Genomic DNA, 288,358 nt, shown 5'->3' on the forward strand with positions numbered 1-288,358 from the left:
AGAATGCTTCTGTGTAGTTTTTATTTGAAGATATTCCTTTTTCCCCTATAGGGCCATTGGCTCTCCGAATGTCTTCTTGCAGTTTCTATAGAAAGAGTGTTTCAGAAGTGCTCAATCAAAAGGAAGGTTCAACTCTGCTAGTTGAACGCACAGATCAGAAAGAAGTTTCACAGAATGCTTCTGTGTAGTTTTTATTTGAAGATATTCCTTTTTCCACTATTGGCCCCTTAGCGCTCCGAGTGTCCGCTTGCAGTTTCTACAGAAAGAGTGTTTCAGAACTGCTCAATCAAATGTAAGGTTCAACTCTTCTAGTTGAATGCACAGATCAGAAAGTTGTTTCGTAGAATTCTTCTGTGTAGTGTTTATTTGAAGATATTCCTATTTCCACTGTAGGCCCCTTAGCGCTACGAATGTCCGCTTGCAGTTTCTACAGAAAGAGAGTTTCGGAACTTCTCAATCAAAAGTAATGTTTACCTCTGTTAGTTGAATGCAAAGATCAGAAAGAAGTTTCGCAGAATGCTTCTGCATAGTTTTTATTTGAAGGTATTACTTTTTCCACTTTAGGCCCCTTAATGCTCCGAATGTCTGCTTGCAGTTTCTCCAGAAAGAGTGTTTCAGAACTGCTCAATCAAAAGTAGGGTTCAACACTGCTAGTTGAATGCACAGATCAGAAAGATGTTTCGCAGAATGCTTCTGTGTGGTTTATATTTGAAGATTTTCCTTTTTCTTCTATAGGCCCCCTAGGGTTCCAAATGTCCACTTGCAGTTACTATGGAAAGAGTGTTTCAGAACTCCCCAATCAAAACTAATGTTCAATTCTGCTAGTTGAATGCACAGATCAGAAAGAACTTTCGCAGAATGCTTCTGTGTGGTTTCTATTTGAAGATATTCCTTTTCCACTATAGGCCCCTTAGCGCTCTGAATGTCCACTTTCAGTTTCTACATAAAGAGTGTTTCAAAACTCCTCAATCAAAAATAAGGTTCAAATCTGCCAGTTGAATGCACTGATTAGAAAGAAGATTCGCAGAATGCTTCTGTGAAGATTTTATTGAAGATAATCCTTTTTAAACTATAGGTCACTTAGTGCTCCGAATGTCCGCTTGCAGTTTCTACAGAAAGAGTGTTTCAGAACTCCCCAATCAAAAGTAAGGTTCAATTCTGCTAGTTGAATGCACAGATCAGAAAGAACTTTCGCAGAATGCTTCTGTGTGGTTTCTATTTGAAGCTATTCCTTTTTCCTCTATAGTCCCCTTAGCGCTCCTAATGTCCACCTACAGTTGCTACATAAAGAGTGTTTCACAACTGCTCAATCAAAAGTAATGTTCAACTCTGCTAGTTGAATGCAGTAATCAGAAACTACTTTCGCAGAATGCTTCTGTGTAGTTTTTATTTGAAGATATTCCTTTTTCCACTATAGGCCTCTTAGTGCTCCTAATGTGCACTTTCAGTTTCTACAGCAAGAGTGTTTCAGAAATTCTCAATCAAATCTAAGGTTTAACTCTGCTAGTTGAATGCACAGATCAGAAAGAAGTTTCGAAGAATGGTTCTGTGTAGTTTTTATTTGAAGATATTCCTTTTTCCACTATAGGCACCTAAGCGTGACTAATGTCCGCTTCCACTATCTACAGAAAGAGTGTTTCAAAACTCCTAAATCCAAAGTAAAGTTCAACTCTGCTGGTTGAATTCACAGATCTGAAAGAAGTTTCGCAGAATGCTTCTGTGTAGTTTTTATTCGAAGATATAACTTTTTCCACTATAGGCCTCTTAGTGCTCCGAATAGAAGCCTGCAGTTTCTACAGAAAGAGAGTTTCAGAACTTCTCTATCAAAACTAAGGTTCAACTCTGGTAGTTGAATGCAGTGATCAGTAAGAAGTTTCGAAGAATGGTTCTGTTTTGTTTTTATTTGAAGATATTCCTTTTTCCACTATAGATGCCTTAGCGATCTGAATGTCCACTTGCAGTTTCTACAGAAAGAGTTTTTCAAAACTCCTCAATCAAAAGTAAGTTTCAAGTCTGTTATTTGAATGCACAGATCAGAAAGATGTTTCACACAATACTTCCATGTAGTTTTTATTTGAAGATATTCGTTTCTCCACTATAGGCCGCGTAGCGCTCCAAAAGTCCAATTGCAGTTTCTATAGAAAGAGTGTTTCAAAACTCCTGTATCAAAAGTAAGTTTCAACTCTGTTAGTTTACCACACAGACCAGAAAGGAGTTTCACAGAATGCTTCTGTGTAGTTTTCATTTGAAGATATTCCCTTTTACATGATAGGCCGTGTAGCGCACCAAATTTCCACTTGCACTTTCTACACAAAGAGTGTTTCAAAACTCCTCAGTCAAAAGTAAGGTTCAACACTGTTAGTTGAATGCACAGATCAGGCAGTAGTTTCACAGAATGCTTCTGTGTAGTTTTTATTTGAAGATATTGCTTTTTCCACAACATTCCGCATAGCGCTCTAAATGTCCACTTGCAATTTCTACAGAAAGTGTGTTTCAAAACTTATCAATCAAAAGTAAGGTTCAACTCTGTTAGTCGAATGCACAGATCAGAAAGAATTTTCACAGAATGCTTCTGTGTAGTTTTCCTTTGAAGATATTCCTTTTTCCACGAAAGGCCGCCTGTCGCACGAAAAGTCCACTTGCAGTTACTACAGAAAGAGTGATTCAATACTCCTCAATCAAAAGTAAGGTTCAAATCTCTTAGTCGATTGCACAGATCAGAAAGAAGTTTCACAGAATGCTTCCGTGTAGTTTGTATTTGAAGACATTACTTTTTCCACGAGAAGCCATGTAGCGTTCCAAATGTCCACTTGCCGTTTCTACAGAAAGATTGTTTCAAAACCCCTCAATCAAAAGTGAGGTTCAACTCTAATATTTGAATGGACAGATCAGAAACAATTTTCACACAATGCTTCTGTGTAGTTTTTTTTGAAGATATTCCTTTTTCCACCTTAGGCCTCTTAGCGCTCCAAATGTCCAATTGCAGTTTCTATAGAAATAGTGTTTCAAAACTCCTCTATCAAAAGTTAGGTTCATCCCTGTTAGTTGACACACAGATCAGAAATATTTTCACAGAATGCTTCTGTGTAGTTTTTATTTGAAGATATTCCTTTTTCCAGGATAGGCCACGTAGCTCTCCAAATTTCCGATTGCACTTCCTACAGGAAGAGTGTTTCAAAACTCCTCAATCAAAAGTAAGGTTCAACTCTGTTAGTCGATTGCACAGATCAGAACGAAGTTTCACCGAATGATTCTGTGTAGTTTGTATTTGAATATACTCCTTTTTCCACGATAGGCCTCGTAGCGCTCCAAATGTCCACTTGCAGTTTCTACAGAAAGAGTGTTTCAAAACTCCTAAATCAAAAGGAAGGTTCATCTACGTTAGTCGAATCCGCAGATCAGAATCTAGCTTCCCAAAATGCTACTGTGTAGTTTTCATTTGAACATATTCCTTTTCCACTACAGGCTGCATAGCGCTCCAAATGCCCACTTGCAGTTTGTACAGAAAGAGTGTTTCAAAACTCCTCAATCAAAAGTAAGGTTCAATTCTGTTGAATGCACAGATCAGAAATAAGTTTCACAGAATGCTTCTGTGCAGTTTTTATTTGAAGATATTCCTTTTTCCACGATAGGCCGCGTAGTGCTCCAAATGTCCACTTGCAGTTTCTACCAAAAGAGAGTGTCAAAACTCCTCAATCAAAAGTAACGTTCAACTCTGTTAGTTGAATGCACAGATCAGAACGATGTTTCACAGAATGCTTCTCTGTAGTTTTTATTTGAAGATTTTCCTTTTTCCACGACAGGCTGCGCAGCGCTTCAAATGTCCAATTGCAGTTTCTACTGAAAGAGTGTTTCAAAACTCCTCAACCAAAAATAAGATTCATCTCTGTTAGTTGAATGCACAGATCAGAATGTAGTTTCACAGAATGCTTCTGTGTAGTTTTTATTTGATGATATTCCTTTTTCCACGATAGGCTTATTAGCGCTCGAAATGTCCAGTTGCAGTTTCTACCGAAACTGTTTTTCAAAACTCTTCAATCAAAAGTAAAGTTCAACTCTGTGAGTTGAATGCACAGATCAGAAAGAAGTTTCACAGAATGCTTCTGTGTAATTTTTATTTGAAGCTATTCCCTTTTCCCCTATAGGCCGCGTAGCGCTCCAAATGTCCACTTGTAGTGTCTACAGAAAGAGTGTTTGAAACTCATCAATCAAAAGTAAGTTCAACTCTGTTAGTTGAAAGCACAGATCAGAAGGAAGCTTCAGAGCATGCTTCTGTGTAGTTTTTATTTGAAGATATTCCCTTTTCCACGATAAGACGCGTAATGCTCCAGATGTCCACTTGCAGTTTCCACAGAAGGAGTGTTTCAAAACTCCTCATTCAAAAGTAAGGTTTAACTCTGTTAGTTGAATGCAGAGATCAGAAAGAAATTTCACAGAATGCTTCTGTGTAGTTTTCATTTGAAGATACTCCTTTTTCCACTGTAGGCCGCGTAGCACTCCAAAAGTCCACTTACAGATTCTACAGAAAGAGTGTTTCAAAACTCCTCAATAAAAATAAGTTTAAACTCCGTTAGTTGAATGCAGAGACCAGAGTGAATTTTTGCAGAATTTTTCCGTGTAGTTTCACGCATTGCTTCTGTGTAGATTTCATTTGACGATATTCCTTTTTCCACAATAGGACCCATAGTGCTCCAAATGTCCAGTTGCAGATTCTACAGAAAGAGTGTTTTAAATTCCTCAATCAAAAGAAAGTTGCAGCTCTGTTAGTTGAATGCACACATCAGAAAGAAGCTTCACAGAATGCTTCTGTGTAGTTTTTATTTGAAGATATTCCTTTTTCGAAGATAGGCCGCTTAGCACTACAAGTGTCCAATTGCAGTTTCTACAGAAAGATTGTTTCAAAACTTCTCAATCAAAAGTAAGTTTCAAATGTGTTATTTGAATGCACAGATCAAAAAGAAGTTTCACAAAATGCATCTGTGTAGTTTTTATTTGAAGATATTCCTTTTTCCACGACAGGCCGTGTAGCGCTCCAAATGTCCACTTGCAGTTTCTACAGAAAGAGTGTTTCAAAACACCTCAATTAAAAGTAAAGTTCAACTCTGTTAGTTGAATGCACAGATCAGAAAGCAGTTTCACCTAATGCTTCTGTGTAGTTTTTATTTGAAGATATTCCATTTTCCACGACAGGCCGTATATCGCTTCAATTGTGCACTTGCAGTTTCTACAGAAAGAGTGTGTCAAAACTCCTCAATCAAAAGTAAGGTTAAAATGGGTTAGTTGACTGCACAGATCAGAAAGAAGTCGCACAGAGTGCTTCTGTGTAGTTTTTATTTGAATATACTCCCTTTTCCAAGATAGGCTGCGTTGCGTTCCTAACGTCCACTTGCAGTTTCTACAGAGTGTTTCAAAACTCCTCAATCTTAAGTAAGGTTCAACTCTGTTAGGTGAATGCACAGATCAGAAAAAAAATTCACAGAATGCTTCTGTGTAGTTTTTATTTGAAGATAATCCTTTTTCGATGATAGGCCACATAGCACTCCAAATTTCCACTTTCAGTTTCTTCAGAAAGAGTGTTTCAAAACTCTTCAATGAAAAGTAAGTTTCAACTCTGTTAGTTGCATGGACAGATCAGAAAGAAGTTTCACACAATGCTTCTGTGTAGTTTATGATTGAGGATATTTCTTTTCCCATGACAGGCCGTGTAGTGCTCCAAAGGTCCACTTGCAGTTTCTACAGAAAGAGTGTTTCAAAACTCCTCAATCAAAAGTAAATTTCAACTCTGTTAGTTGAATGCACAGATCAGAAAGAAGTTGTACAGAATGCTTCTGTGTAGTTTTTATTTGAAGATATTCCTTTTTCCACGACAGGCCACGTAGCCCTCCATATGTCCACTTGCAGTTTCTACAGAAAGAGGGTTTCAAAACTCCTCAATCAAAAGTAAGGTTCAACTCTGTTAGTTGAAAGCACAGATCAGAAAGATGTTTCACAGAATGCTTCTGTGTAGTTTTAATTTGAAGATATTGCTTTTTCCGCGATATACCGCGTAGTGCTCAAAATTTCCTCTTGCAGTTTCTACAGAAATAGTGTTTCAGAACTGCTCAATCAAAAGTGAGGTTCAACTCTGTTAGTTGAATGCAAAGATCAGAAAGAAGTTTCATAGAATGCATCTCTGTAGTTTTTATTTGAAGAAATTCCTTTTTCCATGGCAGGCCCCGTAGCTCTCCAAATGTCCACATGCAGTTTCTACAGAAAGAGTGTTTCAAAACGCCTCAATCAAAATTAAGGTTCAACTCTTTTAGTTGAATGCACAGATCAGAAAGCAGTTTCACAGAATGCTTCAGTGTAGTTTTTATTTGAAGATATTCCTTTATCCACGATAGGCCATGTAGCGGTACAAATGTCTATGTGCAGTTTCTATAGAAAGAGTATTTCAAACTCCTCAATCAAAAGTAAGTTTCAATTCTGTTTGTTGAATGCACAGATCAGAAAGAAGTTTCACAGAATGCTTCTGTGTAGTTTTTATTTGAAGATATTACTTTTTCCACAATAGGCCACGTAGCGCTCCAAATGTCAACTTGCAGTTTCTACAGAAAGAGTGTTTCACAACCCATCAGTCATAAGTAATTTTCAACTCTCTTAGATGAATACACAGATCAGAAAGCAGTTTCACAGAATGTATCTGTGTAGTTTTTATTAGAAGATATTCCTTTTTCCATTACACAACATGCAGCGCTCCAAATGTCCATTTGCAGTTTCTACACAAAGAGTGTTTCAAAACTCCTGAATCAAAAGTAAGGTTCAACTCTCTTAGTTGAAAGCACAGATCAAAAAGCAGTTTCACAGAATGCTTCTGTGTAGTTTTTATTTGAAGTTGTTCCTTTTTCCATGATAGGCCTCATAGCCCTCAAAATGTCCACTTGCAGTTTCGACAGAAAGAGTGTTTCAAAACTCCTCAATCAAAAGTAACTTTCAACTCTCTTAGTTGAATGCACAGATCAGAAAGAAGTTTCACTGAATGCATCTGCGCAGTTTTTATTTGAAGATATTCCTTTTTCCACAACAGGGCGCATAGGGATCCAAATGTCCAGTTGCAGTTTCTACAGACAGAGTGTTTCAAAACTCCTCAATCAAAAGTAAGGTAGAACTCTGTTAGTTGAATGCACAGATCAGAAAGAAGTTTCACACAATGCTTCCATGTAGTTTTTATTTGAAGATATTCCTTTTTCCACGATAGGCCTCTTAGCGCTCCAAGTATCCACTTTCCGTTTCTACAGAAAGAGGGTTTCAAAACTCCTCAATCGAAAGTAAGTTTCAACTCTGCTAGTTGAATGCACAGATCAGAAAGAAGTTTCACAGAATGCTTCTGTGTAGTTTTTATTTGAAGATATTCCTTTTTCCACGATAGGCCGCGTAGCGCTCCAAATGTCCACTTACAGTATCTACAGAAAGTGTGGTTCAAAAATCCTCAATCAAAAGTAAGGTTCAACTCTGTTAGTTGAATGCAAAGATCAGAAAGAAGTTTCAGAGAATGCTTCTCTGTAGTTTTTATTTGACGATATTACTTTTTCCTCGATAGGCTGCGTAGTGCTCAAAATATCCACTTGCAGTTTCTACAGAAAGATTGTTTCAAAACTCCTCAATCAAAAGTAAGTTTCAACTCTCTTAGTTGAATACACAGATCAGAAAATAGTTTCACAGAATGCTTCTGTTTAGTTTTTATTTGAAGATATTCCTTTTTCCACGATAGGCCTCTTAGTGCTCCAAATGTCCACTTGCAGTTTCTACAGAAAGATTGTTTCAAAACTCTTCAATCAAAAGTAAGTTTCAACCCTGTTAGTTGAACGCACAGATCAGAAAGAAGTTTCACAGAATGCTTCCGTATAGTTTTTAATAGAAGATATTCCTTTCTCCTCGATATGCCACGTAGCGCTCCAAATGTCCAATTGCTGTTTCTACAGAAAGAGTGTTTCAAACTCCTCAATCAAAAGTAATGTTCAACGCTGTTAGTTGAATGCACATATCAGAAAAAAGTTTTGCAGAATTCTTCTGCTTAGTTTTTATTTGAAGATATTCCTTTTTCCACTATAGGCCCCTTAGCGCTCTGAATGTCTGCTTGCAGTTTCTACAGAAAGAGAATTTCAGAACATCTCCATCAAAAGTACGGTTCAACTCTGTTAGTTGAATGCACAGATCAGAACGAATTTTCGCAGAATGCTTCTGTGTACTTTTTATTTGAAGATATTCCTTTTTCGACTGTAGGCCCCTTAGGGCTCCGAATGTCTGCTTGCAGTTTCTACAGAAAGGGCCTTTCAGAATTGCTCAATCAAAAGTAAGGTTCAACTATGCTAGTTGAATGCACAGATCGAAAGAAGTCTCACAGAATTCTTCTGTGGAGTTTTTATTTGAGGATATTACTTTTTCCCCTATAGGCCCCTTAGCGCTCCGAATATCCGCTTGCAGTTTCTACAGAAAGAGAGTTTCAGAACTTTTCAATCAAAAGTAAGGTTCAACTCTGTTAGTTGAATGCACAGTGCAGAAGGAAGCTTCACAGAATACTTCTGTGTAGTTTTTATTTGAAGATATTCCTTTTTCCACTATAGGCCCATTAGCACTGCGAATGTCCGCTTGCAGTTTACATAGAAAGAGAGTTTCAGAACTTCTCAATCAAAAGTAAGATTCAACTCTGTTAGTTGAAAGCACAGATCAGAAAGAAGTTTCACAGAATGCTTCTGTGTAGTTTTTATTTGAACATATTGCTTTTTCCACTCTAAGCCCCTTAGCGCTCTGAATGTCTGCTTGCAGTTTTTACAGAAAGAGTGTTTCAGAACTGCTCAATCAAAATTAAGTTTCAATTCTGCTAGTTGAATGCATGGATCAGAAAGAAGTTTCACAGAATGCTTCTGTATAGTTTTTATTTGAAGATAATCCTTTTCCCACTGTAGGCCCCTTAGCGCTCCGAAAGTCCGCTTGCAGTTTCTACAGAAAGTGTTTTTCAAAACTCCTCAATCAAAAGTGAGGTTCAACTCTGCTAGTTGAATGCACAGATCAGAAAGAAGTCTCGCAGAATGCTTCTCTGTAGCTTTTATTTGAAGATATTTATTTTTCCATTATAGTTCCCTTAGCCCTCCGAATGTCCGCTCGCAGTTTCTACAGAAAGAGAGTTTCAGAACTTCTCAATCAAAGGTAAGCTTCAACTCTGTAAGTTGAATGCACAGATCAGGAAGAAGTTTCACATAATGCTTCTGTGTAGTTTTCATTTGAACATATTCCTTTTTCCACTGTAGGCCCCTTAGCTCTCCGAATGTCCTCTTGTAGTTTCTACAGGAAGAGAGTTCCAGAAATTCTCAATAAAAAGTAAGGTTTAACTCTGTGAGTTGACAGCACAGGTCAGAAAGAAGTTTTGCACAATGCTCCTCTGTAGTTTTTATTTGAAGATATTCGTTTTTCCACTATAGGCCCTTTGCGCTCCAAATTTCCACTTGCAGTTTCTACAGAGAGTTTCAGAAAAGCTCAATTAAAAGTAAGTTTCAGCTCTGCTAGTTGAATGCACAGATCAGAAAGAAGTTTCGTTAAATGCTTCTGTGTAGTTTTTATATGAAGATATTCCTTTTTCCACTATAGGCCACTTAGACCTCCGAATGTGCACATGCAGTTTCTACAGAAAGAATGTTTCAAAACTCCTCAATCAAAACTAAGGTTCAACTCTGCTAGTTGAATGCACAAATCTGAAAGAAGTTTCACAGAATACTTCTGTGTACTTTTTATTTGAAGATATTCTTTTTCCACTATAGGCCCCTTAGCGCTTCGCCTGTCCGCTTGCAGTTTCTACATAGAGTTTCATAACTTCTCAATCAAAAGTAGGTTCAACTCTGTTACTTGAATGCACAGATCAGAAAGAAGTTTCACAGAATGCTTCTGTGTAGTTTTTATTTGAAGATATTCCTTTTTCCACAATAGGCCCCTTAGTTCTCGTAATGTCTGCTTGCAGTTTCTACAGAAAGAGAGTTTCAGAACTTCTCAATCAAAAGTAATATTCAACTCTGTTAATTGAATGCACAGATAAGTGAGATGTTTTACAGAATGCTTCTCCGTAGTTTTTATTTGAAGACATTCCTTTTTCCACTATAGGCCACTTGGCGCTCCTACTGTCCGCTTGCAGATTCTACAGAAAGAGAGTTTCAGAACTTCTCAATCATAAGTAAAGTTCAACTCTGTTAGTTAAATGCACAGATCAGAAAGACGTTTCCCAGAATGCTTCTGTGTAGTTTTTATTTGAAGATATTCCTTTTTCCTCTATATGCCCCTTCACGATCTGAATCTCGGCTTGCAGTTTCTACAGAAAGAGTCTTTCAGAAGTTCTCAAACAAAAGTAAAGTTCAACTCTGCTAGTTGAATGCACAGACCAGAAAGTTGTTTTGCACAATGCTTCTGTGTACTTTTTATTCAAAGATATTCCTTTTTCCACTATAGGCTCCATATGGCTGTGAATGTCCACTTGCAGTCTCTACAGAAATAGTGTTTCAGAACTCCTCAATCAAACGTAGGGTTCAACTCTGCTAGTTGAATGCACAGATCAGAAATAAGTCTCGCAGAATGCTTCTGTGTAGTTTTTATTTGAAGATAATCCTTTATCCACAGTGGGTCCTTTAGCCCTGCGAGTGTCCGCTTGCAGTTTCTACAGAAAGAGATTTTGAGAAATTCTCAATCAAAAGTAATGTTTACCTCTGTTAGTTGAATGCACAGATCAGAAAGAAGTTTCACAGAATGCTTCTGCATAGTTTTTATTTGAAGATATTACTTTTTCCACTTTAGGCCCCTTAGCGTTCCTAATGTCCGCTTACAGTTTCTACAAAAAGAGTGTATCAGAACTGCTGAATCAAAAGTAAGGTTCAACTCTGCTAGTTGAATGCACAGATCAGAAAGAAGTTTCGCAGATTGCTTCTGTGTAGTTTCTATTTGAAGATAATACTTTTCCCACTATAGGCCCCTTAGAGCTCCGAATGTCCGCTTGCAGTTTCAACAGAAAGAGTGTTTCAGAACTGCTCAATCAAAAGTATGGTTCAACTCTGCTAGTTGAATGCACAGATCAGAAAGAAGTTTCACAGAATGCTTCTGTGTAGTTTTAATTTGAAGGTATTCGTTTATCCGCTATAGGCCCCTTAGCACATCGAAAGTCGGCTTGCAGTTTCTACAGAAAGAGAGTCTCAAAACTCCTCAATAAAAAGTAAGGTTCAACTCTGCTAGTTGAATGCACAGGTCAGAAAGAAGTCCTCAGAATGCTTCTGTGTAGTTTTTATATGAAGATATTCCTTTTTCAACTATAGGCCTCTTAGCGCTCCTAATGTCCGCTTGTAGTTTCTACAGAAAGAGAGTTTCAGAAGATCTCAATCAAAAGTAAGGTTCAACTCTGTTAGTTCAATGCACAGATCAGTTAGATGTTTCACAGAATGCATCTCCGTAGTTTTTATTTCAAGATATTCCTTTTTCCACTATAGGCCCTTTGGCACTCCGAATATCCCTTTGCAGTTTCTACAGAAAGAGTGTCTCAGAACTGCTCAATCAAAATTAAAGTTGAACTCAGCTAGTTGAATACACAGATCAGAAAGTAGTTTCGCAGAATGTTCTGTGTAGTTTTTATTTGAAGATATTCCATTTTCCACAATAGGCCTCTTTGCGCTCCGAATATCCGCTAGCAGTTTCCACAGAAAGAGTGTTTCAGAACTGCTCAATCAAAAGTAATTTTGAACTCTGCTTGTTGACCGCACATATCAGAAAGAAGTTTTGTAGATGCTTTTGTGTAGTTATTATTTGAAGTTATTCCTTTCCAATATAGGCCCCTTAGCGGACTGAATGTCCACTTGCAGTTTCTACAGAAAGAGTGTTTCAATACTCCTCGATCAAATGTAAGGTTGAACTCTGGTAGTTGAATGCAGAGATCAAAAAGATATCTCGCAGAATGCTTCTGTGTAGTTTTTATTTCAAGCTATTCCTTTTTCCACTATAGGCCCCCTAGTGCTCCGAATGTCCACTTGCAGTATCTACAGAAAGAGATTTTCAGAAATTCTCAATCAAATGTAAGTTTCAACTCTCTTGGTTGAATGCACAGATCATAAAGTAGTTTCACAGAATGCTTCTGTGTACTTTTTATTGGAAGATATTCTTTTTTTCCAGTATAGGCCCCTTAGCGCACCGAGTGTCCACTTGCAGTTGCCACAGAAAGAGTGTTTCAGAACTCCTCAATCAAAAGTAAGTTTCAACTCTGCTAGTTGAATGCACAGATCATAAGGAAGTTTCACAGAATGCTTCTGTGTAATTTTTATTTGAAGATATTCCGTTTTCCACTATAGGCTCCTCAGCGCTCCGAATGTTCACTTGCAGTTTCTGCAGAAAGAGTGTTTCAGAACTGCTCAATGAAAAGTAAGGTTGAACTCTGCTGGTTGAATGCACAGATCACAAAGAAGTTTCGCAGAATGCCTCTGTGTAGTTTTTATTTGAATATATTCCTTTTTCCACTATAGGCCCCTTAGTGCTCCGAATGTCCACTTGCAGTTTCTACAGAAAGAGATTTTCAGAAATTCTCAGTCACATGTAAGTTTCAACTCTGGTAGTTCAATGCACAGATCAGAAAGTAGTTTCGCAGATTGCTTCTGTGTAGTTTCAATTTGAAGATATTCCTTTTCCCACTATAGGCCCTTTGGAGCTCCGAATGTCCGTATGCAGTTTCTACAGAACGAGTGTTTCAAAACTGCTCAATCAAAAGTAAGGTTCAACCCTGCTAGTTGAATTCACACATCAGAAAGTAGTTTCACAGAATGCTTCTGTGTAGTTTTTATTTGAAGATATTCTTTTATCCACTATAGGCCCCTTAGCACTCCAAACGTCTGCTTGCAGTTTCTCCAGAGAGAGTGTCTCAAAACTCCTCAATCAAAAGTAAGGTTCAACTCTGCTAGTTGAATGCACAGATCAGAAAGAAGTCTCGCTGAATGGTTCTGTGTAATTTTTATTTGAAGATAATCTTTTTTCCACAATAGGCCCCTTAGCCTTGTGAATGTCGACTTCCAGATTCTACAGAAAGAGAGTTTCAGAACTTCTCAATCAAAAGTATGGTTCAACTCTGTTAGTTGAATGCACAGATAAGAAAGAAGTTTCGCAGAAGGCTTTTGTGTAGTTTTTATCTGAAGATATTCCTTTTTCCACTATCGGACACTTACTGCTCCGAAAGTCCGATTGCAGATTCAACAGAAAGAGTGTTTCAAAACTCCTTATTCAACAGTAAGGTTCAACTGTGCTAGTTGAAAGCACAGATCAGAAAGAAGTTTTGCAGAATGGTTCTGTGTAGTTTTTAATTGAAGATATTCCTTTTTCCACTATTAGCCCCTTAGCGCTCTGAATGTCCACATTCAGTTTGTACAGATAGAGTGTTTCAAAACTCTGCAATCAAAAGTAAGATTCAACTCTGCTAGTTGAATGCACAGATCAGAAAGTAATTTCGCAGAATGCTTCTGTTTAGTTTTTATTTGAAGATATTCCTTTTTCCACTATAGGCCCCTATGCGCTCCGAATGTCCACTTGAAGTTTCTACAGAAAGATTGTTTCGGAACTGCTCAATCAAAAGTAAGGTTCAAATCTGCTAGTTGAATGCGCAGAAAAGAAACAATTCTCGCAGAATGGTTCTGTGTAGTTTTTATTTGAAGATATTCCTTTTTCCACTATGTGTCCCTTAGCGCTCTGAATGTCCTCTTGCAGTTTCTACAGAAAGATTGTTTCAGAACTGCTCAATCAACAGTAATGTTTACTTCTGTTAGTTGAATGCACAGATCAGAAAGAAGTTTCGCAGAATGCTTCTGTGTAGTTTCTATGTGAAGACATTCCTTTTTCTACTATAGGACCTTAACGCTCTGAATGTCCCTTTGCAGTTCCTACAGAAAGATTGCTTCAGAACTGCTCAATCAAAAGTAAGGTTGAACTCTGCTAGTTGAAAGAACAGATCAGAAAGAAGTTTCGCAGAATGTTCTGTGTAGTTTTTGTTTGAAGATTATCCTTTTTCCACAATAGGCGCCTTAGCGCTTCGAATATCCGTTTGCAGTTTCTACAGAAAGAGTGATTCAGAACTGCTGAATCAAAAGTAATGTTCAACTCTGCTAGTTGAATGCACAGATGAGAAAGAAGTTTCGCAGAATGCTTCTGAGTAGTTTTTATTTGAAGATATTCCTTTTTCCACTGTAGGCCCATTAGCGCTCCGACTGTCCACTTGCAGTTTCTACAGAAACAGTGATTCAGAACCACTCAATCAAAAGTAAGGTTTAACTCTGCTTGTTGAACGTGCAGATCAGAAAGAAGTTTTGCCGAAGGCTTTCGTTTAGTTTTTATTTGAAGATATTCCTTTTCCCACGATAGGCGCCTTAGCGCTCCAAATGTCCACTTGCAGTTTCCACAGAAAGAGTGTCTCAAAACTACTCTATCCAATGTAAGGTTCAACTCTGGTAATTGAATGCACAGATCAGAAAGATGTCTCGCAGAATGCTTCTGTGTAGTTTTTATTTGAAGATATTCCTTTTTCCACTATAGGCCCCTTAGCGCTCCGAATGTCTGCTTGCAGTTTGTACAGAAAGACAGTTTCAGAACTTCTCAATCAAAAGTAATGTTCAAACCTGTTAGTTGAATGCACAGATCATAAAGCAGTTTCGCAGAATGTTTCTGTGTAGTTTTTATTTGAAGATATTTCTTTTTCCAATATAGGCCCCTTAGTGCACCGAATGTCCACTTGCAGTTTCCACAGAAAGAATGTTTCAGAATGGCTCAATCAAATGTAAGTTTCAACTCTGCTAGTTGAATGCACAGATCAGAAAGAAGTTTCGCAGAATGCTTCTGTGTAGTTTTTATTTGAAGATATTCCTATTTGCACTATAGGCCCGTTAGCGCTCCGAATGTCCGTTTGCAGTATCTGCAAGAAGTGGGTTTCAGAACTGCTCAATCAAAAGTAAGGTTCATCTCGGCTAGTTGAATACACAGATCAGAAAGAAGTTTCGCAGAATGCTACTGTGTAGTTTTTATTTGAAGATATTCCTTTTTCCACTATAGGCCCCCTAGCACTCTGAATGTCCGCTTGAAGGTTCTACAGAAAGATTGTTTCAGAACTGCTCAATCAAAATTAAGGTTCAAATCTAGTTGAATGCACAGTTCAGGAATAAGTTTTGCAGAATGGTTCTGTGTAGTTTTTATTTGAAGATTTTCCTTTTTCCTCTATAGGCCCCTTAGGGTTCCGAATGTGCACTTGCAGTTACTACAGAAAGAGGGTTTCAGAACTCCTCAATCAAAACTAAGGTTCAATTCTGCTAGTTGAATGCACAGTTCAGATAGAAGTTTTGCAGAATGCTTCTGTGTAGATTCTATTTGAAGATATTACTTTTTCCACTATAGGCCCCATTGCGCTCCAAATGTCCAGTTTCAGTTTCTACAGAAAGAGGGTTTCAAAACTCCTCAATCAAAAGTAAGGTACAACTCTGCTAGTTGAATGCACAGATTAGAAAATAGTTTCGCAGAATGCTTCTGTGTAGTTTTTATTGAAGATAAACCTTTTTAAACTATAGGCCGCTTAGCGCTCTGAAAGTCCGCTTGCAGTTTCTACAGACAGAGTGTTTCAGAACTGCTCAATCAAAGTAAGGTTCAACACTGCTAGTTGAATGCTCAGATCAGAAAGAAGTTTCACAGAATGCTTCTGTGTAGTTTTAATTTGAAGATATTCCTTTTTCCACTATAGGCCCCTTAGCACTCGGAATGTCCGGTAGCAGTTTCTACAGAAAGAGAGTTTCAGAAATTCTCAATCAAAAGTAAGGTTCTACTCTGCTAGTTGAATGCGGAGATCAGAAAGCAGTCTCGCAGAATTCTTCTGTGTAGTTTTTATTTGAAGATATTCCTTTTTCCACTACATGCCCCTTAGCGCTCCGAATGTCCACTTGCAGTTTCCACAGAAAGAGTGTCTCAAAACTCCTCAATCAAAAGTAGGATTCAACCATGCTAGTGGAATGCACAGATCAGAACGATGTCTCGCAGAATGCTTCTGAGTAGTTTTTATTTGAAGATATTTCTTTTTCCACCATAGGACCCTAAGAGATCTGAATGTCCGCATGCAGTTTCTAAGGAAAGAGAGTTTCAGAACTTCACAATCAAAAGTAAGGTTCAACTCTGCTAGTTGAATGCACAGATCAGAAAGAACTTTCACGGAATGCTTCTGTGTAGATTTCTTCAAAGATATTCCTTTTTCCACTATAGGCCCCATAGCGCTCCGAATGTCGGCTTGCAGTTTTTACAGAAAGAGTGTTTCCGAACTGCTCTATCAAAAGTACGGTAAAACTCTGTTAGTTGAATGCACAGAACACAAGGAAGTGTCGCTGAATGCTTCTGTGTAGTTTTTATTTGAAGATACTCCTTTTTCCACTGAATTCCCCTTAGTGCTCCGAATATCTGCTTGCAGTTTCTACAGAAAGAGTGTTTCAAAACTCCTTATTCAAAAGTGAGGTTCAACTCCGCGAGTTGAATGCACAGATCAGAAAGAAGTCTCGCAGAATGCTTCTGAGTAGTTTTTATTTGAATATATACCTTTTTCCTCTATAGGACCCTAAGCGCTCTGAATGTTTGCATGCAGTTTCTACAGAAAGAGTGTTTCAGAACTGCTAAATCAAAAGTAAGGTTCAACTCTGTTTGTTGAATGCACAGATCAGAAAGTAGTTTCGCAGAATGCTTCTGTGTAGGTTTTATTTGAAGAAATTCCTATTTCCACTATAGGACCCTTAGCCCTCCGAATGTCTGCTTTCAGTTTGTACAGAAAGAGTGTTTCAAAACTCCTCAGTCAAAGGTAAAGTTCAACTCTGCTAGTTGAATGCACAGATCAGGAAGAAGTTTCACACAATGCTTCTGTGTAGTTTTTATTTGAAGTTATACTTTTTTCCACTGTAGGCTTCTTAGCGCTCCAAATTTCCACATGCAGTTTCTACAGAAAGAGTGTTTCAGAACTCCTCAATCAAAACTAAGGTTCAACTCTGTTAGTTGAATGCACAGATCAGAGAGAAGTTTCACAAAATGCTCCTGTGTAGTTTTTATTTGAAGATATAACTTTTTCCATCATAGTCCCATTAGTGCGTTGGATGTCTGCTTACAGTTTCTACAGAAAGAGAGTTTCTGAACTTCTCAAGCAAAAGTAAGGTTTAACTCTGTTAGTTGAATGCACAGATGAGAAAGAAGTTTCGCAGAATGCTTCTGTGTACTTTTTTTTGTGAAGATATTACTTTTTCCACTATAGGACCCTTACCGCTTTGAATGTCGGCTTGCAGTTTCTATAGAAAGAGTATTTCAGAATTGCTAAATCAAAAGTAAGGTTGGACTCTGCTAGTTGAATACACAGATCAGAAAGAAGTTTCACAGAATGCATCTGTGTAATTTTTATTTGAAGATATTCCTTTTTCTTTTATAGGCCCCTTAGAGCTCAAAATGTCCACTTGCAGTTTCTACAGAAAGAATGTTTCAAAACTACTCAATCAAAAGTAAGGTTCAATTCTGCTAGTTGAATGCACTGATCAGAAAGAAGTCTTGTAGAATGGTTCTGTTTAGTTTTTATTTGAAGATATTCCATTTTCCAAAACAGGCCCTGTAACTCTCCGAATGTCCACTTCTAGTATCTACAGAAAGAGAGTTTCACAACTGTTCAAACAAAAGTAAGGTTCAACTCTGCTAGTTGAATGCACAGATCAGAAAGAAGTTTCACAGAATGCTTCTGTGTAGTTTTTATTACAAGATATTCCTTTTTCCAGTACAGGCCCATTAGCGCTACGACTGTCCACTTGCAGTTTCTACAGAAAGAGTGTTTCAGAACTCCTCTATCAAAAGTAGGGTTGAACTCTGCTAGATGAATGCAGAGATTGGAAAGAAGTTACGCAGAATGCCTCTGTGTAGTTTTTATTTGAAGTTATTCTTTTTCCTCAATAGGCCCCTAAGCGCTCCGAATGTCCGCTTGCAGTTTCTACAGAAAGATTGTTTCAAAACTACTCAATCAAAGTAAGGTTAAACTCTGCTAGGTGAATGCATAGTTCAGAAAGAATTCTCGCACAATTCTTCTGTGTAGTTTTTATTTGAAGATATTCGTTTTTCCACTATACGCCCCTTAGCACTCCGAATGTCCGCTTGAAGTTTCTACGGAAAGAGTGTTTCAGAACGGCTCAATCAAAAGTAAGTTTCAACTCTGCTGGTTGAATGCACAGATCAGAAAGAAGTTTGGCAGAATGCTTCTGTGTAGTTTTTATTTGAAGATATTCCTTTTTCTATTATGGGCCCCTTATCGCTCCGAACGTCCCCATGCAGTTTATACATAAAGAGAGTTTCAGAACTGCTCAATCAAAAGTAATATTCAAATCTGCTAGTTGCATGCAGTGATCAGAAAGTAGTTTCGCAGAATGCTTCTGTGTAGATTTTATTTGAAGATATTCCTTTTTCCAATATAGGCCCCTTAGTGCTCCGAATGTCCGCTTGCAATTTCTACAGAAAGAGAGTTTCAGAACTCCTCAATCAGAAGTAAGGTTCAACTTTTCTAGTTGAATGCACAGATCAGAAAGAAGGTTCACAGAATGCTTCTATGTAGTTTTTATTTGAAGATATTCCTTTTTCCACAATTGGCCCATTAGCGCTAGGAATGTCCGCTTGCAGTTTCTACATAAAGAGTGTTTCAGAACTGCCAAATCATAAGTAACGTTCAAATCTGCTAGTTGAATGCACAGATCAGAAAGAAGTTTTGCACAATGCTTCTGTGTAGTTTTTATTTGAAGGTATTCGTCTTTCCACTACAGGCCCCTTAGAGCTCTGAATGTTCGCTTCCAGTTTCTACAGAAAGAGTGTTTCATAACTGCTCCATCTAAAGTAAGGTTCAACTCTGCTAATTGAAAGCACAAATCAGAAAGGAATTTCGCAGAATGCTTCTGTGTAGTTTTTATTTTAAGATATTCCTTTTTACACTATAGGCCCCTTAGCGCTCCGAATGTCCGCTTGCAGTTTCTACGGAAAGAGTGTTTCCAAATTGATCAATCAAAAGTAAGGTTCAACGCTGCTAGTTCAATGCACAGGTCAGAAAGAAGTTTCACAGAATGTTTCTGTTTAGTTTTTATTTGAAGATATTCCTTTTTCCACTATAGGCCCCTTAGCGCTCCGAATGTCTGGTGACAGTTTCTACAGAAAGAGAGTTTCACAACTTCTCAGTCAAAAGTAACATTAAACTCTTTGAGTTGAATGCAGACATCAGAAAGCATTTTCACAGAATGCTTCTGTGTGGTTTTTATGTGAACATATTCCGTTTTCCACTATAGGACCTTAGAACTCCGAATGCCTGCTTGCAGTTTCTACAGAAAGAGTTTTTCAAAACTGCTTAATAAAAAATAAGGTTCAACTCTGTTACTTGAATGTGCAGATCAGAAAGTAGTTTCGCAGAATGCTTCTGTGTAGTTCTTATTTGAAGATATTCCAATTTCCACTGTAGGCCCCTCAGCGTTCCGAAAGTCTGCTTTCAGTTTCTACAGAAAGAGTGTTTCAGAACTGCTGAATCAAAAGTAAGGTTCAACTCTGCTACTTGAATGCACAGATCTGAAAGAACTTTCACAAAATGCTTCTGTGTAGTTTTTATTTGAAGATATTCCTTTTTGCACAATAGGCCACTTAGCGCTCCGAACGTCCACTTGCAGTTCCTAATGAAAGAGAGTTTCAGACCTCCTCAATCAAAAGTAAGGTTCAACTTTGCTAGCTGAGGGCACAGATCAGAAAACAGTTTCACAGAATGCTTCTGTGTAGTTTTTATTTGAAGATATTCCTTTTTACACTATAGGCCCCTCAGTGTTCCTAATGTAAACTTGCATTTTCTACAGAAAGACAGTTTCAGAACTGCTCAATCAAAAGTAAGATTCAACTCTGCTAGTTGAATGGAGAGATCAAAAAGAAGTTTCACAGAATGCTTCTGTGTTGTTTTTATTTGAAGATACTCCTTTTTCCACTATAGTCCCTTTAGCACTCGGAATGTATGCTTGCAGTTTCCACAGAAACAGAGTTTCAGAACTTCTCAATCAAAAGTAAGGTTCAACTCTGTTAGTTGAATGCACAGATCAGAAAGAAGTTTCGCAGAATGCTTCTGTGTTGTTTTTATTTGAAGACATTCCTTTTTCCAGTATATGCCCCTTAGCGCTCCGAATGTCCGCTTGCAGTTTGTACAGAAAGAGTGTCTCAGAACTGCTCAATGAAAAGTAAGGTTCAACTCTGTTTGTTGAATGCACAGATCAGAAAGAAGTTTCGCAGAATGCTTCTGTGTAGTTTTTATTTGAAGATATTCCTTTATCCACTATAGGCCCCTTAACGCTCTGTATGGCCGCGTGCAGTTCCTACGGAAGGAGTGTTTCAGAACTGCTCAATCAAAAGTAAGGTTCATCTCCACCAGTTGAGTGCACAGATCACAAAAAAGTTTCGCAGAATGCTTCTGTGTAGTTTCTATTTGAAGGTATTACTTTTTCCACTATAGGCCCCGAAGCGCTCCTTATATCCACTTGCAGTTTCTACAGAAATAATGTTTCAAAACTCCTCAATCCAAAGTAAAGTTCAACTCTGCTAGTTGAATGCACAGATCAGAAAGGAGTTTCACAGAATGCTTCTGTGTATTTTTTATTTGAAGATATTCCTTTTTTCACTACTGGCCCCTTAGCGCTCCGAATGTCCCCATGCAGTTTCTACAGAAAGAGTGTCTCAGAACTGCTTAAAGAAAACTAAGTTTCACCTCTGTTAGTTGAATGCGCAGATCAGAAGGAAGTTTGGCAGAATGCTTCTGTGTAGTTCTTACTTGAAGATATTCCTATTTCGACTGCTGGCCCCTCAGCGCTCCGAATGTCTGCTTGCAGTTTCTACAGAAAGAGTGTTTCAGAATTCCTCAATGAAAAGAAACTTTCATGTCTGCTATTTGAATGCACAGATCTGAAAGAATTCTCACAGAATGCGTCTGTGTAGTTTTTATTTGAAGATATTACTTTTTGCCGTAAAGGCCACTTTGCGCTCCGAATGTCCGCTTGCAGTTTCTACAGAAAGAGAGTTTCATAACTTACCAATCAAAAGTAAGATTCAACTCTGTTAGTTGAATGCACAGATCAGAAAGAAGTTTCGCTGACTGCTTCTGGGTAGTTTTTATTTGAAGTTATTCCTTTTTCCACTATAGGCCACATTGCGCTCCGTATGTCCGCTTACAGTTTCTACAGAAAGAGTGTTTCAGAACTGTTTAATCAAAAGTAAGGTTCAACTCTGTTAGTTGAATGCACAGATCAGACAGAAGTTTCGCAGAATGCTTCTGTGTAGTTTTTATTTAAAGATATTCGTTTTTCCACTATTGGCCCATAGTGCTCCGAATGTCTGCTTTGCAGTTCCTACAGAAAGAGTGTGTCAGAACTGCTCAATCAAAAGTAAGGTTCAACTCTGCTAGTTGAATTCACAGATGAGAAAGGAGTTTCGCAGAATGCTTCTGTGTAGTTTTTATTTGAAGATATTCTTTTTTACACTATTGGCTCCTTAGCGCTCCGAATGTCCGCTTGCAGTTTCTACAGAAAGAGTGTTTCAGAACTGCTGAATCAAAAGTAAGGTTCAACTCTGCTACTTGAATGCACAGATCTGAAAGAAGTTTCACAGAATGCTTCTGTGTAGTTTTTATTTGAAGATATTCCTTTTTGCACTATAGGCCACTTAGCGCTCCGAACATCCAATTGCAGTTCCTACTGAAAGAGAGTTTCAGACCTCCTCAATCAAAAGTAAGGTTCAACTATGCTAGTTGAATGCAGAGATCAGAAAGAAGTTTCACGGAATGCTTCTGTGTAATTTTTATTTGAACATATTCCTTTTTCCACTATAGGCCCCTTAGCGCTCCGAACGTCTGTTTGCAGTTTCTACAGAAAGAGAGTTTCAGAATTTCTCAATCAAAAGTAAGGTTCAAATCTGTTAGTTGAATGCACAGATGAGAAGGAAGTTTCGCAGAATGCTTCTGTGTAGTTTTTATTTGAAGATATTGCTTTTTCCACTATAGGCCCCTTAGCGCTCTGAATGTAAGCTTGCAGTTTCTACAGAATGAGAGATTCAGAAATTCTCAATAAAAAGAAAGGTTGAACTCAGCTGGTTGAATGCACAGATCAGAAAGAAGTTTCGCAGAATGCTTCTGTGTAGTTTTTATTTGAAGATATTCCGTTATCCACTATAGGCCCCTTAACGCTCTAAATGTCCGCTTGCAGTTCCTACAGAACAGTTTTTCAGAACTGCTCAATCAAAAGTAAGGTTTAACTTTGCTAGCTGAGGGCACAGATCAGAAAACAGTTTCACAGAATGCTTCTGTGTAGTTTTTATTTGAAGATATTCCTTTTTACACTATAGGCCCCTCAGCGTTCCTAATGTAAACTTGCAGTTTCTACAGAAAGAGAGTTTCAGAATTGCTCAATCAAAAGTAAGATTCAACACTGCTAGTTGAATGCAGAGATCAAAAAGAAGTTTCACAGAATGCTTCTGTGTTGTTTTTATTTGAAGATACTCCTTTTTCCACTGTAGTCCCTTTAGCGCTCGGAATATACGCTTGCTGTTTCCACAGAAACAGAGTTTCAGAACTTCTCAATCAAAAGTAAGGTTCAACTCTGTTAGTTGAATGCACAGATCAGAAAGAAGTTTCGCAGAATGCTTCTGTGTTGTTTTTATTTGAAGATATTCCTTTTTCCAGTATATGCCCCTTAGCGCTCCGAATGTCCGCTTGCAGTTTGTACAGAAAGAGTGTCTCAGAACTGCTCAATGAAAAGTAAGGTTCAACTCTGTTCGTTGAATGCACGGATCAGAAAGAAGTTTCACATAATGCTTCTGTGTAGTTTTTATTTGAAGATATTCCTTTACCCAATATAGGCCCCTTAACGCTCTGTATGGCCGCATGCAGTTCCTATGGACGGAGTGTTTCAGAACTGCTCAATCAAAAGTAAAGTTCAACTCCAGCAGTTGAGTGCACAGATCAGAAAAAAGTTTCGCAGAATGCTTCTGTGTAGTTTTTATTTGAAGATATTCCTTTTTCCACTATAGGCCCCGAAGCGCTCTGAATGTCCGCCTGCTGTTTCTACAGAAAGAATGTTTCAAAATTCCTCAATCTAAAGTAAGGTTGAACTATGCTAGTTAATGCACAGATCAGAAAGAACTTTTGCAGAATGCTTCTGTGTACTTTTTATTTGAAGATATTCCTTTTTCCACTATACTGCTTTTTACACTCCAAATGTCGGCTTGCAGTTTCTACAGAAAGAGCGTATCAGAACTGCTGAATCAAAAGTAAGGTTCAACTCTGTTAGTCGAATTCACAGATCAGAAAGAAGTTTCGCTGTAAGCTTCAGTGTAGTTTTTATTTGAAGATATTCCTTTTTCCACTATAGGCCCCTTGGCACTCAGAATGTACGCTTGCAGTTACTACAGAAACAGAATTTCAGAACTTCTCAATCAAAAGTAAGGTTCAACTCTGTTAGTTGAATGCACAGATCAGAAAGAAGTTTCGCAGAATGCTTCTGTGTAGTTTTTATTTGAAGATATTCCTTTTTCCGCTATAGGACACGTAGCGCTCCGAATATCCACTTGCAGTTTCTGCAGAAAGAGATTTTCAGAACTTCTCAATCAAAAGTAAGGTTCAACTCGGTTAGTTGAATGCACAGATCAGAAAGAACTTTCCCAGAATTCTTCTGAGTCGTTTTTATTTGAAGATATTCCTTTTTCCGCTATAGGCCCCATAGCGCTCCGAATGTCCGCTTGCAGTTTCTACAGAAAGAGTGTTTCAGAGCTGCTCAATCAAAAGAAAATTTCAACTCTGCTAGTTGAATGCACAGATCAGAAAGAAGTTTTGCAGAATGCTTCTGAGTAGTTTTTATTTGATGATATTACTTTTAGCACTGTAGGCCCCTTAGCGCTCCAAATGTCCACTTGCAGTTCCTACAGAAAGAGTCTTTCAGAACTGCTCAATGAAAATAAAGGTTCAACTCTGCTTGTTGAATGCACATATCAGAAAGAAGTTTCGCAGAATGGTTCTGTGTTGTTTTTATTTGTAGATATTCCTTATTCCACTATAGGCCCCATAGAGCTCCGAATGTCCGCTTGCTGTTTCTGCAGAAATAGGGTTTCAGAACTGCTCAATCAAAAGTAAGTTTCAACTCTGCTAGCTGAATGCACAGATCAGGAAGAAGTTTTGCAGAATGTTTCAGTGTAGTTTTTATTTGAAGATATTCCTTTATCCACTATAGGCCCCTTGGCGCTCAGAATGTGTGTTTGCAGTTACTACAGAAAGAGTTTTTCAGAACTTCCCAATCAAAAGTAAGGTTCAACTCTGTTAGTTGAACGCACAGATCGGAAAGAAGTTTCGCAGAATGCTTCTGTGTAGTTTTTTTTTAAGATATTCCTTTTTCCACTATAGGACACCTAGCGCTCCGAATAACCACTTGCAGGTTCTATAGAAAGAGACTTTCAGAACTTCTCAATCAAAAGTAAGGTTCAACTCGGTTAGTTAAATGCACAGATAAGAAAGAACTTTCCCAGAATTCTTCTGAGTCGTTTTTATTTGAAGATATTCCTTTTTCCACTATAGGCCCCATAGCGCTCCGAATGTCCACTTGCAGTTTCTACAGAAAGAGTGTTTCAGAGCTGCTCAATCAAAAGAAAATTTCAACTCTGCTAGTTGAATGCACAGATCAGAAAGAAGTTTTGCAGAATGCTTCTGAGTAGTTTTTATTTGATGATATTCCTTTTAGCACTGTAGGCCCCTTAGCGCTCTGAATGTCAGCTTGCAGTTTCTACAGAAAGAGTCTTTCAGAACTGCTCAATGAAAATAAAGGTTCAAATCTGCTTGTTGAATGCACATATCAGAAAAAAGTTTCGCAGAATGCTTCTGTGTAGTTTTTATTTCTAGATATTCCTTTTTCCACTATAGGCCCCATAGAGCTCAGAATCTGTGCTTGCTGTTTCTACAGAAATAGTGTTTCAGAACTGCTCAATCAAAAGTAAGGTTCAACTCTGCTAGCTGAATGCACAGATCAGAAAGAAGTTTCACAGAATGCTTCTGTGTAGTTTTTATTTGCGGATATTCCTTTTTCCACTATAGGCCACTTAGTGCTCTGCATGTCTGATTGCAGTTTCTTCAGAAAGAGAATTTCAGAACTTCTCAATCAAATTAATATTCATTTCTGTTATTTGAATGCACAGATCAGAAAGAAGTTTCGCAGAATTCTTCCGTGTAGTTTTTATTTGAAGATATTCCTTTTTCCACCATAGGCCCCTTAGCGCTCCGAATGTCCGCTTGCAGTCTCTACAGAAAGAGTGTTTCAAAACTCCTCAATCAAAAGTAAGTTTCAACCTTTCTAGTTGAATGCAAAGATCAGAAAGAAGTTTCGGAGAATGCTTCCGTGTAGTTTTTATTTGAAGATATTCCTTTTTCCACTAGAGGCACCTTAGCGCTAAGAATGTCTGTTTGCAGTTACTTCAGAAAGAGAATTTCAGAACTTCTCAATCAAAAGTAATGTTCAACTCTTTTATTTGAATGCACAGATCAGAAAGAAGTTTCGCAGAATGCTTCTGTGTAGTTTTTATTTGAAAATATTCCTTTTTCCTCTATAAGCCCCATAGCGCTTAGAATTTCCACTTGCCATTTCTACGGAAAGAGTGTTTCAGAACTGCTCAATAAAAAGTAAGGTTGAACTCTGTTAGTTGAATGCACAGATCAGAAAGAAGTTTCGTAGAATGCTTCTGTGTAGTTTTTATTTGTAGATACTCCTTTTTCCACTATAGGCCCCTTAACACTCTGAATGTCCGCTTGCAGTTTCTACGGAAATAGTTTTTCAGAACTGTTCAATCAAAAGTAAGGTTCAACTCTGCTAGTAGAATGCACAGATCAGAAAGAAGTTTCACAGAATGCTTCTGTGTAGTTTTTATTTGAAGATATCCCTTCCTCCACTATAGGCCCCTTAGCGCTTGGAATGTCCTCTTGCAGTTTATACAGAAAGAGTGTTTCAGAACTCCTGAATCAAAAGAAATTTTCAATTCTGCTAGTTGAATGCCGAGATCAGAAATAAGTTTCGCAGAATGCTTCAGAGTAGTTTTTATTTCAAGATATTCGTTTTTCCACTGTAGGCCCCTTAGCGCTCTCAATGTCCGCTTGAAGTTTCTACAGAAAGAGTGTTTCAAAACTCCTCAATCAAATGTAAGGTTCAACTCTGCTAGTTGAATTCACAGATCAGAAAGTATTTTCGCAGAATTCTTCTGTGTAGTTTTTATTTGAAGTTATTCCTTTTTCTACTATACTCCTCTTAGCGCTCTGAATGTCCGCTTGCAGTTTCTACAGAAAGAGTGTTTCAGAACTGCTCAATCAAAAGTAATGTTCAACTATGTTAGTTGAATTGACAGATCAGGGAGAAGTTTCACAGAATACTTCTGTGTAGTTTTAATTTGAAGATATTCCTTTTTACATTATAGGCCCCATAGCGCCCCAAATGTGCGCTTGCGGTTTCTACAGAAAGAGAGTTTCAGAACTTCACAATCAAAAGTAATGTTCAATTCTGTTAGTTGAATGCAGAGATCAGAAAGAAGTTTCACAGAATGCTTCTGTGTAGTTTTTATTTGAACATATTCCTTTTTCCACTACAGGCCCCTAGTCACTTCGAATGTCCACTTGCAGTTTCTGCAGAAAGAGAGTTTCAGAACTCCTCAATCAAAACTAACGTTCAATTCTTCTAGTTGAATGCAGAGATCAGGAAGAAGTTTCACAGAATGCTTCTGTGTAGTTTTTATTTGAAGATATTCCTTTTTCCACTATAGGCCGCTTAGCGCTACGAATGTGCACTTGCAGTTTCTACAAAAAGAGAGTTACAGACTCTGTCAATCAAAAGTAAACTTCAACTCTGCTAGTTGAATGCGCAGATCAGAAAGAAGTTTCAAAGAATGCTTCAGTGTAGTTTTTATTTGAAGATATTCCTTTTCCCACTATAGGCCCCTAAGTGCTCAGAATGTCCCCTTGCAGATTCTACGGAAACTGTGTTTGAGAACTTCTCAATCAAAAGTAAGGTTCAACTATGATAGTTGAATGGACAGATCAGAAAAAAGTTTCACACCATGCTTCAGTTTAGTTTTTATTTGAAGATATTCGTATTCCCACTATAGGCCCCTTAGCGATTAGAATGTCTGCTTGCAGTTCCTACAGAAAGTGTATTTCAGAAATTCTCAATCAAAAGTAAGTTTCAACTCTGCTAGTTGAATGCGAAGATCAGGATGAAGTTTCGCACAATTCTTCTGTGTAGTTTTTATTTGAAGATATTCCTTTTTCAACTACAGGCCCCTTAGTGCTCCGAATCTCAGCTTGCAGTTTCTACAAAAAGAGTGTTTCAAAACTCCTCAATCAATAGTAAGGTTCAACCCTGCTAGGTAAATCTACAGATTAGAATGAAGTTTCGCTGAATGCCTCTGTGTAGTTTTTATTTGAAGATATTCCTTTTTCCACTATAGTCCCCTAAGCACTCCAAATGTACGCTAGCTGTTTCTACAGAGAGAGAGTTTCAGATCTTCTGATCCAAAACTAAGGTTCAACTATGTTAGCTGAATGCACAGATCAGAAAGAAGTTTCAGAGAATGCTTCAGCATAGTTTTTATTTGAAGATATTCCTTTTTCCACTATAGGCCTCTTAGCGCTCCGAATGTCCGCTTGCATTTTCTCCAGAAAGAGAGGTCCAGAACTTCTCAATCAAAAGTAAGTTTCAACTCTGTTAGTTGAATGCGCAGATCTGAAAGATGTTTCACAGAATGCTTCTGTGTAGTTTTTATTTGAAGATATTCCTTTTTCCATGATAGGCCCCTTAGCGTTCCGAATATGCGCTTGCAGTTTCTACAAAGAGAGAGTTTCAGAACTTCTCAATCAAAAGTAAGGTTCAACTCTGTTAATTGAATGCACTGATCAGAAAGAAGTTTCGCAGAATGCTTCTGTGTAGTTTTTATTTGAAGATATTCCTTTCTCCACTATTGGCCCCTTAGCGCTCCGAATGTCTGATTGCAGTTTCTACAGACAGAGTTTTTCAGAACTGGTCAATCCAACGTAAGGTTCAACTCTGTTAGTTGAATGCACAGATCAGAAAGAATTTTCACAGAACGCTTCTGTGTAGTTTTTATTTGCAGTTATTCCTTTTACCAATATTGGCCCCTTAGAGCTCCGAATGTCCGCTTCCTGTTTCTACAAAAAGAGTGTTTCAATACTCCTCAATCAAAAGTAAGGTTCAAATCTGCTAGGTAAATGCACAGATCAGAAAATAGTTCCGCAGAATGCTTCTTTGTAGTTTTTATTTGAAGATATTCCTTTTTGCACTATAGCCCGTTAATGCTCCAAATGTCCGCTTGCAGTTTCTACAGAAATAGTGTTTCAGAACTGCTCAGTCAAAAGAAATGTTCAACTCTCCTTGTTGAATGCACAGATCAGAGAGAAGTTTCACAGAATGCTTCTGTGTAGTTTTTATTTGAGGATATTTCTTTTTCCACTCTAGGCCCCTTAGCGCTCTGAATGTCCGCTTGCAGTTTCTACAGAAATAGTGAATCCGAATTGCTCAACGAAATGTAAGTTTCAACTCTGTTAGTTGAATGTACAGATCAGAAAGAAGTTTTGCAGAATGCTTCTGTGTAGTTTTTATTTGAAGATATTCCTTTTTCCACTATTGGCCCCTTAGCGCTCCGAATGTTCGCTTGCAGTTTCTACAGATAGAGTGTTTCAGAACTGCTCAATCAAAAGTATGTTTCAACTCTGCTGGTTGAATGCACAGATCAGAAAGATGTTTCATAGAATGCTTCAGTGTAGTTTTTATTTGAGGATATTCCTTTTTCCATTACGGACCCTATAGCGCTCCGTATGTCCGCTTGCAATTTCTACAGAAACAGTGTTTCAGAAATGTTCCATCAAAAGTAAGTTTCTACTCTGCTAGGTGAATGCACGGATCCATAAGACGTTTCACAGAATGCTTCTGTGTAGTTTTCATTTGAAGACATTCCTTTTACCACTACAGGCCCCTAAGTGCACAGAATGTCTGCTTGCAGTTTCTACAGAAAGAATGTTTCAGAACTGCTCAATCAAAAGTAAGGTTCAACTCTTATAGTTGAATTTACAGATCAGAAAGAAGTTTCGCACAATGCTTCTGTGTAGTTTTTATTTGAAGGTATTCCGTTTTACACTATAGGCCCCTTAGCGCACTGAATGTCCACTTGCTGTTTCTACAAAAAGACTGTTTCAAAACTCCTCAATCAAAAGTAAGGTTCAAATCTGCTAGGTAACTGCACAGATCAGAAAGAAGTTTCGCAGAATGCTTCTGTGTAGTTTCTAGTTGAAGATATTCCTTATTCCATTATAGGCCCCTTAGCGCTCCAAATGTCCGCTTGCAGTTTCTATAGAGAGAGAGTTTCAGAACTTCTCATTCAAAATTAAGTTTCAACTCTGTTAGCTGAGTGCACAGATTAGAAAGGAGTTTCACATAATGCTTCTCTGTAGTTTTTATTTGAAGATATTCGTATTTCCACTATAGGCCTCTTAGCGCTCCGAATTTACGCTTGCAATTTCTACAGAAAGAGAGTTCCAGAACTTCTCAATCAAAAGTAAGGTTCAACTTTCTTAGTTGAATGCACAGATCTGAAAGAAGTTTCACAGAATGCTTCTGTGTAGTTTCTATTTGAAGATATTCCTTTTCCACTATAGGCCCCTTAGCGCTCTTAATGTCCACTTTCAGTTTCTACAGAAAGAGTGTTTCAAAACTCCTCAATCAAAAGTAAAGTTCAACTCTGCCAGTTGAATGCACAGATCAGAAAGAAGTTTCGCAGAATGTTTCTGTCGAGTTTTTATTGAAGATTATACTTTTTAAACTATAGGCCACTTAGCGCTCCGAATGTCCACTTGCAGTTTCTACAGAAAGAGTGTGTCAGAACTGCTCAATCAAAAGTAAGGTTCAACTCTGCTAGTTGAATCCTCAAATCAGAAAGTAGTTTCGTAGAATGCATCTGTGTAGTTTTTATTTGAAGGTATTACTTTTTCCACTTTAGGCCCCTTAGCACTCCGAATGTCTACTCGCAGTTTCTACAGAAAGAGTGTTTCAGAACTGCTCAATCAAAAGTATGGTTCATCTCTGCTAGTTGAATGCACAGATCAGAAAGGAGTTTCACAGAATGCTTCTGTGTAGTTTTTATTTGAAGATTTTCCTTTTTCCTCTATAGGCCCCTTAGGGTTCCCAATGTCCACTTGCAGTTACTAAGGAAAGAGTGTTTCAGAACTCCTCAATCAAAACTAACGTTCAATTCTGCTAGTTGAATGCACAGATCAGAAGAAGTTTCGCAGAATGCTTCTGTGTAGTTTCTATTTGAAGATATTCCTTTTCCACTATAGGCCCCTTAGCGCTCTGAATATCCACTTTCAGTTTCTACAGAAAGAGTGTTTCAAAACTCCTCAATCAAAAGTAAAGTTCAACTCTGCCAGTTGAATGCACAGATTAGACAGTAGTTTCGCAGAATGCTTCTGTGTAGTTTTTATTGAAGATAATAATTTTTAAGTATAGGCCCCTTAGCGCTCCGAATGACCGCTTGCAGTTTCTACAGAAAGAGTGTTTCAGAACTGCTCAATGAAAATTAAGGTTCAACACTGCTAGTTGAATTCACAGATCAGAAGAAAGTTTCGCAGAATGCTTCTGTGTAGTTTTTATTTGTAGATATTACTTCTTCCACTATAGGCCCCTCAGCGCTTCGAATGTCCGCTAGCAGTTTCTACACAAAGAGAGTTTCAGAAATTCTCAATCAAAAGTAAGGTTCAACTCCGCTAGTTGCATGCAGAGATCAGAAAGCCGTCTCGCAGAATGCTTCTGTGTAGTTTTTATTTCAAGATATTCTTTTTTCCACTATAGGCCCCTTATCGCTCCGAATGTTCGCTTGCAGTTTCTACAGAAAGTCTGTTTCAGAAATGCCCAATGAAAAGTAAGGTTCATCTCTGCTAGTCAAATGCACAGATCAGGAAAAAGTCTCACTGAATGCTTCTGTGTAGTTTTTATTTCTAGATATTCCTTTTTCCACTACAGGCCCCATATCACTCCGAATGTCTACTTGCAGTTTCTACAGAAAGAGAGTTTCAGAACTCCTCAATCAAAAGTAAGGTTCAACTCTGCTAGTTGAATGCACAGATAAGAAAGAAGTCTCACAGAATGCTTCTGTGTAGTTTTTATTTGAATATATTCCTTTTTCCTCTATAGGCCCCTTAGTGCTGCGATTGTCCGCTTGCAGTTTCTACAGAAAGAGTGTTTCAAAACTCCTCAATCTAAAATAAGTTTCAACTCTACTACTTGAATGCACAGATGAGAAAGAAGTCTCGCAGAATGCTTCTGTGTAGTTTTTATTTGAAGATATTCCTTTTTACATTATAGTCCTCTTAGCGCTCCCATTGTCCGATTACAGTTTCTACAGAAAGAGAGTATCAGAACTTCTCAATCAAATGTAAGGTTCCACTCTGTTAGTTGAATGCACAGATCAGAAAGAAGTTTTGCAGAATGCTTCTGTGTAGTTTTTATTTGAAGTTATTCCTTTCTCTCCCTTCGTACTCTGAGCGGTCTGAATGTCCGCTTGCAGTTTCTACAGAAAGAGAGTATCAAATCTCCTCAATCAAAAGTAAAGTTAAACTCAGTTAGTTGAATGGACAGATCAGAAAGAGTTTTTGCAGAATGCTTCTGTGTAGTTTTTATTTGAAGTTATTACTTTTTCCACTATAGTCCTCTCAGAGGTCCGAATGGACGCTTGCAGTTTCTACAGAAGGAGAGTTTCAGAACTTCTCAATCAAAAGTAAGGTTCAACTCTGTTAGGTGAATGCAGAGATCAGAGAGTAGTTTCACAGTATGTTTCTGTGTAGTTTTTATTTGGAGATATTCCTTTATCCACTTTAGGCCACTTAGCGCTCCGAATGTCCTCTTGCAGTTTCTACAGAAACAGTATTTCAGAACTTATTCGAAGCTACTCCATTTTCCACTATAGGCCCCACAGCGCTCAGAATGTCCGCTTACATTTTCTACAGAAGGAGTGTCTCAGAACTGCTGAAGCAAAAGTGAGGTTCAACTCTGCTAGTTGAAGGCACAGATCAGAAAGAAGTTTCGCAGAATGCTTCTGTATAGTTTTTATTAGAAGACATTCCTTTTTCCACTATAGGCATCTTTGCGCTCCGAATGTCCAGTTGCAGTTTCTACAGAAAGAGTGTTTCAGAAATGCTCAATCAAAAGTAAACTTCAACTCTGTTAGTTGAATGCACAGAAGTGATAGAAGCTTTAGAGAATGCTTCTGAGTAGTTTTTATTTGAGGATATTCGTTTTTCCACTATAGGCCCCTTAGCGCTCCGAATGTCCACTTGCAGTTTCTTCAGAAAGAGTGTTTCAGAACTGCTAATTCAAAAGTAAGGTGCAACTCTGTTAGTGGAACGCACAGAACAGAAAGAAATTTCACAGAATGCTTCTGTGAAGTTTTTATTTGAAGATATTACTTTTTCCACTATAGGCCTCTTAGCACTCCGATTGTCCACTTGCATTTTCTTCAGAAAGAGTGTTTCAGAACTGCTCAATCGAAAGTAAGCTTCAACTCTGTTAGTTGAATGCACAGAAGAGAAACACGTTTCACAAAATGCTTCTGTGTAGTTTTTATTTGAAGATATTCCTTTTTCCACTATAGGCCCCATAGCGCTCCAAATGTCCCCTTGCAGTTTCTAAAGAAACAGTGTTTCAGAACTGCTCAATCAAAAGTAAGCTTCAACTCTGTCAGTTGAATGCAGAGAATGGAAAGAAGTTTCACAGAATGCTTCTGTGTAGTTTTTATTTGAAGATATTCCTTTCTCGACTGTAGGCCCCTTAGCGCTCCGAATGTCCACTTGCAGTTTCTACAGAAAGAGTGTTTCAGAACTCCTCAATCAAAAGTAAGGTTCAACTCTGCTAGTTGAATGCACAGATGAGAAAGAAATTTCGCAGAATGATTCTGTGTAGTTTTTATATGAAGATATTCCTTTTTCCACTATAGGCCCTTTAGCGCTCCGAATGTCTGCTTACAGTTTCTACAGAAAGAGTGTTTAAAAACTCCTCAATGAAAAGTAAGGTTCAACACTGCTAGTTGAATTCATGGATCTGAGAGAAGTTTCACAGAATGCTTCTGTTTAGTTTTTATTCGAAGACATACCTTCTTCCTCTATAGGCCTCTTACCGCTCCGAATATCCGCCTGCAGTTCCTACAGAGAGAAAGTTTTAGAACTTCTCAATCAAAAGTAAGTTTCTACTCTGTTAGTAGAATGCACTGATCAGTAAGATGTTTCGCAGAATGCTTGTGTGTAGTTTTTATTTGAAGATATACCTTTTCCTACTATAGGCCCCATAGCGCTCCGAATGTACGCTTGCAGTTTCTATAGAAGAGTGTTTCAAAAGTCCTCAATCTAAAGTAAGGTTCAACTCTGCTAGTTGAATGCACAGATCAGAAAGAAGTTTCGCAGAATTCTTCTGTGTAGTTTTTATTTGAAGATATTTCTTTTTCCACTATAGGACTCTTAGCGCTCCGATTGCCACTTGCAGTTTCTACAGAAAGATTGTTTCAGAACTACTTAATCAAAAGTAAGTTTCAACTCTGCTAGTTGAAAGCACAGATGAGAAAGAAATTTCACCGAATGCTTCTGTGTAGTTTTTATTTGAAGATATTCCTTTTTCCACTATAGGACTTTAGGGCTCCAAATATCCGCTTACAGTTTCTACAGAAAAAGTGTTTAAAAACTCCTCAATCAAAAGTAAGGTTCAACACTGCTAGTTGAATGCACAGATCAGAAGGACATCTCACAGAATGCTTCTGTATAGTTTTTATTTGAAGATATTCCTATTTCAACTATAGTCCCCTTAGTGCTCCGAATGTCCACTTGCACTTTCTACAGAAAGAGACTTTCAGAACTTCTCAATCAAAAGTAAGGTTCAACTCTCTTAGTTGAAAGCACAGATCAGAAATAAGTTTCGCAGAGTGATTCCGTGTAGCTTTATTTGAAGATATTCCCTTTTCCACTATAGGCCTCTTTGTGCTCAGAATTTTCTCTTACATTTTGTACAGAAGGAGTGTTTCAGAACTGCTCAATCAAAAGTAAGGTTCAACATTGCTAGTTGAAGGCACAGATCAGAAAGAAGTTTCGCAGAATGCTTCTGTATAGTTTTTATTAGAAGACATTCGTTTTTCCACTATAGGAACCTTAGCGCTCGAATGTCCACTTGCAGTTTCTAAAGAAAGAGTGTTTCAGAACTGCTCAATCAAAAGTAAGCTTCAACTCTGTTAGTTGAATGCACAGAACTGGAAGAAGTTTCACAGAATATTTCTGTGTAGTTTTTATTTCAAGATATTCCTTTTTCCACTGTAGGCTTCTTAGCGCTCCGAATGCCCGCTTGCAGTTTCTACAGAAAGAGAGTTTCAGAACTACTCAATCAGAAGTAATGTTCAACTCTGCAAGTTCAATGCACAGATCAGAAAGAAGTTTCGCAGAATGCTTCTGTGTAGTTTTTATTTGAGATATTCCTTTTTCCACTATAGGCTCCTTAGCGACAGGAATGTGCACTTGCAGTTTCTACAGAAAGAGAGTTTCAGAACTGTTATATCAAAAGTAAGTTTCAACACTGTTAGTTCAATGAACAGATCAGAAAGAAGTTTCGCAGAATGCTTCTGTGTAGTTTTTATTTGAAGTTATTCATTTTTCCACTAAAGGCTCTTTAGCGCTCTGAATGTCCGCTTCCAGTTTCTACAGAAAGTGTGCTTCAAAACTCCTCTATCAAAATAAGGGTCAGCTCTGCTAGTTGAATGCACAGATCAGAAATAATTTTCGCAGAATTCTTCTGTGTAATTTTTATTTGAAGATATTCCTTTTTCCACTATAGACCTCTTAGCGCTCCGAATGTCCGCTTGCAGTTTCTACAGAAAGAGAGTTTCAGAACTTCTCAATCAAAAGTAAGTTTCAACTCTGTTAGTTGAATTCACAGATCAGAAAGAAGTTTCGCAGAATGCTTCTGTGTAGTTTTTATTCGTAGATATTCCTTTTTCCACTGTAGGCCCTTTGGCGCTCCGAAAGTCCGCTTGCAGTTTCTACAGAAAGAGAGTTTCATAACTTCTTAATCAAGAGTAAGGTTCAACTCTGTTACTTGAATGCACCGATGAGAAAGAAGTTTCGTAGAATGCTTCTGTGTAGGTTTTAGTTGAAGATATTCCTTTTTTCCAATATATGCCGTGTAGCGCTCCAAATGCCCACTTGCAGTTTCTACAGAAAGACTGTTTCAAAACTCCTCAATCAAAAGTAAGGTTAAACTCTGCTAGTTGAATGCAGAGATCAGAAAGTGTTGCAGAATGTCTCTGTGTAGTTTTTATTTGAAGATATTCCTTTTTCCACTATAGGCCCCTTTGCGCTCCAAATGTCCGCTTACAGTTTCTACAGAAAGTGTGTTTCAAAACTCCTCAATCAAAAGAAAGGTTCAACTCTGCGAGTTGCATGCACAGATCAGGAAGAATTTTCGCAGAAGGCTTCTGTGTAGTTTTTATTTGAAGATATTCCTTTTTCCACTATAGGCCTCTTAGCGCTCCGAATGTACGCTTGCACTTTCTACAGAAAGACAGCTTCAGAACTTCTCAATCAAAATTAAGTTTCAAATATGTTAGTAGAATGCACAGATCAGAAAGTAGTTTCACAGAATGCTTCTGTGTACTTTTTATTTGCACATATTCCTTTTTCCACTATAGGCCATTTAGTGCTTCGAATGTCCACTTGCACTTACTGCAGAAAGAGAGTTTCAAAACTGCACTATCAAAATTAAGGTTCAACTCTGCTGTTTGAATGCACAGATGACAAAGAAGTTTCGCAGAATGCTTCTGTGTAGTTTTAATTTGAAGATATTACTTTTTCCACTATAGGCCCATTAGCCCTCCGAACATACACCCGCAGTTTCTACAGAAGGAGTGTTTCAAAACTCCTCAATCAAAAGTAAGTTTCAACTCTGCTAGTTGAATGCACAGATCAGAAAGAAGTTTCACAGAATGCCTCTGTGTACTTTTAAACTGAAAATATTCCTTTTTCCACTACAGACGCCTTAGCGCTCTGAATGTCCACCTACAGTTTCTACACAAAGAGTGTCTCAGAACTCCTCAATCAAAAGTAAGGTTCAACTCTGCTATTTGAATGCACAGATGAGAAAGAAGTTTCACTGAATGCATCTGTGTAGTTTTTATTTGAAGATATACCATTTTCAAATGTATGCCTCTTAGCGCCCAGAATGTCCACTTGCAGTTTCTACAGAAAGAGTGTTTCAGAACTGCTAAATCAAAAGTAAGGTTCACCTCTGCTAGTTGATTGCACAGATGAGAGAGAAGTTTCGCTGAATGATTCTGTGTAGTTTTTTTTGGAGATATTACTTTTTCCACTATAGGCCCCATAGCGCTTCGAATATTCACCTGCAGTTTCTACAGAAAGAGTGCTTCAGAACTCCTCAATGAAAAGTAAGTTTCAACTCTGCTAGTTGAATGCACAGATCAGAAAGAAGTTTCACTGAATGCGTCTATGTATATTTTATTTGATGATATTCCTTTTTCCACAATAGGCCTCTTAGTGCTCCGAAAGTATGATTTCAGTTTCTACAGAAAGAGAGTTTCAGAACTTCTCAATCAAAAGTAAGGTTCAACTCTGTTAGTTGAATGCACAGATCAGAAACTAGTTTCGCAGAATCCTTCTGTGTAGTTTTTATTTGAAGATATTCCTTTTTCCACTATAGGCCCCTTAGCGCTCCGAATGTTCGCTTGCATTTCCTACAGAAAGAGTGTTTCAGAACTGCTCAATCAAAAGAAAGGTTCAACTCGTCTAGTTGAATGCTCAGATACAAAAGAAGTTTCGCAGAATGCTTCTGTGTACTTTTTATTTGATGATATTCCTTTTTCCACTATAGGCCCCTTAGTGCTCTGAATATCCGCTTGCAGTTTCTACAGAAAGCGTGTTTCAGAACTGCTCAATCAAAAGATAGGTTCAACTCGGCTAGTTGAATGCTCAGATCCAAAAGAAGTTTCGCAGAATGATTCTGTGTATTTTTTATTTGAAGATACTCCTTGTTCCACTCTAGGCCCCTTAGGGCTCCGAATGTTCGCTTGCAGTTTCTACAGAAAGAGTGTTTCCAAACTGCTCAATGAACAGTAAGGTTAAACTCTGCTAGTTGAATACACAAAGCAGAAAGAATTTTCGCAGAATGCTTCTGTGTAGTTTTTATTTGAAGATATTCCTTTTTCCACTATAGGCCACTTAGCACTCCAAATGTCCGCTCGCAGTTTCTACAGAAAGGGTGTTTCAGAACCTGTCAATCAAAAGTAAGGTTCTACTCCACTAGTTAAATGAACAGATCAGAAAGTAGTTTCACAGAATGCTTCTGTGTAGTTTTTATTTGAAGATATTCCTTTTCCCACTATAGGTCCCTAAGTGCTTAGAATAGCCGCTTGCAGTTTCTACAGAAAGTGTGTTTCAGAACTGCTCAATCAAAAGTAAGGTTCAACTCTGATAGCTGAATGGACAGATCAGAAAGAAGTTTCACACAATGCTTCTCTGTAGTTTTTATTTGAAGATATTCCTTTTCCCACTATAGGCCTCTTAGCGATCAAATTGTCCGCTTGCAGTTTCTACAGAAAGGGTATTTCAGAAATGCTGAATCAAAAGAAAGTTTCAACTCTGCTAGTTGAATGCACAGATCAGGAGAAGTTTCGCACAATGCTTCTGTGTAGTTTTTATTTGAAGATATTCCTTTTTCCACTATAGGCCCCTTAGCGCTCCGAATGTCCGCTTGCAGTTACTACAAAAAGAGTGTTTCAAAACACCTCAATCAAAAGTAAGGTTCAACCCTGCTAGGTAAATGCACAGATCAGAAAGAAGTTTCACAGCATGCTTCTGTATAGTTTTTATTTGAAGATATTCCTTTTTCCACTATAGGCATCTTAGCGCTCCGAATGTCCGCTTGCAGTTTCTACAGAAGGAGAGGTCCAGAACTTCTCAATCAAAAGTAAGGTTCAACTCAGTTAGTTGAATGCACACATCAGAAAGAAGTTTCGCAGAATGCTTCTGTGTAGTTTTTATTTGAAGGTATTCCTTTCTCCACGATAGGCCCCTTAGCGCTCCGAAAATCCGCTTGCAGTTTCTACAGAGAGAGAGTTTCAGAACTTCTCACTCAAAAGTAAGGTTCAACACCATTAGTTGAATGCTTAGATCAGAAAGAAGTTTCGCAGAATGCGTCTGTGTAGTTTTTATTTGAAGATATTCGCTTTTCCACTATAGGCCTCTGAGCACTCTGAATGTCCACTTGCAGTTACTACAGAAAGAGAATTTCAAAACTTCTCAATGAAAAGTTATGTTCAAGTCTTTTAGTTGAATGCACAGATTTGAAAGAAGTTTCGCAGAAACCTTCTGTGTAGTTTTTATTTGAAGCTATTCCTTTTTCCAATATAGGCCCCTTAGTGCCCCAAATGTCCCCTTGCAGTTTCTATAGAAAGAGACTTTCAGAACTTCTCAATCAAAAGTAAGGTTCAAGTCTGTTACTTGAATGCACAGATCAGATGGAACTTTCGCAGAATGCGTCTGTGTAGTTTTTATTTGAAGATATTCCTTTTTCCACTATAGGCCCTTTAGTGCTCCGAGTGTCAACTTGCAGTTTCTACAGAAAGAGTGTTTCAAACTCCTCAATCAAAAGTAAGTTTCAACCCTGCTAGTTCAATGCACAGATCAGAAAGGAGTTTCACAGAATGCTTCTGTGTAGTTTTTATTTGAGGATATTCCCTTTTCCACTATAGGACTCTTTGTGCTCCGAATGCCCACTTGCAGTTTCTACAGAAAGAGAATTTCAGAACTTCTCAATCAAAAGTAAGGTACAAGACTTTTAGTTGAATACACAGATTAGAAAGAAGTTTTGCAGAATCCTTCTTTGCAGTTTTCATTTGAAGATATTCCTTTTTCCACTATAGGCCCCTTAGCGCTAAAAATATCCGCTTGCAGGTCCTACAGAAAGAGACTTTCAGAACTGCTCAATCAAAAGTAAGGTTCAACTATGCTAGTTGAATGCACGGATCTGAAAGAAGTTTCGCAGAATGATTCTGTGTAGTTTTTATTTGAAGATATTCCTTTTTCTACTATAGGCCCATTAGCGCTCCTAATGTCCGCTTGCAGTTTCTACAGAAAGAGTGTTTCAGAACTGGTCAATCAAAAGTAAGGTTCAACTTTGACACTTGAATTCACGGATCAGAAAGAAGTTTCGCAGAATGCTGCTGTGTAGTTTTTATTTGAAGATATTCCTTTTTCCACTTTAGGCCTCTTTGCACTCCGAATATCCGCTTGCTGTTTTTACAGAAAGAGAGTTGCAGTACTTCTCAATCAAAAGTAAGGATCAAATCTGTTGGTTGAATGCACAAATGAGAAAGAAGTTTCGCAGTTTGTTTCTGTGTAGTTTTTATTTGAAGATATTCCTTTCTCCACTATAGTCCCCTTAGCGCTCCGAATGTCCGCTAGCAGTTTCTACAGAAAGAGGGTTTCAGAACTTCTAAATCAAAAGTGAGGTTCAACTCTGTTAGTTGAATGCACAGATCAGAAAGAAGTTTCACAGAATGCTTCTGTGTAGTTTTTATTTGAAGATGTTCCTTTTTCCACTATAGGCCTCTTAGCGCTCCGAATGCCCACTTGCAGTTTGTACAGAAAGAGAATTTCAGAAATTCTCAATCAAAAGTAACATTCAACTCTTTTTGTTGAATGCACAGATTAGAAAGAAGTTTCGCAGAATGCTTCTATATAGTTTTTATTTGAAGATATTCCTTTTTCCACTGTAGGCCCCTTAGCGCCCCAAATCTCTGCTTGCAGTTTCAATAGACAGAGTGTTTCAGAACTGCTCAATCAAAAGTACGGTTCAACTATGCTAGTTGATTGCAGAGATCAGAAACAAGTTTCCAAGAAAGCTTCTGTGTAGTTTTTATTTGAGGTTATTATTTTTTCCACAACAGTACCCTTAGCGCTCAGAATGTCCACGGCAGTTCCTACAGAAAGAGTGTTTCAGAACTCCTCAAGCAAAAGTAAGTTTCAACTCTGCAAGTTGAATGCACAGATCAGAAAGAAGTTTCGCGGAATGCTTTTGTGTAGTTTTTTATTGAAGATATTCCTTTTTCCCCTATAGGACCCTTAGCGCCACAAATGACTGCTTGCAGTTTCTACAGAAAGAGAGTTTCAGAACTTCTCAATCAAAAGTAAGGTTGAACTCTGTTAGTTGAATGCACAAATCAGAAAGAAGTTTTGCAGAATGTTTCTGTGTAGTTTTTATTTGAAGATATTCCTTTTTCCACTATAGCCCCTTAGCGTTCCGAATGTCCACTTGAAGTTCCTACAGAAATAGTGTTTCAGAACTGTTCAATCAAAAGTAAGGTTCCACTCTGTTTGTTGAATGCACAGATCAGAAAGTAGTTTCCCAGAATGCTTTTGTGTAGTTTTTATTTGAAGATATTCCTTTTTCCACGATAGGCCCATTAGCGCTCTGAATGTCTGCTTGCATTTCCTATAGTAAGAGTGTTTCAGATCTGCTCAATCAAAAGTAAGGTTCAACTCTGATAGTTGAATGCACAGATCGGAAAGAAGTTTCGCACAATGCTTCTGTGTAATTTTCATTTGAAGGTATTCCGTTTTCCACTGTAGGCCCCTTAGGGCAACAAAATTCCGCTTGCAGTTTCTACAAAAAAACTGTTTCAAAACTCCTCAATCCCAATTAAAGTTCAAATCTGCTACGTAAATGCACAGATCAGAAAGAAGTTTTGAATAATGCCTCTGTGTAGTTTTTATTTGAAGATATTCCTTTTCCCACTATAGGCCCCTTAGCGCTCCGAATGTCCGCTTGCAGTTAATACAGAGAGAGAGTTTCAGAACTTGTTATTCAAGAGTAACGTTCAAGTCTGTTAGTTGAATGCACAGATCAGGAAGAAGTTTCACAGAATGCTTCAGTGTAGTTTTTATTTGAAAATATTCCTTTTTCCACTATAGGCCTCTTAGCGCTCCGAATGTCTGATTGCAGTTTCTACAGAAAGAGAGGTGTAGAACTTCTCAATCAAAAGTAAGGTTGAACGCTGTTAGTTGAATGCACAGATCAGAAAGAAGTTTCACAGAATGCGTCAGTGTAGTTTGTATTTGAAGATATTCCTTTTTCCACTCTTGGCCCATTAGTGCTGTGAATGTCCGCTTGCAATTTGTACAGAAAGAGTGTTTCAGAACTGTTCAATCAAAAGGAAGGTTCAACTCTGCTAGTTGAATACACAGATCAGAAAGAAGTTTCACAGAATGCTTCAGTGTAGTTTTTATTTGATGATATTCCTTATTCCAATACAGGCCCATTAGCGCTCTGAATGTCCACTTGCAGTTTGTACAGAAAGAGTGGTTCAGAACTGCCCAATCAAAAGGAAGGTTCAACACTGCTAGTTGAATGCAGAGATCAGAAAGTAGTTTCACAGAATGCTTCTGTGTAGTTTTTATTTGAAGATATTCCTTGTACCACTATAGGCCACTTAGAGCTTCGAATGACCACTTGTGGTTTCTACAGAAATAGCGTTTCAGAACTGATCAATTTAAAGTAAGGTTCAACTCTGCTAGTTGAATGCAGAGATCAGAAAGAAGTTTCGCAGAATGCTTCCATGTAGTTTTTGTTTGAAGATACTCCTTTTTCCACCATAGGCCCCTTAGCGCTCAGAATGTCCTCTTGCAGTTTCAAAAGAAAGGGAGTTGCAGAACTTCTCAATCAAAAGAAAGGTTCAACTTTCTTAGTTGAATACAGAGATCAGAAAGAAGTTTTGCACAATGCTTCTGTGTAGTTTTTAGTTGAAGATATTCCTTTTTCCACGATAGGCCCTTTAGCGCTCCGAATATTCACTTGCAGTTTCTACAGAGAGAGATTTTCAGAACTTCTCATTCAAAAGTAAGTTTCAACTCTGTTAGTTGAATGCACAGATCAGAAAGGAGTTTCACAGAATGCTTCTGTGTAGTTTTTATTTGAAGATATTCCTTTTTCCACTATAGGCCCCGTAGTGGTCCGAATGTCCGCTTGCAGTTTCTACAGAAAGAGTGTTTCAGAACTGCTCCATCAAAAGTAACGTTCAACTCTGTTAGTTGAATGCACAGATGAGAAAGTAGTTTCGCAGAATGCTTCTGTGTAGTTTTTGTTTGAAGATACTCCTTTTCCCACTATAGGCCCCTAAGAGCACAGAATGTCCACTTGCAGTTTCTACAAAAAGACTGTTTCAAAACTCCTCAATCAAAAGTAAAGTTCAAATCTGCTAGGTAAATGCACAGATCAGAAAGAAGTTTCTCAGAATGCCTCTGTGTAGTTTTTATTAGAAGATATTCCTTTTTCCACTATAGGCCCCTTAGTGCTCTGAATGTCTGCTTGCAGTTTCTACAGAGAGAGAGTTTCAGAACTTGTCATTCAAAAGTAAGGTTCAACTCTGTTAGTTGAATGCACAGATCAGAAAGACATTTCACAGAATGCTTCAGTGTAGTTTTTATTTGAAGATATTCCTTTTCCACTATAGGCCTCTTAGCACTCCGAATGTCCGCTTGCAGTTTCTACAGAAAGAGAGGTGTAGAACTTCTCAATCAAAAGTAAGGTTGAACTGTGTTAGTTGAATGCACAGATCATAAAGAAGTTTCGCAGAAAGCTTCTGTGTAGTATTTATTTGAAGATATTCCTTTTTCCACTGTAGGCCACTTAGCACTCCGAATGTCCGCTTGCAGTTTCTATAGAAAGAGTGTTTCAGAACTGCTCAATCAAAAGGAAGGTTCAACTCTGATAGTTGAATGCACGGATCAGAAATAAGTTTCACAGAATCCTTCTGTGTAGTTTTTATTTGAAGATTTTCCTTTTTCCACTCTTGGCCCATTAGTGCTGTGAATGTCCGCTTGCAGTTTCTACAGAAAGAGTGTTTCAGAACTGCTCAATCAAAAGGAAGGTTCAGCTCTGCTGGTTGAATACACAGACCAGAAAGAAGTTTCACAGAATGCTTCAGTGTAGTTTTTATTTGATGATATTTCTTTTTCCAATATATCCCCATTAGCGCTCTGAATGTCCGCTTGCAGTTTCTACAGAAAGAGTGTTTCAGAACTGCTCAATCAGAAGTAAGGTTCTACTCTGCTAGTTGAACACAGAGATCAGAAAGTAGTTTCACAGAATGCTTCTGTGTAGTTTTTATTTGAAGATATTCCTATTACCACTGTGGGCCACTTAGAACTTCGAATGTCTGCTTGCGGTTTCTATAGAAAGAGTGTTTCAGAACTGATCAATTAAAAGTAAGGTTCAACTCTGCTAGTTTAATGCACAGATCAGAAAAATGTTTCGCCGAATGCTTCTGTGTAGTTTTTATTTGAAGATATTCCTTTTTCCACCATAGGCCCCTTAGCGCTCAGAATGTCCGCTTGCGGTTTCTACAGACAGTGTTTTTCAGAACTGATCAATTAAAAGTAAGGTTCAACTCTGATAGTTGAATGGACATATCAGAAGGAAGTTTCGCACAATGTTTCTGTGTGTTTTTATTTGAAGATATTCTGTTTTCCCCTATAGGCCCCTTAGCGCTCCGAATGTCCGCTTGCAGTTTCAAGAAAAAGACTGTTTCAAAACTCCTCAATCAAAAGTAAGGTTCAAATCTTCTAGGTAAATGCACAGATCAGAAAGAAGTTTTGCAGAATGGTTCTGTGTAGTTTTTATTTGAAGATATTCCTTTTTCCAATATAGGCCTTTAGCGCTCCATATGTCCGATTGTAGTTTCTAAAGAGAGAGAGTTTCAAAACCTCTCATTCACAAGTAATTTCAACTGTGTTAGTTGAATGCACAGATCAGAAAGTAGTTTCAGAGAATGCTTTCGTGTAGTTTTTATTTGAAGATATTCCTTCTTCCACTATAGGCCTCTTAGTGCTCTGAATGTCCGCTTGCAATTTCAAAAGAAAGAGATTTCCTGAACTTCTTAATCAAAAGTAAGGTTCAAATCTGCTAGGAAAATGCACAGATCAGAAAGAAGTTTCACAGAATGCTTCTGTGTATTTTTTATTTGAAGATATTCCTTTTTCCACTATAGGCCCCTTAGCACTCCAAATGTCCGCTTGCAGTTTCTACAGAGAGAGAGTTTCACAACTTCTCATTCATAAGTAAGTTTCAACTCTGTTAGTTGAATGCACAGATCAGAAAGGAGTTTCACAGAATGCTTCTGTGTAGTTTTTTTTGAAGATATTCCTTTTTCCACTATAGGCCTATTAGCGTTCCGAATATCCGCTTGCAGTTTCTACAGAAAGAGAGTTCCAGAACTTCTCAATCAAAAGTAATGTTCAACTTTGTTAGTTGAATGCACAGATCAGAAAGAAGTTTCACAAAATGCTTCTGTGTAGTTCTTATTTGAAGATATTCCCTTTTTACAATAGGCCCTTTAGCGCTCCGACTATCCAATTGCAGTTTCTACAGAGAGAGAGTTTCAGAACTTCTCATTCAAAAGTAAGGTTGAACTCTGTTAGTTGAATGCACAGATTAGAAAGAAGTTTCGCAGAATGATTCTGTGTAGTTTTTATTTGAAGATATTCCTTTTTCCACTAAAGGCCCCTTAGTGCTCCGAATGTCCGCTTGCCGTTTCTACAGAAAGAGTGTTTCAGAACTGCTCAATCAAAATTAATGTTCAACTCTTATAGTTGAATGGACAAATCAGAAAGTAGTTTCGCACAATGCTTCTGTGTAGTTTTTATTTGAAGATATTCCGTTTTCCACTATAGACCACATAGTGCACCGAATTTCCGCTTGCAGTTTCTACAAAAAGACTGTTTCAAAACTCCTCAATCAAAAGTAAGGTTCAAATCTGCTAGGTAAATGCACAGATCAGGAAGAAGTTTCGCAGAATGCTTCTGTGTAGTTTTTATTTTTAGATATTCCTTTTTCCACTATAGGCCTCTTAGCGCTCTGAATGTCCGCTTGCACTTTCTGCAGAGAGAGAGTTTCAGAACTTGTCATTCAAAAGTAACGTTAAACTCTGTTTGTTGAAGTCACAGATCAGAAAGAAGTTTCACAAAATGTTTCTGTGTAGTTTTTATTGGAACATATTCCTTTTTCCACTATAGGCCTCTTTGCACTCCGATTATCCGCTTGCAGTTTCTACAGAAAGAGAGTTTTAGAACTTCTCAATCAAAAGTAAGGTTCAAGTGTTTTAGTTGAATGCACAGATCAGAAAGAAGTTTCGCAGAATGCTTCTGTGTAGTTTTTATTTGAAGATATTCTTTTTTCCATGATAGGCCCCTTAGCGTTCCGAATATCCGCTTGCAGTTTCTACAGTGAGAGAGTTTCATAACTTCTCAGTCAAAAGTAAGGTTCAACTCTGTTAGTTGAATGCACAGATCAGAAAGAAGTTTTGCAGAATGCTTCTGTGTAGTTTTTATTTGACGTTATTCTTTTTCCACTATAGGCCCCTTAGACCTCCGAATGTTCACTTGCAGTTTCTACAGAAAGAGTGTTTCAGAACTGCTCAATCAAAAGTAAGGTTCAGCTCTGCTAGTTGAATGCACAGATTAGAAACAAGTTTCGCAGAATGCTTCTGTGTAGTTTTCATTTGAAGATATTCCTTTTTCCACCATAGGCCCGTTAGCGCTCCAAATGTCCGCTTGCAGTTTCTACAGAAAGAGTGTTTCAGAACTGCTCATTCACAAGTAAGGTTCAACACTGCGAATTGAATGCGCAGATCACAAAGTAGTTTCGCATAACGCTTCTGTGTAATTTTAATTTGAAGATATACCTTTTACCACTATAGGCCCCTTAGAGGTCCGAATATCTGCTTGCAGTTTCTACAGAAAGAGTGTTTCAGAACTGCTCAATCAAAAGTAAAGTTCAGCTCTGCTAGTTGAATGCACAGATCAGAAAGAAGTTTCACAGAATGCTTCTGTGTAGTTTTTATTTGCAGATATTCCTTTTTCCACCGTAGCACCCTTAGCGCTCCGAATGTCCGCTTGCAGTTTCTACAGAAAGAGTGTTTCAGAACTGCTCAATCAAAAGTAAGGTTCAACTCTGCTAGTTGAACGCACAGATCAGAAAGAAGTTTCGCAGAATGCTTCTGTGTAGTTTTTATTTGGAGATATTCCGTTTTCCACTATAGGCACCATAGAGCTCCGAATATTTGCTTGCAGTTTCTACAAAAAGATGGTTTCAAAACTCCTCAATCAAAAGTGAGGTTCAAATCTGCTAGGTAAATGCACAGATCAGAAAGAAGTTTCACAGAATGCTTCTGAGTAGTTTTTATTTGAAGATATTCCTTTTTCCACTATAGGCCCCTTAGCGGTCTAAATGTCCGCTTGCAGTTTCTACAGAGAGAGAGTTTAAAAACTTCTCATTCAAAAGTAATTTCAACTCTGTTAGTTGAATGCAAGGATCAGAAAGGGGTTCTACAGAATGCTTACGGGTAGTTTTTATTTGAAGATATTCCTTGTTCCACTACATGCCTCTTAGCGCTCCGAATGACCGCTTGCAGTTTCTACCGAAAGAGAGTTACAGAACTTCTCAATGAAATGTAAATTTCAACTCTGCTAGATGAATGGACACATCAGAAGGAAGTTTCGCAGAATGCTTCTGTGTAGTTTTTACTTGAAGAAATTCCGTTTTCCTCTATAGGCCCCTTAGCACTCTGAATGTACGCTCGCAGTTTCTACAAAAATTGTGTTTCAAAACTCCTCAATCAAAAGTAAGGTTCAACTCTGCTAGGTAAATGCACAGATCAGAAAGAAGTTTCGCACAATGCTTCTGTGTATTTCTTAATTGAAGACATTCCTTTTACCACTATAGGCCGCTTAGCGCTCCGAATGTCCGCTTGCAGTTCCTACAGAGAGAGAGTTTCAGAACTTCGCAAACAAAAGTAAGGTTCAACTCTGTTAGTTGAATGCACAGATGGGAAAGTAGTTTCACACAATGCTCTGTGTAGTTTTTATTTTAAGTTATTCCTTTTTCCACTATAGGCCTCTTAGCCCTCTTAATGTCCGCTTGCAGTTTCTACAGAAAGAGAATTTCAGAACTTCTCAATCAAAGGTAAACTTCAACTCTGTGAATTAAATGCACAGATCCGAGTGAAGATTCGCAGAATGCTTCTGTGTAGTTTTTATTTGAAGATATTACTTTTTCCACGATAGGCCCATTAGCGCTCCGAATATCTGCTTGCGGTTTCTACAGAGAGAGAGTTTCAGAACTTCTCAAACAAAAGTAAGGTTCAACTCTGTTAGCTGAATGCACAGATCAGAAAGAAGTTTCACACAATGGTTCTGTGTAGTTTTTATTTGAAGATAATCGTTTTTTCACGGTAGGCCCCTTAGAGCTCCGATTATCCGCTTGCAGTTTCTACAGAGAGAGAGTTTCAGAACTTCTCAGTCAAAAGTAAGTTTCAACTCTGTTAGTTGAATCCACAGAGAAGAAAGAAGTTTCGCAGAAAGCTTTTCTGTAGTTTTTATTTGAAGATATTCTTTTTCCACTATAGGCACCTTAGCGCTCCAAGTGTCCGCTTGCAGTTTCTACAGAAAGTGTGTTTCAGAAATGCTCAATCAAAAGTATGGTTCAACTCTGCTAGTTGAATGCACAGATTAGAAATTAGTTTCACAGAATACTTCTGTGTAGTTTTTATTTGTAGATATTCCTTTTTCCACTATAGGCCCTTTAGAGTTCTGAGTGTCCGCTTGCAGTTTCTACAGAAAGAGTGTTTCAGAACTGCTCAATCAAAAGGAAGGTTCTACTCTGCTAGATGAATGCACAGATCAGAAAGAAGTTTCGCAGAATGCTTCTATGTAGTTTTTATTTGAAGATATTCTTTTTTCCACGATAGGCCCATTAGCGCTCTGAATATCTGCTTGCGGTTTCTACAGAGAGAGAGTTTCAGAACTTCTCAGTCAAAAGTAAGGTTCAACCATGTAGTTGAATCCACAGATCAGAGAGAAGTTTCGCAGAAAGTTTCTGTGTAGTTTCTATTTGAAGATATTCCTTTTTCCATTATAGGCCCCTTAGCGCTCCGAATAACCACTTGCAGTTTCTACAGAAAGAGTGTTTCAGAACTGCTCAATCAAAAGGAAGGTTCTACTCTGCTAGATGAATGCACAGATCAGAAAGAAGTTTCGCAGAATGCTTCTGTGTAGTTTTTATTTGAAGATATTCCTTTTTCCACGATAGGCCCATTAGCGCTCCGAATATCTGCTTGCGGTTTCTACAGAGAGAGAGTTTCAGAACTTCTCAGTCAAAAGTAAGGTTCAACCCTGTAGTTGAATCCACATATCAGAGAGAAGTTTCGCAGAAAGCTTCTGTGTAGTTTTTATTTGAAGATATTCTTTTTCCACTATAGGCCCCTTAGCGCTCCGAATGTCTGCTTGCAGTTTCTACAGAGAGAGAGTTTCAGAAATTCTCAGTCAAAAGTAAGTTTCAACTCTGTTAGTTGAATCCACAGAGCAGAAAGAATTTTCGCAGAAAGCTTTTCTGAAGTTTTTATTTGAAGATATTCTTTTTCCACTATAGGCACCTTAGCGCTCCGAATGTCCGCTTGCAGTTTCTACAGAAAGTGTGTTTCAGAAATGCTCAATCAAAAGTAAGGTTCAACTCTGCTAGTTGAATGCACAGATTAGAAAGTAGTTTCGCAGAATGCTTCTGTGTAGTTTTTATTTGAAGATATTCCTTTTTCCACTATAGGCCCTTTAGAGTTCTGAGTGTCCGCTTGCAGTTTCTACAGAAAGAGTGTTTCAGAACTGCTCAATCAAAAGTATGGTTCGACTCTGCTAGTTGAATGCACAGATCAGAAAGAGGTTTCGCAGAATGCTTCTGTGTAGTTTTTATTTGAAGATATTCCTTTTTCCATTATAGGCCCCTTAGCGCTCCGAATAACCGCTTGCAGTTTCTACAGAAAGAGAGTTTCAGAACTGCTCAATCAAAAGGAAGGTTCTACTCTGCTAGATGAATGCACAGATCAGAAAGAAGTTTCGCAGAATGCTTCTGTGTAGTTTTTATTTGAAGATATTCCTTTTTCCACGATAGGCCCATTAGCGCTCTGAATGTCCGCTTGCATTTCCTATAGTAAGAGTGTTTCAGATCTGCTCAATCAAAAGTAAGGTTCAACTCTGTTAGTTGAATGCACAGATCAGAAAGATGTTTTGCAGAATGCTTCTGTGTAGGTTTTATTTGAAGATATTCCTTTTTCGACTATTGGCTCCATAGCGCTACGAATCTCTGCTTGCAGTTTCTACAGAAACAGTGTTTCAGAACTGCTCAATCAAAAGTAAGTTTCAACTCTGCTAGTTGAATGCACGGATCAGAAAGAGTTTCACAGGATGCTTCTGTGTGGTTTTTATTTGAAGATATTCCTTTTCCCACTATAGGCCCCTAAGCGCTCGGAATGTCCGCTTGCAGTTTCTACAGAAAGTTTGTTTCAGAACTGCTCAATCAAAAGTAACGTTCAACTCTGATAGTTGAATGGAGAGATCAGAAAGAAGTTTCGCACAGTACTTCTGTGTAGTTTTTATATGAAGGCATTCCATTTTACACTATAGGCCCCTTAGCGCACTGAATGTCCGCTTGCAGTTTCTACAAAAGACTGTTTCAAAACTCCTCAATCAAAAGTAAGGTTCAAATCTGCTAGGAAAATGCACAGATCAGAAAGAAGTTTCGTAGAATGCTTTTTTGTAGTTTTTATTTGAAGATATTCCTTTTTCCACTATAGGCCCCTTAGCACTCCAAATGTCCGCTTGCAGTTTCTACAGAGAGAGAGTTTCACAACTTCTCATTCATAAGTAAGTTTCAACTCTGTTAGTTGAATGCACAGATCAGAAAGGAGTTTCACAGAATGCTTCTGTGTAGTTTTTTTTGAAGATATTCCTTTTTCCACTATAGGCCTATTAGCGTTCCGAATATCCGCTTGCAGTTTCTACAGAAAGAGAGTTCCAGAACTTCTCAATCAAAAGTAAGGTTCAACTTTGTTAGTTGAATGCACAGATCAGAAAGAAGTTTCACAAAATGCTTCTGTGTAGTTCTTATTTGAAGATATTCCCTTTTTACAATAGGCCCTTTAGCGCTCCGACTATCCAATTGCAGTTTCTACAGAGAGAGAGTTTCAGAACTTCTCATTCAAAAGTAAGGTTGAACTCTGTTAGTTGAATGCACAGATTAGAAAGAAGTTTCGCAGAATGATTCTGTGTAGTTTTTATTTGAAGATATTCCTTTTTCCACTAAAGGCCCCTTAGTGCTCCGAATGTCCGCTTGCCGTTTCTACAGAAAGAGTGTTTCAGAACTGCTCAATCAAAATTAATGTTCAACTCTTATAGTTGAATGGACAAATCAGAAAGTAGTTTCGCACAATGCTTCTGTGTAGTTTTTATTTGAAGATATTCCGTTTTCCACTATAGACCACATAGTGCACCGAATTTCCGCTTGCAGTTTCTACAAAAAGACTGTTTCAAAACTCCTCAATCAAAAGTAAGGTTCAAATCTGCTAGGTAAATGCACAGATCAGGAAGAAGTTTCGCAGAATGCTTCTGTGTAGTTTTTATTTGTAGATATTCCTTTTTCCACTATAGGCCTCTTAGCGCTCTGAATGTCCGCTTGCACTTTCTGCAGAGAGAGAGTTTCAGAACTTGTCATTCAAAAGTAACGTTAAACTCTGTTTGTTGAAGTCACAGATCAGAAAGAAGTTTCACAAAATGTTTCTGTGTAGTTTTTATTGGAACATATTCCTTTTTCCACTATAGGCCTCTTTGCACTCCGAGTATCCGCTTGCAGTTTCTACAGAAAGAGAGGTGTAGAACGTCTCAATCAAAACTAAGGTTCAAGTGTTTTAGTTGAATGCACAGATCAGAAAGAAGTTTCGCAGAATGCTTCTGTGTAGTTTTTATTTGAAGATATTCCTTTTTCCATGATAGGCCCCTTAGCGTTCCGAATATCCGCTTGCAGTTTCTACAGTGAGAGATTTTCATAACTTCTCAGTCAAAAGTAAGGTTCAACTCTGTTAGTTGAATGCACAGATCAGAAAGAAGTTTAGCAGAATGCTTCTGTGTAGTTTTTATTTGAAGATATTCTTTTTCCACTATAGGCCCCTTAGACCTCCGAATGTTCACTTGCAGTTTCTACAGAAAGAGTGTTTCAGAACTGCTCAATCAAAAGTAAGGTTCAGCTCTGCTAGTTGAATGCACAGATTAGAAACAAGTTTCGCAGAATGCTTCTGTGTAGTTTTCATTTGAAGATATTCCTTTTTCCACCATAGGCCCGTTAGCGCTCCAAATGTCCGCTTGCAGTTTCTACAGAAAGAGTGTTTCAGAACTGCTCATTCACAAGTAAGGTTCAACACTGCGAATTGAATGCGCAGATCACAAAGTAGTTTCGCATAACGCTTCTGTGTAATTTTAATTTGAAGATATACCTTTTACCACTATAGGCCCCTTAGAGGTCCGAATATCTGCTTGCAGTTTCTACAGAAAGAGTGTTTCAGAACTGCTCAATCAAAAGTAAGGTTCAACTCTGCTAGTTGAATGCACAGATCAGAAAGAAGTTTCACAGAATGCTTCTGTGTAGTTTTTATTTGAAGATATTCCTTTTTGCACTATAGGCCCCTTACCGCTCCTAATGTCCCCTTGCAGTTTCTACAAAAAGAGTTTTTCAAAACTCCTAAATGAAAAGTAAGGTGCAACCCTGCTGGGTAAATGCACAGATCAGAAAGAAGTTTCGCAGAATGCTTCTGTGTAGTTTTTATTTGAAGATATTCCATTTTAACTATAGGCCCCTTAGCACTCCTAATGTCCGCTTGCAGTTTCTACAGAAAGAGAGTTACAAAATTTCTCAATCAAATGTAAGGTTCAACTCTGCTAGTTGAATGCACAGATCAGAAGGAAGTTTCGCAGAATGCTTCTGTGTAATTTCTTTTGAATATATTCCCTTTTCCACGATAGGCCCCTTAGCGCTCCGAATATCCGCTTGCAGTTTCTACAGAGAGAGTTTCAGAACTTCTGAATCAAAAGTAAGGTTCAACTCTGTTAGTTGAATGCACAGATCTGTAAGAAATTTCACAGAATGCTTCTGCGTAGTTTTTATTTGAAGATATTCCTTTTCCCAATATATGCCCCTATGGGCACAGAATGATCGCTTGCAGTTTCTACAGAAAGAGTGTTTCAGAAATGCTCAATGAAAAGTAAGGTTCAACACTTATAGTTGAATGGACAGATCAGAAAGAAGATTCGCAAAATGCTTCTGTGTTCTTTTTATTTGAAGATATTCTATTTTCCACTATAGGCCCCTTCGCACCGAATGTCCGCTTGCAGTTTCTACATAAAGATGATTTCAAAACTCCTCAATCAAAAGTAAGGTTCAAATCTGCTAGGAAAATGCAGAGATCAGAAAGAAGTTTCACAAAATGCTTCTCTGTAGTTTTTAGGTGAAGATATTCCTTTTTCCTCTATAGCCCCCTTAGCACTCCAAATGTCCGCTTGCAGTTTCTACAGAGAGAAGGTTTCAGAAGTTTTCATTCAAAAGTAAGGTTCAAATCTGCTAGTTGAATGCACAGACAGAAAGAAGTCTCGCAGAATGCTTCTGTGTAGTTTTTATTTGAAGATATTCCTTTTTCCAATACAGGCCCATTAGCTATCTGAATGCCCGCTTGCAGTTTCTACAGAAAGTGTGTTTCAGAAATGCTCAATCAAAAGTAAGTTTCAAGTCTGCTAGCTGAATATACTCATCTGAAAGGAGTTTTGCACAATGCTTCTGTGTAGTTTTTATTTGAACATATTCCGTTTTCCTCTATAGGCCCCTTAGCGCTCTGAATGTCCGCTTGCAGTTTCTACAAAAAGTGTGTTTCAAAACTCCTCAATCAAAAGTAAGGTTCAACGCTGTTAGGTAAATGCACAGATCAGAAAAAAGTTTCGCAGAATGCCTCTGTGTAGTTTTTATTTCAAGATACTCCTTTTACCACTATAGTCCCCTTAGCGCTCCGAATGTCCGCTTGCAGTTTCTACAGAGAGAGAGTTTGAGAACTTCTCAATCCAATGTAAGGTTCAAATCTGTTAGTTGAATGCACAGATCAGAAGGAAGTTTCACAGAATTCTTCTGTGTAGTTTTTATTTGAAGTTATTCCTTTTTCCACTATAGGCCTCTTAGCGCTCCGAATGTCCTCTTGCAGTTTCTATAGAAAGAGAATTTCAGTACTTCTCAATCAAAGGTATGTTTCAACTATGTTAGTTGAATGCACAGATCAGAAAGAAGTTTCGCAGAATGCTTCTGGGTAGTTTTTATTTGAAGATATGCCTTTTTCCACTAGAGGCCCCTTAGCGCTCTGAATGTCTGATGGCAGTTTATACAGAAAGAGTGCTTCAAAACTGCTCAATCAAAAGTAAGGTTCAACTCTGCTAGATAAATGCACAGATCAGAAAGGAGTTTCGCAAAATGCTTCCATGTAATTTTTATTTGAAGATACACCTTTTACCACTGTAGGCCTCTTCGCGCTCTGAATGTCCGCTTGCAGTTTCATCAGAAAGAGTGTTTCAGAACTTCCCAATCAAAAGAAAGGTTCAACTCTCTTAGTTGAATGCACAGATCAGAAAGAAGTTTCCCAGAATGCTTCTTTGTAGTTTTTATTTGAAGATATTCTTTGTTCCACTATAGGACCCATAGCACTCCGAATATCCGCTTGCAGTTTCTACAGAGAGAGAGTTTCAGAACTTCTCTATCAAAGTAATGTTCAACTCTGTTAGTTGAATGCACAAATCAGAAAGAAGTTTCGCCGAATGCTTCTGTGTAGTTTTTGTCTGAAGATATTCCTTTTTCCACTATAGGCACCTTAGTGCTCTGAATGTCTGCTTTCAGATTCTACAGATAGAGTATTTCAGAACTGCTCAATCAAAAGTAACGTTCAAATCTGCTAGGTGAATGGACACATCAGAAAGAAGTTTCGCACAATGCTTCTGTATACTTTTTATTTGAAGATATTCCGTTTTCCACTATAGGCCCCTTAGCACTCCGAATGTCCGCTTGCAGTTTCAACAAAAAGAGTGTTTCCAAACTCCTCAATCAAAAGTAAGGTTCAACTCTGCTAGATAAATGCACAGATCAGAAAGATTTTTCGCAGAATGCCTCTGTGTAGTCTTTATTTGAAGATATTCCTTTTACCACTGTAGGCCCCTAAGCACTCTGAATGTCCGCTTGCAGTTTCATCAGAAAGAGAGTTTCAGAACTTCTCAATCAAAAGTAAGGTTCAACTCTGTTAGTTGAATGCACAGATCAGAAGGAAGTTTAACAGAATGCTTCTTTGTAGTTTGTATTTGAAGTTATTCTTTTTTACACTATTGGCCCCTTAACCCTCCGAATGTCCGCTTGCGGTTTCTAGAGAAAGAGAGTTCCAGAACTTCTCAGTCAAAAGTAAGGTTCAACTCTCTTAGTTGAATGCACAGATCACAAAGAAGTTTCCCAGAATGTTTCTGTGTAGTTTTTATTTGAAGATATTCCTTTTTCCACCATAGGCCCCTTAGCGATCCGAATATCCGCTTGCAGCTTCCAAAGAGAGAGAATTTAAGAACTTCTCAATCAAAAGTAATGTTCAACTCTGTTAATTGAATGCACAGATCAGAAAGAAGTTTCGCAGAATGCTTCTGTGTAGTTTTTATTTGAAGATATTCCTTTTTCCTCTATAGGCCCCTTAGCGCTCCGAACGTCCACTTGCAGTTTCTACAGAAAGAGAGTTTCAGAACTTCTCAATCAAATGTAAGGTTCAACTCTGTTAGTTGATTGCACAGAACTGAAAGAAGTTTCACAGAATGCTTCTGTGTAGTTTTTATTTGAAGGTGTACCTTTTTCCTCCATAGGCCCCTTAGCGTTCTGCTTGTGTGCTTGCAGTTTCTTCAGAAAAAGTGTTTCTGTACTGCTCAATCAAAAGTAAGTTTCAACTGTGCTAGTTTAATGCACAGATGAGAAAGACGTTTCGCAGAATGCTTCTACGTAGTTTTTATTTGAAGATATATCTTTTTAAACTATAGGCTCCTTAGCACTCTGAATGTCCACTTGCAGTTTCTACAGAAAGAGTGTTTCAGAACTCCGTAATCAAAATTTAGGTTCAACTCTCCTAGTTGAATGCACAGATCAGAAAGTAGTTTTGCAGAATGCTTCTTTGTAGTTTTTATTGGAAGATATTCTTTTTCCGCTATAGGCCCATTAGCGCTCCAAATGTCCACTTGCAGTTTCTACAGAAAGAATTTTTCAGAACGCCTCAATCAAAAGTAGGTTTCAACTCTGCTAGTTGAATGCTCAGATCAGAAAGAAGTTTCACAGAATGCTTCTGTGTAGTTTTTATTTGACTATATTCCTTATTCCACAAGAGGCCCCTTAGCGCTCCAAATGTCCGATCGCAGTTTCTACAGAAAGAGTGCTGCAAAACTTCTCAATCAAAAGTAAGGTACAACTCTGTTAGTTAAATGCACAAATAAGAAATAGGTTTTGCTGAATGCTTCTGGGCAGTTTTTATTTGAAGATATTCCTTTTTCCAATAGAGGCCCCTTAGCGCTCCTAATTTCCGCTTGCATTTTCTACAGAAAGAGTGTTTCAGAACTGCTCAATCAAAAGTAAGGTTCAACTCTGCCTCCTGAATGCATAGATCAGAAAGAAGTTTCGCAGAATGATTCTGTGTAGTTTTTATTTGAAGGTATTCCTTTTTCCACTCTAGGCCCCATAGAGCTCCAAATGTCCACTTGCAGTTTCTTCAGAAAGAGTGTTTCAGGACTGCTCAATCAAAAGTAAGGTTCAACTCTGCTAGTTGAATGCACAGATCATAAAGAAGTTTCACAGAAAGCTTCTGTGTAGTTTTTATTTGAAGATATTAATTTTTCCACATTAGGCCCCTTAGCACTCCGAATGTACACTTGCAGTTTCTACAGAAAGAGAATTTCACAACTTCTCAATCAAAAGTAAGGTTCAATTCTTTTAGTTGAATGCACATATTAGAAAGAAGTTTCACAGAATGATTCTGTGTAGTTTTTATTTGTAGGTATTCCTTTTTCCATTATAGGCCCCTTAGCGCTCCGAATGTCAGCTTGCAGTTTCTTCAGAAAGACTGTTTCAGAACTGGTCAATCAAAAGTAAGGTTCAACTCTGATAGCTGAATGCACAAATCACAAAGAGGTTTCACAGAATGCTTCCGTGTAGTTTTTATTTGAAGATATTTCTTTTTCCACTATAGGCCCCTTAGCGCTCCAAATGTCCACTTGCAGTTTCTACAGTAAGAGAGTTACAGACCTTCTCAATCAAAAGAAAGGTTCACCTCTGCTAGTTGAATGCACAGATCTGAAAGTAGTTTCACAGAATTCTTCTGTGTAGTTTTTATTTGAACATATTCCTTTTTCCACTATAGGCCCCTTAGCGCTCCTAATGTCCGGTTGCAGATTCTCCAGAAATGGTGTTTCAAAACTGCTCAATCAAAAGTAAGATTCAACTCTGATAGTTGAATGCACAGATCAGAAAGAAGTTACACAGAATGATTCTACATAGTTTTTATTTGACGATATTATTTTTTCCCCTATAGGCCCCTTAGCGCTCTGAATGTCCGCTTGCAGTTTATACAGAAAGAGTGTTTCAGAACTGCTGAATCAAAAGCAAGGTTCAACTCTGCTACTAGAATGCAAGGATCTGAAAGAAGTTTCGCAGAATACTTCTGTGTGGTTTTTATTTGAAGATATTCCTTTTTCCACTATTGGCCCTTTAGCACTCCGAATGTCCAGTTGCAGTTTCTACAGAAAGAGTGTTTCAGAAGTGCTCAATCAAAAGTAAGCTTCAACTCTGTTAGTTGAATGCACAGATCAGAAAGAAGTTTCACAGAATGTTTCTGTGAAGTTTTTATTCGAAGATATTCCTTTTTCCAAAATAGGCCCCTTATCAGTCTGAATGTAGGCTTGCAGTCACTATAGAAAGAGCGTTTCAGAACTGCTCAACCAAAAGTAAGCTTAAACTCTGCCAGTTGAATGCACGGATCAGGAAAAAGTTTCAAAAAATTCTTCTGTGTAGTTTTTATTTGAAAATATTACTTTTTCAACTGTACGCCCCTTATTGTCCTGAATCTCCGCTTGCAGTTTCAACAGAACCAGTGTTTCAGAACTGCTCAATCAAAAGTAAGGTTCAACCCAGCTAGTTGAATGCACTGATCAGAAAGAAGTTTCGCAGAATGCTTCTTTGTCGTTTTTGTTTGAAGATTTTCCTTTTTCCGCAAAAGGACCCTTAGGAATACGAATGTCCACTGTCAGTTTCTACAGAAAGAGTGTTTCAGAACTCCTCAAGGAAAAGTAATTTTCAACTCTGCTAGTGGAATGCACAGATTAGAAAGTAGTTTCGCAGAATGATTCTGTGTGGTTTTTATTTGAAGACATTCCTTTTTCCACTATAGGCCCTACAGCGCTCTGAATGTCCGCTTGCAGTTTCTACAGAAAGAGTGTTTCAGTACTGCTCAATCAAAAGTAAGCTTCAAATCTGCTAGTTGAATGCACAGATCTGAAAGAAGCTTCGCAGAATGCTTCTGTGTAGTTTTTATTCGAAGATATTCCTTTTTCCACTACAGGCCCCTTAGCAGTCCGAACGTCCGCTTGCAGTTTCAACACAAAGAGTGTTTCAGAACTGCTCAATCAAAAGTAAGTTTCAACTCTGTTAGTTGAATGCACAGATCAGAGAGAACTTTCGCAGAAAGCTTCTTTGTAGTTTTTATTTGAAGATATTCCTTTTTCCACAATAGGCCCCTTAGCGTTCCGAATGTCCACTTGCAGTTTCTACAGAAAGAGTGTTTCAGAACTTCTCAATCAAAAGTAAGGTTCAACTCTGCTAGTTGAATGCACAGATCAGAAAGTAGTCTCTCAGAATGCTTCTGTGTAGTTTTTATTTGAAGATATTCCTTTTCCCACTACAGGCCCCTTAGCGTTCCGAGTGTCAGCTTGCAGTTTCTACAGAAAGAGTGTTCCAATACTACTCAATCAAAAGTAAGTTTCAATTCTGCTAGTTGAATGCACAGATCAGAAAGAAGTTTCACAGAATGCTTCTGTGTAGTTTTTATTTGTAGGTATTCCCTTTTCTACTATAGGCCTCTTAGCGCTCCGAATGTCAACTAGCAGTTTCTACAGAAAGAGAATTTCAGAACTTCTCAATCAAAAGTAAGGTTCAAGTCTGTTAGTTGAATACACAGATTAGAAAGCAGTTTTGCAGAATGCTTCTGTGTAGTTTTTATTTGAAGCTATTCCTTTTTCCACTATAGGCCCCTTATTGCTCCGACTGTCCGCTTGCAGTTTCTACAGAAAGAGAGTTTCAGAACTTCTCAATCAAAAGTAAGGTTCAACTCTGTTAGTTGAATGCACAGATCAGGAAGAAGTTTTGCAGAATGCTTCTGTGTAGTTTTTATTTGAAGATATTCATTTTTCCACTACAGACCCCTTAGTGCTCCGAATTTCCGCCTGCAGTTTCTACAGAAAGGGTGTTTCAGAACTGCTCAATCAAAAGTAAGTTTCAACTCTGCTAGTTGAATGCACAGAACAGAAAGTAGTTTCACAGAATGCATCTGTGTAGTTTTTATTTGAAGATATTCCTTTTTCCACTATAGGCACCTTGGTGTCACGAATGTCTGCAGTTTCAACAGAAAGTGTGCTTCAGAACTGCTCAATTAAAAGTAAGGTTCTACTCTCCTAGTTGAATGCACAGATCAGAAAGAAGTTTCGCAGAAAGCTTCTGTGTAATTTTTATTTGAAGATATTCCTTTTTCCACGATAGGCCCCTTAGCACTCCGAATGTCCACCTGCAGTTTCTATAGAAAGAGAATTTCTCAACTTCTCAATCAAAAGTAAGGTTCAACTCTTTTAGTTGCATGCACAGATTAGAAAGAAGTTTCGCAGAATGCTTCTGTGTAGTTTTTATTTGTAGATATTCCTTTTTCCACTATAGGCCCTTTAGCGCTCCAAATGTCCGATTGCGGTTTCTACAGAAAGAGTGTTTCAGATCTGCTCAATCAAAAGTAAGGTTCAACTCTGCTAGTTGAATGCACAAATCACAAAGAAGTTTCGTAGAATGTTTCTGTGTAGTTTTTTCTTGAAGATATTCCTTTTTCCACTACAGGCCCCTTAGGTTCCCGAATGTCCGCTTGTAGTTTGTACAGAAAGAGTGTTTCAGAACTCCTCTTTCAAATGTAAGGTTCAACTCTGCAAGTTGAAGGCACAGATCAGAAATCATTTAGGCAGAAAGCTTCTGTGTAGTTTTTATTTGAAGATATTCCTTTTTCCGCAACAGGACCCTTACCACTCAGAATGTCCACTGGCAGTTCCTACAGAAAGAGTGTTTCAGAACTCCTCAAGCAAAAGCAAGTATCAACTCTGCTAGTTGAATGCACAGATCAGAAAGTAGATTCGCGGAATGCTTTTGTGTAGTTTTTATTTGAAGATATTCCTTTTTCCACTATAGGCCACTTAGCGCTCCGAATGTCTTCCTGCAGTTTCTACAGAAAGAGAATTTCAGAACTTCTAAATCATAAGTAATGTTCAGCTCTGTTATTTGAATGCACAGATCAGAAATTAGTTTCACAGAATGCTTCTGTGTAGTTTTTATTTGAAGGTACTCCTTTTTCCACTACAGGACCCTTAGCGCTCCGAATGTCCGCTTGCAGTTTCTACAGAAAGACTGTTTCGGAACTGAACAAATAAAACTAATGTTCAACTCTGCTAGTTGAATGCACAGATCAGAAAGAAGTTACACAGAATGCTTCTGTTTAGTTTTTATTTGAAGATATTCCTTTTTCCACAAGAGGCCCATTGGTGCTCCAAGTGTGCACTTGCAGTTTCTACAGAAAGAGTGTTTCAGAACTCCTCAATCAAAAGTAAGTTTCAACTCTGCTAGTTGAATGTACAGATCAGAAAGAAATTTCACAGAATGCTTCTGTGTGGTTTTTATTTGAAGATATTCCTTTTTCCACTATCTGCCCCTTAGCGCTCCGAATGTCCACTTGGAGTTTCTACAGAAAGAGTGTTTCAAAACTCCTCAATCAAAGTGAGTTCCAACCTTGCTAGTTGAATGCACAGATCAGAAAGTTGTTTCGCAGAATGTTTCTGTGTAGTTTTTATTTGAAGATATTCCTTCTTCCACTGTAGGCCCCTTAGCGATTTGAATGTCCGCTTCCAGTTTCTACAGAAAGAGAGTTTCAGAACTCCCAATCAAAAGTGTGGTTCTACTCTGTTAGTTGAATGCACAGATCAGAAAGAAGTTTCACAGAATGCTTCTGTGTAGTTTTTATTTGAAGATATTCTGTTTTCGACTATAAGCCCCTTTGCTCACCGAATGTATACTTGCACTTTCTACGGAAAGAGTGTTTCTAAACTCGTCAATCAAAGGAAAGGTACAACTGTGCTAGTCGAATGCACAGATCAGAAAGAAGTCTTGCAGAATGACTCTGTTCAGTTTTCATTTCAAGATATGCCTTTTTTGACTATAGGCCCCCTAGCACGGCGATTTTCCCCTTGCAATTTCCACAGAAAGAGAGTTTCACAACTTCTCAATCCAAAGTAAGGTTCAACTCTGTTAGTTGAATTCACGGATAAGAAAAAAGTTTCGCTGAATGCTTCTGTGTAGTTTTCATTTGAAGACATTCCTTTTTCCACTCTACGTCCCTTAGCGCTCAGAACGTCAGCTTGCAGTTTCTACAGAGAGTGTTTCAGAATTGCTCAATCAAAAGTAAGGTTGAACTCTGCTAATTGAATGCACAGATCAGAAAGAAGTTTCGCAGAATTATTCTGTGTAATTTTTATTTGAAGATATTCTTTTCTCCACTATAGGCCCCTTAGCACTCCGAATGTCCGTTTGCATTTTCTACAGAAAGAGAGTTTCAGAACTGCTCAATCAAATGTAAGGTTCAACTCTGCTAGTTGAATGCACAGATCAGAAAGAATTTTCGCAGAATGCTTCTGTGTAGTTTTTATTTGAAGATATTCGTTTTTCCACTATAGGCCCCTTACCGCTCCGAATGTCCGCTTGCCGTTTCTACAGAAAGAGAGTTTCAGAACTTCTCGATCAAAAGTAAGTTTCAACCCTGCTTGTTGAATGCACGGATCAGAAAGAAGTTTCGCAGAATGCTTCTGTGTAGTTTTTATTTGTAGATATTCCTTTTTCCACTATAGGCCCTTTAGCGCTCCAAATGTCCGATTGCGGTTTCTACAGAAAGAGTGTTTCAGATCTGCTCAATCAAAAGTAAGGTTCAACTCTGCTAGTTGAATGCACAAATCACAAAGAAGTTTCGTAGAATGTTTCTGTGTAGTTTTTTCTTGAAGATATTCCTTTTTCCACTACAGGCCCCTTAGGTTCCCGAATGTCCGCTTGTAGTTTGTACAGAAAGAGTGTTTCAGAACTCCTCTTTCAAATGTAAGGTTCAACTCTGCAAGTTGAAGGCACAGATCAGAAATCATTTAGGCAGAAAGCTTCTGTGTAGTTTTTATTTGAAGATATTCCTTTTTCCGCAACAGGACCCTTACCACTCAGAATGTCCACTGGCAGTTCCTACAGAAAGAGTGTTTCAGAACTCCTCAAGCAAAAGCAAGTATCAACTCTGCTAGTTGAATGCACAGATCAGAAAGTAGATTCGCGGAATGCTTTTGTGTAGTTTTTATTTGAAGATATTCCTTTTTCCACTATAGGCCACTTAGCGCTCCGAATGTCTTCCTGCAGTTTCTACAGAAAGAGAATTTCAGAACTTCTAAATCATAAGTAATGTTCAGCTCTGTTATTTGAATGCACAGATCAGAAATTAGTTTCACAGAATGCTTCTGTGTAGTTTTTATTTGAAGGTACTCCTTTTTCCACTACAGGACCCTTAGCGCTCCGAATGTCCGCTTGCAGTTTCTACAGAAAGACTGTTTCGGAACTGAACAAATAAAACTAATGTTCAACTCTGCTAGTTGAATGCACAGATCAGAAAGAAGTTACACAGAATGCTTCTGTTTAGTTTTTATTTGAAGATATTCCTTTTTCCACAAGAGGCCCATTGGTGCTCCAAGTGTGCACTTGCAGTTTCTACAGAAAGAGTGTTTCAGAACTCCTCAATCAAAAGTAAGTTTCAACTCTGCTAGTTGAATGTACAGATCAGAAAGAAATTTCACAGAATGCTTCTGTGTGGTTTTTATTTGAAGATATTCCTTTTTCCACTATCTGCCCCTTAGCGCTCCGAATGTCCACTTGGAGTTTCTACAGAAAGAGTGTTTCAAAACTCCTCAATCAAAGTGAGTTCCAACCTTGCTAGTTGAATGCACAGATCAGAAAGTTGTTTCGCAGAATGTTTCTGTGTAGTTTTTATTTGAAGATATTCCTTCTTCCACTGTAGGCCCCTTAGCGATTTGAATGTCCGCTTCCAGTTTCTACAGAAAGAGAGTTTCAGAACTCCCAATCAAAAGTGTGGTTCTACTCTGTTAGTTGAATGCACAGATCAGAAAGAAGTTTCACAGAATGCTTCTGTGTAGTTTTTATTTGAAGATATTCCGTTTTCGACTATAAGCCCCTTTGCTCACCGAATGTATACTTGCACTTTCTACGGAAAGAGTGTTTCTAAACTCGTCAATCAAAGGAAAGGTACAACTGTGCTAGTCGAATGCACAGATCAGAAAGAAGTCTTGCAGAATGACTCTGTTCAGTTTTCATTTCAAGATATGCCTTTTTCGACTATAGGCCCCCTAGCATGGCGATTTTCCCCTTGCAATTTCCACAGAAAGAGAGTTTCACAACTTCTCAATCCAAAGTAAGGTTCAACTCTGTTAGTTGAATTCACGGATAAGAAAAAAGTTTCGCTGAATGCTTCTGTGTAGTTTTTATTTGAAGACATTCCTTTTTCCACTCTACGTCCCTTAGCGCTCAGAACGTCAGCTTGCAGTTTCTACAGAGAGTGTTTCAGAATTGCTCAATCAAAAGTAAGGTTGAACTCTGCTAATTGAATGCACAGATCAGAAAGAAGTTTCGCAGAATGATTCTGTGTAGTTTTTATTTGAAGATATTCCTATTTCCACTATAGGCCCCTTAGCGCTCCGAATGTCCGCTTGCAGTTTCTACAAAAAGAGAGTTTCAGAACTTCTCAATCATCAGTGAGGTTCAACTCTGCTAGTTTAATGCACAGATCACAGAGAAGTTTCACAGAATGCTTCTGTGTAGTTTTTATTTGAACATATTCCTTTTTACAGTATATGTCAATTAGCTATGCAAATGTCCACTTGCAGTTTCTGCAGAAAGAGTGCTTCAGAACTGCTCAATCAAAAGTAAGGTTCAACTCTGCTAGCTGAATGCACAGTTCAGAAAGAAGTTTCACAGAATTCTTCTGTGTAGTTTTTATTTGAAGATATTCCTGTTTCCACTCTTGGCCTCTTAGCGCTAAGAATGTCTGCTTGCATTTTCTGCAGAAAGAGAGTTGCAGAACTGCTCAATCAATAGTAAGATTCAACTCTGCTAGTTGAGTGCACAGGTCAGAAAAAAGTTTCGCAGAATGCTTCTGTGTAGTTTTTATTTGAAGATATTCCTATTTTCACTATAGGCCCCTTAGCGCTGCGAATGTCCGATTGCAGTTTCTACAGAAAGTGTGTTTCAAAACTCCTCAATCAACAGTGAGGTTCAACTCTGCTAGTTGAATACACAGATCAGAAAGAAGTCTCGCAGAAGGCTTCTGCGTAGTTTTTATTTGAAGATATAACTTTTCCACTATAAGCCCCTAAGCGCTCCGAATGTCTGCTTGCAGTTTCTACAGAAAGACAGTTTCATAACTTCTCAATCAAAAGTAAGTTTCAACTCTTGTAGTTGAATGCACAGATTAGAAAGAAGTTTTGCTGAATGCTTCTGTGTAGTTTTTATTTGAAGATATTCCTTTTTCAACTATAGTACCCTTAGAGCTCCAAATGTCCGCTTGCAGTTTCTACAGAAAGAGTGTTTCAGAACTGCTCAATCAAAAGTAATGTTCAACTCTGCGAGTTGAATGCACAGATTGGAATGAAGTTTTGCAGAATGCATTTCTGTAGTTTTTATTTAAGATACTACTTTTTCCGCTACAGGCACTTTAGTGCTCCAAATGTTCGCTTGCAGTTTCTACAGAAGGAGTGTTTCAGAACTGCTCAGTCAAAAGTAATGTTCAACTCTGCTAGTTGTATGCACAGATCAGAAAGAAGTTTCGCAGAATGCTTCTGTGTAGTTTTTAGTTGAATATATTCCTTATTCCACTGTGGGACCCTTAGCGCTCAAACTGTGCACTTGTAGTTTCTTCAGCTACAGAGTTTCAGAACTTCTCAATCAAAAGTAAGGTTCAACTCTGTTAGTTGAATGCACAGATCAGAAGGAAGTTTCACAGAATGCTTCTGTGTAGTTTTTATTTGAAGATATTCCTTTCTCCACTATAGGCCCCTTAGCGCTCCGAATGTCCGCTTGCAGTTTGTACAGAAAGAGTGTTTCAGAAGTGCTTAATCAAAAGTAGTGTTCAACTCTACTAGTTGAATGAACAGATCAGAAAGAAGTTTCGCAGAGTGCTTCCGTGTAGTTTTTATTTGAAGATATTCCGATTTCCACCATAGGCCCATTTGCGCTCCGAATATCCGCTTGCAGGTTTTTCAGAAAGGGTCTTTCTAAACTCCTCAATCAAAAGTAAGGTTCAACTCTGCAGTTGAATGCACAGATTATATAGAAGTTTCGCAGAATGCTTCTGTGTAGTTTTTATTTGCAGATATTACTTTTTTCGCTGTAGACCTCTTAGCGTTCGGAATGTCCGTTGCAATTTCTACATTAAGAGAGTTTCAGAACTTCTCTATCAAAAGTAGGGTTGAACTCCGTTAGTTGAATGCACAGATCAGAATGAAGTTTTGCAGTATGCTTCTGTTTAGTTTTTATTTGAATATATTCCCTTTTCCACTATAGGGCCCGTGGCGCTCTGAATGTCCACTTGCAGTTTCTACAGAAAAAGTGTTTCAAAACTCCTAAATCAAATTGAGGTTCAACTCCACTAGTACAATGCACAGATCAGAAAGAAGTCTCGCAGAATGCTTCTGTGTAGTTTTTATTTGAAGATAATCCCTTTTCCACTATGGGCTCCTTAGCGCTCCGCGTGTCCGCTTGCAGTTTCTATAGAAAAAGAGTTTCAGAACTTCTACAACAAAGGTAAGGTTCAAATCTGTTAGTTGAATGCACAGATCAGATAGAGGTTTCGCAGAATGCTTCTGTGTAGTTTTTATTTTAAAATGTTCCTTTTTCCACTATAGGCCCCTTAGCGCTCTGAATGTCCAATTGCAGTTTCTACAGAAAGAGTGTTTCAAAATTCCTCAATCAAAAGTAAGGTTCAACTCTGCTAGTTGAATGCACAGATCAGAAAGTAGTCTCGCAGAATGCTTCTGTGTAGTTTTTATTTGAAGATATTAATTTTTCCACTCAAGGCCCCTTAGCACTCTGAATGTCTGCTTGCAGTTTCTACATAATGGGAGTTTCAGAACTTCTCAATCAATAGTAAGGTTCAACTCTGTTAGTTGAATGCGCAGATCAGAAAGAAGTTTCACGGAATTCTTCTGTGTAGTTTTTATTTGAAGATATTCCTTTTTCCACAATAGGCCCATTAGTGCTCCGAATGTCCTCTTGCATTTTCCACAGAAAGAGAGTCTCCGAACTCCTCAATCAAAAGTAAGTTTCAACTATGCTAGTTTAATGCACAGATCAGCAAGAAGTTTTGCAGAATGATTCTGTGTAGTTTTTATTTGAAGATATTCCGTTTTCCACCGTAGGCCCCTTACGGCTCCGAATGTCCGCTTGCAGTTTCTTCAGAAAGGGTGTTTCAAATCTCCTCAATCAAAAGTAAGGTTCAGCTCTGTTAGTTGAATGCACCGAAGAGAAAGAAGTTTCGCAGAATGCTTCTGTGTGGTTTTTATTTGCAGATATTCGTTTTTCCGCTATAGACCACTTAGCGATCCGAATATCCACTTGCAGTTTCTAAAGAAAGAGAGTTTCAGAACTTCTCAATCAAAAGTAAGGTTCAACTCTGTCAGTTGAATGCACAGATGAGAAAGAATTTTCGCAGAATGCTTCTGTCTAGTTTTTATTTGAATATATTCCTTTTTCCACTATAGGCCCCTTAGCGCTCCGAATGTCCATTTGCAGTTTCTACAGAAAAATAGTTTCAGAACTGTGCAATCAAAATTAAGGTTCAATTCTGCTAGTTGAATGCACAGATCAGAAACAAGTTTCGCAGAATGATTCTGTGTAGTTTGTATTTGAAGATATTTCTTTTTCCACTATAGGCCTCTAAGTGTTCTGAATGTCCGTTTGCAGTTTCTACAGAAAGATAGTTTCAGAACTGCTCAATCAAAAGTAAGGTTCAACTCTGTTACTTGAATGCACAGATCAGAAGGACGTTTCGCAGAATGCTTCCGTGTAGTTTTTATTTGAAGAAATTCCTTTTTCCACTATAGGCCCCTTAGTGCTCCGAAAGTCCGCTGGCAGTTTCTACAGAAAGAGTGTTTCAAAACTCCTCAATTAAAAGTAAGTTTCAACTCTGCTAGTTGAATGCACAGATCAGAAAGAAGTGTCGCAGAATGTTTCTGTGTAGTTTTTATTTGAAGATATTTCTTTTTCCACTATAGGCCTCTTGGAGCTCTGAATGTCCGCTTGCAGTTCATACTGAAAGATATTTTCGGAATTTCTCAATGAAATGTAATGTTCAACTCTGTTAGTTGAATGCACAGATCAGAAAGAAGTTTCGCAGAATGCTTCTGTGTAGTTTTTATTTTAAGATATAACTTTTTCCACTGCCAGCCCCATAGCGCTTTGAATGTCCGCTTGCAGTTTCTTCAGAAAGAGTGTTTCAAAACTCCTCAATGAAAAGTGAGGTCCAAATCTGCTAGTTGAATGCACAGATCAGAAAGAAGCCTCGCAGAATGCTTCTGTGTAGTTTTTATTTGAATATACTAGTTTTTCCACTGTAGGCCTCTTAGCGCTCCGAATGTCCGCTTGCAGTTTCTACAGAAGGAGAGTTTCATAACTTCTCAATCAAAAGTAAGGTTCAACTCTGTTTGCTGAATGCACAAATCAGAAAGAAGTTTTGCAGAATGCTTCTGTGTAGTTTTTATTTGAAGATATTCCTTTTTCCACTACAGGCCCCTTAGTGTTCCGAATGTCCACTTGCAGTTTCTACAGAAAGAGTGTTTCAGAACTCCTCACTTAAAATTAAGGTTCAACTCTGCTTGTTGAATGCACAAATCAGAGAGAAGTTTCTCAGAATGCTTCTCTGTAGTTTTTATTTGGAAATAATCCTTTTTCCACATTAGGCCCATTAGCACTACGAATGTAGTCTTGCACTTTCAACGGATACAGTGTTTCAAATCTCCTCATTCAGATGTAAGTTTCAACTCTTCTAGTTGAATGCACAGATTAGAAAGAAGTCTTCCAGAATGCTTCTGTGTAGTTTTTATTTGAAGATATTCCAATTTTCACTATAGGCACCTTAGCGCTCCGAATGTCCGCTTGCAGTTTCTACAGAAAGACTGTTTCATAAATGCTCAAGTAAAAGTAAGGTTCAACTCTGTCAGTTGAATGCACAGATCAGAAGGATGTTTTGCAGAATGCTTATGTGTAGTTTTTATTTGAAGTTATTCTTTTTTCCACTATAGGCTCCTTAGCGCTCTGAATGTCCGCTTGCAGTTTCTACAGAAAGCGTGTTTCAGAACTGCTCAATCAAAAGTAAGGTTCATCTCTGCTAGTTGAATGCACAGATCAGAAAGAGGTTTCGCAGAATGGTTCTGTGTAGTTATTATTCGAAGATATTCCTTTTTCAACTATAGGCCCCTTTGTGCTCCGAATGTCCGCTTGCAGTTTCTACAGAAAGAGTGTTTCAAAACTTCTCAATCAAAAGTGAAGTTCAACTCTGCTAGTTGAATGCACACATCTGAAAGAATTTTCTCAGAATACTTCTATTTAGTTTTTATTTGAAGATATTCCTTTTTCCACTATAGGCCCATTAACGCTCTGTATGTCCACCTGCAGTTTCTACAGAAAGAGAGTTTCAAAACTCCTCAACCAAAAGTAAGGTTCCACCCTGCTAGTTGAATGCACAGATGAGAAACAAATTTCGCAGAATGCTTTTGTGTAGTTTTTATTTGAGGATATTCCTTCTTCCACTATATTCCTCTTAGCGCTCCGAATGTCCCCTTACACTTTCTACAGAAAGGGAGATTCAGAACTTCTCAATGAAAAGTCAAGTTCAACTCTGTTAGTTGAATGCACAGAAGGGAAAGAAGTTTCGCAGAATGCTTCTGTGTAGTTTTTATTTGAAGATATTACTTTTTCCACTATAGGCCCATTAGCGCTCCAAATTTCTGCTTGCAGTTTCTACAGAAAGAGTGTTTCAGAACTGCTCAATCAAAACTAAGGTTTAACTCTGCTATCTGAATGCACAAATCAGAAAGAACTTTCGCTGAATGCTTCTATGTATTTTTAATTTGAAGATATTCCTTTTTCCAAATATGCCCCTTAGCGCTCTGAATGTCCACTTGCAGTTTCTACAGAAATAGTGTTTCAAAACTCGTGAATCAAAAGTAAGGTTCAATTCTGCTAGTTGAAAGCACAGATAAGAAGGAAGATTCGCAGAATGCTTCTGTGTAGTTTTTATTTGAATATATTCCTTCTTTCCGTATAGGCTTCTAAGCGCTCTGAATGTCCGCTTGCAGATTTTACAGAAAGAGAGTTTCAGAATATCTCAATCAAAAGTAAGGTTCAACTCTGTTAGTTGAATGCACAGATAAGAAAGAAGTTTCACAGAATGCTTCTGTGTAGTTTTTTTTTGAAGATATTTCTTTTTCCACTATAGGCCCCTTAGTGCTCCGAATGTCCGCTTGCATTTTCTACAGAAATAGAGTTTCAGAACTTCCCAATCAAAATTAAGGTTCAACTCAGTTGAATGCACACATCAGAATGAAGGTTCACGGAGTGCTTCTGTGTAGTTTTTATTTGAAGATATTCCTTTTTCCACTATAGGTCCCTTAGCGCTCTGTATGTCCGCTTGCAGTTCCTACAGAAAGAGTGTGTCAGAACTGCTCAATCAAAAGTAAGGTTCAACTCTGCTAGTTGAATGGACAGATCAGAAAGAAGTTTCGCAGAATGCTTCTGTGTAGTTTTTATTTGAAGACAATTCTTTTTCCACTATTGGCCCCTTAGCGCTCCTATTGTCCAATTGCAGTTTCTACAGAAAGAGTGTTTAAAACCTCCTCAATCGAAGGTAACTTTCAACTGTGCTATTTGAATGCACAGATCAGAAAAAAGTCTCACAGAATGATTCTGTGTCATTTTTATTTGAAGATATTTCTTTTTCCACTGTAGGCACCTTAGCGCTCCGAATGTCTGCTTGCAGTTTCTACAAAAAGAGAATTTCAGAGCATCTCAATCAAAATTAAGGTTCAACTCACTTGAATGCACAGATCAGAAAGAAGTTTCGCAGAATGCTTCTGTGTAGTTTTTATTTGAAGATATTCCTTTTTCCACTATAGGCCACTTAGAGCTCCGAATTTCTGCTTGCAGTTTCTATGGAAAGTGAGTTTTAGAACTTCTCAATCAAAAGTAAGTTTCAACTCTGCTAGTTGAATGCACAGATAAAAAAGATGTTTCACAGAATGCTTCTGTGTAGTTTTTATTTGAAGATATTCCTTTTTCCACTATACGCCCATTATTGCTCCGCATGTTCGCTTGCAGTTTCTACAGAAAGAGTGTTTCAGAAATCCTCAATCAAAACTAAGTTTCAACTCAGCTAGTTGAATGCAGAGATCAGAAAGTAATTTTGCTGAATTCTTCTGTGTAGTTTTTCTTTGAAGATATATTTTTTTCCACTATAGACCTTTTAGCGATCTGAATGTCCGCTTGCAGTTTCTACTGAAAGAGAGTTTCAGAACGTCTCAATCACAGGTAAGGTTCAACTCTGTTAATTTGAATGTACAGATCAGAAAGAAGTTTCACAGAATGCTTCTGTGAACTTTTTATTTGAAGTTATTCTTTTTCCACTACCGGCCCCTTGGCGCAACGAATGTCCGCTTACAGTTTCTACAGAAAGAGTGTTTCAGAACTTCTCAATCAAAAGTAAGGTTCAACTCTGTTAGTTGAATGCGCAGATCAGAAGGAAACTTCACAGAATATTTCTGTGTAGTTTTTATTTGAAGATATTCCTTTTTCCTCTACAGGCCCCTTAGTGCTCCGAATGTCCGCTTTCAGTTTCTACAGAAAGAGAGTTTCAGAACTTCTCAATCAAAAGTAAGGTTCAACCCTGTTCGTTGAATGCACTGATCAGAAAGTAGTTTCACAGAATGCTTCTGTGTAGTTTTTATTTGAAGATATTCCTTTTTCCACTATCGGCCCCTAAGCACTCGGTATGTCTGCTTGCAGTTTCTACAGAAAGAGAGTTACAGAACTTCTCAATAAAAAGTAAGGTTCAACTCTGTTAGTTGAATGTGCAGACAAGTAAGAAGTTTTGTAGAATGCTTATGTGTAGTTTTTATTTGAAGATATTCCTTTTTCCACTATAGGCCACTTGCGCTCCGAATGTCCTCTTGCAGTTTCTAGAGAGTGTTTCAAAATTTTTCAATCTTAAGTAAGGTTCAACTCTGCTAGTTGAATGCACAGATCAGAAAGGAGTCTCGCAGAATTCTTCTGTGTAGTTTTTATTTGAAGATATTCCATTTTCCGTCATAGGCCCCTTAGCACTCTGAATGTCCGCTTGCAGTTTCTACACATTCAGAGTTTTAGAACTTTGCAATCAAAAGTAAGGTTCAACTCTGTTAGTTGAATGTACAGATCAGAAAGAAGTTTCACAGAATGCTTCTGTGTAGTTTTTAATTGACGATATTCATTTTCACACTATAGGCCCCTTAGCGCTCCGAATGTCCACTTGCAGTTTCTACAGAAACAGTGTTTCAGAACTGCTCAATCAAAATTAAAGTTCAACTCTGTTTGTTGAATGCACAGATCAGAAGGTAGTTTCGCAGAATTCTTCTGTGTAGTTTTTATTTGAATATATTCCTTTTTCCACTATAGGCCCATTAGCACTCCGAATGTCCGCTTGCATTTTCTACACAAAGAGTGTTTAAAAACTCCTCAATCAAAAGTAAGATTCAACACTGCTAGTTGAATGCACAGATCAGAAAGAAGCCTCGCAGAATGCTTCTGTGTAGTTTTTAGTTGAAGATAATCCTTTTTCGATTATAGTCCCCTTAGCGCTCCGAATGTCCACTTGCAGTTTCTACGGAAAGAGAGTTTCAGCACCGCTGAATCAAAAGGAAAGTTAAACTATGCTAGTTGAATGCAGACATCAGAAAGAAGTTTCGCAGAATGCTTCTGTGTAGTTTTTATTTGAAGATATTCCTTTTTCCACTATAGGCCCATTAGCGCTGAGAATGTCCTCTTGCAGTTTTTACAGAAAGAGTGTTTCAGAACTCCCCAATCAAAAGTAAGCTTCAACTCTGGTAGTTCAATGCACAGATGAGAAAGAAGTTTCACAGCATGCTTCTGTGTAGTTTTTATTTGGAGATATTCCTTTTTCCACTATAGGCCCCTTAGCGCTCCGAATGTCTGCTTGCAGTTTCTACAGAAAGAGAGTTTCAAAATTTCTCAATACAAAAGTAAGGTTCAATCCTGATAGTTGAATGGAGAGATCAGGAAGTTGTTTTGCAGAATGCTTCTGTGTAGTTTTTATTTGAAGTTATTCCTTCTTCCACGATAGGCGGCGTATCGCTCCAAATGTCCACCTGCAGTTTCTACAGAAAGAGTGTTTCAAAACTCCTGAATGAAAAGTAGGATTCAACTGTGTTAGTTGAATGCACAGATCTGAAAGATGTTTCACAGAATGTTTCTGTGTTGTTTTTATTTGAAGATATTCCTTTTTGCATGATAGGCCGCGTAGCACTCCTAGTGTCCACTTGCAGCTTCTACAGAAAGAGTGTTTCAAAACTCCTCTATCAAAAGTAAGGTTCAACTCTGCTAGTTGAATGCACAGATCAGAAATTATTTTCAAAGAATGCTTCTGTGTAGTTTTCATTTGAAGGTATTCCTTTTCCCACGATAGGACGCTTAGCACTCCAAATGTCCCCTTGCAGTTTCTACAGAAAGAGTATTTCAAAACTCCTCAATCAAAAGGAAGGTTCAACTCTGTTAGTTGAATGCAAAGATCAGAAAAAGTTTCAGAGAGTGCTTCTCTGTAGTTTTTATTTGAAGATATGCCTTTTGCCACTACAGGGCCCTTAGCGCTCCGAATCTCCACTTAGAGTTTCTACAGAAAGAGTGTTTCAAAACTCCTCAATCAAAAGTATGGTTCAACTCTGTTAATCGAATGCACAGTTCAGATAGTAGTTTCACAGAATGCTTTTATGTAGTTTTTATTTGAAGATATTCCTTTTTCCATGATAGGCCTTGTAGCGCTCTAAATGTCCACTTGCATTTTCTACAGAAAGAGTGTTTCAAAACACCTCAATCAACAGTATGGTTCAAGTCTATTAGTCGAATGCACAGATCAGAAATTAGTTTCACAGAATGCTTCTATGTAGTTTTTATTTGAAGATATTCCTTTTTCCAGGTTAGGCCTCATAACACTCCAAATGTCCAATTGGCGTTTCTACAGAAAGAGTGCTTCAAAACTCCTCAATCAAATGTCAGGTTCAACTCTGTTAGTTGAATGCACAGATGAGAAAGAAGTTTCACAGAATGTTTCTGTGTAGTTTTTATTTGAAGTCATTCCTTTTTCCACGATAGGCCGTGTAACCCTCAAAATGTTCACTTGCAGTTTCTACAGAATGAGTGTGTCAATACTCCTAAATCCAAAGTAAGTTTCAACAATTTTAGTTGAATGCACAGATCAGAAAGAAGTTTCTCAGAATGATTCTTTGTAGTTTGCATTTGAATATATTCGTTTTTCCACAATAGGCCATGTAGTGCTCCAAATGTCTATTGCAGTTTCTACAGAAAGCATGTTTCAAAACTCCTCAATCAAAAGTAAAGTTCAACTCTCTTAGTCGAATGCACAGATCAGATAGAGGTTTCACAGAATGCTTCTGTGTATCCTTTATTTGAAAACATTCCTTTTTCCATGATAGGCAGTGTAGTGCTGCAAATGTCCAGCGGCAGTTTCTACAGAAAGAGTGTTTCAAAAGTCCTCGATGAAAAGTAAGGTTCAACCCTGTTAGTTGAAGGCACGGATGAGAAAGAGGTTTCACAGAATGCTTCTGTGTAGTTTTTATTTGAAGATATTCTTTTTTCCACAATAGGCCAAGAAGCGTTCCGAATATCCTCTTGCAGTTTCTACAGAAAGAGTGTTTCAAGACTCCTCAATTAAAAGTAAGGTTGTACACTGTTGGTCGAATGCACAGATCAGAAGGAAGTTTCACAGAGTGTTTCTCTGTAGTTTCTATTTGAAAATATTCCTTTTTCCACAATAGGCCACTAAACACTCCAAATGTCCACTTGCAGTTTCTACAGAAAGAGTGTTTCAAAACTCCCCAATCAAAAGTAAGGTTCAACTCTGCTATTTGAATGCACAGATCAGAAAGCAGTTTCACAGAATCCTTCACTGTAGTTTTTATTTGAAGGTATATCTTTTTCCATGATAGGCCGCGTAGCGCTCCAAATATCCACTTGCAGTTTCAATAGAAAGAGTGCTTCAAAACTCCTCAATCAAACGTAAGGTTCAACTCTGTTAGTCGATTGCACAGATCAGAAAGAAGTTTCACAGAAGGCACCTGTTTATTTTTTATTTGAAGATTCTCCTTTTTCCACAATTGGCTGCGTAGCGCTTCAAATATCCCCTTGCAGTTTTACAGAAAGAGTGTTTCAAAACTCCTCAATCAAAAGTAAGGTTCAACTCTGTTAGACGAATGCACAGATCAGAAAGTAGTTTCACAGAATGCTTCTGTGTAGTTTTTATTTGAAGATATTGCTTTTTCCACAACATTCTGCGTAGCTCTCCAAATGTCCACTTGCAGTTTCTACAGAAGGAGTGTTTCAAAACTCCTCAATCAAATGTAAAGTTGAAATCTCTTAGTCGGTTGCACAGATCAGAAAGAAGTTTCACAGAATGCTTCTGTGTAGTTTGTATTTGAAGACATTCCTTTTTCCACGATAGGCCACGTAACGCTCCAAATGTAAACTTGCAGTTTCTAAAGAAAGATTGTTTCAAACCCACTCAATCAAAAGGAAGGTCCAACTCTCATAGTTGAATGAACAGATCAGAAAGAATTTTCACAGAATGCTTCTGTGTAGTTTATTTTGAAGATATTCCTTTTTCCACGATAGGCCTCTTAGCGCTCAAAAAGTCCAATTGCAGATTCTACAGAAAGAGTGTTTCAAAACTCCTCAATCAAAAGTTAGGTTCAACTCTGTTAGTTGAATGCACAGATCAGAAACAGTTTCACAGAATGTTTCTGTGTAGTTTTTATTCGAAAATATTCCTTTTTCCACGATAGGGCACGTCGCTCTCCAAATGTCCAATTGCAGTTCCTACAGGAAGAATGTTTCAAAACTCCTCAATTAAAAGTAAGGTTCAACTCTGTTAGTCGAATGCACAGATCAGAACAAAGTTTCACCGAATGATTCTCTGTTGTTTTTATTTGAAGATACTCCTTTTTCAACGATAGGCCTCGAAGCACTCCAAATGTCCACTTGTAGTTTCTAGTGAAAGAGTGTTTCAAAACTCCTAAATCAAAAGTAAGTTTCATCTACGTTAGTCGAATGCACAGATCAGAAACAAGTTTCACAGAATGCTTCTGTGTAATTTTTATTTCAAGATATTACTTTTTCCAATACAGGCTGCATAGCGCTCCAAATGTCCAATTGCAGTTTGTACAGAAAGACAGTTTCAAAACTCCTCAATTAAAAGTAAGGCTCAATTCTGTTAGTTGAATGCACAGATCAGAAAGAAGTTTCACAGAATGCTTCTGTGTAGTTTTTATTTGAAGATATTCCTTTTTTCCAAGATAGGCCACGTAACACTCAAAATGTCCACTTGCAGTTTCTACAGAAAGAGGGTTTCAAAACTCCTCAATCAAAAGTAAGGTTCAATTCTGTTAGTTGAATGCACATATCAGAAAGAAGTTTCACAGAATGCTTCTGTGTAGTTTTTATTTGAAGATATTCCTTTTTCCATGATAGGCCGCGCAGCGCTCCAGATGTCCACCTGCAGTTTCTACAGAAAGAGTGTTTCAAAACTCCACAATCAAAAATAAGTTTCAACGCTATTAGTCGAATGCACAGATCAGAAAGAGGTTTCACAGAGTGCTTCTGTGTAGCCTTTATTTGAAGACATTACTTTTTCCATGATAGGCCAGGTAGTGCTGCAAATGTCCAGTTGCAGTTACTACAAAAAGAGTGTTTCAAAATTCCTCAATCAAAACTAAGGTTCAACTCTGTTATTTGAATGCACATATCAGAAAGAAGATTCACAGAATGTTTCTGTGTAGTTTTTATTTGACGATATTCGTTTTTCCACTATAGGCCACGTAGTGCTCCGAATGTCCACTTGCAGTTTCTACAGAAAGAGTGTTTCAAACTCCTCTATTAAAAGTAACTTTCAACTCTGTTAATTGAACACACAGCTCAGAAAGAAGTTTCACAGAATGCTTCTGTGTAGTTTTTATTTGAAGATATATCTTTTTCCAGTATAGGCCGCGTAGCGCTCCAAATGTCCACTTGCAATTTCTACAGAAAGAGTGTTTCAAAACTCCTCAATCAAACGTAAGGTTCAACTCTGTTAGTTGAATGCACAGATCAGAAAGAAGTTTCACAGAAGGCTTCTGTTTATTTTTTATTTGAAGATATTACTTTTTCCACGATAGGCTGCGTAACGCTCCAAATGTCCACTTACAGTTTCTACAGAAAGAGTGTTTCAAAACTCCTCAATCAAAGGTAAGCTTCAACTCAGTTAGTTGAACGCACAGATCAGAAAGAAGTTTCACAGAAGGCGTCTGTGTAGTTTTTATTTGAAGATATTCCTTTTTCCACTATAGGCCACTTAGCACTCCGAATCTCCACTTGCAGTTTCTGCAGAAAGAGTGTTTCAAAACTCCTCCATTAAAAGTATGGTTCAACTCTGTTAGTCGTATTCAAAGATTATATAGAAGTTTCACAGAATGACTCTGTGTAGTTTTTATTTGAAGATATTACTTTTTCCACTATAGGACCCTTAGCACTCCGAATGTCTGCTTGCAGTTTCTACAAAAAGAGAATTTCAGAACATCTCAATCAAAATTATGGTTCATCTTACTTGAATGCACAGATCAGAAAGAAGTTTTGCAGAATGCTTCCGTGTAGTTTTTATTTGAAGATATTCCTTTTTCCACGATAGGCCTTGTAGCAATCCAAAAGTCCACATGCAGTTTCTACAGAAAGAGTGTTTCAAAACTCCTCAATCTAAAGTAAGGTTCATCTCTGTTAGTTGAATACACAGATTGGAAAAAAGTTTCACAGAATGCTTCTGTTTAGTTTTTATTTGAAGATATTCCTTTTTCCACGATAGGCCACAAAGCGCTCCAAATGAACACTTGCAGTTTCTACAGAAGGATTGTTTCAAAACTCCTCAGTCAAAAGTAATGCTTAACTCTGTTAGTTGAATGCACAGATCAGAAAGAAGTTTCACAGAATGCTTCTGTGTAGTTTTTATTTGAAGATATTTCTTTATCCCCGATAGGCCGCGGTGCATTCCAAATGTCCACTTGCAGTTTCTACAGAAAAAGTGTCTCAAAACTCCTCAATCAAAAGTAAGGTTCAACTCAGTTACTTCAATGCACAGATCAGAAAGAAGTTTCAGAGAATGCTTCTGTGTAGTTTTTATTTGATGATATTCCTTTTTCCACGATAGGCCGTGTAGTGCTCCAAATGTCCACTTGCAGTTTCTACAGAAAGAGAGTTTCAAAACTCCCCAATCAAAAGTAAGTTTCAACTCTGTTTGTTGAATGCACAGATCAGAGAGACGTTTCAAAGAATGCTTCTGTGTAGTTTTTATGTTAAGATATTCCTTTTTCCATGATAGGCCGTGTAGCGCTCCAAATGTCCACTTGCAGTTTCTACAGAAAGATTGTTTCAAATTTCCTCAATCAAATGTAAGGTTCAACTCATTTAGTCGAATGCACAGATCAGAAAGAAGTTTCACAGAATGCTTCTGTGTAGATTTTATTTGAAGTTATTCCTTTTTCCATATTAGGCCACGTAGCGCACGAAATGTTCACATGGCGTTTCTATAGAAAGAGTTTTTCAAAACTCCTCAATCAAATGTAAGGTTCAACCGTGTTAGTCGAATGCACAGATCAGAAGGAAGTTTCACAGAAAGTTTCTGTGAAGTTTTTATTTGAAGATATTCCTTTTTCCAAGATAGGCCACGTAACCCACAAAATGGCCACTTGCAGTTTCAACTGAAAGAGTGTGTCAAACCTCCTAAATGAAAAGTAAGTTTCAACAATTTTTGTTGAATGCAGAGATCAGAGCGAAGTTTCACATAATGCTTCTGTGTAGTTTGTATTTGAATATATTCGTTTTTCCACAATAGGCCATGTAGCGCTCCAAATGTCCACTTGCAGTTTCTACTGAAAGAGTGTTTCAAAACTCCTGAATCAAAAGTAAGGTTCAACTCTGTTATTTGAATGCACAGATGAGAAAGAAGTTAAACAGAATGCTTCTGTGTAGTTTTTATTTGAAGTTATTCTTTTTTCCAAGTTAGGCCACGTAATGCTCCAAATGTCCACTTGCAGTTTCTACAGAAACAGGGTTTCAAAACTCTTGAATGAAAAGTAAGGTTCAATTCTGTTAGGTGAATGCACAGATCAGAAAGAAGTTTAACAGAATGCTTCTGTGTATCTTTTTATTTGAAGATATTCCTTTTTCCATGATAGGCCACGTAGCTCTCCAAATGTCCAACTGCACTTCCTACACGAAGAGTATTTCAAAAGTCCTCAATCAATAGTAAGGTTCAACTATGTTAGTCTAATGCACATATCAGAACGAAGTTTCACCGAGTGATTCTGTGTAGATTTTATTTGAGGATACTCCTTTTTCCACGATAGGTCTCGTAGCGCTCCAAATGTCCACTTACAGTTTCTAGCAAAAGAGTGTTTCAAAACTCCTAAATCAAAAGGAAGGTTCATCCACGTTAGTCGAATTCACAGATCAGAAATAAGTTTCACATAGTGCTTCTGTGTAGTTTTTATTTGAAGATATTTCTTTTTCCACTACAGGTGGCATAGCGCTCCTAATGTCCACTTACAGTTTGTGCAGAGGGTTTCAAAACTCCTCAATCAAAAGTAACGTTCAACTCTGTTAGTTGAATGCACATGTCAGAAAGAGGTTTCATAGAGTGCTTCTGTGTAGCCATTATTTGAAGACATTCCTTTTTCCACGATAGGCCGTGTAGTGCTGCAAATGTCCAGTTGCAGTTTCTACAGAAAGACTGTTTCAAAACTCCTCAATCAAAAGTAAGGTTCATCTCTGTTATTTGAATGCACAGATCAGAAAGTAGTTTCACAGAATGCTTCTCTGTAGTTTTTATTTGAAGATATTCCTTTTTCCACTATAGCCCACGTGGCGCTCGGAATGTCCACTTGCAGTTTCTACAGAAAGTGGGTTTCAAACAACTCTATTAAAAGTAACTTTCAACTCTGTTAGTTGAACACACAGCTCAGAAAGAAGTTTCACAGAATGCTTCTGTGTAGTTTTTATTTGAAGTCATATCTTTTTCCACGATAGGCTGCGTAGTGCTCCAAATATCCACTGGCAGTTACTACAGAGAGAGTGTTTCTAAACTCCTCAATCAAACGTAAGGTTCAAGTCTGTTAGTCAAATGCACAGATCAGAAAGTAGTTTCACAGAAGGCTTCTGTTCATTTTTTATTTGGAGATACCTCTTTTTCCACGATAGGCTGTGTAGCACTCCAAATGTCCATTTGCAGTTTCTACAGAAAGAGTGTTTCAAAACTCCTCACTCAAAGGTAGGGTTCAACATCTTTGGTTGAATGCGCGATTGGAAAGAAGTTTCACAGAATGCTTCTGTGTAGTTTTTATTTGAAGATATTGCTTTTTCCAAGATAGGCTGCGTAACGCTCCAAATGTCCACTTGCAGTTACTACAGAAAGAGTGTTTCAAAACTCCTCAATCAAAAGTAAGATTCAACGCTATTTGTTGAATACACAGATCACATAGAGGTTTCACAGAATGCTTCTGTGTAGTTTTTATTTGAAAATATTTCTTTTTCCATTGTAGGACGCTAAGCACTCCAAATGTCCACTTGCAGTTTCTACAGAAAGAGTGTTTCAAAACTCCTCAATCAAAAGTAAGGTTCAACTGTGTTATTTGAATGAACAGATCAGAAAGAAGTTTCACAGAATGCTTCTGTGTAGTTTTTATTTGAAGATACTACTTTTTCCACTATAGGCCGCGTAGCGCTCCAAATGTCCACTTGCAGTTTCTACAGAAAGAGTGTTTCAAAACTCCTCTATCAAAAGTAAGTTTCTGCCCTGTAAGTTGAACGCATGGACCAGAAAGAAGTTTCACAGAATGCTTCTGTGTAGTTTTCATTTGAAGATATTGATTTTCCACGAAAGGCCGCATAGCGCTCAAAATGTCCAGTTGCAGCTTCTACACAAAGAGTGTTTCAAAACTCCTCCATCAAAAGTAAGATTCAACAATGTTAGTTGAATGCACAGATCAGAAAGAAGTTTCACAGAATGCTTCTGTGTAGTTTTCATTCAAAGATATTTCTTTTTCCACAACATTCCATGTAGCGCTGCAAATGTCCACTTGCAGTTTTTGCAGAAAGAGTGTTTCAAAACTCCTCAATCAAAAGTAAGTTTTAACTCTGTTAATCAAATGCACAGATCAGAAAGAATTTTCACAGAATGATTCTGTGTAGTTTTCATTTGAATATATTCCTTTTTCCACGATAGGCTGCCTGTCGCTCCAAATGTCCACTTGCAGTTTCTACAGAAAGAGTGCTTGAAAACTCCTCAATCAAAAGTAAGGTTGAAATCTCTTAGTCAATTGCAGAGATCAGAAAGAAGTTTCACAGAATGCTTCTGTGTAGTTTTTATTTGAAGATATTCCTTTTTCCATTAGAGGCCAGGTAGCGCTCCAAATTTCCACTTGCAGTTTCTACAGAAAGACTGTTTCAAACCTCCACAATCAAAAGTAAGGTTCAACTCTGTTAGTCGAATGCACAGATTCGAAAGAAGTTTCACAGAATGCTTATGTGTAGTTTATATTTGAAGATATTCCTTCTTTCTCGATAGGCCAGGTAGTGCTCAAATTGTCCAATTGCAGTTTCTACAGGAAGACTTTTTCAAAACTCCTCAATCAAAATTAAGGTTCAACTCTGTTAGTTGAATGCACAGATCAGAAAGAAGTTACAGAGAATGCTTATGTGTAGTCTTTAGTTGAGGATATTCCTTTTTAAACGATAGGCCACGTAGCGATCAAAATGTCCATTTGCAGTTTCTACAAAAGGAGTGTCTCAAAACTCCTCAATCAAAAGTGAGATTCAACTCTGTTAGATGAATGCACATATCAGAAAGATGTTTCACAGAATAATTCTGGGTAATTTTTATTTGAAGATATTCCTTTTTCCACGATAGGCAGGGTAACACTCCAAATGTCCACTTGCAGTTTCTCCAGAAAGAGTTTTTCAAAACTCCTCACTCAAAAGTAAGGTTCAACTCTGTTACTCAAATGCACAGATCAGGAAGGAGTTTCACAGAATGCTTCCGTGTAGTTTTTATTTGAAGATATTCCATTTAACACCATTCGCCGCGTAGCACTCAAAATGTCCACTTGCAGTTTCTGCAGAAAGAGTGTTTCAAAACTCCTCAATCAAAAGTAAGGTTCAACTCTGTTAGTCAAATGCACAGATAAGAAAGAAGTTTCACAGAATGCTTCTGTGTAGTTTTTATATGAAGATATTCCTTTCTCCACTATAGGTAACGTGGCTCTCCAAATGTCCAGTTGAAGATTCTGCAGAAAGAGTGTTTCAAAACTCCTCAATCAAAAGTAAGGTTCAACTCTGTTAGTTGAACACAGAGATCAGAAAGAAGTTTCACAGCATGCTTCTGTGTAGTTTTTATTGAAGTTAATTTTTTTTCCATGATAGGCCACGCAGCGCTCCAAATGTCCACTCTTAGTTTCTACGGAAAGAGTGTTTCAAAACTCCTCAATCAAAAGTAAGTTTCAGCTCTGTTAGCTGAATGCACAGATCAGAAAGAACTTTCACAGAATACTTCTGAGTAGTCTTTATTTGAAAATATTCCTTTTTCCACGATAGGCTGCATAGTGCTCCAAATGTGCACTTGCAGTTTCTACAGAAAGAGTGTTTCAAAACTCCTCAATCAAAAGTAAGGTTCAACTGTGTTATTTGAATGAACAGATCAGAAAGAAGTTTCACAGAATGCTTCTGTGTAGTTTTTATTTGAAGATACTACTTTTTCCACTATAGGCCGCGTAGCGCTCCAAATGTCCACTTGCAGTTTCTACAGAAAGAGTGTTTCAAAACTCCTCTATCAAAAGTAAGTTTCTGCCCTGTAAGTTGAACGCATGGACCAGAAAGAAGTTTCACAGAATGCTTCTGTGTAGTTTTCATTTGAAGATATTGATTTTCCACGAAAGGCCGCATAGCGCTCAAAATGTCCAGTTGCAGCTTCTACACAAAGAGTGTTTCAAAACTCCTCCATCAAAAGTAAGATTCAACAATGTTAGTTGAATGCACAGATCAGAAAGAAGTTTCACAGAATGCTTCTGTGTAGTTTTCATTCAAAGATATTTCTTTTTCCACTACATTCCATGTAGCGCTGCAAATGTCCACTTGCAGTTTTTACAGAAAGAGTGTTTCAAAACTCCTCAATCAAAAGTAAGTTTTAACTCTGTTAATCAAATGCACAGATCAGAAAGAATTTTCACAGAATGATTCTGTGTAGTTTTCATTTGAATATATTCCTTTTTCCACGATAGGCTGCCTGTCGCTCCAAATGTCCACTTGCAGTTTCTACAGAAAGAGTGCTTGAAAACTCCTCAATCAAAAGTAAGGTTGAAATCTCTTAGTCAATTGCAGAGATCAGAAAGAAGTTTCACAGAATGCTTCTGTGTAGTTTTTATTTGAAGATATTCCTTTTTCCATGAGAGGCCAGGTAGCGCTCCAAATTTCCACTTGCAGTTTCTACAGAAAGACTGTTTCAAACCTCCACAATCAAAAGTAAGGTTCAACTCTGTTAGTCGAATGCACAGATTGGAAAGAAGTTTCACAGAATGCTTATGTGTAGTTTATATTTGAAGATATTCCTTCTTTCTCGATAGGCCAGGTAGTGCTCAAATTGTCCAATTGCAGTTTCTACAGGAAGACTTTTTCAAAACTCCTCAATCAAAATTAAGGTTCAACTCTGTTAGTTGAATGCACAGATCAGAAAGAAGTTACAGAGAATGCTTATGTGTAGTCTTTAGTTGAGGATATTCCTTTTTAAACGATAGGCCACGTAGCGATCAAAATGTCCATTTGCAGTTTCTACAAAAGGAGTGTCTCAAAACTCCTCAATCAAAAGTGAGATTCAACTCTGTTAGATGAATGCACATATCAGAAAGATGTTTCACAGAATAATTCTGGGTAATTTTTATTTGAAGATATTCCTTTTTCCACGATAGGCAGGGTAACACTCCAAATGTCCACTTGCAGTTTCTCCAGAAAGAGTTTTTCAAAACTCCTCACTCAAAAGTAAGGTTCAACTCTGTTACTCAAATGCACAGATCAGGAAGGAGTTTCACAGAATGCTTCCGTGTAGTTTTTATTTGAAGATATTCCATTTAACACCATTCGCCGCGTAGCACTCAAAATGTCCACTTGCAGTTTCTGCAGAAAGAGTGTTTCAAAACTCCTCAATCAAAAGTAAGGTTCAACTCTGTTAGTCAAATGCACAGATAAGAAAGAAGTTTCACAGAATGCTTCTGTGTAGTTTTTATATGAAGATATTCCTTTCTCCACTATAGGTAACGTGGCTCTCCAAATGTCCAGTTGAAGATTCTGCAGAAAGAGTGTTTCAAAACTCCTCAATCAAAAGTAAGGTTCAACTCTGTTAGTTGAAAACAGAGATCAGAAAGAAGTTTCACAGCATGCTTCTGTGTAGTTTTTATTGAAGTTAATTCTTTTTCCATGATAGGCCACGCAGCGCTCCAAATGTCCACTCTTAGTTTCTACGGAAAGAGTGTTTCAAAACTCCTCAATCAAAAGTAAGTTTCAGCTCTGTTAGCTGAATGCACAGATCAGAAAGAACTTTCACAGAATACTTCTGAGTAGTCTTTATTTGAAAATATTCCTTTTTCCACGATAGGCTGCATAGTGCTCCAAATGTGCACTTGCAGTTTCTACAGAAAGACTGTTTCAAATCTCCTCAATCAAAAGTAAGTTTGAACTCTGTTAGTTGAATGCACAGATCGGAAAGAAGTTTCACAGAATGCCTTTGGGAAGTTTTTATTGAAGATATTCCCTTTTACACCATAGGCTGCGCAGTGCTCCAAATTTTCACTTGCAGTTTCTACAGAAAGAGGGTTTGAAAACTCCTCAATCAAAAGTAAGGTTCAACTCTGTTAGTTGAATGCACAGATCAGAAAGAAGTTTCACAGAATGCTTCTGTGTAGTTTTTATTTGAAGATATTCCTTTTTCCACGAGAGGCCGCGTAGCTCTCCAATGTCCACTTGCAGTTTCTACGGAAAGAGTGTTTCAAACCCCCACAATCAAAAGTAATGTTAACTCTGTTAGTGGAATGCACAGATCAGAAAGAAGTTTCACAGAATGCTTCTGTGTACTTTTTATTTGAAAATAGTCCTTTTCCCCCGACAGGCCGCGAAGAGCTCCAAATGTCCACTTGCAGTTTCTACAGAAAGAGTGTTTCAAAACTCCTTAATCAAAGGTTAGTTTCAACTCTGTTAGGTGAATGCACAGATCAGAAAGAAGTTTCACAGAATGCTTCTGTGTAGTTTTTATTTGAAGATATTCCTTTTTCCACTGTACGCTTCATAGCTCTCCAAATGTCCACTTGCAGTTTCTACAGAAAGAGTGTTTCAAAACTCCTCAATCAAAAGTAAGTTTTAACTCTGTTAGTTGAAAGCACAGATCAGAAAGTAGTTTCACAGCATGCTTCTGTGTAGTTTTTATTTGAAGTTATTTCTTTTTCCACTATAGGCTGCACAGGGCTCCAAATGTCCACTCTCAGTTTCTACGGAAAGATTGTTTCAAAACTCCTCAATCAAAGGTAAGTTTCAACTCTGTTAGCTGAATGCACAGATCAGAAAGAAGTCTCACAGAATGCTTCTGTGTAGTTTTTCTATGAAGATATTCCTTTTTCCACGATAGACCACGTAGCGCTCCAAATGTCCACTTGCAGTTTCTACAGAAAGCGTGTTTCAAAACTCCTCAATCAAAACTAAGGTTCAACTCCGTTCATTGAATAGGCAGATCAGAAAGAAGTTTAACAGAATGCTTCTGTGTATCTTTTTATTTGAAGATATTCCTTTTTCCACGATAGGCAACATAGCTCTCCAGATGTCCAATTTCATTTCCTACATGAAGAGTGTTTTAAAACTGCTCAATCAACAGTAAGGTTCAACTCTGTTAGTCAAATGCACAGATCAGAACAAAGTTTCAACAAATGATTCTGTGTAGTTTTTATTTGAAGATACTACTTTTTCCACGATAGGTCTCATAGCGCTCAAAATGTCCACTTGCAGTTTCCAGCAAAAGAGTGTTTCAAAACTCCTAAATCAAAAGGAAGGTTCACTTAAGTTAGTCGAATGCACAGATCAGAAACAAGTTTCACAGAATGCTTCTGTGTAGTTTTTATTTGAAGATATTCCTTTTTCCACGATAGGCCGCATAGCGCTCCAAATGTACACTTGCGGTTTCTACAGAAAGACTGTTTCAAAATTCCTCAATCAAAAGTAAGGTTCAACTCTGTTAGTAGAAAGCACAGAGCAGAAAGAAGTTTCACAGAATGCTTCTGTGTAGTTTTTATTTGAAGATATTCCTTTTTCCATGATAGGCTGCCTAGCGCTCCAAATGTCCGCTTGCAGTTTCTACAGAAAGAGTGTTTCAAAACTCCTCAATCAAAAGTAATTTTCAACTCTGTTAGTTGAATGCACAAATCGGAAAAAAGTTTCCAGAATGCTTCTTTTTAGTTTTTATTTGAAAATATTCCTTTTTTCACGATAGGCCGCAAAGCGCTCCAAATTTCCGCTTGCAGTTTCTACAGAAAGAGTGTTTCAAAACTCCTCAGTCAAAAGTAATGCTTAACTCTGTTAGTTGAATCCACAGATCAGAAAGAAATTTCATAGAATGCTTCTGTATAGTTTTTATTTGAAGATATTTCTTTTTCAATGAAAGGCCATGGAGTGTTCCAAACGTCCACTTGCAATTTCTACAGAAAGAGTGTTTCAAAACTCCTCAATCAAATGTAAGGTTCAACTCAGTTACTTGAATGCACAGATCAGAAAGAGTTTCAGAGAATGCTTCTGTGTAGATTTTATTTTAAGATATTCATTTTTCAACAATTGGCAGCGTAGCGCTCCATATGTCCAATTGCAGTTTCTACAGAAAGATTGTTTCAAAACTCCACAATCAAAAGTAAGGTTCAACTCTGCTAGCTGATTGCAGAGATCAGAAAGAAGTTTCACAGAATGTTTCTGTGTAGTTTTTATTTGAAGATATTCCTTTTTCCACGATAGGCCGCATAACCCTCAAAATGTCCACTTGCAGTTTCTACAGAAAGAGTGTGTCAAAACTACTAAATCAAAAGTAACTTTCAACAATTTTAGTTGAATGCACAGATCAGAGCGAAGTTTCACAGAATTCTTCTGTGTAGTTTGTATTTGAATATATTCGTTTTTCCACGATATGCCAGGTAGGGTTCGAAATGTCCACTTGTAATTTCTACAGAAAACGTGTTTTGAAACTCCTCAATCAAAATTAAGCTTCAACTCTGTTATTTGAATTCACAGATCAGAAAGAAGTTTCACAGAATCCTTCTGTGTAGTTTTTATTTGAAGATATTCCTTTTTCCAAGATAGGCCGCGTAACGCTACAAATGTCCACTTGCAGTTTCTACAGAAAGAGTGTTTCAAAACTCCTCAATGAAAACTAAAGTTCAACGCTCTTTGTTGAATGCACAGATCAGATAGAGGTTTCACACAATGCTTCTGTATAGCCTTTATTTGAAGACATTACTTTTTCCACGATAGGCCGCGTAGTCCTGCAAATGTCCAGTGGAAGTTTCTACAGAAAGAGTGTTTCAAAACTCCTCAATGAAAAGTAAGGTTCCACTCTGTTAGTTGAAGGCACGGATCAGAAACAGGTTTCACAGAATGCTTCTCTGTAGTTTTTATTTGAAGATATTCTTTTTTCCACGATAGGCCGAGAAGCTTTCCAAATGTCCACTTGCAGTTTCTACAGAGAGAGTGTTTCAAAACTCCTCAATCTAAAGTAAGGTTCTACACTGTTAGTCGAATGCACAGAGGAGGAAGTTTCGCAGAATGCTACTGTGTAGTTTTTATTTGAAAATATTCCTTTTTCCACGATAGGCCGCTAAGCTCTCCAATGTCCACTTCCAGTTTCTACAGAAAGAGTGTTTCAAAACTCCTCAATCAAAAGTAAGGTTCAACTCTGTTATTTGAATGCACAGATCAGAAAGGAGTTTCACAGAATACTTCTGTGTAGTTTTTATATGAAGATATTCCTTTTTCCAAGATAGGCTGCGTAACGCTCCAAATGTCCACTTGCAGTTTCTACAGAAAGAGTGTTTCAAAACTACTCAATCAAAAGTAAGGTTCAATGCTCTTTGTTGAATGCACAGATCAGAAAGAAGTTTCACAGAATGCTTCTGTGTTGCCTTTATTTGAAGACAATCCTTTTTCCAAGTTAGCCGCATAGTCCTGAAAATGTCCAGTGGCAGTTTCTACAGAAAGAGTGTTTCAAAACTCCTCAATGAAAAGTAAGGTTCAACTCTGTTAGTTGAAGGCACGGATCAGAAAGAGGTTTCACAGAATGCTTCGGTGTAGTTTTTATTTGAAGATATTCTTTTTTCCATGATAGGCCGAGAAGCGTTCCAAATGTCCACTTGCAGTTTCTACAGAAAGAGTGTTTCAAAACTCCTCAATCAAAAGTAAGTTTCTACACTGTTAGTCGAATGCACAGTTGAGGAAGTTTCACAGAATGCTTCTATGTAGTTTTTATTTGAAGATATTCCTTTTTTCACGATAGGCCAACTTGCGCTCCAAACGTCCACTTGCAGTTTCTACAAAAAGTGTGTTTTAAAACTCCTCAATCAAAAGTAAGGTTCAACTCTGTTCGTTGAATGCACAGATCAGAAAGTAGTTTCACAGAATGCTTCTGTGTAGTTTATATTTGAAGGTATTCCTTTTTCCACGATAGGATGCTTAGAGCACCAAATGTCCACTTGCAGGTTATACAGAAAGAGTGTTTCAAAACTCCTCATTCAAAAGTAAGGTTCAACTCTGTTAGTTGAAAGCACAAATCAGAAAGAAGTTTCACAGAATCCTTCTGTATAGTTTTTATTTGAAGATATTCCTTTTTCCACGACAGGCCGTGCATTGCTCCAAATGTCCACTTGCAGTTTCTACAGAAAGAGTGTTTCAAAGCTTTTCAATCAAAACAACAGTTCAACTCTGTTAGTTGAATGCACAGATCATAAAGAAGTTTCACTATCGGGGGTGGAGCAAGATGGCCGAATAGGAACAGCTCCGGTCTCCAGCTCCCAGCCCCAGCGACTCAGAAGATGGGTGATTTCTGCATTTCTGCTTGAGGTACCGGTTTCATCTCACTAGGGAGTGCCTAACAGTGGGTGCAGGACACTAGGTGAAGCGCACTGTGTGTGAGCCGAAGCAGGGCGAGGCATTGCCTCACTCGGGAAGCACAAGGGGTCAGGGAGTTCCCTTTCCTAGTCAAAGAAAGGGGAAGCAGACGGCACCTGGAATATGGGGTCAGTCCCATCCTAATATTGCGCTTTTCCAAAGGGCCTGGAAAACGGCACGCTAGGCGATTGTATCCCGCACCTGGCTCGGAGGGTCCTATGCCCATGAAGTCTCGCTAATTTCTAGCACAGCAGTCTGAGATCAAGCTGCGAGGCAGCAGCGAGGCTGGGGGAGGGGCGCCCGCCATTGCCCAGGCTTGCTTAGGTAAACAAAGCAGCCAGGAAGCTTGAACTGGGTGGAGCCCACCATAGCTCAAGGAGGCCTGCCTGCCTCTGTAGGCTCCACCTCTGGGGGCAGGGCACAGACAAATAAAAACTCTGCAAGAACTTCCACAGACTTAAATGTCCCTGTCTGACTGACAGCTTTGAAGAGAGTAGTGGTTCTCCCAGCATGCAGCTGGAGATCTGAGAACGGTCAGACTGCCTCCTAAAGTGGGTCCCTCACCCCTGAGCAGCCTAACTGGGAGGCAACCCCCAGTAGGGACAGACTGACACCTCATTCAACCCGGTACTTCTCTGAGACAAAACTTTCAGAGGAACTATCAGACAGCTGAATTTGCGGTCTCATGAAAATCCGCTGTTCTGCAGCCACCGCTGCTGACACCCAGCCAAACAGGGTCTGGAGTGCACCTCTAGTAAACTCCAACAGACCTGCAGCTGAGGGTCCTGTCTGGTAGAAGGAAATCTAAAAAACAGAAAGGACATCCACACCAAAAACCCATCTGTACATCACCATCATCAAAGACAAAAAGTAGATAAAACCACAAAGATGGGGAAAAAACAGACCAAAAAAACTGGAAACTCTAAAAAACAGAGCTCCTCTCCTCCTCCAAAGGAACGCAGTTCCTCACCAGCAACGGAACAAAGCTGGATGGAGAATGACTTTGATGAGTTGAGAGAAGAAGGCTTCAGACGATCAAACTACTGTGAGCTACGAGAGGAAATTCAAAACAACAGCAAAGAAGTTAAAAACTTTGAAAAAAAATTAGAAGAATGGATAACTAGAATAACCAATAGAGAGAAGGGCTTAAAGGAGCTGATGGAGCTGAAAGCCAAGTTTCGAGAACTACGCGAAGATTGCAGAAGTCTCAGTAGCAGATGCGATCAACTGGAAGAAAGGGTATCGCTGATGGAAGATGAAATGAATGAAATGAAAGAGAAGGGAAGTTTAGAGAAAAAAGGATAAAAAGAAATGAACAAAGCCTCCAAGAAATTTGGGACTATGTGAAAAGACCAAACCTACGTCTGATTGGTGTACCTGAAAATGATGAGGAAAATGGAACCAAGTTGGAAAACACTCTGCAAGATATTATCCAGGAGAACTTCCCCAATCTAGCAAGGCAGGCCAGCATTCAGATTCAGGAAATACAGAGAACGCCACAAAGATACTCCTCGAGAAGGGCAACTCCAAGACACATTATTGTCAGATTCACCAAAGTTGAAATGAAAGAAAAAATGTTAAGGGCAGCCAGAGAGAAAGGTCGGGTTACCCACAAAGGGAAGCCCATCAGACTAACAGCTGATCTCTCAGCAGAAACTCTACAAGCCAGAAGAGAGTGGGGGCCGATATTCAACATTCTTAAAGAAAAGAATTTTCAACCCAGAATCTCCTATCCCGCCAAACTAAGCTTCATAAGTGAAGGAGAAATAAAACACTTTACAGACAAGCAAACGCTGAGTGATTTTGTCACCACCAGGCCTGCCCTAAAAGAGCTCCTGAAGGAAGCACTAAACATGGAAAGGAACAACCGGTACCAGCCACTGCAAAACATGCCAAATTGTAAAGACCATCGAGACTAGGAAGAAACTATAGCAACTAACGAGCAAAATAACCAACTAACATCATAATGACAGGATCAGATTCACACATAACAATATTAACGTTAAATGTAAATGGGCTAAATGCTCCAATCAAAAGACACAGACTGGCAAACTGGATAAGGAGTCAGGACCCTTCAGTGTGCTGTATTCAGGAAACCCATCTCACGTGCAGAGACACACATAGACTCAAAATAAAGGGATGGAGGAAGATCTATCAAGCAACTGGAAAACAAAAAAAGGCAGGGGTTGCAATCCTAGTCTCTGATAAAATAGACTTTAAACCAACAAAGATCAAAAGAGACAAAGAAGGCCATTACATAATGGTAAAGGGATCAATTCAACAAGAAGAGCTAACTATCCTAAATATATATGCACCCAACACAGGAGCACCCAGATTCATAAAGCAAGTCCTCATTGACCTACAAAGGGACTTAAACTCCCACACAATAATAATGGGAGATTTTAACACCCCACTGTCAGCATTAGACAGATCAACGAGACAGAAAGTTAACAAGGATATCCAGGAATTGAACTCAGCTCTACATAAAGTGGACCTAATAGACATCTACAGAACTCTCCACCCCAGGTCAACAGAATATACATTTTTTTCAGCACCACACCACACCTATTCCAAAATTGACCACATAGTTGGAAGTAAAGCTCTCCTCAGCAAATGTAAAAGAACAGAAATTATAACAAACTGTCTCTCAGACCACAGTGCAATCAAACTAGAACTTAGGATTAAGAAACTCACTCAAAACCGCTCTGCTACATGGAAACTGAACCACCTGCTCCTGAATGACTATTGGGTACATAATGAAATGAAGGCAGAAATAAAGATGTTCTTTGAAACCAACGAGAACAAAGACACAACATACCAGAATCTCTGGGACACATTCAAAGCAGTGTGTAGAGGGAAATTTATAGCACTAAATGCCCACAAGAGAAAGCAGGAAAGATCCAAAATAGACTCCCTAACATCACAATTAAAAGAACTAGAAAAGCAAGAGCAAACACATTCAAAAGCTAGCAGAAGGCTAGAAATAACTAAAATCAGAGCAGAACTGAAGGAAATAGAGACACAAAAAACCCTTCAAAAAATTAATGAATCCAGGAGCTGGTTTTTTGAAAAGATCAACAAAATTGATGGACCGCTAGCAAGACTAATAAAGAAGAAAAGAGAGAAGAATCAAATAGATGCAATAAAAAACGAAAAAGGGGATATCACCACCGATCCCACAGAAATACAATCTACCATCAGAGAATACTACAAACACCTCTATGCAAATAAACTAGAAAATCTAGAAGAAATGGATAAATTCCTCGACAAATACACCCTCCCAAGACTAAACCAGGAAGAAGTTGAATCTCTGAATAGACCAATAACAGGTTCTGAAATTGTGGCAATAATCAATAGCTTACCAACAAAAAAGAGTCCAGGACCTGATGGATTCACAGCTGAATTCTACCAGAGGTACAAGGAGGAACTGGTACCATTCCTTCTGAAACTATTCCAATCGATAGAAAAAGAGGGAATCCTCCCTAACACATTTTATGAAGCCAGCATCGTCCTGATACCAAAACCTGGCAGAGACATAACCAAAAAAGAGAACTTCAGACCAATATCCTTGATGAACATTGATGCAAAAATCCTCAATAAAATACTGGCAAACCAAATCCAGCAGCACATCAAAAAGCTTATACACCATGACCAAGTGGGCTTCATCCCTGGGATGCAAGGCTGGTTCAACATATGCAAATCAATAAATGTAATCCAGCATATAAACAGAACCAAAGACAAAAACCACATGATTATCTCAATAGATGCAGAAAAGGCCTTTGACAAAATTCAACAACCCTTCATGCTAAAAACTCTCAATAAATTAGGTATTGATGGGACGTATCTCAAAATAATAAGAGCTATCTAGGACAAACCCACAGCCAATATCATACTGAATGGGCAAAAACTGGAAGCATTCCCTCTGAAAACTGGCACAAGACAGGGATGCCCTCTCTCACCGCTCCTATTCAACATAGTGCTGGAAGTTCTGGCCAGAGCAATCAGGCAGGAGAAGGAAGTAAAAGGTATTCAATTAGGAAAAGAGGAAGTCAAATTGTCCCTGTTTGCAGATGACATGATTGTATATCTAGAAAACCCCAGTGTCTCAGCCCAAAATCTCCTTAAGCTGATTAGCAATTTCAGCGAAGTCTCAGGATACAAAATTAATGTACAAAAATCACAAGCATTCTTGTACACCAATCACAGACAAACAGAGAGCCAAATCATGAGTGAACTCCCATTCACAATTGCTTCAAAGAGAATCAAATACCTAGGAATCCAACTTACAAGGGATGTGAAGGACCTCTTCAAGGAGAACTACAAACCACTGCTCAATGAAATAAAAGAGGATACAAACAAATGGAAGAACATTCCATGCTCATGGGTTGGAAGAATCAATATCGTGAAAATGGCCATACTGCCCAAGGTAATTTATAGATTCAATGCCATCCCCATCAAGCTACCAAGGACTTTCTTCACAGAATTGGAAAAAACTACTTTAAAGTTCATATGGAACCAAAAAAGAGCCCGCATCGCCAAGTCAATCCTAAGCCAAAAGAACAAAGCTGGAGGCATCACGCTACCTGACTTTAAACTATACTACAAGGCTACAGTAACCAAAACAGCATGGTACTGGTACCACAACAGAGACATAGATCAATGGAACAGAACAGAGCCCTCAGAAATGATGCCGCATAGCTACAACTATCTGATCTTTGACAAACCTGACAAAAACAAGAAATGGGGAAAGGATTCCCTATTTAATAAATGGTGCTGGGAAAACTGGCTAGCCATATGTAGAAAGCTGCAACTGGATCCCTTCCTTACACCTTATACAAAAATTAATTCAAGATGGATTAAAGACTTATATGTTAGACCTAAAACCATTAAAATCCTACAAGAAAACCTAGGCAATACCATTCAGGACATAGGCGTGGGCAAGGACTTCATGTCTAAAACACCAAAAGCAATGGCAACAAAAGCCAAAATCGACAAATGGGATCTCATTAAACTAAAGAGCTTCTGCACAGCAAAAGAAACTATCATCAGAATTAACAGGCAACCTACAGAATGGGAGAAAATTTTTGCAACCTACTCATCTGACAAAGGGCTAATATCCAGAATCTACAATGAACTCAAACAAATTTACAAGAAAAAAACAAACAACCCCATCAAAAAGTGGGCAGAGGACATGAACAGACACTTCTCAAAAGAAGACATTTATGCAGCCAGAAAACACATGAAGAAATGCTCATCATCACTGGCCATCAGAGAAATGCAAATCAAAACCACAGTGAGATACCATCTCACACCAGTTAGAATGGCCATCATTAAAAAATCAGGAAACAACAGGTGCTGGAGAGGATGTGGAGAAATAGGAACACTTTTACACTGTTGGTGGGGCTGTAAACGAGTTCAACCATTGTGGAAGTCAGTGTGGCGATTCCTCAGGGATCACGAACTAGAAATACCATTTGACCCAGCCATCCCATTACTGGGTATATACTCAAAGGACTATAAATCATGCTGCTATAAAGACACATGCGAACGTATGTTTATTGCGGCACTATTCACAATAGCAAAGAGTTGGAACCAACCCAAATGTCCAACAACGATAGACTGGATTAAGAAAATGTGGCACATATACACCATGGAATACTATGCAGCCATAAAAAATGATGAGTTCGTGTCCTTTGTAGGGACATGGATGAATCTGGAAAACATCATTCTCAGTAAACTATCGCAAGGACAAAAAACCAAACACCGCATGTTCTCTCTCATAGCTGGGAATTGAACAATGAGAACTCATGGACACAGGAAGGGGAACATCACACTCCAGGGACTGTTGTGGGGTGGGGGGAGGGGGGAGGGACAGCATTAGGAGATACACCTAATGCTAAATGACAAGTTAATGGGTGCAGGAAATCAACATGGCACATGGATACATATGTAACAAACCTGCACATTGTGCACATGTACCCTAAAACCCTAAAGTATAATAAAAAAAAATAAATAAATAAATAAATATATTTTAAAGTTAAAAAAAAAAAAGAAGTTTCACAGAATGCTTCTATGTAGTTTTTATCTGAATATATTCCTTTTTTCACGATAGGCCAACTAGCTCTCCAAACGTCCACTTGCAGTTTCTACAGAAAGTGTGTTTCAAAACTCCTTAATCAAGAGTAAGGTTCAACTCTGTTAGTTGAATGCAGAGATCACAAAGATGTTTGACGTAATGATTCTGTGTAGTTTTAATTTCAAGATATTCCTTTTTCCACGATAGGCCTCGGAGCGCACCAAATGTCCACATGCAGTTTCTACAGAAAGAGAGTTTCAAAATTCCTCAATCAAAAGTAAGGTTCAACTCTGTTATTTGAATGAAGAGATCAGAAAGAGATTTCACAGAATGCTTCTGTGTAGTTTATATTTGAAGATATTCCTTTTTCCACGATAGGCCTCGTAGCGCTCCAAACATCGACTTGCAGTTTCCACAGAAATAGTGTTTCAATACTCCTCAATAAAAAGTAAGTTTCAACTCTGTTAGTTGAATGCACAGATCAGAATTAAGTTTCACAAAATGCTTCTGTGTAGTTTTTATTTGAAGATATTCATTTTCCCACGATAGTCCGCATAGTGCTCCAAATGTCCACTTGCAGTTTCTACAGAAAGAGTCTTTCAAAACCCCTCAATCAAAACTAAGATTCAACTCTGTTAGTTGAATGCACAGATCAGAAAGAATTTTCACAGAATGCTTCTGTTTAATTTTTATTTTAAGATATTCCTTTTTCCACTACTGGCCGCGCATCGCTCCAAATGTCCACTTGCAGTTTCTACAGAAAGAGTGTTTCAAAACTTTTCAATCAAAACAACGGTTCAGCTCTGTTAGTTGAATGCACAGATCAGAGAGAAGTTTCACAGAATGCTTCTGTGTAGTTTTTATTTGAAGATATTAATTTTTCCACAATAGGCTGCGTAGCGCTCCAAATGTCCACCTGCAGTTTCTACAGAAAAAGTGTTTCAAAACTCCTCAATCAAAAGTAAGGTTCAACTCTGTTAGTTGAATGCACAGATCAGAAAGAAGATTCACAGAATGCTTCCGTTTAGTTTTCAGTAGAAGATATTCCTTTTTCCACGATAGGCCGTGTAGTGCTCAAATGTGCACTTGAAGTTTCTACCAAAATAGTGTTTCAAAACTCATTCAAAAATAAGGTTCAACTCTGTTAGTTGAATGCACAGAACAGAAAGAATTTTCACACCATGCTTCTGTAGTATTTATTTGAGGATATTCCTTTTTCCACGAGAGTCTTCGTAGCTCTCCAATGTCCACTTGCATTTTCTACAGAAACAGTGTTTCAAAACTCCTCAATCAAAGATAAGGTTCAACTCCATTAGTTGAATGCAGAGATCATAAAGATGTTCCACAGAATGCTTCTGTGTAGTTTTTAATTGAAGATATTCCTTTTTCCATGATAGGCCGCATAGCTATCCAAATGTCCACTTGCAGTTTCTACAGAAAGAGTGTTTCAAAACTCCTCAATCTAAAGTACGGTTCAAATCTGTTAGTTGAATGCACAGATCAGAAAGAAGTTTCACAGAATGCTTCTGTGTAGTTTTTATTTGAAGATATTCCTTTTTGCACGATAGGCCACGTAGCACTCCAAGTGTCCACTTGCAGTTTCCACAGAAACAGTGTTTCAAAACTCCTCTCTCAAAAGTAAGGTTCCACTCTGATAGTTGAATGCACAGATCAGAAAGTAATTTCACAGAATGCTTCTGTGTAGTTTTTGTTTGAAGGCATTCCTATTTCCATGATAGGCCGTGTAGCGCTCCTAAGGTTCAATTGCAGTTTCTACAGAAAGAGTGTTTCAGAACTCCTGAATCAAATGTAAGGTTCAACTCTGTTAGGTGAATGCACAGATCAGAAATAAGTTTCAAAGAATGCTTCTGTGTAGTTTTTAGTTTGAGATATTCCTTTTTCCATGATAGGACACGTTGCACTCTAAATGTCCACTTGCAATTTCTACAGAAAGATTGTTTCAAAACTCCTCAACTAAAGTAAGGTTCAACTCTGTTAGTTGAATGCACACAATAGAAAGAAGTTTCACAGAATGCTTCTCTGTAGTTTTTAATTGAAGATATTCCTTTTTCCAAGATAGGCTGCGTAGCGCTCCAAATATCCACTTGCAGTTTCTACAGAAAGAGTGTTTCAAAGCTCCTCAATCAAAAGTAAGTTTCAACTCTGTTAGTTGAATTCACAGATCAGAAAGAAGTTTCACAGAATGCTTCTGTGTAATTTTTATTTGAAGATATTGCTTTTTCCACTATAGGCCGCAGAGCGCTCCAAATGTCCACTTGCAGTTTCTACAAAAAGATTGTTTCAAAACTCCTCAATCAAAATTAAGGTACAAATTTGTTAGTTGAATGCACAGATCATAAAGAAGTTTCACAGAATGCTTCTATGTAGTTTTTATTTGAAGACATTCCTTTTTTCACAATAGGCCAACTTGCGCTCCAATCATCCACTTGGACGTTCTACAGAAATAGTTTTTCAAAACTCCTCCATCAAAAGTAAGGTTCAACTCTGTTAGTTGAATGCAGAGATCACAAAGAAGTTTGACGGAATGCTTCTGTGTATTTTTTATTTCAAGATATTCCTTTTTCCACGATTGGCCTCGTAGCGCTCCAAATGTCCACTTGCAGTTTCTACAGAAAGAGTGTTTCAAAATTCCTCAATCAAAAGTAAGGTTCAACTCCCTTAGTTGAATGGACAGATCAGAAAGTAATTGCACAGAATGCTTCTGTGTAGTTTTTATTTGAAGATATTCTTTTTTCCACAATAGGCCTCGTAGTGCTCCAAACGTCCACTTGCAGTTTCTACAGAAAGATTGTTTCCAAACTCCTCAATCAAAAGAAAGTTTCAACTCTGTTAGTTGAATGCACATATCAGAATTTAGTTTCACAGAATGCTTCTCTGTAGTTTTTATTGGAAGATATTCCTTTATCCACGATAGGCCGCATAGCACTCCAAATGTCTACTTGCAGGTTCTACAGATAGAGAGTTTCGAAACTCCTCAATCAAAAGTAAGGTTCAACTCTGTTATTTGAATGCACAGATCAGAAAGATGTTTCACAGAATGCTTCTGTGTAGTTTTTATTTGAAGATATTCATTTTTCCATGAAAGGTCGCATAGCCCTCCAAATGTCCAATTGCAGTTTCAACAGAAAGCGTGTTTCAAAACTCCTCCATCAAAAGTAAGTTTCAACTCAGTTAGTTGAATGCAATGATCAGAAACATGTTTCACAGAATGCTTCCGTGTAGTTTTTCTTTGAAGATATTCCCTTTTCCACGATGGGCCACATAGCGCTCAAAATGTCCACTTGCAGGTTCTACAGAATGAGTATTTCAAAACTCCTGTAACAAAAGTGAGGTTCAAATCTGTTAGTTGAATGCACAGTTCACAAAGTAGTTTCACAGAATGCTTCTGTGTAGTTTTTATTTGAAGTTATTCCTTTTTCCACGATAGGCCGCGCATCGCTGCAAAAGTCCACTTGCAGTTTCTACAGAAAGAGTGTTTCAAATCTCCTCAACCAAAAATAAGTTTAAAGTCTATTAGTTGAATGCACAGATCAGAAGGAAGTTTCACAGAATTCTTCAATGTAGTTTTTCTTTGATGATACTCCTTTTTCCACAATAGGCTTCTTAGCGCTCCCAATGTCCACTTGCAGTTTCTATAGAAAGTGTGTTTCAAAACTCTTCAATCAAAAGTAAGGTTCAACTCTGTTAATTAAATGCACAGATCAGAAAGAAGTTTCACAGAATGCTTCTGTGTAGTTTTTATTTGAAGATATTCCTTTTGCACGACAGGCTGCGCAGCGCTTCAAATGTCCAATTGCAGTTACTACTGAAAGAGTGTTTCAAAACTCCTCAACCAAAAATAAGATTCATCTCTGTTAGTTGAATGCTCAGATCACAATGTAGTTTCACAGAATGCTTCTGTGTAGTTTTTATTTGATTATATTCCTTTTTCCACGATAGGCTTAATAGCCCTCGAAATGTCCAGTCACTGATTCTACCGAAACTGTGTTTCAAAACTCTTCAATCAAAAGTAAAGTTCAACTCTGTGAGTTGAATGCACAGATCAGAAAGAAGTTTCACAGAATGACTCTGTGTAGTTTTTATTTGAAGTTATTCCTTTTTCCAAGATAGGCCATTCATCGCTGCAAATGTCCACTTGCAGTTTCTACAGATAAAGTGTTTCAAAACTCCTCAACCAAAAATAAGGTTCAACTCTATTAGTTGAATGCACAGAACAGAAAGAAGTTTCACAGAATGTTTCTGTGTAGTTTTTATTTGAAGATATTCCTTTTTCCACGTTAGGCCTCTTAGGCCTCCAAATGTCCCCTTGCAGTTTCTACAGAAAAAGGGTGTCATACTTCCTCAATCAAAAGTAAACTTCATCTCTGTTACTTGAATGCACAGATCAGAAAGGAGTTTCACAGAATGCTTCTGTTTAGTTTTTATTTGAAGATAATCCTTTTTCCACGATAGGCCGCGTAGCGGTCCAAATGTCCACCTGCAGTTTCTACAGAAAGAGTGTTTCAGAACCTCTCAATCAAAAGTAAGGTTCAACTCTGTTAGTTGAATGCAGAAATCAGACAGTATTTTTACAGAATTCTTCTTTGTACTTTTTATTTGAAGACATTACTTTTTCCACGATAGTCCACGTAGCGCTCCAAACCTCCAATTGCAGTTTCTATGGAAAGAGTGTTTCAAAAATCCTCAATCAAAAGTAAGGTTCAACTCTGTTAGTTGAATAAACAGATCAGAAAGAAGTTTCACAGAATGCTTCTGTGTAGTTTTTATTTGAGGATATTCTTTTTCCACGATGGGCTGCGTAGCGTTCCAGATGTCCACTTGCAGTTTGTACAGAAAGAGTGTTTCAAAACTCCTCAATCAAAAGTAAGGTTGAACTCTGTTAGTTGAATGCACAGATCAGAAAGAAGTTTCACAGAATGCTTCTGTGTAGTTTTTATTTGTAGATACTCCTTTTTCGACGATAGGCCACGTAGCGCTCCAAATGTCCACTTGCAGTTTTTACAGAAAGAGTGTTTCAAAACTCCTGAATCAAAAGTAAGTTTCAACTCTGTTAGTTGAATGAACAGATCAGAAAGAAGTTTCACAGAATGCTTCTTTGTAGTTTTTATTTGAAGTTATTCCTTCTCTAAGACCGGCCGCGTAGCGTTCCAAATATCCACTTGCAGTTTCAACAGAAAGTTTCAAAACTCCTCAATCAAAAGTAAGTATCAACTCTGTTAGTTGAATGCACAGATCAGAAAAAACTTTCACAGAATGCTTCTGTGTAGTTTTAATTTAAACATACTCCTTTTTCCACAATAGGCCGCGTAGCACTGCAAATGTCCACTTGCAGTTTCTGTAGAAAGAGGGTTTCAAAACTCCTGAATCAAAAGTAAGGTTCAACTCTATTACCTGAATACACAGATCAGAAAGTAGTTTCACAGAATGCTTCTATTTAGTTTTTATTTGAAGATACTCTTTCCTCCACAATAACCCGGGAAGCGCTCCAAATGTCCACTTGCAGTTTGTACAGAAAGAGTGTTTCAGAACTCCTCAATCAAAAGGAAGCTTCGTGTCTGTTAGTTGAATGCACAGATCAGAAAGAAGTTTCAGACAATGCTTCTGTGAAGTTTTTATTTGAAGATATTCCTTTTTCCACGTAAGGCTTCTTAGGCCTCCAAATGTCCACTTGCAGTTTCTACAGAAAGAGTGTTTCAAAACTCCTCAATCAAAAGTAAACTTCATCTCTGTTACTTGAATGCAGAGATTGGAAAGAAGTTTCACTGAATGCTTCTGTCTAGTTTTTATTTGAAGATATTCCTTTTTCCATGATGGGCCGCGTTGCGCTCCAAATGTCCACTTGCACTTTCTACAGAAAGAGTGTTTCAACACTCCTCCATCAAAAGTAAGGTTCAACTCTGTTATTTGAATGCTCAGATGAGAAAGAAGTTTCACAGAATGCTTCTGTGTAGTTTTTCTTTAATGATATTCCTGTTTAAACGATAGGCCATGTAGCGCTCCTAATGGGCACTTGCAGTTTCTACAGAAAGAGTGTTTCAAATCTCCTCAATCAAAAGTAACTTTCAACTCTGTTAGTTGAATGCACAGATCAGAAGGGAGTTTCACAGAATGCTTCTGTGTAGTTTTTATTTGAAGATATTCCTTTTTCCACGACTGGCCACATAGTGCTCCAAATGTCCACTTGCAGGTTCTACAGAAAGAGTGTTTCAAAACTCCTCAATCAAAAGTAAGGTTGAACTCTCTTAGTTGAATGCACATATCAGAAAGAAGTTTCACAAAATGGTTCTGTGTAGTTTTTATTTGAAGATATGCCTTTTTTCACAGGAGGCCATTTAGCGCTTCAAATGTCCACTTGAGGCTTCTACAGAAAGAGTGTTTCAAAACTCCTCCATCGAAAGTAAGGTTCAACTCTGTTAGTTGAATGCACAGATCAGAAAGTAGTTTCACAGAATGCTTCTGTGTAGTTTTTATTTGAAGATATTCCTTTTTCCACAATAGGCCACATAGTGCTCCAAATGTCCATTTGCAGTTTCTACAGAAAGAGTGTTTCAAAACTCCTCAATCAAAAGTAAGGTTCAACTCTGTTAGTTGAATGCACAGATCAGAGAGAAGTTTCACAGAGTGCTGCTCTGTAGTTTTTATTTGAAGATATTCCTTTTTCCACGATAGGCCACGAAGCGCTCCAAATGTCCAGATGCAGTTTGTACAGAAAGAGTGTTTCAAAACTCCTCAATCAAAAGTAAGGTTCAACTCTGTTAGTTGAATTCACAGATCAGAAAGAAGTTTCAAAGAATGCTTCTGTGTACTTTTTATTTGAAGATATTCCTTTTTCCACAATAGGCCACGTAGTGCTCCAAATGTCCACTTGCAGTTTCTACAGAAAGAGTGTTTCAAAACTCCTCAATCAACAGTAAGGTTCAACTCTGTTAGTTGAATGCACAGATCAGAGAGAAGTTTCACAGAGTGCTGCTCTGTAGTTTTTATTTGAAGATATTCCTTTTTCCACGATAGGCCACGAAGCGCTCCAAATGTCCACATGCAGTTTGCACAGAAAGAGTGTTTCAAAACTCCTCAATCAAAAGTAAGGTTCAACTCTGTTAGTTGAATTCACAGATCAGAAAGAAGTTTCACAGAATGCTTCTGTGTAGTTTTTTTTGAAGATATTCCTTTTTCCATGTTAGTCTTCTTAGGTCTGTAAAGGTCCACTTACATTTTCTATAGAAAGAATGTTTCAAAACTCCTCAAAAAAGTAAGCTTCAACTCTGTTACTTGATTGCACAGACCAGAAAGAAGTTTCACAGAATGCTTCTGTGTAGTTTTTTTTGAAGATATTCCTTTTTCCATGTTAGTCTTCTTAGGTCTGTAAAGGTCCACTTACATTTTCTATAGAAAGAATGTTTCAAAACTCCTCAAAAAAGTAAGCTTCAATTCTGTTACTTGATTGCACAGACCAGAAAGAAGTTTCACAGAATGCTTCTTTGTAGTTCTTATTTGAAGATATTCCTTTTTCCACGGTAGGCCACGTAGCACTCTAAATGTCCAATTGCAGTTTCTACAGAAAGAGTGTTTCCAAACTCCTCACTCAAAAGTGATTTTCAACTCTGTTAGTTGAATGCACAGATCAGAAAGAAATTGCACACAGTGCTTCTGTGTAGTTTTCATTGGAAGATATTCCTTTTTCCACGATAGGCTGCGTAGCGCTCCAAATGTCCACTTGAAGTTTCTACAGAAAGAGTGTTTCAAAACTCCTCAGTCAAAAGTAAGGTTCAACAGTGTTAGTTGAATGCACAGATCAGAAAGAAGTTTCACGGAATGCTTCTGTGTAGTTTTTATTGAAGTTATTACTTTTTCCATGGCAGGCTGTTTATCGCTTCAAATGTCCACATGCAATTTCTACAGAAAAAGTGTTTCAAAACTCCTCAATGAAAAGTAAGGTTCAACTCTCTTAGTTGAACGCACAGATCAGAAAGAAGTTTGACAGAATGCTTCTGTATAGTTTATGTTTGAGGATATTACTTTTCCCACGATAGACGGCGTAGTTCTCAAAATGTCCTCTTGCAGTTTCTACAGAAATAGTGTTTCAAAACTCCCGAATCAAAAGTGAGGTTCAACTCTGTTAGTTGAATGCATAGATCAGAAAGAAGTTTCACAGAATGCATCTCTGTAGTCTTTATTTGAAGAAATTCCTTTTTCCATGACAGGCCCCGTAGCTCTCCAAATGTCCACATGCAGTTTCTACAGAAAGAGTGTTTCAAAACTACTCAATCAAAATTAAGGTTCAACTCCTTTATTTGAATGCACAGATCAGAAAGCCGTTTCACAAAATGCTTCTGTGTAGTTTTTATTTGAAGATATTCCTTTTTCCACGATAGGCCATGTAGCGGTACAAATGTCCATGTGCAGTTTCTAGAGAAAGGGTATTTCAAACTCCTCAATCAAAAGTAAGGTTCAACTCTTTTAGTTGAATGCACAGATCAGAAAGAAGTTTCACAGAATGCTTCTGTGTAGTTTTTATTTGAAGATATTACTTTTTCCACAATAGGATGCGTAGCGCTCCAAATGTCCACTTGCAGTTTCTACACAAAGAGTGTTTCAAAACTCCTGAATCAAAAGTAAGGTTCAACTCTCTTAGTTGAAAGCACAGATCAGAAAGAAGTTTCACAGAATGCTTCTGTGTAGTTTTTATTTGAAGTTATTCCTTTTTCCACGATAGGCCGCATAGCCCTCAAAATGTCCACTTGCAGTTTCTACAGAAAGAGTGTTTCAAAACTCCTCAATCAAAAGTAAGTTTCAACTCTGTTAGTTGAATGCACAGATCGAAAGAAGTTTCACTGAATGCATCTGTGTAGTTTTTATTTGAAGTTATTCCTTTTTCCACGACAGGGCACGTAAGACTCCAAATGTCCAGTTGCAGTTTCTACAGAAAGTGTGTTTCAAAACTCCTCAATCAAAAGTAAGGTTGAACTCTGTTAGTTGAATGCACTGATCAGAAAGAAGTTTCACAGAATGATTCCGTGTGGTTTTTATTTGAAGCTATTCCTTTTTCCACGATAGGCCTCTTAGCGCTCCAAATATCCACTTGCCGTTTCTACAGAAAGAGTGTTTCAAAACTCGTCAATCAAAAGTAAGGTTCAACTCTGTTAGTTGAATGTGAAGATCAGAAAGAAGTTTCACAGAATGCTTCTGTTTAGTTTTTATTTGAAGATATTACTTTTTCCACGATAGGCCGTGTAGCGCTCCAAATGTCCACATGCAGTTTCTACAGAAAGATTGTTTCAAAACGGCTCTATCAAAAGTAAGGTTCAATACCCTTAGTTGAATACACAGGTCAGAAAATAGTTTCACAGAATCCTTCTGCATAGGGTTTATTTGAAGATATTCCTTTTTCCACAATAGGCCACATAGTGCTCCAAATATCCACTTGCAGTTTCAACAGAAAGAGTGTTTCAAAACTCCTCAATCACAAGTAAGGTTCAACTATGTTAGTTCAATGCCCAGATCATAAAGAAATTTCACAGAATGCTTCTGTGTAGTTTTTATTTGAAGTTATTCCTTTTTCCATGATTGGCCACATAACGCTCAAAATGTCCACTTGCAGTTTCTACAGAAAGGGTGTTTCAAAATTCCTCAATCAAAAGTAAGGTTGATCTCTGTTAGTTGAAACCACAGATCAGAAAGAAGTTTCACAGAATGCTTCTGTGTAGTTTTTATCTGAAGATATTCCTTTTTCCACGATAGGCTGCCTAGCACTCCAAATGACCATTTACAGTTTCTACAGAAAGAGTGTTTCAAAACTCCTCAATCAAAAGTAAGTTTCAACTTTGCTAGTTGAATGCACAGATCAGAAAGAAGTTTCACAGAATTCTTCTGTGTAGTTTTTATTTGAAGATATTCCTTTTTCCACGATAGGCCGCGTAGCGCTCCAAATGTCCACTTACAGTTTCTACAGAAAGAGTGTTTCAATGCTCCTCAATCAAAAGCAAGGTTCAACTCTCTTAGTTGAATGCACAGATCAGAGAGAAGTTTCACAGAATGCTTCTGTGTAGTTTTTATTTGAAGATATTACTTTTTCCATGATACGCCTCTGAACACTCCAAATATCCACTTGCAGTTTCTACAGAAAGAGTGTTTCAAAACTCCTCAATCAAAAGTAAGGTTCAACTCTTTTAGTTGAATGCACAAATCGGAAAGCAGTTTCACAGATTGCTTCTGTGTAGTTTGTTGTTGAAGATATTCCTTTTTCCACGAAAGGCTGCGTATCGCTCCAAATGTACACTGGCAGTTTCTACAGAAAGAGTGTTTCAAAACTCCTCCCTCAATCAAAAGTAAGGTTCAAATCTGCTATTTGAATGCACAGATCAGAAAGAAGCTTCACAGAATGCTTCTGTGTAGTTTTTATTTGAAGATATTCCTTTTTCCACGATAGGCCGCATAACCTTCCAATTGTCCACTTGCAGTTTCTACAGAAAGAGTGAATCAAAACTCCTCAACCAAAAGTAAGTTTCAACTCTGTTAGATGAATGCACAGAGCAGAAAGTAGTTTCACAGAATGCATCTGTGTAGTTTTTATTTGAAGATATTCCTTTTTCCACGTCAGGGGGCGTAGGGCTCCAAATGTCCACTTGCAGTTTCTACACAAAGAGTGTTTCAAAACTCCTGAATCAAAAGTAAGGTTCAACTCTGTTAGTTGAATGCACAGATCAGAAAGAAGTTTCACAGAATGCTTCTGTGTAGTTTTTATTTGAAGTTATTCCTTTTTCCACGATAGGCCGCATAGCGCTCCAAATGTCCACTTGCAGTTTCTACAGAAAGAGTGTTTCAAAACTCCTCAATCAAAAGTAAGTTTCAACTCTGTTAGTTGAATGCACAGATCAGAAAGAAGTTTCACTGAATGCATCTGTGTAGTTTTTATTTGAAGTTATTCCTTTTTCCACGACAGGGCACGTAAGACTCCAAATGTCCAGTTGCAGTTTCTACAGAAAGTGTGTTTCAAAACTCCTCAATCAAAAGTAAGGTTGAACTCTGTTAGTTGAATGCACTGATCAGAAAGAAGTTTCACAGAATGATTCCGTGTGGTTTTTATTTGAAGCTATTCCTTTTTCCACGATAGGCCTCTTAGCGCTCCAAATATCCACTTGCCGTTTCTACAGAAAGAGTGTTTCAAAACTCGTCAATCAAAAGTAAGGTTCAACTCTGTTAGTTGAATGTGAAGATCAGAAAGAAGTTTCACAGAATGCTTCTGTTTAGTTTTTATTTGAAGATATTACTTTTTCCACGATAGGCCGTGTAGCGCTCCAAATGTCCACATGCAGTTTCTACAGAAAGATTGTTTCAAAACGGCTCTATCAAAAGTAAGGTTCAATACCCTTAGTTGAATACACAGGTCAGAAAATAGTTTCACAGAATCCTTCTGCATAGGGTTTATTTGAAGATATTCCTTTTTCCACAATAGGCCACATAGTGCTCCAAATATCCACTTGCAGTTTCAACAGAAAGAGTGTTTCAAAACTCCTCAATCACAAGTAAGGTTCAACTATGTTAGTTCAATGCCCAGATCATAAAGAAATTTCACAGAATGCTTCTGTGTAGTTTTTATTTGAAGTTATTCCTTTTTCCATGATTGGCCACATAACGCTCAAAATGTCCACTTGCAGTTTCTACAGAAAGGGTGTTTCAAAATTCCTCAATCAAAAGTAAGGTTGATCTCTGTTAGTTGAAACCACAGATCAGAAAGAAGTTTCACAGAATGCTTCTGTGTAGTTTTTATCTGAAGATATTCCTTTTTCCACGATAGGCTGCCTAGCATTCCAAATGTCCATTTACAGTTTCTACAGAAAGAGTGTTTCAAAACTCCTCAATCAAAAGTAAGTTTCAACTTTGCTAGTTGAATGCACAGATCAGAAAGAAGTTTCACAGAATTCTTCTGTGTAGTTTTTATTTGAAGATATTCCTTTTTCCACGATAGGCCGCGTAGCGCTCCAAATGTCCACTTACAGTTTCTACAGAAAGAGTGTTTCAATGCTCCTCAATCAAAAGCAAGGTTCAACTCTGCTTTTTGATTGCACAGATGAGATAGAAGTTTCGCAGAATGCTTCCGAGTAATTTTTATTTGAAGACATTCCTTTTTCCACCATAGGCCCCTTAGCGCTCCGAATGTCTACTTGCAGTTTCTACAGAAACAGTGTTTCAGAACCACTCAATCAAAAGTAAGGTTTAACTCTGCTTGTTGAATGCGCAGATCAGAAATAAGTTTCACAGAAGGCTTTCGTGTAGTTTTTATTTGAAGATATTCCTTTTTCCACAATAGGCGCCGTAGCGCTCCCAATGTCCACTTGCAGTTTCCACAGAAAGAGTGCCTCAAAACTTCTCAATCAAATGTAAGGTTCAACTCTGGTAGTTGAATGCACAGATCAGAAAGATGTCTGGCAGAATGCTTCTGTGTAGTTTTTATTTGAAGATATTCCTTTTTCCACTATAGGCCCCTTAGCGCTCCGAATGTCTGCCAGCAGTTTCTACAGAAAGAGAGTTTCAAACTTCTCTATCAAAAGTAACGTTCAAATCTGTTAGTTGAATGCACAGATAAGAAAGAAGTTTCACAGAATGCTTCTGTGTAGTTTTTATTTGAAGATATTTCTTTTTCCAGTATAGGCCCCTTAACGCACCGTCTGTCAACTTGCAGTTTCCACAGAAAGAGTATTTCAAAACTCCTCAATCAAAAGTAAGGTTCAACTCTGATAGTTGAATGGACAGATCAGAAAGAAGTTTCACACCATGCTTCATTGTAGCTTTTATTTGAAGATATTCCTTTTCCCACTATAGGCCCCTTAGCGATCAGAATGTCCGCTTGCAGTTCCTACAGAAAGAGTATTTCAGAAATTCTCAATCAAAAGTAACTTTCAACTTTGCTAGGTAAATGCACAGATCAGAAAGAAGTTTCGCAGAATGCGTCTGTGTAGTTTTTATTTGAAGATATTCCTTTTTCCACTATGGGCCCCTTAGCGCTCCAAATGTCCACTAGCAGTTTCTACAGAGAGACAGTTTCAGATCTTCTGATCCAAAAGTAAGGTTCAACTGTGTTAGTTGAAAGCACAGATCAGAAAGAAGTTTCACAGAATGCTTCTATATAGTTTTTATTTGAAGATATTACTTTTTCCAATATAGGCCTCTTAGCGCTCCGAATGTCGGCTTGCAGTTTCTACAGAAAGAGAGATCTAGAACTTCTCAATCAAATGTAACGTTCAACTCTGTTAGTTGAATGCACAGATCAGAAAGAAGTTTCGCAGAATGCTTCTGTGTAGATTTTATTTGAAGATATTCCTTTTTCCACTATAGGCCTCTCACCATTCCGAATGTCCGCTGGCAGTTTCTACAGAAAGAGAGGTCCAGAACTTCTCAATCAAAAGTAAGGTTCAACTCTGTTAGTTGAATGCACAGATCAGAAAGGAGTTTCGCAGAATGCTTCTGTGTAGTTTTTATTTGAAGGTATTCCTTTTTCCACTATAGTCCCCTAGGCGCTTTGAATGTCCAGTTGCAGTTTCTGCATATAGAGAGTTTCAGAACTCCTCAATCAAAACTAAGGTTCAATTCTGCTACTTGAATGCACAGATCTGAAAGAAGTTTCGCAGAATGCTTCTGTGTAGTTTTTATTTGAAGATATTCCTTTTTCCACTGTAGGCCGCTTAGCGCTACGAATATTCACTTGCAGTTTCCACAAAAAGAGAGTTTCAGAACCTGTCAATCAAAAGTAAGGTTCAAACCTGCTAGTTGAATGCACAGATCAGAAAGTAGTTTCACAGAATGCTTCAGTGTAGTTTTTATTTGAAGATATTCCTTTTCCCACTATAGGCCCCTTAGCGATCAGAATGTCCGCTTGCAGTTCCTACAGAAAGAGTATTTCAGAAATTCTCAATTAACAGTACCTTTCAACTCTGCTAGTTTAATGTAAAGATCAGGAAGAAGTTTCGCACAATGCTTCTGTGTGGTTTTTATTTGAAGATATTCCTTTTTCCACTATAGGCCCCTTAGTGCTCCGAATGTCAGCTTGCAGTTTCTACAAAATAGTGTTTCAAAACTCCTCAATCAATAGTAAATTTCAACCCTACTAGGTAACTGCACAGATCAGAAAGAAGTTTCACAGGATGCCTCTGTGTAGTTTCTATTTGAAGATATTCCTTTTTCCACTATAGGCCTCTTAGCGCTCCAAATGTCCACTAGCAGTTTCTACAGAGAGACAGTTTCAGATCTTCTGATCCAAAAGTAAGGTTCAACTATGTTAGTTGAATGCACAGATCAGAAAGAAGTTTCACAGAATGCTTCTGTGTAGTTTTCATTTGAAGATATTCCTTTTTCCAATATAGGCCTCTTAGCGCTCCGAATGTCTGCTTGCAGTTTCTACAGAAAGAGAGGTCTAGAACTTCTCAATCAAAAGTAACGTTCAACTCTCTTAGTTGAATGCACAGATCAGAAAGAAGTTTCGCAGAATGCTTCTGTGTAGTTTTTATTTGAAGATATTCCTTTTTCCACTATAGGCCTCTGACCGTTCTGAATGTCCGCTGGCAGTTTCTACAGAAAGAGAGGTCCAGAACTTCTCAATCAAAAGTAAGGTTCAACTCTGTTAGTTAAATGCACAGATCAGAAAGGAGTTTTGCAGAATGCTTCTGTGTAGTTTTTAGTTGAAGATACTCGTTTTTCCACTATAGGCCCCTTAGCTCTCCAAGTGTCCGCTTGCAGTTTCTACAGAGAGAGAATATCAGAACTTCTCATTCAAAAGTAAGGTTCAACTCTGTTAGTTGAATGGACAGATCACAAAGAAGTTTCATGGAATGCTTCTCTGTAGGTTTTATATGAAGATATTTCCTTTTCTCCTATAGGCATCTTTGTGCTCCGAAAGTCCCCTTGCAGTTTCTACTGAAAGAGAAGTGCAGAAATTCTCAATCAAAAGTGAGGTTCAACTCTGATAGTTGAACGCACAAATCAGAAAGATGTTTCGCAGAATGATTCTGTGTAGTTTTTATTTTAAGATAGTCCTTTTTCCATGATAGGCCCCATAGCACTTCGAATATCCGCGTGCAGTTTGTACAGAGAGAGAGTTTCAAAACTTCTCAATCAAAAGTAAGGTTCAACTCTGTTAGTTGAATGAACAGATCAGAAAGTAGAGAAAGTAGTTTCACAGAATGCTTCTGTGTAGTTTTTATTTGAAGATGTTCCTTTTTCCACTGTAGGTCCCTTAACACTCCAAATGTCCGCTTGCAATTTATACAGAGAGATTTTCCGAATTTCTGATTCAAAAGTAAGGTTCAACTCTTTTACTTGAATGTATGTATCATAAAGAAGTTTCACAGAATGCTTCTGTGTAGTTTTTGTTTGAAGATATTACTTTTTCCCCAATATTCCCTTTAGCGCTCCGAATATCCGCTTGCAGTTTCTACAGAGAGAGTTTCAGAACTCCTCAATCAAAAGTAAGGTTCAACTCTGTTATTTGAATGCTCAGATCAGAAAGTAGTTTCGCAGAATGCTTCTGTGTAGTTTTTATTTGAAGATATTCCTCTTTCCACTATAGGGACCTTAGCGCTCCGAATGTCCACTTGCAGTTAATACAGAAAGAGTGTTTCAAAACTGCTCAATCAAAAGTAAGGTTCAACTCCGTTAGTTGAATGCACAGATCAGAAAAATTTTCCCAGAATGTTTCTGTGTAGTTTTTATTTGAACATATTCCTTTTTCACTCTAGGCCCCTTAGCGCTCCTAATGTCCGCTTGCAGTTTCTACAGAGAGAGAGCTTCAGAACTTGTCATTCAAAAGTAAGCTACAACTCTGTTAGTTGAATGCACAGATCAAGAAGAAGTTTCACAGAATGCTTCTGTGTAGTTTTTATTTGAAGTTATTCCTTTTACCACTATAGGCCTGTTAGCTCTCTGAATGTCCGCTTGCAGTTTACATAGAAAGAGAGTTCCAGAACTTCTCAATCAATAGTATCTTTTAACTCTGTTAGTTGAATGCACACATCCGAAAGAAGTTTCGCAGAGTGCTTCTGTGTAGTTTTTATTTGAAGCTATTCCTTTTTCCACTATAGGCCCTTTAGCGCTCCGAATGTCTGCTTGCAGTTTCAACAAAAAGAGTGTTTCAAAACTCCTCAATCAAAAGTAAGGTTCAACCCTGCTCCGTAAATGCACAGATCTGAAAGAAGTTTCACAGAATGCTTCTGTGTAGTTTTTATTTGAAGATATTCCTTTTTCCACTGTAGGCCACTTAGCGTTCCAAATATCCGCTTGCAGTTTCTACAGAGAGAGATTTTCAGAACTTCTGATCCAAAAGTAATGTTCAACTCTTTTAGTTGAATGCAATGATCAGAAAGAAGTTTCACAGAATGCTTCTGTATACTTTTTATTTGTAGATATTCCTTTTTCCACTCTAGGCTTCTTAGCGCTCTGAATGTCCGCTTTCAGTTTCTACAGAAAGAGAGGTCAAGAACTTCTCAATCAAAAGTAAGGTTCAACTCTGTTAGTTGAATGCACAGATCAGAAAGAAGTTCCGTAGAGTGCTTCTGTGTAGTTTTTATTTAAAGATATTCCTTTTTCCACTATAGGCCCCTTAGTGCTCCGAATGTCAGCTTGCAGGTCCTACAGAAAGGGTGTTTCAGCAATGCTCAATCAAAAGTAAATTTCAACTCTGCTAGTGGAATGCACAGATCAGAAAGGAGTTTCGCAGGATGCTTCTGTGTAGTTTTTATTTGAAGATATTCCTTTTTCCCATATAGGCCCCTAAGCGCTCCGAATGTCTGCTTTCAGTTTCTACAGAAAGAGTGTTTCAGAACTGCTTAATCAAAAGTAAGGTTCAATTATGCTAGTTGAATGCACGGATCAGAAAGAAGTTTCCAAAATGCTTCTGTGTAGTTTTTATTTAAAGATATTGCTTTTTCCACAAAAGGCCCCTTAGCGCTCTGAATGTCCACTAGCAGTTTATACAGAAAGAGAGTTTCAGAACTGCTCAATAAAAGTAAGGTTCAACTATGCTACTTGAATGCACTGATCAGAAAGAAGTTTCACAGAATGCTTCTGTGTCATTTGTATTTGAAGATATTCCATTTTCCACTATTGGCCCCTTAACGCTCCAAATGTCCTCTTGCAGTTTCTACAGAAAGAGTGTTTCAGAACTGCTCAATCAAAAGTAAGGATCAACTCTGCTAGTTGAATGCACAGATCAGAAAGAAGTTTCGCTGAATGCTTCTGTGTAGTTCTTGTCTGAAGATATTCCTTTTTCCACTGTAGGCACCTTAGCGCTCTGAATGTGCGCTTGCAGTTTCTACAGAAAGATTATTTCAGAACTGCTTAATCAAAAGTAAGGTTCAACTCTGCTAGATGAATGGACACATCAGAAAGAAGTTTCGCACAATGCTTCTGTGTAGTTTTAATTTGAAGATATTCTGTTTTCCACTATAGGCCTCTTAGCACTCCGAATGTCCGCTTGCAGTTTCTACAAAAAGAGTGTTTCAAAACTCCTCAATCAAAAGTAAGGTTCAACTCTGCTAGATAAATGCACAGATCAGAAAGAAGTTTCACAGAATGCTTCTGTTTAGTTTTTATTTGAAGATATTCCTTTTACCACTTTAGACCCCTTAGCGCTCCAAATGTCTGCTTCCGGTTTCATCAGAAAGAGAGTTTCAGAACTTCTCAATCAAAAGTAAGGTTCAACTCTGTTAGTTGAATGCACAGATCAGAAGGAAGTCTCACAGAATGCTTCTTTGTAGTTTTTATTTGCAGTTATTCCTTTTTTCACTACAGGCCTCTCAGCGCTCCGAATGACTGCTTGCAGTTTCTACAGAAAGAGAATTTCAGGACTTCTCAATCAAAGGTAAGGTTCAACTCTGTTAGTTGAATGCACAGATCAGAAAGAAGTTTCGCGGAATGCTTTTGTGTAGTTTTTATTTGAAGATATTCCTTTTTCCACTATAGGACAATTAGTGCCCAGAATGTCCGCATGCAGTTTCTACAGAAAGAGAGTTTCAGAACTTCTCAATCAAAGGTGAGGTTCAAATCTTTTAGCTGAATGCACAAATCAGAAAGAAGTTTTGCAGAATGCTTCTGTGTAGTTTTTATTTGAAGATATTCCTTTTTCCAGTAGAGGCCCCTTAGCGCTCCGAATGTCCGCTTGCATTTTCTACAGAAAGAGTGTTTCAGAACTGCTCAATCAAAAGTAACGTTCAACCCTGCTACTTGAATGCATAGTTCAGGAACATGTTTCGCAGAATGATTCCGTGTAGTTTTTATTTGAAGATATTCCTTTTTCCACTATAGGAACCATAGCGCTCCAAATGTCCGCTTGCAGTGTGTACAGAAAGAGAGTTTCAGGACTGCTAAATCAAAAGTAGGGTTCATCTCTGCCAGTTGAATGCACAGATCAGAAAGAAGTTTCGCAGAATGCTTCTGTGTAGTTTTTATTTGAAGATATTACTTTTTCCACTATAGGCCCCTTAGGGCTCTGAATGTCTTCTTGCAGTCCCTACAGAAAGAGTTTTTCAGAACTGCTCAATCAAAAGTAAGGTTCAACTCTGCTATTTGAATGCACGGATCAGGAAGAAGTTTCGCAGAATGCTTCTGTGTAGTTTTTAAATGAAGATATTCCTTTTTCCACTATAGGCTCCTTAGCGCTCCGAATGTCCCCTTGCAGTCTCTACAGAAAGAGTGTTTCAATACTCCTCAATCAAAAGTAAGTTTCAACTCTGCTAGTTGAATGCACAGATCAGAAAGTAGTTTTGCAGATTGCTTTTGTGTAGTTTTAATTTGAAGATATTCCCTTTTCCACTATAGGCCACTTAGCGCTCCGAATGTCCACTTGCAGTTTGTAAAAAAAGAGAATTTCAGAACGTCTCAATGAAAAGTAAGGTTCAAGTCTTTTAGTTGAATATACAAATTAGAAACATGTTTCGCAGAATGCTTCTTTGTAGTTTTTATTTGTAGCTAATCCTTTATCCACTATAGGCCCCTTAGCACTCCAAATGTCCGATTGCAGTTTCTGCAGAAATACAATTTCAGAACTTCTCAATCAAAAGTAAGGTTGATGTCTGTTAGTTGAATGCACAGATTGGAAAGAACTTTCGCAGAATTCTTCTGTGTAGTTTTTATTTGAAGATATTCCTTTTTCCACTATAGGCCCCTTACTGCTCAAATGTCCGCTTGCAGTTTCTACAGAGAGAGTTTCAGAACCTCTCAATCAAATGTAAGTTTCACATATGTTAGTTGAATGCACAGACGAGAAAGAAGTTTCACGGGATGCTTCTCTGTAGTTTTTATTTGTAGATATTCCTTTTTCCACTATAGGATGCTTAGCACTCCGAATGTCCGATTGCAGTTCCTACAGAAAGAGAGTTTCAGAACTTCTCAATCAAAAGTTAGGTTCAACTCTGTTAGTTGAATGCACAGATCAGAAAGAAGTTTCACAGAACGCTTTTGTGTAATTTATATTTGAAGATATTACTTTTTTGAACTATAGGCCCCTTCGCGCTCTGAATGTCCGCTTTCAGTTTCTACAGAAAAAGACTTTCAGAACTTCTCCATCAAAAGTAATTTCAACTCTGTTAGTTGAATGCACAGATCAGAAAGAACTTTCGCAGAATGCTTTTTTGTAGTTTTATTTGAAGATATTCCTTCTACAACTATAGGCCCCTTAGCGCTCTGAATGTCCGCTTGCAGTCTCTACAGAAAGAATTTTTCAGAACTGCTCAATCAATAGTAAGGTTAAACACTGCTAGTTGAATGCACTGATGAGAAAGAAGTTTCGCAGAATGCTTCTGTGTGCTTTTTATTTGATGATATTCCTTTTTCTGCAACAGGAACCTTACCGCTCCGAATGTCCACTGGCAGTTTCTACAGAAACAGTGTTTCAGAACTTCTCTAGCAAAAGTAAGTTTCACCTGTGCTAGTTGAATGCAAACATCAACAAGAAGTTTCACGGAATGATTTTGTGTAGTTTTTAATTGAAGATATTTCTTTTTCCACTAAAGGATCCTTAGCGCCCCGAACGTCCGCTTGCAGTTTCTACAGAAAGAGAGTTTCAGAACTTCTCAAACAAAAATAAGGTTCAACTCTCTTAGTTGAATGCACAAATCAGAAAGAAGTTTAGCAGAATGCTTCTGTGTAGATTTTATTTGAAGATATTCGTTTTTCCACTAGAAGCCCCTTAGCGCTTCGAATGTCCGCTTGCAGTTTCTCCAGAAAGGTTGTTTCAGAACTGCTCAATCAAAAGTAAGTTTCAACTCTGCTAGTTGAATGCACAGATCAGAAAGAAGTCTCGAAAAATGCTTCTGTGTAGTTTTTATTGGAAGATATTTCTTTTTCCACTATAGGCCCATTAGCGCACTTAATGTCCACTTGCAGTTTCTACAGTAAGAGAGTTACAGAACTTCTCAATCAAAAGAAAGGTTCAAATTTGCTATTTGAATGCACAGATCAGAAAGTAGTTTCGCAGAATGGTTCTGTGTACTTCTTATTTGAACATAATCCTTTTTCCACTATAGGCACCTTAGTGCTCCGAATGTCCGCTCGCAGTTTCTCCAGAAAGTTTGTTTCAAAACTACTCAATCAAAAGTTAGATTCAACTCTGATTGTTGAATGCACAGATCAGAAAGAAGTTTCGCAGAATGCTTCTGTGTACTTTTTATTTGAAAGTATTCCTTTTTCCACTGTAGACCTCTTAGGGCTACGAATGTCCAATTGCAGTTTCTACAGAAAGAGAGTTTCAGAACTTCTCAATCGAAAGAAAAGTTCAACTCCATTATTGAATGCACAGATCAGAAAGAAGTTTCACAGAATGCTTCTGTGTAGTTTCTATTTGATGATATTACTTTTTCCACTACAGGCGCCTTAGCGCTCCAAATGTCCGCTTGCAGTTTGTACAGAAAGAGAGTTTCAGAACTTCTCAATCAAAAGCAATGTTACACTCTGTTAGTTGAATGCACAGATCAGAAAGAAGTTTCGCAGAATGTTTCTGTGTAGTTTTTATTTGAGGATATTACTTTTTCCACTATAGGCCCCTTAGCGCTTCGAATGTCCGCTAGCAGTTTCTACAGAAAGAGTGTTTCAGAACTGCTGAATCAAAAATAAGGTTCAACTCTGCTACTAGAATGCCCAGATCTGAAAGAAGTTTCACAGAATGATTCTGTGTAGTTTTTATTTGAAGATATTCCTTTTTCCACTATAGGCCCCTTAGCGCTCCGAATATCCGCTTGCAGTTTCTACAGAAAGAGGGTTTCAGAACTGCTCAATCAAAAGTAAGGCTCAACACTGCTAGTTGAATGCATGGATCTGAAAGAAGTTTCGCAGAATGCTTCTGTGTAGTTTTTATTTGAAGATATTCCTTTTTCCACTGTTGGCCCCTTAGTGCTCTGAATGTCCACTTGCAGTTTCTACAGAAAGAGTGTCTGAGAACTGCTCAATCAAAAGTAAATTCAACTATGCTAGTTGAATGCACGGATCAGGAAGAAGTTTCGCAGAATGCTTCTGTGTAGTTTTTATTTGAAGATATTCCTTTTTCCACAATTGACCCCATAGCGCTCCGTATGTCCGCTTGCACTTTCTACAGAAAGCGTGTTTCAGAACTTCTCAATCAAAAGTAAAGTTCAACTCTGCTAGTTGACTGTACAGAACAGAAAGGATTTTCACAGAACACTTCTGTGTAATTTATATTTGAAGATATTCCTTTTTTGAACTATAGGCCACTTCGTGCTCCGAATGTCCGCTTGCAGTTTCTTATGAAGGAGACTTTCAGAACTTCTCTGTCAAAAGTAATTTCAACTCTGTTAGTTGAATGCAGAGAACAGAAAGAACTTCCGCAGAACGCTTCTCTATAGTTTTTATTTGAAGATATTACATTTTGTACTAGTGGTCCCTTAGCGCTCCAAATGTCCGCTTGCAGTTTCCACAGTGAGAGAGTTTGAGAAATTCTCAGTCAAATGTAAGGTTCAACTCTGCTAGTTGAATGCACAGATCAGAAAGAAGTTACGCAGAATGCTTCTATGTAGTTTTTATTTGATGATATTAATTTTTCCACTATAGGCCACTTAACGCTCTGAATGTCCGCTTGCAGTTTCTTCAGAAAGAGTGTTTCAGAACTGATGAATCAAAAGTAACATTCAACTCTGCTACTAGAATGCACAGATTGGAAAAAAGTTTCACAGAATTCTTCTGTGCAGTTTTTATTTGAACATATTCCTTTTTCCACAATAGGCCTCTTAGCGCCCCGAATGTCTGCTTGCTGTTTCTACAAAAAGAGAGTTTCAGAACTTCTCAATCGAAAGTAAGGTTCAACTCTTTCATTTGAATGCAGAAATCAGAAAGAAGATTTGCAGAATGGTTCTGTGTAGTTTTAATTTCAAGATATTCCTTTTTCCACTATAGGCCCCGTAGCGCTCTGAATATCCGCTGCATTTCCTACAGAAAGAGTGTTTCAGAACTGTTCAATCAAAAGTAAGGATCAACTCTGCTAGTTGAATGCACAGATCATAAAGAAGTTTCGCAGAATGCTTCTTTGTACTTTTTATTTGATTATATTACTTTTTCCACTATTGGCCCCTTAGCGCTCTGAATGTCCGCTTGCAGTTTCTACAGAAAGAGTGTTTCAGAACTGCTCAATCAAAAGTAAGCTTCAACTCTGCTAGTTGAATGCACGGATCAGAAAAATTTTCGCAGAATGCTTCTGTGTAGTTTTTATTTGAAGATATTCCTTTTTCCACTATAGGCCCTGTAGCGCCACGAATGTCCGCTTGCAGTTTCTACGGAAAGACTGTTTCAGAACTGCTCAATCAAAAGTAAGGTTCAACTCTGCTAGTTGAATGCACAGATCAGAAAGAAGTTTCAAAGAATGCTTCTGTGTATTTTTTATTTGAAGATATTACTTTTTCAACTGTAGGAACCTTAGTGCTCCGAATGTCCACTTGCAGTGTCTACAGGAGGCGTGTTTCAGAACTACTCAGTCAAAAGTAAGGTTCAACTCTGCTAGTTGAATGCACGGATCAGAAAGAAGTTACGCAGAATGCTTCTGTGTAGTTTTTATTTGATGGTATTCCTTTTTCTGAAACAGGACCCTTAGCGCTCACAATGTCCACTGGCAGTTCCTACAGAAAGAGTGTTTCAGAACTCCTCAAGCAAAGGTAAGTTTCAACTCTGTGAGTTGAATGCACAGATCAGTAAGAAGTTTTGCGGAATGCTGTTGTGAAGTATTTATTTGAAGATATTCCTTTTTCCACTGTAGGACCCTTAGCGCCCCAAATGTCCACTTGCAGTTTGTACAGAAAGAGAGATTCAGAGCTTCGCAATCAAAAGTAAGGTTCAACTCTGTTAGTTGAATGCATAAATCAGAAAGAAGTTTTGCAGAATGCTTCTGTGTAGTTTTTATTTGAAGACATTCCTTTTGCCACTACAGGCCCCTTAGCGCTCCGAATGTCTGCTTGCAGTTTCTACAGAAAGAGTGTTTCAGAACTCCTCAATCAAAAGTAAAATTCAAATCTGCCAGTTGAATGCAGGGATCAGAAAGAAGTTTCGCAGAATGCTTCTGTGTAGTTTTTATTTGAAGATATTCCTTTTTCCACTATAGGCCCCTTAGCGCTCCGAATGTCCGCTTGCAGTTTCTACAGAAAGCGTGTTTCAGAACTGCTCAATCAAAAGTAAGGTTTAACTCTGCTGGTTGAATGCACAAATCTGAAAGAAGTTTCGCAGAATGCTTCTGTGTGATTTTTATTTGAAGATATTCCTTTTTCCACTGTAGGCCCCTTAGCGCTCCGAATGTCTGACTGCAGTTTCTACAGAAAGAGTGTTTCAAAAGTCCTGAAACAAAAGTAACGTTCAACTCTGCTAGTTAAATGCAAAGATCAGAAAGAAGACTCACAGAATGCTTCAATGTAGTTTTTGTTTGAAGATATTCCTGTTTCCACTATAGGCCCCTTAACGATCCGAATGTCCGCTTGCAGTTCCTACAGAAATAGTGTTTCAGAACTTTTCAATCAAAAGTAAAGTTCCACTCTGTTAGTTGAATGCCCAGGTCAGAAAGTAGTTTCGCAGAATGCTTCTGTGTAGTTTTTATTTGAAGATATTCGTTTTTCCACTGTAAGACCCTTAGCGCTCCGAATGTCCGCTTGTAGTTTCTACAGAAAGAGTGTTTCAGAACTGCTCAATCAAAAGTAAGGTTCAAATCTGCTAGTTCAATGCACAGACCGGAAAGTAGTTTTGCAGAATGCTTCTGTGTAGTTTTTATTTCAAGATATTCCTTTTTCCACTATAGGCCCCTTAGCGCTCCGAGTGTCTGAAGGCAGTTTCCACAGAAAGAGTGTTTCCAAACTCCTCGATCTAAAGTAAGGTTCAACTATGCTAGTTGAATGCACAGATCAGAAAGAAGTCTCGCAGAATGCTTCTGTGTAGTTTTTATTTGAAGATATTTCTTTTTCCACTGTGGGCCCCTTAGCGCTCTGAATGTCCGCTTGCAGTTTATACAGAAAGAGAGTTTCTGAACTTCTCAATCAAAAGTGTGGTTCAACTCTGTTAGTTTAATGCACAGATCAGAAAGAAGTTTTGCAGAAGGCTTCTGTGTAGTTTTAATTTGAAGATATTTCTTTTTCCACTATAGGACCATTAGTGCTCCGAATGTCCACTTTCAGTTACTACAGAAAGAGATTTTCTGAACTTCCCAATCAAAAGTAAGGTTCATCTCTGTTAGTTGAATGCACAGATCAGGAAGAATTTTCAAAGAACAGTTCTGTGTATTTTTTATTTGAAGATATTTCTTTTTCCACTATAGGCCCCTTTGCGCTCCGAATGTCCGCTTGCAGTTTCTACAGAAAGAGTGTTTCAGAACTGCACAATGAAAAGTAACGTTCAACTCTGCTAGTTGCATGCAGAGATCAGAAACAAGTCTCACAGAATGCTTCTGTGTAGTTTTTATTTCAAGATACTCCTTTTTCCACTACAGACCCCTTAGCGCTCCGAATTTCCACTTGCAGTTTCTACAGAAAGAGAGTTTCAGAACTTCTCAATCAAAAGTAAGGTACAACTCTGTTAGTTGAATGCACAGATCAGAACGAAGTTTCGCAGAATGCTTCTGTGTGGTTTTTATTTGAAGATATTCCTTTTTCCTCTATAGGCGCCTTAGCGCTACGATTGTTCACTGCAGTTTCTACAGAAAGAGTGTTTCAGAAGTACTGAATCAAAAGTAAGATTCAACTCTGCTAGTTGAATGCACAGATCTGAAAGAGGTTTCGCAGAATGCTTCCGTGTAGTTTTTATTTGAAGATATTCCTTTTTGCACTCTAGGTCCCTTAGCGCTTCGAATCTCCGCTTCCAGTTTCTACAGAAAGAGTGTTTCAACACTTTTCAATCAATACGAAGTTTCAACTCTTCTAGTTTAAATCACAGATCAGAAAGTGTTCTCACTGAAGGCTTCTGTGCAGTTTTTATTTGACGATATTCCTTGTTCCACTGTAGGCCTCTTAGCACTCCGAATGTCCGGTTGCAGTTTCTACAGAAAGAGAAATTCAGAACTTCTTTATCAAAAGTATGTTTCAACTCTGTTGGTTGAATGCACAGATCAGAAAGAAGTTTTGCAGAATGCTTCTGTGTAGTTTTCATTTGAAGATATTCATTTAACCACCGTAGGCCTCTTAACGCTCCGAACGTCCGCTTGCAGTTTCTACAGAAAGAGTGTTTCAGAACTGTTCAATCAAAAGTAAAGTTCAACTCTGTGAGTTCAATGCACAGGTCAGAAAGAAGTTTCATAGAACGCTTCTGTGTAGTTTTATTTGAAGTTATTCTTTTTCCACAATAGGCCCCTTAGCTCTGTGAATGCCCACTTGCAGTTTTTACAGAAAGAGTGTTTCGGAAGTGCACTATTAAAAGTAGGTTTCAAATCTACTACTTGAATGTACAGATCAGAAAGAAGTTTCGCAGAATGCTTCTGTGTAGATTTTATTTGAAGATATTCCTTTTTCCGCTATAGGCCCCTTAGCGCTCCGAATGTCCGCTTGCAGTTTCCACAGAGAGAGTGTTTCAGAACTGCTAAATGAAAAGTAAGGTTTAACTCTGCTAGTTGAATGCAATGATCAGAAAGAAGTCTCGCAGAATGCTTCTGTTTAGTTTTTATTTGAAGATATTCCTTTTTCCACTCTAGGCCCCTTAGCCCACCTAATGTCCACTTGCAGTTAGTACGGAAACAGTGTCTCAGAACTCCTCAATCAAAAGTAAGTTTCAACTCTGCTACTTGAATGCACAGATCAGATAGAAGTTTCACAGAATGCTTCTGTGTAGTTTTTATTTGAAGATAGGCCTTTTCCCACTATAGGCCCCTCAGCACTCCGAATGTCCGCTTGCAGTTTCTTCAGAAAGAGAGTTTCAGAACATCTCAATCAAAAGTAAGATTCAACACAGTTGAATGCACAGATAAGAAAAAAGTTTCGCAGAATGCTTCTGTGATTTTTTATTTGAAGATCATCCTTTTTCCACTATAGGCCCCTTAGCGCTCTGAATGTCCGCTTGAAATTTCTACAGAAAGAGTGTTTCAGAACTTCTCAATCAAAAGTAAAGTTCAACTCTGGTAGTGGAGTGCACAGATCAGGAGGAAGTTTCGCAGAGTGCTTCTTTATAATTTTTATTTGAAGATATTCCTATTTCCACTATAGGCCCCTTAGCGCTCCGAATGTCCACTTGCAGTTTCTACAGAAAGAGTGGCTCACAACTGCTCAATCAAAAGTAAGGTTCAACTCTGCTAGTTGAATGCAGAGATCAGAAAGAAGTTTCACAGAATGCTTCTGTGTAGTTTTTATTTGAAGATATTACTTTTTCCACTATAGGCCCATTAGCGCTCTGAATGTCCACTTTCAGTTTCTACAGAAAGAGTATTTCAAAACTCCTCAATCAAAAGTAAGGTTCAACTCTGATTGTTGAATACACAGATGAGAAAGAAGTATCGCAGAATGCTTCTGTGTACTTTTTATTTGAAGATATTCCTTTTTCCACTATAGGACCCTTAGTGCTCCGAATGTCCGCTTGCAGTTTCTACAGAAAGAGAGTTTCAGAACTCCTCAATCAAAACTAAGGTTCAACTCTGCTAGTTGAATGCTCAGACCAGACAGAAGATTCACAGAATGTTTCTGTGTAGTTTTTATTCGAAGATATTCTTTTTTCCACTATATGGGCCTTAGCACACCGAATGTCCACTTGCAGTTTCTGCAGAAAGAGAATTTCAGAACTTCTCAACCAATAGTAAAGTTCAACGCTGTTAGTTGAATGCACAGATCAGAAAGATGTTTCACAGAACGCTTCTGTGTAGTTTTTATTTGAAGATATTCCTTCTTCCACTGTTGGCCCCTTAGCCCTCCGAATGTCCACTTCCAGTTTCTACAGAAAGAGAGTTTCAGAACTTCTCAATCAAAAGTGTGGCTCAACTCTGCTAGTTGAATGCACAGACCAGAAAGAAGTTTCGCAGAATGCTTCTGTGTAGTTTTTATTTGAAGATATTCCTTTTTCCTCTATAGGCCACTTAGCACTGTGAATGTCCACTTGCAGTGTCAACAGAAAGAGTGTTTTAGAACTCCTCAATCAAAAGTAAGGTTCAACTCTGCTTGTTGAATGCAGAGAACAGGATGAAGTTTCGCAGAATGATTCTGTGTAGTTTTTATTTGAACATATTCCTTTTTTTACTATAGGACCCTTAGTGCTCCGAATTTCTGCTTGCAGTTTCCACAGAAAGAGTGCCTCAGAACTGCTCAATCAAAAGTAAGGTTCAACTCTGCCACTTCAGTGCACAGATCAGAAAGAAGTTTCGCAGAATGCTCTTGTGTAGTTTTTATTTGATGATATTCCTTTTTCCACCATAGGCCCCTTAGCACTCCGAATGTCTGCTTGCGGTTTCTACAGAAAGAGTTTTTCAGAACTGCTCAATTTAAAGTAAGGTTCAACTCTGCTAGTTGAATGCACAAATCAGAAAGGAGTTTCACAGAATACTTCTGTGTTTTTTTTATTTGAAGATACTCCATTTTCCACTTTAGGCCCCTTAGCACTCCGAATGTCCACTTGCAGTTTGTACAGAAAGAGAGCTTCAGAACTGCTCATTCAAAATTAAGGTTCAAATCTGCTAGTTTAACGCAAAGATCAGAAAGAAGTTTCACAGAATGCCTCTGTGAAGTTTTTATTTGAGGATAATCCTGTTTCCACTGCTGGCCCATTAACGCTCGGAGTGTCCGCTAGCATTTTCTACAGAAAGAGTGTTTAAGATCGGCTCAATAAATAGTAAGGTTCAACTCTGCTAGTTGAATGCAGAGATCAGAAAGAAGTTTCGCAGAATGCTTCTGTGTAGTTTTTATCTGAAGATATTCCATTTTCCACTATAGGCACCTTAGCACTCCGAATGTCCGCTTGCAGTTTCTACAGAAAGAGAGTTTCAGAACTTATCCATCAAAAGTAAGGTTCAACTCTGTTAGTTGAATGCAAAGATCAGAAAGATGTTTCGCAGAATACTTCTGTGTAGTTTTTATTTGAAGATATTCCTTTTATCACTATAGACCCTTTAGCGCTCCAAATGTCCAATTGCAGTGTCTACGGAAAGAGAGTTTCAGAACTTCTCAATCAAAAGTAAGGTCCATCTCTGCTAGTTCAATGCAGAAATGAGAAAGAAGTTTCACAGAATGCTTCTGTGTAGTTTTTATTTGAAGATATTCCTTTTTCCAATATATGCCCCTTAGTGCTCTGAATGTTTGCTTGAATTTTCTACAGAAAGAGTGGTTCAGAACTGCTCAATCAAAAGTAAGTTTCAATTCTGCTAATTGAATGCACAGATCAGAAAGAAGTTTCGCAGAATGCTTCTGTGTAGTTTCCATTTGCAGATATTCCTTTTTCCCCTATAGGCCTTTTAGCGCTCTGAATGTCCACTTGCAGTTTCCTCAGAAAGAGAGTTTCAGAACTGTTCAATCAAAAGTAAAGTTCCACTCTGCTATTTGAATGCACAGACTTGAAAGAAATTTTGCATAATGATTCTGTATACTTTTTAATTGAAGATATTACTTTTTTCGCTATAGGTCCCTAAACACCCGAATATCCACTTGCAGTTTCTACAGTAGGAGTGTTTCAGAACTGCTCAATCAAAAGTAACGTTCAAATCTGTTGGTTCAATGCACAGATCAGAAAGAAGTTTCACAGAATGCTTCTGTGTAGTTTTTGTTTGAAGATATTCCTTTTTCCACTCTATGCCCCTTTGCGCTCCGAATGTCCGCTTGCAGTTTCTACAGAAAGAGTGTTTCAGAACTACGCAATCAAAAGAAATGTTCAACTCTGCTAGTTTAATGCACAGATCAGAAAGAAGTTTCGCAGAATGCTTCTGAGTAGTTTTTATTTGAAGATATTCCTTTTTCCACTGTAGGGCCTTTAGCGCTCCAAATGTCCACATGCAGTTACTACAGAAAGAGTGTTTCAGAACTGCTCAATCAAAAGTAAAGTAGAACTCTGCTAGTTGAAGGCACAGATCAGAAAGAAGTTTCCCAGAATGCTTCTGTGCAGCTTTTATTTGAAGATATGACTTTTTCCACTATAGGTCCCTTAACACTCCGAATGTCGGCTTCCAGTTTCTACAGAAAGAGTGTTTCAAAGCTCCTCAATCTAAAGTAAGGTTTAACTCTGCTAGTTGAATGCACAGATCAGAAAGGAGCTTCGCAGAATGCTTCTGTTTAGTTTTTATTTGAAGATATTCCTTTTTCCACTATAGGCCCCTAAGAGCTCTGAATGTCCCCTTGCAGTTCCTACAAAAAGATAGTTTAAGAACTTCTCAATCAAAAGTAAATTTCAACTCTGTTAGTTGAATGCACAGATCAGAAAGAAGTTTCACAGAATGATTCTGTGTAGTTTTTTGAAGATAGTCCTTTTTCCATTATATTCCTCTTAGCACTCTGAATGTCAGCTTGCAGTTTCTACAGAAAGAGTTTCAGAACTTCTCAATTAAAAGTAATGTTCTACTCTGTTAGTTGAATGCACAGATCAGAGAGAAGTTTCGCAGAATGCTTCTGTGTAGTTTTTATTTGAAGATATTCCTTTTTCCACTACAGGCACCTTAGCGCTGCGAATGTCCGCTTTAGATTTCTACAGAAAGATTGTTTCAGAACTGCTCATTCAAAAGTAAGTTTCAACTCTGCTTGTTGAATGCACAGAGCAGAAGGAAGTTTCGCAGAATGCTTCTCTGTACTTTTTATTTGAAGATATTCCTTTTTCCACTATGGGCCCATTAGAGCTCCGAATGTCCGCTTGCAGTTTCTACAGAAAGAGTGTTTCAGAACTTCTCAATCAAAAGTAATGTTCAACTCTGCTAGTTGAATGCACAGATCAGAAAGATGTTTCGCAGAATCCTTCTGTGTAGTTTTTATTTGAAGGTATTCCTTTTTCAACTATTGGCAACTTAGCTCTCCGAATGTCCGCTTGCACTTCCTACAGAAAGACTGCTTCAGAACTGCTCAACCAAAAGTAAGGTTCAACTCTGCTAGTTGAATGCACAGATGAGAAAGAAGTTTCGCAGAATGCTTCTGTGTAGTTTTTATTTGAAGATATTCCTTTTTCCAATACAGGCCCCTTAGCTCTCCGAATGTCCACTTGCAGTTTCTACAGAAAGATTGTTTTAGAACTGCTAATTCAAAACTAAGGTTCAACTCTGCTAGTTGAATGTACATATCAGAAGGAAGTTTCGCAAAATGCTTCTGTGTAGTTTTTATTTGAAGATATTCTTTTTTCCACTTTGGGCCCCATAGCACTCCTAATGTCTGCTGCAATTTTCTACAGAAAGAGTGTTTCAGAACTGCTCAATCAAAAGTAAGGTTCAACTCTGCTAGTTGAATGTACAGATCAGAAAGAAGTTTCGCAGAATGCTTCTGGGTAGTTTTTATTTGAAGATATACCTTTTTCAACTATAGACCCCTTAGCGCTCCAAATGTCCGCTTGCAGTTTCTACAGAGAGTTTCAGAACTTCTCAAACAAAAGTAAGGTTCAACTGTGCTGGTTGAATGCACAGATCAGAAAGGAGTTTCACAGAATGCTTCTGTATAGTTTTTATTTGAAGATATTCCTTTTTCCACTATATGCCCCTTAGAGCACTGAATGTCCGCTTGCAGGTTCTACAGAGTGTTTCAGAACTGCTCAATCAAAAGTAAGGTTCAACTCTGCTAGTTGAATGCACAGACCAGAAAGAAGTTTCACGGAATGCTTTTGTGAAGTTTTTATTTGAAGATATTCCTTTTTCCACTAGTGGCCCCTCAGCGCTCCGAATGTCCGCTTGCAGTTTCTACAGAAAGAGGGTTTCAGAACTGCTCAATCAAAAGTAAGGTTCAATTCTGCTAGTTGAATGCACATATCAGAAGGAAGTTTTGCAGAATGCTTCTGTGTAGTTTTTATTTGAAGATATTCCTTTTTCCACTATAGGCCCCTTAGTGCTCCGAATGTGCGCTTGCAGTTTCTACAGAAAGAGTGTTTCACAACTGCTCCGTCAAACGTAAGTTTCAACTCCGCTAGTTGAATGCACAGATCAGAAAGAAGTTTCCCCGAATGCTTCTGTGTAGTTTTTATTTGAAGATATTCCTTTTTTCCACTATAGGCCCCTTAGTGCTCCGAATGTCCGCTTGCAGTTTCTACAGAAAGAGTGTTTCAGAACTCCTCAATCAATAGTAACGTTCAACTCTGCTCGCTGAATGCAAAAATCAGAAAGAAGTTTCACAGAATGCTTCTGTGTAATTTTTATTTGAAGATATTCCTTTTTCCACTGTAGGCCCCTTAGCCCTCCGAATGTCCATTTACAGTTTCTACAGAAACAGAGTGTCAGAACTTCTCAATAAAATGTAAGGTTCATCTCTGTTAGTTCGATGCACAGATCAGAAAGAAGTTCAACAGAATGCTTTTGTGTAGTTTTTATTTGAAGTTTTTCCTTTTTCCACTATAGGCCCCATAGCCCTCCGAATGTCCTCTTGCAGATTCTACAGAAAGAGTGTTTCAAAACTCCTCAATCAAAAGTAAGGTTGAACTCTGGTAATTGAATGCACAGATCAGAAAGAAGTCTCGCAGAATGATTCTGTGTATTTTGTATTTGAAGATATTCCTCTTTCCACTATTGGCCCCATAGCACTCGGAATGTCCACTAGCAGTTTCTACAGAAAGAGTGTTTCAGATCTGCTCAATCAGAAATAGGTTCAAATCTGCAGGCTGAATGCAAAAATCAGAAAGATGTTTCACAGAATTCTTCTGTTTAGCTTTTATTTGAAGATATTCCTGTTTCCACTGTAGGCCCCTTAGTGCTCCGAATGGCCGCTTGCAGTTTCTATAGAAAGAGTTTTTCAGAACTTCTCAATCAAAATTAATGTTCAACTCTGTTAGTTGAATGCAGAGATCGTAAAGATGTTTCGCAGAATGCTGCTGTGTAGTTTTTATTTGAAGATATTCCTTTTTCCACTGTATGCACCTTAGTTCTCTGAATGTCCACTTTCAGTTTCTACAGAAAGAGAGTTTCAGAATTTCTCAATCTAAAGTAAAGTTCAACTCTGTTAGTTGAATGCACAATTGGCCCTTTAGCACTCCGAATGTCCACTTGCAGTTTCTACAGGAAGAGTGTTTCATAACTGCTCATTCACAGTAAGGTTCAACTCTGCTAGTTGAATGCACAGATCACAAAGAAGGTTCGCAGAATTCGTCTCTCTATTTTTTATTTGAAGATATTCCTTTTTCCACTATAGGCCCATTAGCGCTCTGAATGTCCGCTTGCAGTTTCTACAGAAAGATTGTCTCAGATCTTCCCAATCAAAAGTAACGTTCAACTCTGCTAGTTGAATGCACAGATCAGAAAGTAGTTTCACAGAATGCTTCTGTGTAGTTTTTATTTGAATATATTCCTTTTTCCACTGTAGGCCCCTTAGTCCTCCGAATGTCCACTTACAGTTTCTACAGAAATATAGGGTCAGAACTTCTGAATTAAAAGTATGGTTCAACTCTGTTAGTTCAATGCACAGATCAGAAAGAAGTTTCACAGAATGCTTTTGTGTAGTTTTTATTTGAAATTTTTCCTTTTTCCACTATAGGCCCCATAGCGCTACCAATGTCCGCTTGCAGTTTCCAAAGAAAGAGTATTTCAAACCTCCTCAATCAAAAGTAAGGTTGAACTCTGCTAGTTGCATGCACAGATCAGAAAAAAGTTTCGCACAATGCTTCTGTGTAGTTTTTATTTGAAGATATTCCTATTTCCACTTTAGACCCCTTAGTGCTCCGAATGTCTGCTTGCAGTTTCTAGAGAAAGAGAGAATCAGAACTTCTCAATCAAAAGTAATGTTCAACTCTGTTAGTTGAACGCACAGATCAGAAAGATGTTTCACAGAATGCTTCTTTGTAGTTTTTGTTTGAAGATATTCCTTTTTCCACTATAGGCCCCTTAGCACTATGAATGTCTGCTAGCAGTTTCTACAGAAAGAATATTTCAGAACTGCTCAATCAAATTAAGGTTCAAATCTCCTAGTTGAATGCACAGATCAGAAAGTAGTTTCGCAGAATGCGTCTGTGTAGTTTTTATTTGAAGATATTCCTTTTTCCACTTTAGACCCCTTAGTGCTCCGAATGTCTGCTTGCAGTTTCTAGAGAAAGAGAGTATCAGAACTTCTCAATCAAAAGTAAGGTTCAACTCTGTTAGTTGAACGCACAGATCAGAAAGAAGTTTCACAGAATGCTTCTTTGCAGTTTTTGTTTGAAGATATTCCTTTTTCCACTATAGGCCCCTTAGCACTACGAATGTCCGCTAGCAGTTTCTACAGAAAGAATATTTCAGAACTGCTCAATCAAATTAAGATTCAAATCTCCTAGTTAAATGCACAGATCAGAAAGTAGTTTTGCAGAATGCGTCTGTGTAGTTTTTATTAGATGATATTCCTTTTTCCACTTTAGACCCCTTAGTGCTCCGAATGTCTGCTTGCAGTTTCTAGAGAAAGAGAGTATCAGAACTTCTCAATCAAAAGTAAGTTTCAACTCTGTTAGTTGAACGCACAGATCAGAAAGAAGTTTCGCAGAATGCTTCTGTGTAGTTTTTATTGAAGATATTCCTTTTTCCTGTATAGGAATCTTAGTGCTCCGAATGTCTGCTTGCAGTTTCTACAGAAAGAGAGTTTCAGAACTTCTCAATCAAAAGTAAGGTTCAACTGTTAGTTGAACGTACAGATCAGAAAGAAGTTTCGCAGAATGCTTCTTTGTAGTTTTTGTTTGTAGATATTCCTTTTTCCACTGCAGGCCCCTTAGCACTATGAATGTCCGCTGGCAGCTTCTACAGAAAGAAAATTTCAGAACTGCTAAATCAAAAGTAAGGTTCAAATCTCCTAGTTGAATGCACAGATCAGAAAGTAGTTTCACAGAATGCTTCTATGTACTTTTTATTTGAAGATATTCCTTTTTCCACTATATGCCCATTAGCACTGAGAAAGTCCACTTGCACTTTCTTCAGAAAGAGTGTTTCAGAACTCCTCAATCAAAAGTAAGGATCAACTCTGTTAGTTGAATGCACAGATCAGAAAGAAGTTTCACAGAATGCTTCTGTGTATCTTTTATTTGAAGATATTCGTTTTTCCACTATAGGCCACTTAGCGCTCCGAATGTCCGCTTGCAGTTTCTACAGAAACAGTGTCTCAGAAGTGGTCAATCAAAAGTAAGGTTCAACTCTGCTAGTTGAATGCAGAGATCAGAATGAAGTTTCACAGAATGCTTCTGTGTAATTTTTATTTGAAGATATTCCTTTTTCCACTATAGGCCCCTTAGCACTCCGAATGTCCGCTTTCAGTTTCTACAGAAAGAGAGTTTCAGAACTTCTCAATCAAAAGTAAGATTCAACTCTGTTAGTTGAAAGCGCAGATAAGAAAGAAGTTTCGCAGAATGCTTCTGGGTAATTTTTATTTGAAGATATTCCTTTTTCCACTATTGGCACATTAGCACAATGAATGTCCGCTTGCAGTTTCTACAGAAAGAGTGTTTCAGAACTGCTCAATCAAAAGTAAGGTTCAACTCTTGTAGTTGAATGCACAGAAAATAAAGAAGTTTCTCAGAATCCTTCTGTGTAGCTATTATTTGAAGATATTCCTTTTTCCGCCATAGGCCCCTTAGCGTTCCGAATGTCCGCTTGCAGTTTCTACAGAAAGAGTGTCTCAGAAGAGCTCAATCAAATGTAAGGTTCAACTCTGCTAGTTGAATGCACAGATCTCAAAGAAGTTTCACAGAATGCTTCTGTGCAGTATTTATTTGAAGGTATTCCTTTTTCCACTATAGGCACCTTAGCGCTCTGAATATCCGCTTGCAGTCACTTCTGTAAGATTGTTTGAAAAATCCTCAATCAAAAGTAAGGTTCAACTCTGCTAGTTGAATGCACAGATCATGAAGAAGTTTCGCAGAATGCTTCCGTGTAGTATTTATTTCAACTTATTCTTTTTTCCACTATAGGCCTCTTAGCACTCCGAAAGTCCGCTTGCAGTTTCTACAGAGAGTTTCAGAACCTCTCAATCAAAAGTAAGGTTCAACTATGTTAGTTGAATGCACAGATCAGAAAGAAGTTTCGCTGAATGCTTCTGTGTAGTTTTTATTTGAAGATATTCCTTTTTCCACTATAGGCCCCTTAGTGCTCCGAATGTCCGCTTCCAGTTTCTACAGAAACTGTGTTTCAGAACTGCTCAATCAAAAGTAAAGTTCAACTCTGTTTGTTGAATGCACAGATCAGAAAGAAGTTTCACAGGATGCTTCCGTGTAGTTTTTATTTGAATATATTACTTTTTCCACTATATGCCACTTAGCACTCCGAATGTCCGCTTGCAATTTCTACAGAAAGAGTGTTTAAAAACTCCTCAATCAAAAGTAAGATTCAACACTGATAGTTGAATGCACAGATCAGAAAGAAGTTTCGCAGAATGCTTCTGTGTACTTTTTAGTTGAAGTTATTACTTTTTCCACTATTGTCCCCTTAGCGCTCCGAATATCCACTTGCAGTTTCTACGGAAAAAGAGTTTCAGAACTGCTCAATCAAAAGGAAGGTTCAAATCTGCTAGTTGAATGCACTGATCACAAAGAAGTTTCACAGAATGCTTCTATGTAGTTTTTATATGAATTTATTCCTTTTTCCACTACAGGCCCATTAGCACTGAGAATGTCCACGTGCAGTTTCTACAGAAAGAGTGTTTCAGAACTCGTCAAGCAAAAGTAAGGTTCAACTCTGCTAGTACAATGCACAGAAGAGAAAGAAGATTCGCAGAATGCTTCTCTGCAGTTTTTATTTGAAGATATTCCCTTCTCCACTATAGGCCACTTAGAGTTCCGAATGTCTGCTTGCAGTTTCTACAGAAAGAGTGTTTCAAAATTCCTCAATACTAAAGTGAGTTTCAACCCTGATTGTTGAATGGACAGATCAGAAAGATGTTTCGCAGAATGCTTTTGTGTAGTTTTTGTTTGAATATATTCCTTTTTCCACTATAGGCCTCTTAGTACTCCAAATGTCCACTTGCAGTTTCTACAGAAAGAGTGTTTCAGAACTGCTCAATCAAAAGTAAGCTTCAACTCTGTTAGTTCAATGCACAGATCCGAAAGAGGTTTTACAGAATGCTTCTGTGTAGTTTTTGAGGATATTCATTTTTACCCTATAGGCCCCTTAGCGCTCCAAATTTCTGCTTGCAGTTTCTACAGAAACAGTATTTCAGAACTGGTCAATCAAAAGTAAAGCTCAACTCTGTTTTTTGAATGCGCAGATCAGAAAGAAGTTTCACAGAATGATTCTGTGTAGTATTTATTTGAATATATTACTTTTTCCACTGTAGACCCCTTAGCGCTCCGAATGTCCGCTTGCATTTTGTACAGAAAGAGTGTTTAAAAACTCCTCAATCAAAAGTAAGGTTCAACACTGCTAGTTGAATGCACAGATCAGAAAGAAATCTCGCAGAATGCTTCTGTGTAGTTTTTATTTGAAGATATTCCCTTTTCCACTATAGTCCCCTTAGCGATCCGAATGTCCACCAGCAGTTTCAACGGAAAGAGAGTTTCAGAACTGCTCAGTCAAAAGGAAGGTTAAACTCTGCTAGTTGAATGCACAGATCGGAAAAAGTTACGCAGAATGCTTCTATGTACTTTTTATTTGAAGATATTCCTTTTTCCACTATATGCCCATTAGCGCTGAGAAAGTCCACTTGCACTTTCTACAGAAAGAGTGTTTCAGAACTCCTCAATCAAAAGTAAGGTTCAACTCTGTTAGTTGAATGCACAGATCAGAAAGAAGTTTCACAGAATGCTTCTGTGTATCTTTTATTTGAAGATATTTGTTTTTCCACTATAGGCCACTTAGCGCTCCGAATGTCCGCTTGCAGTTTCTACAGAAACAGTGTCTCAGAAGTGCTCAATCAAAAGTAAGGTTCAACTCTGCTAGTTGAATGCAGAGATCAGAATGAAGTTTCACAGAATGGTTTTGTGTAATTTTTATTTGAAGATATTCCTTTTTCCACTATAGGCCCCTTAGCACTCCGAATGTCCGCTTTCAGTTTCTACAGAAAGAGAGTTTCAGAACTTCTCAATCAAAAGTAAGATTCAACTCTGTTAGTTGAAAGCGCAGATAAGAAAGAAGTTTCGCAGAATGCTTCTGGGTAATTTTTATTTGAAGATATTCCTTTTTCCACTATTGGCACATTAGCACAATGAATGTCCGCTTGCAGTTTCTACAGAAAGAGTGTTTCAGAACTGCTCAATCAAAAGTAAGGTTCAACTCTTGTAGTTGAATGCACAGAAAATAAAGAAGTTTCTCAGAATCCTTCTGTGTAGCTATTATTTGAAGATATTCCTTTTTCCGCCATAGGCCCCTTAGCGTTCCGAATGTCCGCTTGCAGTTTCTACAGAAAGAGTGTCTCAGAAGAGCTCAATCAAATGTAAGGTTCAACTCTGCTAGTTGAATGCACAGATCTCAAAGAAGTTTCACAGAATGCTTCTGTGAAGTATTTATTTGAAGGTATTCCTTTTTCCACTATAGGCACCTTAGCGCTCTGAATATCCGCTTGCAGTTACTTCTGTAAGATTGTTTGAAAAATCCTCAATCAAAAGTAAGGTTCAACTCTGCTAGTTGAATGCACAGATCATGAAGAAGTTTCACAGAATGCTTCCGTGTAGTATTTATTTCAACTTATTCTTTTTTCCACTATAGGCCTCTTAGCACTCCGAAAGTCCGCTTGCAGTTTCTACAGAGAGTTTCAGAACCTCTCAATCAAAAGTAAGGTTCAACTATGTTAGTTGAATGCACAGATCAGAAAGAAGTTTCGCTGAATGCTTCTGTGTAGTTTTTATTTGAAGATATTCCTTTTTCCACTATAAACCCCTTAGCACTGGGAATGTCCGCTTGCAGTTCCTACAGAAAGAGTGTTTCAGAACTGCTCAATCAAAAGTAAGGTTCAACTCTGCTAGTTGAATGCACAGATCAGAAAGAAGTTTCGCAGAATGCTTCTGTGTAGTTTTTATTTGAAGATATTCCTTCTTCCACTATAGGCCCCTTGTGCTCCGAATGTCCACTTGCAGTTTCCAGAGAAAGAGTGTTTCAAAATTCTTCAATATTAAGTAAGGTACAACTCTGCTAGTTGAATACACATATGAGAAAGAAGTCTCGCAGAATGCTTCTGTGTTGTTTTTATTTGAAGATATTCCTTGTTCCACTATAGGGCCCTTAGCGCTCCGAATGTCTGCTTTCTGTTTCAACAGAAAGAGAGTTCCAGAACTTCTCAATCAATAGTAAGGTTCAACTCCGCTAGTTGAATGCACAGATCAGAAAGAAGTTTCGCAGAATGCTTCTGTGTAGTTTTTATTTGAAAATATTCCTTTTTCCACTCTAGGCCACTTAGTGCACTGAACGTCCACTTGTAGTTTCTACAGAAAGGTTGTTTCAGAAATCCTCGCTCAATAGTAAGGTTCAACTCTACTAGTTGAATTCACAGTTCAAAAGAAGTTTCACAGAATGATTCCGTGTAGTTTTTATTTGAACATATTCCTTTTTCCACTATAGGCCCCTTAGGTCTCCGAATTTCCGCTTCCGGTTTCAACCAAAAGAGGGTTTCAAAACTACTCAATCAAAAGTAAGGTTCAACTCTGCTAGTTGAATGCACCGATCAGAAAGAAGTTTCGCAGAATGCTTCTGTGTAATTTTAATTTGAATATATTCCTTTTTCCACTATAGGCCTCTTAGTGCTCCGAATCTCCACTTGCAGTTTCTACAGGAAGAGAGTTTCAGAACTTCCCAATAAAAAGTAAGGTTCAACTCTGTTAGTTGAATGCACAGATCAGAAAGAAGTTTCACAGAATGATTCTGTGTAGTTTATATTTGAACATATTTCTTTTTCCACTATAGGCCCCTTAGGTCTCCGAATGTCCGCTTCCGGTTACAACCAAAAGAGTGTTTCAAAACTACTCAATCAAAAGTAAGGTTCAACTCTGCTAGTTGAACGCACCGATCAGAAAGAAGTTTCACAGAATGCTTCTGTGTAGTTTTAATTTGAATATATTCCTTTTTCCACTATAGGCCTCTTAGTGCTCCGAATCTCCACTTGCACTTTCTACAGGAAGAGAGTTTCAGAACTTCCCAATAAAAAGTAAGGTTCAACTCTGTTAGTTGAATGCACAGATCAGTAAGAAGTTTCACAGAATGCTTCTGTGTAATTTTTATTTGATGATATTCCTTTTTCCACTATAGGCCCCTTTGCGTTCCGAATGTCCACTTGAAGTTTCTACAGATAGAGTGTTTCAAAATTCTTCAATCTTAAGTAAGGTTCAACTGTGCTAGTTGAATGCACAGATCAGAAAGAAGTCTAGCAGAATCCTTCTGTGTAGTTTTTATTTGAAGATATTTATTTGCCACTCAAGGACCGTTAGTGCTCCGAATGTCCGCTTGCCGTTTCTACAGAAAGAGAGTTTCAGAACTTTTCAATGAAAAGTAAGGTTCAACTCTCTTAGTTGAATGCACAGATTGGAAAGAAGTTTCGCAGAATGCTTCTATGTAGTTTTTATTTGAAGATATTCCTTTTTCCACAGTAGGTCTCTTATGGCTCCGAATGTCCACCTGCAGTTTCTACAGAAAGATGTTTCAAAATGTCTCAATAGAAAAGTAATGTTCAACTCTGCTAGTTGAATGCACAGATCAGAAAGCAGATTCGCAGAACGCTTCTGTGTAGTTTTTATTTGAAGGTATTCCTTTTTCCACTATAGGCCCATTAGCACCCTGAATGTCTGCTTGCAGTTTCAACAGAAAGACTGCTTGAAAACTCCTCAATCAAATGTAAGATTCAACACTCCTAGTTGAATGCACAGATCAGAAAGATGTCTCGCAGAATGCTTCTGTGTAGTTTTTATTTGAAGATATACCTTTTTCCACTATAGTCCCCTTAGCGCTCCGAATGTCCACATGCAGTTTCTACGGAAAGAGAGTTTCAGAACAGCTCAATCAAAAGCAAGGTTCAACTCTGCTAATTGAATGCACAGATCAGAAAGAACTTTCTCAGAACACTTCTATGTAGTTTTTATTTGAAGATATTCCTTTTTCCACTATAGGCCCATTAGCGCTGAGAGAGTCCACTTGCAGTCTCTACAGAAAGAGTGTTTCAGAATTCCTCAATCAAAAGTAAGGTTCAACTCTGCTAGTTCAATGCACAGATGAGAAAGAAGTTTCGCAGAATGAATCTGTGTAGTTTTTATTTGAAGATATTCCTTTTTCCACTATAGGCCCCTTAGCGCACAGAATGTCCACTTTCAGTTTCTACAGAATCAGTGTTTCAGAAATCCTCAATTAAAATTAAGGTTCAACTCTGCTAGTTGAATGCACAGATCAGAAAGAAGTTTCACAGAATGCTTCTGTGTCGTTTTTATTTGAGGATATTCCTTTTTACACTATAGGCCCCATTGCTCTCCGAATGTCCGCTTGCAGTTTCAACCGAAAGAGTGTTTCAAAACTCCTCAATCAAAAGTAATGTTCAGCTATGCTAGTTTAATGCACTGATCAGAAAGAAGTTTCGCAGAATGCTTCTGTCTAGTTTTTATTTGAAGATATTCCTTTTTCCACTATAGGCCCCTTAGCGCTCCGAATCTCCACTTGCAGTTTCTACAGGAAGAGAGTTTCAGAACTTCTCAATAAAAAGTAAGTTTCAACTCTTTTAGTTGAATGCACAGATCAGTAAGAATTTTCACAGAATGCTTCAGTGTAGGTATAATTTGAAGATATTCCTTTTTCCACTATACGCCCCTTTTGCTCCGAATGTCCACTTGCAATTTCCAGAGAAAGAGTGTTTCAAATTTCTTCAATCTTAAGTAAGGTTCAACTCTGCTAGTTGAATGCACATATCAGAAAGAAGTCTCGCAGAATGCTTCTGTGTAGTTTTTATTTCAAGATATTCCTTTTTCCACTATAGGCCCCAAGCGCTTCGAATGTCCACTTACAGTTTCTAGAGGAAGAGTGTTTCAAAATTCTTCAATCTTAAGTAAGGTTCAACTCTGCTACTTGAATGCACAGATCAGAAAGAAGTCTCGCAAATTCTTCTGTGTAATTTTTCTTTGAAGACAATCCTTTTTCCACTATAGGCCCCTTAGCGCTCCGAAGTTCCGCTTGCAGTTTCTACAGATTCAGAGTTTCAGAACTTCTCAATCAAAAGTAAGGTTCAACTCTGTTAGTTGAATGCACAGATCAGAAAGAAGTTTCGCAGAATGCTTCTGTGTAGTTTTTTTTGAAGATATTACTTTTTCCTCTATAGGCCTCTTAGCGCTCCGAATGTCCGCTTGCAGTTTCTACAGAAAGAGTTTTTAAAAACTCCTCCATCAAAACTAAGCTTCATCTCTGCTAGTCGAATGCAGAGATCAGAAAGAAGTCTCACAGAATGCTTCTGTGTAGTTTTTATTTCAAGATATTCCTTTTTCCACTGTAGGCCCCTTAGTGCTCCAAATGTCCGCTTCCAGTTTCTACAGAAAGGCAGTTTCACAACTCCTCCATCAATAGTAAGGTTCAACTCTGTTAGTTGAATGCACAGATGAGAAAGAAGTCTCGCAGAATGCTTCTATGTAGTTTATATTTCAAGATATTCCTTTTTGCACTATGCCCCTTAACGGTCCAAATGTCCGCTTGCAGTTTCTACAGAAAGAGAGTTTCAGAACTCTTCAATCAAAAGTAAGGTTCAACTCTGCTAGTTGAATGCAGAGATCATAAAGAAGTTTCACAGAATGATTCTGTGTAGTTTTTATTTGAAGATATTCCTTTTTCCACTACAGGCCCCTTTGTGCTACGACTGTGCTCTTGCAGTTTCTTCACAAAGAGAGTTTCAGAACTGCTCAATAAAAACTAAGGTTCAACTCTGCTGGTGGAATGCACAGATCAGAAAGAAGTTTCACAGAATGCTACTGTCTAGTTTTTATTTGAAGATATTTCTTTTTCCACTGTAGGCCCCTTAGCAATCAGAATGTCCGATTGCAATTTCTACAGAAAGAGTGTTTCAAAACTTCTCAATGAAAAGTAAGGCTCAAATCTGCTAGTTGAATGCACAGATCAGAAAGAAGTCTCTCAGAATGCTTCTGTGTAGTTTTTACTTGAAGATATTCCTTTTTCCACTATAGGTTGTTTAGCGCTACGAATGTGAACTTGCAGTTTCTACAAAAAGAGAGTTTCAGAACTGCTCATTTAAAACTAAGGTTCAACTCTGCTAGCTGAATCCACAGATCAGAAAGAAGTTTCGGAGAATGTTTCTGTGTAGTTTTTATTTGAAGATATTCCTTTTTCACTACAGGCTCCTTAGTCCTCCGAATGTCCGCTTGCGGTTTCTACAAAAAGAGAGTTTCAGAACTTCTCAATCAAAAGTAAGGTTCAACTCTGTTAGTTGAATTCACCAATCAGAAAGAAGTTTCGCAGAATGCTTCTTTGTAGTTTTTATTTGAAGATATTCCTTTTTTCACTAGAGGCCCCTTAGCGATTCGAATGTCCAATTGCGGTTTATACAGAAAGAGTGTTTCAGAACTCCTCAATCAAAAGTAAGGTTCAATTCTGCTAGTTGAATGCAAAGATCAGAAAGAAGTTTCGCAGAAATCTTCTGTGTAGTTTTGATTTGAAGATATTCCTTTTTCCACTCTAGGCCCCTTAGCGCACCGAATTTTCCGCTTGCAGTTTCTACAGAAAGAGTGTTTCAAAACTCCTCAATCAAATGTAAGGTTCAACTCTGCTGGTTGAATGCACAGATCAGAAAGTATTTTTGCAGAATGCTTCTGTGTAGTTTCTATTTGAAGATATTCCTTTTACCACTATAGGACTGTTAGCGGTCTGAATGTCCACTTGCAAGTTTTCTACAGAAAGAGGATTAATCAAAACTCCCTCAATCAAAAAGTAAGGTTCAACTCTGCTAGTTGAATGCACAGATCAGAAAGAAGTTTCGCAGAATGCTTCTGTGTAGTTTTTATTGAGATATTCCTTTTTCCACTATAGCCTAGCCCGAATCCTTGGTTTCTCAAAGAGTGTTTAAGCTGCTCAATCAAAAGAAGTTACTCTGCTAGTTATCACAATAGAAAGAAGTCCAGAATGCTTTTTTTTTTTTTAAATTTTTTTTTATAGCCATTCGTATGTCCTTGCATTTTCAAAAAGAGTGTTTCAAACTTCTCAATCAAAAGTAAGGTTAACTCTGCTAGTTAATGCACGGATCAGAAAGAAGTTTCGCAGAATGCTTCTGTGTAGTTTTTATTAAGATATTCCTTTTTCCACTATAGGCCTTAGCGCTCCAATGTCCTTGCAGTTTCTGCAAAAGAGTGTTTCAAAATTCTTCAATCAAAAGAAGTTTTAACTCTGCTGGGTAAATGCACAGATCAGAAAGAAGTTTCACAGAATGCTTCTGTGTAGTTTTTATTTCAAGATATTCCTTTTCCACTGTAGGCCCCTAGCGCTCCAACTGTCCGCTGCAGTTTCTACAGAGACAGAGTTTCAGAACTTCTGATTCAAAAGTAAGGTTCAACTCTGTTAGTTGAATGCACAGATCTAAAAGAAGTTCCACAGAATGCTTCTGTTTGTTTTTATTTGAAGATATTCCTTTTTCCACTATAGGCCCCTTAGTGCTCTTAATGTCCGCTGGCAATTTCTACACAGAGAGAGTTTCAGAACTTCTCACTCAAAAGTAAGCTTCAACTCTGTTAGTTGAATGCACAAATCAGAAAGAAGTTTCGCAGAATGATTCTGTGTAGTTTGTATTTGAAGATATTCCTTTTTCCACTATAGGCCTCTCACCGCTCCGAATGTCTGCTGGCAGTTTCTACAGAAAGAGAGGTCCAGAACTTCTCAATCAAAAGTAATGTTCAACTCTGTTAGTTCAATGCACAGATCAGAAAGAAGTTTCGCAGAATGCTTCTGTGTAGTTTTTATTTGAAGATATTCCTTTTTCCACGATAGGCCCCTTAGCGTTCCGAATATCCGGTGCAGTTTCTAGAGAGAATTTAAGAACTTCTCAATCAAAAGTAAGGTTCAACTCTGTTAGTTGAATGCTTAGTTCAGAAAGAAGTTACGCAGAATGCTTCTGTGTAGTTTTTATTTGAAGATATTAAATTTTCCACGATAGGCCCTTTAGCGCTCCGAACATCCACTTGCAGTTTCTAGAGAGTGAGAGTTTCAGAACTTCTCAATCAAAAGTAAGGTTCAACTCTGTTAGTTGAATGCTTAGAGCAGAAAGAAGTTTCGCAGAATACTTCCCTGTAGTTTTTATTTGAAGATATTCCTTTATCCAGTACAGGCCCCTCAGTGTTCTGAATGTCCACCTGCAGTTTCTACAGAAAGAGAGTTTCAGAACTTCTCATTCAAAAGTAAGGTTCAACTCTTAGTTGAATGCACAGATGAGACAGTAGTATCGCAGAATGCTTCTGTGTAGTTTTTATTTGAAGATATTCTTTTTTCCACAATTGGCCCCATAGTGCTCCGAATGTCCGCTTGCAGTTCCCACAGAAAGAGTGTTTCAGAACTGCTCAATCAAAAGTAAGGTTGAACTCTGCTAGTTGAATGCACAGATCAGAAAGAAGTTTCGCAGAATGCTTCTGTGTATTTTTTATTTGAAGATATTCCTTTTTCCAATTTAGGCCCCTTCGTGCTCTGAATGTCCGCCTGCAGTTTCTACAGAAAGAGTATTTCAGAACACCTCAATCAAAATAAGCTTCAACTCTGCTAGATGAATGCACAGATCAGAAAGAAGTTTCGCAGAATGCTTCTGTGTAGTTTTTGTTTCAAGATATTCCTTTTCCCTCTATCGGCCCATCAGCGATCAGAATGTCCGCTTGCAGTTTCTACAGAAAGAGTGTTTCAGAACTGCTCAATCAAAACTAAGGTTCAACTCTGCTAGTTGAATGGACAGAACAGAGAGAAGTTTCACACGATGCTTCTGTGTAGTTTTTATTAGGAGATATTCCTTTTTCCACTATAGGCCCCTTAGTGATCCGAATGTCCTCTTGCAGTTTCTGCAAAAAGAGTGTTTCAAAACTCCTCAATAAAAAGAATGTTTTCACTCCACTTGGTAAATGCATAGATCAGAAAGAAGTTTTGCAGAATGCTTCTGTGTAGGTTTTATTGTTTGCAGTTTCTACAGAGACAGAGTTTCAGAACTTCTGATTCAAAAGTAAGGTTCAACTCTGTTAGTTGAATGCACATATCTAAAAGAAGTTTCACAGAATGCTTCTGTGTAGTTTTTATTTGAAGATATTCCTTTATCCACTATAGGCCCCTGAGCGCTCTGAATGTCCGCTTGCAATTTCTACACAGAGAGAGTTTCAGAACTTCTCATTCAAAAGTAAGGTTGAACTCTGTTTGTTGAATGAACAAATCAGAAAGAAGTTTCGCAGAATGCTCCTGTGTAGTTTTTATTTGAAGATATTCCTTTTTCCACTGTAAGCCTCTCACCACTCCGAATGTCTGCTGGCAGTTTCTACAGAAAGAGAGGTCCAGAACTTCTCAATCAAAAGTAAGGTTCAACTCTGTTAGTTGAATTCACAGATGAGAAAGTAGTTTCGCAGAATGCTTTTGTGTAGTTTTTATTTGAAGATATTCCTTTTTCCACGATATGCCCCTTAGCTCTCCGATCATCTGCTTGCAGTTTCTAGAGAGAGAGAGTTTCAGAACTTCTCAATCAAAAGTAAGGTTCAACTCTGTTAGCTGAATGCTTAGATCAGAAAGAACTTTCGCAGGATGCTTCTGTGTAGTTTTTATTTGAAGATATTCCTTTTTCCACTAGGGCCCCTTAACGCTCCGAATTTCCGCTCGCATTTTCTACAGAAACAGTGTTTCAGAACTGCTCAATCAAAGGTAAGGTTCAACTCTGCTAGCTGAATGCACAGATCAGAAAGAAGTTTCGCTGAATGCTTCTGTGTTGCTATTATTGGGAGATATTCCGTTTTCCACTATAGGCCCCTTAGCGCTCCGAATGTGCGCTTGCAGTTCCTACAGAAAGAGGGTTTCAGAACGGCGCAATAAAAAGTAAGGTTCAACTCTGCTATTTGAATGCACAGATCAGAAAAGAGTTTCGCAGAATGCTTCTGTGTAGTTTTTATTTGAAAATATTCCTTTTTCCACTATGGGCCCCTTAGCCCTCCGAATGTCCACTTGCAGTTTCTACAGATAGACTGTTTCAGAACTGCCCAATCAAAAGAAACGTTCAACTCTGCCAGCTGAATGCACAGATCAGAAAGAAGTTTTGCATAATGTTTCTGTGTAGTTTTTATTTGAAGATATCCCTTTTTTCACTATAGGCCCCTTAGAGCTCCGAATTTCCGCTTGCAGTTGCTACAGAAATAGTGTTTCAGAACTGCTCAATCAAAAGCAAGTTTCAGCTCTGCTAGTTCAATGCAAAGATCAGAAAGAATTTTCGCAGAATGCTTCTGTGTAGTTTTCATTGGAAGATATTCCTTTTTCCACTTTAGGCCCCTTAGCGCTCTGAATGTCCGCATTCAGTTTTTACAGAAAGAGTGTTTCCGAACTCCTCAATCAAAAGTAAGGTTCAACTCTGCTAGTTGAATGCACAGATCAAAAAGAACTTTTGCAGAATGCTTCTGTGTAGTTTTTATTTCATGGTATTCCTTTTCCCTGTATAGGCCCCTTAGCGGTCAGAATGTCTGCTTGCAGTTTCTACAGAAAGAGTGTTTCAGAACTGCTCAATCAAAACTAAGGTTCAACTCCGCTAGTTGAATGCACAGATCAGAAAGAAGTTTCGCAGAATGCTTCTGTGTAGTATTTATTTGAAGATATTCCTTTTTCCACTATAGGCCCCTAAGCGCTCCGAATGTCTGCTTGCAGTTTCTACAGAAAGAGTGTGTCAGAACTGCTCAAACAAAAGTAAGTTTCAGCTCTGTTAGTTGAATGCACAGAACAGTAAGAAGTTTCACAGAATGTTCTGTGTAGTTTTTATTTGAAGATATTCCTTTTTCCACTCTAGGCCCCTCGGCGCTCCGATTCTCCACTTGCAGTTTCTACAGAAAGAATTTTTCAGGACTGCTCAATCAAAAGTAAGGTTCAACTCTGTTAGTTGAATGCACTGAAGAGAAAGTAGTTCCACAGAATGCTTCTGTGTAGTTTTTATTTGAATATATTCCTTTATCCACTATAGGCCCCTTAGTGCTCCGAATGTCCACTTGCAGTATCTACAGAAAGTGTGTTTCACAACTGCACAATCAAAAGTAAGCTTCAACCCTGTCAGTTGGATGCACGGAACAGGAAGAAGTTTCACTGAGTGCTTCTGTGTAGTTTTCATTTGAAGATATTCCGTTTTCCACCATAGGCCTTTTAGCGCTCTGAAAGTCCACTTGCAGTTTCTACAGTAAGAGTGTTTCACAACTGCTCAATCAAAAGTAAGATTCAACTCTGTGAGTTGAATGCACCGAAGAGAAAGAAGTTGCACTGAATGCTTCTGTGTAGTTTTTATTTGAAGATATTCCACTTTCCACTATAGGAAACTTAGCGCTCCGAATGTCCACTTGCAGTTTGTACAGAAAGAGTGTTTCAGAACTGCTCAATCAAAAGTAAGCTTCAACTCTGTTAGTTGAATGCACAGAACAGAAAGAAGTTTCGCATAATTCTTCTTTGTAGTTTTTATTTAAAGATATTCCTTTTTTCACTAAAGGCACCATAACCCTCGGAATGTCCACCTGTAGTTTCTACAATAAGAGTGTTCCAAAACTGCTCAATCAAAAGTAAGATTCAACTCTGTTAGTTGAATGCACAGAACAGAAGGAAGTTTCACAGTATGCTTCTGTGTAGTTTTTATTTCAGGAAATTCCTTTTTCCACTATAGACCCCTTAGCGCACCGAATGTCCACATACAGTTTCTACAGAAAGAGTGTTTCATAACTGCTCAATCAAAAGTAATCTTCCACTCTGTTAGTGGAATGCACAGAACAGAAAGAAGTTTCATAGAATGCTTCTGTGTAGTTTTTATTTGAAGATATTCTTTTTTCCACTATAGGCTTCTTAGCGCTCCGAATGTCCACTTGCAGTTGCTACAGAAAGAGTGTTTCCGAACTGCTCAAACAAAAGTAAGCTTCAACTCTGTTGGTTGAATGCACAGAACAGAAAGCAGTTTCACAGAATGCTTCTGTGTAGTTTTAATTTCAAGATACACCTTTTTCCACTATAGGCCCCTTAGCGCTCCCAATGTCCACCTGCACGTTCTACACAAAGAGAGTTTCAGAACTGCTCAATCAAAAGTATGCTTAAACTCTGTTAGTCGAATGCACAGAATGGAAATAGGTTTCACAGAATGCTTCTGTGTTGTTTTTATTTGAAGATATTCCTTTTTCCGCTATAGGCCTCTTAGCTCTCCGAACGTCCACTTGCAGTTTCTACAGAAAGAGTGTTTCAGAAATGCTCAATTAAAGTATGCTTCAACTCTGTTAGTTGAATGCACAGAACAGAAAGAAGCTTCACAGAATAATTCTGTGTAGTTTTTATTTGAAGATATTCCTTTTTTCACTGCAGGCACCTGAACGCTCGGAATGTCCACTTAGAGTTTCTACAATAAGAGTGTTCCAAAACTGCTCAATCAAAAGTAAGGTTCAACTCTGTTAGTTGAATGCACAGACCAGAAAGAAGTTTCACAGAATGCTTCTGTGTAGTTTTAATTTCACGATATTCCTTTTTCCAATATAGACCCCATAGCACTCCGAATGTCCACTACCAGTTTCTACAGAAAGAGTGTTTCAGTACTGCTCAATCAAAAGTAAGCTTCTACTCTGTTAGTGGAATGCACAGAACAGAAAGAAGTTTCACAGAATGCTTCTGTGTAGTTTTTATTTGTAGATATACCTTTTTCCACTATAGGCCCCTTAGCACTTCTAATGTCCACCTGCAGTTTCTACAGAAAGAGTTTTTCAGAACTGCTCAATCTAAAGTAAGCTACACCTCTGTTAGTTGAATGCAAGGAACAGAAAGAGGTTTCGCTGAATGCTTCCGTGTAGTTTTTATTTGAAGATATTTCCTTTTCCACAGCAGGCCCCTTAGCGCTCCGAATGTCCAGTTGCAGTTTCTAGAATAAGTGTGTTCCAAAACTGCTCAATCAAAAGTAAGCTTTAACTCTGTTAGTTGAATGCACAGAACAGAAAGTAGTTTCACTGAATGCCTCTGTGTAATTTTTATTTGAGGGTATGCCTTTTTCCACAGTAGGCCCGTTAGCGCTCTGAATGTCCAGTTGCAGTTTCTATAGAAAGAGGGTATCAGAACTGCTCAATCAAAAGTAAGCTTCAACTCTGTAAGTTGAAATGCACAGAACAGAAAGAAGTTTCACAGAAAGCCTCTGTGTAGTGTTTATTTGAAAATATCCCTTTTTCCACTATAGGCCCCTTAGCACTCCTAATGTCCATTGCAGTTTCTACAGAAAGAGTGTTCCAGAACTGCTCAATCAAAAGTAAGCTTCAACTCTAAGTTGAATGCACAGAACAGAAAGAAGTTTCACAGAGTGCTTCTGTGTAGTTTTTATTTGAGGATATACCATATTCCACTTTAGGCCACTTAGCGATCCAAATGTCCAGTTGCAGATTCTACAGAAAGAATGTTTCAGAACTGCTCAATCAAAGTAAGCTTCAACTCTGTCAGATGAATGCACAGAACAGAAAGATGTTTCACAGAATGGTTCTGTATAATTTGTATTTGAAGATATTTCTTTTTCCCCTGTAGGCCCCTTAGTGCTCGGTATGTCCACTTGCAGTTTCTACAAACAGAGTGTTTCAGAACTGCTCAATCAAAAGTAAGCTTCAACTCTGTTAGTTGAATGCACAGAACAGATAGAAGTTTCACAGAGTGCTTCTGTGTCGTTTTTATTTGAAGATATTCCTTTTTCCACTGTAGGCCCCTTAGTGCTCCGAATGTCCACTTGCAGTTTCCACACAAAGAGTGTTTCAGAACTGCTCAATCCAAAGTAAGCTTCAACTCTGTTAGTTCAATGCAGAGATAGGAAAGAAGTTTCACTGAATCCTTCTGTGTAGTTTTTATTTGAAGGTAATATTTTTTCCTCTATAGGACCCTTAGTGCTCCGAATATCCAGTTGCAGTTTCTACAATAAGAGTGTTCTAAAACTGCTCAATCAAAAGTAAGTTTCAACTCTGTTAGTTGAATCCACAGAACAGAGAGAAGTTTCACCGAATGGTTCTGTGCAGTTTTTATTTGAAGATAATCCTTTTTCCACTGTAGGCCCCTTCGCGCTCCGAATGTCCACTTGCAGTTTCTACAGAAAGTATGTTTTAGAACTGCTCAATCAAAAGTAAGCTTAAACTCTGTTAGTTGAATGCACAGAACAGAAACAACTTTCACAGAATGCTTCTGTGTAGTTTTTATTTGAGGCTTTTCCTTTTTCCACTATTGGCTCCTTAGCGCTCCAAATGTGCACTTGCAGTTTTTAGAGAAAGAGTGTTTCAGAACTGCTCAATCAAAAGTAAGCTTCAACTGTGTTAGTTGAATTCAAAGAACAGAAAGAAGTTTCACCGAAGGCTTCTGTGTACTTTTTATTTGAAGATATACCTTATTGCACTATTGGCCCCTTAGCGCTCCTAATGTCCACTTGCAGTTGCTACAGATAGATTGTTTCAGAACTGCTCAATCAAAAGTAAGCTTCAACTCTGTTAGTTGAATGTAAAGAACAGAAAGAAGTTTCACTGAATGCTTCTGTGTAGTTTTTATTTGACGATATTTCTTTTTCCTTTAAAGGCCCTTTAGCGCTCAGAATGCCCACTTGCAGTTTCTACAATAAGAGTGTTTCAGAACTGCTCAATGAAAAGTAAGCTTAAAGTCTGGTAGTTGAATGCACAGAACAGAAAGAAGTTACACAGAATGTTTCTGTGTAGTTTTTATTGGAGGATATTCCTTTTTCCCGTATTGGCCCCTTAGCGCTCCGAAAGTCCAATTGCAATTTCTACAATAAGAGTGTTTCAGAACTGCTCAATCAGAAGTAAGCTTCAACTCTGTTAGTTGAATGCACAGAACAGAAAGAAGTTTCAGAGAATCCTTCTGTGTAGTTCTTATTTGAGGATATTCGTTTTTCCAATATAGGCCCCTTAGCGCTCGGAATGTCAATTTGCAGTTTCTACAGAAATAGTGTTTCAGAAATGCTCAATCAAAAGTACGCTTCAACTCTGTTAGTTGAATGCACAGAACAGAAAGAAGCTTCACAGAATAATTCTGTGTAGTTTTTATTTGAAGATATTCCTTCTTTCACTACAGGCACCTGAATGCTCAGAATGTCCACTTAGAGTTTCTACAATAAGAGTGTTCCAAAACTGCTCAATCAAAAGTAAGGTTAAACTCTGTTAGATGAATGCCCAGAACAGAAAGAAGTTTCACAGAATGCTTCTGTTTAGTTTTAATGTCATGATATTCCTTTTTCCAATATAGACCCCCTAGCTCTCCAAATGTCCACTAGCAGTTTCTACAGAAAGAGGGTTTCAGGACTGCTCAATCAAAAGTAATCTTCAACTCTGTTAGTGGAATTTACAGAACAGAAAGAAGTTTCATAGAATGCTTCTGTGTAGTTTTTATTTGTAGATATACCTTTTTCCACTATACGCCCCTTAACACTTCTAATGTCCACCTGCAGTTTCTACAGTAAGAGTTTTTCAGAACTGCTCAATCAAAAGTAAGCATCACCTCTGTTAGTTGAATGCAAGGAACAGAAAGAGGTTTCACTGAATGCTTCTGTGTAGTTTTTATTTGAAGATGTTCCCTTTTCCACTACAGGCCCCATAGTGCGCCAAATGTCCAGTTGCAGTTTCTACAATAAGTGTGTTCCAAAACTGCTCAATCAAAAGTAAGCTTTAACACTGTTATTTGAATGCACAGAACAGAAAGACGTTTCACTGAATGCCTCTGTGTAGTTTTTATTTGAGGATATAACTTTTTCCACAGTAGGCCTGTTAGCGCTCTGAATGTCCACTTACAGTTTCTATAGAAAGAGGGTATCAAAACTGCTCAATCAAAAGTAAGCTTAAACTCTGTTAGTTGAATGCACAGAACAGAAAGAAGTTTCACAGAAGGCTTCTGTGTAGTTTTTATTTGTTGATATTCCTTTTTCCCCTATAGGCCCCTTAGCGCTCCGAATGTCCACCTGCAGTGTCTATAGAAAGAGTGTTTCACAACTGCTCAATCAAAAGTAAGCTTTAACTCTGTTAGTTGAATGCACAGAACAGGAAGAAGTTTCACAGAATGCTTCTGTGTAGTATTTATTTGAAGATATTCCTTTTTCCACAATAGGCCCCTTAGCGTTCCGAATGTCCACTTGCAGTTTCTACAGTAAGAGTGTTTCAGAAATTCTCAATCCAAAGTATGGTTCAACTCTGTTAGTTGAATGCACAGAACAGAAAGAAGTTTCACAGAATGCTTCTGTGTAGTTTTTATTTGAAGATATATCTTTTCACCTATACGCCCATTAGCGCTCCGAATGTACACTTGCAGTTTCTACAGAAAGAGTGTTTCACAGCTGCTCAATCACAAGTAAGCTTCAACTCTGTTAGTTGAAAGCGCAGAAGAGAAAGAAGTTTCACAGAATGCTTCTGTGTGGTTTTCATTTGAGGATATTCCTTTTTCCACTATAGGCCCCATAGCGCTCCATATGTACACTTGCAATTTCCACAGAAAGAGGGTTTCAGAACTTCTCAATCAAAAGTAAGCTTCAACTCTGTTAGTTGAATGCACAGAACAGAAAGAAGTTTCACAGAATGCTTCTGTGTAGTTTTGATTTGAAGATATCTTCTTCCACTGTAAGCCCCTAAGCGCTCTGAATGTCCACTTGCAGTTTCTAAAGAAAGATGGTTTCAGAACTGCTCAATCAAAAGTAAACTTCAACACTGTTATTGGAATGCATGGAACAGAAACAAGCTACACAGAATGATTCTCTGTAGTTTTTATTTGAGGATACTCCTATTTCCACCATAGGCCCCTTAGCGCTCTGAATTTCCACTTGCAGTTTCTAAAGATAGAGTGTCTCAGAACTGCTCAATCAAAACTAAGGTTGAACTCTGTTAGTTGAATGCACAGAACAGAAAGAAGTTTCACAGAATGTTTCTGTGTACTTTTTATTTGAGGCTATTCATTTTTCCAATATTGGCCCCTTAGCGCTTCGAATGTCCACTTGCAGTTTCTACAATAAGAGTGTTTCAGAACTTCTCAATCAAAAGTAAGCTTCAACTCTGTTAGTTGAATGCAAATAACAGAGAGAAGTTTCACACAATCCTTCTGTGTAGTTTTTATTTGAAGATATACCTTTTTCCACCTTAGGCCCCTTAGTCCTCGGAATGTCCAGTTGCAGTTTCTACAAAAAGAGTGTTTCAGAACTGCTCAATCAAAATAAGCTTCTACTCTGTTACTTGAATACACAGAAGAGAAAGAAGTTTCACAGAATGCTTCTGTGTAGTTTTTATATGAGGATATTTTTTTTCCACTGTAGGCCCCTTAGTGATCAGAATGTCAACTTGCAGTTTCTACAGAAAGAGTGTTTCAGAACTGCTCAATCAAAAGTAAGCTTCAACTCTGTTAGTTGAATGCACGGAACACCAAGAAGTTCCACAGAATGCTTCTGTGTAGTTTTTATTTGTAGATATGCCTTTTTCCACTCTGGGCCCCATAGTGCACCAAATGTCCACTTGCAGTTTCTAAAAAATGAGTGTTTCAGAACTGCTCAAACAAAAGTAACCTTCAAATCTGTTAGTGGAATGCACAGAACAGAAAGAAGGTTCACAGAATGCTTCTGTGTAGTTTTTATTTGAAGATATAACTTTTTTCACTACAGGCACCTTAACGCTCCCAATGTCCACTTACAGTTTCTACAATAAGGGTGTTCCAAAACTGCTCAATCAAAGGTAAGGTTCAACTCTGTTAGTTGAATGCACAGGTCAGAAAGAAGTTTCACAGAATGCTTCTGTGTAGTTTTTATTTGAGGATATTCCCTTTTCCACTATTGGCCGCATAGCGCTTTGAATGTCCAGTAACTGTTTCTACAGAAAGAGTGTTTCAGAACTGCTCAATCAAAAGTAGACTTTAACTCTGTTAGTTGAAAGCACAGAAGAGAAAGAAGTTTCACAGAATGCTTCTGTGTAGTTTTTATTTGAAGATATTCCTTTTTCCACTATAGGCCACTTAGCGCTCCGAATGTCCACTTGTGGTTGCTACAGAAAGAGTGTTTCAGAACTGCTCAATCAAAAGTAAGCTTCAACTCTGTTAGTTGATTGCACAGAACAGAAAGGAGTTTCACAGAATGCTTCTGTGTATTTTTTATTTGAAGATATACCTTATTCCACTATAGGCCCCTTAGCACTCCGAATGTCCACATGTAGTTTCTACAGAAAGAGTGTTTCAGAACTTTTCAATCAAAAGTAAGCTTCAACTCTGTTAGTTGAATGCAAAGAACAGAAAGAGGTTTCACTGAATGCTTCTGTGTAGTTTTTATTTGAAGATATTCCTTTTTCCACTATAGGCCCCTTAGCGCTCCAAATGTACAGTTGCAGTTTCTACAAAAAGAGTGTTCCAAAACTGCTCAATCATAAGTAAGGTTCAACTCTGTTAGCTGAATGCACAGAACAGAAAGAAGTTTCACAGAATGCTTCTCTGTAGTTTTTATTGGAGGATATTCCTTTTTCCACTATAGGCCCCTTAGCGCTCTGAATGTCCACTTGCAGTTTCTACACAAAGAGTGTTTCAGAACAGCTCAAACAAAAGTAACCTTCAACTCTGTTAGTGGAATGCACAGAACAGAAAAAAGTTTCACAGAATGCTTCTGTGTAGTTTTTAGTTGAAGATATAACTTTTTCACTACAGGCACCTTAACGCTTGGAAGGTCCACTTACAGTTTCTACAATAAGAGTGTTCCAAAACTGCTCAATCAAAAGTAAGTTTCAAATCTGTTAGTTGAATGCACAGAACAGAAACAACTTTCACAGAATGCTTCTGTGTAGCTTTTATTTGATGATATTCCTTGTTCCACTATGGGCCTCTTAGCTCTCCGAATGTCCACTAGCAGTTTCTACAGAAAGAGGGTTTCAGGACTGCTCAATCAAAAGTAAGCTTCAACTCTGTTAGTGGAATTTACGGAACAGAAAGAAGTTTCATAGAATGCTTCTGTGTAGTTTTTATTTGTAGATATACCTTTTTCCACTATACGCCCCTTAGCACTTCTAATGTCCACCTGCAGTTTCTACAGTAAGAGTTTTTCAGAACTGCTCAATCAAAAGTAAGCATCACCTCTGTTAGTTGAATGCAAGGAACAGAAAGAGGTTTCACTGAATGCTTCTGTGTAGTTTTTATTTGAAGATGTTCCCTTTTCCACTACAGGCCCCATAGTGCGCCGAATGTCCAGTTGCAGTTTCTACAATAAGTGTGTTCCAAAACTGCTCAATCAAAAGTAAGCTTTAACACTGTTATTTGAATGCACAGAACAGAAAGACGTTTCACTGAATGCCTCTGTGTAGTTTTTATTTGAGGATATAACTTTTTCCACAGTAGGCCTGTTAGCGCTCTGAATGTCCACTTACAGTTTCTATAGAAAGAGGGTATCAAAACTGCTCAATCAAAAGTAAGCTTAAACTCTGTTAGTTGAATGCACAGAACAGAAAGAAGTTTCACAGAAGGCTTCTGTGTAGTTTTTATTTGTTGATATTCCTTTTTCCCCTATAGGCCCCTTAGCGCTCCGAATGTCCACCTGCAGTGTCTATAGAAAGAGTGTTTCACAACTGCTCAATCAAAAGTAAGCTTTAACTCTGTTAGTTGAATGCACAGAACAGGAAGAAGTTTCACAGAATGCTTCTGTGTAGTATTTATTTGAAGATATTCCTTTTTCCACAATAGGCCCCTTAGCGTTCCGAATGTCCACTTGCAGTTTCTACAGTAAGAGTGTTTCAGAAATTCTCAATCCAAAGTATGGTTCAACTCTGTTAGTTGAATGCACAGAACAGAAAGAAGTTTCACAGAATGCTTCTGTGTAGTTTTTATTTGAAGATATATCTTTTCACCTATACGCCCATTAGCGCTCCGAATGTACACTTGCAGTTTCTACAGAAAGAGTGTTTCACAGCTGCTCAATCACAAGTAAGCTTCAACTCTGTTAGTTGAAAGCGCAGAAGAGAAAGAAGTTTCACAGAATGCTTCTGTGTGGTTTTCATTTGAGGATATTCCTTTTTCCACTATAGGCCCCATAGCGCTCCATATGTACACTTGCAATTTCCACAGAAAGAGGGTTTCAGAACTTCTCAATCAAAAGTAAGCTTCAACTCTGTTAGTTGAATGCACAGAACAGAAAGAAGTTTCACAGAATGCTTCTGTGTAGTTTTGATTTGAAGATATCTTCTTCCACTGTAAGCCCCTAAGCGCTCTGAATGTCCACTTGCAGTTTCTAAAGAAAGATGGTTTCAGAACTGCTCAATCAAAAGTAAACTTCAACACTGTTATTGGAATGCATGGAACAGAAACAAGCTACACAGAATGATTCTCTGTAGTTTTTATTTGAGGATACTCCTATTTCCACCATAGGCCCCTTAGCGCTCTGAATTTCCACTTGCAGTTTCTAAAGATAGAGTGTCTCAGAACTGCTCAATCAAAACTAAGGTTGAACTCTGTTAGTTGAATGCACAGAACAGAAAGAAGTTTCACAGAATGTTTCTGTGTACTTTTTATTTGAGGCTATTCATTTTTCCAATATTGGCCCCTTAGCGCTTCGAATGTCCACTTGCAGTTTCTACAATAAGAGTGTTTCAGAACTTCTCAATCAAAAGTAAGCTTCAACTCTGTTAGTTGAATGCAAATAACAGAGAGAAGTTTCACACAATCCTTCTGTGTAGTTTTTATTTGAAGATATACCTTTTTCCACCTTAGGCCCCTTAGTCCTCGGAATGTCCAGTTGCAGTTTCTACAAAAAGAGTGTTTCAGAACTGCTCAATCAAAATAAGCTTCTACTCTGTTACTTGAATACACAGAAGAGAAAGAAGTTTCACAGAATGCTTCTGTGTAGTTTTTATATGAGGATATTTTTTTTCCACTGTAGGCCCCTTAGTGATCAGAATGTCAACTTGCAGTTTCTACAGAAAGAGTGTTTCAGAACTGCTCAATCAAAAGTAAGCTTCAACTCTGTTAGTTGAATGCACGGAACACCAAGAAGTTCCACAGAATGCTTCTGTGTAGTTTTTATTTGTAGATATGCCTTTTTCCACTCTGGGCCCCATAGTGCACCAAATGTCCACTTGCAGTTTCTAAAAAATGAGTGTTTCAGAACTGCTCAAACAAAAGTAACCTTCAAATCTGTTAGTGGAATGCACAGAACAGAAAGAAGGTTCACAGAATGCTTCTGTGTAGTTTTTATTTGAAGATATAACTTTTTTCACTACAGGCACCTTAACGCTCCCAATGTCCACTTACAGTTTCTACAATAAGGGTGTTCCAAAACTGCTCAATCAAAGGTAAGGTTCAACTCTGTTAGTTGAATGCACAGGTCAGAAAGAAGTTTCACAGAATGCTTCTGTGTAGTTTTTATTTGAGGATATTCCCTTTTCCACTATTGGCCGCATAGCGCTTTGAATGTCCAGTAACTGTTTCTACAGAAAGAGTGTTTCAGAACTGCTCAATCAAAAGTAGACTTTAACTCTGTTAGTTGAAAGCACAGAAGAGAAAGAAGTTTCACAGAATGCTTCTGTGTAGTTTTTATTTGAAGATATTCCTTTTTCCACTCTAGGCCACTTAGCGCTCCGAATGTCCACTTGTGGTTGCTACAGAAAGAGTGTTTCAGAACTGCTCAATCAAAAGTAAGCTTCAACTCTGTTAGTTGATTGCACAGAACAGAAAGGAGTTTCACAGAATGCTTCTGTGTATTTTTTATTTGAAGATATACCTTATTCCACTATAGGCCCCTTAGCACTCCGAATGTCCACATGTAGTTTCTACAGAAAGAGTGTTTCAGAACTTTTCAATCAAAAGTAAGCTTCAACTCTGTTAGTTGAATGCAAAGAACAGAAAGAGGTTTCACTGAATGCTTCTGTGTAGTTTTTATTTGAAGATATTCCTTTTTCCTCTATAGGCCCCTTAGCGCTCCAAATGTTCAGTTGCAGTTTCTACAAAAAGAGTGTTCCAAAACTGCTCAATCATAAGTAAGGTTCAACTCTGTTAGCTGAATGCACAGAACAGAAAGAAGTTTCACAGAATGCTTCTCTGTAGTTTTTATTGGAGGATATTCCTTTTTCCACTATAGGCCCCTTAGCGCTCCGAATGTCCACTTGCAGTTTCTACACAAAGAGTGTTTCAGAACAGCTCAAACAAAAGTAACCTTCAACTCTGTTAGTGGAATGCACAGAACAGAAAAAAGTTTCACAGAATGCTTCTGTGTAGTTTTTAGTTGAAGATATAACTTTTTCACTACAGGCACCTTAACGCTTGGAAGGTCCACTTACAGTTTCTACAATAAGAGTGTTCCAAAACTGCTCAATCAAAAGTAAGTTTCAAATCTGTTAGTTGAATGCACAGAACAGAAACAACTTTCACAGAATGCTTCTGTGTAGTTTTTATTTGATGATATTCCTTGTTCCACTATGGGCCTCTTAGCTCTCCGAATGTCCACTAGCAGTTTCTACAGAAAGAGGGTTTCAGGACTGCTCAATCAAAAGTAAGCTTCAACTCTGTTAGTGGAATTTACGGAACAGAAAGAAGTTTCATAGAATGCTTCTGTGTAGTTTTTATTTGTAGATATACCTTTTTCCACTATACGCCCCTTAGCACTTCTAATGTCCACCTGCAGTTTCTACAGTAAGAGTTTTTCAGAACTGCTCAATCAAAAGTAAGCATCACCTCTGTTAGTTGAATGCAAGGAACAGAAAGAGGTTTCACTGAATGCTTCTGTGTAGTTTTTATTTGAAGATGTTCCCTTTTCCACTACAGGCCCCATAGTGCGCCGAATGTCCAGTTGCAGTTTCTACAATAAGTGTGTTCCAAAACTGCTCAATCAAAAGTAAGCTTTAACACTGTTATTTGAATGCACAGAACAGAAAGACGTTTCACTGAATGCCTCTGTGTAGTTTTTATTTGAGGATATAACTTTTTCCACAGTAGGCCTGTTAGCGCTCTGAATGTCCACTTACAGTTTCTATAGAAAGAGGGTATCAAAACTGCTCAATCAAAAGTAAGCTTAAACTCTGTTAGTTGAATGCACAGAACAGAAAGAAGTTTCACAGAAGGCTTCTGTGTAGTTTTTATTTGTTGATATTCCTTTTTCCCCTATAGGCCCCTTAGCGCTCCGAATGTCCACCTGCAGTGTCTATAGAAAGAGTGTTTCACAACTGCTCAATCAAAAGTAAGCTTTAACTCTGTTAGTTGAATGCACAGAACAGGAAGAAGTTTCACAGAATGCTTCTGTGTAGTATTTATTTGAAGATATTCCTTTTTCCACAATAGGCCCCTTAGCGTTCCGAATGTCCACTTGCAGTTTCTACAGTAAGAGTGTTTCAGAAATTCTCAATCCAAAGTATGGTTCAACTCTGTTAGTTGAATGCACAGAACAGAAAGAAGTTTCACAGAATGCTTCTGTGTAGTTTTTATTTGAAGATATATCTTTTCACCTATACGCCCATTAGCGCTCCGAATGTACACTTGCAGTTTCTACAGAAAGAGTGTTTCACAGCTGCTCAATCAAAAGTAAGCTTCAACTCTGTTAGTTGAAAGCGCAGAACAGAAAGAAGTTTCACAGAATGCTTCTGTGTGGTTTTCATTTGAGGATATTCCTTTTTCCACTATAGGCCCCATAGCGCTCCATATGTACACTTGCAATTTCCACAGAAAGAGGGTTTCAGAACTTCTCAATCAAAAGTAAGCTTCAACTCTGTTAGTTGAATGCACAGAACAGAAAGAAGTTTCACAGAATGCTTCTGTGTAGTTTTTATTTGAAGATATCTTCTTCCACTGTAAGCCCCTAAGCGCTCTGAATGTCCACTTGCAGTTTCTAAAGAAAGATGGTTTCGGAACTGCTCAATCAAAAGTAAACTTCAACACTGTTATTGGAATGCATGGAACAGAAACAAGCTACACAGAATGATTCTCTGTAGTTTTTATTTGAGGATACTCCTATTTCCACCATAGGCCCCTTAGCGCTCTGAATTTCCACTTGCAGTTTCTAAAGATAGAGTGTCTCAGAACTGCTCAATCAAAACTAAGGTTGAACTCTGTTAGTTGAATGCACAGAACAGAAAGAAGTTTCACAGAATGTTTCTGTGTACTTTTTATTTGAGGCTATTCATTTTTCCAATATTGGCCCCTTAGCGCTTCGAATGTCCACTTGCAGTTTCTACAATAAGAGTGTTTCAGAACTTCTCAATCAAAAGTAAGCTTCAACTCTGTTAGTTGAATGCAAAGAACAGAAATAGGTTTCACTGAATGCTTCTGTGTAGTTTTTATTTGAAGATATTCCTTTTTCCTCTATAGGCCCCTTAGCGCTCCAAATGTTCAGTTGCAGTTTCTACAAAAAGAGTGTTCCAAAACTGCTCAATCATAAGTAAGGTTCAACTCTGTTAGCTGAATGCACAGAACAGAAAGAAGTTTCACAGAATGCTTCTCTGTAGTTTTTATTGGAGGATATTCCTTTTTCCACTATAGGCCCCTTAGCGCTCCGAATGTCCACTTGCAGTTTCTACACAAAGAGTGTTTCAGAACAGCTCAAACAAAAGTAACCTTCAACTCTGTTAGTGGAATGCACAGAACAGAAAAAAGTTTCACAGAATGCTTCTGTGTAGTTTTTAGTTGAAGATATAACTTTTTCACTACAGGCACCTTAACGCTTGGAAGGTCCACTTACAGTTTCTACAATAAGAGTGTTCCAAAACTGCTCAATCAAAAGTAAGTTTCAAATCTGTTAGTTGAATGCACAGAACAGAAACAACTTTCACAGAATGCTTCTGTGTAGTTTTTATTTGATGATATTCCTTGTTCCACTATGGGCCTCTTAGCTCTCCGAATGTCCACTAGCAGTTTCTACAGAAAGAGGGTTTCAGGACTGCTCAATCAAAAGTAAGCTTCAACTCTGTTAGTGGAATTTACGGAACAGAAAGAAGTTTCACAGAATGCTTCTGTGTAGTTTTTATTTGTAGATATACCTTTTTCCACTATACGCCCCTTAGCACTTCTAATGTCCACCTGCAGTTTCTACAGTAAGAGTTTTTCAGAACTGCTCAATCAAAAGTAAGCATCACCTCTGTTAGTTGAATGCAAGGAACAGAAAGAGGTTTCACTGAATGCTTCTGTGTAGTTTTTATTTGAAGATGTTCCCTTTTCCACTACAGGCCCCATAGTGCGCCGAATGTCCAGTTGCAGTTTCTACAATAAGTGTGTTCCAAAACTGCTCAATCAAAAGTAAGCTTTAACACTGTTATTTGAATGCACAGAACAGAAAGACGTTTCACTGAATGCCTCTGTGTAGTTTTTATTTGAGGATATAACTTTTTCCACAGTAGGCCTGTTAGCGCTCTGAATGTCCACTTACAGTTTCTATAGAAAGAGGGTATCAAAACTGCTCAATCAAAAGTAAGCTTAAACTCTGTTAGTTGAATGCACAGAACAGAAAGAAGTTTCACAGAAGGCTTCTGTGTAGTTTTTATTTGTTGATATTCCTTTTTCCCCTATAGGCCCCTTAGCGCTCCGAATGTCCACCTGCAGTGTCTATAGAAAGAGTGTTTCACAACTGCTCAATCAAAAGTAAGCTTTAACTCTGTTAGTTGAATGCACAGAACAGGAAGAAGTTTCACAGAATGCTTCTGTGTAGTATTTATTTGAAGATATTCCTTTTTCCACAATAGGCCCCTTAGCGTTCCGAATGTCCACTTGCAGTTTCTACAGTAAGAGTGTTTCAGAAATTCTCAATCCAAAGTATGGTTCAACTCTGTTAGTTGAATGCACAGAACAGAAAGAAGTTTCACAGAATGCTTCTGTGTAGTTTTTATTTGAAGATATATCTTTTCACCTATACGCCCATTAGCGCTCCGAATGTACACTTGCAGTTTCTACAGAAAGAGTGTTTCACAGCTGCTCAATCACAAGTAAGCTTCAACTCTGTTAGTTGAAAGCGCAGAAGAGAAAGAAGTTTCACAGAATGCTTCTGTGTGGTTTTCATTTGAGGATATTCCTTTTTCCACTATAGGCCCCATAGCGCTCCATATGTACACTTGCAATTTCCACAGAAAGAGGGTTTCAGAACTTCTCAATCAAAAGTAAGCTTCAACTCTGTTAGTTGAATGCACAGAACAGAAAGAAGTTTCACAGAATGCTTCTGTGTAGTTTTGATTTGAAGATATCTTCTTCCACTGTAAGCCCCTAAGCGCTCTGAATGTCCACTTGCAGTTTCTAAAGAAAGATGGTTTCGGAACTGCTCAATCAAAAGTAAACTTCAACACTGTTATTGGAATGCATGGAACAGAAACAAGCTACACAGAATGATTCTCTGTAGTTTTTATTTGAGGATACTCCTATTTCCACCATAGGCCCCTTAGCGCTCTGAATTTCCACTTGCAGTTTCTAAAGATAGAGTGTCTCAGAACTGCTCAATCAAAACTAAGGTTGAACTCTGTTAGTTGAATGCACAGAACAGAAAGAAGTTTCACAGAATGTTTCTGTGTACTTTTTATTTGAGGCTATTCATTTTTCCAATATTGGCCCCTTAGCGCTTCGAATGTCCACTTGCAGTTTCTACAATAAGAGTGTTTCAGAACTTCTCAATCAAAAGTAAGCTTCAACTCTGTTAGTTGAATGCAAATAACAGAGAGAAGTTTCACACAATCCTTCTGTGTAGTTTTTATTTGAAGATATACCTTTTTCCACCTTAGGCCCCTTAGTCCTCGGAATGTCCAGTTGCAGTTTCTACAAAAAGAGTGTTTCAGAACTGCTCAATCAAAATAAGCTTCTACTCTGTTACTTGAATACACAGAAGAGAAAGAAGTTTCACAGAATGCTTCTGTGTAGTTTTTATATGAGGATATTTTTTTTCCACTGTAGGCCCCTTAGTGATCAGAATGTCAACTTGCAGTTTCTACAGAAAGAGTGTTTCAGAACTGCTCAATCAAAAGTAAGCTTCAACTCTGTTAGTTGAATGCACGGAACACCAAGAAGTTCCACAGAATGCTTCTGTGTAGTTTTTATTTGTAGATATGCCTTTTTCCACTCTGGGCCCCATAGTGCACCAAATGTCCACTTGCAGTTTCTAAAAAATGAGTGTTTCAGAACTGCTCAAACAAAAGTAACCTTCAAATCTGTTAGTGGAATGCACAGAACAGAAAGAAGGTTCACAGAATGCTTCTGTGTAGTTTTTATTTGAAGATATAACTTTTTTCACTACAGGCACCTTAACGCTCCCAATGTCCACTTACAGTTTCTACAATAAGGGTGTTCCAAAACTGCTCAATCAAAGGTAAGGTTCAACTCTGTTAGTTGAATGCACAGGTCAGAAAGAAGTTTCACAGAATGCTTCTGTGTAGTTTTTATTTGAGGATATTCCCTTTTCCACTATTGGCCGCATAGCGCTTTGAATGTCCAGTAACTGTTTCTACAGAAAGAGTGTTTCAGAACTGCTCAATCAAAAGTAGACTTTAACTCTGTTAGTTGAAAGCACAGAAGAGAAAGAAGTTTCACAGAATGCTTCTGTGTAGTTTTTATTTGAAGATATTCCTTTTTCCACTCTAGGCCACTTAGCGCTCCGAATGTCCACTTGTGGTTGCTACAGAAAGAGTGTTTCAGAACTGCTCAATCAAAAGTAAGCTTCAACTCTGTTAGTTGATTGCACAGAACAGAAAGGAGTTTCACAGAATGCTTCTGTGTATTTTTTATTTGAAGATATACCTTATTCCACTATAGGCCCCTTAGCACTCCGAATGTCCACATGTAGTTTCTACAGAAAGAGTGTTTCAGAACTTTTCAATCAAAAGTAAGCTTCAACTCTGTTAGTTGAATGCAAAGAACAGAAAGAGGTTTCACTGAATGCTTCTGTGTAGTTTTTATTTGAAGATATTCCTTTTTCCTCTATAGGCCCCTTAGCGCTCCAAATGTTCAGTTGCAGTTTCTACAAAAAGAGTGTTCCAAAACTGCTCAATCATAAGTAAGGTTCAACTCTGTTAGCTGAATGCACAGAACAGAAAGAAGTTTCACAGAATGCTTCTCTGTAGTTTTTATTGGAGGATATTCCTTTTTCCACTATAGGCCCCTTAGCGCTCCGAATGTCCACTTGCAGTTTCTACACAAAGAGTGTTTCAGAACAGCTCAAACAAAAGTAACCTTCAACTCTGTTAGTGGAATGCACAGAACAGAAAAAAGTTTCACAGAATGCTTCTGTGTAGTTTTTAGTTGAAGATATAACTTTTTCACTACAGGCACCTTAACGCTTGGAAGGTCCACTTACAGTTTCTACAATAAGAGTGTTCCAAAACTGCTCAATCAAAAGTAAGTTTCAAATCTGTTAGTTGAATGCACAGAACAGAAACAACTTTCACAGAATGCTTCTGTGTAGTTTTTATTTGATGATATTCCTTGTTCCACTATGGGCCTCTTAGCTCTCCGAATGTCCACTAGCAGTTTCTACAGAAAGAGGGTTTCAGGACTGCTCAATCAAAAGTAAGCTTCAACTCTGTTAGTGGAATTTACGGAACAGAAAGAAGTTTCATAGAATGCTTCTGTGTAGTTTTTATTTGTAGATATACCTTTTTCCACTATACGCCCCTTAGCACTTCTAATGTCCACCTGCAGTTTCTACAGTAAGAGTTTTTCAGAACTGCTCAATCAAAAGTAAGCATCACCTCTGTTAGTTGAATGCAAGGAACAGAAAGAGGTTTCACTGAATGCTTCTGTGTAGTTTTTATTTGAAGATGTTCCCTTTTCCACTACAGGCCCCATAGTGCGCCGAATGTCCAGTTGCAGTTTCTACAATAAGTGTGTTCCAAAACTGCTCAATCAAAAGTAAGCTTTAACACTGTTATTTGAATGCACAGAACAGAAAGACGTTTCACTGAATGCCTCTGTGTAGTTTTTATTTGAGGATATAACTTTTTCCACAGTAGGCCTGTTAGCGCTCTGAATGTCCACTTACAGTTTCTATAGAAAGAGGGTATCAAAACTGCTCAATCAAAAGTAAGCTTAAACTCTGTTAGTTGAATGCACAGAACAGAAAGAAGTTTCACAGAAGGCTTCTGTGTAGTTTTTATTTGTTGATATTCCTTTTTCCCCTATAGGCCCCTTAGCGCTCCGAATGTCCACCTGCAGTGTCTATAGAAAGAGTGTTTCACAACTGCTCAATCAAAAGTAAGCTTTAACTCTGTTAGTTGAATGCACAGAACAGAAAGAAGTTTCACAGAATGCTTCTGTGTAGTATTTATTTGAAGATATTCCTTTTTCCACAATAGGCCCCTTAGCGTTCCGAATGTCCACTTGCAGTTTCTACAGTAAGAGTGTTTCAGAAATTCTCAATCCAAAGTATGGTTCAACTCTGTTAGTTGAATGCACAGAACAGAAAGAAGTTTCACAGAATGCTTCTGTGTAGTTTTTATTTGAAGATATATCTTTTCACCTATACGCCCATTAGCGCTCCGAATGTACACTTGCAGTTTCTACAGAAAGAGTGTTTCACAGCTGCTCAATCACAAGTAAGCTTCAACTCTGTTAGTTGAAAGCGCAGAAGAGAAAGAAGTTTCACAGAATGCTTCTGTGTGGTTTTCATTTGAGGATATTCCTTTTCCACTATAGGCCCCATAGCGCTCCATATGTACACTTGCAATTTCCACAGAAGAGGGTTTCAGAACTTCTCAATCAAAAGTAAGCTTCAACTCTGTTAGTTGAATGCACAGAACAGAAAGAAGTTTCACAGAATGCTTCTGTGTAGTTTTGATTGAAGATATCTTCTTCCACTGTAAGCCCCTAAGCGCTCTGAATGTCCACTTGCAGTTTCTAAAGAAAGATGGTTTCGGAACTGCTCAATCAAAAGTAAACTTCAACACTGTTATTGGAATGCATGGAACAGAAAAAGGCTCACAGAATGATTCTCTGTAGTTTTTATTTGAGGATACCCTATTTCCACATAGGCCCCTTAGCGCTCTGAATTTCCACTTGCAGTTTCTAAAGATAGAGTGTGTCTCAGAAACTGCTCAATCAAAACTAAGGCTTTGAACTCTGTTAGTTGAATGCACAGAACAGAAAGAAGTTTCACAGAATGTTCTGTGTACTTTTTATTTGAGGATATCTTTTTCCAATAGGCCTTAGCGCTTCGAATGTCCACTTGCAGTTTCTACAATAAGAGTGTTCAGAACTCTCAATCAAAAGTAAGCTTCAACTCTGTTAGTTGAATGCAAATAACAGAAAGAAGTTTCACAGAATCCTTCTGGTAGTTTTTATTTTTTTGATATACCTTTTTCCACCTATAGGCCCCTTAGCGCTCGGAATGTCCAGTTGCAGTTTCTAAAAAGAGTGTTTCAGAACTGCTCAATCAAAATAAGCTTTAACTCTGTTAGTTGAATGCACACAGAACAGAGAAAGAAGTTTCACAGAATGCTTCTGTGTAGTTTTATTTGAGATATTTTTTTCCACTGTAGGCCCCTTAGTGATCAGAATGTCACTTGCAGTTTCTACAGAAAGAGTGTTTCAGAACTGCTCAATCAAAAGTAAGCTTCAACTCTGTTAGTTGAATGCACAGAACAAAGAAGTTCACAGAATGCTTCTGTGTAGTTTTTATTTGAAGAGATATCTTTTTCCTATCGCCCCATAGCGCTCCGAATGTCCACTTGCAGTTTCTAAAAGAGTGTTTCAGAACTGCTCAATCAAAAGTAAGCTTCAACTCTGTTAGTTGAATGCACAGAAGAGAAAGAAGTTTCACAGAATGCTTCTGTGTAGTTTTTATTTGAGATATCTTTTTCCACTATAGGCCCTTAGCGCTCCAATGTCCACTTGCAAGTTTCTACAGAAAGAGGGTTTCAACTGCTCAATCAAAAGTAAGTTCAACTCTGTTAGTTGAATGCACAGGTCAGAAAGAAGTTTCACAGAATGCTTCTGTGTAGTTTTTATTTGAGATATCCTTTTCCACTATGGCCCATAGCGCTTTGAATGTCCACTTGCAGTTTCTACAGAAAGAGTTTTCAGAACTGCTCAATCAAAAGTAACTTAACTCTGTTATTGAAGCACAGAAAGAAAGAAGTTTCACAGAATGCTTCTGTGTAGTTTTTATTTGAGATATCCTTTTTCCACTCTAGGCCACTTAGCGCTCGAATGTCCACTTGCAGTTTGCTACAGAAAGAGTGTTTCAGAACTGCTCAATCAAAAGTAAGCTTCAACTCTGTTAGTTGAATGCACAGAACAGAAAGGAAGTTTCACAGAATGCTTCTGTGTATTTTTTATTTGAAGATTATTTTTTCCATATAGGCCCTTAGCGCTCGAATGTCCACTTGCAGTTTCTACAGAAAGAGTGTTTCAGAACTTTCAATCAAAAGTAAGCTTCAACTCTGTTAGTTAATGCAAAGAACAGAAAGGTTTCACTGAATGCTTCTGTGTAGTTTTTATTGAAGATATTCCTTTTTCCTCTATAGGCCCCTTAGCGCTCCAAATGTTCAGTTGCAGTTTCTACAAAAGAGTGTTCCAAACTGCTCAATCATAAGTAAGGTTCAACTCTGTTAGCTGAATGCACAGAACAGAAAGAAGTTTCACAGAATGCTTCTCTGTAGTTTTTATTGGAGGATATTCCTTTTTCCACTATAGGCCCCTTAGCGCTCGAATGTCCACTTGCAGTTTCTACACAAAGAGTGTTTCAGAACAGCTCAAACAAAAGTAACCTTCAACTCTGTTAGTGGAATGCACAGAACAGAAAGAAGTTTCACAGAATGCTTCTGTGTAGTTTTTAGTTGAAGATATAACTTTTTCACTACAGGCACCTTAACGCTTGGAAGGTCCACTTACAGTTTCTACAATAAGAGTGTTCCAAACTGCTCAATCAAAAGTAAGTTTCAAATCTGTTAGTTGAATGCACAGAACAGAAACAACTTCACAGAATGCTTTCTGTGTAGTTTTTAATTGTATGATATTCCTTTGTCCACTATGGCCTCTTAGCTCTCCGAATGTCCACTAGCAGTTTCTACAGAAAGAGGGTTTCAGGACTGCTCAATCAAAAGTAAGCTTCAACTCTGTTAGTGGAATTTACGGAACAGAAAGAAGTTTCATAGAATGCTTCTGTGTAGTTTTTATTTGTAGATATACCTTTTTCCACTATACGCCCCTTAGCACTTCTAATGTCCACCTGCAGTTTCTACAGTAAGAGTTTTTCAGAACTGCTATCAAAAGTAAGCATCACCTCTGTTAGTTGAATGCAAGGAACAGAAAGAGGTTTTCACTGAATGCTTCTGTGTAGTTTTTATTTGAAGATGTTCCCTTTTCCACTACCAGGCCCCATAGTGCGCCGAATGGTCCAGTTGCAGTTTCTAACAATAAGTGTGTTCCAAAACGCTCATCAAAGTAAGCTTTAACACTGTTATTTGAATGCACAGAACAGAAAGACGTTTCACTGAATGCCTCTGTGTAGTTTTTATTTGAGGATATAACTTTTTCCACAGTAGGCCTGTTAGCGCTCTGAATGTCCACTTACAGTTTTCTATAAGAAAGAGGGTATCAAAACTGCTCAATCAAAAGTAAGCTTAAACTCTGTTAGTTGAATGCACAGAACAGAAAGAAGTTTCACAGAAGGCTTCTGTGTAGTTTTTATTTGTTGATATTCCTTTTTCCCCTATAGGCCCCTTAGCGCTCCGAATGTCCACCTGCAGTGTCTATAGAAAGAGTGTTTCACAACTGCTCAATCAAAAAGTAAGCTTTAACTCTGTTAGTTGAATGCACAGAACAGGAAAGAAGTTTTCACAGAATGCTTCTGTGTAGTATTTATTGAAGATATTCCTTTTTCCACAATAGGCCCCTTAGCGTTCCGAATGTCCACTTGCAGTTTCTACAGTAAGAGTGTTTCAGAAATTCTCAATCCAAAGTATGGTTCAACTCTGTTAGTTGAATGCACAGAACAGAAAGAAGTTTCACAGAATGCTTCCTGTGTAGTTTTTATTTGAAGATATATCTTTTCACCTATACGCCATTTAGCGCTCCGAATGTACACTTGCAGTTTCTACAGAAAGAGTGTTTCACAGCTGCTCAATCACAAGTAAGCTTCAACTCTGTTAGTTGAAAGCGCAGAAGAGAAAGAAGTTTCACAGAATGCTTCTGTGTGGTTTTCATTTGAGGATATTCCTTTTTCCACTATAGGCCCCATAGCGCTCCATATGTACACTTGCAATTTCCACAGAAAGAGGGTTTCAGAACTTCTCAATCAAAAGTAAGCTTCAACTCTGTTAGTTGAATGCACAGAACAGAAAGAAGTTTCACAGAATGCTTCTGTGTAGTTTGATTTGAAGATATCTCTTCCACTGTAAGCCCCTAAGCGCTCTGAATGTCCACTTGCAGTTTCTAAAGAAAGATGGTTTCGGAACTGCTCAATCAAAAGTAAACTTCAAACACTGTTATTGGAATGCATGGAACAGAAACAAGCTACACAGAATGATTCTCTGTAGTTTTTATTTGAGGATACTCCTATTTCCACCATAGGCCCCTTAGCGCTCTGAATTTCCACTTGCAGTTTCTAAAGATAGAGTGTCTCAGAACTGCTCAATCAAAACTAAGGTTGAACTCTGTTAGTTGAATGCACAGAACAGAAAGAAGTTTCACAGAATGTTTCTGTGTACTTTTTATTGAGGCTATTCATTTTTCCAATATTGGCCCCTTAGCGCTTCGAATGTCCACTTGCAGTTTCTACAATAAGAGTGTTTCAGAACTTCTCAATCAAAAGTAAGCTTCAACTCTGTTAGTTGAAATGCAAATAACAGAGAGAAGTTTCACACAATCCTTCTGTGTAGTTTTTATTTGAAGATATACCTTTTTCCACCTTAGGCCCCTTAGTCCTCGGAATGTCCAGTTGCAGTTTCTACAAAAAGAGTGTTTCAGAACTGCTCAATCAAAATAAGCTTCTACTCTGTTACTTGAATACACAGAAGAGAAAGAAGTTTCACAGAATGCTTCTGTGTAGTTTTATATGAGGATATTTTTTTTCCACTGTAGGCCCCTTAGTGATCAGAATGTCAACTTTGCAGTTTCTACAGAAAGAGTGTTTCAGAACTGCTCAATCAAAAGTAAGCTTCAACTCTGTTAGTTGAATGCACGGAACACCAAGAAGTTCCACAGAATGCTTCTGTGTAGTTTTTAATTTGTAGATATGCCTTTTTCCACTCTGGCCCCATAGGGCACCAAATGTCCACTTGCAGTTTCTAAAAAATGAGTGTTTCAGAACTGCTCAAACAAAAGTAACCTTCAAATCTGTTAGTGGAATGCACAGAACAGAAAGAAGGTTCACAGAATGCTTCTGTGTAGTTTTTATTTGAAGATATAACTTTTTTCACTACAGGCACCTTAACGCTCCCAATGTCCACTTACAGTTTCTACAATAAGGGTGTTCCAAAACTGCTCAATCAAAGGTAAGGTTCAACTCTGTTAGTTGAATGCACAGGTCAGAAAGAAGTTTCACAGAATGCTTCTGTGTAGTTTTTATTTGAGGATATTCCCTTTTCCACTATTGGCCGCATAGCGCTTTGAATGTCCAGTAACTGTTTCTACAGAAAGAGTGTTTTCAGAACTGCTCAATCAAAAGTAGACTTTAACTCTGTTAGTGAAAGCACAGAAGAGAAAGAAGTTTCACAGAATGCTTCTTGTAGTTTTTATTTGAAGATATTCCTTTTCCACTCTAGGCACTTAGCGCTCCGAATGTCCACTTGTGGTTGCTACAGAAAGAGTGTTTCAGAACTGCTCAATCAAAAGTAAGCTTCAACTCTGTTAGTTGATTGCACAGAACAGAAAGGAGTTTCACAGAATGCTTCTGTTATTTTTTATTGAAGATATACCTTATTCCACTATAGGCCCCTTAGCACTCCGAATGTCCACATGTAGTTTCTACAGAAAGAGTGTTTCAGAACTTTCAATCAAAAGTAAGCTTCAACTCTGTTAGTTGAATGCAAAGAACAGAAAGAGGTTTCACTGAATGCTTCTGTGTAGGTTTTTATTTGAAGATATTCCTTTTTCCTCTATAGGCCCCTTAGCGCTTCCAAATGTTCAGTTGCAGTTTCTACAAAAAGATGTTCCAAAACTGCTCAATCATAAGTAAGGTTCAACTCTGTTAGCTGAATGCACAGGAACAGAAAGAAGTTTCACAGAAGTGCTTCTCTGGTAGTTGTTATTGGAGGATATTCCCTTTTTACCACTATAGGCCCCCTTAGCGGGGCTCCGAATGTCCACTTGGCAAGTTTCTACACAAAGAGTGTTCAGAACAAGCTCAAACAAAAGTAACCTTCAACTCTGCTTAGTGGAATGCACAGAATTCAGAAAAAAGTTTCACAGGAATGCTTCTCTGTGTAGTTTTTAGTTGAAGAGGTATAAGACCTTTTTCACTACAGGCACCTTAACGCTTGGAAGGTCCACTTACAAGTTTCTACAATAAGAGTGTTCCAAAACTGCTCAATCAAAAGTAAGTTTCCAAATCTGTTAGTTGAATGCACAGAACAGAAACAACTTCACAGAATGCTTCTGTGTAGTTTTTTATTTGATGATATTTCCTTGTATCCCACTATGGGCCTCTTAGCTCTCCGAATGGTCCCAATAGCAGTGTCTACAGAAAGAGGGTTTCAGGACTGCTCAATCAAAAAGTAAGCTTCCAACTCTGTTATGGGAATTTACGGAACAGAAAGAAGTTTCATAGAATGCTCTGTGTAGTTTTTATTTTGTAGGATATACCATTTTTCACACTATACGCCCCCTTAGGCACTTCTAAGTGTCACCTGCAGTTTCTTACAGTAAGAGTTTTTTCAGAATGCTGCTCAATCAAATTAGTAAGCATCACCTCATGTTAGTTGAATGCAGGAACAGAAAGAGTTTACTGAATGCTTCTGATGTAGTTTTTTATTTGAAGATGTTCCCTTTTCCACTACAGGCCCCATAGTGCGCCGAATGTCCAGTTGCAGTTTCTACAATAAGTGTGTTCAAAACTGCTCAATAAAAAGTAACTAACACTGTTATTTGAAGCACAGAACAAAAACTTTCACTGAATGCTCTGTGTAGTTTTTATTTGAGGATATAACTTTTTCCAATAGGCTGTTGCGCTCTGGAGTCCACTTACAGTTTCAAGAAAGGTCAACTGTCAATAAAAGTAGCTTACTGTTAGTTGAATGCACAGAACAGAAAGAAGTTTCACAAAGCTTCTGTGTAGTTTTTTTTGTTATTTTTTTTCCTAAGGCCCTAGCGCTCCGAATTCACTCAGTGTCATAGAAGAGTTTCACACTGCTCAACAAAAGAAGCTTTAACTCTGTTAGTTGAATGCAAGAAGAAGAAGTAAGAATGCTTCTGTGTAGTATTTATTGAAATATTCTTTTTCACAATAGGCCCTTAGCGTTCGTACTTGCAGTTCTACAGTAAGAGTGTTTCAGAAATTCAATCCAAAGTATGGTTCAACTCTGTTAGTTGAATGCACAGAACAGAAAGAAGTTTCACAGAATGCTTCTGTGTAGTTTTTATTTGAAGATATATCTTTTCACCTATACGCCCATTAGCGCTCCGAATGTACACTTGCAGTTTCTACAGAAAGAGTTTTCACAGCTGCTCAATCACAAGTAAGCTTCAACTCTGTTAGTTGAAAGCGCAGAAGAGAAAGAAGTTTCACAGAATGCTTCTGTGTGTTTTTCATTTGAGGATATTCCTTTTTCCACTATAGGCCCATAGCGCTCCATATGTACACTTGCAATTTCACGAAAGAGGGTTTCAGAACTTCTCAATCAAAAGTAAGCTTCAACTCTGTTAGTTGAATGCACAGAACAGAAAGAAGTTTCACAGAATGCTTCTGTGTAGTTTTGATTTGAAGATATCTTCTTCCACTGTAAGCCCCTAAGCGCTCTGAATGTCCACTTGCAGTTTCTAAAGAAAGATGGTTTCGGAACTGCTCAATCAAAAGTAAACTTCAACACTGTTATTGGAATGCATGGAACAGAAACAAAGCTACACAGAATGATTCTCTGTAGTTTTTATTTGAGGATACTCCTATTTCCACCATAGGCCCCTTAGCGCTCTGGAATTTCCACTTGCAGTTTCTAAAGATAGAGTGTCTCAGAACTGCTCAATCAAAACTAAGGTTGAACTCTGTTAGTTGAATGCACAGAACAGAAAGAAGTTTCACAGAATGTTTCTGTGTACTTTTTATTTGAGGCTATTCATTTTTCCAATATTGGCCCTTAGCGCTTCGAATGTCCACTTGCAGTTTCTACAATAAGAGTGTTTCAGAACTTCTCAATCAAAAGTAAGCTTCAACTCTGTTAGTTGAATGCAAATAACAGAGAGAAGTTTCACACAATCCTTCTGTGTAGTTTTTATTTGAAGATATACCTTTTTCCACCTTAGGCCCCTTAGTCCTCGGAATGTCCAGTTGCAGTTTCTACAAAAAGAGTGTTTCAGAACTGCTCAATCAAATAAGCTTCTACTCTGTTACTTGAATACACAGAAGAGAAAGAAGTTTCACAGAATGCTTCTGTGTAGTTTTTATATGAGGATATTTTTTTTCCACTGTAGGCCCTTAGTGATCAGAATGTCAACTTGCAGTTTCTACAGAAAGAGTGTTTCAGAACTGCTCAATCAAAAGTAAGCTTCAACTCTGTTAGTTGAATGCACGGAACACCAAGAAGTTACACAGAATGCTTCTGTGTAGTTTTTATTTGTAGATATTCCATTTTCCACTCTGGGCCCCATAGTGCACCAAATGTCCACTTGCAGTTTCTAAAAAATGAGTGTTTTCAGAACTGCTCAAACAAAAGTAACTTCAAATCTGTTAGTGGAATGCACAGAACAGAAAGAAGGTTCACAGAATGCTTCTGTGTAGTTTTTATTTGAAGATATAACTTTTTTCACTACAGGCACCTTAACGCTCCCAATGTCCACTTACAGTTTCTACAATAAGGGTGTTCCAAAACTGCTCAATCAAAGGTAAGGTTCAACTCTGTTAGTTGAATGCACAGGTCAGAAAGAAGTTTCACAGAATGCTTCTGTGTAGTTTTTATTTGAGGATATTCCCTTTTCCACTATTGGCCGCATAGCGCTTTGAATGTCCAGTAACTGTTTCTACAGAAAGAGTGTTTCAGAACTGCTCAATCAAAAGTAGACTTTAACTCTGTTAGTTGAAAGCACAGAAGAGAAAGAAGTTTCACAGAATGCTTCTGTGTAGTTTTTATTTGAAGATATTCCTTTTTCCACTATAGGCCACTTAGCGCTCCGAATGTCCACTTGTGGTTGCTACAGAAAGAGTGTTTCAGAACTGCTCAATCAAAAGTAAGCTTCAACTCTGTTAGTTGATTGCACAGAACAGAAAGAAGTTTCACAGAATGCTTCTGTGTATTTTTATTTGAAGATATACCTTATTCCACTATAGGCCCCTTAGCACTCCGAATGTCCACATGTAGTTTCTACAGAAAGAGTGTTTCAGAACTTTTCAATCAAAAGTAAGCTTCAACTCTGTTAGTTGAATGCAAAGAACAGAAAGAGGTTTCACTGAATGCTTCTGTGTAGTTTTTATTTGAAGATATTCCTTTTTCCTCTATAGGCCCCTTAGCGCTCCAAATGTTCAGTTGCAGTTTCTACAAAAAGAGTGTTCCAAAACTGCTCAATCATAAGTAAGGTTCAACTCTGTTAGCTGAATGCACAGAACAGAAAGAAGTTTCACAGAATGCTTCTCTGTAGTTTTTATTGGAGGATATTCCTTTTTCCACTATAGGCCCCTTAGCGCTCCGAATGTCCACTTGCAGTTTCTACACAAAGAGTGTTTCAGAACAGCTCAAACAAAAGTAACCTTCAACTCTGTTAGTGGAATGCACAGAACAGAAAAAAGTTTCACAGAATGCTTCTGTGTAGTTTTTAGTTGAAGATATAACTTTTTCACTACAGGCACCTTAACGCTTGGAAGGTCCACTTACAGTTTCTACAATAAGAGTGTTCCAAAACTGCTCAATCAAAAGTAAGTTTCAAATCTGTTAGTTGAATGCACAGAACAGAAACAACTTTCACAGAATGCTTCTGTGTAGTTTTTATTTGATGATATTCCTTGTTCCACTATGGGCCTCTTAGCTCTCCGAATGTCCACTAGCAGTTTCTACAGAAAGAGGGTTTCAGGACTGCTCAATCAAAAGTAAGCTTCAACTCTGTTAGTGGAATTTACGGAACAGAAAGAAGTTTCATAGAATGCTTCTGTGTAGTTTTTATTTGTAGATATACCTTTTTCCACTATACGCCCCTTAGCACTTCTAATGTCCACCTGCAGTTTCTACAGTAAGAGTTTTTCAGAACTGCTCAATCAAAAGTAAGCATCACCTCTGTTAGTTGAATGCAAGGAACAGAAAGAGGTTTCACTGAATGCTTCTGTGTAGTTTTTATTTGAAGATGTTCCCTTTTCCACTACAGGCCCCATAGTGCGCCGAATGTCCAGTTGCAGTTTCTACAATAAGTGTGTTCCAAAACTGCTCAATCAAAAGTAAGCTTTAACACTGTTATTTGAATGCACAGAACAGAAAGACGTTTCACTGAATGCCTCTGTGTAGTTTTTATTTGAGGATATAACTTTTTCCACAGTAGGCCTGTTAGCGCTCTGAATGTCCACTTACAGTTTCTATAGAAAGAGGGTATCAAAACTGCTCAATCAAAAGTAAGCTTAAACTCTGTTAGTTGAATGCACAGAACAGAAAGAAGTTTCACAGAAGGCTTCTGTGTAGTTTTTATTTGTTGATATTCCTTTTTCCCCTATAGGCCCCTTAGCGCTCCGAATGTCCACCTGCAGTGTCTATAGAAAGAGTGTTTCACAACTGCTCAATCAAAAGTAAGCTTTAACTCTGTTAGTTGAATGCACAGAACAGGAAGAAGTTTCACAGAATGCTTCTGTGTAGTATTTATTTGAAGATATTCCTTTTTCCACAATAGGCCCCTTAGCGTTCCGAATGTCCACTTGCAGTTTCTACAGTAAGAGTGTTTCAGAAATTCTCAATCCAAAGTATGGTTCAACTCTGTTAGTTGAATGCACAGAACAGAAAGAAGTTTCACAGAATGCTTCTGTGTAGTTTTTATTTGAAGATATATCTTTTCACCTATACGCCCATTAGCGCTCCGAATGTACACTTGCAGTTTCTACAGAAAGAGTGTTTCACAGCTGCTCAATCACAAGTAAGCTTCAACTCTGTTAGTTGAAAGCGCAGAAGAGAAAGAAGTTTCACAGAATGCTTCTGTGTGGTTTTCATTTGAGGATATTCCTTTTTCCACTATAGGCCCCATAGCGCTCCATATGTACACTTGCAATTTCCACAGAAAGAGGGTTTCAGAACTTCTCAATCAAAAGTAAGCTTCAACTCTGTTAGTTGAATGCACAGAACAGAAAGAAGTTTCACAGAATGCTTCTGTGTAGTTTTGATTTGAAGATATCTTCTTCCACTGTAAGCCCTAAGCGCTCTGAATGTCCACTTGCAGTTTCTAAAGAAAGATGGTTTCGGAACTGCTCAATCAAAAGTAAACTTCAACACTGTTATTGGAATGCATGGAACAGAAACAAGCTACACAGAATGATTCTCTGTAGTTTTTATTTGAGGATACTCCTATTTCCACCATAGGCCCCTTAGCGCTCTGAATTTCCACTTGCAGTTTCTAAAGATAGAGTGTCTCAGAACTGCTCAATCAAAACTAAGGTTGAACTCTGTTAGTTGAATGCACAGAACAGAAAGAAGTTTCACAGAATGTTTCTGTGTACTTTTTATTTGAGGCTATTCATTTTTCCAATATTGGCCCCTTAGCGCTTCGAATGTCCACTTGCAGTTTCTACAATAAGAGTGTTTCAGAACTTCTCAATCAAAAGTAAGCTTCAACTCTGTTAGTTGAATGCAAATAACAGAGAGAAGTTTCACACAATCCTTCTGTGTAGTTTTTATTTGAAGATATACCTTTTTCCACCTTAGGCCCCTTAGTCCTCGGAATGTCCAGTTGCAGTTTCTACAAAAAGAGTGTTTCAGAACTGCTCAATCAAAATAAGCTTCTACTCTGTTACTTGAATACACAGAAGAGAAAGAAGTTTCACAGAATGCTTCTGTGTAGTTTTTATATGAGGATATTTTTTTTCCACTGTAGGCCCCTTAGTGATCAGAATGTCAACTTGCAGTTTCTACAGAAAGAGTGTTTCAGAACTGCTCAATCAAAAGTAAGCTTCAACTCTGTTAGTTGAATGCACGGAACACCAAGAAGTTCCACAGAATGCTTCTGTGTAGTTTTTATTTGTAGATATGCCTTTTTCCACTCTGGGCCCCATAGTGCACCAAATGTCCACTTGCAGTTTCTAAAAAATGAGTGTTTCAGAACTGCTCAAACAAAAGTAACCTTCAAATCTGTTAGTGGAATGCACAGAACAGAAAGAAGGTTCACAGAATGCTTCTGTGTAGTTTTTATTTGAAGATATAACTTTTTTCACTACAGGCACCTTAACACTCCCAATGTCCACTTACAGTTTCTACAATAAGGGTGTTCCAAAACTGCTCAATCAAAGGTAAGGTTCAACTCTGTTAGTTGAATGCACAGGTCAGAAAGAAGTTTCACAGAATGCTTCTGTGTAGTTTTTATTTGAGGATATTCCCTTTTCCACTATTGGCCGCATAGCGCTTTGAATGTCCAGTAACTGTTTCTACAGAAAGAGTGTTTCAGAACTGCTCAATCAAAAGTAGACTTTAACTCTGTTAGTTGAAAGCACAGAAGAGAAAGAAGTTTCACAGAATGCTTCTGTGTAGTTTTTATTTGAAGATATTCCTTTTTCCACTCTAGGCCACTTAGCGCTCCGAATGTCCACTTGTGGTTGCTACAGAAAGAGTGTTTCAGAACTGCTCAATCAAAAGTAAGCTTCAACTCTGTTAGTTGATTGCACAGAACAGAAAGGAGTTTCACAGAATGCTTCTGTGTATTTTTTATTTGAAGATATACCTTATTCCACTATAGGCCCCTTAGCACTCCGAATGTCCACATGTAGTTTCTACAGAAAGAGTGTTTCAGAACTTTTCAATCAAAAGTAAGCTTCAACTCTGTTAGTTGAATGCAAAGAACAGAAAGAGGTTTCACTGAATGCTTCTGTGTAGTTTTTATTTGAAGATATTCCTTTTTCCTCTATAGGCCCCTTAGCGCTCCAAATGTTCAGTTGCAGTTTCTACAAAAAGAGTGTTCCAAAACTGCTCAATCATAAGTAAGGTTCAACTCTGTTAGCTGAATGCACAGAACAGAAAGAAGTTTCACAGAATGCTTCTCTGTAGTTTTTATTGGAGGATATTCCTTTTTCCACTATAGGCCCCTTAGCGCTCCGAATGTCCACTTGCAGTTTCTACACAAAGAGTGTTTCAGAACAGCTCAAACAAAAGTAACCTTCAACTCTGTTAGTGGAATGCACAGAACAGAAAAAAGTTTCACAGAATGCTTCTGTGTAGTTTTTAGTTGAAGATATAACTTTTTCACTACAGGCACCTTAACGCTTGGAAGGTCCACTTACAGTTTCTACAATAAGAGTGTTCCAAAACTGCTCAATCAAAAGTAAGTTTCAAATCTGTTAGTTGAATGCACAGAACAGAAACAACTTTCACAGAATGCTTCTGTGTAGTTTTTATTTGATGATATTCCTTGTTCCACTATGGGCCTCTTAGCTCTCCGAATGTCCACTAGCAGTTTCTACAGAAAGAGGGTTTCAGGACTGCTCAATCAAAAGTAAGCTTCAACTCTGTTAGTGGAATTTACGGAACAGAAAGAAGTTTCATAGAATGCTTCTGTGTAGTTTTTATTTGTAGATATACCTTTTTCCACTATACGCCCCTTAGCACTTCTAATGTCCACCTGCAGTTTCTACAGTAAGAGTTTTTCAGAACTGCTCAATCAAAAGTAAGCATCACCTCTGTTAGTTGAATGCAAGGAACAGAAAGAGGTTTCACTGAATGCTTCTGTGTAGTTTTTATTTGAAGATGTTCCCTTTTCCACTACAGGCCCCATAGTGCGCCGAATGTCCAGTTGCAGTTTCTACAATAAGTGTGTTCCAAAACTGCTCAATCAAAAGTAAGCTTTAACACTGTTATTTGAATGCACAGAACAGAAAGACGTTTCACTGAATGCCTCTGTGTAGTTTTTATTTGAGGATATAACTTTTTCCACAGTAGGCCTGTTAGCGCTCTGAATGTCCACTTACAGTTTCTATAGAAAGAGGGTATCAAAACTGCTCAATCAAAAGTAAGCTTAAACTCTGTTAGTTGAATGCACAGAACAGAAAGAAGTTTCACAGAAGGCTTCTGTGTAGTTTTTATTTGTTGATATTCCTTTTTCCCCTATAGGCCCCTTAGCGCTCCGAATGTCCACCTGCAGTGTCTATAGAAAGAGTGTTTCACAACTGCTCAATCAAAAGTAAGCTTTAACTCTGTTAGTTGAATGCACAGAACAGGAAGAAGTTTCACAGAATGCTTCTGTGTAGTATTTATTTGAAGATATTCCTTTTTCCACAATAGGCCCCTTAGCGTTCCGAATGTCCACTTGCAGTTTCTACAGTAAGAGTGTTTCAGAAATTCTCAATCCAAAGTATGGTTCAACTCTGTTAGTTGAATGCACAGAACAGAAAGAAGTTTCACAGAATGCTTCTGTGTAGTTTTTATTTGAAGATATATCTTTTCACCTATACGCCCATTAGCGCTCCGAATGTACACTTGCAGTTTCTACAGAAAGAGTGTTTCACAGCTGCTCAATCACAAGTAAGCTTCAACTCTGTTAGTTGAAAGCGCAGAAGAGAAAGAAGTTTCACAGAATGCTTCTGTGTGGTTTTCATTTGAGGATATTCCTTTTTCCACTATAGGCCCCATAGCGCTCCATATGTACACTTGCAATTTCCACAGAAAGAGGGTTTCAGAACTTCTCAATCAAAAGTAAGCTTCAACTCTGTTAGTTGAATGCACAGAACAGAAAGAAGTTTCACAGAATGCTTCTGTGTAGTTTGATTTGAAGATATCTTCTTCCACTGTAAGCCCCTAAGCGCTCTGAATGTCCACTTGCAGTTTCTAAAGAAAGATGGTTTCGGAACTGCTCAATCAAAAGTAAACTTCAACACTGTTATTGGAATGCATGGAACAGAAACAAGCTACACAGAATGATTCTCTGTAGTTTTTATTTGAGGATACTCCTATTTCCACCATAGGCCCCTTAGCGCTCTGAATTTCCACTTGCAGTTTCTAAAGATAGAGTGTCTCAGAACTGCTCAATCAAAACTAAGGTTGAACTCTGTTAGTTGAATGCACAGAACAGAAAGAAGTTTCACAGAATGTTTCTGTGTACTTTTTATTTGAGGCTATTCATTTTTCCAATATTGGCCCCTTAGCGCTTCGAATGTCCACTTGCAGTTTCTACAATAAGAGTGTTTCAGAACTTCTCAATCAAAAGTAAGCTTCAACTCTGTTAGTTGAATGCAAATAACAGAGAGAAGTTTCACACAATCCTTCTGTGTAGTTTTTATTTGAAGATATACCTTTTTCCACCTTAGGCCCCTTAGTCCTCGGAATGTCCAGTTGCAGTTTCTACAAAAAGAGTGTTTCAGAACTGCTCAATCAAAATAAGCTTCTACTCTGTTACTTGAATACACAGAAGAGAAAGAAGTTTCACAGAATGCTTCTGTGTAGTTTTTATATGAGGATATTTTTTTTCCACTGTAGGCCCCTTAGTGATCAGAATGTCAACTTGCAGTTTCTACAGAAAGAGTGTTTCAGAACTGCTCAATCAAAAGTAAGCTTCAACTCTGTTAGTTGAATGCACGGAACACCAAGAAGTTCCACAGAATGCTTCTGTGTAGTTTTTATTTGTAGATATGCCTTTTTCCACTCTGGGCCCCATAGTGCACCAAATGTCCACTTGCAGTTTCTAAAAAATGAGTGTTTCAGAACTGCTCAAACAAAAGTAACCTTCAAATCTGTTAGTGGAATGCACAGAACAGAAAGAAGGTTCACAGAATGCTTCTGTGTAGTTTTTATTTGAAGATATAACTTTTTCACTACAGGCACCTTAACGCTCCCAATGTCCACTTACAGTTTCTACAATAAGGGTGTTCCAAAACTGCTCAATCAAAGGTAAGGTTCAACTCTGTTAGTTGAATGCACAGGTCAGAAAGAAGTTTCACAGAATGCTTCTGTGTAGTTTTTATTTGAGGATATTCCCTTTTCCACTATTGGCCGCATAGCGCTTTGAATGTCCAGTAACTGTTTCTACAGAAAGAGTGTTTCAGAACTGCTCAATCAAAAGTAACCTTCAACTCTGTTAGTTGAAAGCACAGAAGAGAAAGAAGTTTCACAGAATGCTTCTGTGTAGTTTTTATTTGAAGATATTCCTTTTTCCACTCTAGGCCACTTAGCGCTCCGAATGTCCACTTGTGGTTGCTACAGAAAGAGTGTTTCAGAACTGCTCAATCAAAAGTAAGCTTCAACTCTGTTAGTTGATTGCACAGAACAGAAAGGAGTTTCACAGAATGCTTCTGTGTATTTTTTATTTGAAGATATACCTTATTCCACTATAGGCCCCTTAGCACTCCGAATGTCCACATGTAGTTTCTACAGAAAGAGTGTTTCAGAACTTTTCAATCAAAAGTAAGCTTCAACTCTGTTAGTTGAATGCAAAGAACAGAAAGAGGTTTCACTGAATGCTTCTGTGTAGTTTTTATTTGAAGATATTCCTTTTTCCTCTATAGGCCCCTTAGCGCTCCAAATGTTCAGTTGCAGTTTCTACAAAAAGAGTGTTCCAAAACTGCTCAATCATAAGTAAGGTTCAACTCTGTTAGCTGAATGCACAGAACAGAAAGAAGTTTCACAGAATGCTTCTCTGTAGTTTTTATTGGAGGATATTCCTTTTTCCACTATAGGCCCCTTAGCGCTCCGAATGTCCACTTGCAGTTTCTACACAAAGAGTGTTTCAGAACAGCTCAAACAAAAGTAACCTTCAACTCTGTTAGTGGAATGCACAGAACAGAAAAAAGTTTCACAGAATGCTTCTGTGTAGTTTTTAGTTGAAGATATAACTTTTTCACTACAGGCACCTTAACGCTCGGAATGTCCACTTACAGTTTCTACAATAAGAGTGTTCCAAAACTGCTCAATCAAAAGTAAGTTTCAAATCTGTTAGTTGAATGCACAGAACAGAAACAACTTTCACAGAATGCTTCTGTGTAGTTTTTATTTGATGATATACCTTGTTCCACTATGGGCCTCTTAGCGCTCCAAATGTCCACTTGCAGTGGCTACAGAAAGAGTGTTTCAGAAGTGCTCAATCAAAAGGACACTTCAACTCTGTTGGTTGAATGCACAGAACAGAAAGAAGTTTCACAGAATGCTTCTGTGTAGTTTCTATTTTAGATAATCCTTTTTCCTCTATAGGCCCCTTAGCGCTCTGAATGTCCAGTTGCAGTCTCTACAATAAGAGTGTTCCAAAACTGCTCAATCAAAAGTAAGGTTCAACTCTTTTAGTTGAATGCACAGAACAGAAAGAAGTTTCACAGAATGCAACTGTGTAGTTCCTATTTGAGTATATTCCTTTTTCCACTATAAGCCCCTTAGCGCTCTGAATGTCCACTTGCAGTTGCTACAGAAAGAGTGTTTCAGAACTGCTGAATCAAAAGTAAGGTTCAACTCTCTCAGTTGAATGCACAGAACATAAAGTAGTTTCACAGAGTGCTTCTGTGTAGTTTTTATTTGAAGGTATTCCTTTTCCACTACAGGCCCCTTAGCACTCCGAATGTCCACTTGAAGTTTCTACGGAAAGAGTGTTTCAGAACTGCTCAATCAAAAGTAAGCCTCAACTCTTTTATTTGAATGCACAGAACAGAAAGAAGTTTCACAGAATGCTTCTGTGTAGTTTTTATTTGAAGATATTCCTTTTTCCCCTGTAGGCCCCTTAGTGCTCTGTATGTCCACTTGCAGCTTCTACAAAAAGAGTGTTTCAGAACTGCTCGGTCAAAATAATGTTCAACTCTGTTTGTGGAATACACAGAACAGAGAGAAGTTTCACAGAATGCTTCTGTGGAATTTTAATTTGAGGATATTCCTTTTCCACTGTAGGCCCCTTAGCACTCCGAATGTCCACTTGCAGTTTCTACCGAGTGTTTCAGACCTGCTCAATCAAAAGTAAGCTTCAACCCTGTTAGTTGAATGCCCAGAACAGACAGAAGTTTCACAGAATGCTTCTGTGTAATTTTTATTTGAAGATATTCCTTTTTCCACTATAGTCCCCTTAGCGCTTGGAATGTCCACTTGTAGTTTCTACAGAAAGGGTGTTTCAGAACTGCTCTATCAAATGTATGTTTCAACTCTGTTAGTTGGATGCACCTAACGAAAGATATTTCACTGAATCCTTCTGTGTAGTTTTTACTTGAAGATATTTCATTTTCCACTATAGGCCCCTTAGCGCTCTGAATGTCCACTTGCAGTATCTTCAGAAAGTGTGTTTCAGAACTGTTCAATCAAAAGTAAGCTTCAACTCTGTTAGTTGAATGCAAAGAACAGGAAGAGGCTTCACCTAATGCTTCTGTGTAGTTTTTATTTGAAGATATTCCTTTTTTCTCTATAGGCCCCTTAGGGCTCCGAATGTTCAGTTGCAGTTTCTACAATAAGAGTGTTCCAAAATTGCTCAATCATAAGTAAGGTTCATCTCTGTTACTTGAATGCACAGAACAGAAAGAAGTTTCACAGAATGCTTCTCTGTAGTTTTTATTTGAGGACATTCCTTTTTCCACTATAGGCCCCTTAGCGCTCTGAATGTCCACCTGCAACTTCTACAGAAAGAGTGTTTCAGAAATGCTGAATCAAAAGTAAGCTTCAACTCTGTTAGTGGAATGCACAGAACGGAAAGAAGTTTCACAGAATGCTTCTCTGTAGTTTTTATTTGACGATAGTCCTTTTTCCACTATAGGCCTCTTAGCACTCTGAATATCCACTTGCACTTGCTACAGAAAGAGTGTTTCAGAACTGCTCAACCAAAAGTAAGCTTCAACTCTGTTAGTTGAAGGCACAGAAGAGAAAGAAATTTCACAGAATGCTTCTGTGTCGTTTTTATTTGAAGATATACCTTTTTCCACTACACGCCCCTTAGCACTCAGAATGTCCACTTGTGGTTTCTACAGAGTGTTTCAGAACTGCTCAATCAAAAGTAATCTTAAACTCTGTTAGTAGAATGCACAGAACAGAAAGAACATTCACAGAAGGCTTCTTTGTAGTTTTTATTTGTGTCTATTCCTTTTTCGACTAAAGGCCCCTTAGAGCTCCGTATGTCCACTTTCATACGGAGAGAGTGTTTTATACAGAGAGAGTGTTTCAGAACTGCTCAATCAAAAGTCAGCTTCAACTCTGTTAGCTGAATGCATAGAACAGAAAGGAGTTTCACAGAATGCTTCTGTGTAGTTTTTATTTGAAGATATATCATTTTCCACTACAGGCCCCTTAGCACTCAGAATGTCCACCTGCAGTTTCTACAGAAAGAGTGTTTCAGAACTGCTCAATCAAAGGTAAGCTTAAACACTGTTAGTTGAATGCAAAGAACAGAAAGAACTTTCACAGAAGGCTTCTGTGTAGTTTTTATTTGAGGCTATTCGTTTTACCACTATTGGCCAATTAGCCCTCTGAATGTCCACTTGCAGTTTTTACAGAATGAGTGTTTCAGAACAGCTCAATCAAAAGTAAGCTTCAACTCTGTTAGTTGAATGCACAGAACATAAAGAAGTTTCACAGAATGCTTCTGTGTAATTTTTATTTCACGATATTCCTTTTCCACTATAGACCCTTTGCCCTCCAAATGTCCACCTTCAGTTTCTACAGAAAGATGGTTTCAGAACTGCACAATCAAAAGTAACCTTCAACTCTGTTAGGGAATGCACAGAACAGAAAGAAGTTTCACAGAATGCTTCTGTGTAGTTTTTATTTGAAGATATTCCTTTTTTTACTGTAGGCCGCTTAGCGCTCGGAATGTCCACTTGCAGTTGCTACAGAAAGAGTGTTTCACAGCTGCTGAATCAAAAGTAAGCTTCAAATGTGTTAGTTGAATGCACAGAATAGAAAGGAGTTTCACAGAATGCTTCTGTGTAATTTTTATTTGAAGATATTCCTTTTTCCACTATCGGCCCGTTAGCGCTCGGAATGTCCAGTGGCAGTTCCTATAATAAGAGTTTTCCAAAACTGCTCAATATAAAGTAAGGTACAACTCTGTTAGTTGAATGCGCAGAACAGAAAGAAGTTTCACAGAATGCTTCTGGGTAGTTTTTATTTGAGGATATTCCTCTTTCGACTATAGGCCCCATAGTGCTCTGAATGTCCACTTGCATTTTCTACAAAAAGGGTGTTTCCGAACTGCTCAATCAAAAGTAAGCTTCTACTCTGTTAGTGGAATGCACAGAACAGAAAGGAGTTTCACACAATGCTTCTGTGTAGTTTTTATTTGAAGATATTCCTTTTTCCAATATAGGCCCCTTAGCACTTGGAATGTCCACTTGCAGTTTCTAAAATAAGAATGTTTCAGAACTGCTCAATCAAAAGTAAGCTTCAACTCTGTTACTCGAAAGCACTGAAAAGAATGAAGTTTCACAGAATGCTTCTGTGTGGTTTTTACTTGAAGATATTACTTTTTCCCCTACAGCCTCTAAGCGCTCCGAATGTCCACTTGCAATTTCTACAATAAGAGTGTTTCAGAACTGCTCAATCAACAGTAGGCTTCAACTCCGTTAGTGGAATGCACAGAACAGAAAGAAGTTTCACAGAGTGCTTCTGTGTAGTTTTTATTTGAAATTATTCCTTTTTCCACTATAGGCCTCTTAGCACTCCAAATGTCCACTTGCAGTTCCTACAAAACGAGTGTTTCAGAACTGCTCAATCAAAGGTAAGCTTCAACTCTGATAGTCAAATGCACGGAATGGAAAGAAGTTTCACAGAATGCTTCTGTGTAGTTTTTATTTCAGGATATCCCTTTTTCCACAATAGGCCCCTTAGCGCTCTGAATGTCCACTTGCAGTTTCTACAGAAAGAGTGTTTCAGAACTGCGCAATCAAAAGTAAGCTTCAAATTTTTCAGTTGAATGCAAAGAACAGAAGGAAGTTTCACAGAATGCTTCTGTGTAGTTTTTATGTGAAGATATTCCTTTTTTCACTACAGGCACCTTAACGCTCGGAATATCCAATTACAGTTTCTACAGTAAGAGTGTTCCAAAACTTCTCAATCAACAGTAAGGTTCAAATTTGTTAGTTGATTGAACAGAACAGAAAGAAGTTTCACAGAATGCTACTGTGTAGTTTGTATTTGAGGATAGGCCTTTTTCCAGTATATTCCCTTTAGCGCTCCTAATATCCACTTGCAGTTTCTACAGAAAGTGTGTTTCAGAACTTCTCAATCAAAAGTAAGCTTCAACTCTGTTAGTGGAAGGCACAGAACAGAAAGAAGTTCCACAGAATGCTTCTGTGTAGTTTTTATTTAAAGATATTCCTTTTTCCACTACAGGCCTCTTAGCGCTCCGAATGTCCAAATGCAGTTTCTACAGAAAGTGTGTTTCAGAACTGCTCAATCAAAAGTAAGCTTCAACTCTGTTAGTTGAATGCACAGAACAGAAAGTAGTTTCACAGAATGCTTCTTTGTAGTTCTTATTTGAAGATATACCTTTTTCCACTATAGGCCCGTTTGCACTCTGAATGTCCACCTGCAGTTTCTACAGAAATAATGTTTCAGAACTGCTCAACCAAAAGTAAGCTTCAACTCTGTTAGTGGAATGCACAGAACAGAAAAAAGTTTCAGAGAATGATTCTGTGTAGTTTTTATTTGAAGATATTCCGTTTTCCACTATAGGCCCCTTAGAGCTCCGAATGTCCACATTCAGTTTCTACACATACAGTGTATCAGAACTGCTCAATCAAAAGGAAGGTTCCACTCTGTTAGTCGAATGCACAGAAGAGAAAGAAGTTTCACAGAATGCTTCTGTGTATTTTTTATTTGAGGGTACCCCTTTTTACAGTATAGGCCCCTTTGCTCTCTGAATGTCCACTTGCAGTTTCTACAGAAAGAGTGTTTCAGAGCTCCTCAATCAAAAGTAAGTTTCAACTCTGTTAGTTGAATGCACAGAATGGAAAGAAGTTTCACAGAATGCTTGTCTGTAGTTTTTATTTGAAGATATTCCTTTTTTCACTACAGGCACCTTAACGCTCAGAATGTCCTCTTACAGTTTCTACATTAAGAGTGTTCCAAAACTGCTCAATCAAAAGTAAGGTTCAACTCTGTTAGTTGATTGCACAGAACAGAAAGAAGTTTCACAGAATCCTTCTGTGTAGTTTTTATTTGAGGATATTCCTTTTTCCACTACAGACCCCTTAGGGCTCCGAATGTCCACTTGCAGTATCCACAGAAAGAGTGTTTCAGAACTTCTCAATCAAAAGTAAGCTTCAACTCTGTCAGTTGAATGCACAGAACAGAAAGAGGTTTCACTGAATGCTTCTGTGTAGTTTTTATTTGAAGGTATTCCTTTTTCCACTGTAGGCCCATTAGCGCTCTGAATTTCCAGTTGCAGTTTCTACAATGAGAGTGTTCCAAAATGGCTCAATCAAAAGTAATGTTCATCTCTGTTAGTTCAATGCACAGAATGGAGAGAAGTTTCACGGAATGCTTCCGTGTAGTTTTTGTTTGAAGATATTCCTTTTTCCAATAGAGGCCCCTTAGCACTCCCAATGTCCACTTGCCATTTCTACAATAAGAGTGTTTCAGAACTGCTCCATCAAAAGTAAGCTTCAACTCTGTTTGTTGAATGCACAGAAAAGAAAGAAGTTTCACAGAATGCTTCTGTGTAGTTTTTATTTGAAGTTATTCCCTATTCCACTATAGGCCCCTTAGCGCTCCGAATGTCCACCTGCAGTTTCTACAGAAAGAGAGTTTCAGAACTTCTCAATCGAGAGTAAGGTTCAACTCTGCTAGTTGAATGCACAGATCAGAAACAAGTCTCGCAGAATGCTTCTCTGTAGTTTTTATTTGAAGATATTAATTTTTCCACCATAGGTCCTTTTGCTCTCCAAATATCCTCTTGCAGTTTCTACAGAAAGAGATTTTCAGAACTTCTAAATCAAAAGTAAGGTTCAACTCTGTTAGTTGAATGCACAGAACAGAAACAAGTTTTGCATAATGCTTCTGTGTAGTTTTCATATGAAGATATTCCTCTTTCCACTGTAGGCCCCTTAGAACTCCGAATGTCCGCTTGCAATTTCTACAGAAAGAGAGTTTCAGAACCTCTCAATCAAAAGAAAGAATCAACTCTGTTAGTTGAATGCACAGATCAGAAAGAAGTTTTGCAGAATGCTTCAGTGTAGTTTTTATTTCTAGATATTCCTTTTTCCACTATAGGCCCCTTTGCAGTCCTAATGGCCATTTGCAGTTTCTACAGAGAGAGTGTTTCAGAACTGCTCAATCAAAAGTAAGTTTCAACTCTGCTAGTTGAATGCACTGATCAGAAAGAAGTTTCGCAGAATCCCTCTGTGTAGTTTTTAATTGAAGTTATTCCCTATTCCACTATAGGCCCCTTAGTACTCCAAATGTCCACCTGCAGTTTCTACAGAAAGAGAGTTTCAGAACTTCTCAATCTAAAGTAAGGTTCAACTCTGTTAGTTGAATGCACAGATCAGAAAGATGTTTCACAGAATGCTTCTGTGTAGTTTTTATTTGAAGATATTCCTTTTTCCACTATAGACCCCATAGTGCTCCGAATGTCCAATTGCATTTTCTACAGAAAGGGAGTTTCAGAACTGCCCAATCAAAGGTAAGGTTCAAATCTGCTAGTGGAATGCACAGATCAGAAAGAAGTTTCGTAGAATGCTTCTGTGTAGTTTTTATATGAATATATTCCTTTTTCCAGTATAGGTCCATTAGCCCTCCGAATGTCCACTTGCAGTTTCTACAGAAAGAGTGTTTCAAAACTCCTCCATCAAAAGTAAGATTCAACTCTGCTAGTTGAATGCACAGATCTGTAAGAAATTTCACCAAATGGTTCTGTGCAGTTTTTATTTGAAGATATTCCTTTTTCCACTGTAGTCCCTTTAGCGCTCTGAATGTCCACCTGCAGTTTCTACAGAAAGTGTGTTTCAGAACTCCTGAAAAGTAAGTTTCAACTTGGCAATTTGAATGCACAGATCAGAAAGAAGTTTCGCAGAATGCTACTGTGCAGATTTGTTTGAAGATATTATTTTTTCCTCTATAGGCCCCTTAGCGATCTGAATGCCCAATTGCAGTTTCTACAGAAAGTGTGTTTCAGAACTCCTCAAACAAAAGTAAGGTTCAACTCTGCTAGTTGAATGCACACATCAGAAAGCAGTTTCACAGAATGCTTCTGTTTAGTTTTTATTTGAAGATATTCCTTTTTCCACTATAGGACCCGTAGCGCTGCGAATTTCAACTTGCAGTTCCTACAGAAAGAGTGTTTCAGAACTCCTCAATCAAAAGTAAGGATCAACTCGGCTAATTGAATGCAGAGATCTGAAAGCAGTTTCGCAGAATGCTTCTGTGTAATTTTCATTTGAAGATACGCCTTCTTCCACTGTTGGCCCCTTAGCGCTCCGAATGTCCGCTTACAGTTCCTACAGAAAGAGTGTTTCAAAACTCCTCACTGAAAAGTACGGTTCAACTCTCCTAGTTGAATGCACTTATCAGAAAGATGTTTCACAGAATGCTTCTGTGTAGTTTTTATTTGAAGATATTCCTTTTTACACTATAGGCCCCTTACCACTCCGAGTTTCCACTTGCAGTTTCTTCAGAAAGTGTGTTGCAGAACTCCTCAATCAAAAGTAAGGTTCAACTCTGCTAGTTGAATGTACGGATCAGAAAGAAGATAGACAGAATGCTTCTGTGTAGTTTTAATTTGAAGATATTCCTTTTTCCACTATAAGCCCTTTATCGCTGTGAATGTCCACTTGCAGTTTCTACAGGAAGAGTGTCTCAGAACTCCTCAACCAAAAGTAAAGTTCAACTCGGCTAGTTGCATGCACTGATCAGAAAGAAATTTCACAGAATTCTTCTGTGTAGTTTTTATTTAAAGATAGTCCTTTTTCCACTACAGGCCTCTTAGCGCTCCGAATGTCGGCTTCCAGTTCCTACAGAAAGAGTCTTTCAGAACTGCTCAATCAAAAGTAAGGTTCAACTGTGCTAGTTGAATGCACAGATCAGAAACAAGTTTCACAGAATGCTTCTGTGTAGTTTTTAGTTGAAGATTTTCCTTTTTCCACTATAGGCCCCTTAGCACCCCGAATGTCCTCTTGCAGTTTCTACAGAAAGAGTGTTTCACAACTGCTCAATCAAAAGTAAGTTTCAACTCTGCTACTTGAATGCAGAGATCAGAAAGAATTTTCGCAGAATGCTTCTGTGTAGTTTTTGTTTGAAGATATTCCTTTTTCCACTCTATGCCCCTTAGTGCTCCAAAGGTCCTCTTGCAGTTTCTACAGATAGAGTGTTTCAAAACTCCTCAATGAAAAGTAAGGTTCAACTCTGTCAGTTGAATGCACAGATCAGAAAGAAGTCTCGCAGAATGCTTCTGTGGAGTTTTTATTTGAAGATATTTCTTTATCCACTATAGGCCTCTTAGCCCTCCGAATGTCCGCTTGCAGTTTCTACAGAAAGTGAGTTTCAGAACTTCTCAATCAAAAGAAAGGTTCAAGTCTGTTAGTTGAACGCACAGATCAGAAGGAAGTTTTGCAGAAATCTTCTGTGCAGTTTTTATTTGAAGAGATTCCTTTTTCCTCTATAGACCCCTTAGTGCTCTGAATGTCCGCTTGCAGTTTCTACAGAAAGAGTGTTTCAAAACTCCTCAATCAAAAATAAGGTTCAACTCTGCTATTTGAATACACAGATCTAAACGAAGTTTCACAGAATGATTCTGTGTAGTCTTTATTTGAAGATATTCCTTTCTCCACTGCAGGCGCTTTAGCGCTCCGAATGTCCACTTGCAGTTTTTTCATAATGTGTGTTTCAGAACTCCTCAATCAAATGTAAGTTTCAAGACGGCTAGTTGATTGCACAGATCAGAAAGAAGTTTCGCAGAATGCTACTGTGTACTTTTTATTTGAAGATATTCCATTTTCCCACTATGGACCCCTTAGCACTCCGAATGTCCACTTGCAGGTTCTACAGAAAGTGTGTTTCAGAACTCCTCAATCAAAAGTAAGGTTCAAATCTGCTACTTGAATGCACGGATTGGAAAGAAGTTTCGCAGAATGCTTCAATGTAGTTTTTATTTGAAGATATTCCTTTTTCCACAATAGGCCCATAAGCGCTCTGAATTTCTGCTTGCAGTTTCTACAGAATGAGTGTTTCAGAACTCCTCAATCAATTGTAAATTTCACCTCTGCAGGTTAAATGCACAGATCAGAAAGTAGTTTCACAGAATGCTTCTGTGTAGTTTTCGTTTCAAGATATGCCTTTTCCACTATTGGCCCCTTAGCGCTCCGAATGTTGGCTTGCAGTTCCTACGGAAAGAGTGTTTCAAAACTCCTCAATCAAAAGTAAGGTTCAACTCTGCTAGTTGAATGCACAGATCAAAAAGAAGTCTCACAGAATACTTCTGTGAAGTTTTTATTTGAAGATATTCCTTTTTCCACTATAGGCCCCTTAGCGCACAGAATGTCCATTTGCAGTTTCCTCAGAAAGAGTGTTTCAGAACTGCTCAATCAAAAGTAAGGTTCAACTCTGCTAGTTGAATGCACAGATCAGAAAGAAGTTTCGCAGAATGATTCTGTGTAGTTTTATTTGAAGATATTCCTTTTTCCACTATAGGCTACTTAGCACTCTGAATGTCCGCTTGCAGTTTCTACAGAAAGAGTGTTTCAGAACTGCTGAATCAAAAGTAAGGTTCAACTCTGGTAGTTGAATCCACAGATCTGAATGAAGTTTCGCAGAGTGCTTCTGTGTAGTTTTTATTTGAAGATAATCCTTTTTCCACTATAGGTCCCTTAGCACTCTTAATGTCCACTTGCAGTTTCTACAGAAAGAGTGTTTCAAAACTCCCCAATCAAAAGTAATGTTCAACTCTGCTAGTTGAATGCACAGATCAGAAGGAAGTCTCTCAGAATGCTTCTCTGCAGTTTTTATTTGAAGATATTCCTTTTTCCACTATAGGTCCCTTAGCCCTCCGAATGTCCGCTTGCAGTTTCTACAGAAAGAGAGTTTCAGAGCTTCCCAATCAAAAGTAAGGTTCAACTCTGTTAGTTCAGTGCACATATCTGAAAGAAGTTTCGCATAATGCTTCTGTGTAGTTTACATTTGAAGATATTCCTTTTTCCACTGTAGTCCCCTTAGCCCTCGGAATGTCCGCTTGCAGATTCTACAGAAAGAGAGTTTCAGAACTTCTCAATCATAAGTAAGTTTCAACTCTGTTATTTGAATGCACAGATCAGAAAGAATTTTCACAGAATTCTTCTGTGTAATTTTTATTTGAAGATATTCCTTTTTCCACTATAGTCCTCTTATCGCTCCAAATGTCCACTTGCATTTTCTACAGAAAGAGAGTTTCAGAACTTCTCAATCAAAAGTAAGGTTCAACTCTGTTAGTTGAATGCACAGATCAGAAAGAATTTCTGAAGAACACTTCTGTGTAGTTTTTATTTGAAGGTATTCCTTTTTCCACTATAGACCGCTTAGCGCTCCGATAGTCCTCTTCCAGTTTCTACAGAAAGAGTGTTTCAAAACTCCTCAATCAAAAGTAAGTTTCAACTCTGCTAGTTGAATGCACAGATCAGAAAGTCGTCTCTCAGAATGCTTCTGTGTTGTTTTTATTTGAAGATATTCCTTGTCCAACTATAGGGCCCTCAGCGGTCCGAATATCCTCTTTCAGTTTCAACAGAAAGAGAGTTTCAGAATTTCTCAATCAAAAGGAAGTTTCAACTCTTCTAGTTGAATGCAGAGATCAGAAAGAAGTTTCGCAGAATGCTTCTGTGCAGTTTTAATTTGAAGATATTCTTTTTTCCTCTATAGGACACTTAGCGCTCCGAATGTCCGCTTCTAGTTTCTACAGAAAGAGTCTTTCAGAACTGCTCATTCAAAAGTAGTTTTCAATTATGCTAGTTGAATGCACAGATCAGAAAGAAGTCTCGCAGAATGCTTCTGTGGAGTTTTTATTTGAAGATATTACTTTTTCCACTATAGGCCCCTTAGCGCTCCGAATGCCCGCTTGCAGTTTCTACAGAAAGAGAGTTTCAGAACTTCTCCATTAAAAGTAAGGTTCAACTCTGTTAGTTGGGAGCACAGATCAGAAAGAAGTTTCGCTTAATGCTTCTCTGTAGTTTTAATTTGAATATATTCCTTTTTCCACTGTAGGTCCTTCGCGCTCCGAATGTCCTCTTGCAGTTCTACAGAAAGAGAGTTTCAGAACTTCTCAATCAAAAGTAAGGTTCAACTCTGTAAGTTGAATGCACAGATCACAAAGAAGTTTCGCATAATGCTTCTGGGTAGTTATCATTTGAACATACTCCTTTTTCCCCTGTAGGCCCCTTAGCCCTCTGAATGTCCTCTCGCACTTTCTACAGAAAGAGTGTTTCAAAACTCCTCAATCAAAAGTACGGTAAAACTCTGCTCGTTGAATGCACAGATATGAAAGAAGTTTCACAGAATGCTTCTGTGTAGTTTTTATTTGAAGATATTCCTCTTTCCACTATAGGCCCCTTAGCGCTCCGAAATTCTGCTTGCAGTCTCTACAGAAAGAGTGTTTCAGAACTGCTCAATCAATAGTAGAGTTCAACTCTGCTAGTTGAATGCACAGATCGGAAAGTATTCTCACAGAATGCTTCTGTGTAGTTTTTATTTAAAGATTTTCCTTTTTTCATTATAGGCCCTTTAGCGCTCCGAATGTCTGCTTGCAGTTCCTACAGAAAGAGTGTTTCAAAATTCCTCAATCAAAATTAAGGTTCAACTCTGCTAGTTGAATGCACAGATCAGAAAGAAGTTTCAAAGAATGCTTCTGAGTAGTTTTCATTTGAAGATATTCCTTTTTCCACTATTGGCCCCTTAGCGCTCCGAATGTCCACCTGTAGTTTCTACAGAAAGAAAGTTTCAGAACTTCTCAATCAAAAGTAATGTGCAACTCTGCTAGTTGAGTGCACAGATCAGAAAAAAGTTTCACAGAATTATTCTGTGTAGTTTTCATTGATGATATTACTTTTTCCACTATAGGCCCCTCAGCGCTCCGAATGTCCTCTTGCAATTTCTACAGAAAGCGTGTTTCAAAACTCCTCAGTCAAAAGTAAAGTTCAAGTCTGCTAGTTGAATGCGCAGATCAGAAAGAACTTTCGCAGAATGCTTCTGTGTCGTTTTTATTTGAACATATTCCTTTTTACACTGTAGACCCCGTAGCGCTCTGAATGTCCGCTTGCAGTTTCTACAGAAAGAGTGTTTCAGAACTCCTCAATCAAATGTAAAGATCAACTCTGCTATTTGAATGCACAGATCAGAAAGAAGTTTCAGAGAATGCTTCTGTGTAGTTTATATTTGAAGCTATTACTTTTTCCACTATAGTCCCTATAGCGCTCTGAATGTTCGCTTACAGTTTCTACAGAAAGACTGTTTCAGATCTGCTCAATCAAAGGTAAGGTTCAACTCTGCTAGTTGAAGGCACAGATTAGAAAGAAGTTTCAGAGAATGCTTCTGTGTAGTTTTTATTGAAGATAATAATTTTTTAACTATAGGCCCCTTAGCACTCCGAATGTCCACTTGCAGTTTCTACAGAAAGAGTGTTTCAGAACTGCTCAATGAAAATTAAGGCTCAACACTGCTAGTTGAATGCACAGATCAGAAGAAAGTTTCGCAGAATGCTTCTGTGTAGTTTTTATTTGTAGATATTCCTTCTTCCACTATAGGCCCCTTATCGCTTCGAATGTCCGCTAGCAGTTTCTACACAAAGGGAGTTTCAGAAATTCTCAATCAAAAGTAAGGTTCAACTCCGCTAGTTGAATGCAGAGATCAGAAAGCAGTATCGCAGAATGCTTCTGTGTAGTTTTTATTTGAAGATATTCTTTTTTCCATATGGGCCCCTGAGCGCTCCGAAAGTACGCTTGCAGTTTCTACAGAAAGACTGTTTCAGAACTGCCCTATGAAAAGTAAGGTTCAACTCTGCTAGTTGAATCACAGATCAGAAAGAAGTTTTGCAGAATGCTGATGTGTAGATTTATTTGAAGATATTACTTTTTCCACCATAGGCAGCTTGGCGCTCTGAATGTCTGCTTGCAGTTTGTACAGAAAGAGACTTTCAAAACTCCTCAATCAAAAGTAAAGTTTAACTCTGCTTGTTGAATGCACAGATCAGAAAGAAGTTTCACAGAATGCTCCTGTGTAGTTTTTATTTGAAGGTATTCTTTTTTCCACTATAGGTCTATTAGCGCTCCAAATGTCCACATGCAGTTTTTACAGAAAGAGTGTTTCAGAACTCCTCAATCAAAAGTACGGTTCAACTCTGCTAGTAGAATGCACAGATCTGAAAGAAGTTTCGCCGAATAATTCTGTGTAGTGTTTATTTGAAGATATTCCTTTTTCCACTATAGGCCCCATAGCGATCCGAATGTCCTCTTGCAGTTTCTACAGAAAGAGTGTTTCAAAACTCCTCAATCAAAAGTAGGATTCAACCCTGCTAGTGGAATGCACAGATCAGAAAGAAGTCTCGCTGAATGCTTCTGAGTAGTTTTTATTTGAAGATATTTCTTTTTCCACTATAGGGCCCTAAGCGATCCGAATGTCCGCTTGCAGTTTCTACAGAAGGAGAGTTTCAGAACTTCACAATCAAAAGGATGTTTCAACTCTGTTAGTTGAATGCGCAGATCAGAAAGGACTTTCGCAGAATGTTTCTGTGTAGATTTCTTCGAAGATATTCCTTTTTCCACTGTAGGCCCCATAGCGCTCCGAATGTCTGCTTGCAGTTTTTACAGAAAGAGTGTTTCAGAACTGCTCAATCAAAAGTGAGGTAAAACTCTGTTATTGAATGCACAGAACAGAAAGAAGTTTCACTGAATGCTTCTGTGTAGTTTTTATTTGAAGATACTCCTTTTTCCACTGTATTCCCCTTAGTGCTCTGAATGTCTGCTTGCAGTTTCTACAGAAAGAGGGTTTCAAAACTCCTTATTCAAAAGTAAGATTCAACTCTGCGAGTTGAATGCAGAGATCAGAAAGAAGTCTCACAGAATGCTTCTGTGTAGTTTTTATTTGAAGATATATCTTTTTCCACTATAGGACCCTAAGCGCTCCGAATGTTTGCTTGCAGTTACTGCAGAAAGAGTGTTTCAGAACTGCTAAATCAAAAGTAAGGTTCAACTCTGTTTTTTGAATGCACAGATCAGAAAGAGGTTTCGCAGAATGCTTCTGTGTAGTTTTTATTTAAAGATATTCCTTTTTCTACTATAGGCCCGTTAGCGCTCTGAATGTCTGCTTGCAGTTTCTCCAGAAAATGTGTTTCAGAACGGCTCAATCAAAAGTTAGGTTCAACTCTGCTGGTTGAATGCACAGATCAGCAAGAAGTTTCACAGAATGCTTCTGTGTAGTTTGTTTTTAAGATATTCCTTTTTCCACTATAGGCTCCTTAGCATTCCCAATATCCGCTTGCAGGTTCTACAGACAGAGTGTTTCAGAACTGCTCAATCAAAAGTAAGCTTCAACTCTGTTAGTTGAATGCACGATCAGAAAAAAGTTTCGCAGAATGCTTCTGAGTAGTTTTTATTGGAAGATATTCCTTTTTCCACTGTAGGCCCCATATCGCTGCGAATGTCCGCTTGCACTTTCTACAGAAAGAGTGTTTCAGAACTGCTCAATCAAAAGTAAAATTCAACTCTGCTACTTGAATGCACAGATCGGAAATAAGTTTCGCAGATTGCTTCTGTGTAGTTTTTATTTGAAGATAGTCCTTTTTCCACTCTAGGCCCGTTAGCGCTCTGAATGTCCGCTTGCAGTTTCTACAGAAAGAGTGGTTCAGAACTGCTCAATCAAAAGAAAGGTTCAACACTGCTAGTTGAATGCACAGATCAGAAAGAAGTTTCGCAGAATGCTTCTGTGTAGTTTTTATTCGAAGTTATACCATTTTCCACTATAGGCCTCTTAGCGCTCCGAATATAAGCCTGCAGTTTCTACAGAAAGAGAGTTTCAGAACTTCTCAATCTAAAGTAAGGTTCAACTGTGTTAGTTGAATGCACTGATCAGTATGAAGTCTCGCAGAATGCTTGTGTGTAGTTTTTATTTGAAGATATTCATTTTTACACTATAGGTCCCTTAGCACTCCGAATGTCCGCTTGCAGTTTCTACAGAAAGAGTGTTTCAAATTTCCTCAACCTAAAGTAAGGTTCAACTCTGCTAGTTGAATGCCCAGATCAGAAAGAAGTCTCGCAGAATGCTTCTCTGTAGTTTTTATTGGAAAATATTCCTTTTTCCACTATAGGCCCCTTAGCGCTCCGAATATCCGCATGCAGTTTCTACAGATAGAGAGTTTCAGAACTTCTCAATCATAAGGAAGCTTCAACTCTGCTAGTTGAATGCACACATCAGTAAGAAGTTTCACAGAAGGATTCTGTGTAGTTTTTATTTGAAGATATTCTGTTTTCCACCATAGGCCCATTAACACTCCGAATGTCCGCTTGCAGTTTCTACAGAAAGGGTGTTTCAAAACTCCTCAATCAAAAGTAAGGTTCAACGCTGCTAGTTGAATGCACAGCTCAGAAAGAAATTATGCAGAATGCTTCTGAGTAGTTTTTAGTGGAAGATATTCCTTTTTCCACTGTAGGCCCCATTGCGCTGCGAATGTCCGCTTATAGTTTCCACAGAAAGATTGTTTCAGAACTGCTCAATCAAAAGTAAGTTTCAACTCTGCTAGTTGAAAGCACAGATCGGAAATAAGTTTCACAGAATGCTTCTGTGTAGTTTTTATTTGAAGATACTCCTTTTTCCACTGTAGGCCCGTTAGCGCTCCGAATGTCTGCTTGCAGTTTCTACAGTAAGAGTGTTTCAGAACTCCTCAATCAAAAGGAAGGTTCAACTCGGCTAGTTGAATGCACAGATCAGAAAGAAGTTTCGCAGAATGCATCTGTGTAATTTTTATTTGAAGATATTACTTTTTCTTCTATAGGCCCATTAGAGCTCCGAATGTCGACTTGCAGTTTCTACAGAAATATTGTTTCAAAACTCCTCAATCAAAACTAAGGTTCAACTCTTGTAGTTAAATGCACAGATCAGAAAGAAGTCTCGCAGAATGCTTCTGTGTAGTTTTTATTTGAAAATATTCCTTTTTCCCATAGAGGCCCCGTAACGCTCCGATTGTCCGCTTGTAGTATGTACAGAAAGTGTGTTTCAAAACTGCTCAATCAAAAGTAAATCTCAACTCTGCTAGTTGAATGCACAGATCAGAAAGAAGTTTCACAGAATGCTCCTGTGTAGTTTTTATTTGAAGATATTCCTTTTTCCACTATAGGCCCATTTGTGCTACGACTGTCCACTTGCAGTTTCTACAGAAGGAGTGTTTAGGAACTCCTCTATCAAAAGTAGTGTTGAACTCTGATAGTTGAATGCACTGATCAGAAAGAAGTTTCACAGAATGCTTCTGTGTAGTTTTTATTTGAAGTTATTCCTTTTTCCACTATAGGCCCATTTGTGCTACGACTCTCCACTTGCAGTTTCTACAGAAGGAGTGTTTCCGAACTCCTCTATCAAAAGTAGTGTTGAACTCTGAGAGTTGAATGCACTGATCAGAAAGAAGTTTCACAGAATGCTTCTGTGTAGTTTTTATTTGAAGATATTACTTTTTCCTCTATAGGCCCCTTAGCGCTCCGAATGTCCGCTTCCAGTTTCACAGAAATATTGTTTCAAAACTCCTCAATCAAACTAAGGTTCAACTCTGCTAGTTGAATGCATAGTTCAGAAAGAAGTCTCGCAGAATGCTTCTGTGTAGTTTTTATTTGAATATATTGCTTTTTCCACTATGGTCCCCTTAGCGCTCCGAATGTCCCCCTGCAGTTTCTACATAAAGAGTGTTTCAGAACTGCTCAATCAGAAGTAAGATTCAACTTTGCTAGTTGAATGCACAGATCAGAAAGATGTTTCACAGAATGCTTCTGTGTAGGTTTTATTTGAAGGTATTCCTTTTTCCACAATTGGCCCGTTAGCGCTCCGAATGTCCACTTGCAGTTTCTACAGAAAGAGTGTTTCAGAACTGCTCAATCATAAGTAAAGTTCAACTCTGCTAGTTGAATGCAGAGATCAGAAAGTGGTTTCGCACAATGCTTCTGTGTAGTTTTTATTTGAAGATATTCCTTTTTCCACTACAGGCCCCTTAGAGCTCTGAATGTTCGCTTGCAGTTTCTATAGAAAGAGAGTTTCACAACTTCTCAATCAAAAGTAAGGTTCAACTCTGTTAGTTGAATGCACAGATCAGAAATCAGTTTCGCAGAATGCTTCCGTGTAGTTTTTATTTGAAGATATTCCTTTTTCCACTGTAGGCCTCTTAGTGCTCCTAATGTGCACTTGCAGTTACTACAGCAAGAATGTTTCAGAAATCCTCAATCAAAACTAAGGTTTAACTCTGCTAGTTGAATGCACATATCAGAAAGAAGTTTCAAAGAATGCTTCTGTGTAGTTTTTTTTAAAGATATTTCTTTTTCCACTATAGGCGCCTAAGCGTTATCAATGTCCCCTTCCACTTTCTACAGAAAGAGTGTTTCGAAACTCGTAAATCAAAAATAAAGTTCAACTCTGCTAGTTGAATTCACAGATCTGAAAGAAGTTTCGCAGAATGCTTCTGTGTAGTTTTTATTCGAAGATATACCTTTTTCCACTATAGGCCTCTTAGTGCTCAGAATATAAGCCTGCAGTTTCTACAGAAAGAGAGTTTCAGAACTTCTCTATCAAAACTAAGGTTCAACTCTGGTATTTGAATGCAGTGATCAGTAAGAAGCTTCGAAGAATGGTTCTGCGTAATTTTTATTTGAAGATATTCCTTTTTCCACTATAGATGCCATAGCGATCCGAATGTCCGCTTGCAGTTTCTACAGAAAGAGTTTTTTAAAACTCCTCAATCAAAAGTAAGGTTCAACTCTGCTAGTTGAATTAACAGATCTGAGAGAAGTTTCGCAGAATGCTTCTGTGTAGTTTTTATTCGAAGACGTACCTTCTTCCTCTATAGGCCATTTAGCGCTCCGAATATCAGCCTGCAGTTCCTACAGGAAGAGAGTTTCAGAACTTCTCAATCAAAAGTAAGTTTCTACTCTGTTAGTTGAATGCACTGATCAGTAAGATGTTTTGCAGAATGCTTGTGTGTAGTTTTTATATGAAGATATACCTTTTTCCACTATAGGCCTCTTAGCGCTGAGAAGGTCCACTTGCATTTTCTACAGAAGAGTGTTTAAAATGTCCTCAATCAAAAGTAAGGTTCAACTCTGCTAGTTGAAAGCACAGATGAGAAAGAAATTTCACAGAATGCTTCTGTGTTGTTTTTATTTGAAGATATTGCTTTTTCCACTATAGGCCTTTAAGGCTCCGAATGTCCGCTTACAGTTTCTACAGAAAGAGTGTTTAAAAACTCCTCAATCAAAAGTAAGGTTCAACACAGCTAGTTGAATGCACAGACCAGAAAGAAGTCTCGCATAATGCTTCTGTGTAGTTCTTATTTGAAGATACTCCTATTTCCACTATAGTAACCTTAGCGCTCCGAATGTCCACTTGCACTTTCTACAGAAAGAGACTTTCAGAACTTCTCAATGAAATTAAGGTTCAACTCTCTTAATTGAAAGAACAGATCGGAAATAAGTTTCGCAGAGTGCTTCCGTGTAGTTTTTATTTGAAGATATTCCTTTTTCCACTATAGGCCACTTAGTGCTCCGAATATCCGCTTGCAGTTTCTACAGAAAGAGTGTTTCAAAACTCGTCAATCAACAGTAAGGTTCAACTCTGCTAGTTGAATGCACAGATCAGAAAGAAGTCTCACAGAATGCTTCTGTGTAGTTTTTATTTGAAGATATTACTTTTTCCACTATAGGCCCCTTAGAGCTCCGAATGTCCACTTGCAGTTTCTTCAGAAAGAGTGTTTCAGAACTGCTCATTCAAAAGTAAGGTGCAACTCTGTTAGTTGAATGCACAGAACAGAAAGAAATTTCACAGAATGCTTCTGTGCAGTTTTTATTTGAAGATATTACTTTTTCCACTATAGACCTCTTAGCTCTCCGATTGTCCACTTGCATTTTCTTCAGAAAGAGTGTATCAGAACTGCTCAATCCAAAGTAAGCTTCAACTCTGTTAGCTGAATGCACAGAAGAGAAACACGTTTCACAAAATGCTTCTGTGTAGTTTTTATTTGAAGATATTAGTTTTTCCACTAGAGGCCCCTTAGCGCTCAGAATGTCGTCTTGCAGTTTCTTCAGAAAGAGTATTTCGATACTCCTCAATCTAAAGTAAGGTTGAACTCTGCTAGTTGAATGCACAGATCAGAATGAAGTCTCGCAGAATTCTTCTGTGTAGTTTTTATTTGAACATATTCCTTTCTCCACTCTACTCCTCTTTGCGCTCCGAATGTTGGCTTGCAGTTTCTACAGAAAGACTGTTTCAGAACTGCTGAATCAAAAGTAAGTTTCAACTCTGTTAGTTGAATTCACAGATCAGAAAGATGTTTCGCAGAATGCTTCAGTGAAGTTTTTATTTCACGATATTCTTCTTTACATTATAAAACAATTAACGCTCCGAATGTCCGCTTGCAGTTTCTACAGAAAGAGAGTTTCAGAACTTCTCAATCAAAAGTAAGGTTCAACTCTGCTAGTTGAAGGCACAGATCAGAAAGTAGTTTCGCAGAATGCTTCTGTATAGTTTTTATTAGAACACATTCCTTTTGCCACTATAGGCACCTTAGCGCTCCGAATGTCCAGTTGCAGTTTCTACAGAAAGAGTGTTTCAGAACTGCTCAATCAAAAGTAAACTTCAACTCTTTTAGTTGAATGCACAGAAGTGAAAGAAGTTTTAGAGAATGCTTCTGTGTAGTTTTTATTTGAGGATATTCCTTTTTCCACTATAGGCCCCTTAGCGCTCTGAATGTCCACTTGCAGTTTCTTCAGAAAGAGTGTTTCAGAACTGCTCATTCAAAAGTAAGGTTCAACTCTGTTAGTTGAATGCAGAGAATGGAAAGAAGTTTCAGCGAATGCTTCTGTGTAGTTTTTATTTGAAGATATTCCTTTTTCCACTTTAGGCCCCTTAGCGCTCTGAATGTCCACATGCAGTTTCTACAGAAAGAGTGTTTCAGAAATGCTCAATCCAAAGTGAGGTTCAACCCTGTTAGTTGAATGCACAGAACAGAAAGAAGTTTCACGGAATGCTTCTGTGTAGTTTTTATTTGAGGATATTTCTTATTCCACTATAGGACCCTTAGTGCTCCGAATATCCACTTGCAGTTTCTACAGAAAGAGTGTTTCAGAACTGCTCAATCAGAAGTAAGCTTCAACTCTTTTAGATGAATGCACAGAACAGAAGGATGTTTCACAGAATGCTTCTGTGTAGTTTTTATTGGAAGATACCCCGTTTTCCACCATAGGCCCCTTAGCACTCCAAATGTCCGCTGGCAGTTTCTACAGAAAGGGTGTTTCAAAACTCCTCAATCAAAAGTAAGATTCAACTCTGCTAGTTGAATGCACAGATCAGAAAGTAGTCTCACTGAATGCTTCTGTGTAGTTTGTATTTGAAGTTGTTCCAATTTCCACTACAGGTCCCTTAGCGCTCCGAATGTCAACTTGCAGTTTCTAGAGATACAGATTTACAGAACTTCTCAATCAACAGTGAGGTTCAACTCTGTTAGTTCAATGCACAGATGAGTAAGAAGATTCACAGAATGCTTCTGTGTAGTTTTAATTTGAAGATATTCCTTTTTCCACTATAGGGCCCTTAGCTCTCCGAACGTCCCCTTGCAGTTTCTACACTGAGAGTGTATCGGATCTGCTCATTTGAAAGTAAAGTTCAACTCTGCTGGTTGAATGCAGACATCAGAATGAAGTTTCGCAGAATGCTTCTGTGTAGTTTTTATTTGAAGATATTTTTTTCACACTATAGACCCCTTAGCACTCCGAATGTCCGCTTAGAGTTTCCACAGAAAGTGGGTTTAAATCTCCTGAATCAAAAGTATGGTTTAACACTGCTAGTTGAATGCACAAATCAGAAAGAAGTCTCGCAGAATTCTTCTGTGTAGTTTTTATTTGAAGATATTCCTTTTTCCACTATAGATGCCTTAGCGTTCTGAATGGGCGCTTGCAGTTTCTACAGAAAGACTTTTTCAAAACTCCTCAATCAAAAGTAAGGTTCAACTCTGCTAGTTGAATTCATGGATCTGAGAGAAGTTTCGCAGAATGCTTCTTTGTATTTTTTATTCAAAGACATAACTTCTTCCTTTATAGGCCTATTAGCGCTCCGAATATCCGCCTGCAGTTCCTGTAGAAAGAGAGTTTCAGAACTTCTCAATCAAAAGTAATTTTCTACTTTGTTAGTTGAATGCACTGATCAGTAAGATGTTTCACAGAATGCTTGTGTGCAGGTTTTATTTGAAGATATAACTTTTTCCACTATAGGCCCCTTAGCGCTGAGAATGTCCAATTGCAGTTTCTACAGAAGAGTGTTTCAAAACTCCTCAATCTAAAGTAAGGGTCATCTCTGCTAGCTGAATGCACAGATCAGAAAGAAGTCTCGCAAAATGCTTCTGTGTAGTTTTTATTTGAAGATAATCCTTTTTCCACTACAGGCCCCTTAGAGCTCTGAATATCCGCTTGCAGGTTCTACAGAAACTGTGTTTGAGAACTGCTCAATCAAAAGTAAGGTTCAACTTTTCTAGTTGAATGCACAGATCAGACAGAAGTTTCGCAGAATGCTTCTGTGTAGTTTTTATTTTAAGATATTCCTTTTCCCACCTTAGGCCCCTTAGCGCTCAGAATGTCCTCTTGCAGTTTATTCAGAAACAGTATTTCTGAACTGCTCAATCAAAAGTAAGGTTCAACTCTACTAGTTGAATGCACGAATCAGAAAGAAGTTTCGCAGAATGCTTCTGTGTACTTTTTACTCGAAGCTACTCCATTTTCCACTATAGGCCGCATAGTGCTCAGAATGTCCACTTACATTTTCTACAGAAGGAGTGTTTCAGAACTGCTCAATCAAAAGTAAGGTTCAACTCTGCTAGTTGAAGGCACAGATCAGAAAGAAGTTTCGCAGAATGCTTCTGTATAGTTTTTATTAGAAGACATTCCTTTTTCCTCTGTAGGCACCCTAGCGCTCGAATGTCCACTTGCAGTTTCTACAGAAAGAGTGTTTCAGAACTGCTCAATCAAAAGTAAACTGCAACACGGTTAGTTGAATGCACAGAAGAGAAAGAAGATTTACAGAATGCTTCTGTGTAGTTTTTCTTTGAGGATATTCCTTTTTCCACTGTAGGCCCCTTAGCGCTCCGAATGTCCACTTGCAGTTTCTTCAGAAAGAGTGTTTGACAACTGCGCATTCAAAAGTAAACTGAAACTCAGTTAGTTGAATGCACAGAACAGAAAGAAATTTTACAGAATGCTTCTGTAAAGTTTTTATTTGAAGATATTCCTTTTTCCACTATAGGCCCCTTAGCGCTCCGAATGTCCACTTGCAGTTTCTTCAGAAAGAGTGTTTCCCAACTGCTCAATCAAAAGTAAGCTTCAACTCTGTTAGTTGAATGCACAGAACAGAAACAAGTTTCACAGAATTCTTCTGTGTAGTTTTTATTTGAAGATATGCCTTTTTCCACCATAAGCCCTTTAGGGCTCCGAATATCCACTTGCTGTTTCTACAGAAAGAGTGTTTTAGAACTGCTCAATCAAAAGTGAGGTTCAACTCTGTTAGCTGAATGCACAGAACAGAAAGAAGTTTCACAGAATGCTTCTGTGTGGTTTTTATTTGTGGATATTCCTTTTTCCACTATAGTCCCCTTAGCGCTCCGAATGACCACTTTCAGTTTCTACAGAAAGAGTGTTTCAGAATGCTCAATCAAAAGTAAGCTTCAACTCTGTTACTTGAATGCACAGAACAGAAAGAAGTTTCACAGAATGCTTCTGTGTATTTTTTATTTGACGACATTCCTTTTCCACTACAGGCCCTTTAGCGCTCTGATTGTCATCTTGCAGTTTCAACAGAAATAGTATTTCCGAACTGCTCAATCAAAGTAAGCTTCAACTCTGTTAGTTCAATGCACAGAACATAAAGAAGTTTCACAGAATGCTTCTTTGTGGTTTTTATTTCAGGATATTTCTTTTTCCACTATAGGAACCTTAGCACTCAGAATGTCCACTTGCAGTTTCTACAGAAAGAGTGTTTCACAACTGCTCAATCAAAGTAAGGTTCAAATCTGTTAGTTGAATGCACACAACAGAGAGAAGTTTCACAGAGTGCTTCAGTGTAGTTTTTATTTGAGGAAATTCCTTCTTCCACTATAGGCCAGTTAGGGCTCTGAATGTCCAATTGCAGTTTCTACAGGAAGAGTTTTTCCGAACTGCTCCATCAAAAGTAAGCTTCAACTCTGTTAGTGGAATGCACAGAACAGAAAGAAGTTTCCCAGAATGCTTCTGTGTAGTTTTCATTTGAAGATGTTCCTTTTTCCATTATAGGCCCCTTAGCGCTCCGAAAGTCCACTTGCAGTTTCTACAGAGAGAGTGTTTCAGAACTGCTCAATCAAAAGTAAGCTTCAACTCTGTTAGTTGAATGCACAGAACAGAAAGAAGTTTCACAGCATGCTTCTGTGTAGTTTTTACTTGAAGATATTCCTATTTCCACTATAGTCCCCTTAGCGCTCCGAATGTCCACTTGCACTTTCTACAGAAAGAGACCTTCAGAACTTCTCAATCAAAAGTAAGGTTCAACTCTCTTAGTTGAAAGCACAGATCAGAAATAAGTTTCGCAGAGTGCTTCCGTGTAGTTTTTATTTGAAGATATTCCGTTTTCCACTATAGGCCTCTTAGTGCTCCGAATATCCGCTTGCAGTTTCTACAGAAAGAGTGTTTCAAAAATCCTCAATCAACAGTAAGGTTCAACTCTGCTAGTTGAATGCACAGATCAGAAAGAAGTCTCGCAGAATGCTTCTGTGTAGTTTTTATTTGAAGATATTCCTTTTTCTCTATAGGCCCCTTAGAGCTCCGAATGTCCACTTGCAGGTTCTACAGAAAGAGTGTTGCAGAACTGCTCAATGAAAAGTAAGCTTCAACTCCGTTAGTTGAATGCACAGAACAGGAAGATGTTTCACAGAATGCTTCTGTGTAGTTTTTATTTGATGGTATTACTTTTTCCACTGTAGGCCCCTTAGTGCTCTGAATGTCCACTTGCAGTTTCTTCAGAAAGAGTGTATCAGAACTGCTCAATCAAAAGTAAGGTTCAGCTCTGTTGGTTGAATGCAGAGATCAGAAAGAAGTATCGCAGAATGCTTCTGGGTAGTTTTTATTTGAACATATTCCTTTTTCCACTCTACTCCTTTTTTCACTCCGAATGTTGGCTTGCATTTTCTACAGAAAGAGTGTTTCAGAACTGCTCAATAAAAAGTAAGGTTCAACTCTGTTAGTTGAATTCACAGATCAGAAAGATGTTTCGCAGAATGCTTCAGTGAAGTTTTTGTTTGAAGATATTCTTTATTCCACTATAGGCCCCTTCGTGCTCTGAATGTCCGCTTGCAGTTTCTACAGAAAGACAGTTTAAGAACTTCTCAATCAAAGGTAAGGTTCAACTCTGTTAGTTGAATGCACAGAGCAGAAAGAAGTTTTGCAGAATTCTTCTGTGTAGTTTTTATTTGAAGATATTCCTTTTTCCACTGTAGGCCGCTTAGTGCTTTAAATATCCTTTTGCGGTTTCTACAGAAAGAGTGGTTCAGAACTAATCAATCAAAAGTAAGGTTCAATTCTGCTAGTTGAATGCACAGATCAGAAAGAAGTTTCGCAGAATGCTTCTGTGTAGTTTTTATTTGAAGTTATTCCTTTTTCCACTACAGGCCCCTTAGCGCTCCGAATATGCATTTGCAGTTTCTACAAAAAGAGAGTTTTAGAAATGCTCAATCAAAAGTTAGGTGCAACTCTGCTAGTTGAATGCATAGATCAGAAAGAAGTTTTGGAGAATCCATCTGTGTAGTTTTTATTTGAAGATATTCCTTTTTTCACTACAGGCCCCTTAGCCCTCTGATTGTACGATTTTAGTTTCTACAAAAAGAGATTTTCAGAACTTCTCAATCAAAAGCAAGGTTCAACTCTGTTAGTCGAATGCACAGATCACAAAGTAGTCTCGCAGAATTCTTCAGTGTAGTTTTTATTCGAAAATATTACTTGTACCATTATAGGCCCCTAAGCGCTCGGAATGTCCACTTGCAGTATTTACAGAAAGAGAATTTCAGAACTTCTCAATCAAAAGTAATGTTCAACTCTGCTAGTTGAATGCACAGATCAGAAAGAAGTTTCACAGAATGCTTCTGTGTAGTTTTTACTAGAAGATATTACTTTTTCCACTATTGGCCCATTAGCACTATGAATGTGCCCTTGCAGTTTCTACAGAAAGAGAGTTTCAGAACTGCCCAATCAAAAGTAAGGTTCAACTCTGCTACTTGAATGCACAGATCAGAAAGAAGTTTCACAGAATGGTTCTGTGTAGTTTTTATTTGAATATATTCCTTTTTCCACTAAAGGCTCCTTATTGCTCCGATTGTCCGCTTGCAGTTTCTACAGAAAGTGTGTTTCAAAACTCCTCAATCAAAAGTAAGGTTCAACTCTTCTAGTTGAATGCACAGATCAGAAAGATGTTTCGCAGAATGCTTCTGTTTAATTTTTATTTGAAGATATTTCTTTTTCCACCTTAGGCCCCTTAGCGCTCCAAATGTCCACTTGCCGTTCATTCAGAAACAGTATTTCTGAACTGCTCAATCAAAAGTAAGGTTCAACTCTGCTAATTGAAGGCACGGATCAGAAAGAAGTTTCACAGAATGCTTCTGTGTACTTTTTATTCGAAGCCACTCCATTTTCCACTATAGGCCCATAGTGTTCAGAATGTCCGCTTACATTTTCTACAGGAGTGTTTCAGAACTGCTCAATCAAAAGTAAGGTTCAACTCTGCTAGTTGAAGGCACAGATCAGAAAGGAGTTTCGCAGAATGCTTCTGTATAGTTTTCATTTGAAGATGTTCCCTTTTCCACTATAGGCCCCTTAGCCCTCCGAAAGTCCACTTGCAGTTTCTACAGAGAGAGTGTTTCAGAACTGCTCTATCAAAAGTAAGCTTCAACTCTGTTTGTTGAATGCACAGATCAGAAACTAGTTTCACAGAATGCTTCTGTGTAGTTTTTATTAGAAGACAATCCTTTTTCCCCTATAGGCCACTTAGCGGTCCGAATGTCAGCTTGCAGTTTCTACAGAAAGAGTGTTTCAGAACTGCGCAATAAAAAGGAAGGTTCAACTCTGCTGGTTGAATGCACAGATTGCAAAGAAGTTTCGCAGAATCCTTCTCTGTAGTTTTTAGTTGAAGATATTCCTTTTTCAAATAAAGGCCCATTAGCGCTCTGAATGTCTGCTTGCAGTTTCTACAGAAGGAATATTTCAGAACTGCACAATCAAAAGTAAGGTTCAACTCTGCTAATTGATTGAACAGATCAGAAAGAAGTTTCACAGAACGCTTCTGTGTAGTTTTCTTTCGAAGATATTGTTTTTCCCACTATAGGCCCCTAAGCGCTCCGAATATCCGCTTGCAGTTTCTACAGAAAGAGTGTTTCAGAACTGCTCAATCAAATGTAAGGTTCAACTCTGATAGTTGAATGCAAAGATCAGAAAAAAGTTTCGCACAATACTTCTGTGTAGTTTTTGTTTGAAGATATTCTGTTTTCCACTGTATGCCCCTATGCACTCCAAATGTCCGCTTGCAGTTTCAACAAAAAGACTGTTTCAATACTCCTCAATCAAAATTAGGGTTCAAATCTGCTAGGTAAATGCACAGGTGAGAAACAAGTTTCGCAGAATGCTTCTGTGTAGCTTTTATTTGAAGATATACCTTTTTCCACTATAGGCCATTAGCGCTCCAAATGTCCGATTGTAGTTTCTACAGAGAGAGAGTTCCAAACCTTCTCATTCAAAAGTTATTTCAACTCTGTTAGTTGAATGCACAGAACAGAAAGTAGTTTCACAGAATGCTTCTGTGTAGTTTTCATTTGGAGATATTCCTTGTTCCACTATAGGCCTCTTAACGCTCCGAATGTCCGATTGCAGTTTCAACAGAAAGAGAGTTCCAGAACTTCTCAATCAAAAGTAACGTTCAACTATGTTAGTTGAATGGACAGATCAGAAAGAAGTTTCGCAGAATGCTTCTGTGTAGTTTTTATTTGAAGATATTCCTTTTTGCACGATAGGCCCTTCAGCGCTCCGAATATCCACTTGCAGTTTCTACAGAGAGAGAGTTTCAGAACTTCTCAATCAAAAGTAAGGTACAACTCTGTTAGCTGAATGCACAGATCAGAAAAAGTTTCGCAGAATGCTTCTGCGTAGATTTTATTTGAGTATATTGTTTTTCCACTATAGGCACCTTAGAGCTCCGAATGTTCGCTTGCAGTTTCTGCAGAAAGAGTGTTTCAGAACTGCTGAATCAAAAGTAAGGTTCAACTCTGCTAGTTGAATGCACGGATCAGTAAGAAGTTTCACAGAATGCTTCTGCGTAGTTTTATTTAAAGATATTCCTTTTCCCACTATAGGCCCCTAGGCGCACAGAATGTCCGCTTGCAGTTTCTACAGAAAGAGTGTTTCAGAACTGCTCCATCAAAACTAATGTTCAACTCTTATAGTTGAATGGACATATCAGAAAGAAGATTCGCACAAAGCTTCTGTGTTGTTTTTATTTGAAGATATTCCGTTTTCCACTATAGGCAACTTCGCACTGAATGTCGGCTTGCAGTTTCTTCAAAAAGACTGTCTCAAAACTCCTCAATCAAAAGTAAGGTTCAAATATGCTAGGTAAAAGCACAGATCAGAAAGAAGTTTCGCAGAATGCTTCTGTGTAGTTTTTAGTTGAAGATATTCCTTTTTCCACTATAGGCCCCTTAGCGCTCCGAATGTCCGCTTGCCATTTCTACAGAAAGAGTGTTTCAGAACTGCTCAATCAAAAGTAAGGTTCAACTCAGCTAGTTGAATGCACACATCAGAAAGAAGTTTCGCAGAACACTTCTCTGTAGTTTTTATTTGAAGATATTCCTTTTCCAACTATTGGCCCCTTAGCGCTCCGAATGTCCGCTTGCAGTTTCTACAGAAAGTGTGCTTCAGAACTGCTCAATCAAAAGTAAGGTTCAACTCTGCTAGTTGAATGCACAGATAAGAAAGAATTTTTGCAGAATGCTTCTGTGTAGTTTTTATTTGAAGATATTTCTTTTTCCACTGTAGGCCCCTTAGGGCTCTGAATGTACGCTTGCATTTTCTACAAAAAGAGTTTTTCAGAACTGCTCAATCAAAACTAAGGTTCAATTCTGCTAGTTGAATGCACAGATCGGAAAGAAGCTTCGCAGAACGCTTTTGTTTAGTTTTTATTTGAAGATATAACTTTTTCCACTATAGGCCCCTTAGCGGTCCAAATGTCCACTTACAGTTTCTACAGAAAGAGTGTTTCAGAACTGCTCCATCAAAAGGAAGGTTCAAATCTGCTAGTTGAATGCACAGATCAGAAGGAAGTCTCACAGAATGCTTCTGTGTAGTTTTTATTTGAAGATATTCCTTTTTCCAAAATAGGCCAATTAGCGCTCGGAATGCCCACTTGGAGTTTCTACAGAAAGTGTGTTTCACAACTGCTCAATCAAAAGTAAGTTCAACTCTGCTAGATGAATGGACACATCTGAATGGAGTTTCGCACAATGCTTCTGTGTAGTTTATATTTGAAGGTATTCCGTTTTCATCTATAGGACCATTAGCGCTCTGAATGTCCGCTTGCAGCTTCTAAAAAAAGTGTGTTTCAAAAATCCTCAATCAAAAGTAAAGTTCAACTCTGCTAGGTAAATGCACAGATCAGAATGAAGTTTCGCAGAATGCTTCTGTGTAGCTTTTATTTGAAGATATTCCTTTTTCCACGATATGCTCTGTAGCGCTCCAAATGTCCACTTGCAGTTTCTACAGAAAGCGTGTTTCAAAACTCCTCAATCAAAAGTAAGGTTCAATTCTCTTAGTTGAATGCACAAATGAGAAGGAAGTTTCACAGAATGTTTCTGTGTAGTTTTTATTTGAAGATATTCCTTTTTGCATGATAGGCTGCATAGCACTCCAAATGTCCACTTGTAGTTTCCACACAAAGAGTGTTTCTAAACTCCTCAATCAAAAGCAAGGTTCAACTCTGTTCATTGAATGCACCGATCAGAAGGAAGTTTCACAGAATGCTTCTGTGTAGTTTTTATTTTAATATATTCCTTTTTCCAGGATAGGCCATGTAGCGCTCAAATATCCACTTGAAGTTTTTACTGAAAGAGTGTTTCAAAACTCAATCAAAAGTAAGGTTCTACTCTGTTAGTTGAATGCACAGAACAGAAAGAATTTTCACACAATGCTTCTGTGTAGTTTTTATTTGTAGATATTCCTTTTTCCACGATAGTCTTTGTAGCTCTCAAATGTCCACTTGCATTTTCTACAGAAAGAGTGTTTCAAAACTCCTCAATCAAAGGTAAGGTTCAACTCCATTAGTTGAATGCACAGATCAGAAAGATGTTTCACCGAATGCTTCTGTGTAGTTTTTAATTGAAGATATTCCTTTTTCCACAATAGGCCCCGTAGCGATCCAAATGTCCACCTGCTGTATCTACAGAAAGAGTGTTTCAAGACTCCTCAATCAAAAATACGGTTCAACTCTGTTAGTTCAATGCACAGGTCAGAAAGAAATTTCACAGAATGCTTCTGTGTAGTTTTTATTTGAAGATATTCCTTTTTGCACGATAGGCCACGTAGCACTCTAAGTGTCCACTTGCAGTTTCCACAGAAACAGTGTTTCAAAACTCCTCTCTCAAAAGTAAGGTTCCACTCTGATAGGTGAATGTGCAGATCAGAAAGTAATTTCACAGAATGCTTCTGTGTAGTTTTTATTTGAAGGCTTTCCTATTTCCACAATAGGCCGCGTAGCGCTCCTAAAGTTCACTTGCAGTTTCTACAGAAAGAGTGTTTCTGAACTACTGAATCAAATGTAAGGTTCAACTCTGTTAGTTGAATGCACAGATCAGAAAGAAGTTTCAAAGAATGCTTCTGTGTAGTTTTTAGTTTGAGATATTCCATTTTCCATGATAGGCCACGTTGCGCTCTAATTGTCCACTTGCAATTTCTACAGAAAGATTGATTCAAAACTCCTCAACCAAAGTAAGGTTCAACTCTGTTAGTTGAATGCACACAATACAAAGAAGTTTCCCAGAATGATTCTCTGTAGTTTTTTTCTTGAAGATATTCCTTTTTCCAAGATAGGCTGCGTAGCGCTCCAAATGTCCACTTGCAGTTTCTACACAAAGAGTGTTTCAAAGCTCCTCAATCAAAAGTAAGCTTCAACTCTGTTAGTTGAATTCACAGATCAGAAAGGAGTTTCACAGAATGCTTCTGTGTAATTTTTATTTGAAGAAATTCCTTTTTCCACTATAGGCCACGGAGCGCTCCAAATGTCCACTTGCAATTTCTACAAAAAGATTGTTTCAAAACTCCTCAATCAAAAGTAAGTTTCAACTTTGATAGTTGAATGCATAGATCACAAAGAAGTTTCACAGAATGCTTCTATGTAGTTTTTATTTGAAGATATTCCTTTTTTCATGATAGGCCAACTAGCGCTCCAAACATCCACTTGTACTTTCTACAGAAATAGTTTTTCAAAACTCCTCCATCAAAAGTAAGGTTCCACTCTGTTAGTTGAATGCAGAGATCACAAAGATGTTTGACGGAATGCTTCTGTGTAGTTTTTATTTCAAGATATTCCCTTTTACACGATAGGCCTCGTAGTGCTCCAAATGTCCACTTGCAGTATCCACAGAAAGAGAGTTTCAAAATTCCTCAATCAAAAGTAAGGTTCAACTCTGTTAGTTGAATTGACAGATCAGAAAGAAATTTCACAGAATGCTTCTGTGTAGTTTTTATTTGAAGATATTCCTTTTTCCACGATAGGCCTCGTAGCGCTCCAAACGTCCACTTGCAGTTTCTACAGAAAGATTGTTTCCAAACTCATCAGTCAAAGGAAAGTTTCAACTCTGTTAGTTGAATGCGCAGATCAGAATTAAGTTTCACAGAATGCTTCAGTGTAGTTTTTATTTGAAGATATTCCTATTCCCACGATAGGCCGCGTAGCAGTCCAAATGTCCACTTGCAGGTTCTACAGATACAGAGTTTCAAAACTCCTCAATCAAAAGTAAGGTTCAACTCTGTTGGTTGAATACACTGGTCAGAAAGATGTTTCACAGAATGCTTCTGTGTAGTTTTTATTTGAAGTTATTCGTTTTTCCACGAAAGGTCGCATAGCCCTCCAAATGTCCAATTGCAGTTTCAACAGAAAGCGTGTTTCAAAACTCCTCCGTGAAAAGTAAGTTTCAGCTCAGTTAGTTGAATGCAATGAACAGAAACATGTTTCATAGAATGCTTCCGTGTAGTTTTTATTTGAAGATACTCCCTTTTCCACGATGGGCCACGTAGCGCTCAAAATGTCCACTTGCAGGTTCTACAGAATGAGTATTTCAAAACTTCTCTAACAAAAGTGAGGTTCAAGTCTGTTAGTTGAATTCACAGTTCAGAATGTAGTTTCACAGAATGCTTCTGTGTAGTTTTTATTTGAAGTTATTCCTTTTTCCACGATAGGCCGCGCATCGCTGCAAAAGTCCACTTGCAGTTTCTACAGAAAGAGTGTTTCAAATCTCCTCAACCAAAAATAAGTTTAAAGTCTATTAGTTGAATGCACAGATAAGAAAGAAGTTTCACAGAATGCTTCTCTTTAGTTTTTAATTGATGATATTCCTTTTTCCACAATAGGCTTCTTAGCGCTCCCAATTGTCCACTTGCAGTTTCTACAGAAAGTGTGTTTCAAAACTCTTCAATCAAAAGTAAGGTTCAACTCTGTTAGTGAAATGCAGAGATCAGAAAGAAGTTTCACAGAATGCTTCTGCGTAGTTTTTATTTGAAGATATTCCTTTTGCACGACAGGCCGCGCAGCGCTTCAAATGTCCAATTGCAGTTTCTACTGAAAGAGTGTTTCAAAACTCCTCAACCAAAAATAAGATTCATCTCTATTAGTTGAATGCACAGATCAGAATGTAGTTTCACAGAATGTTTCTGTGTAGTTTTTATTTGATTATATTCCGTTTTCCACGATAGGCTTATTGGCCCTCGAAATGTCCAGTTGCAGTTTCTACCGAAACTGTGTTTCAAAACTCTTCAATCAAAAGTAAAGTTCAACTCTGTGAGTTGAATGCACAGATCAGAAAGTAGTTTCACAGAATGATTCTGTGTAGTTTTTATTTGAAGTTATTCCTTTTTGCAACATAGGCGGTGCATCGCTGTAAATGTCCACTTGCAGTTTCTACAGAAAAAGTGTTTCAAATCTCCTCAACCAAAAATAAGGTTCAACTCTATTAGTTGAATACAAAGAACACAAAGAAGTTTCACAGAATGTTTCTATGTAGTTTTTATTTGAACATATTCCTTTTTCCACGTTAGGCCTCTTAGGCCTCCAAATGTCCACTTGCAGTTTCTACAGAAAGAGGGTTTCATACCTCCTCAATCAAAAGTAAACTTCATCTCTGTTACTTGAATGCACAGATCAGAAAGGAATTTCACAGAATGCTTCTGTTTAGTTTTTATTTGATGATAATCCTTTTTCCATGATAGTCTGCATAGCGCTCCAAATGTCCACCTGCAGTTACTACAGAAAGAGTGTTTCAGAACCTCTCAGTCAAAGTAAGGTTCAACTCTGTTAGTTGAATGCAGAGATCAGACAGTATTTTTACAGAATGCTTCTGTGTAGTTTTTATTTGAAGACATTCCTTTTTCAACGATAGTCCACGTAGGGCTCCAAACCTCCAATTGCAGTTTCCACGGAAAGAGAAAATCCTCAAAAATCTCAAAAATCCTCAATCAAAAGTAAGGTTCAACTCTGTTCGTTGAATTCACAGATCAGAAAGAAGTTTCACAGAATGCTTCTGTGTAGTTTTTACTTGAGTATATTCTTTTTCCATGATGGGCCACGTAGCGCTCCAGATATCCACTTGCAGTTTGTACAGAAAGAGTGTTCCAAAACTCCTCAATCAAAAGTAAGTTTCAACTCTGTTAGTTGAATGCACAGATCAGAAAGAAGTTTCACAGAATGCTTCTGTGTAGTTTTTATTTGAAGATACTCCTTTTTCGACGATAGGCCACGTAGCGCTCCCAATGTCCACTTGCACTTTTTACAGAAAGAGTGTTTCGAAACTCCTGAATCAAAAGTAAGTTTCAACTCTGTTAGTTGAATGAACAGATCAGAAAGAAGTTTCACAGAATGCTTCTTTGTAGTTTTTATTTGAAGTTATTCCTTTTCCAAGACCGGCCACGTAGCGTTCAAAATGTCCACTTGCAGTTTCAACAGAAAGTTTCAAAACTCCTCAATCAACAGTAAGTATCAACTCTGTTAGTTGAATGTGCAGATCAGAAAAAAGTTTCACAGAATGCTTCTGTGTAGTTTTAATTTAAAGATACTCCTTTTTCCACGATAGGCCGTGTAGCACTCCAAATGTCCACTTGCAGTTTCTACAGAAAGAGTGTTTCAAAACTCCTCAATCAAAATTAAACTTCACCTCTGTTACTTGAATGCTCATATCAGAAAGAAGTTTCACTGAATGCTTCTATCTAGTTTTTATTTGAAGATATTCCTTTTTCCACGATAGGCCGCATTGCGCTCCAACTGTCCACTTGTACTTTCTACAGAAAGAGTGTTTCAACACTCCTCCATCAACAGTAAGGTTCAACTCTGTTATTTGAGTGCTCAGATGAGAAAGAAGTTTCACAGAATGCTTCTGTTTAGTTTTTCTTTAAAGATATTCCTGTTTACACGATAGGCCATGTAGCGCTCCTAATGTGCACTTGCAGTTTCTACAGAAAGAGTGTTTCAAATCTCCTTACTCAAAATTAAGTTTTAACTCTGTTCGTTGAATGCACAGATCAGAAAGTAGTTTCACAGAATGCTTCTGTGTAGTTTTTATTTGAAGATATTCCTTTCTCCACGACTGGCCGCATAGCGCTCCAAATGTCCACTTGCAGTTTCTACAGAAAGAGTGTTTCAAAACTCCTCAATCAAAAGTAAGGTTCAACTCTCTTAGTTGAATGCACATATCAGAAAGAAGTTTCACAGAATGGTTCTGTGTAGTTTTTATTTGAAGACATGCCTTTTATCACAAGAGGCCGCTTAGCGCTTCAAATGTCCACTTGAGGCTTCTACAGAAAGAGTGTTTCAAAACTCCTCAATCGAAAGTAAAGTTCAACTCTGTAAGTTGAATGCACAGATCAGAAAGAATTTTCACAGAATGCTTCAGTGTAGTTTTTATTTGAAGATATTCCTTTTTCCACGATAGGCCACGAAGCGCTCCAAATGTCCACTTGCAGTTTGTACAGAAAGAGTGTTTCAAAACACCTCAATTAAAAGTAAGGTTCAACTCTGTTAGTTGAATGCACAGATCAGAAAGCAGTTTCATCTAATGCTTCTGTGTAGTTTTTATTTGAAGATATTCAATTTTCCACGACAGGCCGTATATCGCTTCAATTGTCCACTTGCAGTTTCTACAGAAAGAATGTGTCAAAACTCCTCAATCAAAAGTAAGGTTAAAATGGGTTAGTTGACTGCACAGATCAGAAAGAAGTCGCACAGAATGCTTCTGTGTAGTTTTTATTTGAATATACTCCCTTTTCCAAGATAGGCCGCGTTGCGCTCCAAATGTCCACTTGCAGTTTCTACAGAGTGTTTCAAAACTCCTCAATCAAAAGTAAGGTTCAACTTCGTTAGGTGAACACACAGATCAGAAAAAAAATTCACAGAATGCTTCTGTGTAGTTTTTATTTGAAGATACTCCTTTTTCGATGATAGGCCACGTAGCACTCCAAATTTCCACTTTCAGTTTCTTCAGAAAGAGTGTTTCAAAACTCTTCAATGAAAAGTAAGGTTCAACTCTGTTAGTTGCATGCACAGATCAGAAAGAAGTTTCACAGAATGCTTCTGTGTAGTTTATGATTGAGGATATTTCTTTTCCCACAACAGGCCGTGTAGCGCTCCAAATGTCCACTTGCAGTTTATACAGAAAGAGTGTTTCAACACTCCTCAATCAAAAGTAAGTTTCAACTCTGTTAGTTGAATGCACAGATCAGAAAGAAGTTTCACAGAATGCTTCTGTGTAGTTTTTATTTGAAGATATTCCTTTTTCCACGACAGGCCACGTAGCCCTCAAAATGTCCACTTGCAGTTTCTACAGAAAGAGGGTTTCAAAACTCCTCAATCAAAAGTAAGATTCAACTCTGTTAGTTGAAAGCACAGATCAGAAAGATGTTTCACAGAATGCTTCTGTGTAGTTTTAATTTGAAGACATTGCTTTTTCCACGATAGACCGCATAGTGCTCAAAATGTCTACTTGCAGTTTCTACAGAAATAGTGTTTCAAAACTCCGCAATCAAAAGTGAGATTCAACTCTGTTAGTTGAATGCATAGATCAGAAAGAAGTTTTACAGAATGCATCTCTGTAGTTTTTATTTGAAGAAATTCCTTTTTCCACGACAGGCCCCGTAGCTCTCCAAATGTCCACATGCAGTTTCTACAGAAAGAGTGTTTCAAAACGCCTCAATCAAAATTAAGGTTCAACTCTTTTAGTTGAATGCACAGATCAGAAAGCAGTTTCACAGAATGCTTCTGTGTAGTTTTTATTTGAAGATATTCCTTTTTCCACGACAGGCCATGTAGCGGTACAAATGTCTACATGCAGTTTCTACAGAAAGTGTATTTCAAACTCCTCAATCAAAAGTAAGGTTCAACTCTGTTAGTTGAATGCACAGATCAGAAAGAAGTTTCACAGAATGCTTTTGTGTAGTTTTTATTTGAAGATATTACTTTTTCCACAATAGGCCACGTAGCGCTCCAAATGTCAACTTGCAGTTTCTACAGAAATAGTGTTTCATAACCCAACAGTCATAAGTAATTTTCAAGTCTCTTAGTTGAATACACAGATCAGAAAGCAGTTTCACAGAATGTATCTGTGTAGTTTTTATTAGAAGATATTCTTTTTTCCATGACACAACACGTAGCGCTCCAAATGTCCACTTGCAGTTTCTACACAAAGAGTGTTTCAAAACTCCTGAATCAAAAGTAAGGTTCAACTCTCTTAGTTGAAAGCACAGATCAAAAAGAAGTTTCACAGAATGATTCTCTGTAGTTTTTATTTGAAGTTATTCCTTTTTCCACGATAGGCCACATAGCCCTCAAAATGTCCACTTGCAGTTTCGACAGAAAGTGTGTTTCAAAACTCCTCAATCAAAAGTAAGTTTCAACTCTCTTAGTTGAATGCACAGATCAGAAAGAAGTTTCACTGAATGCATCTGTGCAGTTTTTATTTGAAGATATTCCTTTTTCCACAACAGGACACATAGGGCTCCAAATGTCCAGTTGCAGTTTCTACAGACAGAGTGTTTCAAAACTCCTCAATCAAAAGTAAGGTAGAACTCTGTTAGTTGAATGCACAGATCAGAAAGAAGTTTCACACAATGCTTCCGTGTAGTTTTTATTTGAAGCTCTTCCTTTTTCCACCATAGGCCTCGTAGTGCTCCAAATATCCACTTGCCGTTTCTACAGAAAGAGTGTTTCAAAACTCCTCAATCAAAAGTAAGGTTCAACTCTGTTAGTTGAATGCAAAGATCAGAAAGAAGTTTCAGAGAATGCTTCTCTGTAGTTTTTATTTGAAGATATTACTTTTTCCTCGATAGGCCACGTAGCACTCAGAATATCCACTTGCAGTTTCTACAGAAAGATTGTTTCAAAACTCCTCAATCAAAAGTAAGTTTCAACTCTCTTAGTTGAATACACAGATCAGAAAATATTTTCACAGAATGCTTCTGTTTAGTTTTTATTTGAAGATATTCCTTTTTCCACGATAGGCCTCTTAGCGCTCCAAATGTCCACTTGCAGTTTCTACAGAAAGATTGTTTCAAAACTCTTCAATCAAAAGTAAGGTTCAACCCTGTTAGTTGAATGCACAGATCAGAAAGAAGTTTCACAGAATGCTTCTGTATAGTTTTTAATAGAAGATATTCCTTTTTCCTCAATATGCCGTGTAGCGCTCCAAATGTCCAATTGCTGATTCTCCAGAAAGAGTGTTTCAAACTCCTCAATCAAAAGTAACGTTCAACGCTGTTAGTTGAATGTACATATCAAGAAAGAAGTTTTGCAGAATTCTTCTGTTTAGTTTTTATTTGAAGATATTCCTTTTTCCACTATAGGCCCCTTAGCGCTCTGAATGTCTGCTTGCAGTTTCTACAGAAAGAGAATTTCAGAACATCTCCATCAAAAGTACGGTTCAACACTGTTAGTTGAATGCACAGATCAGAACGAATTTTCGCGGCTTGCTTCTGTGTAGTTTTTATTTGAAGATATTCCTTTTTCCACTGTAAGCCCCTTAGGGCTCTGATTGTCCGCTTCTAGTTTCTACAGAAAGGGCCTTTCAGATTTGCTCAATCAAAAGTAAGGTTCAACTATGCTAGTTGAATGCACAGATCAGAAATTAGTCTCGCAGAGTTCTTCTGTTCAGTTTTTATGTGAAGATATTACTTTTTCCCCTATAGGCCCCTTAGCGCTCCGAATATCCGCTTGCAGTTTCTACAGAAAGAGAGTTTCAGAACTTCTCAATCAAAAGTAAGGTTCAACTCTGTTAGTTGAATGCACAGTGCAGAAGGAAGCTTCACAGAATACTTCTGTGTAGTTTTTATTTGAAGATATTCCTTCTTCCACTATAGGCCCATTAGCGCTGTGATTGTCCGCTTGCAGTTTACATAGAAAGAGAGTTTCAGAACTTCTCAATCAAAAGTAAGATTCAACTCTGTTAGTTGAAAGCACAGATCAGAAAGAAGTTTCACAGAATGCTTCTGTGTAGTTTTTATTTGAACATATTGCTTTTTCCACTCTAAGCCCCTTAGCGCTCTGAATGTCGGCTTGCAGTTTCTACAGAAAGAGTGTTTCAGAACTGCTCAATCATAAGTAATGTTCAATTCTGCTAGTTGAATGCACGGATCAGAAAGAAGTTTCACAGAATGCTTCTGTATAGTTTTTATTTGAAGATAATCCTTTTTCCACTATTGGCCCCTTAGCGCTCTGAAAGTCCGCTTGCTGTTTCTACAGAAAGTGTTTTTCAAAACCCCTCAATCAAAAGTAAGGTTCAACTCTGTTAGTTGAATGCACAAATCAGAAATAAGTCTCGCAGAATGCTTCTGTGTAGTTTTTATTTGAAGATATTCCTTTTTCCACAGTGGGTCCCTCAGCCCTGCGAATGTCCGCTTGCAGTTTCTACAGAAAGAGATTTTGAGAGCTTCTCAATCAAAAGTAATGTTTACCTCTTTTAGTTGAATGCACAGATCAGAAAGAAGTCTCACAGAATGCTCCTTTGTAGTTTTTATTTGAAGATATTCCTTTTTCCACTATAGGCGCTTTGCGCTCCAAATGTCCACTTGCAGTTTCTACAGAAAGAGAGTTTCAGAAATGCTCAATCAAAAGTAAGGTTCAGCTCTGCTAGTTGAATGCACAGATCTGAAAGAAGTTTCGTTAAAAGCTTCTGTGTAGTTTTTATATGAAGATATTCCTTTTTCCACTATAGGCCACTTAGACCTCCGAATGTGCACATGCGGTTTCTACAGAAAGAAGGTTTCAAAACTCCTCAATCAAAACTAAGGTTCAACTCTGCTAGTTGAATGCACAGATCTGAAAGAAGTTTCACACAATACTTCTGTGTAGTTTTTATTTGAAGATATTCCTTTTTCCACTATAGGCCCATTAGCGCTCCGCATGTCCGCTTGCAGTTTCTACATAAAGAGAGTTTCAGAACTTCTCAATCAAAAGTAGGTTCAACTCTGTTACTCGAATGCACAGATCAGAAAGAAGTTTCACAGAACACTTCTGTGTAGTTTTTATTTGAAGATATTCCTTTTTCCACAATAGGCCCCTTAGCGCTCATAATGTCCGCTTGCAGTTTCTACAGAAAGAGAGTTTCAGAACTTCTCAATCTAAAGTAATATTCAACTCTGTTAATTGAATGCACAGATAAGTGAGATGTTTTACAGAATGCTTCTCCGTAGTTTTTATTTGAAGACATTCCTTTTTTCCACTATAGGCCACTTGGCACTCCTACTGTCCGCTTGCAGATTCTACAGAAAGAGAGTTTCAGAACTTCTCAATCTTAAGTAAAGTTCAAATCTGTTAGTGAAATGCACAGATCAGAAAAAAGTTTCCCAGTATGCTTCTGTGTAGTTTTTATTTGAAGATATTACTTTTTCCTCTATATGCCTCTTCACGATCCGAATCTCGGCTTGCACTTTGTACAGAGTCTTTTGGAAGTGCTCAAACAAAAGTAAGGTTCAACTCTGCTACTTGAATGCACGGACCAGAAAGTTGTTTTGCACAATGCTTCTGTGTAGTTTTTATTCGAAGATATTCCTTTTTCCACTATAGGCCCCATAGCGCTGCGAATGTCCACGTGCAGTCTCTACAGAAATACTGTTTCAGAGCTCCTCAATCAAACGTAGGGTTCAACTCTTCTAGTTAAATGCACAGATCAGAAAGAAGTTTCGCAGAATGTTCTCTGTAGTTTTTATTTGAAGATATTCCTTTTTCCACTGTAGTCCCCTTAGCGCTCAGAATGTCCGCTTGCAGTTTCAACAGAAAGAGTGTTTCAGAACTCCTCAATCAAAAGTATGTTTCAACTCTGCTAGTGGAATGCACGGATCTGATAGATCTTTCACAGAATGCTTCTGTGTAGTTTTTATTTGAAGAAATTCCTATTTCCACTATAGGACCCTTAGCGCTCCGAATGTCTGCTTGAAGTTTGTACAGAAAGAGTGTTTCAAAACTCCTCAATCAAAGGTAAAGTTCAACTCTGCTAGTTGAATGCACAGATCAGGAAGAAGTTTCACAGAATGCTTCTGTGTAGTTTTTATTTGAAGCTATATTTTTTTCCACTGTAGGCTTCTTAGCACTCCAAATTTCCACATGCAGTTTCTACAGAAAGAGTGTTTCAGAACTCCTCAATCAAAAGTAAGGTTCAACTCTGTTAGCTGAATGCACAGATCAGAGAGAAGTTTCACAAAATGCTTCTGTGTAGTTTTTATTTGGAGATATAACTTTTTCCATCATAGTCCCATTAGCGCTTTGGATGTCCGCTTACAGTTTCTACAGAAAGAGAGTTTCTGAACTTCTCAAGCAAAAGTAAGGTTTAACTCTGTTAGTTGAATGCACGGATCAGAAGGAAGTTTCACAGAATTCTTCTGTGTACTTTTTTTGTGAAGATATTACTTTTTCCACTATAGGACTCTTACCGCTTTGAATGTCCTCTTGCAGTTTCTATAGAAAGAGTATTTCAGAATTGGTAAATCAAAAGTAAGTTTCGACTCTGTTAGTTGAATGCACAGATCAGAAAGAAGTTTCGCAGAATGCATCTGTGTAATTTTTATTTGAAGATATTCCTTTTTCTTCTATAGGCCCCTTAGAGCTCCAAATGTCCACTTGCAGTTTCTACAGAAAGAATGTTTCAAAACTCCTCAATCAAAAGTAAGGTTCAACTCTGCTAGTTGAATGCACTGATCAGAAAGAAGTCTTGCAGTATGGTTCTGTTTAGTTTTTATTTGAAGATATTCCTTTTTCCCAAACAGGCCCCGTAACTCTCTGAATGTCCGCTTCTAGTTTCTACAGAAAGAGAGTTTCACAACTGCTCAATCAAAAGTAAGGTTCAACTCTGCTAGTTGAATGCACAGATCAGAAAGAAGTTTCACAGAAGGCTTCTGTGTCGTTTTTATTTCAAGATATTCCTTTTTCCAAGGAATTTTTCCAATATTTCAAGATATTCCTTTTTATTTCAAGATATTCCTTTTTCCAGTACAGGCCCATTAGCGCTACGACTTGCAGTTTCTACAGAAAGAGTGTTTCAGAACTCCTCTATCAAAAGTAGGATTGAACTCTGCTAGATGAATGCAGAGATCAGAAAGAAATTTCGCAGAATGCTTCTGTGTAGTTTTTACTTGAAGTTATTCCTTTTTCCTCAATAGGCCCCTTAGCGCTCCGAATGTCCGCTTGCAGTTTCTACAGAAAGATTGTTTCAAAACTTCTCAATCAAAGTAAGGTTCATCTCTGCTAGTTGAATGCATAGTTCAGAAAGAAGTCTCACACAATTCTTCTGTGTAGTTTTTATTTGAAGATATTCGTTTTTCCACTATAGGCCCCTTAGCACTCCGAATGTCCGCTTGAAGTTTCTACGGAAAGAGTGTTTCAGAACGGCTCAATCAAAAGTAAGTTTCAACTCTGCCGGTTGAATGCACAGATCAGAAAGAAGTTTCGCAGAATGCTTCTGTGTTGTTTTTATTTGAAGATATTACTTTTTCCGCTATGGGCCCCTTAGCGCTCCGAATGTCCGCTTGCAGTTTCTATAGAAAGATTGTTTCAAAACTTCTCAATCAAAGTAAGGTTCATCTCTGCTAGTTGAATGCATAGTTCAGAAAGAAGTCTCACACAATTCTTCTGTGTAGTTTTTATTTGAAGATATTCGTTTTTCCACTATAGGCCCCTTAGCACTCCGAATGTCCGCTTGAAGTTTCTACGGAAAGAGTGTTTCAGAACGGCTCAATCAAAAGTAAGTTTCAACTCTGCCGGTTGAATGCACAGATCAGAAAGAAGTTTCACAGAATGCTTCTGTGTAGTTTTTATTTGAAGATATTACTTTTTCCGCTATGGGCCCCTTAGCGCTCCGAATGTCCCCATGCAGTTTCTACATAAAGAGAGTTTCAGAACTGCTCAATCAAAAGTAATGTTCAACTCTGCTAGTTGAATGCAGTGATCAGAAAGTAGTTTCGCAGAATGCTTCTGTTTAGATTTTATTGAAGACATTCCTTTTTCCACTATAGGCCCATTAGCACTCCTAATGTCCGCTTGCAGTTTCTACAGAAAGAGAGTTTCAGAACTCCTCAGTCAGAAGTAAGGTTCAACTTTTCTAGTTGAATGCACAGATCAGAAAGAAGTTTCACAGAATGCTTCTATGTAGTTTTTGTTTGAAGATATTCCTTTTTCCACAATTGGCCCATTAGCACTCCGAATGTCTGCTTGCAGTTTCTACATAAAGAGTGTTTCAGAACTGCTCAATCATAAATAACGTTCCAGTCTGCTAGTTCAATGCACAGATTAGAAAGAAGTTTCGCACAATGCTTCTGTGTAGTTTTTATTTGAAGGTATTCCTCTTTCCACTACAGGCCCCTTAGAGCTCTGAATGTTCGCTTCCAGTTTCTACAGAAAGAGTGTTTCATAACTGCTCCATCTAAAGTAAGGTTCAACTCTGCTAGTTGAAAGCACAGATCTGAAAGTAATTTCGCAGAATGCTTCTGTGTAGTTTTTATTTTACAATATTCCTTTTTACACTATAGGCTCCTTAGCGCTCCAAATGTCCGCTTGCAGTTTCTACGGAAAGAGTGTTTCCGAACTGCTCAATCAAAAGTAAGGTTCAAAGCTGCTAGTTCAATGCACAGATCAGAATGAAGTTTCACAGAATGTTTCTGTTTAGTTTTTATTTGAAGATATTCCTTTTTCCCCTATAGGCCCCTTAGTGCTCTGAATGTCCGCTGGCAGTTTCTACAGAAAGAGAGTTTCAGAACTTCTCAGTCAAAAGTAACGTTCAACCCTTTGAGTTGAATGCAGAGATCAGAAAGCATTTTTGCAGAATGCTTCTGTGTTGTTTTTATTTGAAGATATTCCCTTTTCCAGTATATGCAACTTAGCGCTCCGAATGTCCGCTTGCAGTTTGTACAGAAAGAGCGTTTCAGAACTGCTCAATCAAAAGTACGGTTCAACTCTGTTAGTAGAATGCACAGATCAGAAAGAAGTTTCCCATAATGCTTCTGTGTAGTTTTTATTTGAAGATATTCCTTTATCCACTATAGGCCCCTTAACGCTCTGTATGGCCGCTTGCAGTTCCTACGGAAGGAGTGTTTCAGAACTGCTCAATCAAAAGTAAAGTTCAACACCACCAGTTGAGTGCACAGATCAGAAAAAAGTTTCACAGAATGCTTTTGTGTAGTTTTTATTTGAAGATATTCCTTTTTCCACTATAGGCCCCGAAGCGCTCCATATATCCGCTTGCAGTTTCTACAGAAAGAGTGTTTCAAAACTCCTCAATCAAAAGTAGAATTCAACTCTGCTAGTTGAATGCACAGATCAGAAAGAAGTTTCACAGAATGCTTCTGTGTAGTTTTTATTTGAAGATATTCCTTTTTTCACTATTGGCCCCTTAGTGCTCCGAATGTCCCCATGCAGTTTCTACAGAAAGAGTGTCTCAGAACTGCTTAATCAAAACTAAGTTTCACCTCTGTCAATTGAATGCGCAGATCAGAAAGAAGTTTTGCAGAATGCTTCATTGTAGTTCTTATTTGAAGATATTCCTATTTCCACTGCAGGCCCCTCAGCGCTCCGAATTTCTGCTTGCAGTTTCTACAGAAAGAGGGTTTCAGAATTCCTCAATCAAAAGAAAGTTTCATATCTGCTAGTTGAATGCACAGATCTGAAAGAATTCTCACAGAATGCGTCTGTGTAGTTTTTATTTGAAGATATTTCCTTTTCCTATTCAGGACGCTTACCGCTCTGAATTGCCGCTTGCAGTTTCTACAGAATGAGTGTTTCAAATCTCCTCAATCAAAAGTAAGGTTCAACTCTGCTAGTTGAATGCACAGAGCAGAAAAAATTCTCACAGAATGCTTCTGTGTAGTTTTTATTTGAAGATATACATTTTTCCCTTATAGGCCCCTTAGCGCTCCGAATGCTCGCTTACAGTTTCTACAGAGTGTTTTAGAACTGCTCAATCAAAAGTAAGGTTCAACTCTGCTAGTTGAGTGCACAGATCAGAAACAAGTTTCGCAGAATGCTTCTGTGTAGTTTTTATTTGAGGATATTCCTTTTTCCACAATAGGCCAAATAGCGCCCCGAATGTCCTCTTGCAGTTTCTACAGAAAGAGTGATTCAGAACTTCCCAATCAAAAGTAATGTTCAACTCTGCAAGTTGAATACCAAGATCAGAAAAATGTTTCACCGAATTCTTCTGTGTAGTTTCTATTTGAATATATTACTTTTTCCACTATAGGCCCCTTAGCGATCTGAATCTCCGCTTGCAGTTTCTACAGAAAGACTGTTTCAGAACTCCCCAGTGAAAAGTAAGGTTCAATTGCGCTAGTTGAATGCACACATGAGAAAGAAGTTTCGCAGAATGCTTCTGTGTAGTTTTTATTTGAAGATATTCCTTTTTCCACTATGGGCCCATTAGCTCTCCGAATGTCCGCTTGCAGTTTCTACAGAAAGAGTGTTTCATATCTGTTCAATCAAAAGTAATGTTCAACTCTGCAAGTTGAATGCACAGATCACAAAGAAGTATCGCAGAATGCTTCTGTGTGGTTTTTATTTGAAGATGTTCCTTTTTCCACTATAGGCTGCTTGTTGCTCAGAATGTCCGCTTGCAGTTTCTACAGCAAGAGTGTTAAAGAACTGCTCAATCAAAACAAGATTCAAATCCGCTAGTTGAATGCACGGATGAGAGAGAAGTTTCGCAGAATACTTCTGCGTAGTTTTTATTTGAGGATACTCCTTTTTCCACTATTGGCCCCTCAGCACTCCCCATGGACACTTGCAGTTTCTACAGAAAGAGACTGTCAGAACTGCTCAATCAAAAATAAGGTTCAACTCTGTTAGTTGAATGCACATATCAGAAAGAAGTTTCACAGAATGCTTCTGTGTAGTTTTTATTTGAAGATAAATTTTTTTATCTATAGGCCACTTAGCGCTCAGAATGTCTGCTAGAATTTTCTACAGAAAGAGAGTTTCAGAACTTCTCAATCAGAAGTAAAGTTCAACTCTGTTAGTTCAATCTGTAATTCAGAAAGCAGTTTCGCAGAATGCTTCTGTGTAGTCTTTATTTGAAGATATTCCTTTTTCCCATGTAGGCCCCTTAGTTCTCCGAATGTCTGCTTGGAGATTCTACAGAAAGAGTGTTTCAAAACTCCTTAATCAAAAGTAAGGTTCAACTCTGCTATTTAAATGCACTGATCAGAAAGAAGTCTCGCGGAATGCTTCTCTGTAGTTTTTAATTGAATATATTTTTTTTTCCTTTGTGTGCCCCTTAATGCTCCGAATGTCCGCTTGCAGTTTCAACAGGAAGAGAGTTTCAGAACTTCTCAATCAAAAGTAAGGTTCAACTCTGTTAGTTGAATGCACCAATCAGAAAATAGTTTCCCAGAATGCTTCTGTGTAGTTTTTATTTGAAGATATTACTTTTTCCACTATAGGCCCCTTAGCGATCTGAATCTCTGCTTGCAGTTTCTACAGAAAGAGTGTTTCAGAACTCCCCAATGAAAAGTAAGGTTCAATTGTGCTAGTTGAATGCACACATGAGAAAGAAGTTTCACAGAATGTTTCTGTGTATTTTTTATTTGAAGATATTCCTTTTTCCACTATTGGCCCATTAGCCCTCCGAATGTCCGCTTGCAGTTTCTACAGAAAGTGAGTTTCATATCTGCTCAATCAAAAGTAATGTTCAACTCTGCAAGTTGAATGCACAGATCACAAAGAAGTTTCGCAGAATGCTTCTGTGTGGTTTTTATTTGAAGATGTTCCTTTTTCCACTATAGGCTTCTTAGTGCTCAGAATGTCAGCTTGCAGTTTCTACAGAAAGAGTGTTAAAGAACTGCTCAATCAAAAGTAAGGTTCAACTCTGCTAGTTGAATGCACGGATGAGAAAGGAGTTTCACAGAAGGCTTCTGTGTAGTTTTTATTTGAAGATATTTCTTTTTCCACTATAGTCCCCTAAGCGCTCCGAATGTCTGCTTGCACTTCCTACAGAAAGAGAGTTTCATAACTTCTCAATAAAAAGCAAACTTCAACTCTGTTAGTTGAATGCACAGATCAGAAAGCACTTTAGCTGAATGCTTCTGTGTAGTATTTATTTGAAGTTATTCCTTTTTCCACTATAGGCCCCTTAGAGCTCCGAATGTCCGCTTGCAGGTTCTACAGAAAGAGTGTTTCAGAACTGCTCAATCAAAAGTAAGGTTCAACTCTTTTAGTCGAATGCACACATCAGAAAGTAGTCTCGCAAAATGCTTCTGTGTAGTTTTTATTAGAAGATATTCTTTTTTACACCATAGGACCCTTAGTGCTGCGAATGTCTTCTTGCAGTTTCTACAGAAAGAGGGTTTCAGAACTTCTCAATCAAAATTGAGGTTCAACTCTGTTAGTTGAATGCACAGATGAGTAAGTATATTCACAGAATGCTTCTGTGTAGTTTTATTTGAAGATATTCCTTTTTCCACTATAGGCCACTTAGCGCTCTGAGTGTCTGCTTGCTGTTTCTATAGAAAGAGTGTTTCAGGACTGTTCAATCAAAAGTAAGGTTCAACTCTGATAGTTGAATGGACAGATCAGAAAGAAGTTTCGCAGAGTGCTTCTGTGTAGTATTTATTTGAAGATATTCCTTTTTCCACTATAGGCCCTTAGCACTCCGAATGTCCGCTTGCAGTTTCTACAAAAGGAGTTTTTGAAAACTCCTCAATCAAAAGTAAGATTCAACTCTGCTAGGTAAATGCACAGATCAGAAAGAAGTTTCGCAGAATGCTTCTGTGTAGTTTTTATTTGAAGTTATTCCTTTTTCCACTGTAGGCCCCTTAACGCTCCTAATGTAAACTTGCGGTTTCTACAGAAAGAGTGTTTCAGACCTCCTCAATCAAAAGTAGGTTTCAACTCTGCTAGTTGAATGCACAGATCAGAAAATAGTTTCACAGAATGCTTCTGTGTAGTTTTTATTTGACGATATTCCTTTTTCCACTGTAGGCCCCTTAGTGCGCCGAACGTCTGCTTGCAGTTTCTACAGAAAGAGTGTTTCAGAACTGCTCAATCAAAAGTAAGGTTCAACTCTGCTAGTTGAATGACGAGATCAGAAAGAAGTTTCGCAGAATGATTCTGTGTAGTTTTTATTTCAAGATATTCCTTTTTCCTCCATAGGCCCTTTAGGGCTCCGAATATCCACTTGCAGTTTCTACAGAAAGAGTGTTTCAGAACTCGTCAATCAAAAGTAAGCTTCAAATCTGCTAGGTGAAAGCACAGATCAGAAAGAAGTTTTGCAGAATGCTTCTGTGTAGTTTTTATTTGAAGATATTCCTCTTTCCACTATAGGCCCTTTAGCGCTCCAAATGTCCACTTCCAGTTTCTACAGAAAGAGTGTTTCAAAACTTCTCAATAAAAAGTAATTTTCAACTCTGCTATTTGAATGCATAGATCAGAAAGAAATCTTGCAGAATGGTTCTGTGTAGTTTTTATTTGAAGATATTCCTTTTTCCACTATAGGCCCCTTATCGCTCTGAATATCCACTTCCAGTTTCTACAGAAATAGTTTCAGAACTTCTCAATCAAAAGTAAGGTTCAAATCTGTTAGTTGAATGCACAGATCAGAGAGAAGTTTCGCAGAATGCTTTTGTGTATTTCTTATTTGAAGTTATTCCTTTTTCCACTATAGGCCACTTAGCTCTCCGTATGTCCGATTGCAGTTGCTACAGAAAGAGTGTTTCAAAACTCCTCAACCAAAGGTAAGGTTCAACTCTGCTAGCTGAATGCACAGATCAGAAATAAGTCTCGCAGAAATCTTCTCTGAAGTTTTTATTTGAAGATATTCCTTTTTCCACTATAGGCCAGTTAACGCTCCGAATCTCCGCTTGCAGTTTCTACAGATTGAGAGTTTCAGAACATCTCAATCAAAAGTTAGGTTCAAATCTGTTAGTTGAATGCACAGATCAGAAAGAAGTTTCTCAGAATGCTTCTGTGTAGTTTTTATTTGAAGATATTCCTTTTTCCACTGTAGGCACTTAGCTCTCCGAATGTCCGCTTTCAGTTTCTACAGAAAGAGAGTTCCAGAACTTCTCAATAAAAAGTAAGGTTCAACTCTGTTAGTTGAATGCACAGATCAGAAAGAAGTTTTGCAGAATGCTTCTGTGTATTTTTTATTTGAAGATATTCCTTTTTCCAGTATATGCCCCTTAGTGCTCCGAATGTCCGCTTGCAGTTTGTACAGAAAGAGTGTTTCAGAACTGCTCAATCAAAAGTAAGGTTCGACTCTTTAGTTGAATGCACAGATCTGAAAGAAGTTGTGCAGAATGCTTCTGTGCAGTGTTAATTTTAAGATAATCCTTTTTGGACCATAGGCTGTTAGCGCTCCAAGTGTTCTCTTGCAGTTTCTACAGAAAGAGTGTTTCAAAATTCCTCAATCAAAACTAAGGTTCAACTCTGCTAGTTGAATGCACTGATCAGAAAGAAGTTTCACAGAATGCTTTTGTGTAGTTTTTATTTGAAGATATTTCTTTTTCAACTATAGTCCCCTAAGCGCTCCGAATGTCCGCTTGCAGTTCCTACAGAAAGAGAGTTTTGTAACTTCTCAATAAAAAGCAAAGTTCAACTCTGTTAGTTGAATGCACTGATCAGAAACCATTTTCGCAGCAAACTTCCGTGTAGTTTTTATTTGAAGTTATTCCGTTTTCCAATATAGGCCCCTTAGAGCTCCGAATGTCCGCTTGCATGTTCTACAGAAAGAGTGTTTCAGAACTGCTCAATCAAAAGTAAGGTTCAACTCTGCTAGTTGAATGCTGAGATCAGAAAGAAGTTTCATCGAATGCTTCTGTGTAGTTTTTAATTGAAGATATTACTTTTTCCACTATAGGCCCCTTAGCGATCTGAATCTCCGCTTGCAGTTTCTACAGAAAGAGTGTTTCAGAACTCCCCAATGAAAAGTAAGGTTCAATTGTGCTAGTTGAATGCACACATGAGAAAGAAGTTTCACAGAATTCTTCTGAGTAGTTTTTATTTGAAGATATTCCTTTTTCCACTATTGAACCCTTAGCTCTCCAAATGTCCGCTTTCAGTTTCTACAGAAAGAGTGTTTCATATCTGCTCAATCAAAAGTAATGTTCAACTCTGCAAGTTGAATGCACAGATCACAAAGAAGTTTCGCCGAATGCGTCTGTGTGGTTTTTATTTGAAGATGTTCCTTTTTCCACTATAGGCTGCTTAGTGCTCAGAATGTCAGCTTGCAGTTTCTACAGAAGGAGTGTTAAAGAACTGCTCAATCAAAAGTAAGGTTCAACTCTGTCAGTTGAATGCACGGATGAGAAAGAAGTTTCGCAGAATGCTTCTGTGTAGTTTTTATTTGAAGATATTTCTTTTTCCACTATAGTCCCCTAAGCGCTCCGAATGTCCGCTTGCAGTACCTACAGAAAGAGAGTTTCATAACTTCTCAATAAAAAGCAAATTTCAACTCTGTTAGTTGAATCCACATATCAGAAAGCACTTACGCTGAATGCTTCTGTGTAGTATTTATTTGAAGTTATTCCTTTTTCCAATATAGGCCCCTTAGAGCTCCGAATGTCCGCTTGCAGGTTCTACAGAATGAGTGTTTCAGAACTGCTCATTCAAAAGTAAGGTTCAACTCTGTTAGTTGAATGCACAGATCAGAAAGTAGTTTCACAGAATGCTTCTGTGTAGTTTTTATTAGAAGATATTCTTTTTTCCACTATAGTACCCTTAGTGCTGCGAATGTCTTCTTGCAGTTTCTAGAGAAAGAGGGTTTCAGAACTGCTAAATCAAAAGTAAGGTTCAACTCTGCTAGTTGAATGCACAGATCAGAAAGGAGTTTCGCAGAATGATTCTGTGTAGATTTTATTTGAAGCTATTCCTTTTTCGAGTATCGGACCCACTGCGCTCCGAATGTCCTCTTACATTTTCTACAGAAAGAGTGTTTCAGAACTACTCAATCAAAAGTAAGCTTCAACTCCGCTAGTGGAATGCACACATCAGAAAGAAGTTTCACAGAATGCTTCTGTGTAGTTTTTATTGAAGATATTACTTTTTCCACTATAGGCACCTTAACTCTACGAATGTCTGCTTGAAGTTTTTAAAGAAAGAGTGTTTCTGAGGGGCTAAATCAAAAGAAAGGTTCAACTCTGTTAGTTGAATGCACAGAACAGAAAGAAGTTTCCGAGAATGCTTCTGTATAGTTCTTATTTGAAGATATTCCAATTTCCACTATAGGCCCATTAGCGCTCCGAAAGTCTGCTTGCAGTTTCTACAGAAGGAGTGTTTCAGAACTGCTCAATCAAATGTAAGGTTCAACTCTGCTAGTTGAATGCACAGATCAGTAAGATGTTTCACAGAATCCTTCTGTGTAGCTTTTATTTGAAGATATTCCTTTTTCCACTATCAGCCCCTTCGATCTGTGAATGTCTGCTTGCACTTACTACAGAAAGAGTGTTTCAGAACTGCTCAATCAAAAGTAAGGTTTAACTCTGCTATTTGAATGCACAGATCAGAAAGAAGTTTCGCAGAATGCTACTGTGTAGTTTTTATTTGAAGATACTGCTTCTTCCAATAAAGGCCCCTTAGCTCTCCGAATGTCCACTTGCAGTTTCTACAGAAAGAGTGTTTCAAAACCCCTCAATCAAAAGTAAGGTTCAATTCTGCTAGTTGAATGCGAAGATCAGAAAGCAGTCTCGCAGAATGCTTCTGTGTAGTTTTTATTTGAAGATATAACTTTTTCCACTATACGCCCCTTAGCTCTCCAGATATCCGCTTCCAGTATCTACATAAAGAGAGGTTCAGAACTTCTCAATCACAAGTAAGATTCAACTCTGTTAGTTGAATGAACAGATCAGAAAGAAGCTTTGCAGAATGCTTTTGTGTAGTATTTATTTGAAGATATTCCCATTTCCACTGTAGGCGCCTTATGATCCGAATGTCCGCTTGCAGTTTCTGAAGAAAGAGTGTTTCAGAACTGCTCAATCAAAAGTAAGGCTCAACTCTGCTAGTTGAATTCAAAGATCAGAAAGAAGTTTCGCAGAATGCTTTTGTGTAGTTTTTATTTGAAGATATTCCCTTTTCCTCTACAGGACCCTTACCGCTCTGAATTGCCGCTTGCAGTTTCTACAGAAAGAGTGTTTCAGAACTACTCAATAAAAAGTAAGGTTCAACTTTGCCAGTTGAATGCACAGATCAGAAAGAAGTTTCACAGAATGCTTCTGTGTAGTTTTTATTTGAAGATATTCGTTTTTCCACTATAGGCCCCTTAGCGCTCCGAACGTCTGTTTGCAGTTACTTCAGAAAGAGAATTTCAGAACTTCTCAATCAAAAGTAATGTTGAACTCTGTTAGTTGAATGCACAGATCAGAAAGAAGTTTCGTAGAATGCTTCTGTGTAGTTTTTATTTGTAGATACTCCTTTTTCCACTATAGGCCCCTTAGCGCTCCGAATGTCCGCTTGCAGTTTCTACAGAAATAGTGTTTCAGAACTACTCAATCAAAAGTAAGGTTCAACTCTGCTAGTTGAATGCACAGATCAGAAAGAAGTTTCATGGAATGCTTCTGTGTAGTTTTAATTTGAAAATATCCCTTCTTCCACTATAGGCCCCTTAGCGCTTGGAATGTCCGCTTGCAGTTTCTACAGAAAGAGTGTTTCAGAACTCATGAATCAAAAGAAAGTTTCAATTCTGCTAGTTGAATGCACAGATCAGAAAGAAGTTTCGCAGAATGCTTCAGTGTAGTTTTTATTTGAAGATATTCTTTTTTCCACTGTAGGCCCCTTAGCGCTCTCAATGTCCGCTTGAAGTTTCTACGGAAAGAGTGTTTCAAAACTCCTCAATCAAATGTAAGTTTCAACTCTGCTAGTTGAATGCACAGATCAGAAAGTATTTTCGCATTATGCTTCTGTGTAGTTTTTATTTGAAGTTATTCCTTTTTCTACTATACTCCTATTAGCGCTCTGAATGTCCGCTTACAATTTCTACAGAAGGAGTGTTTCAGAACTGCTCAATCAAAAGTAAGGTTCAACTATGTTAGTTGAATTGACAGATCAGGGAGAAGTTTCACAGAATACTTCTGTGTAGTTTTTATTTGAAGATATTCCTTTTTACACTATAGGCCCCTTAGCACTCCAAATGTCCGCTTTCAGTTTCTACAGAAAGAGAGTTTCAGAACTTCACAATCAAAAGTAAGGTTCAATTCTGTTAGTTGAATGCAGAGATCAGAAAGAAGTTTCACAGAATGCTTCTGTGTAGTTTTTCTTTGAAGATATTCCTTTTTCCACTACAGGCCCTTAGGCGCTTTGAATGTCCACTTGCAGTTTCTGCAGAAAGAGAGTTTCAGAACTCCTCAATCAAAACTAACTTTCAATTCTGCTGGTTGAATGCACAGATTAGAAAGAAGTTTCACAGAATGTTTCTGTGTAGTTTTTATTTGAAGATATTCCTTTTTCCACTATAGGCCGCTTAGAGCTACGAATGTCACTTGCAGTTTCTACAAAAGAAGTTCAGACTCTGCATCAAAGTAAGCTTCACTATGCTAGTTGAATGCGCAGATCAGAAAGAAGTTCCACAGAATGCTTCAGTGTAGTTTTGATTTGAAGATATTCCTTTTCCCACTATAGGCCCCTAATTGCTCAGAATGTCCGCCTGCAGTTTCTACAGAAACTGTGTTTGAGAACTTCTCAATCAAAAGTAAAGTTCAACTATGATAGTTGAATGGACAGATCAGAAAGAAGTTTCACACCATGATTCAGTTTAGTTTTTATTTGAAGATATTCCTTTTCCCACTATAGGCCACCTAGCAATTAGAATGTCCGCTTGCAGTTCCTACAGAAAGAATATTTCAGAAATTCTGAATCAAAAGTAAGTTTCAAATCTGCTAGTTGAACGTGAAGATAAGGAAGAAGTTTCACACAATTCTTCCCTGTAGTTTTTATTTGAAGATATTCCTTTTTCCACTACAGGCCCCTTAGTGCTCCGAATGTCAGCTTGTAGTTTCTACAAAAAGAGTGTTTCAAAACTCCTCAATCAATAGTAAGGTTCAACCCTGCTAGGTAAATGTACAGATCAGAAAGTAGTTACACAGAGTGCCTCTGTGTAGTTATTATTTGAAGATATTCCTTTTTCCCCTATAGGCCCCTAAGCGCTCCAAATGTCCGCTTGCATTTTCTACAGAAAGAGTGTTTCAGAACTGTTCAATCAAAAGTAAGGTTCAACTATGTTAGTTGAATGCACAGATCAGAAAGAAGTTTCACAGAATGCTTCTGTAGAGTTTTTATTTGAAGATATTCCTTTTTCCACTATAGGCCTCTCAGCGCCCCAAATGTCCACTTGCAGTTTATCCAGAAAGAGAAGTCCAGAACTTCTCAATCAATAGTAAGTTTCAATTCTATTAGTTGAATGCACAGATCAGAAAGGAGTTTCACAGAATGCTTCTGTGCAGTTTTTATTTGAAGATATTCCTTTTCCCTCTATAGTCCCCTTAGGGTTCCGAATGTCCACTGGCAGTTACTACGGAAAGAGTGTTTCAGAACTCCTCAATCAAAACTAAGGTTCAATTCTGCTAGTTGAATGCACAGATCAGAAGAACTTTCGCAGAATGCTTCTGTGTAGTTTCTATTTGAAGATATTCCTTTTCCACTATAGGCCCCTTAGCGCTCTGAATGTCCACCTTCAATTTCTACAGAAAGAGTGTTTCAAAACTCCTCAATCAAAAGTAAGGTTCAACTCTGCCAGTTGAATGCACAGATTAGAAAGAAGTTTCGCAGAATGCTTCTGTGGAGTTTTTATTGAAGATTATACTTTTTAAACTATTGGCCACTTAGCGCTCCGAATGTCCGCTTGCAGTTTCTACAGAAAGAGTGTGTCAGAACTGCTCAATCAAAAGTAAGGTTCAACTCTGCTAGTTGAATCCTCAAATCAGAAAGTACTTTCACAGAATGCTTCCGTGTAGTTTTTATTTGAAGATATTCCTTTTTCCACTAAAGGCCCCTTAGCGCTCTGAATGTCCGCTAGCAGTTTCTGCAGAAAGAGAGTTTCAGAAATTCTCAATCAAAAGTAAGGTTCAACTCTGCTAGTTGAATGTGGAGATCAGAAAGCAGTTTCGCAGAATTCTTCTCTGTAGTTTTTATTTGATGCTATTCCTTTTTCCACTATAGTACCCATAGTGCTCTGAATGTCCGCTTACAGTTGCTACAGAAAGAGTGTTTCTGATCTACTCAATCGAAAGTAAGGTTCAACTCTGCTAGTTGAATGCACAGATTAGAAAGAAGTTTCACAGAATGCTTCTGTGTAGTTTTTATTGAAGATAATATTTTTTTAAGTATAGGCCCCTTAGCACTCTGAATGACCGCTTGCAGTTTCTACAGAAAGAGTGTTTCAGGACTGCTCAATGAAAATGAAGGTTCAACACTGCTAGTTGAATTCACAGATCAGAAGAAAATTTCACAGAATGCTTCTGTGTAGTTTTTATTTGTAGATATTCATTCTTCCACTATATGCCCCTTAGCGCTTCGAATGTCTGTTAGCAGTTTCTACACAAAGAGATTTTCAGAAATTCTCAATCAAAAGTAAGGTTCAACTCCGCTAGTTGCATGCAGAGGTCAGAAAGCAGTCTCGCAGAATGCTTCTGTGTAGTTTTTATTTCAAGATATTCTTTTTTATACTGTAGGCCCCTTATCGCTCCGAATGTTCGCTTGCAGTTTCTACAGAAAGACTGTTTCAGAAATGCCCAATGAAAAGTAAGGTTCAACTCTGCTACTCAAATGCACAGATCAGGAAGAAGTCTCGCTGAATGCTTCTGTGTAGTTTTTATTTCTAGATATTCCTTTTTCCACTACAGGCCCCATAGCACTCCGAATGTCTACTTGCAGTTTCTACAGAAAGAGATTTTCAGAACTCCTCAATCAAAAGTTAGGTTCAACTCTGCTAGTTGAATGCACAGATAAGAAAGAAGTCTCACAGAAGGCTTCTGTGTAGTTTTTATTTGAAGATATTCCTTTTTCCTCTATAGGCCACTTAGTGCTGCGATTGTCCGCTTGCAGTATCTACAGAAAGAGTGTTTCAAAACTCCTCAATCTAAAATAAGTTTCAACTCTACTACTTGAATACACAGATGAGAAAGAAGTCTCGCAGAAGGCTTCTGTGTAGTTTTTATTTGAAGATATTCCTTTTTCCACTATACTCCTCTTAGCACTCTGATTGTCCGATTGCAGTTTCTACAGAAAGAGAGTATCAGAACTTCTCAATCAAAAGTAAGGTTCAACTCTGTTAGTTGAATGCACAGATCAGAAACAAGTTTCGCAGAATGCTTCTGTGTAGTTTTTATTTGAAGATATTCCTTTCTCCACCTTAGTACACTTAGCGGCCTGAATGTCTGCTTGCAGTTTCTACAGAAAGAGAGTATCAAAACTCCTCAATCAAAAGTAAGTTTAAACTCAGTTAGTTGAATGGACAGATCAGAAAGAATTTTCGCAGAATGCTTCTGTGTAGTTTTTATTTGAAGTTATTACTTTTTCCACTATAGGCCTCTCAGTGGTCCGATTGGATGCTTGCAGTTTCTAAAGAAGGAGAGTTTCAGAACTTCTCAACCAAAAGTAAGGTTCAACTCTGTTAGGTGAATGCACAGATCAGAGAGTAGTTTCGCAGACTGCTTCTGTGTAGTTCTTATTTGAAGATATTCCTTTATCCACCTTAGGCCCCTTAGCACTCCGAATGTCCTCTTGCAGTTTCTACAGAAACAGTATTTCAGAACTACTCAATCAAAAGTAAGGTTCAACTCTCCCAGTTGAATGCACACATCAGAAAAAAGTTTCGCAGAAGGCTTCTGTGTACTTTTTATTCGAAGGTACTCCATTTTCCACTATAGGCCCCATATCGCTCAGAATGTCCGCTTACATTTTCTACAGAAGGAGTGTTTCAGAACTGCTCAAGCAAAAGTGACGTGCAACTCTGCTAGTTGAAGGCACAGATCAGAAAGAAGTTTCGCAGAATGCTTCTGTAAAGTTTTTATTAGAAGACATTCCTTTTTCCACTGTAGGCATCTTTGCGCTCCAAATATCCAGTTGCAGTTTCTACAGAAAGAGTGTTTCAGAACTGCTGAATCAAAAGTAAACTTCAACTCTGTTAGTTGAATGCACAGAAGTGAAAGAAGTTTTAGAGAATGCTTCTGAGTAGTTTTTATTTGAGGATATTCCTTTTTCCACTATAGGCCCCTTAGCGCTCTGAATGTCCACTTGTAGTTTCTTCAGAAAGAGTGTTTCAGAACTGCTAATTCAAAAGTAAGGTGCAACTCTGTTAGTTGAACACACAGAACAGAAAGAAATTTCACAGAATGCTTCTGTGAAGTTTATATTTGAAGATATTACTTTTTCCACTATAGGCCTCTTAGCTCTCCGATTGTCCACTTGCATTTTCTTCAGAAAGAGTGTTTCAGAACTGCTCAATCGAAAGTAAGCTTCAACTCTGTTAGTTGAATGCACAGAAGAGAAACACGTTTCACAAAATGCTTCTGTGTAGTTTTTATTTGAAGATATTCCTTTTTCCACTATAGGCCCCTTAGCGCGCTGAATGTCCCCTTGCAGTTTCTAAAGAAACAGTGTTTCAGAACTGCTCAATCAAAAGTAAGCTTCATCTCTGTCAGTTGAATGCAGAGAACAGAAAGAAGTTTCACAGAATGCTTCTGTGTAGTTTTTATTTGAAGATATTCCTTTCTCCACTGTAGGCCCCTTAGCGCTCCGAATGTCCACTTGCAGTTTCTACAGAAAGCATGTTTCAGAACTCCTCAATCAAAAGTAAGGTTCAACTCTGCTAGTTGAATGCACGGATGAGAAAGAAATTTCGCAGAATTATTCTGTGTAGTTTTTATTTGAAGATATTCCTTTTTCCACTATAGGCCCCGTAGCGCTCTGAATTTCTGCTTACAGTTTCTACAGAAAGAGTGTTTAAAAACTCCTCAATGAAAAGTAAGGTTCAACACTGCTAGTTGAATGCACAGATCAGAAAGAATTCTCACAGAATGCTTCAGTGTAGTTTATATATGAAGATATTCCTTTTTCCACAATAGGCCCCTTAGAGCTCCGAATGTCCACTTGCAGTTTTTACAGAAAGAGAGTTTCAGAACTTCTCAATCAAAAGTAATGTTCAACTCTGTTATTTGAATGCAGTGATCAGAAAGAAGTTTCGCAGAATGCTTCTGTGTAGTTTTTATTTGAAGGTATTCCTTTTTCCACTGTGGGCCCCTTAGTGCTCCGAATGTCCGCTTCCAGTTTCTACAGAAAGAGAGTTTCAAAATTCCTCAATGAAAAGTAAGCTTCAACTCTGCTAGTTGAATGCAGAGATCAGAAAGGAGTCTCCCAGAATGTTTCTGTGTAGTTTTTATTTGAAGATATTCCTTTTTCCACTATTGGCCACTTAGCGCTCCCTATGTCCGCTTGCAGTTTCTATAGAAAGAGAGTTTCACAACTTCTCAATCAAAAGTAAGGTTCAACTCTGTTGGTTGTATGCACAGATCAGAAATAAGTTCCGCAGAATGCTTCCGTGCAGTTTTTTTTTGAAGATATTCCTTTTTCCATTATAGGCCTCTTAGTGCTCCTAATGTCCACTTGCAGTTTCTACAGAAATAGTGTTTCAGAAATCCTCAATCAAAACTATGGTACAACTCTGCTAGTTGAATGCACAGATCAGAAAGTAGTTTCGAAGAATGCTTCGGTGTAGTTTTTATTTGAAGCTATTACTTTTTCCACTATAGGCGCCTAAGCGTTCCCAATGTCAGCTTGCAGTTCCTACAGAAAGAGTGTTTCAAAACTCCTAAATCAAACGTAAGGTTCAACTCTGCTAGTTGAATTCACAGATCTGAAAGAAGTTTCGCAGAATGCTTCTGCGTAGTTTTTATTCGAAGATATAACTTTTTCCACTATAGGTCTCTTAGTGCTCCGAATATAAGCCTGCAGTTTCTACAGAAAGAGAGTTTCAGAACTTCTCAATCAAAAGTAAGGTTCAACTCTGTTAGTTGAAAGCACTGATCAGTAAGAAGTTTCGCAGACTGCTTCTGTGTATTTTTTATTTGAAGATATTCCTTTTTACAGTATAGGCCCCTTAGCACTCCGAATGTCCGCTTGCAGTTTCTACAGAAAGAGTGTTTCAAATTTCCTCAATCTAAAGTAAGGTTCAACTCTGCTAGTTGAATGCACAGATCAGAAAGAAGTCTCGCAGAATGCTTCTCTGTAGTTTTTATTTGAAGATATTCCTTTTTCCACTGTAGGTCCCTTGGCACTCCAAATGTCCACATGCAGTTTCTAGAGATACAGAGTTTCGGAACTTCTCAATCAAAAGTAAGCTTCAACTCTGGTAGTTGAATGCACTGATCAGAAAGAAGTTTCAAAGAATGCTTCTGTGTAGTTTTAATTTGAAGCTATTCCTTTTTCCACTATAGATGCTTTAGCGTTCCGAAAGTCCACTTGCAGTTTCTACAGAAAGAGTTTTTCAAAACTCCTCAATCAAAAGTAAGGTTCAACTCTGCTAGTTGAATTCAGGGATCTGAGAGTAGTTTCGCAGAATGCTTCTGTGTAGCTTTTTTTCGAAGACAAACCTTCTTCCTCTATGGGCCCATTAGTGCTCCGAATATCCGCCTGCAGTTCCTACAGAAAGAGAGTTTCAGAACCTCTCAATCAAAAGTAAGTTTCTACTCTGTTAGTTGAATGCACTGATCACTTAGATGTTTCGCAGAATGCTTGTGTGTAGTTTTTATTTGAAGATATACCTTTTTCCACTATAGGCCCCTTAGCGCTCCGAAAGTCCGCTTGCAGTTTCTACAAAAGAGTGTTTCAAAAGTCCTCAATCTAAAGTAAGGTTCAACTCTACTAGTTGAATGCACAGATCAGAAAGAAGTTTCGCAGAATGCTTCTGTGTAGTTTTTATTTGAAGATATTGCTTTTTCCACTATAGGCCTCCTAGCGCTTAGATTGCCAGTTGCAGTTTCTACAGAAAGATTGTTTCAGAACTCCTCAATCAAAAGTAAGTTTCAACTCCGCTGGTTGAAAGCACAGATGAGAAAGAAATTTCACAGAATGCTTCTGTGTAGTTTTTATTTGAAGATATTCCTATTTCCTCTATAGTCACCTTAGATCTCTGAATGTCCACTTGCAGGCTCTACAGAAGGAGTGTTTCAGAACTGCTCAAGCAAAAGTGAGGTTCAACTCTGCTAGTTGAAGGCACAGATCAGAAAGAAGTTTCGCAGAATGATTCTGTATAGTTTTTATTAGAAGACTTTCGTTTTTCCACTATAGGCACATTTGCACTCCGAATATCCAGTTGCAGTTTCTACAGAAAGAGTGTTTCAGAACTGCTCAATGAAAAGTAAACTTCAACACGGTTAGTTGAATGCACAGAAGTGAAAGAAGTTTTAGAGAATGCTTCTGTGTAGTTTTTATTTGAGCATATTCCTTTTTCCACTATAGGCCCCTTAGCGCTCTGAATGTCCACTTGCAGTTTCTCCAGAAAGAGTGTTTCAGAACTGCTCATTCAAAAGTAAGGTGCAACTCTGTTAGTTGAATGCACAGAACAGAAAGAAGTTTCACAGAATGCTTCTGTGAAGTTTTTATTTGAAGATATTACTTTTTCCACTTATAGGCCTCTTAGCTCTCCGATTGTCAACTTGCATTTTCTTCAGAAAGAGTGTTTCATAACTGCTCAATCGAAAGTAAGCTTCAACTCTGTTAGTTGAATGCACAGAAGAGAAACACGTTTCACAAAATGCTTCTGTGTAGTTTTTATTTGAAGATATTCCTTTTTCCACTATAGGCCCCTTAGCGCTCCGAATGTCCCCTTGCAGTTTCTAAAGAAAGAGTGTTTCAGTACTGCTCAATCAAAAGTAAGCTTCAACTCTGTTAGATGAATGCACAGAAGAGAAAGAAGATTCATAGAATGCTTCTGTGTAGTTTTTATTTGAAGATATTCTTTTTTCCACCATAGGCCCCTTATCACTCCGAATGTCCGCTTGCAGTTTCTACAGAAAGGGTGTTTCAAAACTCCTCAATCAAAGGTAAGGTTCAACTCTGCTAGTTGAATGCACAGATCAGAAAGAAGTCTCACTGAATGCTTCTCTATAGTTTGTATTTGAAGACATTCCTATTTCCACTATAGGTTCCTTAGCGCTCCGAATATCCCCTTGCAGTTTCTACAGATACAGAGTTACAGAACTTCTCAATCAAAAGTGAGGTTCAACTCTGTGAGTTGAATGCACAGATGAGTAAGGAGATTCACAGAATGCTTCTGTGTAGTTTTAATTTGAAGATATTCCTTTTTCCACTACAGGGCCCTTAGCTCTCTGAACGTCCCCTTGCAGTTCCTACAGTGAGAGTGTTTTGGAACTGCTCATTCGAAAGTAAAGTTCAACTCTGCTGGACGAATGCAGAGATCAGAAAGAAGTTTCGCAGAATGCTTCTGTGTAGTTTTTATTTGAAGATATTCTTTTTTCCACTATAGGCCCCTTAGCACTCTGAATGTCCGCTTAGAATTTCTACAGAAAGTGTGTTTAAAACTCCTGAATCAAAAGTTTGGTTTAACACTGCTAGTTGAATGCACAGATGAGAAAGAAGTCTCGCAGAATGCTTCTGTGTACTTTTTATTTGAAGATATTCCTTTTTCCACTATAGATGCCTTAGCGTTCCGAATGTCCGCTTGCAGTTTCTACAGAAAGAATTTTTCAAAACTCCTCAATCAAAAGTAAGTTTCAACACTGCTAGTTGAATTCACGGATCTGAGAGAAGTTTCGCAGGATGCTTCTGTGTAGCTTTATTCAAAGACATACCTTCTTCCTCTATAGGCCACTTAGCGCTCCGAGTATCCACCTGCAGTTCCTACAGAAAGAAAGTTTCAGAAAGTCTCAATCAAAAGTAACTTTCTACTCTGTTAGTTGAATGCACTGATCAGTAAGATGTTTCGCAGAATGCTTGTGTGTAGTTTTTATTTGAAGATATACCTTTTTCTACTATAGGCCCCTTAGCGCTCCGAATGTCCGCTTGCAGTTTCTATAGAAGAGTGTTTCAAAAGTCCTCAATCTAAAGTAAAGTTCAACTCCGCTAGTTGAATGCACAGATCAGAAAGAAGTGTCGCAGAATGCTTCTGTGTAGTTTTTATTTGAAGATATTGCTTTTTCCACTATAGGCCTCTTAACGCTCAGAATGCCACTTGCAGTTTCTACAGAAAGATTGTTTCAGAACTACTTAACCAAAAGTAAGTTTCAAATCTGCTAGTTGAAAGCACAGATGAGAAAGAAATTTCACCAAATGCTTCTGTGTAGTTTTTATTTGAAGATATTCCTTTTTCCACTATAGGACTTTAGGGCTCCGAATGTCCGCTTACAGTTTCAAGAGAAAGAGAGTTTAAAAACTCCTCAATCAAAAGTAAGGTTCAACACTGCTAGTTGAATGCACAGATAAGAAAGAAGTGTCGCAGAATGCTTCTGTGTAGTTTTTATTTGAAGATATTCCTATTTCCACTATAGTCCCCTTAGCGCTCCGAATGTCCACTTGCACTTTCTACAGAAAGAGATATTCAGAACTTCTCAATCAAAAGTAAGGTTCAATTTGCTTAGTTGAAAGCACAGATCAGAAATAAGTTTCACAGAGTGCTTCCGTGTAGTTTTTATTTGAAGATATTCCGTTTTCCACTATAGGCCTCTTAGTGCTCAGAATGTCCGCTTACATTTTCTACAGAAGGAGTGTTTCAGAACTGCTCAATCAAAAGTAAGGTTCAACTCTGCTAGTTGAAGGCACAGATCAGAAAGAAGTTTCGCAGAATGCTTCTGTATAGTTTTTATTAGAAGACATTCTTTTTTCCACTATAGGCACCTTAGCACTCGAATGTCCACTTGCAGTTTCTACAGAAAGAGTGTTTCAGAACTGCTCAATCAAAAGTAAACTTCAACTCTGTTAGTTGAATGCACAGAAGAGAAAGAAGTTTTACAGAATGCTTCTGTGTAGTTTTTCTTTGAGGATATTACTTTTTCCACTATAGGCCTCTTAGCGATCTGAAGGTGCACTTGCTGTTTATTCAGAAAGAGTGTTTCACAACTTCGCATTCAAAAGTAAGCTGCAACACTGTTAGTTGAATGCACAGAACAGAAAGAAGTTTCACAAAATGCTTCTGTGAATTTTTATTTGAAGATATTACATTTTCCACTATAGGCCTATTAGATCTCCGATTGTCCACTTGCATTTTCTTCAGAAAGAGTGTTTCAGAACTGCTCTATCGAAAGTAAGCTTCAACTCTGTAAGTTGAATGTACAGAAGAGAAATACGTTTCACAAAATGCTTCTGTGTAGTTTTTATTTGAAGATATTCCTTTTTCCACTGTAGGCCCCTTAGCGCTCTGAATGTCCCCATGCAGTTTCTAAAGAAAGAGTGTTTCAGAACTGCTCAATCAAAAGTAAGGTTCATCTCTGTTAGTTGAATGCACAGAATGGAGAGAAGTTTCACAGAATATTTCTGTGTAGTTTTTATTTCAAGATATTCCTTTTTCCACTTTAGGCCCCTTAGCACTCCGAATGTCCACTTGCAGTTTCTACAGAAAGAGTGTTTCAGAACTCCTCAATCAAAAGTAAGCTTCAATTCTTTAGATGAATGCACAGAACAGAAGAAGTTTCACAGAATGCTTCTGTGTGGTTTTTATTTGAATATATTCCTTTTTCCACTCTAGGCCCCTTAGCGCTCAGAATGTCCACTTGCGGTTTCTTCAGAAAGAGTGTTTCAGAACTGCTCAATCAAAAGTATGCTTCAACTCTGTTAGTTGAATGCACAGAACAGAAACAAGTTTCACAGAATTCTTCTGTGTAGTTTTTATTTCAAGATATGCCTTTTTCCACTTTAAGCCCCTTAGGGCTCCGAATGACCACTTGCAGTTTCTACAGAAAGAGTGTTTCAGAACTGCTGAGTCAAAAGAGAGGTTCAACTCTATTAGTTGAATGCACAGAACAGAAAGAAGTTTCAAAGAATGCTTCAGTTTAGTTTTTATTTGAGGATATTCCTTTTTCCACTATAGTCCCTTTAGCGCTCCAAATGTCCACATGCAGTTACTACAGAAAGAGTGTTTCAGAACTGCTCAATCAAAAGTAAGCTTCAACTCTGTTAGTTGAATGCACAGAACAGAAAGAAGTCTCACAGAATGCTTCTGTGTATTTTTTATTTGAGGACATTCCTTTTTCCACTACAGGCCCTTTAGCGCTCCTAATGTCATCTTGCAGTTTCTACAGAAAGTGTATTTCTGAACTGCTCAATCAAAGTAAGCTTCAACTCTGTTAGTTCAATGCACTGAACAGAGAGAAGTTTCACAGAATGATTCTCTGTAGTTTTTATTTGAGGATATTTCTTTTTCCACTATAGGACCCTTAGCGCTCAGATGGTCCCCTTGCAGTTACTACAGAAAGAATGTTTCCAAACTGCTCAATCAAAAGTAAGGTTCAAACCTGTTAGTTGAAGGCACACAACAGAAAGAAGTTTCACAGAATGCTTCTGTGTTGTTTTTATTTGAGGAAATTCCTTTTTCGACTATATGCCTTTTAGCGCTCCGAATGTCCACTTGTACTTTCTACAGAAAGAGTGTTTCAGAACTGCTCAATCCAAAGTAAGCTTCAAGTGTGTTAGTTGAAAGCACAGAACAGAAAGAAATTTCACAGAATATTTCTGTGTGGTTTTTATTTGAGGAAATTCCTTTTTTTCATCTTATGCTCGAATTCACCTTTTACAGAAGTGTTTCAAACTGCTCATCTAAGTAGCTTCACTCTCTTAGTTGCACAGAACAAAAAGTTTAGAATGCTTTTTTTTTTTTTTTTTTTTCACTATATTCCCATGGCTCAATGTCCACTGCAGTTTCTACAGAATAGAGTTTCAGAACTGCTCCATCAAAGTAAGCTTCAACTCTGTTAGTGGAATGCAAGAAGAAAGAAGTTTCACAGAATGTTCTGTGCATTTCATTTGAATTTCCTTTTCCACTATAGCCTTAGCGCTCCGAATGTCCACTTGCATTTTCTACAGAGAGAGTGTTTCAGAACTGCTCAATGAAAAGTAAGCTTCAACTCTGTTAGTTGAATGCACAGAACAGAAAGAAGTTTCACAGAATGCTTCTGTGTAGTTTTTATTTGAAGATATTCCATTTTCCGCCGTAGGCCCCTTAGCACTCCGAATGTCCACTTGCAGTATCTACAGAAAGAGTGTTTCAGAACTTCTCAATGAAAAGTAAGGTTCAACTCTCCTAGTTGAATGCACAGGTCAGAAAGGAGTCTCGCAGAATTCTTCTATGTAGTTTTTTTTCAAGATATTCCTTTTTCCACTATAGACCCCTTAACGCTCCGAATATCCGCTAGCAGTTTCTAAAAAAAGAGTGTTTCAAAACTCCACAATTTCCAGTAAGGTTCAACTCTGCTAGTTGAATGCACAGATCAGAAAGAAGTCTCACAGAATGCTTCTGTGTATTTTCTATTTGAAGATATTCCTTTTTCCACTATACTCCTCTTAGCGCTACGAATGTCCAATTTTAGTTTCTACAGAAAGAGAGTTTCAGAACTTCTCAATCAAAAGGAATGTTCAACTATGTTAGTTGAATGCATAGATCAGAAAGAAGTTTCACAGAATGCTTCTGTGTAGGTTTTACTTGTAGATATTCCTTTTTCCACTACAGGCCACTTAGCCCTTCGAATGTCCGCATGCAGTGTCTATAGAAGCAGTGTTTCAAATCTCTAAATCAAAAGTAAGGTTGAACTCTGCTATTCAAATGCTCAGATCAGAAAGAAGTCTCGCAGAATGCTTGTGTGTAGTTTTTATTTCAAGATATTCCTTTTTCCACTATAAGCCCCTTAGCGCACCGAATGTCCGCTTGCAGTTTCTACAGAAAGAGTGTTTCAGAACTGCTCAATCAAAAGTAAGCTTCAACTCTCTTAGTTGAATGCACAGAACGAAAGAAGTTTCAGAGAATGCTTCTGTGTAGTTTTTATTTGAAGATATTCCTTTTTCCACTATATTCCCCATAGCGCTCCAAATGTCCACTTGCAGTTTCTACAGGAATAGTGTTTCAGAACTGCTCCATCAAAAGTAAGCTTCAACTCTGTTAGTGGAATGCACAGAACAGAAAGAAGTTTCACAGAATGCTTCTGTGCAGTTTTCATTTGAAGATGTTCCTTTTTCCACTATAGGCCTCTTAGCGCTCCGAATGTCCACTTGCAGTTTCTACAGAGAGAGTGTTTCAGAACTGCTCAATCAAAAGTAAGCTTCAACTCTGTTAGTTGAATGCACAGAACAGAAAGAAGTTTCACAGAATGCTTCTGTGTAGTTTTTATTTGAAGATATTCCTTTTTCCACTGTAGGCCATTTAGCTCTCGGAATGTCCACTTGCAGTCTCTACAGCAAGAGTGTTTCAGAACTGCTCAATCAAAAGTAAGATTCAACTCTGTTAGTTGAATGCACAGAACAGAAAGATGTTTCACAGAATGCTTCTGTGTAGTTTTTCTTTGATAGTATTACTTTTTCCACTCTAGGCCCCTTAGTGCTCTGAATGTCCACTTGCAGTTTCTTCAGAAAGAGTGTATCAGAACTGCTCAATCAAAAGTAAGGTTCAGCTCTGTTAGTTGAATGCACAGATCAGAAAGAAGTTTCGCAGAATGCTTCTGTGTAGTTTTTATTTGAAGATATTAGTTTTTCCACTATAGGCCCCTTAGCACTCCGAATGTCCGCTTTCAGTTTGTACAGAAAGAGTGTTTCAGAACTGCTCAATCAAAAGTAAGGTTCAACTCTGCTAGTTGAATGCACAGATCAGAAAGAAGTTTCACAGAATGCTTCTGTGTAGTTTTAATTGAAGATATTCTTTTTTCCACTGCAGGCCCATTAGCGCTATGATTGTGCCCTTGCAGTTTCTACAGAAAGAGAGTTTCAGAACTGCCCAATCAAAAGTAAGGTTCAACTCTGCTTGTTGAATGCACAGATCAGAAAGAAGTTTCACAGAATGCTTCAGTGAAGTTTTTGTTTGAAGGTATTCTCTATTCCACTATAGGCCCCTTAGCGCTCCGAATGTCCACTTCCAATTTCTACAGAAAGAGAGTTTCAGAACTTCTCAATCAAAAGTAAGTTTCAACTCTGTTAGTTGAATGCACAGATTAGAAAAATTTCACAGAATGCTTCTGTGTAGTTTTCATTTGAAGATACACCTTTTTCCACTGTAGGCCCCTTAGCGATTTAATTGTCCTTTTGCAGTTTCTACAGAAAGAGTGTTTCAGAACTAATCAATCAAAAGTAAGTTTCAATTCTGCTAGTTGAATGCACAGATCAGAAAGAAGTTTCACAGAATGCTTCTGTGTGGTTTTTATTTGAATATATTCCTCTTTCCACTAAAGGCTCCTTAGTGCTCCGAATGTCCGCTTGCAGTTTCTACAGAAAGTGTGCTTCAAAACTCCTCAATCAAACGTAAGGTTCAACTCTGCTAGTTGAATGCTCAGATCAGGAAGAATTGTCACAAAATGCTTCTGTGTACTTTTTATTTGAAGATATTCCTTTTTACACTATAGGCCTCTTAGCACTTCGAATGTCCGCTTGCAGATTCTACAGAAAGGGTGTTTCAAAACTCCTCAATCAAAAGTAAGGTTGAACTCTGTTAGTTGAATGCACAGATCAGAAAGTAGTTTCACAGAATACTTCTGTGTAGTTTTTATTTGAAGGTAGTCCTTTTTCCACTATTGGCCTCATAGCGCTTAGAATGTCTCCTCGCAGTTTATACAGAAAGAGAGTTTCAGAACTTCTGAATCAAAAGTAAAATTCAACTCTGTTAGTTGAATTCACAGATCAGAAAGAATTTTCACAGAATGCGTCTGAGTAGTTTATATTTGAAGATATACCTTTTTCCTCTGTAGGCCTCTTAGCGCTCCGAATGTCAGCTTGCAGTTTCTACGGAAAGAGTGTTTCAAAACTCCTCAATCAAATGTTAGGTTCAACTCTTTTAGTTGAAAGCACAGATCAGAAAGTAGTTTCGCAGAATGTTTCTGGGTAGTTTTAATTTTAAGGTATTCCTTTTTCCACTATATGCCCCTTAGCGCTCCGAATGTCCGCCTGTAGTTACTACAGAAAGAGTGTTTCAAAACTCCTCCATCAAAACTAAGCTTCAACCCTGGTAGTCGAATGCACAGATCAGAAAGAAGTCTCGCAGAATGCTTCTGTGTAGTTTTTATTTCTACATATTCCTTTTTCCACTACAGGCCCCTTAGCACTCCGAATGTCCACTTGCAGTATCTACAGAAAGAGTGTTTCAGAACTTCTCAATGAAAAGTAAGGTTCAACTCTCCTAGTTGAATGCACAGGTCAGAAAGGAGTCTCGCAGAATTCTTCTGTGTAGTTTTTTTTCAAGATATTCCTTTTTCCACTATAGGCCCCTTAGCGCTCCGAATATCCGCTAGCAGTTTCTAAAAAAAGAGTGTTTCAAAACTCCAGAATCTACAGTAAGGTTCAACTCTGCTAGTTGAACGCACACATCAGAAAGACGTCTCGCAGAATGCTTCTGTGTAGTTTCAATTTGAAGATATTCCTTTTTCCACTATACTCCTCTTAGCGCTACGAATGTCCACTTTTAGTTTCTACAGAAAGAGAGTTTCAGAACTTCTCAATCAAAAGGAATGTTCAACTCTGTTACTTGAAGGCATAGATCAGAAAGAAGTTTCACAGAATGCTTCTGTGTAGGTTTTATTTTAGATATTCCGTTTCCACTACAGGCCACTTAGCCATTCGAATGTCCGCTTGCAGTTTCTATAGAAAGAGTGTTTCAAATCTCCTAAATCAAAAGTAACGTTCAACTCTGCTAGTCAAATTCTCAGATCAGAAAGAAGTCTCGCAGAATGCTTGTGTGTAGTTTTTATTTCAAGATATTCCTTTTTCCACTATAAGCCCCTTAGCGCACCGAATGTCCGCTTGCCGTTTCTACAGAAAGAGAGTTTCAGAACTACTCAATCAGAAGCAATGTTCAACTCTGCAAGTTCAATGCACAGATCAGAATGAAGTTTCAGAGAATGCTTCTGTGTAGTTTTTATTTGAGATATTCCTTTTTCCACTATAGGCTCCTTAGCGACAGGAATGTGCAATTGCAGTTTCTACAGAAAGAGAGTTTCAGAACTCTTCAATCAAAAGTAAGTTTCAACACTGTTAGTTCAATGAACAGATCAGAAAGAAGTTCCACAGAATGCTTGTATGTAGTTTTTATTTGAAGTTATTCATTTTTCCACTAAAGGCTCTTTAGCGCTCTGATTGTCCGCTTCCAGTTTCTACAGAAAGTGTGCTTCAAAACTCCTCTATCAAAAGTAAGGGTCAACTCTGCTAGTTGAATGCACAGATCAAAAATAATTTTCGCAGAATTTTTCTGTGTAATTTTTATTTGAAGATATTCCTTTTTCCACTATAGACCTCTTAGCGCTCCGAATGTCCGCTTGCAGTTTCTACAGAAAGAGAGTTTCAGAACTTCTCAATCAAAAGTAAGTTTCAACTCTGTTAGTTGAATGCACAGATCAGAAAGAAGTTTCGCAGAATGCTTCTGTGTAGTTTTTATTGGAAGATATTCCTTTTTCCACTATAGGAAATTTGGCTCTCCGAAAGTCCGCTTGCAATTTCTACAGAAAGAGAGTTTCATAACTTCTTAATCAAGAGTAAGGTTCACCTCTCTTAGTTGAATGCACAGATGAGAATGAAGTTTCGTAGAATGCTTCTGTGTAGGTTTTAGTTGAAGTTATTCCTTTTTTCCAATATATGCCCCGTAGCGCTCCGAATGTCCACTTGCAGTTTCTACAGAAAGACTGTCTCAAAACTCCTCAATCAAAAGTAAGGTTCAACTCTGCTAGTTGAATGCAGAGATCAGAAAGAAGTTTTACAGAATGCCTCTGTGTAGTTTTTACTTGAAGATATTCCTTTTTCCACTATAGGCCCCTTTGCGCTCCGAATGTCTGATTACAGTTTCTACAGAAAGTGTGTTTCAAAACTCCTCAATCAAAAGAAATTTCAACTCTGCGAGTTGAATGCACAGATCAGGAAGAATTTTCGCAGAAGCCTTCTGTGTAGTTTTTATTTGAAGATATTCCTTTTTCCACTATAGGCCTCTTAACGCTCCGAATGTACGCTTGCAGTTTCTACAGAAAGACAGTTTCAGAACTTCTCAATCAAAAGTAAGTTTCAAATATGTTAGTTGAATGCACAGATCAGAAAGTAGTTTCGCAGAATGCTTCTGTGTAATTTTTATTTCAACATATTGCTTTTTCCACTATAGGCCGTTTAGTGCTTCGAATGTCCACCTGCACTTACTGCAGAAAGAGAGTTACAAAACTGCTCTATCAAAATTAAGGTTCACCTCTGCTGTTTGAATGCACAGATGACAAAGTAGTTTCACAGAATGCTTCTGTGTAGTTTTTATTTGAAGATATTCCTTTTTCCACTATAGGCCCATTAGCCCTCCGAATGTACACCTGCAGTTTCTACAGAAGGAGTGTTTCAAAACTCCTCAATCAAAAGTAAGGTTCAACTCTGCTAGTTGAATGCACAGATCAGAAAGAAGTTTCGCAGAATGCCTCTGTGTACTTTTAAACTGAAAATATTACTTTTTCCACTACAGACGCCTTAGCGCTCTGAATGTCCACTTGCAGTTTCTACACAAAGAGGGTCGCAGAACTCCTCAATCAAAAGTAAGGTTTAACTCTGCTATTTGAATGCACAGATGAGAAAGAAGTTTCGCAGAATGCATCTGTGTAGTTTTTATTTGAAGATATACCATTTTCCAATGTATGCCCCTTAGCGCACTGAATGTCCACTTGCAGTTCCTACAGAAAGAGTGTTTCAGAACTGCTCAATCAAAAGTAAGGTTCACCTCTGCTAGTTGATTTCACAGATGAGAGAGAAGTTTCGCTGAATGATTCTGTGTAGTTTTTATTTGGAGATATTACTTTTTCCACTATAGGCCCCATAGCGCTTCAAATGTTCACTTGCAGTTTCTACAGAAAGAGTGGTTCAGAACTCCTCAATGAAAAGTAAGTTTCAACTCTGCTAGTTGAATGCACAGATCAGAAAGAAGTTTCACTGAATGCTTCTGTGTAGATTTTATTTGATGATATTCCTTTTTCCACAATAGGCCTCTTAGTGCTCCGAAATTATGCATTCAATTTCTACAGAAAGATAGTTTCAGAACTTCTCAATCAAAAGTAATGTTCAACTCTGTTAGTTGAATGCACAGATCAGAAACTAGTTTTGCAGAATGCTTCTGTGTAGTTTTTATTTGAAGATATTCCTTTTTCCACTACAGGCCCCTTAGAGCTCCGAATGTTCGCTTGCATTTCCTACATAAAGAGTGTTTCAGAACTGCTCAAACAAAAGTAAGGTTCAACAGTGCTAGTTGAATGCAGAGATCATAAAGAAGTTTCGCAGAATGCTTCTGTGTACTTTTTATTTGATGATATTCCTTTTTCCACTATAGGCACCTAAGCGCTCCGAATGTCCGCTTGCAGTTTCTACAGAAAGAGTGTTTCAGAACTCCTCAATCAAAAGATAGGTTCAAATCTGCTAGTTGAATGCTCAGATCCCAAAGCAGTTTCACAGAATGCTTCCGTGTAGTTTTTATTTGAAGATACGCCTTGTTCCACTCTAGGCCCCTTAGGGCTCCAAATGTTCGCTTGCAGTTTCTACAGAAAGAGTGCTTCCAAACTGCTCAATCAACAGTAAGGTTAAACTCTGCTAGTTGAATACACAAAGCAGAAAGTATTTTCGCAGAATGCTTCTGTGTAGTTCTTATTTGAAGATATCCCTTTTTCCACTATAGGCCCCTTAGCGCTCCAAATGTCCGCTTGCAGTTTCTACAGAAAGAGAGTTTCAGAACCTGTCAATCAAAAGTAAGGTTCAACTCTGCTAGTTGAATGCACAGATCAGAAAGAAGTTTCGCAAAATGCTTCTGTGTAGTTTTCATTTGAAGATATTCCTTTTCCCACTATAGGCCCCTAAGTGCTTAGAATAGCCGCTTGCAGTTTCTACAGAAAGTGTGTTACAGAACTGTTCAATCAAAAGTAAGGTTCAACTCTGATAGTTGAATGGACAGATCAGAAAGTAGTTTCACACAATGCTTCTCTGTAGTTTTTATTTGAAGATATTCCTTTTCCCACTATAGGCCTTTTAGCGATCAGAACGTCTGCTTGCAGTTTCTACAGAAAGGGTATTTCAGAAATTCTGAATCAAAAGAAAGTTTCAACTCTGCTAGTTGAATGCACAGATCAGGAGAAGTTTCGCACAATGCTTCTGTGTAGTTTTTATTTGAAGATATTACTTTTTCCACTGTAGGCCCCTTAGTGCTCCGAATGTCAGCTTGCAGTTACTACAAAAAGAGAGTTTCAAACCATCTCAATCAAAAGTAAGGTTCAACCCTGCTAGGTAAATGCACAGATCAGAAAGAAGTTTCACAGAATGCTTCTGTGTAGTTTTTATTTGAAGATATTCCTTTTTCCACTATAGGCCCCTTTGCGCTCCAAATGTCCGCTAGCAGTTTCTACAGAGAGAGAGTTTCAGATCTTCTGATTCAAAAGTAAGGTTCAACTATGTTAGCTGAATGCACAGATCAGAAAGAAGTTTCACAGAATGCTTCTGTATAGTTTTTATTTGAAGATATTCCTTTTTCCACTATAGGCCTCTTAGCGCTCCGAATGTCCGCTTGCAGTTTCTACAGAAGGAGAGGTCCAGAACTTCTCAATCAAAAGTAAGGTTCAACTCAGTTAGTTGAATGCACAGATCAGAAAGAAGTTTCGCAGAATGCTTCTGTGTAGTTTTTATTTGAAGGTATTCCTTTCTCCATGATAGACCCCTTAGCGCTCTGAAAATCCGCTTGCATTTTCTAGAGAGAGAGAGTTTCAGAACTTCTCACTCAAAAGTAAGGTTCAACTCCGTTAGTTGAATGCTTAGATCAGAAAGAAGTTTTACAGAATGATTCTGTGTAGTTTTTATTTGAAGATAATACTTTTTCCAATGTAGGCCCCTTAGGGCTCCTAATGTCCACTTGCAGTTTCTACAGAAAGAGAGATTCAAAACTTCTCAATCAAAAGGAAGGTTCAACACTGTTAGTTGAATGCACAGAGCAGAAAGAAGTTTCCCAGAATGCTTCTGTGTAGTTTTTATTAGAAGGTATTCCTTTTCCATTATAGGCCTCTCACCACTCCGAATGTCCGCTTGCAGTTTCTACAGAAAGAGAGGTCCAGAACTTCTCAATCAAAAGTAAGGTACAACTCTGTTAGTTGAATGCACAGATAAGAAAGAAGTTTCACAGAATGCTTCTGTGTAGTTTTTATTTGAAGATATTCCTTTTTCCACTATAGGCCTCTTAGTGCTCCGAATGTCCACTAGCAGTTTCTACAGAAAGAGAGTTCCAGAACTTCTCAAACAAAAGTCAGGTTCAAATTTCGTAGTTGAATGCACAGATCAGAAAGAAGTTTCGCAGAATGCTTCTGTGTAGTTTTCATTTGAAGATATTCCTTTTTCCACGAAAAGCCCTATAGTGCTCTGAATATCCGCTTGCAGTTTCTACAGAGAGAGGGTTTCAGAACTTCTCAACCAAAAGTAAGGTTGAACTCTGTTGGTTGAATGCACAGATCAGAAAGAAGTTTCACAGAATGCTTCTGTGTAATTTTTATTTGAAGATATTTCTTTATCCACTATAGGCCCCTTAGCGCACCGAATGTCCGCTTGCCATTTCTACAGAAAGAGTGTTTCAGAAATGCTGAATCAAAAGTAAGGTTCAACTCTGCTGGTTGAATGCACACATCAGAAAGTAGTTTCACAGAATACTTCTGTGTAGTTTTTATTTGAAGATATTCCTTTTTCCACTACAGGCCCCTTTGCGGTACGACTGTGCACTTGAAGTTTCTTCACAAAGAGAGTTTCAGAACTGCTCAATAAAAAGTATGGTTCAACTCTGCTAGTGGAATGCACAGATCAGGAAGAAGTTTCACAGAATGCTACTGTGTAGTTTTTATTTGAAGATATTTCTTTTTCCACTATAGGCCCCTTAGCGATCAGAATGTCCGATTGCAATTTCTACAGAAAGAGTGTTTCAAAACTTCTCAATGAAAAGTAAGGCTCAAATCTGCTAGTTGAATGCACAGATCAGAAAGATGTCTCGCAGAATGCTTCTGTGTAGTTTTTAATTGAAGATATTCCTTTTTCCACTATAGGTTGTTTAGTGCTACGAATGTGCACTTGCAGTTTCTACAAAAAGAGAGTTTCAGAACTGCTCAATCAAAACTAATGTTCAACTCTGCTAGCTGAATCCACAGATCGGAAAGAAGTTTCGGAGAATGCTTCTGTGTAGTTTTTATTTGAAGATATTCCCTTGTTCACTACAGGCCCCTTAGTCCTCTGAATGTCCGCTTGCAGTTTCTACAAAAAGAGAGTTTCAGAACTTCTCAATCAAAAGTAAGGTTCAACTCTGTTAGCTGAATGCTTAGATCAGAAAGAAGTTTCGCAGGATGCTTCTGTGTAGTTTTTATTTGAAGATATTCCTTTTACCACTATAGGACTGTTAGCGGTCTGAATATCCACTTGCAGTTTCTACAGAAAGAGAGTATCAAAACACCTCAATCAAAAGTAAGGTTCAACTCTGCTAGTTAAATGCACAGATCAGAAAGAAGTTTCGCAGAACGCTTCTGTGTAGTTTTTATTTGAAGATTTCCCTTTTTCCACTATACGCCGCATAGAGCTCCGAATGTCCGCTTGCAGTTTCTACAGAAAGAGTGTTTCCGAACTGCTCAATCAAAAGTAAGGTTCAACTCTGCTAGTTGAATGCACAAATCAGAAAGAAGTTTCACAGAATGCTTTTGTATAGTTTTTCTTTGAAGATATTCCTTTTTCCACTATAGGCCCATTAGCGCTCTGAATGTCCGCTTGCAGTTTCTACAGAAAGAGTTTTTCAGAACTTCTCAATCAAAAGTAAGGTTCAACTCTGCTAGTTGAATGCACGGATCAGAAAGAAGTTTCGCAGAATGCTTCTGTGTAGTTTTTATTAGAAGATATTCCTTTATCCACTATAGGCCACTTAGCGCTCCGAATGTCCTCTTTCAGTTTCTGGAAAATGAGTGTTTCAAAATTCTTCAATCAAAAGAAAGTTTTAACTCTGCTGGGTAAATGCACAGATCAGAAAGAATTTTCGCAGAATGCTTCTGTGTAGTTTTTATTTGAAGATATTCCTTTTTCCACTGTAGGCCCCTTAGCGCTGCAACTGTCCGCTTGCAGTTTCTACAGAGACAGAGTTTCAGAACTTCTGATTCAAAAGTAAAGTTCAACTCTGTTATTTGAATGCACAGATCTAAAATAAGTTTCACAGAATGCTTCTGTGTAGTTTTTATTTGAAGATATTCCTTTTTCCTCTACAGGCCCTTGAGCGCTCTGAATGTCCGCTTGCAATTTCTACACAGAGAGAGTTTCAGAACTTCTCATTCAAAAGTAAGGTTCAACTCTGTTAGTTGAATGCACAAATCAGTAAGAAGTTTCGCAGAATGCTTCTGTGTAGTTTTTATTTAAAGATATTCCTTTTTCCTCTATAAGCCTCTCACCGCTCCAAATGTCCACTGGCAGTTTCTACAGAAAGAGAGGTCCAGAACTTCTCAATCAAAAGTAAGTTTCAACTCTGTTACTTCAATGCACAGATGAGAAGGTAGTTTCACAGAATGCTTTTGTGTAGTTTTTATTCGAAGATATTCCTTTTTCCACGATATGCCCCTTAGCTCTCCGATCATCCGCTTGCAGTTTCTAGAGAGAGAGAGTTTCAGAACTTCTCAATCAAAAGTAAGGTTCAACTCTGTTAGCTGAATGCTTAGATCAGAAAGAAGTTTCGCAGGATGCTTCTGTGCAGTTTTTATTTGAAGATATTCCTTTTTCACTAAGGCCCCTTAATGCTCCGAATTTCCGCTAGCATTTTCTACAGAAACAGTGTTTCAGAACTGCTCAATCAAAGGTAAGGTTCAAATCTTCTAGCTGAATGCACAGATCAGAAAGAAGTTTCGCTGAATGCTTCTGTGTTGCTATTATTGGGAGATATTCCGTTTTCCACAATAGGCCCCTTAGCGCTCCGAATGTGCACTTGCAGTTCCTAGAGAAAGAGTGTTTCAGAACTGCTCAATAAAAAGTTACGTTCAACTCTGCTAGTTGAATGCACAGATCAGAAAAAAGATTCGCAGAATGCTTCTGTGTAATTTTTATTTGAAGATATTCCTTTTTCCACTGTGGGCCCTTTCTCCCTCCGAATGTCTGCTTGCATTTTCTACAGATAGAGTGTTTCAGAACTGCCCAATCAAAAGAAACGTTCAACTCTGCCAGCTGAATGCACAGATCAGAAAGAAGTTTTGCATAATGCTTCTGTGTAGATTTATTCGAAGATATCCCTTTTTTCACTACAGGCCCCTTAGAGCTCCAAATTTCCTCTTGCAGTTGCTACAGAAATAGTGTTTCAGAACCGCTCAATCAAAAGTAAGGTTCAGTTCTGCTAGTTCAATGCACAGATCAGAAAGAATTTTCGCAGAATGCTTCTGTGTAGTTTTCATTGGAAGATATTCCTTTTCCCACTTTAGGCCCCTTTGCGCTCTGAATGTCCGCATGCAGTTTTTACAGAAAGAGTGTTTCCGAACTCCTCAATCAAAAGTAAGGTTCAACTCTGCTAGTTGAATGCACAGATCAGAAAGAACTTTTGCAGAATGCTTCTGTGTAGTTTTTATTTCATGGTATTCCTTTTCCCTGTATAGGCCCCTTAGCGGTCACAATGTCCGCTTGCAGTTTCTACAGAAAGAGTGTTCCAGCACTGCTCAATGAAAACTAAGGTTCAACTCTGCTAGTTGAATGCACAGATCAGAATGAAGTTTCGCAGAATGCTTCTGTGTAGTATTTATTTGAAGATATTCCTTTTTCCACTATAGCCCCCTAAGCGCTCCGAATGTCTGCTTGCAGTTTCTACAGAAAGAGTGTTTCAGAACTGCTCAATCAAAGGTAAGATTCAACTCCACTAGTTGAATGCACAGATTAGAAAGAAGTTTCACAGAATTCTTCTGTGTAGTTTTTATTTGAATATATTCAGTTTCCCACTATAGGCCCCTTAGCGCTCCGAATGTCCGCCTGCAGTTTCTAAAGAAAGAGCATTTCACAACTGCTCAATCAAAAGTAAGGTTCAACTCTGCTAGTTGAATGCACAGATCAGAAAGTAGTTTTGCAGAATGCTTCTGTAAACTTTTTATTTGAAGATATTCCTTTTTCCACTATAGGCCCCTTGACGCTCCGAATGTCCGCTAGCATTTTCTACAGAAAGAGTGTTTCAGAACTCCTCAATCAAAAGTAAGGTTCAGCTCTGCTAGTTGAATGCTCAGATCTGAAAGAAGTTTCGCAGAATGCTTCTGTGTTTTTTTTATTTGAAGATATTCCGTTTTACACTATATGCCCCTTAGCACTCCGTATGTCCGCTTGCAGTTTCCACAAAAAGAATGTTTCAAAACTCCTCAATCAAAAGTAAGGTTCAAATCTTCCTCATAAATGCACAGATCAGAAAGAAGTTTCGCAGAATATTTCTGTGTAGTTTTTATTTGAAGATATTCCTTTTTCCACTATAGGCCTCTTAGTGCTCCGAATGTCCGCTTGCAGTTCCTACAAAAAGAGAGTTTCAGGACTTCTCAATCGCAAGTAAGTATCAAATCTGTTAGTTGAATGCACAGATCCGAAAGTAGCTTAGCAGAATGCTTCTCTGTAGTTTTTATTTGAAGATATTCCTTTTTCAACTATAGTCCCCTTAGAGCTACGAATCTCCACTTCCGGTTTCTACAGAAGGAGAGTTTCAGAACTTCTGATTCAGAAGTAAGGTTCAACTCTGTTAGTTGAATGCACAGATCAGAAAGAAGTTTCACAGAATGCTTCTGTGTAGTTTTTATTTGGAGATATTCCTTTTTCCACTATAGGCCTCTTAGCGCTCCGAATGTCCGCTTGCAGTTTCTACAAAAAGAGAGTTTCAGGACTTCTCAATCGCAAGTAAGTTTCAACTCTGTTAGTTGAATGCACAGATCCGAAAGTAGCTTCGCAGAATGCTTCTCTGTAGTTTTTATTTGAAGATATTCCTTTTTCAACTATAGTCCCCTTAGAGCTCCGAATTTCCACTTCCAGTTTCTACAGAAGGAGAGTTTCAGAACTTCTGATTCAGAAGTAAGGTTCAACTCTGTTAGTTGAATGCACAGATCAGAAAGAAGTTTCACAGAATGCTTCTATGTAGTTTTTATTTGAAGATATTCCTTTTTCCACTGTAGGCCTCTTAGCATTCTGAATGTCCACTTGCAGTTTCTAGAGAAAGAGAGTTCCAGAACTTCTCAATCAAAAGTAAGGTTCAACTCTGTTAGTTGAAAGCACAGAGCAGAGAGAGGTTTCACAGAATGCTTCTGTGTAGTTTTTATTTGAAGATATTACTTTTTCCATGATAGGCCCCTGAGCTCTCTGAATATCCACTTGCACTTTCCACAGAGAGAGAGTTTCAAAACTTCTCAATCAAAAGTAAGGTTCAACTCTGTTAGCTGAATGCTCACATCAGAAGGAAATTTCGCAGAATGCTTCTGTGTAGTTTTTATTTGAAGATATTCCTTTTTCCACTATAGGGCCCTGAGCGCTCCGAATGTCCGCTTGCAGTTTCTACAGGAAGAGTGTTTCAGAACTGCTCAATGAAAAGTAAGGTTAAACTCTGCTAGTTGAATTCACAGATCAGAAAGGAGTTTCGCTGAATGCTTCTGTGTAGTTTTTATTTCAAAATATTCCTTTTTCCACTATAGACCCTTTAGCGATCCGAATATCCGCTTGCACTTTCTACAGAGAGAGAGTTTCATAACTTCTCAATGAAAAGTAAGGTTCAACTCTGCTACGTAAATGCACAGATCAGAAAGAAGTTTCGCAGAATGCTTCTGTGTGGTTTTTTTTGAAGATATTCCTTTTTCCACTGTAGGGCATGTACCACTCCAAATGTCCGCTTTCAGTTTCTACAGAGAGAGAGAGTTTCAGAACTTCTTATTCAAAAGTAAGGTTCAACTCTGTTAGTTGAATGCACAGATCAGAAAAATTTTCACAGAATGCTTCTGTGTTGTTTTTATTTGAAGATATTCCTTTTTCACTATAGGCCTCTTAGCGCTCCAAATGTCCGCTTCCAGTTTCTACAAAAAGAGAGTTTCAGAACTTCTCAATCAAAAGTAAGGTTCAACTCTGTTAGTTTAATGCAGAGATCAGAAATAAGTTTCACAGAATGCTTCTGTGTAGTTTTTATTTGAAGATATTCCTTTTTCCACTATAGGTCCCATAGCGCTCTGAATGTCCACCTGCAGATCCTACAGAAACAGTGTTTCGGAACTGCTCAATCAAAAGTAGGGTTCAAATCTGCTAGTTGAATGCACAGATCAGAAAGTAGTTTCACAGAATGCTTATGTGTAGTTTTTATTTGAAGATATTCCTTTTTCCACTATAGGCCCCTTAGCGCTCTGAATGTCGGCTTGCAGTTTCTACAGAAAGAGTGTTTTAGAACTGCTCAATCAAAAGTAAAGTTCAACTCTGCTAGTTGAATTCACAGATCAGAAAGAACTTTCACAGAATACTTCTGTTTATTTTTTATTTGAAGATATTCCTTTTTCCACCATAGGCCCCTTAGCGCTCCAAATGTCCGCTTGCAGTTTAAACAGAGAGAGAGTTTTGGAACTTCTCATTCAAAAGTAACTTTCAACTCTGTTAGTTGAATGCACAGATCAGAAAGGAGTTTCACAGGATGCTTCTGCGTAGTTTTTATTTGAAGATATTCCTTTTTCCACTACAGGCCTCTTAGCATTCCGAATGTCCGCTAGCAGTTTATACAGAAAGAGAGTTCCAGAACTTCTGAATCAAAATTAAGGTTCAACTCTGTTAGTTGAATGCACGGATCAGAAAGAAGTTTCGCAGAATGCTTCTGTGTAGTTTTTCTTTGAAGATATTCCTTTTTCCACGATAGGCCCCATAGCGCTCTGAATATCCGCTTGCAGTTTTTACAGAAAGAGAATTTCAGAACGTCTCGATCAAAAGTAAGGTTCAACTCTGTTACTTGAATGCACAGATCAGAAAGTAGTTTCACAGAATGCTTCTGTGTAGTTTTTATTTGAAGATATTCCTTTTTCCAATGTTGGCCCCACAGCGCTCCGAACGTCTGCTTGCAATTCCTACAGAAAGAGTGTTTCAGAACTGCTCTATCAAAAGTAAGGTTCAACTCTGCTAGTTGAATGCACAGATCAGAAAGAAGTTTCGCAGAATGCTTCTGTGTAGTTTTTATTTGAAGATATTCCTTTTTCCACGATAGGCCCCTGAGCTCTCCGAATATCCGCTTGCACTTTCCACAGAGAAACAGTTTCAAAACTTCTCAATCAAAAGTAAGGTTCAACTCTGTTAGTTGAATGCTCACATCAGAAAGAAATTTCGCAGAATGCTTCTGTGTAGTTTTTATTTGAAGATATTCCTTTTTCCACTATAGGGCCCTGAACACTCCAATTGTCCGCTTGCAGTTTCTAGAGAAAGAGAGTTTCAGAACTTCTCAATCAAAAGTAAGGTTCAACTCTGTTCGTTGTATGCACAGATCAGAAAGAAGTTTTGCAGAATGCTGCTGTGTCGTTTTTATTTGTAGATATACCTTTTTCCTCTATAGGCCCCTTAGCGCTCCGAATGTCTGCTTGCAGTTCCTACAGAAAGACTGTTACAGAACTGCTCAATCAAAAGTAAGGTTCAACTCTCCTAGTTGAATGCACAGATCAGAAAAAAGTTTCACAGAATGCTTCTGTGTAGTTTTTATTTGAAGATATTCCATTTTCCATTGTAGGCCCCTTATCGCTCCGAATGTCCACTTGCAGTTCCTACAGAGAGAGTGTTTCAGAACTGCTCAATCAAAAGAAAGATTCAGCTATGCTAGCTGAGTGCACAGATCAGAAAGAAGTTTCACAGAGTGTTTCTGTGTAGTTTTTATTTGAAGATTATACTTTTTCCACTATAGGCCCCTTAGCGCTCTGAATATCCGCTTGCATTTTCTACAGAAGAGTTTTTCAGAACTGCTCAATGAAAAGTAAGGTTAAACTCTGCTAGTTGAATTCACAGATCAGAAAGGAGTTTCGCTGAATCCTTCTGTGTAGTTTTTATTTCAAGATATTCCTTTTTCCACTATAGGCCCTTTATCGCTCCGAATATCCGCTTGCACTTTCTACAGAGAGAGAGTTTCATAACTTCTCAATGAAAAGTAAGGTTCAACTCTGCTATGTAAATGCACAGATCAGAAAGAAGTTTCACAGAATGCTTCTGTGTGGTTTTTCTTGAAGATATTCCTTTTTCCACTGTAGGGCACGTACCACTCCAAATGTCCGTTTTCAGTTTCTACAGAGAGAGAGAGTTTCAGAACTTCTGATTCAAAAGTAAGGTTCAACTCTGTTAGTTGAATGCACAGATCAGAAAAATTTTCACAGAATGCTTCTGTGTTGTTTTTATTTGAAGATATTCCTTTTTCCACTATAGGCCTCTTAGCGCTCCAAATGTCCACTTCCAGTTTCTACAAAAAGAGAGTTTCAGAACTTCTCAATCAAAAGTAAGTTTCAACTCTGTTAGTTTAATGCAGAGATCAGAAATAAGTTTCACAGAATGCTTCTGTGTAGTTTTTATTTGAAGATATTCCTTTTTCCACTATAGGTCCCATAGCGCTCTGAATGTCCACCTGCAGATCCTACAGAAACAGTGTTTCGGAACTGCTCAATCAAAAGTAGGGTTCAACTCTGCTAGTTGAATGCACAGATCTGAAAGTAGTTTCGCAGAATGCTTATGTGTAGTTTTTATTTGAAGATATTCCTTTTTCCACTATAGGCCCCTTAGCGCTCTGAATGTCGGCTTGCAGTTTCTACAGAAAGAGTGTTTTAGAACTGCTCAATCAAAAGTAAAGTTCAACTCTGCTAGTTGAATGCACAGATAAGAAAGAACTTTCACAGAATACTTCTGTTTATTTTTTATTTGAAGATATTCCTTTTTCCACCATAGGCCCCTTAGCGCTCCAAATGTCCACTTGCAGTTTCAACAGAGAGAGAGTTTCGGAACTTCTCATCCAAAAGTAACTTTCAACTCTGTTAGTTGAATGCACAGATCAGAAAGGAGTTTCACAGGATGCTTCTGTGTAGTTTTTATTTGAAGATATTCCTTTTTCCACTATAGGCCTCTTAGCATTCCAAATGTCTGCTAGCAGTTTATACAGAAAGAGAGTTCCAGAACTTCTGAATCGAAAGTAAGGTTCAACTCTGTTAGTTGAATGCACGGATCAGAAAGAGGTTTCGCAGAATGCTTCTGTGTAGTTTTTCTTTGAAGATATTCCTTTTTTCACGATAGGCCCCATAGCGCTCTGAATATCCGCTTTGCAGTTTTTACAGAAAGAGATTTTCAGAACGTCTCAAATCAAAAGTAAGGTTCAACTCTGTTACTTGAATGCACAGATCAGAAAGTAGTTTCACAGAATGCTTCTGTGTAGTTTTTATTTGAAGATATTCCTTTTTCCAATGTTGGCCGCATAGCGCTCCGAACGTCCGCTTGCAGTTCCTACAGAAAGAGTGTTTCAGAACTGCTCTATCAAAAGTAAAGTTCAACTCTGCTAGTTGAATGCACAGATCAGAAAGAAGTTTCGCAGAATGCTTCTGTGTAGTTTTTATTTGAAGATATTCCTTTTTCCACGATAGGCCCCTGAGCTCTCCGAATATCCGCTTGCACTTTCCACAGAGAGAGAGTTTCAAAACTTCTCAATCAAAAGTAAGGTTCAACTCTGTTAGTTGAAAGCTCACATCAGAAAGAAATTTCGCAGAATGCTTCTGTGTAGTTTTTATTTGAAGATATTCCTTTTTCCACTATAGGGCCCTGAGCACTCCAATTGTCTGCTTGCGGTTTCTAGAGAAAGAGAGTTTCAAAACTTCTCAAACAAAAGTAAGGTTCAACTCTGTTCGTTGTATGCACAGATCAGAAAGAAGTTTTGCAGAATGCTGCTGTGTCGTTTTTATTTGTAGATATACCTTTTTCCTCTATAGGCCCCTTAGCGCTCCGAATGTCCGCTTGCAGTTCCTACAGAAAGACTGTTACAGAACTGCTCAATCAAAAGTAAGGTTCAACTCTCCTAGTTGAATGCACAGATCAGAAAAACGTTTCACAGAATGCTTCTGTGTAGTTTTTATTTGAAGATATTCCATTTTCCATTGTAGGCCCCTTATCGCTCCGAATGTCCGCTTGCAGTTCCTACAGAGAGAGTGTTTCAGAACTGCTCAATCAAAAGAAAGATTCAGCTATGCTAGCTGATTGCACAGATCAGAAAGAAGTTTCACAGAGTGCTTCTGTGTAGTTTTTATTTGAAGATTATACTTTTTCCACTATAGGCCCCTTAGCGCTCTGAATATCCGCTTGCATTTTCTACAGAAGAGTGTTTCAGAACTGCTCAATCAAAAGTAAGGTTCAACTCTTCTAGCTTAATGCACAGATCAGAAAGAAGTTTCACAGAATGCTTCTGTATAGTTTTTATTTGATGATATTCCTTTTCCCGCTATTGGCTCCTTAGCGATCAGAATGTCCGCTTGCAGTTTCTACAGAAAGAGTGTTTCAGAACTGCTCAATGAAAAGTAAGGTTCAACTCGGCTAGTTGAATGCACAGATCAGAAAGAGGTTTCGCAGAATGCTTCTGTGTAGTTTTTAAAGATATTCCTTTTTCCACTATAGACCCCCTAGCGCTCGGAATGTCCGCTTGCATTTTCTACAGAAAGAGTGTTTCAGAACTTCTGAATCAAAAGTAAGTTTCAAATCTGCCTCCTAAATGCACAGAGCAGAAAGTAGTTTCGCAGAATGCTTCTGTGTAGTTTTTATTTGAAGGTATTCTTTTTCCCCTATTGGTCCCTTAGCGCTCCAAAAGTCTGAATGCAGTTTCTACAGAAAGAGTGTTTCAGAACTGCTCAATCAAAAGTAAGGTTCAACTCTGCTAGTTGAATACACAGATCAGAAAGAAGTTTCGCAGAATGCTTTTGTGTAGTTTTGATTTGAAGATATTCCTTTTTCCACGATAATCCCTATAGCGCTCCGAATGTCCGCTTGCAGTTCCTACAGTAAGAGTGTTTCAGAACTGCTCAATCAAAATTAAAATTCAATTCTGCTAGTTGAATGCACAGATCAGAAAGTAGTTTCGCAGAATACTTCTCTGTAGATTTTATTTGAAGTTATTCTTTTTCCACTGTAGACCTCTTTGCGCTCCGAATGTCCGCTTGCAGTTTCTACAGAAAGAGAGTTTCAGAACTGCTCAATGAAAAGAAAGGTTCAACTCTGCTAGTTGAATGCAGAGATCAGAAAGAAGTTTCGCAGAATGCTTCTGTGTAGTTTTTATTTGAAGATATTCCTTTTTCCACTATAGGCCCCTTAGCGCTCTGAATGTCCGCTTGCAGTTTCTACAGAAAGAGTGTTTCAGAACTGCTCAATCAAAAGAAAGTTTCAACACTGACAGTTGAATGCACAGATCAGAAAGAAGTTTTGCAGAATCCTTCTGTGTAGTTTTATTTGAAGATATTCATTTTTCCACTATTGGCCCCTTAGCGCTCCGAAAGTCCGATTGCACTTTCTATAGAAAGAGTGTCTCAGAACTGCTCCATCAAAAGTAAGGTTCAACGCTGCAAGTTGAATACACAGATCAGAAAGAAGTTTCGCAGAATGCTTCTGTGTAGTTTTTATTTGAAGTTATTCCTTTTTCCACTATAGGCCTGTTAGGGCTCCTAATATCCGCTTGCAGTTTCTACAGAAAGAGAATTCCATATCTTCTCAATCAAAAGTAAGGTTCAACTCTGTTAGTTGAATGCACAGATCAGAAAGAAGTTACGCAGAATTCTTCTGTGTAGTTTTTATATGAAGGTATTCCTTTTTTCACTAATGGCCCCTTAACGCTCCGAATGTCCACTACCATTTCTACAGAAAAAGTGTTTCAGAACTGCTCAATCCAAAGTAAGTTTCAACACTGCTAGTTGAATGCACAGATCAGAAAGAAGTTTTGCTGAATGCAGATGTGTAGTTTTTGTTTGAAGATACTCCTTTTTCCTCTATAGGCCCCATAGCAAGCCTGTTAGTTGAATGCACAGATCAGAAAGAAATTTCACGGAATGCTTCTGTGTAGTTTTATATGAAGATATTTCTTTTTCCGCTATAGGCCTCTTAGCGCTCCGAATGTCCGCTTGCAGTTTCTACTGAAAGAGAGGTCCAGAACTTCTGAATCAAAAGTAAGGTTCAACTCTGTTAGTTGAACAAACAGATAAGAAAGAAGTTTCGCAGAATGCTTCTGTGTAGTTTTTATGTGAAGATAGTCCTTTTTCCACGATAGGCCCCTTAGCGCTTCGAATATCCGCTTGCAGTTATGGTAGAGAGAGACTTTCAAAACTTCTCAATCAACAGTAAGGTTCAACTCTGTTAGTTGAATGCACAGATCGCAAAGAGTTTCCACAGAATGCTTCTGTGTAGTTTTTATTTGAAGATATTCCTTTTTCCACTATACGCCCCTTAGCACTCCAAATGTCCGCTTGCAGTTTCTACAGAGAGAGAGTTTCAGAACTTCTCATTCAAAAGTAAGTTTCAACTCTGTTAGTTGAATGCACAAATCAGAAAGAGTTTCACAGAATGCTTCTGTGTAGTTTTTATTTGAAGATATTCCTTTTTCCACTATAGACCTCTAAGCGCTCCGAATGTCCGCTTGCAGTTTCTACAGAGAGAGATTTTCAGAACGTCTCAATCAAAAGTAAGGTTCAACTCTGTTAATTGAATGCACAGATTAGAAAGTAGTTTCACAGAATGCTTCTGTGTAGTTTTTATTTGAAGATATTCCTTTTTCCAATGTTGGCCCTATAGCACTCCGAACGTCTGCTTGCAGATCCTACAGAAAGAGTGTTTCAGAACTGCTCTATCAAAAGTAAGGTTGAACTCTGCTAGTTGAATGCACAGATCAGAAAGAAGTTTCGCAGAATGCTTCTGTGTACTTTTTATTTGATGATATTCCTTTTTCCACTATAGGCCCCTTAGCATTCCGATTGTCCGCTTGCAGTTTCTACAGAAAGTGTTTCAGAACTGCTCAATAAAAGAAAGATTCAACTATGCTAGTTGAATGCTCAAATGAGAAAGGAGTTTCACAGAATGCTTCTCTGTAGTTTTTATTTGAAGATATTCCTTTTTCCACTATAGGCCCCTTAGCGCTCCGAATGTCCGCTTGCAGTTTCTACAGAAAGAGTTCTTCAGAACTGCTCCATCAAATGTAAGGTTAAACTCTGCTAGTTGAATGCACAGATCAGAAAGAAGTTTTGCAGAATGCTACTGTGTAGTTTTTATTTGAAGATATTCCTTTTTCCATGATAGGCACCTTATCGCTCCGAATATCCACTTGCAGTTTCTACACAGAGAGAGTTTCAGAACTTCTGAATCAAATGTAAGGTTCAACTCTCTTAGTTGAATGCACAGATCAGAAAGAAGTTTTCCAGAATGCTTCTGTGTAGTTTTTATTTGAAGATATTCCTTTTTCCACTATAGGCCCTTAGAGCACTGAATGTCCGCTTGCAGTTCCTACAGAAAGAGTTTTTCACAACTGCTCAAACAAAAGTTAGGTTCAACTCTGCTATGTAAATCCACAGATCAGAAAGAAGATTCGCAGAATGCTTCTGTGTAGTTTTTATTTGAAGATATTCCATTTTCCACTATCCCTTTAGCGCTCCAAATATCCGCTTGCAGTCTCTACACAGATGGAATTTCAGAACTTCTGATTCAAAAGTAAGGATAAACTCTGTTAGTTGAATGCACAGATCACAAAGAAGTTTCACTGAATGCTTCTGTGTAGTTTTTATTTGAAGATATTCCTTTTTCCACTATAGGCCCCTTAGTGCTCCGAATGTCCGCTTGCAGTTTCTTCAGAAAGAGAGTTTCAGAACTTCCCAATCAAAAGTAAGGTTCAACGCTGTTAGTTGAATACACAGATCAGAAAGAAGTTTCACAGAATGCTTCTGTGTAGTTTTTATTTGAAGATATTCCTTTTTCAACTATAGGCCCCTTAGCGCTCTGAATCTCCAATTGCAGTTCCTACAGAAAGAGTGTTTCAGAACTGCTCAATCAAAAGTAAGGTTCAACTTTGCTAGGTGAATTCACAGATCAGAAAAAAGTTTCACAGAATTCTTCTGTGTAGTTTTAATTTGAAGATATTCCTTTTTCAACTATAGGCCATTTAGCGGTCCAAATGTCTGCTTGCGGTTTCTACAGAGAGAGAGTTTCAAAACTTCACATTCAAAAGTAATTTCAACTCTGTTAGTTGAATGCACAGATCAGAAAGGAGTTTTACAGAATCCTTCTGTGTAGTTTTTATTTGAATATATTGCTTGTTCCACTACAGTCCTCTTAGCGCTCTGAATGTCCGCTTGCAGTTTCTACAGAAAGAGAGTTCCAGAACTTCTCAATCAAAATAAGGTTCAACTCTGGTAGATGAATGGACACATCTGAAAGAAGTTTCGCACAGTGCTTCTCTGTAGTTTTTATTTGAAGATATTCCGTTTTCCTCTATAGGCCGCTTAGCGCTCTGAATATCTGCTCCCCGTTTCTACAAAAAGAGTGTTTCAAAACTCCTCAGTCAAAAGTAATGTTCAACTCTGCTAGGTAAATGCACAGAAAAGAAAGAAGTTTCACAGAATGCTTCTGTGTAGTTTTTATTTGAAGATATTCCTTTTACAACTATAGGCCCCAAGCGCTCCCAATGTCCACTTGCAGTTTCTACAGAGAGAGTTTCAGAATTTCTCAATCAAAAGTAAGGTTCAACTCTGTTAGTTGATTGCACAGATCAGAAGGAAGTTTCACAGTATGCTTCTGTGTAGTTTTTATTTGAAGTTATTCCTCTTTCCACTATAGCCCTCTTAGCGCTCCGAATATCCGCTTGCAGTTTCTACAGAGAGAGCATTTCAGAACTTCTCAGTCAAATGTAAGGTTCAACTCCATGAGTTGAATGCACAGATCAGAAAAGAGTTTCGCAGAATGCTTCTGTGCAGTTGTTATTTGAAGATTTTCCTTTATCCACTATTGGCCCCTTAGCGCTCGGTATGTCCACTTGCAGTATCTACAGAAAGAGTGTTTCAGAACTGCTCAATCAAAAGTATGGTAAAACCCTCTTAGTTGAATGCATAGAGCAGAAAGAAGTTTCACAGTATGCTTCTGTGTTATTTTTATTACGATATTACATTTTCCACTATAAGCCCCTTAGTGCTCTGAATGTCCCCTTGCAGTTTCTACAGAAAGAGTGTTTCAGAATTGCTCAATAAAAAGTCAGGTTCAAATCTGTTAGTTGAATGCACAGAGCAGAAGGAAGTTTCACAGAATGCTTCTGTGTAGTTTTTATTTGAAGTTATTCCTCTTTCCACTATAGGCCTCTTAGCGCTCCGAATATCTCCTTGCAGTTTCTACAGAGAGAGCGTTTCTGAACTTCTCAGTCAAAAGTAAGGTCCAACTCCGTGAGTTGAATGCACAGATCAGAAAAGATTTTCGCAGAATGCTTCTGTGCAGTTGCTATTTGAAGATTTTCCTTTCTCCACTATAGGCCCCTTAGCGCTCTCTATGTCCACTTGCAGTATCTACAGAAAGAGTGTTTCAGAACTGCTCAATAAAAAGTATGGTAAAACTCTCTTAGTTGAATGCATAGAGCAGAAAGAAGTTTCACAGAATGCTTCTGTGATATTTTTATTACGATATTACATTTTCCACTATAAGCCCTTAGTGCTCTGAATGTCCCCTTGCAGTTTCTACAGAAAAAGTGTTTCAAATTGGTCAATCAAAAGTCAGGTTCAACTCTGTTAGTTGAATGCACTTAACAGTAAGAAGTTACAAAATGCTTCTGTGTAGTTTTTATTTGAGGATATTACTTATTTCACTATAGGCCCCTTAACGCTCTGTATTTCCACTTGAAATTTCTACAGGAGGAGTGTTTCAGAACTGCTCAAAAAAAAGTAAGCTTCAACTCTCTTAGTTGAATGCACAGAACAGAAAGAAGTTTAACAGAATGCTTCTGTGTAGTTTTTTTTTTTTTTTTTTTTTTTTTTTTGAGACGGAGTCTCGCTCTGTCGCCCAGGCTGGAGTTCAGTGGCGCAATCTCGGCTCACTGCAAGCTCCGCCTCCCGGGTTCACGCCATTCTCCTGCCTCAGCCTCTCCGAGTAGCTGGGACTACAGGTGCCCGCCACCACGCCCGGCTAATTTTTTATATTTTTAGTAGAGACGGGGTTTCACCGTGGTCTCGATCTCCTGACCTCGTGATTCGCCCACCTCGGCCTCCCAAAGTGCTGGGATTACAAGCGTGAGCCACCGCGCCCGGCCGCTTCTGTGTGGTTTTTATTTGAAGATATTCCTTTTTCCACTATAGGCCCCCTAGGGCTCTGAATGACCCCTTGCAATTTCTACAGAAAGAGTGTTTCAGAACTGCTCAATCAAAAGTAAGGTACAACACTGTTAGTTGAATGCACACAACAGACACCGTTTCACAGAATACTTCTGTGTAGTTTTTAGTTGAGGATATTCCTTTTTCCAGTATAGTCCCTTTAGCGCTCCGAATGTCCACTTGCAGTTTCTACAGAAAGGGTGATTCAGAATTGCTCAATCAAAAGTAAGGTTCAACACTGTTAGTGGAATGTACTCAACAGTAAGAAGTTACCGAATGCTTCTGTGTAGTTTTCATTTGAGGATATCCCTTAACTCACTATAGGCCCCTTACCGCTCTGTATGTCCACTTGCAGTTTCTACATAAAGGGTGATTCAGAATTGCTCAATCAAAAGTAAGTTTCAACTCTGTTAGGTGAATGCACAGAACAGAAAGAAATTTCACAGAATGCTTCTGTGAAGTTTTTATTTGTATATATAGCTTTTTCCGCTATAGGCCCCTTAGAACTCAGAATGTCCACTTACAATTTCTACAGAAAGAGTGTTTCAGAACTGCTCTATCAAAAGTAAGCTTCAACTCAGTTAGTTGAATGCACAGAACAGAAAGAAGTTTCACAGAATGCCTCTGTGTAATTTTTATTTGAAGATATTCCTTTTACACTATAGGTCCCCTAGCGCTCCGAATGTCCACTTGCAGTTTCTTCAGAAAGAGTGTTTCAGAACTGCTCAAACAGAAGTAAGCTTCAACTCTGTTAGTTGAATGCACAGAACGGAAAGAAGTTTCACAGAATGCTTCTGTGTAGTTTTTATTTGAAGATATTCCTTTTTCCACTACAGGCCTTTTAGCGCTCCGAATGTCCAATTGCAGTTCCTACAGAAAGAGTGTTTCAGAACTGCTCAAACAAAAATAAGCTTCTACTCTGTTAGTTGAATGCACGGAACAGGAAGAAGTTTCACAGAATGCTTCTGTGTAGTTTTTATTTGAAGATATTCCTTTTTCCAATATATGCCCCTTAGCGCACCAAAAGTCCACTTGCATTTTCTACAGAAAGAGTGTTTCAGAACTGCTCAACCAAAAGTAAGCTTCAACTCTGTTATTTGAATGCACAGAACAGAAAGAAGTTTCACAGAATGCTTCTGTGTAGTTTTTATTTGACGATATTACTTTTTACACTCTAGGTCCATTAGCGCTCCGAATGTCCACTTGCAATTTCTACAGGAGGAGTGTTTCAGAACTGCTAAAACAAAAGTAAGCTTCAACTGTGTTAGTTGAATGCACAGAACAGAAAGAAGTTTCACAGAATGCTTCTGTGTAGTTTTTATTTGAAGATATTAATTTTTCCACTATAGGACCCCTAGGGCTCCAAATGACCCCTTGCAGTTTCTACAGAAAGAGTGTTTCAGAATTGCTCAATCAAAAGTAAGGTACAACTCTGTTACTTGAATGCACAGAACAGAAAGACGTTTCACAGAATGCTTCTGTGCAGTTTTTATTTGAGGATATTCCTTTTACCACTATAGTCCCCTTAGTGCTCTGAATGTCCACTTGCAGTTTCTACAGAAAGGGTGATTCAGAATTGCTCCATCAAAAGTAAGGTTCAACACTGTTAGTGGAATGCACTCAACAGTAAGAAGTTACAGAATGCTTCTGTGTAGTTTTTATTTGAGGATATTCCTTAATTCACTATAGGCCCCTTACGGCTTCATATGTCCACTTGCAGTTTCTACATTAAGGGTGATTCAGAATTGCTCAATCAAAAGTAAGGTTCAACTCTGTTAGGTGAATGAACAGAACAGAAAGTAATTTCACAGAATGATTCTGTGAAGTTTTTATTTTTATATATACCTTTTTCCCCTATAGGCCCCTTAGCACTCCGAATGTCCACTTACAGTTTCTACAGAAAGAGTGTTTCAGAACTGCTCTATCAAAAGTAAGCTTCAACTCAGTTAGTTGAATGGACAGAACAGAAAGTAGTTTCACAGAATGCCTCTGTGTAATTTTTATTTGAAGATATTCCTTTTTATATGATAGGTCCCTTAGCGCTCCGAATATCCACTTGCAGTTTCTTCAGGAAGAGTGTTTCAGAACTGCTCAAACAGAAGCAAGCTTCAAGTCTGTCAATTGAATGCACAGAACAGAAGGAAGTTTCACCGAATGCTTCTGTGTAGCTTTCATTTCAAGATATTCCTTTTTCCACTATAGGCCCCTTAGCGCTCCTAATGTCCACTTGCAGTATCTACAGAAAGAGTGTTTCAGAACAGCTCAATAAAAAGTAAGCTTCAACTCTATAAGTTGAATGCACAGAACGGAAAGTAGTTTCACACAATGCTTCTGTGTAGTTTTTATTTGAAAATATTCCTTTTTCCACTACAGGCCCCATACCGCTCCGAATGTCCACTTGCAGTTTCTACAGAAAGAGTGTTTCGGAACTGCTCAAACAAAAGTAAGCTTCAACTCTGTTAGTTGAAAGCACACAACAGTTAGTAGTTCACAGAATGCTTCTGTGTAGTTTTTATTTGAAGATATTCCTTTTTCCACTATAGGACCCTTAGCGATCCAAATGTCAACTTGCAGTTTCTACAGAAAGAGTGTTTCAGAACTGTTCAATCAAAAGTAAGCTTCAACTCTGACAGTTGAATGCACAGAACAGAAAGAAGTTTCACAGAATGCTTCTGTGTTGTTTACATGTGAAGATATTCCTTTTTCCACAATAGGCCCCTTAGCGCTGCGAATGTCCACTTGCAGTTTCTACGGAAAGAGTGTTTCAGAACTGCTCAATCAAAAGTAAGCTTTAACTCTGTTAGGTGAATGCACAGAACATAAAGAAGTTTCACAGAATGCTTCTGTGTTGTTTTTATTTGGAGATATCTTTTTCCACTATAGGGCCCTTAGCGCTACGAATGTCCAATTGCAGTTTCTACAGAAAGAGTGTTTCAGAACTGCTCAATCAAAACTGAGTTTCAACTCTCCTAGTTGAATGCACAGAACAGAAGGAAGTTTCACAGAATGCTTCTGTGTACTTTTTATTTGAGGATAATCCTTTTTCCAATATAGGCCCCATACCACTCCGAATGTCCGCTTGCAGTTTCTACAGAAAGAGTGTTTCAGAACTGCTCAATCAAAAGTAAGCTTCAACTCTGTTAGTTGAATACAGAGAACAGAAAGAAGATTCACAGAATGCTTCTGTGTTGTTTTTATTTGAAGATACTCCTTTTTCCACTCTAAGCCCCTTTGCTCTCTGAATATGTACACTAGCAGTTTCTACAGCAAGTGTGTTTCAGAACTGCTCAATCAAAAGTAAGCTTCAAATCTGTTAGTTGAATGCACAGAACAGAAAGTAGGTTCTCAGAATGCTTCTGTGTAGTTTTTACTTGAATATATATCTTTTTCCACTATAGGCCCCTTAGCGATCCGAATCTCCACTTGAAGATTCCACACAAACGGTGTTTCAGAACTGCTCAATCATAAGTAAGCTTCAACTCTGTTAGTTGAATGCTCAGAACAGAAAGTAGTTTCACAGAATGCTTCTGTGTAGTTTTTATTTGAAGATATTACTTTTTCCACTATAGGCCCCTTAGCACTCTGATTGTCCACTTGCAATTTCTACAGAAAGAGTGTTTCAGAACTGCCCAATCAAAAGTAAGCTTCAACTCTGTTAGTTGAATACAGAGAACAGAAAGAATATTCACAGAATACTTCTGTGTTGTTTTTATTTGAAGATATTCCTTTTTCCACTCAAAGCCCCTTTGCTCTCTGAATGTACACTTGCAGTTTCTACAGCAAGTGTGTTTCAGAAATGCTCAATCAGAAGTAAGGTTCAACTCTGTTAGTTGAATGCACAGAACAGAAAGAAGTTTCACGGAATGCTTCTGTGTAGTTTTTGAGGATGTTCATTTTTCCACTATAGGCCCCTTAGCCCTCCGAATGTCCACTTGCAGTTTATACAGAAAGTGTGTTTCAGAACTGCTCAATCAAAAGTAAGGTTCAATTCTGTTTCTTGAATGCACAAAATAGAAAGCAGTTTCACTGAATGCTTCCGTGTTGTTTTTGTTTGAAGATATTCCTTATTCCACAATAGGCCCCTTAGCTCACAATATATACACTAGAAGTTTCTACAGAAAGAGTGTTTCAGAACTGCTCAATCAACAGTAAACATCAACTCTGTTAGTTGAATGCACAGAAAAGAAAGAAGTTTCACAGAATGTTTCTGTGTAGTTTTTATTTGAAGATATATCTTCTTCCACTATAGGCCCCTTAGTGCTCCGAGTATCCACTTGCAGTTTCTACAGAAAGAGTGTTTCAGAACTGCTCAATCAAAAGTGAGCTTTAACTCTGTTAGTTGAATGCACAGAACTGAAAGAAGTTTCACAGAATGTTTCTGTGTAGTTTTTATTGCAAGATATATCTTTTTCCACTATAGGCCCCTTAGCCCTCTGAATGTCCACTTGCAGTTTCTACATGAAGAGTGTTTCAGAACTGCTCAATCAGAAGTAAGGTTCAACTCTTTTAGTTGAATGCACAGAACAGAAAGAAGTGTCACAGAGTGCTTCTGTGTAGTTTTTATTTGAAGATATAACTTTTTGCACTATAGGCCCCTTAGCGCTCCGAATGTCCAATTGCAATTTCTACAGAAAGAATGTTTCAGAACTGCTCAATTGAAAGTAAGCTTCAACTCTCTTAGTTGAATGCACAGAACAGAAAGAAGTTTCACAGAATGCTTCTGGGTTGTTTCTATTTGAAGTTATTCCTATTTCCACTATAGGCCCTTAGCACTCAAAATGCACACATGCAGTTTCCGCAGAAAGAGTGTTTCAGAACTGCTCAATCAAAAGTAAGCTTCAACTCTGTTAGGAGAACGAACAGAATAGAAAGAAGTTTCACAGAATGCTTCTTTGTAGTTTTCATTTGAAGTTATATCCTTTTCCAATATAGGCCCCTTAGCGCTCCAAATGTCCACTTGCAGTTTCTACAGAAAGAGTGTTTCAGAACTGATCAATATTAAGTGAGCTTCATTTCTGTTAATTGAATGCACAGAACAGAAAGAAGTTTCAGAGAATGCTTCTGTGTAGTTTTTATTTCAGAATATTCTTTTTGCCACCATAGGCCCCTTAGCGCCAGAATATCCACTTGCAGTTTCCACACAAAGAGTGTTTTAGAACTGTTGAATCAAAAGTAGGCTTCAACTCTGTTAGTTGAATGCACAGAACAGAAAGAAGTTTCACAGAATGCTTCTGTGTAGTTTTTATTTGAAGATATACCTTTTTCCACTCTAGGACCCTTAGCGCTCGGAATGTAAACTTGCAGTTTCTACAGAAAGAGTGTTTCAGAACTGCTCAATCATAGGTAAGCTTCAACTCTGTTAGTTGAATTCACAGAACAGAAAGAAGTTTCACAGAATGCTTGTGTGTAGTTTAAAAGTGAAGATATTCCTTTTTCCCGTATAGACCCCTTAGCGCTCCGAATGTCCACTTGCAGTTTCTACAGAAAGACTTTTTCAGAACTGCTCAATCAAAGGTAACCTTCAACTCTGTTAGTTGAATGCACAGAAGAGAAAGTAGTTTCACAGAATGCTTCTGTGTATATTTTATTTGAAGATATTCCTTTTTGCACTATTTGCCCCTTAGCGCTCCGAATGTGCACTTCCAATTTCTACAGAAAGAGTGTTTCAGAACTGCTCAATCAAAAGTAAGCCTCAACTCTGTCAGTTGAATGCTGAGAACAGAAACAAGTTTCACAGAATGCTTCTGTGTAGCTTTTATTTCAGGATATTACTTTTTCCACTAAAGGCCCCTTAGCGCTCTGTATGTACACTTGCAGTTTCCACAGAAAGAGTGTTTCAGAACTGCTCAATCGAAAGAAAGCTTCAACTCTGTTGGTTGAATGCACAGAACAGAAAGAAGTTTCACAGAACAGAAAGAAGTTTCACAGAATACTTCTGTGTAATTTTTATTTGAAGATAATCCTTTTTCCATTCTAGGCCCCTTGGCGCTCCTAATGTCCACTTGCAGTTTCTACAGAAATAGTGTTTCAGTACTGCTCAATCAATAGTAAGGTTCAACGCTGTTCGCTGAATGCACAGAACAGAAACAAGATTCACAGAATGCTTCTGTGTTGTTTTTATTTGAGGATAATCCTTTTTCCACAATAAGCCCCTGAGCGCTCCGAATGTCCACTTGCAGTTTCTACAGAAAGAGTGTTTCAGAATTGCTCAATCAAAGGTAAGTTTCAACTCTGTTAGTTGAATGCACAGAACAGAAAGAAGTTTCCCAGAATGCTTCTGTGTTGTTTTTATTTGAAAATATTACTTTTTCCACTATAGGCCCCTTAGCTCTAAATATGTTCACTTGCAGTTCTACAGAAAGAGTGTTTCAGAACTGCTCAATCAAAAGTAAGCTTCAACTCTGTTTGTTGAATGCACAGAACAGAAAGAAGTCTCACAGAATGCTTCTGTGTTGTTTTTATTTGAAGTTATTACTTTTTCAACTATAGTCCCCTTAGCTCTCAGAACGTACACATTCAGTTTCCACGAAAGAGAGTTTCAGAACTGCTCAATCAAAAGTAAGCTTCTACTCTGTTAGTTGAATGCGCAGAACAGCAAGAAGTGTCACAGAATGCTTCTGTGTAGTTTTTATTGGAAGATATTACTTTTTCCACTATAGGCCCATTAGCGCTCCGAATGTCCGCTTGCAGTTTCTACAGAAAGAGTGTTTCAGAACTGCTCAATCAAAAGTTAGCTTCAACTCTCTTAGATGAATGCACAGAATAGAAAGAAGTTTCACAGAATGCTTCTGTGTAGTTTTAATTTGAAGATATATCTTTTTCCAATCTTTGCCGCTTAGCGCTCCGAATGTCCCCTTGCAGTTTATAAAGACAAAGGGTTTCATAATTGCTAAATCTTAAGTAAGCTTCAACTCTGTTAGTTGAATGCACAGAACAGAAAGAAATTTCAGAGAATGCTTCTCTGTAGTTTTTATTTGAGGATATTCCTTTTTCCTCTACAAGCCCCTTAGCGATCCGAATGTGCACTTGCATTCTCTACAGAAAGAGTGTTTCAAAACTGCTGAATCAAAAGTAAGGTTAAACTCTGTTAGTTGAATGCACAGAACAGAAAGAAGCTTCACAGAATGCTTCTGTGTAGTTTTTATTTGAAGATATTCCTTTTTCCACTCTAGGCCCCTTGGCGCTCGGAATGTCCACTTGCGGTTTCTACAGACAGAGTGTCTCAGAACTGCTCAATCAAAAGTAGGGATCAACTCTCTTAGTTGAATGCATTGAACAGAAAGACGTTTCACATAATGATTCTGTGTAGTTTTTATTTGTGGATATTCCTTTTTCCACTATAGGCTGCTTAGCGCTCCGAATGTCCACTTGCAGTTTCTACAGAAAGAGTGTTTCAGAACTACTGAATCATAAGTAAGATTCAACTCTGTTAATTGAATGCACAGAACAGAAAGAAGTTACACAGAATGATTCTGTGTAGTTTTTATTTGAATATATACCTTTTTGCCCTATTTTCCCCTTAGTGCTCCTAATGAGCACTTGCAGTTTCTACAGAAAGAGTGTTTCAGAACTGCTCAATCAAAAGTAAGCTTCAATTCTGCTAGTTGAATGCACAGAACAGCGAGAAGTTTCAAAGAATGCTTCTGTGTACTTTTTATTTGAAGATATTCCTTTTTCCACTTTAAGCCAGTTAGTGTTCCGAGTGTTCACTTGCAGTTTCTACAGAAAGAGTGATTCAGAATTGCTCAATCAAATGTAGGATTCAACTCTGTCTGTTGAATGCACAGAATAGCAAGGAGTTTCACAGAATGCTTCTGTGTAATTTTCATTTGAAGATATTCCTTTTTCCACTATAGGAACATTAGCGCTCCGAATGTCCACTTGCATTTTCTACAGAAAGAGTGTTTCAGAACTGCTCAATCAAAAGTAAGCTAGAACTCTGATAGTTAAATGCAAAGAAGTGAAAGGTTCACAGATTGCTTCTGTGTAGTTTTTATTTGAAAATATTCCTTTTTCCACTATAGGCCCGTTAGCGCTCCGATTGTACACATGCAGTTTGTACAGAAAGAGTGTTTCAGAATGCAGCAATCAAAAGTAAGCTTCAAATCTGTTAGTTGAATGCACAGAACAGAAAGAAGTTTCACAGAATTCTTCTGTGTAGTTTTTATTTGAAGACATTCCTTTTTGCCCTATTGGAACGTTAGCTCTCAGAATGTACACTTGCAGTTTCTTCAGAAAGACTGTGTCAGAACTGCTCAATCAAAAGTAGGTTTCCACTCTCTTAGTTGAATGCACATAACAAAGAAGTTTCAGAGAATGCTTCTGTGTAGGTTTTATTTGAAGATATTCCTTTTTCCACTCTAGGCCCCTTGGCGCTCAGAATGTCCACTTGCAGTTTCTACAGAAAGAGTGTTTCAGAACTGGTCAATCAAAACTAGGTTTCAACTCTGTTAGTTGAATGCACTGATCAGAAAGTAGTTTCACAGAATGATTCTGTGCAGTTTTTATTTGAGGATATTCCTTTTTCCACTATAGGCTGCTTAGCGCTCTGAATGTCCACTTGCAGTTATTACAGAAAGAGTGTTTCAGAACTGCTGAATCATAAGTAAGGTTCAACTCTGTTAGTTGAATGCACAGAATACAAAGAAGTTACACAGAATGATTCTGTGTAGTTTTTATTTGAAGATATAACTTTTTGCACTATTGGCCCCTTAGTGCTCCGAATGTGCACTTGCAGTTTCTACAGAAAGAGAGTTTCAGAACTGCTCAATCAAAAGAAACGTTCAACTATGTGAGTTGAATGCACAGAACAGAAAGAAGTTTAACAGAATGCTTCTCTGTTGTTTTTATTTGAGGATATTCCTTTTCCCAATATAGGCCCCTTAGCTCTCAGAATGTACACTTGCAGTTTCTACCGAAAGAGAGTTTCAGAACTGCACAATCAAAAGTAGGCTTCAACTCTGTTAGTTGAATGCACGGAACAGAAAGAAATTTCACAGAATGCTTGTGTGTAGTCTTTATTTGTGCACATTCCTTTTTGCCCCATTGGACCCTTAGCCCTCCGAATGTGAACTTGCAGTTTCTACAGAAAGAGTGTTTCAGAACTGCTCAATCAAAAGTAAGCTTCAACTCTGTTAGTTGAATGCACAGAACAGAAAGAAGTTTCACAGAATGCTTCTGTGTAGTTTTTATTTGAAGATATTCCTTTTTCCACTATAGGCCCATTAGCGCTCCGAATGTCCACTTGCAGTTACTGCAGAAAGAGTGTGTCAGAACTGCTCAATCAAAAGTAAGCTTCAACTATGTTAGTTGAATGCACAGAACTGAAAGTAGTTTCACAGAATGCTTCTGTGTAATTTTTAATTGAAGATATTCCTTTTTCCACTGTAGGCCCCTTAGCGCTCCGAATGTGCACTTGCAGTTTCTACAGAAAGAGTGATTCAGAATTGCTCAATCAAAAGTAAGCTTCAACTCTGTTAGTTGAATGCATAGAACAGCAAGAAGTTTCACAGAATGTTTCTCTGTAGTTTTCATTTGAAGATACTCCTTTTTCCACTATAGTCCCCTTAGCTCCCCGAATGTCCACTCGCAGTTTCTACAGAAAGAGTGTTTCAGAACTGCTCAAAATTAATCTTCAACTCTCTTAGTTGAATGCACAGAGCAGAATGAAGTTTCACAGAATGCTTATTGTAGTTTTAATTTGAATATATATCTTTTCCATCTATAGGCCCCTTAGCGCTCCGAATGTGCACTTGCAGTTTCCACAGAAAGAGTGTTTCATAACTGCTCAATCAAAACTAAGCTTCAACTCTGTTACTTGAATGCACAGAACAGAAAGAAGTTTCAAAGAATGCTTCTGTGTTGTTTTAATTGGAGGATATCCCTTTTTCCACTATAGGCCCCTTAGCTCTCAGTATGTCCACTTGCAGTTTCTACAGAAAGAGTGTTTCAGAACTGCCCAATCAAAAGTAAGCTTCAAGTCTGTTAGTTGAATGCAGAGAACAGAATGAAGTTTCACAGAATGCTTATTGTAGTTTTAATTTGAATACCTATCTTTTCCATCTATAGGCCCCTTAGCGCTCCGAATGTGCACTTGCAGTTTCCACAGAAAGAGGGTTTCATAACTGCTCAATCAAAACTAAGCTTCAACTCTGTTAGTTGAATGCACAGAACAGAAAGAAGTTTCAAAGAATGCTTCTGTGTTGTTTTAATTTGAGGATATCCCTTTTTCCACTATAGGCCACTTAGCTCTCAGTATGTCCACTTGCAGTTTCTACAGAAAGAGTGTTTCAGAACTGCTCAATCAATAGTGAGCTTCAACTCTGTTAGTTGAATGCACACAACAGAAAGAAGTTTCACAGAATGCTTGTGTGTAGTTTATGTGAAAATATTCTTTTTTCCCCTAAAGGCCCCTTATCACTCCGAATGTCCACTTGCAGTTTCTACAGAAAGTGTGTTTCAGAACTGCTCAATCAAAAGTTAGGTTCAACTCTGCTAGATGAATGCACAGAACAGAAAGAAGTTTCACAGAATGCTTCTGTGTAGTTTTTAATGGAAGATATTCCTTTTAGCACTATTGGCCCCTTAGTGCTCTGAATGTCCACTTCCAGTTTCTACAGAAAGAGTGTTTCAGAACTGCTCAATCAAAAGTAAGATTCAACTGTGTTAGTTGAATGCACAGAACAGAAAGAAGTTTCACAGAATGCTTCTGTGTTGTTTTTAGTTGAAGATATCACTTTTTCCACTATAGGCCCCTTATCTCTCTGAATGTACACTTGCAGTTCTACAGAAAGAGTGTTTCAGAACTGCTCAATCAAAAGTAAGCTTCAACTATGTTAGTTGAATGCACAGAATGGAAAGAAGTTTCTCAGAATGCTTCTTTGTAGTTTTCATTTGAAGATATATCTTTTTCCACTATAGGCCACTTAGCGCTCAGAATGTCCACTTGCAGTTTCTACACAAAGAGTGTTTCAGAACTGCTCAATCATAAGTGAGCTTCAAGTTTCTTAGTTGAATGCTCAGAACAGAAAGAAGTTTCAGAGAATGCTTCTGTGTAGTTTTTATTTGAGGATATTCCTTTTTCCACCCTATTCCCCTTTGCGATCCGAATATCCACTTGTAGTTTGTACAGAGAGAGTGTTTTAGAACTGCTCAATCAGAAGAAAGCTTCAAATCTGTTAGTTGAATGCACAGAACAGAAAGAAATTTCAGAGAATGGTTCTGTGTAATTTATATGTGAAGATGTTCCTTTATCCACTATAGGCACATTAGCGCTCCGAATGTCCACTTGCAGTTTCTTCAGAAAGAGTGATTCAGAACTGGCAATCAAAAGGAAGCTTCAACTCTGTTACTTGAATGCACAGAACAGAAAGAAGTTTCACAGAATGCTTCTGTGTAGTTTTTATTTGAAGATATTCTTTTTGCACTATTGGCCCTTAGCGCTCCGAATGTGCAGTTGCAATTTCTACAGAAAGAGCGTTTCAGAACTACTCAATCAAAAGTAAGCTTGAACTCTGTTAGTTGAGTACGCAGAACAGAAGCAGTCTCACAGATGCTGCTGTGTAGTTTTATTTGAGGATACTCCTTTTTCCACTATAGGCCCATAGCGTCTGTGTGTTCACTTGCAGTTTCCACAGAAAGAGTGTTTCAGAACTGCTCAATCAAAAGTAAGTTCAACCCTGTTAGTTGAATGCACTGAACAAAAAGAAGTTTCACAGAATGATTCTGTGTTGCTTTTATTTTAAGGTATTCCTTTTCCACTATTGGACCATAGCGCTACGAATTTAAAGTTGAAATTTCTACAGAAAGAGTATTCAGAACTGCAAATCAAAGGTAAGCTTCAACACTGTTAGTTGAATGCACAGAACAGAAAGAAGTTTCACAGAACACTTCTGTGTAGTTTTATTTGAAGATATTCCTTTTTGCACTGTAGGCCACTTACGGCTCTGAATGTCCACTTGCAGTTTCTACAGAAAGAGTGTTTCAGAACTACTCAATCAAAAGTAGTGTTCAACTCTCTGAGTTGAATGCACATAACAGAAAGAAGATTCACAGAATGCTTCTGTGTAGTTTTTATTTGAAGATATTCCTTTTTCCACTATAGGCCCCTTAGTGCTCTGAATGTCCACAAGCAGTTTCTACAGAAAGAGTGTGTCAGAACTGCCCAATAAAAAGTAACTTTCAACTGTGTTAGTTTAATGTGCAGAAAAGAAAGAAGTTTCACAGAATGATTCTGTGTAGTTTTTATTTGAGGATATTCATTTTTCAACTACAGGCCCCTTAGCGCTCCGAATATCCACTTGCAGTTTCTACAGAAAGAGTGTTTCAGAGCTGCTGAATCATAAGTAAGCTTCAACTCTTTTTGTTGAATGCACAGAACAGAAAGAAGTTTCACAGAATGCTTCTGTGTAGTTTTTATTTGAAGGTATTCCTTTTTCCAATATAGGCCCCTTAGCTCTCAGAATGTACACTTGCAGTTTCTACAGAAAGAGAGTTTCAGAACTGCTCAATCAAAAGTAAGCTTCAACTCTGTTAGTTGAATGCACAGAACAGAAAGAAGTTTCACAGAATGCTTCTGTGTAGTTTTTATTTGAAGATATTCCTTTTTCCACTATAGGCCCATTAGCGCTCCGAATGTCCACTTGCAGTTACTGCAGAAAGAGTGTGTCAGAACTGCTCAATCAAAAGTAAGCTTCAAATATGTTAGTTGAATGCACAGAACTGAAAGTAGTTTCACAGAATGCTTCTGTGTAATTTTTAATTGAAGATATTCCTTTTTCCACTGTAGGCCCCTTAGCGCTCCGAATGTGCACTTGCAGTTTCTACAGAAAGAGTGATTCAGAATTGCTCAATCAAAAGTAAGCTTCAACTCTGTTAGTTGAATGCATAGAACAGCAAGAAGTTTCACAGAATGTTTCTCTGTAGTTTTCATTTGAAGATACTCCTTTTTCCACTATAGTCCCCTTAGCTCCCCGAATGTCCACTCGCAGTTTCTACAGAAAGAGTGTTTCAGAACTGCTCAAAATTAATCTTCAACTCTCTTAGTTGAATGCACAGAGCAGAATGAAGTTTCACAGAATGCTTATTGTAGTTTTAATTTGAATATATATCTTTTTCATCTATAGGCCCCTTAGCGCTCCGAATGTGCACTTGCAGTTTCCACAGAAAGAGTGTTTCATAACTGCTCAATCAAAACTAAGCTTCAACTCTGTTACTTGAATGCACAGAACAGAAAGAAGTTTCAAAGAATGCTTCTGTGTTGTTTTAATTGGAGGATATCCCTTTTTCCACTATAGGCCCCTTAGCTCTCAGTATGTCCACTTGCAGTTTCTACAGCAAGAGTGTTTCAGAACTGCCCAATCAAAAGTAAGCTTCAAGTCTGTTAGTTGAATGCAGAGAACAGAATGAAGTTTCACAGAATGCTTATTGTAGTTTTAATTTGAATACCTATCTTTTCCATCTATAGGCCCCTTAGCGCTCCGAATGTGCACTTGCAGTTTCCACAGAAAGAGGGTTTCATAACTGCTCAATCAAAACTAAGCTTCAACTCTGTTAGTTGAATGCACAGAACAGAAAGAAGTTTCAAAGAATGCTTCTGTGTTGTTTTAATTTGAGGATATCCCTTTTTCCACTATAGGCCACTTAGCTCTCAGTATGTCCACTTGCAGTTTCTACAGAAAGAGTGTTTCAGAACTGCTCAATCAATAGTGAGCTTCAACTCTGTTAGTTGAATGCACACAACAGAAAGAAGTTTCACAGAATGCTTGTGTGTAGTTTGTGAAAATATTCTTTTTTCCCCTAAAGGCCCCTTATCACTCCGAATGTCCACTTGCAGTTTCTACAGAAAGTGTGTTTCAGAACTGCTCAATCAAAAGTTAGGTTCAACTCTGCTAGATGAATGCACAGAACAGAAAGAAGTTTCACAGAATGCTTCTGTGTAGTTTTTAATGGAAGATATTCCTTTTAGCACTATTGGCCCCTTAGTGCTCTGAATGTCCACTTCCAGTTTCTACAGAAAGAGTGTTTCAGAACTGCTCAATCAAAAGTAAGATTCAACTGTGTTAGTTGAATGCACAGAACAGAAAGAAGTTTCACAGAATGCTTCTGTGTTGTTTTTAGTTGAAGATATCACTTTTTCCACTATAGGCCCCTTATCTCTCTGAATGTACACTTGCAGTTCTACAGAAAGAGTGTTTCAGAACTGCTCAATCAAAAGTAAGCTTCAACTATGTTAGTTGAATGCACAGAATGGAAAGAAGTTTCTCAGAATGCTTCTTTGTAGTTTTCATTTGAAGATATATCTTTTTCCACTATAGGCCACTTAGCGCTCAGAATGTCCACTTGCAGTTTCTACACAAAGAGTGTTTCAGAACTGCTCAATCATAAGTGAGCTTCAAGTTTCTTAGTTGAATGCTCAGAACAGAAAGAAGTTTCAGAGAATGCTTCTGTGTAGTTTTTATTTGAGGATATTCCTTTTTCCACCCTATTCCCCTTTGCGATCCGAATATCCACTTGTAGTTTGTACAGAGAGAGTGTTTTAGAACTGCTCAATCAGAAGAAAGCTTCAAATCTGTTAGTTGAATGCACAGAACAGAAAGAAATTTCAGAGAATGGTTCTGTGTAATTTATATGTGAAGATGTTCCTTTATCCACTATAGGCACATTAGCGCTCCGAATGTCCACTTGCAGTTTCTTCAGAAAGAGTGATTCAGAACTGGCAATCAAAAGGAAGCTTCAACTCTGTTACTTGAATGCACAGAACAGAAAGAAGTTTCACAGAATGCTTCTGTGTAGTTTTTATTTGAAGATATTCCTTTTTGCACTATTGGCCCCTTAGCGCTCCGAATGTGCAGTTGCAATTTCTACTGAAAGAGCATTTCAGAACTACTCAATCAAAAGTAAGCTTGAACTCTGTTAGTTGAGTACGCAGAACAGAAAGCAGTCTCACAGAGTGCTGCTGTGTAGTTTTTATTTGAGGATACTCCTTTTTCCACTATAGGCCCCATAGCGGTCTGTGTGTTCACTTGCAGTTTCCACAGAAAGAGTGTTTCAGAACTGCTCAATCAAAAGTAAGGTTCAACCCTGTTAGTTGAATGCACTGAACAAAAAGAAGTTTCACAGAATGATTCTGTGTTGCTTTTATTTTAAGGTATTCCTTTTTCCACTATTGGACCCATAGCGCTACGAATTTAAAGTTGAAATTTCTACAGAAAGAGTATTTCAGAACTGCAAAATCAAAGGTAAGCTTCAACACTGTTAGTTGAATGCACAGAACAGAAAGAAGTTTCACAGAACACTTCTGTGTAGTTTTTATTTGAAGATATTCCTTTTTGCACTGTAGGCCACTTACGGCTCTGAATGTCCACTTGCAGTTTCTACAGAAAGAGTGTTTCAGAACTACTCAATCAAAAGTAGTGTTCAACTCTCTGAGTTGAATGCACATAACAGAAAGAAGATTCACAGAATGCTTCTGTGTAGTTTTTATTTGAAGATATTCCTTTTTCCACTATAGGCCCCTTAGCGCTCTGAATGTCCACAAGCAGTTTCTACAGAAAGAGTGTGTCAGAACTGCCCAATAAAAAGTAACTTTCAACTGTGTTAGTTTAATGTGCAGAAAAGAAAGAAGTTTCACAGAATGATTCTGTGTAGTTTTTATTTGAGGATATTCATTTTTCAACTACAGGCCCCTTAGCGCTCCGAATATCCACTTGCAGTTTCTACAGAAAGAGTGTTTCAGAGCTGCTGAATCATAAGTAAGCTTCAACTCTTTTTGTTGAATGCACAGAACAGAAAGAAGTTTCACAGAATGCTTCTGTGTAGTTTTTATTTGAAGGTATTCCTTTTTCCAATATAGGCCCCTTAGCTCTCAGAATGTACACTTGCAGTTTCTACAGAAAGAGAGTTTCAGAACTGCTCAATCAAAAGTAAGCTTCAACTCTGTTAGTTGAATGCACAGAACAGAAAGATGTTTGAAAGAATGCTTCTGTGTTGTTTTTATTTAAAGATATATCTTTTTCCACAATAGGCCCCTTAGTGCTCCGAATCTCCACATTCAGTTTCTACAGAAAGAGTGTTTCAGAACTGCTCAGTCAAACGCAAGGTTCAACTCTCTTAGTTGAATGCACAGAAGAGAAAGAAGTTTCACAGAATGCTTCTGTGTAATTTTTATTTGAAGATATTCCTTTTTTCACTACAGGCACCTTAACCCTCGCAATTTTCACTTACAATTTCTACAATAAGAGGGTTTCAAAACTGCTCAATGAAAAGTAAATTTCATCTCTGTTAGTTGAATGCAAAGAACACAAAGAAGTTTCACAGAGTGCTTCTGTGTAGTTTTTATTTCTTGATATTCCGTTTTCCAATATATACCCCTTAGCCCTCCGAATGTCCACTTGCAGTTTCTACAGAAACAGTTTTTCAGAACTGCTAAATCAAAATTAAGCTTCACCTCTGTTAGTGGAACGCCCAGAACAGAAAGTAGTTTCACAGAATGCTTCTGTGTAGGTTTTATTTGAAGATATTCCTTTTTCCTGTATTGGCCCCTTAGCGCTCCGAATGTCCAGTTGCAGTTACTACAATAAGAGTGTTACAAAACTGCTCAATCAGAAGTAAGGTTCAACACTGTTAGTTGAATGCACTGAACAGAGAGAAGTTTCACCGAATGGTTCTGTATAGTATTTATTTGAGGATATGCCTTTTTCAACTGTAGGCCCCATTGTGCTCCGAATGTCCACTTGCAGTTTCTACAGAAAGAGTGTTTCAGAACTGCTCAATCAAAGGTAAGCTTCAAACTTTTAGTTGAATGCACAGAAAAGAGAGGAGTTTCACTGAATGCTTCTGGGTAGTTTTTATTTGAAGATATTCCGTTTTCCACTATAGGCCTCTTAGCGCTGGGAATGTCCACTTCCATTTTCTAGGGAAAGAGTGTTCCAGAACTGCTCAATCAAAACTTAGCTTCAACTCTGTAAGTCGAATGCACAGAACAGAAAGAAGTTTCGCAGAATACTTCTGTGTACTTTTTATTTGAAGATATTCCCTTTTCCAGTATAGGCCCCTCAGTTCTCTGAATTTCCACTTGCAGTTTCTGCAGAAAGAGTGTTTCAGAACTGCTCAATCAAAAGTAAGCTTCAACTCTGTTAGTTGAATGCACAGAAAAGACAGAAGTTTCACAGAATCCTTCCGTGTAGTTTTTATTTGAAGATATTCCTTTTTTCACTACAGGCACCTTATCGCTCAAATTTCCACTTACAGTTTCTACAATAGGAGGGTTACAAAACTGCTCAATGAAAAGTAAGTTTCAACTCTGTTAGTTGAATGCACAGAAGGGGAAGAAGTTTCACAGTATGCTTCTGTGTAGTTTTTATTTGAAGATATTCCTTTTTCCACTATAGGCCTTTTAGCGCTCCGAATGTCCAATTGCAGTTTCTACAGAAAGAGTGTTTCAGAACTGCTCAATCAAAAGTAAGCTTCAACTCTGTTAGTTGAATGCACAGAATAGAGAGAGGATTCACAGAATGCTTCTGTGGAGTTTTAATTTGAGGATATTCCTTTTTCCACTACAGGCCCCATAGCGCTTCAAATGTCCACTAGCAGTTTCTACAGAAAGAGTGTTTCAGAACTGCTCAATCAATAGTAAACTTCAACAATATTACTTGAATGCACAGAACAGAAAGATGTTGCACAGAATACTTCTGTGTAGTTTTTAGTTGAAGATATTCCCTTTCCACAATAGGCCTGTTAGCGCTCTGAACGTTCACCTGCGGTTTCTACAGAAAGAGTGTTTCAGAATTGCTCAATCAAAAGTAAGCTTCAAATCTGTTAGTCGAATGCACAGAACAGAAAGAACTTTCACAGAAGGCTTCTGTGTAGTTTTATTCGAGGATATTCCTTTTTCCAGTATAAGCCCCTTAGCGTTCTGAATGTCCACTTGCAGTTTCTACAGAAAGAATGTTTCAGAACTGCTCATTCAAAAGTAAGCTTCAACTCTGTTAGTTGAAAGCACAGAACAGAAAGAAGTTTCACAGAATGCTTCTGTGTAGTTTTTATTTGAAGATACACCATTTTTCACTAAAGGCACCTTAACGCTCGGAATGTCCACTTACAGTTTCTACAATAAGAGTGTTCCAAAACTGCTCAAACAAAAGTAAGTTTCATCTCTGATAGTTGAATGCACAGAACAGAAAGAAGTTTCACAGAATGCTTCTGTGTAGTTTTTATTTCAGGATATTACTTTTTCCACTATAGGCTCGCTAGCGCACCAAATGTCAAGTTGCAGTATCTGCAGAAAGAGTGTTTCAGAACTGCTCAATCAAAAGTAAGCTTCAAATCTGTTAGTGAAATGCACAGAACAGAAAGAAGTTTCACAGAATGCTTCCATGTAGTTTTTATTTGAAGATATTCCTTTTTCCACTATAGGCCTCTTAGCGCTCCGAATGTCCACTTGCAGTTTCTACAGAAAGAGAGTTTCAGAACTGCTCAATCAAAAGTAAGCTTCAACACTGTTAGTTGAATGCACAGAACAGAAACAAGCTGCACAGAATGTTTCTGTATAGATTTTATTTGAAGATATTCTTTTTTCCACTATAATCCTCAAAGTGCTCCGATTTTCCATTGTAGTTTCTACAGAAAGAATGTTTCACAACTGCTCAATCAAATGTAAGCTTCAAATCTGTTAGTGGAATGCACAGAACAGAAAGAAGTTTCACAGAATGCTTCTGGGTAGTTTTTGTTTGAAGATATTCCTTTTTCCACTATAGGCCCCTTAGCGCTCCAAATGTCCACTTGCAGGTTCTACAGAAAGAGTGTTTCAGAACTGGTCAAAGTAATCTTCAACTCTGTTAGTTGAATGCACAGAACAGAAAGAAGTTTCACAGAATGCTACTGTGCAGTTTTTATTTGAAGATATTCCTTTTTCCTCTATAGGCCCCTTAGCACTCCGAATGTCCACTTGCAGTTTCTACAGAAAGCGTGGTTCAGAACTGCTCAATCGAAAGTAAGCTTCAATTCTGTTAGTTGAATGCACAGAAGAGAAAGAAGTTTCACAGAATGCTTCTGTGTAGTTTTTTTTTGAAGATATACCTTTTTCCACTAAAGGTACCTTAACGCTCAGAATGTCCACTTGCAGTTTCTACAGTGAGATTGTTCCGGAACTGCTCAAACAAAAGTAGTGTTCAACTCTGTTAGTGGAATGCACAGAACAGAAAATGTTTCACAGAATGCTTTTGTGTAGTTTTTATTTAAGGATATTACTTTTTCCACTGCAGTCCCCTTAGCGCTCCGAATGTCCACTTGCAGTTTTAACAGAAAGAGAGTTTGAGAACTGCTCAATAATAACTAAGCTACAACCCTGTTACTTGAATACTCAGAAAAGAAAGAAGTTTCACAGAATGCTTCTGTGTAGTTTTTATTTGAGGGTATTCCTTTTTCCACTATAGGCCCCTTAGTGATCATAATGTCCACTTGCAGTTTCTACAGAAAGAGTGTTTCAGAACTCCTCTATCAAAAGTAAGCTTCAACCCTGTTAGTTGAATGCACAAAACAGAAAAAGTTTCACAGAATCCTTCTGTGTAGTTTTTATTTAAGGATATTCTTTTTTCCACTCTAGGCCTCTTAGTGCTCTGAATGTCCACTTGCAGTTTCTACAGAAAGAGTGTTTCAGAAGTGCTGAATCAAAAGTAAGCTTCGACTCTGTTAGTTGAATGCACAGAAAAGAAAAAAGTTCCACAGAATGCTTCTATGTAGTTTTTATTTGAAGACATTTCTTTTTCCACTATAGGCCCCTAAGTGCTCCGAATGTCCACTTGCAGTTTCTACAGAAAGAGTGTTTCAGAACTGCGCAATCAAAAGTAAGCTGAAAGTCTGTTAGTTGAATGCACAGAACAGAAAGAAGTTTCACAGAAGGCTTCTGTGTAGTTTTTATTTGAGGATATCCCTTTTTCCTCTATTGGCCCCTTAGCTATCCAGTTGTCCACTTGCAGTTTCTACAGAAAGAGTGTTTCAGAACTGCTCAATCAAAAGTAAGCATCAACTCTGTTAGTTGAATGTTCAGAACAGAATGAAATTTCACTGAATGCTTCTGTTTTTGTTTGAAGATATTCCTTTTTCCACTACAGGCCCCTAAGCGCACCAAAGGTCCACTTGCAGTTTCTACAGAGTGTTTCCGAACGGCTCAATAAAAAGTAAGCTTCAACTCTGTTAGTGGAATGCGCAGAAAAGAAAGAAGTTTCTCAGAATGCTTCTGTGTTGTTTTTATTTGAAGATATTACTTTTTCCACTATAGGCCTCTTAGCGCTCCGAATGTCCAAATCCAGTTGTTACAGAAAGAGTGTTTCAGAACTCCTGAATCAAAAGTAAGTTTCAACTCTGTTAGTTGAAGGCACACAACAGTAAGAAGTTTCACAGAATGCTTCTGTGTAGTTTTTATTTGAAGATATTCCATTTTCCCATATAGGCCCCTTAGCGCTCGTAATGTAAACCTGCAGTTTCTACAGAAAGAGTGTTTCAGAACTGCTCAATGCAAAGGAAGCTTCAGCTCTGTTAGTCGAATGCACAGAAGTGAAAGAAGTTTCACAGAATGCTTCTGTGTAGATTTCATTTGAGGATACCCCTTTTTCCAGTATAGGCCCCTTAGCAATCTGAATGTCCACTTGCAGTTTCTACAGAAAGAGTGTTTCCGAACTGCTCAATCAAAAGTAAGCTTCAACTCTGTTAGTTGAATGCACAGAAATGAAAGAAGTTTCACAGAATGCTTCTGTGTAGTTTTTATTTGAAGATATTCCTTTTTTCACTATAGGCACATTAAGGCTCGAAGTGTGCACTTACAGTCTCTACAATAAGAGTGTTCCAAAACTGCTCAATCAAAAGTAAGTTTCAACTCTGTTAGTTGAATGCATAGAAGAGAAAGAAGTTTCACAGAGTGCTTCTGTGTAGTTTTTATTTCAGGATATTCCTTTTTCCACTATAGAACCCTTAGCGCTCCGAATGTCCACTTGCAGTTTCTAAAGAAAGAGTGTTTCAGAACTGCTCAATCAAAAGTAAGCTTCAACTATGTTAGTTGAATGCCCAGAAAAGAAAGAAGTTTCACACAATGCTTCTGTGTAGTTTTTATTTGAAGATATACCTTTTTCCACTACAGGCCCCTTAGCACTCAGAATGTCCACTTGCAGTTTCTATAGAAAGAGTGTTTCAGAGCTGGTCAATCCTAAGTAAGCTTCAACTCTGTTAGTTGAATGCACAGAACAGAAAGAACTTTCACAGAAAGCTTCTGTGTAGTTTTTATTTGAGGCTATTCCTTTTTCCACTATTGGCCTCTTAGCGCTCCGAGTGTTCACTTGCAGTTGCTACAGAAAGAGTGTTTCAGAACTGCTCAATCAAAAGTAAGCTTCAACTCTGTTAGTTGAATGCACAGATCAGAAAGAAGATTCACAGAATTCTTCTGTGTAGTTTTTATTTGAGGATATTCCTTTTTCCACTATAGGCCCCTTAGCGCTCCGAACAGCCACTTGCAGTTTCCACAGAAAGAGTGTTTCAGAACTGCTCAATTAAAAGTAAGCTTCAAGTCTCTTAGCTGAATGCACAGAACAGAAAGAAGTCTCACAGAGCGTTTCTGTGTAGTTTTTATTTGAAGATATTCCATTTTCCACTATAGGCCCCTTAGCGCTCCGAATGTCCACTTGCACTTTCTACAGAAAGAGTGCTTCAGAACTGCTCAATCAAAAGTAAGCTTCAACACTGTTAGTTGAATGCACAGAACACAGAGAAGTTTCACAGAATGCTTCTGTGTAGTTTTAATTTAAGGATATTCCTTTTTCCACTATAGGACCCATAGCGCTTGGAATGTCCAATAGCAGTTTCTACAGAAAGAGTGTTTCAGAACTGCTGAGTCAAAAGTAAGGTTCATCTCTGTTAGTTGAATGCACAGAAGAGAAAGATGTTAAACAAAAGGCTTCTGTGAAGTTTTTATTTGAATGTATTACTTTTTCCACTATAGGCCCCCTAGCTCTAAGTTTGTCCACTTGCAGTTTCTACAGAAAGAGTGTTTCAGAACTGCTCAATCAAAAGGAAGCTTCAACTCTGTTAGTTGAATGCACAGAACAGAGAGAAGTTTCACTGAATGCTTCTGTGGAGTTTTAATTTCAGGATATTCCTTTTTCCACTATAGGCCCCATTGCGCTTAGAATGTCCACTAGCAGTTTGTACAGAAAGCGAGTTTCAGTACTACTCAATCAAAAGTAAGCTTCAACTCTGCTGGTTGAATGCACAGAACAGAAATAAGTTTCACATAATGCTTCTGTGTAGTTTTTATTTGAAGATATACCTTTTTCCACTACAGGCCCCTTAGCTCTCCTAATGTCCACTTGTAGTTTCTACAATAAGAGTGTTTCAGAACTGCTCAATCAAAAGTAAGCTTAAACTCTGGTAATGGAATGCACAGAACAGAAAGAAGTTTCACCAAATGTTTGTGTGTAGTTTTTATTTGAGGATGTTATATTTTCCAATATTGGCCCCTTATCGCTCCGAATATCCACTTGCGGTTTCTACAATAAGAGTGTTTCAGAGCTGCTCAATCAAAAGTAAGCTTCAGCTCTGTTAGTTGAATGCAAAGAACAGAAAGAAGTTTCACAGAATGCTTCTGTGTAGTTTTTATTTGAAGATATTCCTTTTTCCACTATAGGCCCCTTAGCACTCCGAATATCCACTTGCAGTTTCTACAGACAGAGTGTTTCAGAACTGCTCAATCAAAAGTAAGCTTCAACTCTGTTAGTGGAATGCACAGAACAGAAAAAAATTTCACAGAATGCTTCTGTGTAGATTTTATTTTAAGATATCCCTTTTTCCACTACAGGCCCGTTAGCACTCAAAATGTCCCCTTGCAGTTTCTACAAAAACAGTGTTTCTGGACTGCTAAATCAAAAGTAAGCTTAAACTCTGTGAGTTGAATGCACAGAAGAAAAAGAACTTTCACAGAAAGCTTCTGTGTAGTTTTTATTTGAGGCTATTACTTTTTCCAATATTGGCCCCTTAGCGCTCCGAATGTCCACATGTAGCTTTACAGAAAGAGTGTTTCAGAACTGCTCAAT

This window comes from Nomascus leucogenys, chromosome 24 (genome assembly GCF_006542625.1).
Source record: "Nomascus leucogenys isolate Asia chromosome 24, Asia_NLE_v1, whole genome shotgun sequence".
NCBI classification, from domain to species: Eukaryota; Metazoa; Chordata; class Mammalia; order Primates; family Hylobatidae; genus Nomascus; species Nomascus leucogenys.